The sequence below is a fragment of the Geotrypetes seraphini genome, chromosome 10 (assembly GCF_902459505.1).
Source record: "Geotrypetes seraphini chromosome 10, aGeoSer1.1, whole genome shotgun sequence".
Taxonomy (NCBI): domain Eukaryota; kingdom Metazoa; phylum Chordata; class Amphibia; order Gymnophiona; family Dermophiidae; genus Geotrypetes; species Geotrypetes seraphini.
The window spans coordinates 146,176,374-146,418,213 of record NC_047093.1 but is presented as its reverse complement, the minus strand read 5'-3'; the positions used below and the strand labels follow the sequence as shown (position 1 = coordinate 146,418,213).

The 241,840-nt window shown below is 48.2% G+C and overlaps 4 protein-coding genes, 1 long non-coding RNA gene and 2 other non-coding genes across 16 annotated transcripts; 2 read left to right on the top strand and 5 right to left on the bottom strand.

Moving 5' to 3' along the window:
* Positions 1-34,250: 34,250 nt before the first annotated feature.
* On the bottom strand, positions 34,251-40,019 carry LOC117368482 (oxysterols receptor LXR-beta-like). Of its 4 annotated transcripts, none has more exons than XM_033962182.1 (9): positions 39,957-40,019; positions 38,508-38,587; positions 37,539-37,700; positions 37,077-37,346; positions 36,779-36,996; positions 36,241-36,420; positions 35,853-35,952; positions 35,550-35,758; positions 34,251-35,298 (listed from the first exon to the last, which is right to left on the bottom strand). In XM_033962182.1, exons 2-9 carry the CDS (start codon positions 38,545-38,547, stop codon positions 35,152-35,154), a joined length of 1,326 nt encoding a protein of 441 aa, XP_033818073.1. In that variant the 5' UTR covers positions 38,548-38,587; positions 39,957-40,019; the 3' UTR covers positions 34,251-35,151. The 4 variants fall into 4 exon arrangements, with proteins under 4 accessions (XP_033818073.1, XP_033818072.1, XP_033818075.1 ...); XM_033962181.1 differs by having other exon boundaries at positions 39,930-40,009; XM_033962184.1 differs by having other exon boundaries at positions 36,307-36,420; positions 39,930-40,009.
* A 10,692-nt stretch (positions 40,020-50,711) lies between these two features.
* On the top strand, positions 50,712-60,786 carry LOC117368685 (testicular acid phosphatase homolog). The gene is made up of 11 exons (XM_033962410.1): positions 50,712-50,804; positions 51,085-51,180; positions 53,904-53,990; positions 54,999-55,151; positions 55,238-55,336; positions 55,828-55,923; positions 56,015-56,147; positions 56,469-56,551; positions 59,618-59,724; positions 60,526-60,704; positions 60,779-60,786. Exons 1-11 carry the CDS (start codon positions 50,712-50,714, stop codon positions 60,784-60,786), a joined length of 1,134 nt encoding a protein of 377 aa, XP_033818301.1.
* Positions 60,787-60,802: 16 nt separating this feature from the next.
* Positions 60,803-63,449, bottom strand: LOC117368513. The gene is made up of 3 exons (XR_004540968.1): positions 63,258-63,449; positions 62,936-62,975; positions 60,803-62,692 (listed from the first exon to the last, which is right to left on the bottom strand). It is a non-coding gene; the product is annotated as an uncharacterized LOC117368513 (long non-coding RNA).
* Positions 62,788-62,879, bottom strand: LOC117368748. The gene has a single exon (XR_004540998.1). It is a non-coding gene; the product is annotated as a small nucleolar RNA SNORD88 (small nucleolar RNA).
* Positions 63,118-63,209, bottom strand: LOC117368749. The gene has a single exon (XR_004540999.1). It is a non-coding gene; the product is annotated as a small nucleolar RNA SNORD88 (small nucleolar RNA).
* Positions 63,450-65,844: 2,395 nt separating the features above from the next.
* On the top strand, positions 65,845-112,242 carry LOC117367847 (protein kinase C and casein kinase substrate in neurons protein 1-like). Of its 4 annotated transcripts, none has more exons than XM_033960872.1 (10): positions 65,845-65,863; positions 92,307-92,374; positions 93,510-93,666; positions 93,925-94,160; positions 94,283-94,438; positions 98,150-98,325; positions 103,557-103,677; positions 104,059-104,156; positions 105,168-105,262; positions 111,589-112,242. In XM_033960872.1, the coding sequence occupies exons 2-10, from the start codon at positions 92,315-92,317 to the stop codon at positions 111,702-111,704; spliced, it is 1,215 nt and encodes a 404-aa protein (XP_033816763.1). In that variant the 5' UTR covers positions 65,845-65,863; positions 92,307-92,314; the 3' UTR covers positions 111,705-112,242. The 4 variants fall into 4 exon arrangements, with proteins under 4 accessions (XP_033816763.1, XP_033816761.1, XP_033816764.1 ...); XM_033960870.1 differs by lacking the exon at positions 65,845-65,863 and adding an exon at positions 66,086-66,142; XM_033960873.1 differs by lacking the exon at positions 65,845-65,863 and adding an exon at positions 66,317-66,335.
* A 293-nt stretch (positions 112,243-112,535) lies between these two features.
* On the bottom strand, positions 112,536-166,389 carry MED25 (mediator complex subunit 25). 4 transcript variants are annotated; one of them, XM_033960869.1, is made up of 20 exons: positions 166,272-166,389; positions 163,260-163,410; positions 156,925-156,970; positions 156,679-156,803; positions 155,935-156,033; positions 153,688-153,808; positions 152,813-152,969; positions 152,418-152,533; positions 145,409-145,502; positions 145,098-145,315; positions 144,737-144,844; positions 144,508-144,593; positions 142,350-142,407; positions 141,385-141,492; positions 134,872-135,060; positions 134,676-134,780; positions 121,500-121,583; positions 121,143-121,295; positions 120,452-120,650; positions 112,536-112,836 (listed from the first exon to the last, which is right to left on the bottom strand). In XM_033960869.1, the coding sequence occupies exons 2-20, from the start codon at positions 163,397-163,399 to the stop codon at positions 112,727-112,729; spliced, it is 2,316 nt and encodes a 771-aa protein (XP_033816760.1). In that variant the 5' UTR covers positions 163,400-163,410; positions 166,272-166,389; the 3' UTR covers positions 112,536-112,726. The 4 variants fall into 4 exon arrangements, with proteins under 4 accessions (XP_033816760.1, XP_033816758.1, XP_033816757.1 ...); XM_033960867.1 differs by lacking the exon at positions 166,272-166,389 and adding an exon at positions 165,979-166,199; XM_033960866.1 differs by lacking the exon at positions 166,272-166,389 and adding an exon at positions 165,851-165,956.
* Between the last annotated feature and the right edge of the window lie 75,451 nt (positions 166,390-241,840).

Genomic DNA, 241,840 nt, shown 5'->3' with positions numbered 1-241,840 from the left:
TGATTCCTCAACCTACGCTTAAGGGGCTCATCTCGATGGTCTCCGTACTCAAGGCCATTGGTCCAGTACAGATCGTCAGTGTCATATCAATCTGTTGGAACTCAGAGCGATCTTCAATGCTCTCAAAGCTTTTCAACATCTTCTTCATGACCAGGTAGTCCTCATTCGGACAGACAACCAAGTATCCATGTACTACGTCAACAAGCAGGGAGAAACAGTATCTCTCCCTCTTTGCCAGGAAGCTCAACAGGTGTGGAACTAGGCAATCCATCACAACACCTTCCTGAAAGCAGTTTATATTCAAGGAGAGAAAACTGTCTAGCAGACAAATTGAGTCATCTTCTGCAACTTCACGAATGGACACTCAATTCCTCGCCTCGCCATCATATTTTTTCTCAATGGGGAACTCCTCAGATAGATCTATTTGCGTCTCCCCACAACAACAAACTGCCTGAGTTCTGCTCCAGGATATACTCTCCTCATCATCTCGAGGCAGATGCTTTCCTTCTGGAATGGACAAATCAGTTTCTCTATGCATTCCCTCTGATTCTCAAGACTTTTGTCAAACTCAAACAGGAGCATGCCACCATGATTCTGATAGCTCCTCGGTGGCCCAGGCAACCTTGATTCTCCCTTCTACTTCAACTCAGCAGCAGGGAGCCACTACTACCAGTTTTTCCCTCTCTGCTTACACAGAGTCAGGGGTCTCTACTTCATCCCAACCTGCAGTCTCTGCACCTGACAGCTTGGTACCTCTCAATCTAACTGCCACTCTACAGTTTTCTCAATCTGTACAGGACATTTTAGAGGCTTCTAGGAAGCCTACCACTAGACAATGCTACAACAGAAATGGACTAGATTTTCTGCTTGGTGCACCATACATCAAAAGAAGCCCCAATCTACCTCCTTGTCTTCAGTTTTGGTTTACCTGTTCCACTTATCACAATCGGGTCTCAAATCTACATCCATCTGAGTCCATCTCAGTGCAATTGCTGCTTTTCATCAGCCTATCGAAGAGAAACCCCTTTCTGCTTATCCTGTGGTTTCCAGATTTATGAAAGGACTTTTCAATGTCAAACCACCTCTCAAACCTCCTCCATGTTCTTTTCGTCTGAATGTACAAACGAAGACACATCCAACATACCGGAACCTAAGCAATTCTTCAATGGAAATCAAGCAGAAAAATTAACATACATGGAAGTGAGCCTTGAAGATGTACACAGGCAGATAGAAAAACTAAAAACTGACAAATCCCCGGGTCCAGACGGAATCCATCCAAGGGTTCTGAAGGAATTAAAGGCGGAGATAGCAGAACTACTGCAGCAAATTTGCAATCTATTCCTGAAAACAGGCATGATCCCAGAGGACTGGAAGATAGCCAACGTTACGCCCATCTTTAAAAAAGGATCAAGAGGTGACCCGGGAAACTACAGACCAGTGAGTCTGACTTCGGTTCCGGGGAAAATGGCAGAAGCACTGATAAAAGAAAACATCGATGAACATTTTGAAAGAAACAAACTTCTGATAATTAGCCAACATGGTTTCTGCAAGGGGAGATTGTGCCTAATGAACTTATTGCACTTCTTCGAAGGAATTAACAAACGGATGGACAAAGGAGACCCCCATAGACATCATATATCTACATTTCCAAAAAGCCTTTGACAAAGTGACCTGTGAATGCCTACTCCAGAAACTGAAGAACCATGGGGTGGAAGGAAACATACATAGATGGATCAGAAACTGGTTGGCGGGTAGGAAACAGAGGGTAGAAGTGAAAGGCCACTACTCGGACTGGAGGAGGGTCACGAGTGGGGTCCCGCAGGGCTCGGTACTCAGGCCACTGCTATTTAATATATTCATAAATGATCTAGAAACAGGGATGAAGTGTGAGATAATAAAATTTGCGGACGACACAAAACTATTTAGTGGAGCTGGGACTAAAGAGGACTGAGAAGAATTGCAAAGGGACTTGAACAAACTAGGGGAATGGGCGACGAGATGGCAGATGAAGTTCAACGTTGAGAAATGTAAAGTATTATATGTGGGAAACAGAAACCCGAGGTACAACTATACGATGGGAGGGATGTTATTAAATGAGAGTACCCAAGAAAGGGACTTGGGGGTAATGGTGGATATGACAATGAAGCCGACGGCACAGTGCGCAGAGGCCGCTAAGAAGGCAAACAGAATGCTAAGCATAATCAAGAAGGGTATTATAATCAGAAGTTATCCTGCCATTGTATCGGGCGATGGTGCGTCTGCATCTGGAGTACTGCGTCCAATATTGGTCGCCGTACCTTAAGAAGGACATGGCGTTACTCAAGAGGGTTCAGAGGAGAGCAACGCGTCTGATAAAGGGGATGGAAAACCTTTCATACGCTGAGAGATTGGAGAAACTGGGTCTTTTTTCCCTAGAGAAGAGGAGACTTAGAGGGGATACGATAGAGACTTATAAGATCATGAAGGGCAAAGAGAGAGTAGAGAGGGACAGATTCTTCAAACTTTCGAATAATAAAAGAACAAGAGGGCATTCAGAAAAGTTGAAAGGGAACAGATTCAAAACGAATGCTAGGAAGTTCTTCTTTACCCAACGTGTGGTGGACACCTGAAATGCGCTTCCAGAGAGCATAATGGGGCAGAGTACGGTACTGAGGTTCAAGAAAGGATTGGACAATTTCCTGCTGGAAAAGGGGATAGAGGGGTATAGAGAGAGGATTACTGCACAGGTTCTGGACCTGTTGGGCCACCGCATGAGCAGACTGCTGGGCACGATGGACCTCAGGTCTGACCCAGCAGAGGCATTGCTTATGTTCTTATGTTCAGTGGTTTGGGATCTCAATGTTGTTCTTGCTCAATTGATGAAGCCTCCCTTTGAACCAATGGATTTGGCTCATCTTAAATATCTCACTTGGAAAGTGGTTTTTCTTATTGCTTTCACATCTGCTCGAAGGGTCAGCGAGGTACAAGCTTTAGTAGCGGACCCACCTTTCACAGTATTCCATCATGACAAGGTGGTCCTCCATACTCATACTAAATTCTTACCTAAAGTGGTTTCAGAATTTCATCTCAACCAATCAATTGTACTTCCAGTGTTTTCTCCAAAGCCTCATTCTCATCCTGGAGAAACAGCTCTTCATACTCTGGATTGTAAGCGTGCTTTGGCTTTCTACTTGCAAAGAACTAAACCACACAGATGTGCACCTCAACTTTTGTCTCCTTTGATCCAAACAAGTTGGAATATCCGATTTCCAAGCACACCATCTCCAACTGGTTAGCGGCTTGCATCTCTTTCTGCTATGCTCAGGCTGGACTGCATCTACAGAGTCGAGTCACAGCCCACAAAGTCAGAGCCATGGCGGCATCGGTAGCTTTCCTTAGATCTCCTATTGAGGAAATCTGCAAAGCTGCCACTTGGTCGTTGGTTCATACATTCACTTCATATTATTGTCTGGATACTTTTTCCAGACGAGATGGCCATATCGGCCAGGCAATATTACAAAATTTATTCTCCTGAATTGCCAACTCTCCCTCCATCCCATTCTAGTTAGCTTGGAGGTCACCCACATGTTGAGAATAGGCTGCCTGCTTGTCCTGGGATAAAGCACAGTTACTTACCATAACAGGTGTTATCCAGGGACAGCAGGCAGCTATTCTCACAACCAACCCACCTCCCCTGGTTGGCTTCTCTGCTAGCTATCTGAACTGAGGAGGCGCGCACCCTTGCGTGGGTGGATGGGAAGGCACTCGCGCATGCGCGGTGCGGCAGTCACAAACTTTCTAAGTTCTGCAAGCAAATCAGCTTGCGAAGCTGTCCGAATCTGGGTTCTGTGGATGACATCACTCACATGTTGAGGATTGCTGTATGCTGTCCTGGACAACACTTGTTATGGTAAGTAACTGCTGTTTCTTCACAACTGTCAAGTTACCCGCTTCCAGGAGGGAGGCTTTTTGGCCAGTCCTGGTTTTAAGTGTACATACCAAAGCACTGTGGTCCTTGATTTTACTCATTGATAGCAATAATACATGTCCCACATTGCACCAGGATGAAGTTCTCAGAAATCCCTCTCTTGGAACTAGGTAACTTGGAAGTTCTGGGGACCTAGGGTGCAGAAAGGCGTGTGTATAATTGGGAAGCTGAGAAGGAAGAACTGGATGTTTTGGGCCAGTTAGGTTTCTTCTCTTGCTGGCACTTGTAGGAAACCATGCTGCTGTGCTTAGAACTTACATGGAGGGGGAGGAGGAAGCACTTACTGTTGTGAAGAAGAGTATGACAGAATACCTCTTTTCTTATCAGTTTGCAACTGCCCCTTGAAGTACCTGAGGTAGAGATCTTTGATGAACAGCTCTGTTTTCAAGACCCAAAATAGTGAAATTAGTGTCTACCTGCTGCATTGGGGGGGGGGCAGAGCTGAGATTTCCCTGTTTCAGGAGGGGTGCAGGCACTGAACCTGAAACAATATTGGGTGGGGGCATGAGTATATAGCCTGATGAATGTGGATGGAGGCAGACATGGACCCAAGGATGGTGTGGGTGAGAGGGAGGTAGAATCGACAGATTGCAAGTGTGGGGAGGGTGTGTGTGCTTGGAACTTTGTACTTAGAGTGGGAGATCATAGATCCTGGCATACAGTAGGGTAAGGGAAGCAGAAACCAGGCAGGACTGAGGAGACAGAGGATGGAAAACATAAAAGAAGTGGACTTGGAAGAGCTGTGACATAGTGACCAAGTGCAAAGCAGGAACCTATGGATGAGAGTGTGTAGGAAGTTGGTTGGGATAGTAAGGAGTGCATGAAATGGGGGTAAGAGAAAGGGGATGAAGTATGGGAGGAGGTTGAGACATTGAATAACTTGAAATACTATAGTGAATGAGAAGCAATGAAAAAAAACCAATGGGAGTGCTGTGGAAGGATACGAGATGGGTTTTGAAAGGGGTGAGGATGGAAATGAGGTTAAAAAGTTGGTGAAAGAGATGCAATAGGAGAAGGGGTAGAGAGTAAGAAAAAGTTAAGGGAAGGAAGGAGAGACAGGGATTGAGTTGGGACTGGTGACAGGATGAGAGGCAGTGGAGCGGATGGAAATGAGGGACTGGGGAATGGGGGAAAGAGAAGGGGAGGGACAGGAGATAGGGATGGACAAAACATCCCTATCTCCATATTTTCCATATGTGTGTTCTGTCAGGCCACACCGCTCGCACAGCCCTTGGTATGGTGCCGATACCTACAACTTTTCTGTAATGCCATCTGTTGGCAGATAAGACATTAATACTGATCTTGATTAGAGAATGACACGGTGACAAAATTCATCACCGTTCCCATCCCCGCGGATAACCGTGGGAAACCATCTTCATGTCATTCTTTAAGGAGAGAGGGAAGAATCAGAGTATAATTGGGCACAACCACTGACCCGAAAGCTTTGCTTTGAAGAATGCTGGTGTAGAAGGACCAAGGTTGAAATAGATACTAGAAAATGACATGGGATTATTTCCTTCGGTTATCCGCGGGGACGGGAACAGTGATGAATTTTGTCACTGTGTCATTCTCTAATCTTGATACTCCAACACGGAAGAAAAGCACAGTTACTTACCGTAACAGGTGTTATCCAGGGACAGCAGGCAGATATTCTCACATGTGGGTGACGTCATCCACGGAGCCCCAGCGCGGACAGCTTTTCAAGCAAACTTGATTGAAGTTTCAAGTTTGCACACTGCACCACGCATGTGTGTGCCTTCCTGATCCACTAGAGGGCGCATACCCTCCTCATGGTCCTCAGTTCAGATAGCTAGCAAAGAAGCCAACCTCGGGGAGGCGGGCGGGTTGTGAGAATATCTGCCTGCTGTCCCTGGATAACACCTGTTACGGTAAGTAACTGTGCTTTATCCCAGGACAAGCAGGCAGCATATTCTCACATGTGGGTGACCTCCAAGCTAACCAAAAAGGGACGGAGGGAAGTTGGCAATACAAGAAAACAGATTACGCAAAACCGACTGGCCAAACCGGCCGTCGCTCCTGGACAGAGTATCCAGGCAGTAGTGGGAGGTGAAAGTATGAACCGAAGACCAAGTGGCAGCCTTGCAAATCTCCTCGATAGGCGTCGACCTGAGGAAAGCTACAGAAGCCGCCATCGCTCGGACTTTATGTCCCGTGACTCGACATTGCAGCGCGAGACCAGCCTGAGCGTAGCAAAAGGAAAAACAAGCAGCCAACCAGTTGGACAAGGTGCGCTTGGAAACTGGGCGTCCCAACCAATTAGGGTCGAAGGACAAAAAGAATTGAGGAACCGTCCAAGGAGACTGAGTGCGTTGAAGACAAAAAGCCAACGCCCTCTGACAGTCAATTGTGCGAAGCGCCACCTCGCTAGGAGGCGAGTGGGGCTTCGGAAAAAAGACCGGAAGAACAATGGAAAGATCGAAAGGAAAGTCCGAAACCACCCTGGACAAGAACCGGGGTTGAGTACGCAGGACCACCGTGTCATGATGAAATACAGGAAAAGACGGGTCCGCAACCAGAGCTTGCAGCTCACTGACTCTGCGAGCAGACGTGAGAGCAACCAGGAAACCCACCTGCCAGGTGAAGTAATTCAAAAGAGCTTCATCAATGGAATCAAATGGAGGTATCACCAATTGAGCCAGGAACACACAAAGATCCCAAACCACCGGAGGGATGTACAATGAAGAAATCCCTCATAAAACGGGAAACCATCTGGTGGACGGAGAGCAGCGTCCCATTTAGCGGCCGAAGAAAGGCAGCAAAAGCACAGAGGTGGACTCGAATAGATGTAGATTTGAGACCAGACCGAGACAAGTGCAACAGAAAATCCAGCACTGAAGGCAAGGAGGCAGAGAGCGAATCCATGCGGTGCTCAGCACACCACTCAGCAAATCAGGACCATATCTGGGAAAAGCATTGCCGAGTGGAGATCTTTCGAGAGGCCTCGAGAACACCCCCACCGACTGAGAGAAACAGAAGGAGGGAGGCACGTTGCGAGGAACCAAGCTGATAAGTGTAGAGACTGCAGATTGGAATGCAACAGAAACCGCAACACTGAGACAGCGGAGACGGGAACATAGGTAGAAGCTGAGTCTCCCTGACACGCTGGAGGAGCAGGGAGAACCATGGCCGCCAGGGCCACAGAGGAGCCATCAAGATCCTGGTGGCGCAGACCGACAGGAGGTGTATCAAAGACCCGAGAATCAGAGTAAAGGGAGGGAACGCATAGAGGAACCTGCCCATTCCATCGAGAAGGCAAGCATCCTCCTCGATGCGAACCCAGGAGAACATCCTCGAGCAATATCGAGGCAACCAGTGAGTGAGGGGCGAAGCGAACAGAACTACCTGTTGGGTTCCCCACCGAACAACCACATGCCGCAGAGTCCGAGAATGGAGCAACCATTCATGCGGTCGAAAAGGGCGACTCAACGTGTCCAACAGACAATGCTGCACGCCCTGGAAAAACACCGCCCGAAGAAAGAAGCAGTGGTGTAACGTCCCCTGCCAATGACGAAGGGCTTCCCTGCAAAGTAACAGGGAACCTGTACACCCTGGCTTGGTCACAGAAATAACGCCACCGAGATGTCGGGACGCACCAGGACCCCGCAATCTAGCAACCCATAACGAAAATCCACCACGGCATTGTAAATGGCCCGGAGCTCCATCAGATTGATGCGGCTGCGACAGTCTGCACCCGACCAAGGACCCTGAGTCCGAAGGCCGTCGAGGTGCACCCCTAAGCCCATGCCGAGGAGTCCATCGGCAGAACCTTCTGATGCGGGGATACGAAGTGGTGGCCCACCAACGAAACGAGCGTGTCCAGGAGGGAGGCACCACAATGTGCTGGGAAGCGGGATCCCGATCCTGCCATCACTAAGATGCTCGGGTCCAGCGGGGAACACGAAGATGAAACCAGACGAACAGCGGGACATCACCGTGGAGACCCCTGATCCAAAAAGGATCAGCAACAGCTCAGCCGAGGCCGAAGACCGCTGAGACACCAGCTGACTCAAGCGCCGACAGGCAGCCTGCCGAGGCAGAGGCAGAAAAGACCGGAGGCGGACCGAGGGGCCACCTTCCGGCATAAACAAACAAGGGCCTCCCCCTGAGGCCGAGACAAGAAGGAGCGCAGACAAACTGGGTCCAGGTCCGCCCCGACGGACTCCCGAGACCGGGGTGGGCAGAGTCTGACCCACTCCCGTACTAGAAACTAGTGCAGGTCACGAAGGGCCAGGACTAGACGCAGAAGGGAGGATGGGAATGCCCAACCGACAGAAGAGAGGCAATACTCCCGGTGCGTAGACACAGAGACACCCCTCCCGAAGGGAGGGGAGGAATCCCCAGAAGGGGAGCAACCCAGAGGCTATGCGAGAATAGTCAAAAGGACGGCCAGGAGTCGCCGAAGCCGGCGGCTGAACCCTAACCCGGCGCTGCTGCAGCTATTGCGGCTGCTGCGAAGGAGGCCGAGATAACACAAGAAAGGTATCCAGAGGGCTCCTCCGGAGAAGGAGACCAACCCACCAAGGCAGACGGGATTTAGCTGGAGGCGTCCCGAGGGGCGAAGGACCGGTCGCGGTCTGAGAGGCGGTTAGTGGCCACCGCAAGAGAGGCCTGAAGAAGCGCAGAACTCACGCAAGCAAAAGCGGCGAGATGACCCTGGAGGTTCGGATCCTCAGCCACACTCTGCGCCAAGCGAGATGACGCATGGCGGGAGCAATAGAGCCGGAGCAGGGAGAGAGTCTCCTCCAGGAAACCAAACTCCGCACTACAAGATTCCGTCACGGCTGCCCGGAATGAACCGAAGAGAAAGCGGGGAAGCCTCTCAAACCGGAGCTGGAGACGCCGAGGCGCAAACCCGCAGTCGACGCCGAGGCCCAATACCTCAGCCGCTGCCGAGGTAAAACGGCCCAAGTGACGTCAAGGCACAAAGCTTCCGTCGACGGCACGAAGCCTCGGCAACGACGAGGCACCGAGCTCCAGCCGACGATGAGGCCCTCAGCCTCAGTCGACGTCGAGGCACAAGCCTCAGGCGACGTCAAAGCACCAGCGTCAAATGACGCGGAGCACACGGCCGCAGCCGACGTTGAAGGTACAAAGACACACAGCCTCAGTCGACATCGAGACCCCAAGCCCCAGTCGACAGCGAGTCAGAAAATCAAAGCACAAAGCCTTAGACGACGTCGAGGCACCCAGCCGCATACTACGTCGAGGCACAAGGCCTCAGGCGGTGGTGAGGCACCAAGCCGCAGTCGACGTCGAGGCACAAAGCCTCAGTCGAGGCACCAGGCCCCAGTCGACGTCGAGGCACCAAGCCCCCAGTCGACGTCGAGGCACGAAACCTTCGTCGACGTCGAGGTACGAAGCCTCCGTTGAGGCACGAAGCCTCATTCGACGTCGAGGCACGAAACCTCCGTCGACGTCGAGGTACGAAGCCTCCGTTGAGGCACGAAGCCTCAGTCGACGTCGAGGCACGAAGCCTCCGTCGACGTCGAGGCACGAAACCTCCGTCGACGTCGAGGCACGAAACCTCCGTCGACGTCGAGGCACGAAACCTCCGTTGACGTACGAAGCCTCCGTCGAGGTCGAGGCACGAAGCCTCCGTCGAGGCACGAAGCCTCCGTCGAGGCACGAAGCCTCCGTCGAGGCACGAAACCTTCGTCGACGTCGAGGTACGAAGCCTCCGTCGACGTCGAGGCACGAAACCTCCGTCGACGTCGAGGCACGAAACCTCCGTCGACGTCGAGGCACGAAGCCTCCGTCGACGTCGAGGCACGAAGCCTCCGTCGACGTCGAGGCACGAAGCCTCCGTCGACGTCGGGGCACGAAGCCTCCGTCGACGTCGGGGCACGAAGCCTCCGTCGGGGCACGAAGCCTCCGTCGGGGCACGAAGCCTCCGTCGGGGCACCAAGCCTCCGTCGGGGCACCAAGCCTCCGTCGGGGCACCAAGCCTCCGTCGAGGCACGCAGCCTCCGTCGAGGCACGCAGCCTCCGTCGAGGCACGCAGCCTCCGTCGACGCACGCAGCCTCCGTCGACGCACGAAGCCTCAGTCGACGTCGAGGCACGAAACCCCCGTCGACGTCGAGGCACACAGCCCCCGTCGAGGCACGAAGCCTCCGTCGAGGCACCAAACCTCCGTCGAGGCACCAAGCCTCCGTCGAGGCACCAAGCCTCAGTCGACGTCGAGGCACGAAGCCTCCGTCGAGGCACGAAGCCTCCGTCGAGGCACGAAGCCTCAGTCGACGTCGAGGGACGAAGCTCCAGTCGACGTCGAGGCACGAAGCCTCCGTCGAGGCACCAAACCTCCGTCGAGGCACCAAGCCTCCGTCGAGGCACCAAGCCTCAGTCGACGTCGAGGCACGAAGCCTCCGTCGAGGCACGAAGCCTCCGTCGAGGCACGAAGCCTCAGTCGACGTCGAGGGACGAAGCTCCAGTCGACGTCGAGGCACGAAGCTCCAGTCGACGTCGAGGCACATCGAGTTTCAGAAGTCGGCACCGTACCAATGAAACTGGTAATAAAGGTGCAGCAGTGCACTCCATAAGGGCAACCTCGATATGAGTATTCCCATGAAAGGAGGCACGCTTTGAAGGTCTCGTAGAGGCGGGCACGATCGCACTCGATGCCTGGAATGCCTGAGACTCAGCCGGTGGCGTTACCGAGGTAACGCACCTAGAAGAAAGAAAGAAAGAAAAACTTACCGGGGATCGAAGCTGCACAGTCCGATTCCAACGAAGGAAAGAGGGTCCCGGCCATTCTGCTCACACGAGGTGAGCCCAGAGAGAGGCCAGGGAAGAAGAAAATACAGCTGCAGGCAAATGAGGCCTAGCCGCATGGCTGAGGCCCAAGAAGGGCCTGCCGGAGGAAAAACACAATAAAAAGTCCTCTTTTTTTTTTTTTTTTTTTTGAAACAAAGAAATACACGATCAATTAACAAACGCACAGCGACTCCCTAACAAAATAAAGAAGCCGCGGTGCCAGAAAGGCACTTAGAAGAACGCAGAGAAGAGAGACAAGGTCTTTCTGGCTCAGCGGAAAACTAAGAACTGAGGACCATGAGGAGGGTATGCGCCCTCTAGTGGATCAGGAAGGCACACACATGCGTGGTGCAGTGTGCAAACTTGAAACTTCAATCAAGTTTGCTTGAAAAGCTGTCCGCGCTGGGGCTCCGTGGATGACGTCACCCACATGTGAGAATATGCTGCCTGCTTGTCCTGGGATAAAGCGAATGTGTGTGAGGCAAAAGATTTTCAAGCAGAGATTAATGTGTCCATATCCATAGTCTTAGGTAATTAGGGGTAGGCAATGCTCCTCCTTCCCTCCCCCTCAACAAAAAAAATTGTGGGTGCTAATGTTGAATCTGTCCTACTTCCCATCCTCCTTATGCGAACTATGCCTGTGGCTGTCTCCTTCAAGTCCAAGCAGCAAGGAAACAAGTAACATGGCCTCATTTCCCATCATCCCATGAACTGTGGTCTCTGCCTTCTAATCGCACGAGCCTACCCTGCACAAGAATCATTGCCTGCTTTGGATGATGCCATTTTGGATTAACACAACAGAAGCGTAGGAGCGACTCTTTCATCGGCTTGCAACCTTGGGGTTATCTTTGACTCATCTCTCTCCTCATATATCCAACAGACCACCAAAAACTTGTTCTTTCTATACAATGTCACTAAAATCTGGACTTTCCTTTTCTTGTCACCTCTTGCCTAACTGCTACAACTTGTTTTTCGCAAGTCTTCTGCTAAGCTATCTCTCTCTCCTTCAATCTATTCAGAATTCTGCTGTGCACCTTGCATTCTGCCAGTATTGTTATGCTCACGTTACCCCTCTCAAGACGCTTAATTGGCTCCCTGTCTGCTGACCTACAAGTGTATTCACTCTGTGGCTCCTCAGTATTTCTCCCTAAAACTCTGCCCTGGGAACTCCATTCATTGGGTAAGTCTCTCTTGTCTGTATCCCCTCTCCTCCACTGACAAACTCCCAACTCTGTCCCTTCTGCTTTGCTGCACCATATGCCTAGAACATCCTACCTGACTTGGTACGTCGGGCTCCGTCTCTGACGGTATTCAAATCCAGGCTGAAAACCCATTTTTTTCAAAGCTACATTTAAGTCCTAACCCTATCATATTTGTTTTGTCATTCCCTCTGTAGTCCTCTACCCCCGTCTTCCCTTTGTATTTCCCTACATGAGCACCATACATTTTTGTCCAGTGTGGTCTATCATTAGATTAATGTACAGTGCTGTGTGTGTCTGGTAGCGCTACAGAAATAACAGTAGTAGTAGCAGCAGAAACGGGGTGACATCTACCTGAATGCTATGGGATAAGATGCCGAGATGGAATACAGACAAGCTCTAGGAATGTGTGTTGGGGGGATGGGGCTCCTTTTAAAACTTTGGTGGTGAAGGGTAGTGTGTCATGGAGAAATTCTGTGGCTTCTCCAATTTCAGGGCTCTAAAAGCTGTGCTTGGGCTTTTCACCCCCCAGGGCAGAATTTACGAACCTTGACAGTCCCATTGCTGGGTCGAGGCCACATAAAGGCCTCCATTAAATCTCTAACACTGCTGAACTGTCCAACGGTGACTGCACTCGCTAATTTCTCCTTTCCCCTACTGAACAAAAGCACATTATCAGAGCAAACCCCTTTATAGCTAGCAGGATAAATATGGGACGGAGCTGGGGGATTTTCACTCTGGATTTTCCCTCTTGAAGTAGATGCATGCGTGTTTATTAAAAAAGAGGTAACCATCTGTGTAACCATGAGTTGAGGTTGCGGGGGGAGGGGGGGGTTAAACTTAGGCATATCAGGAAGTGCTTTTTCAAAGGTGGTGGATGCCTTGAATGCCCTCCCCCAACAGGTGGTGGAGACGAAAACAGTAACAGAATTCAAACATGGGTGGGGCATCCTGAGGTTGTGGGTTCAAACCTTGTGACCCTGGGCAAGTCACTTAGGGCTAGATTCACTAACCCTCCAATCCGTGTGCAATCCACTTCCATTTGCATGCAGGCCGACAAATTCACTAAAGGCCTGCATACAAATGAAGACGATCGTTGGCACGTCCCCAGCCAACTGCACGATTGCTAAAGCCCTGACAGTAGAAACAGCCTCCTGTCACTGCTGTCAGGGCTTCTGCCGGCTTTTTAAGATTTATTTTTAATCGGGCAGATATTTTGTGTGTTTTACACATGCAAAATATCTGCCTGATTTAAAAAAAAATTAAACCCCCCGCTCCCAAAAAGTGCCCCGAACCCCACAAAACATTTGCCCTGCAGCCTGCTCTCTGCTGCCCCGAAGCTGTGCCCTGAATCTGCCTGTCCCGACTCTCCTGCTCTCGCCCCAAATCTCTCCTGCCACCCCACTCTTGCCCCAAATCTCTCCTGCCACCCTGCTCTCGCCTCAAATTTCTCCTGCTGTTTCCCGCACTGGGAGCCCGTGGTTTTAACCCTGGCCTATAAAAAACCCCAATTAAAAAAAATAAAAAAGTTGTGATGCTCCCCCCCCCGCACCGATGCCCCACAAAAGGGAGGAGGGATGCCAACTCCCTCCAGCCATGTTAAACCTCTCCTGGCCTGGCTGGGCACGGCCCAGCCCACCTCTCTCCCTATTGCAAAATCTAGTCCAGCTGGCCGGGCCGGGCCACCAAAAACAAACTGCAGGAGGGATGCCAACTCCCTCCTGCCACCCCCACCCCCCCCGGACACCCCTGGCCCCTTTTCCACCCCCTCCCCGTGAAGGTACCTTTTAGGATAAGGCCCTCCGTTAGTATTGCAGAGACTTGAGCCAGAGACTGAAGAGATTTAAAAAGGCTTTTATTAAACAAGCATATGCTGGACTTCTGAGCAGAACTGGCTGCATAAACAGAAGACCCTGAGGATCTCGGACACAAAAGTTATATAGTGTCCTAACCAGTTCAAACCAGTTCTAATCAGCTCTGACCAAAAGGTAACAGCAGAGAGAAAAACAAAACCATAAATCCATCCTATAATCTATACAGCAGCATCCTGTTGCCTCCTAGCCGTGCCAGGCACTAAGACAGATACATAGAACAGGCCTGCATGCATACGTGATTTCTCAGAGCAGTAAAATGGAGTCACAGGTTGCTGTTTTTAGTTTTACTACCCACTGATCTAAGATGGAGTTTTTCATATACACCGTGACCCAGCCATGTCAGCTAGCTAGGGATCCTTCATTCCCAACTTTTCTTCTGTAGGCTAGCTGACTAACTGGGTTACGGGAGGTCAGGGCCATCTGTATCAGAGGTGGGGACTGGGTGATAGGAGGAAAGGGCCAGGACTAGGGCGGTGGTACTTTTGTCAATCGTAGTCCTAATAGTACGGTTAAGGGTTTTCAATAAACATGGTAACAGGCAAGGAAGAACACAAAATATGACAGAGAATACCAGGAAAATTATGGTGAGGGCTTTAAAGAGTCCTGGTTTGGAGGCCCAATCAGTCAGTGAGTTGAGTCCAAACATATCAGCAGAAAAACCCTTCCAAGTCTGAACAGGAACGTGAGCTAATCTGGTAATTTTATCTATGACCTCTTCAACCACAAATCCTTCATCATCCAGTTGTAGACAGCAGTTGGAGAGATTGAATTTGCCACATACCCCTCCTTCAGCGGCCAATAGATAGTCTAAGGCCAGTCGGTTCTGATAGATGGCGGTACGCATCATAGTGTTCGCTTTGGCCAGGGCTCCCAGGGCCCTAGCTGTTTCATTGGTGATAACTTCTAAAACCGCCTGCAGTCTTATGAGGCGGTTAAGCATGTAGATTGGGGTCCGGTACCCAAACATACCATCATCAGCCCAAGTAGCAGGACCGTAGACAGCAATGATGCGCTCCAGGGGCCAAGTGTCATCCCATTTACCGATTTCCAAACTTCTTTCAGAACGGGCCCGTTGATCGAATACTGGGACAGCCAGATGTTCTCCTTCGGATAACGGGAGGAGGAAGAAGGCTGATTTGATAGTGCCCAGAAAACAAGTGCCAGTCCAATTTGAGGGTAGAGTGGGGTATGCCATTTTCCCCACAGATCCAGTAGTATCCTTCCGGTGCAGCCCAAGGGGCAGAAGCAGGCAGGTTGAGGTAGACATTTAATGTGGTAGCATTGCCAGTAGTATTCCATCGTCTGGGTATTTTTAACTTAGGATCTCCGGTCCAATAAGTCCATCCGGGCTGAGAGGTGCTGTATGCAGTGTTTTGCCAGAATGGAGTTTTTCAGAGGCCAGCTGGGTGCCCCCGCAGACATAACAGTTTGTCAGATTTAAGGTGGCTCCTATGGCTTCAGCGAACTGTATGAAAAGGTTGCGGGTGGTGGCAGAGGGCACAAAGTCTTGTTGGTCTAGTTTCATATGTTCATAAAAGTCTGGGAACACAATGCTGTGTTGTTCAGGGGTCCGATGTCTCTCAATGAGTTTGATGTGCAAGACAGTACCAGGGTCTGTGCCCTTACCGTATATCTGTAGGCCCACAAGATAGCGAGCTTTCCGGAGGCTATCGTCGAGGTTCCATTTAAACGGCTGTAGAATAGTGAAGTTAAGTGGGTTACAGTTCTGGAGGCCACAGTCAGAGGTAGTCACCCCTTTGAATAATATGGCTCGGGTGGTGGGTAGTCGGGTCATACCCCAAGTAGCCCAGGATACACATTTCCAGTAGTTACAGTAGTAGTGTTCGGAAGACCCTTCACAGTGGGACGGCTTCTGTCCCGCCAGGCACATGTATTTATCATTGTGCATATATTCCCTCCTCCATGCCAGGGCACCACAACGTCCAAGGAAGGTGGGGTTTTGGTCCATGGCATGGCAAGCATCAAAGAGGACTGAGGCCGGGACATAGGGATTAGTGACCAGGGTTTGTTGAATCAGGGGGCCCTGATCCCAGACTGACCTGACCTCTATCCAAGTATCCCTATTAGTTGCTTTGGGGTCAAAACAGATCTGTGAGTCTCCATTATTACATATAGAATATTCAACCTTGTTATATATACATACAGGGGTCACTAGTTGACCCTTACACTCATAATTAGTTTGAAATCTAATAACATTTTCCGTTTTGCCCCCATTGTCCACTAGTGCCACACAAGGGGCACACCCAGGCGTGGGAGGGGTAGGGGACATGGACAATGTTGGCAAGACGCAAATCACAAGCAGTATATACACAACAGAGTTCATTTTAAATATCTTGACAGATCTCTGGATCAGACGTGCGTGATTACTCTTCCAGAGTGTGGGGCAGCCGTGTGATTTTCAGTTGAAGGTCAGTAGGCCCTTTTTCACAAATATACTCAGCAGCGGGCTTCACACGGCTGTAGTGAATCCAAGACTCGTGGCGGGACAATTTGACAGCTGTGGGAGAAGCAAGTAAGACAGTGAAAGGCCCTGTCCAAAGGGGTTTCAGCGGTTCTTTCTTCCATACTTTTAGCCACACTTGATCCCCAGGTTTGTAGAGGTGAACAGGGGTTGTAATTGGTAGCGGGGCTCTAGAAATGACCCAGTTCTGTAATTTCATAATGGTCTTTCCTAGCTGCTTTATCTCTGCGTCTGTGATAGCGTTCCCTATCTGTTCAAGAGACTCAGGGTCTGGGCTGACTATCGGCGGAGGTCGGCCATACATGAGCTCAAATGGGGACAACCGATTGCGTTTACCTGGGGTACAGCGGATGCGAAATAGAACAGAAGGAATCAGTTTGGGCCATGGCAGGCGGCTTTCCTCTGCCGCTTTTCCGAGGAGGGTTTTAATAGTTCTGTTGATGCGTTCAACTTGGCCAGAGCTCTGGGGGTGATAGGCCGTATGTAATTTCCAGGTGATTTGCAGAGCCCGAGAGACAGCTTGTGTGACTTGTGATATGTAGGCGGGGCCATTATCGCTGCCAATCACTAGGGGCAGACCATAGCGAGGGATGATGTCATGGAGTAAAACCTTTACTATTTCCCTACTTTTCTCTGTGCGCACTGGGTAGGCCTCTGGCCACCCAGTGTGGGAATCAATGAAAACCAGGAGGTAACGGAACCCATGGGAGGGGGGCAAGTGGGCAAAATCAGTAGAGAGGACTTGCATGGGGTGTGAACCGATAGGCTGGTGACCAGGAACGGGGGACCTGACAGAAGAGGGGTTGTGTCGGAGGCAAATGACACAGCGGAGCAGAACATGGGAGATGAGTTGAGAGAGATTCGGGATATAGAAATTCTGTCGGAGAAGAGTGCGGAGGGCTGGGTTACCGGCATGAGAAAAATCGTGTGCACGCTGGACAACAGTGAGGGCCAGGAGTTGTGGAACATACAGGAGGGGGGTGGATGTGTGGGAGGAGGGTATAGTAATCTATCCGGATGGGAGGGTGCAATGGCCAGGTTGCTGCGCGGCCCACTTGCGCTCGGGGTCAGTGTACTGGGGGGAAAGGGAATGAAGGAAAGGTTGAGGGGAGGAAAGGGATAACAGAAGAGGGGGTGTGGGCGGACCTTGGAGGGCCGCCTGGCGAGCCGAGCGGTCAGCCAAGGCATTACCGCAGCTGATGAAATCACGGAGGCGACGGTGGGCCCGGCAGTGCATGATAGAAACTTTGGAGGGTAGCAGGATAGCATCCAAAAGGTCCAGGATGAGTTGGTGGTGTTGGATAGGGGATCCAGAGGAGGTGAGGAAGGAACGCTGGCGCCAGAGGGCAGCGTGGGCATGAACAGCTAGAAAGGCAATTTAGATAGGAAAAAAACAAAAATGCAAAAAGGGAGAGAAAAATCTCCAAAAATGGCCAATGGTATAGTTGGTTTCCCCGGGGTACCCCACAAACCAAACAGATAGACAACACAAAGATTACAGGGCATAAACAAACATAGAAAACACAAAAGGCGTGGAACTTTTCTTCCAGCTGGCAAGGATTCAGAGCTGAACTTAGATCTGCAGAGAAATGCACAGTTATACAAAAACAAACGTCCATCATAGCACGAATCATAATTGTGTGCACACAGTGGCAAAGTAAAGTGCGATATAACACATGGCATAATAATCACATAATCATAAAAGGCATCTATTAATGGTTATTGGAACATCCGAAAGAGAAAACGTAAGAATGTGATCACTCTGGCTTGGTGCCCTGCCAATTACATTCATAAGGCAGACAGGGACGCAACTGCTAGGGTGAGCTTCAATCTTGAAAAATAAGCAAAACTTACTAGGTAAAGTAAGATACAGTGTACAATGTTAAATATAGAGGTATTCTGAAGTATGGCAATGTCAATTCAAAGGGAAAAAAAGAAACATGTTAAATGTTAAGTGCAAGGTCATTTCAAGGTTACTGAAAGCAGAACATTGTCCTCCTTCTCTGGGTAGAAAAAGACTCATTGTAACAGGTCCAGAACAGCTCTGTATGTATGACTGCGAAGACAAAGAAGAGACATTTTAACGTGACACCACCCCTGAGGTCACTTAGCCATGTTCCCTGCAGGCAGACCTGGAACCCTTGTCTGCCACCTGGGTCCCGCTACACTCTGAGGAGTGGGCACTGCTGCAGACTAGATGTAGCTACTTTACTCTGCACTGTCCTTACATAATAACTACCCCCTTCCTCTGGAGTTTGAGCTACCAAGTTTATTTTAAAGGTATTTCTGTTTCCAATTGTATTTAGAATCTGATTGATAATAACACTTTATACAAACATGCATGGGAAGAAAGAATTCATAAAGAACACCAGGATAAAGACACAATACGGGAAAGCAAGGGAGACTGTTAGCACAAAAGAAGTAATCTCAATCCATCCGTTATCAATAAAACTCATTCATAAAGGAAAAAAAAAAAAAGTTGACCACATTACACCGCTATTGATTAAGTCCCATTGGCTACCTATTAGCCACCAAATTACTTTTAAGATATTATTCTTGGTTTTTAAAGTTCTAGCTTTCAATGAGCCTCAATTCATGTCTAGAATGATCATTCCTTATTATGCCCCTCGTTCTCTACGATCATCATCACAAGACTTATTAACTGTCCCTTCCTTAAAAATTGTGGGTACAAGAAGAAATGACATGTTTTCTGTTACAGCGCCACAAACGTGGAATGCACTGCCACTTTACATCAGAAAAGAAAAAGATCTTATCTCTTTTATAAAACTCTTAAAAACTTTGTTATTTAACTTTGTACTTGTGTCTTAAAATTGTTTGTCCTCTAAAATGTGTTTTTTTTTTTTTTTTTTTTTTTTAATTGTTCAGCGCTTAGAATGTTTGTATAGGCGATTCATCAAATAAAACTTGAAACTTCAACTTGAATTATCAAGCCCATGTTTAGCAAATATTTCAATTTTCAGAAAAATATGGATACTTAACCTCTATCATTGTTAGTCTTGTACTTTAAATCCCCCAACACTGGGATACAAAGACAGGGATGTGCCCAACACAAACCCCACATGTCTAACAAACGGTTGCTTTTTTTTTTTTTTTTTTTCTTTTTATTACCAGCAGACACACTTTGACAACTGCGAGAACACATAAACTATCTGGCTCAACTTTCTTTAAATTACTCACTGTCTGTAACAAATCCACTGCACGCAACATATATCTAAAATCACAGTCCTTATTCTCGTTCATCAGTGCGAACTCACATTCTTAATTCTGTCTTGATCCACATGCATTTTACCCTGTTAAGCAACTTACACTATCCTGTCTGCAACTTTCGGCAAAACAATCATGCTGGCTTGCTTTACCAACTTTTCCCAGGTTTCCAACCTAAATGCTATTTCCATCTCCCCGGGTAATTTCTCAACATCACCAATTTCTTGTTCTCTGTGTCTTGTCAGGTGTCCCCAGAGCTTTTTTTTTTTTTTTTTTTTTTTTTTTTAATTTGACAAGTATGACAAAAAGTTGATTATATTCCAAATACTAAGCCTTTGACAACAATAAAAATAAGGATGAAGAAAACAATAAAAAATCTTAGGGTCGCCATAATCGCCAGAAAAGGCAGTTGTAAAATATTTAAGCATGATCTGAAGGGGCTCGATGGTGTTCTGACCCATATTATACAATCTATATATGCACCCAACAAAAGTTCCAATTTCCAGAAACCAGAATCCTATATACCTCTCTGTGCTTCACAACTGATTAAGAAGTTACTAGACAGAAGAGATAGAGACAGGATAGAGAAGGAATCAACTTCTCACTTACCAAGACAGGTCCGGTACCGGCACAACAAAACCAGGAGCCAGAAATCTCCACCGATTCGTTCCTTCTCGAGGTGCAATCCGTTGTCTTCGACGAGAGACCGTTCCTGGTCAACCACCAGGTTAATGCCGGCTATTACGGGTCTCGTAGGAGGCAAGGTTTGAAATCCTCCGAGGGAGACGATCGTGCCAAACAGGCTCAAGTCTGTAGATCAAGTCCCTGTTCGGCTGCGCCAAATGAAGGTACCTTTTAGGATAAGGCCCTCCGTTAGTATTGCAGAGACTTGAGCCAGAGACTGAAGAGATTTAAAAAGGCTTTTATTAAACAAGCATATGCTGGACTTCTGAGCAGAACTGGCTGCATAAACAGAAGACCCTGAGGATCTCGGACACAAAAGTTATATAGTGTCCTAACCAGTTCAAACCAGTTCTAATCAGCTCTGACCAAAAGGTAACAGCAGAGAGAAAAACAAAACCATAAATCCATCCTATAATCTATACAGCAGCATCCTGTTGCCTCCTAGCCGTGCCAGGCACTAAGACAGATACATAGAACAGGCCTGCATGCATACGTGATTTCTCAGAGCAGTAAAATGGAGTCACAGGTTGCTGTTTTTAGTTTTACTACCCACTGATCTAAGATGGAGTTTTTCATATACACCGTGACCCAGCCATGTCAGCTAGCTAGGGATCCTTCACCCGTACCTTTAACAGAGCAGGAGGGATGCTCAACCCCTCCCGCTCCAATGCCTCCCGCAATGACTCTGAGGCAGGCCCTGCCCCATTGCATCATGTGATGCACGGGAGGAGCCTAAGGCCCTGTTTGGCTCAGGCTCCCACATTGGGAGAGGCCTGGGGCACCTGAGCCAATCAGAGACTTAAGTACCTGATTGGTCAAAGCAATAGCCAATCAGTTACCGACAGGTCTGCAGCAGTCGGGTTTGCCAATAGTAAAACCCGATTCAAAATAGCCAAGCAATTGTTAGTGAATCAATCACTTGGCTATTTTGCATGGGGTTTATCGGTTTGCTTAGTGAATCTAGCCCTTAATTGCCCCAGGTACATTAGATAGATTGTAAGTCCACTGGGACAGACAGGGAAAATGCTTGAGGACCTGAATAAATTAATTTAAACTGTTCTGAGCTCCCCAGGGAGAACAGTATAGAAAATTGAATACATAAATAGTGTGAAAAGTTTCAGCCTCTGATAACCAGAGCTGGTATTGTGACATCATAATGCCTCATTCCACCAATAAGAGCCAACCTCATCAATGATGTCAGAATGGCTTAATTGTCCTAGACTTGGCTCACTTTTACTACATTTTGATTTCTAGAGTAGTGCAGTGGTTAAAGCTAAAGCCTCAGCACCCCGAGGTTGTGGGTTCAAACCCAAGCTGCTCTTTGTGACCCTGGACAAGTCACTTAATCCCCCCATTCTGAGCTCCCCTGGGAGAACTGTAGAAAAAACTGAATGAATGAATAAATAAATAAACACAAATGATTCCAATTTGGAAACAGAATGGCTGCAAAACAAACTTAGTGGGGCATTTATCAAAGGACATTAGGCACATTTACCCACACTTAGTGCAAATGTGCTCAGATGGCAACTCCAGTAATTGGGAATAAGGCCAGCGCCAGGAAGACTTTTGTGTAGTCATCATCAGGACATAGATCTGGATGAGCTGGAGAGGGGCTCCGATGGCAATTCAAAAAGCTGTGAAATAAAAGCCAGTGCCTGGCAGACTTCTACAGTCTGTGCTTCAAAAATGGTAAGGACAGATCAAGGGGGCATATCTTATATCACATTATAGCATACTAGTCTTTAAGCCCGTTACATTAACGGCTGCTAGAATATATGTCTGTCTTTTTTTTTTTTCTTTCTTTCTTTCTGTCTCTCTCCCCCTCCATTTCCCTGTGTAGTGCTGTCTCTGCTTTCTTCCTCACTTTGCACTCTCCAGCTGTAACATTACTATCTCGCTTTTTCTCCTGCAAGCATGTCTGCTCTTTCTCATCCCCAGTCTCTTTGCTCTTTTTCTCTTCTTGCAGGGGTCTCTGCTCTACTTTCTCTCTGTGTTCCTTATTCCTGCAAACCTATGCTGTATTTTTTTCTCTGTATGCTCCTGATCTTGTAGGTATTTATTCCTTTTTTTTTTTTTTTTCCTTCTTCAGTCTCAGCTTTTCTTTCTCTGAACATTTCCCACCTCAGTCTCTCCAATTTTCTTTCCTTCTTCAGTCTTAGCCCTTCTTTATCTGAACATTTCCTACCTCAGTCTCTCCAATTTTATTTCCTTCTTCAGTCTCAGCTCTTCTTTATCTGAACATTTCCTTCCTCAGTCTGTCCAATTGCAGCTCTCTTGCCCTCTAAGCCCCTGCTGCAAGTGGCTGTGCATGTCTTCTCTCCTGCTCCCCTTTCCCGACAAACCTGCGACTCCAGCAGCGTGTGCAGCACTCTACACACGCTGCTTCGGGGCCTTCTACTGCCCTGATTTACTCTGGCACGTCCCTGATGACATCATCAGAGACGCGGCAGAGCAAATCAGGGCAGTAAAAGGCCCCGAAGCAGCGTGTGTAGAGTGCTGCACACGCTGCTTGAATCGGCATTTGGAGTCGGGACCGCGAAGAAAGTAGCAGCTGGAGTCTTTTTTTGGCGCTTCCCTTCCCGCCCCTTGAGATGTCGCCGCGGCTCCTCTCGGTCCCCGCCAGCGTCGGAAGCCTTCTCCGACGCTGGTGTGGCTCGTGAGAGGAGCCAACAGGAGAGCAGGATGTCCAGCGCTGGGCTCCAGTCCTTCCAGCGAGTGTAGGTAGGTGCTGGGGATTCGCGCATGCGCACTCCTGCGTCTACAGACCTACTGATCATGGAAGCACGCCGATAGGAGTGCGCATGCGCGGCTAGCGTTTTATTATATAGGATGCTATAAGTTTATCTTACCGGGCAGACTGAATGAACCATGCAGGTTGTCTACTGGGCTAGTTATTCATTTTTATAGGGTGGTTCTGAGAAGGTTGGTGTTATGATCAAATATACTCCTTTTATGAAGCCATGTTAGGCTTATCGCCAGCCGAGGCAGTAAAAACTCCGACGCTCATAGAAGTGCTAGGAGTGTCACAGCTAATACCGCCACGGCCAGTGTTAAAAAAGCCTAACACTGCTTTGGTAGAAAGGGAGCAGGGAGTGGTTACATCAGGTGTACTCCAGGGAGAGAGTGGCGCAGTGGTTAAAGCTACAGCCTCAGCACCCTGGGTTTGTGGGTTCAAACCCACGCTGCTCCTTGTGACCCTGGGCAAATCACTTAATCCCCCCCCCCCCCCCATTGCCCCAGGTACATTAGCTAGATTGTGAGCCCGCCGGGATAGACAGGGAAAAATGCTTGAGTACCTGAATAAATTCACATAAACCGTTCTGAGCTCTCCTGGGAAAACGGTATAGAAAATTGAATAAATAAATCTTTGCTATTGATGTCCCTTTCTAATATATATTTAGTGGCTCTTGCAAAATTGTTACAAACTTCCCTATTTCTGCAGATGACGCTCAATTGATAATTTTTGTGAAGAACAAGCAGGAGGCAGCAAATTAAGGATTTTAATGGTCTTGGTTCTTCTTGTGTGTGTATTCCCTGGAGATTTCCCTTTCGGTGTCTCTCAACCCTCAGTCCCATTCTGTCCTGTCCCAGCCCCCCTGTGTGTATTCCCTGAAGATTTCTCCTTCTGTACCTTTTCACACCTTTCTAAATATCTGAAAATGTAAAAGGATTCACTGGGCTCAGCTTGGGCTCTGCAATGACATATCCTGCTCTCACTTTATCCTCTCATCAGTTGCTCAGGTTTAGCACGAATATTCCTGCACCTTCAGGGTCCAGGAAACTGGCTGCCCTGGAAAAAAAAGACTCAAAGTCAAATACCATAGGTCAAATCTATAATAAATACCCCTAGGGTAGAAATGGAGACTGCTAGGCAGCAGTGTGTGTGGGGGGGGGGGGGGGGAATCAGCAGTCATGAAAGAGAATGCCTCTTTCAAAGGCAACACTCCTATTAGCACTTTTCAGGGAAAGGAGTAGTAGGAGAATGGATCTCTCTCCCAGTCGAAGACACTGTCTCTTAACATTCTGGAAATTTTCATTTTCTCACCGTGTGTCTGCCTCTCTGTCTACAGCTGTGAGATTTTTTTTATCAATACTTTTAATGATGTGATCCATCCAAAGACAGGAAGCCTTAGAAGCAGAGGATACCGAAATGAAGCTGAAAGGAGAAAAATGTAAAAGCAGTTTCAGGAAATATTTCTTCCAGAGGCAGAGGGGTCCAGAACAGTGATGGAATTCAAAAAGGCATGGGATAAACACAGAGGGACCCTGATGTAGCAAGAAAATGGAGTCAAAATGAAACAAACTTTCACACTTCAAAAAAGACAGAAAGGGGTGTAACCTGCAAGGAGTGACAGAGTCCAAGAGGGATGCCGCCTACGAGCAACGGCAGGTACGAGCCCGACAACCTTATTGGGCAGACTAAATGGGTCACGTTGGTCTTTATCTGCCATTATTTGCTATGTTACCAGCAAAGTCTTTTTGCATAGAGTAGACAAAGAAGAGCCGATCACCCCTACAAACACACCTTTGTCTTTCTAACAGCTTTGCCCAGGGATTTTTCAGGGTTTCATCTCTCCAATGAGACTTGGATGGTAAAGTGTTAAATCCACCCCTATATTGTAATCCTAGTGAAAAGAGCAAAGAAGGAAGGTCTTAAGCTCCTGGCTCAGCCTCAGATGCTGCCCTGGAACTTCGCCAGAGAGGCCAAATTCCCCAGAAAATGCTGCCAGCACAGTAGCTGCAAGTCTAGGAGAAGGGGCAGTGAAAGCCAATCAAGGAACACAGGCCTTAACCCAGCCCCTCTTATCCTCTTAGTGTTAGGTTAGAGGTAGGCAATTCCGGTCCTCGAGAGCCAGAGCCAGGTCAGGTTTTCAGAATATCCACAATAAATATGCATGAGATAGATTTGCATATCAAGGAGGCAGTGCATGCAAATCCATCTCATACATATTCATTGTGGATATCCTGAAAACCTGACCTGGCTCCAGCTCTCGCGGACCGGAATTGCCTACCCCTGGGCTAGTGGAGAGAAAGTACAGTTACTTACCGTAACAGTTGTTATCCAGGGACAGCAGGCAGATATTCTCAACAGTGGGCGATGTCACCGACGGAGCCCCGCAGCGGACAGCATCGAAAGCAGACTTGCTTGAAGATCTTTGTAAGAGCTTCCAAGTGCTGCACTGCGCATGCACAAGTGCCTTCCCGCCCGAGTTAGGGTGCGCGTCTCCTGTGAGGAACCTCAGTTCAGATACCTAGCTAAGAAGCCAACCAGGGGAGGAGGGTGGGTTGTGAGAATATCTGCCTGCAGTCCCTGAATAACAACTGTTACGGTAAGTAACTGTGCTTTATCCCAGGACAAGCAGGCAGCATATTCCCAACAGTGGGTGACCTCCAAGCTAAGCATAATGGGATGGAGGGAGAGTTGGCAAGTTAAGAAAAAAAAATTTTGCAAAACAGATTGGCCAAAATGGCCATCCCTTCTGGAGAAAGTATCCAGACAGTAATGAGAGGTGAATGTATGAACCGAGGACCAAGTGGCAGCCTTTCAGATTTCCTCAATAGGAGTTGATCTGAGGAAAGCTACAGACGCCGCCATAGCTCTAACTCTGTGGCCCGTGACTCAACCCTGCAAAGGGAGATCAGCCTGACCAGAGCAGAAAGAGATGCAAGCAGCCATCCAGTTTGAGATGGTTCGCTTCGAGACAGGATGCCCCAACTTATTTGGATCGAAGGAGATGAAAAGTTGTGGGGCTGTTCTGTGAGGTTGAGTGTGTTGAAAGTAGAAAGCCAAGGCACACTTGCAGTCCAAAGTATGGAGCACCATTTCTCCAGGGTGAGAATGAGGCTTTGGAAAAAATACTGGAAGAACAATAGATCGATTGATGTGAAATTCTGAAACAACTTTAGGTAAGAATTTTGGATGAGTACAGAAGACCACCTTATCATGGTGGAAAACTGTGAAAGGTGGATCCGCAACCAAAGCTTGTAACTTACTGACTCTTTGAGCAGACGTGAGGGCAATCAGGAAAACTACTTTCCAAGTAAGGTACTTGAGATGAGCCTTATCAATTGGGTCAAAGGGAGGTTTCATCAATTGAGCCAAGACAACATTGAGATCCCAGATCACTGGGGGTGGTTTAAGTGGTGGATGAACATTAAAAAGTCCTTTCATAAAGCGGGAAACCACAGAATATGCAGACAGAGGTTTACCATCAAGAGGCTGGTGAAAAGCAGCAATCGCACTGAGATGGACTTGGATAGATGTACACTGAAGTCCAGATTGTGATAAGTGAAATAAATAATCCAAAACAGAAGCCAAGGAGGTAGACATTGGCTCCATATGGCGAATAGAACACCAAGCAGAAAATCTAGTCCATTTCGGGCCGTAACACTGCCTAGTGGACAGCTTTCTGGAAGCTACCAAAATATCCTGTACAGACTGAGAGAACTGTAGAGAGTATGTTAGGTTGAAAGGTACCAAGCTGTTAAGTGTAGAGACTCCAGGTTGGGGATAACGACGCGGTGGTTGCTTGTATGGCCGAGCAGGAGGATTCTTAGGCTTCGGCTGAATCAAGGAAGCAAAAGAGCGTTCATGTTCAGAGAAGCACTTTGTAGCAGCTTCAATAGAATCATCAAAGAGGTCATTACCCTGGCAAGGCAAGTTCGTTAGACGGTCCTGCAGATTGGGATCCATATCAACAATGTGGATCAAGGCGAGTCGGCGCATGGCTACTGCAAAGGCAGAAACTCTAGAAGAGACCTCAAAAGCATCGTATGTGGCTTGCAGCATGAAAAGTTGAAGTTGAGACAGAGTTCTGATGATCTATTTAAATTCAGAAAGACTTTTTTCCTCCAGAGCCGGACAGAACTTAGGCATCAATTTGAGGAAATGGTTAAAATAAGCAGTGAAAATGTAGTTATAATTGAGAATTCTGTTAGCCATCATAGAATTCTGGTATAACCTATGGCCAAACTTGTCCATTGTACGGCCCTCCCTGCATGGAGGGACCGCAGCGTAAAGCTTAGATGGATGAGCTTTCTTTAAAAAAGATTCCACAACTAAAGATTGGTGAGACAATTGAGATTTCTCGAAGCCTTTGCAAGGTACTGTGCGATACCTAGTTCCAGCTTGGATGGAATGACTGTAATGGAATAAGGAGTTTCCATATTCCTTAAAAAAGTTTGCTTCAATACTGGAGTCATAGGAAGCTTCAAGGTCTCCTTGGGTGAATGAGACAGCTCCATGTCGGCAAAGTATTCAGATGTATATTTGGAATCAGAGTAAAGATCCAGTTGAAGAGCTTGTCCCATGTTGAAGATGAACCTGGCAAAAGAGGCAGACTTCGAGGTCGAGGCACCTTCCGGAGAAGGAGTGCGAGACCGAGGAACTACTGAGTAGGACGGAGAAGCCTCTCTGGAATACTGAACAAAGGTTCAGAGTCCAGGCGCACAGTGATTGAGGAAGCTGCACTACCTGCGTGAGGCGGAGTTAGTGAGTGTTTGCGCTTCAAAATCATCGATGGTGAGGTCCCCGGGGTTCGAGGAACAGAGTGGGTCGAGGCAGGAGAAGAACACTCCCTCAGAGGCGGTCTCGATGGAGGAGTTCTTGACCTCAATGGACTTCAAGGAGAAGCAGCTGATGTAATAGCTTTGCGAGACTTATGTTTAGATTTGGAAGAAGTCTCAGTAGCATTGAATAAACGAGGAATAGAAGTCTCAGTATCCAGAGAAGGCAAAGGTTTCTGTGGCAGAGATGTCTCCTGAGGAAGCTTGGAAGCGAGATGCCTCGAATGCCTCGAGCGATGCTTTGGTCGAGGTGGAGGAACAGTGTTCGAGGAGTAGGTGAAGAGTCATCACTGGATGAGAACCGGCGAGGCTTCCGAGGCTTGCCTCGAGTTGCTTCGACAGGAGTCCCAGACTGCTGCTCAAGCTGGCTTGAAGGAAGTAGGGTCGAGGACGGAAGGAGTTGAGCCATGGCCGAGGAAATCTGAGTGGTCAGAATGGCTTTTAACATGTCCTCGAACATAGGCACCGAGACAAAGGGATCAGGTCTCGAAGGTGCAGCAGTGCGCTCCAAGGAGGGCGACGAGAACGAGTATTCCCGATGCATGGAGGCAAGCTTAGCTGGAGGTCTCGAAGAGGCTGGCTGGACCGTGGATACGGCCTGGGATGCCTGAGACTCTGGAGGCTTCTTAGGAATGGTACCTGAAGGAGAGACAGGAGACTTACCCGTCGAGGATGACTTCAGAGGAGCTGCCGGCGAGGCCTTCGAAACCAAAGATGTCGAGGCCGTCCCCGAAGCCGAGGTCGAGACCTTCTCAGGCCATAGTGCCAAAAAGTTGGAGAAACTTGGCACAGCATCGACGAAAGGCCCGAGGTTGAAGGGTAGCACAGCGCAAGCAAGCATCAGGGCAATGTTCAGGACCCAAACAAACAATACACCAACTATGGGGATCAGTGATTGAAATGGTCTTGTTGCACTGGCTACACTTTTTGAACCCGGTAAGAGGCTGGGACATAGAAAAAACAAAGTCCGACGTACCGAACAAGGTGAGCGGCCAGGCCTAGATCAAAAGGCCGCTGACCGGAAAGAAAAAACAAAAAACAAATAAACTTTTTTTTAAGATCGAATGGAAACGCGAGCACGACTTAATAATAAAATAATAAAAAGCTGCGGTGAGAGAAGACAACGAAGGCTGCAGAGCTGAAAGGAAGAGGACTTTTTGGCTCAGCAGAAAACGTTGAACTGAGGTTCCTCACAGGAAACGCGCGCCCTAACTCGGGCGGGAAGGCACTCGCGCATGCGCAGTTCAGCACTCTGAAGCTCTTACAAAGATCTTCAAGCAAGTCTGCTTTCGAGGCTGTCCGCTGCGGGGCTGCCTGCTTGTCCTGGGATAAAAATAGGATACTGCCTCCTACAGGCACTAGCTAAAGACATCATAGCTGGGGCTCACTGATTCAGCTGCTGCCTCTGCACCCAGAGGTTGTGAGATAAAATCCCAGTGCTGTCCTTTGTGACCCTGGGCAAGTCACTTAATCCTCCAGTGCCCACCGCTTTGAAATGCCAAAGCCACATAAAGGCAGTATATAAGACCCCTTTCCCTTTCTGTACATTATTCACACTTTACCTGTGCCAGTGTGAAAGCTGCATGGGGCTTTGTTGATCTGCTCTTCAGCTCTCTGTGCTGTCTTCATGCTTTGTGATACTTGTATGAAGATGAATTATCAACACAGCTGAAGCCCCTGATTTACTTAAAATCTTCTTTACTTGCTTACTTTCCAATTCTCAACGTTGATGTACCGTTGCTTGAGAATAAAATAATCAGATTTTTTTTAAAAAGGGAGAGAGGGGTGTAATGAGTAGTATACAGCTGCTCAGCTGTAAATAAATGTATATCCCACAAAACCTGATCTGCCTTACGCAAGGACTGTTGCATTAAAAGCTGGTAACTGTTTGAGCCTGCCTGCCTACCTGCCTGCCACCCAATCAGGGACACAGAATTCCGACGACAGGGCCAGGACTTCTCAGTAAATGGAGAGCTCCGTAGCCAACTAGCCGGGCCCTGCTGCTAGGGGTGGGGAAAATCCTTCTCTCATCACTGGCCATGCCATGGCTGGGTGATTTCCTCCCACCAGCAAATGACAAAGCATTGAACAGAATCTATAACATAGCCTAGTACAGGGGTAGGCAATTCCGATCCTCGAGAGCCGGAGCCAGGTCAGGTTTACAGGATATCCACAATAAATATGCATGAGATAGATTTGCACCTCAAGGAGGCAGTGAAATCCATGCAAATCCATCTCATACATATTCATTGTGGATATCCTGAAAACCTGACCCGACTCCGGCTCTCGAGGACCGGAATTGCCTACCCCAGGCCTAGAGCAAAAGGACATCAGCAGACCCTCATGAGAGATGTCAACAGCATCTCCCCCTCACCAACTAATATTAGTCCTTGCAATTTCTGTATCCTGCCTCCCCAGCAAAGAAGAGCACTCCTGCAAAAAAACTATTGATGCTAGGGCCCTAACTTAAGCCAGCAGCAGGTAGACAGAAGCAGGAAGGGATTCAAAAAAGAATGCAGACATGCCCACAAACCCACCCTACCTACTTGCTCAAGGAATCCAGTCTCACCTCATGTCCTCCTAACCCTGCCTGCTCACAGAATAGTAAATCGCTTCTTAGGTATACATCAACTGTTTCCACCCTCTTGGTGTACACCTGTCATCCCCATCTACTCATAGAGTGCAACCTCGCCCTCTCCGTGTATACCAACTATTCCTACTCACTCATAGAATGCAACCTCACCCTCTCTGTATATACCCACTATCCCCATCTTATTTATTTATTTTTTTATTCAATTTTCTATACCGTTCTCCCAGGAGAGCTCAGAACGGTTTACATGAGTTTATTCAGGTACTCAAGCATTTTTCCCTGTCTGTCCTGGCAGGCTCACAATCTATCTAATGTACCTGGGGAATGGGGGATTAAGTGACTTGCCCAGGGTCACAAGGAGCAGCGTGGGTTTGAATCCACAGGGTGCTGAGGCTCTAGCTTTAACCACTGCGCCACACTCTCCTACCAACTATTCCTACTCGCTCATTGAATGCAGCCTTGCCCCCCCCCTCCGTGTATACCCACTATCCCCATCCGCTCATAGAATGGAACCTCACCCCCTCCGTGTATACCCACTATTCCTACTCGCTCACAGAATGCAACCTCACCCCCTCCGTGTACACCCACTATAACCATCCACTCACAGAATCCAACATTGCCCCCCTCCGTGTACACCCACTATTCCTACCCGCTCACAGAATGCAAACCTCGCCCCCTGTGTACACCCACTATTCCTACCCACTCACAGAATGCAAACTTCACCCCCTCCATGTACCCACTATTCCTACCCGCTCACAGAATGCAAACCTCGCCCCCTCTGTGTACACCCACTATTCCTACCCGCTCACAGAATGCAAACCTCACCCCCTCCGTGTACACCCACTATTCCTACCTGCTCACAGAATGCAAACCTCGCCCCCTCCATGTACACCCACTATTCCTACCCACTCACAGAATGCAAACTTCACCCCCTCCGTGTACACCCACTATTCCTACCCGCTCACAGAATGCAAACCTCACCCCCTCCGTGTACACCCACTATTCCTACCTGCTCACAGAAAGCAAACTTCACCCCCTCCATGTACACCCACTATTCCTACCCGCTCACAGAATACAAACCTCGCCCCCTCCGTGTACACCCACTATTCCTACCCACTCACAGAATGCAAACTTCACCCCCTCCGTGTACATCCACTATTCCTACCCGCTCACAGAATGCAAACCTCGCCCCCTCCGTGTACATCCACTATTCCTACCCGCTCACAGAATGCAACCCTCGCCCCCTCTGTGTACATCCACTATCCCCATCTGGTCATAGAATGCAACCTCACCCCCACTGTGTACACCCACAATCCCCATCCGCTCATAGAATGCAACTTCGCTCCCACTATGTACACCCACTATCCCCCACACTGTGTACACCCACTATCCCCCATCCGCTCATAGAATGCATCCATACCCCCTCCGTGTACAGCCACTGTCTCCACCTGCCACCACCATTTGCTCACAGAATGCAACCTCACCCCCCTCCAGGTCATATCTGCAGCTTCACAACATCTGCAACAGGATATGAATACGCTCGAGAAATGGGCCGCAACATGGCAAATGAAGTTTAACGTGGATAAGTGTAAGGTGATGCATGTCGGTAACAAAAATCTTGTACACGAATACAGGATGTCTGATGCAGTATTCGGAGAGACCCCCCAGGAAAGAGACTTGGGAGTACTGGTCGACAAGTCAATGAAGCCATCCGTGCAATGCACGGGGGCGGCGAAAAGGGCGAACAGAATGCTTGGAATGATTAAGAAGGGGATCACGAACAGATCGAAGAAGGTTATCATGCCGCTGTACCGGGCCATTGTGTGACCCCACCTGGAATACTGCGTCCAGCACTGGTCACCCGTACTTGAAGGACACGGTACTACTCGAAAGGGTCCAGAAAAGAGCAACTAAAATGGTTAAGGGGCTGGAGGAGTTGTCGTACAGCGAGAAATTAAAAAAACTGGGCCTCTTCTCCCTTGAAAAGAGGAGACTGAGAGGGGACATGATTGAAACGTTCAAGATAATGAAGGGAATAGACTTAGTAGATAAAGACAAGTTGTTCACCCTCTCCAAGGTAGGGAGAACGAAAGGGAACTCTATAAAGTTAAAAGGGGATAGATTCCGTACAAATATAAAGAAGTTCTTTTTCACCCAGAGAGTGGTGGAAAACTGGAACGCTCTTCCGGAGGCTGTTATAGGGGAAAACACCCTCCAGGGATTCAAGACAAAGTTAGCCAAGTTCCAGCTAGACCAGAACGTATGTAGGTAAGGCTAGACTCAGTTAGGGCTCAGGTCCTTGACCTAGAGGCCGCTGCGGGTGCAGACTGCTGGGTACAATAGACCACGATAGACCAGCAGCGGCAATTCTTATATTTACCCCTTACTATAATTCTCCCATCCCCATTTTTTTGAATGTGGGTTCTTGGCTTTCGTTTCCACTCTCATCATCTCTGAACAGAGAGGTCCCTGTAACCCCTCTATCATTTCTAAAGGAGGGGGGGAGATCCACATTCCCCCAGCTTCCCTCAATAGAAGTGGATTCTTTCTTACATTCATTAGTCCCCTTACCACTTTCCTAAATTGTGAGTGAAAGAAGCCTTCCCCTACCCCTCTCCTGGGAAGTTTGTGGAGATCTTTCCTAACCACTCTCCTCCCCCAGGTCTTGCTCTATAGCCTGTCTTTCCTAAAGAGAGCTAGGTCCTTACTACAGTCACATCTCCCACTCTTTCCCAAATGAGGACTCCCCCCTTTGCCCCCTTTCCCTGAAAAAGAGGAGTGGAAAGAGTTGCTATCAAATTTCCCCTTCTTGTGTCACTTCCCGACACTTGCCTGGTTACTACAAAACAAATGCAGCCTTGTCCAAGTCTCCTTCACGTGACAGTGAAAATTTCCCTTTCCTAAAAGAAAGCCAGAGGCAGTGGATCCGCCTGCAATGGGAAATCCCCACCATGCTTCAGCCAGAGGCAGGTCTGCAGCACCCTCTACTGGCCACAAGTTGGCACAACCTTTATTGAAGACTCGTAAGTTAACCTCATCTACAAGCATCCAGACAGTCAGGTTTGCAGGATATCTTAAATTAATATTTTACGAGACATAGTTGCATAGAATGGAAGCAGTGTATGCAAATCAAGTTTATGCATATTCATTGAGATGATCATGAAAATCTGACTGACTGCTCCATTCCACATACCTTTGGGGGGAAGGAGTTAAGTGTGACACAACAGCAGGCAGGAGCCATCCACTGCCTAAGCTGACGAATCGGCACTCTTGCAAAAGTCTTAAGGCACTTCTAATCACCTCTGAGCCCTGTTCCCCTCTTCCCACTACAGGGGTAATTCTGTACTGGTCACCTAAAGAATGCACCAAGAACAAATTCTAACACAGAAATCATGGTGCGTGATTGCCATTCTATGTCTGTGTTTACCGCTTACACCTGCAAAGGTTGGCGTATATGTGCACACCTAGCTGCTTTCAGTTGCACTCTCTAACAGCGCATATGCTGGGCCCGCCCCTAACGTATCCATCTCACTCCGACTTCTCCACCCCTAGCAATTTCACACCAAAGTTACAGAATTACGATTGAATGTAGTTATACACAATCAACTCCAATTACAGCCAATTCTTGGGAGCTGGTGCCAATTACAGCCTGATTGGCATTATTCTATAACCTGCGACTAAGTGTAAAATTCTATATGCAAGATTATAGAATGAGGGGGATTTACATTGAACTCAGAGGAGCAGCAATACACAGCAGGAAGACTGTCTGCAGCATTTTCAGCCACCCTGAGGTGGACCACACGTCATCAAAAGGTGAGTACTTCCTTCTACTAAAACCCAAGAGCTTCCCCCACAAGAGGAAAAAAAAGGCACAGTGGCAACAGCAGGGAGTTGGTTCCAAGTGCCAAGTTAAAAGGTGTCATTTTTATTTGTCTAGACGGGGACACTGTGAAGGGCATCCGGCCTCTCTCTTAACAGTCTCCCTGGACGACCCAGGTGTCCTTGAAAGGATTGCAAATCATTTCTCTGCATGGAGGATTCCCGCTCCCTCAGCCGTAGCAACGTCCAGAGGAAGAGCAGGGATGGAGAGGGCACAGAGGGACTGAGGTATCCCCCCAGAGTAAGGAGCTGTGAAGAGAGTGCTAGGGGGAGTCAAGTTATCATCAATTTCCTTTCATGCCTCCCCTCCCTTCCACCCACCTTTCTCCACCTCCTCCTCCCAATCCAGAATTCCCCCATCCTTCCAAACAATATAGGCAGTGCATCATCTGGCCACCCACTGACCATTCCTGCGCTCCCTGCACCCACCCAGCGACCCAGCGCCCAAAGGAGGAGCAAATTCATACTTTATACTGCTAGGTCATGAGTGGTGGTGGGGGGGCAGGATGACAGTGGAGTGGTCTCTGAAATCAAAGATAAGGTGCTGTCTCCACACGCAGAGGCTCGTAGGGCCTTCATGCACACTGTATCTGAGTTAGGCTCCCGGTTATGCTGACGTGTCCAAGCACGTTCCAGCAGCCCTGGGAAAGGCTTCGCTTGCAGCTTTTCCGCTGCCGTTTTAAGGCAGCATAGGTGGAGAAGGACCCAAGGTCCTCCCCCCTTTCAGCCAGTCTGGAAATAAAAGTGTTGTACTCCCTCGCAGCAAGTGTCAGTTCCATGTGTGGCAGTAACTGGAGCAAGAGAGGCCTTAGCGGGAGAAAGGCAGCCGTATCCCACCACACTGAGGAGTATTTCAAAGTGCAACAGACGTTGTACGTGATAAACATGTGTCCTGCAGCTCCGGCACTCCTCGCTACTCGTGTACGTCCCAGATCTCGGAAAGCAGCGGTGGCAGCTTCTTGTCCTGCAGACGCAGTGCGAAGACCTGCTCGGAGTGGACGCTGCTGAGGGTGCGGAGGCTTACCAACTTCATCAACATGCGAGGGAACATGAGGTGATCCTGCCAAGGGAGAAAGAGAAGACATCTCACCACACAAGCTCCCGTCACTCTTTACGCCACTACAAATGCATCCACCCCCCACCCAAGTCCCACATACAAGAGCTTTTTTACGTTACACTACACAAGAATGAACTCAAGAGTAAAAGGTGGGACCTCCCAGCCGTGTGGTCGCTCGCTGTCTGGAGGGATATTAGCACGGGGGAGGGGAGTGGAAGCCTCTGGGTATACCCATATGGCAGGGGGCTCAGTACCTGTGGCCTCTTGATGCGTGTGTACGAATGAAGCGCCTCTACGTAGGGCTGCTGTAGGTTCTCCACCATCTGGTGATCCTGTACGTTGGGTCTGTCCGCAGAAAAAATGTTGATGGCAATAAGCAGGGCATATTCTGCGTCGTCCAACTGCATCTCACGCATCCCTCGCGAGAACTCAAAGATCGGGTTTATGAACTCTACCTGCAGGCCTGAAGGGCAAGACTGTAAGACAGTGAACCCGGGGCAGGTGTGAGTGCAGAGGAACGCAGAGAGGGTAACTCTATTGAACACTGCCTTGCTTACCTGCCCTGTGGAAGTCGTCCTTGCTGTACGTGAAGTCCTTTAGAAATGTGATGCATTCTGTTTCGTGGTTGTACCTCCGGGCTGTCTCCAGCAGCATTATCTGAAAGATCAGGGAAAAAGGCCCGGGGAGGGCAGGGTCAGGTACATGCGCCCCTGAGAGGGAGAAAAGCTGGGGGGGGGTCTATGCACCACAGAGAGGGAGAAAGGCCTGGAGGGGGGTATATATGCGCCACAGACACAGTAGTATAATTATGAGAGCTTGAAAAGTACCCTAAGAGAGTTTAACACCCAGTAAGGGTGCATGCAAACATCCAACTATAGTATCGTGGTTGATCTTGCATTGCCTCCCCTCTCATCCCAGGCTGGCCTTCCCTCCCATCCCACGCACCTCAATGGTGGAGGCCTTGAGCAGTGCGATCTGATCTTCCCTTGAGAGCTGCATGAAACCAGGCACCTGTTTGGCAAAGTCCACAATCTCTTGCACAGAGATGATGGCGAGTTCTGTAAAGTGTGCAAAGCGCTGCTGACGTGCCTCTCGGCTATTGGGGTCACTGCCCAGGGGCCAAGGCTGAAAGAAAAAGGGAGATAAGTGTCAGGCTAATAACCTCTGTGTTAAGACACCAGCATGCACCGCCAGATGAGTAATGGTTAAATTATACACGGAGTAAGCTTATCATGGTATCCCAACGCAGAACCCAGGAGGAAGCCACGGCACAGGGTAGGATACAAGAAGAGTGATGGGCCAGGAAGTCCCCATTTACTTTTCATCAAGACAAAAAAAACCTACCCCACTCTCCATTCACAGAAGACCCTGCAAAATGAATTGGGCCAACCACACCATAAATCCAGGGGGATTTGCTCCCCACGGTTTATATAGCTGAGCCTCTCACTAATGTGGTGCTTATTTCGTGGCTACTGTCACTCACCGTGACTTTGGGCTGGTCACTGAAGGACCGCTTATTGCATTGTTGCTGTGCAGATACCAGCTGCTGGATCATCTCCTCCTGCTGTGGCGTCAGTTGTACCACATCAAGCTCCAGGACCACGGGATTGGATGTGGCCACAGTGCTGGCTGTCCGCACCACCTCTTCCTCCTGCTGCTTCTTGATTTTCTTGCTCCGGATCTGCTCCTCAGACAGAACACCTGAAGGAGAAGAGGAAAAGACGGGGTGTCACTCCACGGCTGGAGCATCAGCAGAGAGAGTCCGGGCCCTGTGTACTCACAGTGTTCACGCATTCCTGCCTCCCGGCACTTCCGCAGTCGACATTCCTGGCATTTTCTTCGCATGTACATGTCCATCTCACACTTGCCGTTGTTCTTACAGGTGTACTGAGCACTCTTCATTACACTGCGACGGAAAAAACCCTTGCAACCCTCACAGCTCAACACGTTGTAGTGGAAGCCAGATGCTTTGTCCCCGCACACGCTGCAGACCTCATTGCCCAACATCTTGGGGGCCGGCCCCTTCTTTCGCTTCCGCTCAGGCTCCTCCGCTGCACAGACAGACAGATCAGTATCACTGTCACAGACCTAGAGCCCATACAATAATGTTGTAAAAGCCCCTCCCTCACCAGTGTCCCCTTCATTTGCTACTGTTTCTTTTTTTTTTTTTCTTCCTTTATTATAATTCTCAAAATTATTCATTATACATAGTATAGGAATGGATGCTGCTGTTTCACTATCACCTGCACTCTGAGTAGACCCTTCGCCATCAGTCCCCAGCACTTCACTCTCTGTGGCCGGCAACAAAGCTTCCCTGGACTCTGCCCCTTCCTTCTTTATCTGAAGCCTGGCAGCATCGGCAGCATCAAGAAGTTGGGTAGCAATGGGCTGAAAGCAATCACCATCTGTGGAGCAGAGACAGAAGACATGAGACTCCAAACAGACATCACTAATGGCACTCGAAAAGCAGAAGGGCTCTTGTCCCACCTATCAGAGCAAGGTACCCCAGGTCCCTGCCTCAGCTTAGAGAAGCACTTTTGGGAACCAGGACACCCCTCTCAATCCTAATCACGTAATCTTCACCCAACCTTGCTTGCACCAGAATCCAGAAGGAAGACAAGAAGCTTGTGACGAGTCACGGCAAGAGCCTTGTATCTTAACAGTCATCACAGCATGAACAGAGTCCTGCTCTAGCAGAGAGGAACTGAGACTCTGAGTCAGTCACGAGATTTGTGTATCAGCTCATTCGCTATCACAGGAGAGCAAAAAGGGGGGGAGGCTTCTACTCCTAATCCTGAGAAGTTTTCTTTACAATCTAGAAACAGGAGAGACTGAGACCAGCTCTACCAATGCACCTCACTCCTTCCCTTCAGCACCCTCTGCTTCTCCAGTACAGACACTCACACACAGCTCTACCAATGCTCCTCATTCCTACCTTAAAGCCCCCTCTAGTATTCCAGTATTGAGACCCCTCATATACAGCTCTGCCAGTCATGAGAGCCAACTTTTTAAAATGCTCTGGCATAAACCCATTGGAAATTACTCTTCCCTAGACACAGTAAAGGAGTTTGCTCAAGCGCTCAAAGAGTTAGCTCCTATGCTGCCAATGCAGCTCACTCCTGCCCTGCCATTCCACAGCAATGACACCTTCACATATAGCTCTGCCAATACAACCCTGTTCCACCAACAAGGCTCTCAAATGAATTGCTTACCAAGAGAAACATCAGAGCTATCGACAGTCGTGACTGACATATTGGGGTCACACGTCTTCCTGCATCCTCTGGCTCAGACACTATAGGAAGAGGAAGAAAACAGAGATTGTGAGAGGGTCTTTTAGCTGCATACCCCACAGCAGGGTTTGCTCCCCACACAGCCATCTCATGGGCTCCGTGCATTAAGGACTTGACAACCCAAATCTCAGCCAGTTTGCATCGTTCTGCACGCTTGCTGAGACCAAATTCCTTTTGGGGTGACATCCCAATCTTCATATTCTTTCTGTACAGTAAAAAATGAAACTATACTCATACAATTAAGTATCATAGAACCTTTTGAAGCTCCTTAAAACCTTCCTGCCTGGCCCCTCTCAAGGTTGATCCAAGATAAGTCTGAGCCCATGTCAGATTCTGCAGCTGGAAGTTGACCCCACAGCTTCTCTCCTCTGCTTTAAAGTATGTTAGCTCAGAGCTCTAAGAAAACGCAAGCAGCCCAGACTATAGAGAGACAAATCAATCCCCAATCACCTGCCCGACTCCAGCTCTCCATGAGCAGAAAGAAGTCTGCAGCTCACTGGAACTTCTTGGGGTCCCAACCTTTCCAGTACAGCGCATGCTGACAGTGTGCCATGCTGGTGCACCCCTCAAATCCCTCCATTCTTCCTCTCTGCACCTGCTATCCCAGTACTGTCTCCAATGCTGCCTCCTTCCCCAGGGAGCTCTGGACTTTCAATCAAACAGAAAGCATGATCAAAGTTCAGTGACAGAAAAAACTGAAGGTCGGACTGTATAGTTTCTGACCCTTAGCATAGGCCGTCTGTGATCAGAGGTCAGAACAAAAGCAAAGAGCCAGCTCAAACCACAGTGCTCTCATTCACCAGGCAGCGAGCCAGAGCCACAGCACCACTGCACATCCCAAAAATGGTGAGCTGGCTGGGCAGTGCCAGTAGAGAGTAAATGGTACCTCCAGCACCCAGAGACAATGACAGGACGGGCAACGAAGCACCAATGCCAGCATGAATACCACCTGCATCTGGGAACCTGAAATACCTGTCCACAATCCCTAGACCAGAACCACTGCAGCCCAGAAATCCACAATCACCCAAACCTTGCCCCCACCCCCACAGAGACCAGAACCTCGACAACCCATAAATCCACAATACCCCACCCTGCCATTCCACAGCAATGACACCTTCACACATAGCTCCCCCACCCATAAACTAACAACCCCACATCCCCCTCCCAATGGGTCAGAGCCTTCCCCTCCCAATGCACCCCCATTCTCCCCTCAATGCACCCCAACCCCCACCCATAAATCTTCAATCTTTCAACTATGCAACCCCACTCCCTCCATCATGAAGTCTCTAGGCCCCTCCCCCTCGGTCATTTGCCTTCGCTCTCCGTCCGCCCCGCTCCCGTTACCTGCCACCCCGTGCCGGGGCCCAGTACCTTCGCGCCACTTCCGGGAGATTGCAGCAACAACTTCCTCCGGAAGCAAGCGCCGGCCCGATTTCCCCACCCCCTCCCCTGCCTCGCGCAGCCAATCCCAGCGCAAGGATACGCCCGTCGCCCAGACGCCCAATCAGAAAATAGCAGGCCATTGACCTCACGATAAGCGGCTCGTACAAGGTGAGACAGGAAGTCATCCAATCAGAGAGCAGCAGGCGGGGCTACAGGGCTTTCTGTAATCCGGAGGTGGGCTCTTCAGCTTGGGAAAGAGACGCTCGATCGATTTTATTTTCACTCCGTCAAAAATTGCAAAGACTAGGAAAATACGTTTAAAACCAATAGGAGGAAAAAAAAAATAGTTGAGCTCTGTCTGGAACTCTGCTATAACAGCGGTTAACATAGGAGGAAAAGGCCACTGCTTGCCCTGGATCGGTAGCACGGAATGCTGCCACTCTTTGGGGATTCCGCATTGAATGTTGCTACTCTGGGATTCTGTCACCTGGATTAGCCAGTTAGACCAGGGGTGTCAAAGTCCCTCCTCGAGGGCCGGAATCCAGTCGGGTTTTCAGGATTTCCCCAATGAATCTGCATGAGATCTATTTGCATGCACTGCTTTCAATGCATATTCATTGGGGAAATCCTGAAAACCCGACTGAATTCCGGCCCTCGAGGACCGACTTTGACACCTGTGAGTTAGACACACAGGATACTAGACTAGAGCCAGTGATTCCCAACCCTGTCCTGGAGGAACACCAGGCCAATTGGGTTTTCAGGCTAGCCCTAATGAATATGCATGAGAGAGTTTTGCATCTAATGGAAGTGACAGGCATGCAAATCTGCTCCATGCATATTCATTAGGGCTAGCCTGAAAACCCGATTGGCCTGGTGTTCCTCCAGGACAGGGTTGGGAATCATTGGACTAGACTACAAGGGCCATTGGTCTGACCAAGTACAGCTGTTATTATATTATGCCAGGGGTGTCCAATGTCGGTCCTCGAGGGCCGCAATCCAGTCGGGTTTTCAGGATTTCCCCAATGAATATGCATGAGATCTATTAGCATACAATGAAAGCAGTGCATGCAAATAGACCTCATGTATATTCATTGGGGAAATCCTGAAAATCCGACTGGACTGCGGCCCTCGAGGACCGACATTGGACATCCCTGTATTATGCAGACAGGCAAAAAGAAGAACAGACAGTCTTGGGATACAGACAGCCTTGGGATACAGACAGTCTGACAAAAGGCAAGGGAGATGTCTTTTCAACTGATAATAAAGTCTTTATTCAAAAACGTCGGTCCCAACAAGGATCCTAGTTTCGGCATATAAAAGACGCCTTCCTCAGGGGACAGTTGTCTAGAGCAGTGGTTCCCAACCCTTTCCTGGAGGACCACCAGGCCAATCGGGTTTTCAGGCTAGCCCTAATGAATATGCATGAGAGAGTTTTGCATATAATGGAAGTGACAGGCATGCAAATCTGCTCCATGCATATTCATTAGGGCTAGCCTGAAAACCCAATTGGCCTGGTGGTCCTCCAGGACAGGGTTGGGAACCACTGGTCTAGAGCACTATGTCGCACGCTGAAGTAAAAGCAGTCTTCCAGTGTAGCCGCAAAAGTCATACATTGATCTAAAACTAGAATCCTTGTTGGAACCAAAGTTTTGAATGAATACTTTATTATCAGATGAAAAAATGTCTCCCTTGCCTTTTGTCAGACTGTCTGTTATTATATTATGTTATATTACAGAATATACTGCCCCACTAACGATACACAACAACCCTCTAATTTTCTGTCCCCTCCATAATACATAACCTACTTACAATGCACCTCCTTACAAAACAACCCTAATATATACCACAATACCCAAGCTCCTTACCCTCCCCCAATATACAGCACCAATTCACAGCCTTACAACACAGCCACCATTATGACATTTTTCAGTCTCCTCTCCTTCAGCCTGTTCCTTCAGGAGTGTCCACTCTGATACAAGAATATCAAACAGAACTTAAGGCACTCCATGGACCACCACTCACTCCTCAGAGTGGATCCTACCTTATATACTCTTTATATTTGGGTCAATGACCCCTCTCAGAATTTTTAAGGCCACCGCCGCATGGCTCTGCCCCCCTTCCTCTTCCCTGCCCTATCTGCATATCTCTGCCGATCCCTGGTGGAGGTGCAGCGGGTCCTCTGCTGATCTCTGGTGGAGGTGCAGCGGGCAGGAGCAAACTTTCTGAATTTCTGCCCCGCTGTTAACCAGCTGTATGGATCCACTTTGTTCATCTCAGCGGCACGAGCAGCACCGTGATTTGGTGCTGCTTCTCGGCGCTGAGCAGCTTCCTTACTGGCTTCCGTGAAGGAAAGGTGCTGGGTGCAGTGCCTGACAGGGGAGGGATGGAGGGAAGGGGGCTGGGTGCAGAGCTTGGCAGGGAGGGTTCTGGGGGCAGAGCCTGACAGGGCAGGACACTTAAATATCAACCATTTTTCCTCCTTTTTGGGGAGAAAAGGGGGGTCTCGACTTATATTCAGATTGACTTATATTCGAGTATATATATTTACCACCACCCTCTTTCTTCTGTCATTCAGCCAGTGTCTCCCACTTCATTGGCACCGGGCAACATGGTATCTATTAAGTCCCAACAGGAGTCTTGTTAAGCTGAAGAGCTGTCAGAGATTACATCATAGTAAGAACAGAAGAACTGCTATACTGGGACAGACTGAAGGTCCATCAAGCCCAGTATTTTGTTTTCAACAGTAGTCAACCCAGGTCCCAAGTAGTAAACAGATTTTATGCTGCTTATCTTAGGAATAGATTTCCCCAAGCCATTTCAATAATGGCCTATGGATTTCACTTTTAGGAAATTAGCCAAGCCTTTATTAAACCCTGCTAAGCTGATTTCACCACATTCTTCAGCAAGAAATTCCAGAGTTTAATTACACATTAGGTGAATAAATATTTTCTCCAGTTTGTTTTAAATCTACTCTTTAGTAGCTTCATTGCATGTCCCCTAGTCCTAGTATTTTTGGAAAGAGTAAACAAGTGATTCACATCTATCCCTTCCACTCCACTCAGTATTTTATAGACCTCTATCATATCACCCCCGAGTCATCTGTTCTTCAAGCTGAAGAGCCCTAGCTGCTTTAGCCTTTCCTCATATTGAAGTCTTCCCATCCCTTTCATCATTTTTGTCACCATTCTCTGTACCTTTTCTAATTCCTCTATATCTATTTTGAGATACGGCAACCAGAACTGCACACAGTATTTGAGGTGTTACCATCCTATAGAGCGATATAAGGGCATTATAACATTTTCATCTTTGTTTTCCATTCCTTTCCTGATAATTCCTTACATTCAATTTGCTTTCTTAGCAGCTGTCACACACTGAGCTGAGGGTTTCAACGTATCCTCAACAATGACACCTTTTCCTGGGCAATGACTCCTAACTCAGAACCCAGCATCACATAGTTATAGTTCAGTTACTCTTTCCCACATGCATCACTTTGAAATGGGGGGGGGGAAGAAAAGCTCTCCATTGATTTCCAGTATATACTTAAAGCCCTCTGGGCTGCAATCCAGCACATAGAGGATTGAATTCTATAAAGGGAGTTTTCCGTTACTGAACCTACACTTTGGAATGCCTACTCCAGCCACAGAGGGAGATCTTCGGGCAGCGTGGGAGCCCTGCTCCGCCACCTGAAACCCCCTGCAGCTCTTTTTGCCTGCTTTCACCTCTTCAGGGCAGCTCCATTGATACCTGGAGCTGCCCCAACTCAGCCGGACCGTCCCGTTGCAGGGAAAGAGGTTTCGGGACGTGTGGGAGTCCAGCTCCGCCCCCCGAAACCCCCTGCAACCCAGCTCTTGCCTGCGCTTCCTTCAGGGCAGCTCCATAGATACTGGGAGCTGCCCCATCGTTGGTTCAGACTCCAGCCGCAGAGGGAGATCTTTGGGCAGCGTGGGAGCCCTGCTCCGCCACCCGAAACCCCCTGCAGCTCTTTTTGCCTGCTTTCACCTCTTCAGGGCAGCTCCATTGATACCGGGAGCTGCCCCAACTCAGCCGGACCGTCCCGTTGCAGGGAAAGAGGTTTCGGGACGTGTGGGAGTCCAGCTCCGCCCCCCGAAACCCCCTGCAACCCAGCTCTTGCCTGCGCTTCCTTCAGGGCAGCTCCATAGATACTGGGAGCTGCCCCATCGTTGGTTCAGACTCCAGCCGCAGAGGGAGATCTTTGGGCAGCGTGGGAGCCCTGCTCCGCCACCTGAAACCCCCTGCAGCTCTTTTTGCCTGCTTTCACCTCTTCAGGGCAGCTCCATTGATACCGGGAGCTGCCCCAACTCAGCCGGACCATCCCGTTGCAGGGAAAGAGGTTTTGGGATGCATGGGAGTCCAGCTCCGCCCCCCGAAACCCCCTGCAACCCAGCTCTTGCCTGCGCTTCCTTCAGGGCAGCTCCATAGATACTGAATACAATTTACTCTGAAATACTAGCATGAACACAATTTACTAAATTATAGCTTAATAACCACTTCTTATTGCACATTAATACTCATTGCTCACATACTGTATTGAACATCAATGCTCATTGCTCACCTACTGTATTGCTGTATTGCTTTAATCTGACTAGTCTGTTAAAAAAAAAAAAAGGGATATATTCTTAACTCCTAATCTCTTACCACTTAATTTTACCTCTCTGTGCTTCGAACCCCCTCCTTTCCACCTCCCCCCCCCCCCCCGAGTGCGGAATCATGGCATGGCCTAACCCCCATCAATGTGCAATTCTGCTTCTACTTTTTCTCCTCATCCTCAGGATATGCACTGCAGACCCTTATGCCACAACCCCCATTCCTGTACACATCTCCTTATACCGCCCAATAAAACCAAAAGTTCCTACGGTCTCTTCCCACACGCCTCAGAACCAACCTAATACCAGTTCACCTCCAAACCCTCCACCCGCCCGCTATTCTTATAAGCGCTACCCAAAAAAACCTAGGTCTCTAAAAAAATTAGCCTACTCTCACGACTACCCTGTCGCCCACTCCAACCAACAGAACCTACTAGGTTTCTACCTAAATATTAGATCACTGAGGAACAAAGCCATTCTGATCAAAGACTGGCTGAGTGAAACTAACCCAGACTTTGTCCTACTCACTGAAACCTGGCTGCACTCCGACAAGGACATCATTATCAAAGACTGTCTACCCCCAGGATTTAAGATTCTCTCCCTGGCCAGAACCTGGGGAAGAGGAGGTGGTCTAGCCATAATCTTCAGAGACCACCTCAACTGCTCTCTACTTAACACCAAGTCCTCTCCTAACTCTGATATACTAGCCTGTTCTCTTAAGTCAAAATCCCTGGCCGCCTCCCTAACAATTACTCTATTCTATATCCCACCAAAAAAATGGAATCTAGCCAAAGAGGACTTTGCGGAAGCCTTACTTACTAACTCCTTAACAAGCCAATACAACCTACTGTGCGGGGACATCAACATCCACCTCGAGCAACTTGATCAACCAGAAGTATCGGATTTCTGGTCTCTCATCACCCAACTAGGCTTCTTCAAACCCCCACCAACCAAAACTCATCAAAGAGGTCATCAGCTAGACCTGGTGACCTTCTCCTCCAAAGTACTGTCCAGCCCAAAATTTAATTGGATCAAATCCAATTGGTCAGATTCCCTATGGTCTGATCACAGAATCTGTGACTTTTCCATTGACTGCCAACAAAAACCCTCTAAAAACGACAAAGCAAGAAATATCAAAACTATCACCTCCAGATTGACCCAGAGGAATTTTGGGCCCGCTACGAAAAGAACACAAAACTAAGCGAAGAAACAGAACAACTTATGACAGATTGGATCAACGACAGCACAAACATTTTAAACGAAATAGCCCCCATAAAAACCCGCCAAATCAGAACTACAAAGCAGGAGGGATGGTTCGATGCAGAGCTACTTCAGTTGAAGAGGGACCTTAGAAAATCGGAAAGAGTATGGCTAAAATCGGGATCCCAGGAACGCAGAGACGCCTGGAGACTTAAACTAAAAACCTATAAAAACCTTACCAAGGAAAAAAGGAAAAAATTCTATTCACACAAAATTGGTGACATTACAAATAACAGTAGCACTCTCTTTAAGCTGGTTAATGACCTATACTATATCGAGACACTCACCAACAACCATGAAGATTCCACATTAACCGCAAACACCTTAGCTGATTTTTTCACCTCCAAGATTCAAAAACTAAGATCTACTTTACCTACCTCGACTAATCCTCTTGAACTTTTTCCCATTCTTCCTGACACCGACATATATAAACTAGAACAAGGGTCCAGAGCAGATCTAAACTGGAACCAATTCAAAACACTGGACTGGGAAACCTTCAATAAACTCTACAACAAATATTCTAACTCCTTCTGCAAACTAGACACCTGCCCTCCAAACATCATGAAAACTGCGCCCATCCACTTCAAAGCCAACATGCTAACCTGGGTGAACTTCCTACTTTCCTCAGGATACTTTCCTCCAGACCAAGGCCATATTATGTTAACCCCAATCATAAAAAAACATGAAAGAACCCCCAAACGCCCCTTCTAATTACAGACCAATCGCTAGCATCCCTCTTTTCACCAAAATAGCTGAAGGGGTGGTAAAAGCTGATCTCACCGCTTATCTGGATAAATTCAACATACTAAGTGACAATCAATCGGGCTTTCGAACAGACCACAGCACCGAAACCATCATAGCAGCCTTAATTGACCACTTGCACACCCTTTTCAGCCTGGGCTCCAGCGCCTTGATCCTCCAACTCGACTTGAGCAGTGCGTTCGACCTAGTAGACCACAACATTCTCCTTGAATGCCTGACCCACATAGGCATCTCCGACCAGGTCCTCAATTGGTTTCGCGGATTCCTACAAAACAGATCTTACAGAGTACTTAAAAACGACTCTTCCTCACCTAGCTGGGTTAACTCCTGCGGGGTGCCACAGGGCTCCCCCCTGTCCCCCACACTATTTAATATCTACCTCGCCTCCCTGGGTAACCTCCTTCATAACCTCAAACTCAAATTCTTCATCTACGCAGATGACATCACAATAGTCATCCCACTCTCCACTTTCTCCCCAGAACTTCTAGCCTACATCACAAGCATACTCAATCAAATAGAACTCTGGATGCTATCCTACAGATTAAAACTAAACCCGGACAAAACAAAATTCTTCCTAGCCTCCCCCAATGACAAAATCAAAGACTCCACAATCCAGGTGAAAGGTCTAGACTTCCCCCTCGAACAAACATTAAAAATACTGGGAGTCACTCTAGACAAACATCTATCACTAGAAAATCACACCGATCTTACTGTCAAGAAATGCTTCTCGGTGCTCTGGAAACTGCGCACCATAAAAAATACTTTGACGACTCCTCTTTCCGCCTTTTGGTACAGTCCTCCGTGCTCAGTGTACTAGACTATTGCAATGTCATTTATTTGTGCTCCACAAAGAAAACCATGAGGAGACTAAAATTGATCCAGAACACTGCCGTCCGCCTCATATTCGGCCTGAACAAATGGGACCACATCACGCCTTTCTACCACCAACTGCATTGGCTCCCTTTCGAATCCAGAGTCCTATTCAAATTCGCCTGCTTCTGCTACAAAACAGTTTTTGGCCTATTACCAAGTTACCTCAATCACCATTTCACTCTGAATCTCACCAACAAGAAATCCCGCAGAACCCAGCTGTTCGTCTTCCCTTCCCTAAAATTATGTCACTTCAATAGATTTCTCAACAAAACCTTTGCTTACCAGGTGGCTAAGCTGAACCCTTGGCTTGCCCAAATGATACTCGAGGCCCCCTCTTACCTTAGTTTTAGAAAACTTCTCAAAACGCACCTCTTCCGCGAACAGGGCTCTTAATCCCCCTTGCCCCTGTCTTCTCCCCTTTCCCACTCTCCCCCATTCCTTCTGCTCCCTCTCCTCCCCCCCTCCACACTTGGTCTCACTCTCGTTATCGCTTACCAACCCTACCTTCTGTCTTACCATTACCCCTGCTAAATCTCAGTTATAGATTTCCCCTCGCCCACCCCCCTCTTCATTGCCTGTAATTTTTGTTAAAATTCTGTAATTTTGTCAAAATTTTGTAAATCCGTGTATCACCGCGGACCTTAATTAATGAATGTGAACCGCCTAGAACTTTTTGAGTATGGCGGTATACAAGAATAAAATTATTATTATTATTATTATTATTATTACTCATCTTCAGGCAGAGCAAAATTTAGAAAAATTTAAAGGAGCTTTAGAAAACTTCCTATTCACTGATGCCTTTGACTAATGATCCTACTATTCTTTTCTCATTGATCCCCTTAGTCTTTTTGTTTTTCTCCCATATATGTTCTCTTTCCTGTATTTATTGTAGTTTTCCCCCCCTCTCCTGCTCATTCTTAGTACATTTATTTTGTGTTTTGTCTGAGTAAAATTGGTCTGTTTATTATTGTTATTTTTAATTTTGTTCTTACCCCTATTTTATTGTTGTAAGCGTTCAATCAAATTTACAATAAACTTGGAGCTTCCTAGGCTCAACAGTATCAAAATTTATGCTGCCAACACATAAGAACATAAGAATAGCTTTACTGGGTCAGACCAATGGTCCATTTAGCCCAGTACCCATCTTCACGGAGGCCAATCCAAGTCACAAGTACCTGTCAGAAACCCAAACAGTAGCAGCATTTCATGCCACAGATCCAGGGCAAGCAGTGGCTTCCCCCATGTCTGTCTCAACAGCAGTTTATGGACTTTTCCTCCAGGAACTTGTCCAAACCTTTTTTAAAACCATCTATATTAACTGTTGTTATCATATCCTCTGGCAACGCATTTCAAAGCTTAACTATTTTCTGAGTGAAAAAATATTTCCTCCTATTGGTTTTAAAAGTATTTCCCTGTAACTTCATTAAGTGTCCCCTAGTTTTTGTAATTTTTGATGCAGAAAAAAAAAATATCGATCCATTTGTACCCAATTCTACACCACTCAGGATTTTGTAGACTTCAATCTTATCTCCCCTCATCCATCTCTTCTAAGCTGAAGAGCCTTAACCTCTTTAGTCTTTCCTCATATGAGAGGAGTTTCATCCTGTTTATCATCTTGGTCGCTCTTCCTTCCAGACACGTATGTGTGCCCTCACATATCATATCCTGACATACATGACAAATTATACCTGCACATATGTGTTCCCCAGACACATCAGACCTCACACACACACACATGCAATCCCAGTGTGTCTCCTGGGCAAGCAGTCCCAGATACACATCCACACCCACACATGTGTATGCACACAGACCCACTTTGTATAAGAAACACCCCATGCCTCATCTTAATCTGTATAGTTTTCCCTCTGCCTCTTTGAACTCCTGTGGACCTAAGGTACCCTCCCCCTTCCCTTGCATATGATTTGGGATCATGGGCTCCCAGTCCAAAATCCCGTCTTCACTCTTCTGTTGCTTTTCCTGCATGTACATTAGTGAATGCCACAAACTGTTCTTTATTTTTTTTTTTTTAAGCCCAATATAATTTACTTAAAAATTATCCCGATGTCTGCAGCTGTTCTTTTATTTTATTTTTGTTTTTTTCTTTTCTGATGTCACTAGAAGCAGTGACTGAGGCATTAATAGTTCTGTAATCCTCACCTGCTGCCTCCCCTATCATTTCTGCCCTAATTTTCTGCCCTATTGATAATAACAAGTAAGAAACAAACAACCTTGACAGGACTTAACCTGTCTAGAAAGAAATAAGAGAGTCATGTGGAATGTTATCATCTGAAGAACCGCAGAAGAAGAAGAACTGGCTCTCGCCCACCCCCCTTTCAGCTGTCCATGATCTGGGAGCATCCAGGGAATGGCGTCAATACTCAAATAGTAAACACCAGCTGTTCACCTGTACCTAAAATCATTCCTCACATATCCCTTCCCTAACTCATCTGTCCTAAGTCTGGGAGAAACCAGGAAATTACATCAAAATCTATCCAGAAAAAACTCTGATGCCACCCCAAGATTCTCTTCCCAACTATGTCATCCTTTGCTTGATCCTGGAAAATCCAATCCCCCCCCCCCCCCACCGGATGTTTCTATAAAAGGTGTCCAATGTCGGTCCTCGAGGGCCGCAGTCCAGTCGGGTTTTCAGGATTTCCCTAATGAATATGCATGAGATCTATGTGCATGCACTGCTTTCAATGCATATTCATTAGGGAAATCCTGAAAACCCGACTGGACTGCGGCCCTCGAGGACCGACATTGGACACCCGTAGTGCTCTGAGATCCCTCTCAGCATTTCTTTTTTTTTTTTCAAATTATCTTTATTAACAACTGCAAATGAACATACAACCAGGAGCAGAATAATCAGAAACATAAAACAGAGCCTTTTCAGATCTGTTCATTTTTTTCTAAGTTTATAAAACTAATTTCTTTTTCAGGAGAAAGGCCACCCACTGTTAACACTTTCCTCCCTGTTCAAGACTTTTCCAGAGCAAAATAAGGGCATTTACCTCAGATACTGCCGCAACAGGTGAAACACACATGCCCACAGACAAACATCCTTGATACCTTTCAATTAGCAGCTTGGGCATGTGGTTGAGCCAGAAGAAAACAAACACAAGTTCAGACCAGTCAGCATCCATTAGTGCCAAGCTCCTCCTCGAGCAGGTGAGACACTGGCAGCTATAAGTGAGGCATTTGATTCTTCAGGGACTAGCGCTCCATCCCTTCACCTGCTGCCAACATGCATCCTTGCCAGCTGCTCACCCTGCTGTGGTCACTCTTTCTGATCCAGTCGCAAATCGCCCATGCCAGAACACTGAGATTCGTCACCGTGGTAAGGTTCTTTCTGTCCCATTACGCTCAGCTTCTCAAAATCAGGGGCCATTCCTACAGCCACATCCAGAATTACAAGCCCAGTACACCACTACTTTAGTCAGGGTGGGTTTGCATGACCAGGTTGGAGTTTATGTATAAGTGTGCTGGCTGTACAAGTCTATAACATGAATCCTTTGGGTGTAACAGCAAGTAGAGCAGGTGTGTGCAGAAAAGAAAGTAGGGAGGCAGAACCCCAAAAGAAGGAAAGATAAACTCTCTGGTCATCTCTTCCTTTTCAGTTATTCCGCCACGGAGACCGAGCCCCCATTGATACGTATCCCCAGGACCCCCACAAGGAGAGGTCCTGGCCCAATGGCCTACAACAGCTTACTCAGGTGAGTCTCCAGCTGTTCTACTTCCAATGTATATTGTTTATTCATAAAGTGTGCCTTATGGTCAGATGTGATACTTTATGCACCATAGGATAGATTTTCTGTAAGATCTACAATATACACAATATAATCATACTTTATGCATTGAGAGGTGATTTATCTGGATTGTGTACACAGCAGTTTAAGAAGAGTTTATGCGCTGCATGGAATGTTTTGTTTATACTTGAACAAAATCCTGTATTATCAAACCTTATGTACTAAGAAATGATTTATATGGATCATGTATAGTATGAGCAGACCTTATGCACTGTGGATCTTTGTCATGTGTTACAGACAGCATGAGCAGAGAAAATGCACTATGGCAGAGTTTCTCAACACGTGGTACGAGCCACTTGATGGGGTTACATGGCCCTGCGTGGGTCTCCCGCCCCTTTTTCAATGGATGCTGCCACTGGGGATCCCATGCCCTCCAGCTTCATTCCCCTCTCCACCGAAGCTGACCCAGAAGGCTTCCCTCCGATGTCAGAGCTGATGTCAGAGGGAAGCCTTTCAGGTCAGTGGGGAATTCCAGTTACCTCCTACAGGGCCGTCTAGCTGGGATGCTCCATCCTGCCTTCAGCTGCACAGGGCAACGGCTCTTGCACACTGCATGTGGCTGACCTGGAAGCCTTCACTCTGACGTCAAAGGCTTGTGGGTCAGCCACATGCAGCGTGTAAGAGCCGCTGCCCTGTGCGGCTGAAGGCAGAAGGAGCAGACCAGCTGGACAACCCTGAAGGATGCAAGTATGGCCCTGGAGCGAGCAAGTAAGGAAGAGAGGGGACATGATTGTGGGACAAAGGGAAAAAGGAAGGGGTGGGGAAGGAGTGTGTTGGGACATGGGAGGGGCATGAATTTGGGAAAAAGGCTGGAAGACAGGGAGGGGGCATAAACTTGGAACACAGAAGGAAGGGAGGGAGCATGAACATGGGACACAGAAGGGAGGAAGGAAGGGGGCACTAACTTGGGACATAGGAGGGAGGGAATAGAAAGGGAGAATTGTTGGGTATGAGTGTGTGAGTGAGAGGGAAAGAGATGGTGCACATGGGGAAAAGAAAGAGGAAAATTGGACATAGAGAGGAGTGAAGTAGAGATGTATGGTGAAAAGAAGGATGAGAGGGAGAAATGTTGCACATGGTAGTGGACAGGAAACAGAGGGACAGATTGAAGTGGATGTAAGGGGGAGGAATGCTGGACATTATTTGAAGCGCCTTCAAATAATACTGAACACAGCCGCCACTCATTCATAACGGTAAAAAATATGATCATGTTACTCCTTTTTTGATCAGATCACATTGGCTCCCAATTAACCACCGTATCACCTTATAATACACCGCGTTCTCTCCGCTCTACTAACCAAAAGCTCATAGTAGTCCCCTCTATGAAAGTTATCGGAACTCGACGACATATGTTTTCGGTGATGGCTCCGCAACTTTGGAACACTTTGCCCCAATATATGAGAGGAAAATGATCTTAGCCGTTTTAAAAATAACTTAAAAAGTTTCCTTTTTAAAGATGCTTTTAATCCTTAAATTATGTTCAAATCTTAAATTAGTTCCTTCCAGGTTTATACTACTCCCTCCCTAATGTTTTTTCCATCTATGGTTCTTTTTTCTATTTTAAAGCATTGAATTGTAGTTCTATCCCTCCATTCCTTATGTACCGATTAGTTTGTAAGTCTGTCGGTCTAACCCATTATTTTTAAATTTTAAACGATATGTCTAAATATATATTTATCTTTTTTTATTGTAACTCGCTTAGTAAATTAGAATAAGTGATTCATCAAATTAAAATAAACTTGAACTTGATATAGTGATGGAGGGAGAGATGTGACATGGTGCTGCAGAGGGGTGATAAAAGGAGAAATGAGCATGTGGCTGGTGGGCAGTGGTGAAAAAATGCTGCACATGATCCAGGGGATGCAGGAGGGAGAAATGTTGGATGTAGCAGTAGAGGGAGTGGGAGAAATGCCTGGATCTCTCAAGACAGATGGACAGTGAGAGAGGAGACATGTTGCCAATGGGGACAGAGGAGAGAGGAAGAAAAGTTGGACTCATGGAGGGACAGAGAAATTTTGGTTGGGGAACAGAATGAGGTCCGGAGGAGAGAAAGCTGCAGGAGGCAGAAAGAAATAAATATTGGATGCACAGCCAGAAGGAAGTGCAACTAGAGACTCATGAAATCACCAGACAACAAAGGAAGGAAAAATTATTTTATTTTCAATTTAGTGATCGAAATATGTCAGTTTTGAGAATTTATATCTGCTGTCTATATTTGGCACATGTATCTATTGTTCTATAGTTGTTACTGAGGTGACATTGCATGTATTAATAAGATTATAGTGTGTGTATATTAAAAATGAATGGAAAACATTGCATTACAATTAGTACTATGATTATGGGGGTGTGGTCAGGGGGCAGAGCTTGGGTGGGGGTACTTGGTTGATATTTGCTAGACTTAGGGGATACTTGGCTTGAAGTTGAGATACACTACTATGGGATGTTATAGTGTGAGCAGACTTTATGCACTGGGGGTGAGTTATCTCTATCCTACATTACATACAATATGAGCAGAACTGATGCACGGAGGTGTTGATGAATTCACCCTAAATCATGCACATATACCCAAACTGGAAGGTCTTCATCTTCCATGGTTATTGCACACAACTGATTCTCTTCCTCATCTCCAGGAAGGGATGCAGCAGCAGTATGAGCTGGGACAGTACCTGAGGAGGAGGTATTCACATTTCCTTAGCCCTTCGTACCAGAAGCAGGAGGTAACCGCACTCTCAGTCTTAGCTTTCCCTCTAATGTACACAGATGTTTTTATTTTTTTATCATTTCTTAGGCTGGCACTATGTTAGTGGGGGTGGGGCACAGCAGGCTGAATGAAACCGGCAGCTGAATGGGAGAAAAAAATATGAACTGTCCTGCAAACCGGCACAGAAAGAAAAGCACTGCTTTGGGTCTGTTGTTTTGGTTTTTTTTTTTTACTTTAAATTAGAAGGAGCAGACCCCACAGGCACTCAAAACTGTAGTTTTTGCCTGACCGTGGCAAGATATACAGTTGAGGCTCCAGATGGAGAGCTGGGAAAATGGGGGGGAGGGACTCAACCACCCAAGTGTGACACCCCCAAGGTGGAATTGGCCCCCTGTGGGACCCCAGCTCAGTCAAAGAAAATAGGGGGAGATAAGGCCACTACCTAACCTTTCCAACAGACCCTGATCAAGGCCTAAATTTAAGACTGCACAGGCTTACCACCTCTATCTGCTGGAGACAGAACAGACTGGTTTTATGAGGGACTGCCCAGCCCACTTGTACTGTTAGAATTCAGTGTTTTCTCAGTTTCCACCTGCTGGCAGAGGATAGAGTAAACCCGGTCTGGAGGGACAATAAAGAAATCCAACAGGCCAACACTAAACCAGGGAAGAATGCACAGGTTTACCACCTCCACCTGCTGGAGACTGAGAGTAGACAGTGTACTTGGGACTGCACAGCCCACTTGTACTTCAGCCAAAAGTTTGTGTCTCAGTCTCCACCTGCTGGTCATGGTGAGCTATTGCCCATCAGTGAGCTGTGCCGGTCTGGAGAGACGATTAAAGAAGAAAAAGCCATTTCTTAGGCTGGTAGCATGTTGGTGGAGTAGAGAACATCTTCATTAATGTGGCTGGCTGCCAACGTGTGTCAGGCTGGTGCTTGTTTAAAGTTAATAATTATTGCCCGAGTCCAGGCAGACAGGAGACTGGTGGTCAGCTCCCTTTACTTCTCTTCCTTTCCTTTTCAGATCTATGTACGGAGCACAGATTACGATCGCACACTGATGAGTGCACAGGTGAATCTGGCAGGGCTGTACCCACCAAACAGCTCACAGCGTTGGAACCCCGAGATCCGTTGGCAGCCCATTCCCGTCCACACAGTGCCTGTGACCCAGGACCGGGTGGGTGAACTAATGAAAAAAACTTTCACTAGATAACCTCTCTCTCAAGGCATTAAAAGACTCCTTCTTATACCTTCCTTTTTCAGCTCCTGAAATTCCCCATCAAGGACTGTCCCCGCTACCATGAGCTGATGGAGGAAACAGTGCAATTACCAGAGTACCAGGACAAGATGAAGGGATGGAAGGTGAGGCCAAGCATTTTTAAATTTTATTTATTTATATACCACTTCTGTATCCTAAGTGGTTTTACATTCAGATACTTTATCATATTTTTCTATCTGTCCCAGTCAGCTCAAACTCTATCTAGTGTACCTGGGGCAATGTGGGGATTAAGTGACTTGCCCAGGGTCACAAGGAGCAGTGAGGGATTTTAACCCACAACCTCAAGGTGCTGAGGCTGTAGCTCTAGCCACTGCGCCACACACTCCCTACTACATGGATTAGAAGGATAATGTACCATCAGGAGAAGAGCAGATTGAGTGCCTAGATAATGTCCTATTTGGGTCCTCAGGGTAGGCTGGGCGTAAGGACAGGAGAGCTAGGAGAGAACTTTCAGTAAACACTGCCAGTGAACAGAGTAAAGGTGCAACCTCTCTGGACATCAGCATAACACAGGTGGGGCCAAAACTTGCCTAGGTAAGGGGTAAACAGTTGTCCCATCTTTCTGGGTCCCCAGGATTTCATCAATCAGATGGCAAACCACACGGGATACAGCATGGAAGAGGGGATGCTTAGGAAGATCTGGAAGGTGTACGACACGCTGCATTGCCAGGTAAGGCTTTCTGTGGCTGGAACATGTGTAATTGAACCTCAAAGAACAGACTGCCACAGCTAAAAGGATTCTCCACCTTTCTCATCTTCAGAAGATGCACAACCTAAGTCTGCCAGAATGGGCCACACCCGATACACTCCGCACACTGGAAGAGATCTCCACCTTTGAAATCAGGTCTCATGTTAACCTGCACAAAGTCAATGAAAAGGCCCGGCTGACAGGAGGTACAGTTGCCCAACCCTTTCCCAATAGGCAGAGTGAAATGAGGCCGAAAAAAAATTGCATCCTTTGAAGTAATCCTTTGCTAATGAAATCAATGGTTTTGTCAATTCACTGAGCAGTTCAAACAATCCCCCTGAGGTTCTAAGTTTTGATTTCTAAAAAGGTGGCCCTTCTGTAGCTATGGAATGTTGCTACTATTGGGAGAGTTTTTTTTGCTAGATACTTGTGACTTGGATTAGCCACCGTGAAGACTGGGCTGGCTATTCTTATGTATCAGAGTGCAGATTCTACTCCCATACCAAGTCTCAGCTCTCCTCTTGCAGGGATCCTGGTGGATGCAGTCCTCAGGAACTTTACAGAGGTGTTGCAAAGGTCTCTGCCACTTAAGATGATTATGTACTCTGTGGTAAGTGGTCCTCCTTATCAACTGCAGGGCCTCAGTTGTTTTAGTAGGTAAGGATTGAGTGGGGCGATGGAATCTTGTGTCAAATCAGTCTCACGGCACAAAAGATCCCACTATGAGAAAGTCTTATCTTATAGGACTATTTTGGTGTGGTTTTTTTAATGGTTCAGTTAACAGCCTTTTACTTTACAAAGCTATTGTATTTGTGACACAGGAAGACATCTTATATCATTTGTTTACTTTCCAAAAATACTAGGACTGGGGCATACGATGAAGCTACCATGTAGTAAATTTAAAACAAACTGGAAAAAATATTTCTTCCATCTACATATAATTAAACTCTAGAATTTGATGCCAGAGAATGTGGTAAAAGGAGTCAGCTTATCAGGGTTTAAAAAAGATTTGTACAAATTCCTAAAAGGAAAGTCCATGAGCCATTAAGACAGAATTGGGAAAATCTACTACTTATTCCTAGGATAAGCAGCATAAAATCTGCTTTACTCTTTTGGGATCTTGCCAGGTACTTGTGACCTGGATTGGCCACTGATGGAAGCAGGATACTGGGCTTGATAAACCTTCAGTCTGTCCCAGTATGGCACTACTTGTTCTTATGTACTCCACTGCTTCCATGAACGCTCAGAAAGTAAAACTGCTTACCTCTCTTGAATGTGTTCTGTAGACAGCCACACCAGTCCACACTATGAGTGTATACCTGCATCACCCCTCCACTGTCTGCAGAGCTCAAGCATTAAAGGTTCCTGGAAATATTAGAAGTTCCTGAGGGTTCATTACCTCCATTTACACAGGTGTACTACCTTCCCAAGAAAAATCAAATTCAGCAACAGGAAGATAGCCATGGACCAATAGATGTATTATCAGATAAAGAAATGGCTACTTCTGCAACATTAGTGGCAACTTTAGCTCTAACAATGGACAAGAATTGGATTTTGAGACTTTTCTTTAAAAATAGAGCAAAAGAATTTATGGGACTCAAAATACAAATGTTCCCAGATTTAGCCAGGGACACACAACGGCGAAGAAAAGAGTTTCTTATGTTAAAACCGGGAATTATAGCTCTTGGAGCAACTTTTTTCCTACGATATCCATGTAAATGCGTTGTACAATATAATTCCCAAAAATATGTTTTCTTTGAGCCTTACCAGTTGACAACTTTCCTTTCTCTTTCTCGGCTAGAGAGGGAAAAGAATGGAGGAGTATAGAATATTTAAGATGTCCTTACCAGCTGACTTGCATTATTTTCTTTCCGTTTATAATTACATTTTGGATCTTTTGTGGACTTGAGCTGATTTAAGTTAATTGGTATTCCTGAATTTATAATATTGTTGTGGTTTTATTTTCTTGACTTATAGCTTTCTGTACAAGTTTAATCTTGAATTGTATTTTGAAAATTGAATAAAAAAAAAAAAATAAAATAAAAAAAAAGGTTCCTGGAAAGATGGACTGTTGGCACCAGGCCACCACAAGCCTAACAATCTAATGTGAACATTTCCATTCAACTTTAGAGAGGCTCAAGGTAGAGCACAGGATAAAAATGAGACCAAGGAACAAAAATAATAATAAAAGCTAAATTCTTAAACCGAACTCAATGTAGTTGCTTGTAAGCAGCAATAGTAACAAGTTAGTTATTGGAAATTTCATTGAATGTTGAAAACATTTTTATATGATAGATTGTAAAGTTAGTATTTTTTTTAGTTAAAGAACTGTAAGGACATCTTTTTATCCAAGGAATTGTATTTTCCCCATAGGCCTTATTTCCTATGTATTTTGTTATTGTTAAGAGTGATTTGTAGTTTGTTTTTGCTTTATGTATGTTTACATGGAATCCGCTGCGCCTCCAGGCGGTATACAAAGTTTTTAAAATAAATATGTAAATTGCCTTGAACTAAAGGGTATTCGAGCGATTCAGAAATGTTGCATTAAAGCGAAAAGATAACCTTTTACTGCCCTCCTAAATGCAAGATAACACTTAATATCCCATATTTTTTTTTGTGGCAGATTATTCCATAGCTTAGGACCACACCCAATTATCACTCTCCATCTAGTAACCGGTTTTCAAGATGCAACAAACATTACCTTCAATTTGATTTAACATAAGAACATAAGAAATGCCTCCGCTGAGTCAGACCTGAGGTCCATCGTGCCCAGCAGTCCACTCACGCGGCGGCCCATCAGGTCCAGGACCTGTGCAGTAATCTTTTATCTATAGCCCTCTATCCCCTTTTCCAGCAGGAAATTGTCCAATCCTTTCTTAAACCCCAGTACCGTTCGCTGCCCTATAACGTCCTCTGGAAGCGCATTCCAGGTGTCCACCACACGTTGGGTAAAGAAGAACTTCCTAGCATTCGTTTTGAATCTGTCCCCTTTCAACTTTTCCGAATGCCCTCTTGTTTTTTTTATGTTCTGAAAGTTTGAAGAATCTGTCCCTCTCTATGCCCTTCATGATCTTGTAAGTCTCTATCATATCCCCTCTAAGTCTTCTCTTCTCCAGGGAAAGTCTTCTCTTTTCCTGTATAAACCCTGCTTCTCTCAAGTCCATAAGATAGTACAGGGCTGCTTGTGAGACTCATGCTATGTCTCTTGTGAGCCCTTAGGTAAGAAATCCAGGGATTAGAGTATCCCATAAGCCCCACCAGTCAGCTCCCCTGATCAATATCCGAGGTCCCAATCCCCCATTACAGCACTGCCACCTGTGCTCACAGACAGTTACTGAAGTGTGAGCACATGGACCTGTGAATCTGCTCCGACTCATAGAAACGTAGAAAGATGACGGCAGAAAAGGGCTATAGCCCATCAAGTCTGCCCACTCTACTGTCCCACCCCATTAAGTCAGAGTGCTGCTCGACCCACGTAGAGATCCCACATGGATGTCCCATTTATTCTTAAAGCCGAGCACGCTAGTGGCCTTGATCACCTGCACCGGTAGTTTGTTCCAGTGATCCACCACCCTTTCTGTAGAAAAGCGTGTGTGAACTCAGTAAGCCTGATGAATGGACAGGTGGCTGTTTTATGGACTTCTAGAGACTGACGACAAGCTATTTCTTTTCCTAGCACGACACGACCATCATTGCCTTGCATGGTGCGCTCAAGGTCTACAACGAGAAGCACCCCTCCTATGCAGCCTGCCACATCTTTGAGTTCTACCGGGAACCAGACAGGTAGGCAGCCGGCACAGTGCACACTGGAGAAGGAGGAGGGCATGGAGATGCAGAGAAATAATAGCAGACACAACAGGCTGGTACTCAGCTTTATTAGAAGTGGGTGCAGGAGGACCAGGCCCTATAAGGTGGGGGCAGTTCAACACGTTTTGACAATTCTATAATCTTGCCCACATATTTTTCCCACTTACAGTGCATTGGTTAAAGAATACCAACAGTTACCGGTATGTGTATAAGTTAATTGGTAAATTAGCTAACTGGAACTAATTTGCAATTGCACTTTGTTATTCTAGAAATTGCGCAGAAGCTACAGCGTACATGCAAGAGGGAGCTGGAAGGGTCAGGGACATATCTAGTACTTACATGTTAAGACTCTGGACTACTGTCAGTCACCTGCACAAGTGCTACATTTACACCACTGACGTGGTGTAAGCAGCCGTGCCTAAATGCCTACTTACCACCACTATACAATAGAATTCATGCTTAGCACTTCTCAGCAACCTTTTCAAAACAAGCCATTGTGATGCCTGACAGTCCAGCGCTGGATATGTATCTCTATCATAGAGAATGACAGGGAGACTAATTTTTCCCCATCCCCGCAAGAACTCATTTCCTGTCCCATCCCTGCAAGTTCTTTTCCTGCCCCATTCCTGCAAACTCCATCCTCATCTTAACAAAGTGTTCGAGGCTTATGCGGTTAAGGCAGAGCTTACAGGAATGGGACAGCAACAAAACGCTCGGACAAATTTGTCCCCGTGCTATTCTCTACTCTGTCGCTCATCCTCGCTCTTGTCTCCACAGCACTTACAGTGTGGCCATGTTTTACCGGAATGATTCTCGTCGGGAGTCATACGAATTGATCCTGCCTGGCTGCATTTCACCCTGCCCACTCTCTCAATTTGTCAAGCTGACAGCTCCAGTTATCCCAAAGAACTGGGATGAAGAATGCCACAGGCCAGAGCCTGCAGCTAACACTGCAGGTAAAAGGCCAGGGTCAAGAATGGGGAGAAGTGGGGCAAGCAGACAACCTATGAAGACTAGGACACCATACCAGCACCGTAAATCAACACACAGCAGCAGAGGGGACTTTTCTTTTTTAATCATATCTCTTTATTCAGCAACAAACAAAACACCACACCATTGTAAAACAGCAGAACATTTTGATCAATACTTAACTCCAGACTCTGCACAGGGCAGTTTTATGATTGCAATGTATCAGCCATAGAAAAATATGTTGTAAAATTTTTTTTTAATTTCCAACACCTCACTGAGTAGACTTCATAGTACTCCCTTAGATCAGTGTCCCTCCACCCCTACTTCAACAGACCAAGAACCCCCCACGGATCTTAGTTATGAAACCTCAGCAGAATCACTTGCATGCAAGGTGAGCCAAACAGGCTCCCCCCGTGTGTTTTGATTCGCAGCCTGCTTTTGAGGATTCCAACGCCAGTGTGGTGTACATCAGTGAGTAAGATTTGGGTCTGGGAGGGTCTGGCATTATTATGCTCTTTTAAGGTCAGCTTAAAAGTAATTAGCTCACCTCTTTTTTGGTGACATGGCATGACCAATGCAAAACCAGAATATAAGAACGGAGACCAGGAGGTGTTTGCTCTGAATAACGCATGCATAGGTTTCATAACCCTCAACTCTTCCTTCCATCTCTGGGCACTAAAACCTGGTGTAAAGACCAGACATTTTAATGCAGGGGTGTCCAACCTGCGGCCCCGTGAAGGTCAAGGGCTATGCAGTGTTTTCCTCTGCTGCCCCCTGGTGTTTACCTTCTTGCCGGATCCCTCCTCTCTTGCTGCAGTGTTTGCGCATATGTGCGGCCCCAGAAACATTTTCTTTGGCCAATATGGCCCAGGGAAGCCAAAAGGTTGGACACCCCTGTTCTAATGTGAAAATGGGGCTGTTTTGTAAACCCATGTACAGCTTTTAGGAACGCTACAGCCATGTCCCCTTTTCAGTTGGGGAGGGGGGATTAGTAAGGAAAAGGGAATAGGACTTGTATACTTATTTTGTACCTGGGGCAATGGAAGATTAAGTGACTTTCCAAGGGTCACAAGGAGCAACACAGCTCTGCCACAAAGCCACTCGTCACCTATACAAGAGGGCAGGAGAGATGCACATGGCATGTCACTTAACTACAATAACAATGGCTTGTACGCCAATTAATTTACATACGGATATTTGATTTGTGTGCAAGTCATAATGCCATATACAGAATTCAGGGGACAGTGCTTAGCTCGCAAGTACGGTAAGCAAAATAGTCTTAGAAGGGAAGTCTTAACACAGTTGGAAAAATCACTGAGCTGTTTGCCGACACTCATGCTCTGATCTCTCCACAGGAGTAGCCATCACAGCCCTGACAGTGGCTGTTGGGATCCTCGGGGTGACACTCTTAGTACTCGCTGTACTGTACTGGAAGCAAAGAAGGGAGGTTCAGGCTGTGTGATAGGAAGGAGCCAGCCTCTATCATAGTGCAGAGCAATGAGCTATGCACCTGCAGCTATTTCACCAGCTAAAGCCTGGGCATCGGCCCCTGCATGGAGAACTGGGAAGTTGCCATGAGAAAGCACTCCATGCCCAAAGCACCAGACTGATGGCCCCAGCTCTCATGAACAATCCGAACAGTCAGACCAGGGGAGGGGGAGAGAAAGGGGAATATTGTATATATAAAATATATTATATTTTTGAAAAATAGAAGTGTCCTAATTACCTCAGGCTTGCCAGATAAAGGCCTCTGGTGCCCACAAAAGGCTCAGGACAAAGTTCAGTAAACAACCCCTACCATCAGACTCAACACAAGGTTGCCCAGGAGACAGAGTCCTCTGCACCTACACAGGATCTATGAATTTCTCTTTAGTGCTGCTGTTTCATTATTAGCGCAGTTTTCCATATTTGCACATAAAATATATTGAAGGCTGATCCAGTCCACCACCAAGTGTCTCAGACAACTCCCACTCACCTGAAAAAGAAGAGTATGCCAAGATTACCAATAGCACTTGAGTAATCCAAATTCCCCCCTCCCCCCCCCCAATCTCTGAGGCAGATTGCTGGCCCTTGTCCCTCAGTCTCTCTGCATGTCAAGTCACAGAGAGGCACAATCATCCCCAGGGTAATGTAGGAGCCCAGTGCTGACATCAGTGGGACAAAGACACTCCTCTTTCCCTAACAAGGTGAGCTGGATGAAGCTGTGTCTCTTACGTACCTGCAAGACTGCAGAGCCGATCAGCAGGAGCCCACAGGAACTAGGAGAAAACACACACATCAGTTTCCAATGCCCAACAGCTCATGAGATGCTTCTTCCTTGCCTATTCCTCCCACAAAAAAAAATCACCCATTAAACCTCTCACCCGTCCCGTACCCTACTAGGGCCACCTTCTGTCCTCAATGCCCCTCAGTCTCTCTGCGTCTCAAGTCACAGCGATGCACAGACATCTACACAGTGTATTCAGAGCCCAGTGCTCACATCATGGGGGCCTCCCCTCCCTCCATTGGCTAAAATCAGAGGTGCTCACCGTGATACTCACCAAGCTCCCTTGCAAGAACTTTCACCGAGGAGCATGCAATAGAACGATGAGAGGCAGTAACCGGTATCAGCCCTGCGGAAGGCCAACCCTGCCACCTTCTGTTCCCCCTAGAATCACACTAGCCTCTCCTGCTTTCTCTAGAACCACAACTCTCCCCTCCTACCTATTGCCCATACCACCCCCTCCGCCCCGTCTCACTTCTTCTCTGCGGCCGCGTGGAAGAGAGCGAAACGCTTGCGTCGGGGCTTCTTATAGTCCTCCCGGAGGCCCCCCTCTCAATCCCCTGAGCGGTCCCTGGGTCGCCTGTGTGATTTTTATGTCTCTGAGGGTTGTGTAAATGTATTTATGGGGGGGACAGTAGAGCAGTGTAGTTAGTGAGCAGAATGAACCGTTTCATCTTTGTCAAGTCCCCTCTTGTTTTGCCGGTTCTCCGAAGACACGCTCTACTTTATTTAAGGCAATGCATAGGGTGGTACTCCAACTAGGCCCCCTTATGCGTTTCAAGCCTCGCTCTAGCCATCGCAGCGATGTACCAGATTCTACCATTGGCTGAGCTAAGCCGGAGCAATCTGGCCCCGCACTTCTTGTTCTAGATATTTATTAACTCCTCAATTGCTCAGCGTGTGGCTTTAACGTTTCTTGCCAATAAAGTTATTGCATCGAAATCTGACTCCTAGAGTTTGCTTTCTTGGTGTGCATGCGCGCTGTGTTCCCCGACTTTCTGCCAGGCAGGGCAGGATTAATTCAAGTACACTGGGTCCCCTGGCCCTGCCCTGACTATGTCCCGCCCCATTTATTGTTTTCTTATTTACTTCTTTATTTCCACTTGAATTTCTTTCTTTTAATTCAAAACAAACAAAGATTAGCATACCAGTGCAGTTTTTCTTCTAAGCAAACCCCAAACATCTCTAAACAAATCCCCCTTCCTTCCCTTCCCACCTACTTACCCAGGACTTTAATTCTGAACCCTTTCCATTTGCTATTATAAAACCCTTACTTCAAGCTCGGCTGACTTTCTGCCTTCTGACTACGCTGCCGGGTGCCTCTTCTTCTCATCCCCAGCCCAGCAGCGGCAGCAGCCACGGTTTCATCAAGCAGCTACAGGGCAATTGCTAGGCCGACCCACTTCGATAATGCGAGGCAGGCCGGCCTAGCAAAAGCCCCAAGGCTGCCCGGCCCAGCAGATGCAGGGAAGGGAGAAGGGGTACTACTGGACAGGGGGGAGGTAAAAGTAAGGGAGAAGGACTACTGCTGGACAGGGGGAGCAGGGAAGGGGTGCTGCTGGACAGGGGGAGATAAAAGGAAGGCAGAAGGGCTACTGCTGGACAGGGGGGAGGTAAAAGGAAGGCAGAAGGGCTACTGCTGGATGGGGGAGCAAGGAAGGGATGCTGATGGACTGGGGGAGAGACAGAAAGAAAGAAAGGCAGACAGGGGGCATGGAGAGAGACAGAAAGAAAGACAGGGGCCAGGGAGAGAGACAGAAAGAAAGAAAGACAGACATACAGAAAGAAAGAAATGCCCAAGTCTACACATCTATTCTAGCACCCATTAATGTAACGGGCTAAAAAACTAGTATGTATATAAAAGTGTTCAAATATATTGTAAGGCAGTAATAGTATCCGAAATATGTCTATATTAATAACCAAGTTTACAATGCCTCTAAATAGCCTCACTCTGTGTCGACCAACTGTAACCCATACGTATGTATAAACAACCAAATCTGTAACTCCTAGTACCTTCCACTCCATGTATACTCTTGTTCCACTCCTAAATATTTGTTTACATCTTTTTGGATATCACTTTTCCTGTATCAATCCAGGTACACTTATTTTTTGGTCCATTTTTTTTTTTGTACAGCTTTTGTACTGTGGATTCTTCCCCTTTTTTTTCTTTGTTTGGAATTAGAAAAAGTACAGAGAAGGGCAACCAAAATGATTAAGGGGATTGCAGAACTCCACTTTGAGGAAAGCTAAAGAGCTGAGGACTCTTTATCCTTGTAACTCCTGCAGACCTCACGGATCTCATTGGAGTGGAGTAAGATGAGAATACATGGGGTGAGTGATATCTGTGGGGTTCACAGGGATTAGACCCCATGCCACAGCCGCTTTCTTTTTAAGGTCATGTGGTAGACATCCGCAAGGTTCATGAAATCTTCATTTACAGGTCTGTCAGAGATAACATGAAATTACAAATGACAACTGTCAAACCCAAGGTAAACAGATTTTTAAGGGTGTGCAGTTAAGATCCACGAGGTCCATGTTTTATCTAGCTCCCTCCAGGCAGAAGGAACATTTACACACATTTTAGATCCAACTCCTGCACCACCAAGCTGCTGCAAGCTGACACTCACCTTAGACTCCGTCCATAATTAAACTTTTACAATTCAGCAGCTTCTTATTTCTGTTTGGGAAGCAAGAGGTGCTAGTAGGGGGCTGGAATAATGCAGGGCACTGATGAGCCAGGGGACCTGAGGGAAAGAAGGGGAAGGAGGGTACAGCAGAGCGAAATGGGGAAAGAGAACTGAGAGGTGCTGCTTAAGTAAGGAGAGCTAAAGAGGGATCAGCAGAGCCCAGTAAAGAACAAGGAGGGGGACCAGAAGAGTCAAGGTGGGGAAAGAACTCGGAGGATGCAAATGAAGGCTAGGAACGGTAGTGCAGGAGGGGGCAGCAGTGCTGGAGTGCAGACGGTAGCATGAGAGGGTTCAGCAGAGATGGGGTGGAGCGGGTAACATGAGAGAGTGCAGCAGTGCTTCGGCAGGGAGGGTAATGCAGGAGAAAGTGGCAGAGCTGGAGTACTTTTCGCCCTATTTTTAGAGCTCTCAGCTGTCAGTTGGAATGTAGCAGAGACACAGAGGCTGCGGATCACCTAAATGCTTCCAGATACCAGTCAGTGAGATTGTATTCTACTTGTGTACCTCTCCTCTTCCTGGTAGGAGACCCCTGGAGATATCAGGCAGTGTGTGAAGTTGAGAGGTCCCTCGTTTTCAGCAGAGGGGTGTAAACCCTTTCTTTGGAGGCAGGGGATGAGTGTGCCTCTGCATGCAACACTGAGAGTCCCCTCTAGCAGTGCCCCGGCCCTGTGAGTCACTGCTGCATTTCCAGCATATTTATTTGGCACAATGTTCTGTGGAAACATTTTGTAACCTGCTGCTTGTTGTGTTGTGGTATAAATTAAACTCGTAGTTTGCTTCCACATTCCAGCCCCATTTTCTATTCTCACTGGAAACACTTAAGAACATAAGAATAGCCTTACTGGGTCAAACCAATGGTCCATCAAGCCCAGTAGCCCGTTCTCACGGTGGCCAATCCAGGTCACTAGTACCTGGCCAAAACCCAAGGAGTAGCAATATTCCATGCTATCGATACAGGGCAAGCAGTGGCTTTCCCTATGTCTTTCTCAATAACAGACTATGGACTTTTCTTCCAGGAACTTGTCCAACTTTTCTTAAAACCAGCTACGCTATCTGCTCTTACCACATTCTCTGGCAAAGCATTCCAGAGCTTAACTGTTCTCTGAGTGAAAAAAATTTCCTCCTATTGGTTTTAAAAGTACTTTCCTGTAACTTCATCGAGTGTTCCCTAGTCTTTGTAATTTTTCAAAAATCGATCCACTTGTACCCATTCTACTCCACTCAGGATTTTGTAGACTTCAATCTGAAGAGCCCTAACCATACAAGAGGAGTTCCATCCCCTTTACCATCTTGGTCGCTCTTCTTCGAACCTTTTCTAGCGCCACTTTAGCTTTCTTGAGATGAGACCAGAATTGAACGCAATATTCCAGATGAGGCTGCACCATGGAGTGATACAGGGGCATTATAACATTCTTTGTCTTATTAACCAATCCTTTTTTTAATAATTCCTAGCATCCTGTTTGCTTTTTTGGCTGCCGCCACACATTGGGCGTAAGGTTTCATCATATTGTCTACGATGATACCCAGATCTTTTTCTTGGGCGCTAATCCCCAAGGTGGACCCTAGCATCCAGTAACTGTGATTCAGGTTATTCTTCCCAATACGCATCACTTTGCATTTGTCCACATTAAATTTCATCTGCCATTTGGACACCCAGTCTTCCAATTTCTTAAGGTCTGCCTGCAATTTTTCACAATCCGCAAGTGTTTTAACAGCTTTGAACAGTTTATTGTCATCTGCAAATTTAATCACCTTACTCGTTGTTCCAATTTCCAGATCATTTATAAGAACATAAGCAGTGCCTCTGCTGGGTCAGACCAGAGGTCTGCTCATGCGGCAGCCCATCAGGTCCAGGACCTGTATAGTAATCCTCTATCTATACCAGTGGTCTCAAACTCGCGGGCTACATGCGGCCCTCCAGATACTATTTTGAGGCCCTCGGTATGTTTATCGTAATCACAAAAGTAAAATAAAACAGTTTCTTGATCATATGTCTCTTTAGCTATAAATTACAATATTATTATTAATAATATTGTAATTCAAGGAAGGAACGATTGGATAAATTCCTGAACGATAGGTGGATTGAAGGATACAGATAGAGGTAGAGATAGGTTTTAGACAGAGTATGGATAGAAGGATAAAAGGGATTAGAGAAGGATCACATTACAGGTCATGGGCCTGATGGGCCACCGCGGGTGCGGACTGCTAGGCACGATGGACCTCGGGTCTGACCCAGCGGAGGCAACTTCTTATGTTCTTAAGAGTTTTACTTTATGTAAAACTGTCATTTCTTTAATAAGACATTAAATATTTTTTTCTGAGGCTCTCCAAGTACCTACAAATCCAAAATGTGGCCCTGCAAAGGGTTTGAGTTTGAGACCACTGATCTATACCCTTCCATCCCCTTTTCCTTCAGGAAATTATCTAATCCTTTCTTGAACCCCAGTACTGTACTCTGTCCTATCACACCCTCTGGAAGCGCATTCAAGGTGTCTACCACCCTTTGGGTGAAAAAGAACTTCCTAGCATTGGTTCTGAATCTGTCCCCTCTTAATTTTTCCAAATGCCCTCTCGTTTTTGTAGTTCTTGAAAGTTTGAAGAATCTGTCCCTCTCCACTTTCTCAATGCCCTTCATGCTCTTATAAGTTTATATCATATCCCCTCTAAGCCTCTGCTTTTCCAGGGAAAAGAGCTCCAGTTTCTCTAATCTTTCAGCACATGAAAGGTTTTCCATACCTTTTATCATTACATTACATTACATTACAGATTTCTATTCCGCTTGTGCCTTGCGGTTCTAAGCGGATTACAAATTAGGAGACTGGACAATTTCAGGAATATTACAGTACATAGAATCAGGAATGTATCAAGTTACAATTGTTAGTCTGGAAGTTTCCAGGAGAAATTTAGAGCACATAGTAGATAAATAGTAGGTTGATGAAGTGAGTTGTACAATGTTTAGGTATAGTTATGGTGGGGTGTTCGTGTGTGTATTTTCTAGTGCTATGTTGAGGTTAAGATGATGGAAAGTATTTTTTGAAGAGATGAGTTTTGATTTCTTTTCGGAATTCTTTTATGTCTATTGATTTGATCAGTAGATTGGAAATGGTAGTGTCAATTTTTATCAAACGTGTCGCTCTCTTCTGGACCCTCTCGAGTATCGCCATATCCTTCTTTAGGTACGGCGACCAATATTGGATGCAGTACTCCAGATGCGGGCACACCATTGCCCGATACAATGGCAGGATAACTTCTTTCGTTCTGGTTGTAATACCCTTCTTGATTATACCTAGCATTCTATTTGCCTTCTTAGCGGCCGCTGTGCACTGTGCCGACGGCTTCATCGTCTTGTCCACTATTACCCCCAAGTCCCTTTCTTGGGTACTCTCACATAATAACAGCCCTCCCATTGTATAGCTGTACTTCAGGTTTCTGTTTCCCTTATGCAAGACTTTACATTTCTCTACATTGAATTTCATCTGCCATCTCGTCGCCCACTCCCCTAGTTTGTTCAGGTCCCTTTGTAAATCTTCGCAGTCCTCTTTAGTCCTAGCCCCACTAAATAGTTTGGTGTCGTCTGCGAATTTTATTACTTCGCACTTCGTCCCTGTTTCTAGATCATTTATAAATACATTGAACAGCAGCGGTCCGAGCACCGATCCCTGCAGAACTCCACTCGTGACTCTCCTCCAGTCCGAGTAGTAGCCCTTCACTCCTACCCTCTGCTTCCTACCTGCCAACCAATTCTTGATACATCTGTGTACGTCTCCTTCCACCCCATGGTTCTTCAGTTTCCGAAGTAGGCGTTCATGGGGTACCTTGTCAAAGGCTTTCTGGAAATCTAAGTATACAATGTCTATGGGGTCCCCTTTGTCCATCCGTTAAATAGCACCGGTCCCAGTACAGACCCTGCGGCACTCCATTGTTTACTCCATTGAGAAAAATTACCATTTAACTCTACCCTCAGTTTTTCTATCCGATAACCAATTCCTAATCGTGAGGAACTTTATCAAAAGCTTTCTGAAAATCTAGATATATCAACTGTCTCACCTTTATCCACATGTTTAGTCACACCTTCAAAGAAGTCAAACAAATTGGTGAGGCAAGATCTCCCTCGGCTGAACCCATGCTGGCTCCGTCTCATTAAATCATGTTTGTTTACGTGTTCCACAATTTTATTTTTTATAATTGTTTCTACCATTTTTCCCGGCACTGAAGTGAGGCTTACTGGTCTGTAATTTCCCAGATCTTTCCTAGAGCCCTTTTTAAAAATTGGCGTAACATTGGCCACCCTCCAATCTTCACCCAACAGTGCTCCTCTTATTGCCTTATGCTGGGCGCTCACTGGAAACCACCTCCCCCAACACTGCTCCTCCTTTCATTCTACACTGGGCACTCACTGGAAACCATTATCCACACCACTGCTCTGCCAGCCTACACTGAGTGATCACTGGAAACCACCCTCCCCAAAACTGCTCCTACTTTCATCCTACACTAGGCACTCACTGAAAACCACCTCCCTCAACACTGCTTTCCAGCAGCCTTACACTGGGTGTTCACTGGAAACTACCTCTCCCAACACTGCTCCTCCTTTCATTCTACACTGGGCACTCACTGGAAACCACCTTCCACATCACTGCTCCGCCAACAGCCTACATTGGGCACTCACTGGAAAACAACACTTCCCCAACACTGCTGTTCCAGCAGCCCTAAACTGGGTGTTCACTAGAAACCACCTTACCCAACACTGCTCTGCCAACAGTCTACATTGGGTGATCACTGGAAACCACCTTCCCCAACTCTGCTCCTCTGACAGATGACACTAAATTATTTAAGGTTGTCAAAACAAATGACCTAGAAAACTTACAGGAAGACCTTAGGAAATTGGAAGACTGAGCATCCAAATGGCAGATGAAATGTAATGTGGACAAAGGCAAAGTGATGCACATTGGGAAGAATAATCCAAATCCTTATGCTAGGGTCCACCTTAGGGGGTCAGCGTCAAAGAAAAAGATCTGGGTGTCATTATAGACAATACACTGAAACCTTCTGCCCAGTGTGTGGTGGCAGCCAAAAAAGCAAAGAAGAGGCTAGGAATGATTAGAAATGGGATGGTAAACAGGACTAAGAATGTTATGATGCCTCTGTATTGCTCCATGGTGCGACCTTGAGTATTCCACATGGTTCTGGTCACCATATCTCAAAAAGGATATAGGGAAACTAGAAAAGGTTCAAAGAAGAGCGACCAAGATGATGAAGGGGATGGAACTCAACTCGATTTTTATCTTTCCCTGCAGTGCAGTAACAGTTGGGTGAGTTGGGAAATGTATTCAAATCCTGACTCTTCCACTGACACTTCTTTTGACCTTGGGCAAATCACTAGAGCCGCTAATGCAAGGTCATGCATATAGGGAAAAAGAACCCGCTGTTCAGCTATAAATTGGGGGGGGGGGTATTGTTGGGAGACAGCAGACTCGAGAGAGACTTGGGTGTGCTGGTGGATGCATCACTGAAGCCATCTGCACAGTGTGCGGCAGCCTCGAAAAAAGCCAACAGGATGCTGGGCATCATAAAGAAGGGCATAACAACCAGAACACAGGAAGTCATCATGCCACTGTATCGAGCGATGGTGCGCCCACATCTGGAATACTGCGTTCAGTATTGGTCGCCGCACCTCAAGAAGGACATGGCGGTACTTGAAAGAGTCCAAAGGAGAGCAACGAGAATGGTAAGAGGGCTGGAACACTGCCCATACGCCGAGAGGCTGGATAGGCTGGGGCTCTTCTCTCTGGAGAAAAGGAGGCTCAGGGGAGATATGATAGAAACTTTCAAGATCATGAGGGGCATAGAGAGGGTGGATAGGGACAGATTCTTCAGACTGAAGGGGACAGCTAATACGAGGGGGCATTCTGAGAAACTGAAGGGAGATAGGTTCAAAACAAACGCAAGGAAGTTTTTTTTCACCCAGAGGGTCGTGGACACTTGGAATGCATTACCGGAGGAAGTGATCAGGCAGAGTACGGTCCAGGGATTCAAACAGGGATTGGACGGATTCCTGAGGGATAAAGGGATCATGGGATACTGAAGGAGGAGCTGGGATGTAACACAAGTATAGAAAGTTAACCAGGTAATGAGTAAAAACTAACCAGGTCGTGCATGTGAAAGACCGGAGGGCTAGGGCTTCGATAGGAAGGCAGGACTTAAATGGGAAGCCAAGGTGGCAAGGGAGCCCCTTCTGATGATTCTGACAGGTCGTGACCTGTTTGGGCCGCCGCGGGAGCGGACTGCTGGGCAGGATGGACCTGTGGTCTGACCCGGCGGAGGCACTGCTTATGTTCTTATGTTCTTAATGCCTCAATCTACACCTTGAGCAAGAAGAGAACCCCAATGTTGCAGACCTATTCTCCTTCCTACATCGATTGGCTTTACCAAGCCCCCCCAAACCACAACACACAATAAAGGTCACCAACTTGACCTGATCACTTTCCTTTCCAACACCCCCACTACTCCTAACATAAGCCTCACTGAACAAAATTGGTCTAACACCCCTTGGTCAGACCACCTCCTGTGTCAGTTCGAACTAGCCTGGCTCAAAAAACTACCAGACAGGAAACCCATGCCCAACCATACAAAGACAATGATCTGGACAAGAGAAAAAAATTAATCCAGCAGATTTCTGGTCACATTACACCCTCATTTCTAACTCCGACCCAGACCCCAACTTCTACCTAGACTGGAAAAACTTCAGCAATCAAGTCCTAAATACCATCGTACCCCTAAGACTTCGCAAGAAAACCCCTTGGCCCTCAAACAGCTGGTTTGACGCGGATCTCTTAGCCATAAAACGCGAAGTACGGAAACTTGAAAGAACATGGCGTAAATCAGGGACTGACAACGATAGACTCAACTGGCGACTGAAAGTCAACGAATACAAAAGATTGATCAACGAAAAACGCAGTAAACATTACTCCCAACTAATCAATTCCCCTTCTCTAAATAGTAAAGCGCTCTTTAGAATAGTCAACTCCCTCCTAGACACAGATTCACACAAACGCTCCTGCTCTGACCTCCCACCCCCTGCTACAACCCTAGCAGACCATTTTGCCAACAAAATTCACACCTTAAAATCGTCTCTTATAGCCCCCAGCCCTGAGCCAATATTCAACCTTCCTGCAACAGACACAATAGGTTCAATTACAGACATGACCTGGAGCTCCTTCGAAAGCCCAGACTGGAACCTCTTTCTCAATCTCTACTCAAAATATGCTAACTCCAACTGCCTATTAGACAACTGCCCACCCACTATCATGAAATCCACTCCCCCCCTCATTCAAAGATGACGTCTTCAATTGGGTCTCACTATGCCTGTCCACAGGTCACTTCCCGACTGAACTTGGCCACATTCTTGTCTCCCCCCGCCTCAAAAACAACAAGGAACCTATCTCCTCCACCGCCAACTACAGACCCATCGCCAACATCCCACTCTTCCAAAAACTCATGGAAGGCCTTATTAACCACGACCTCATGAACTACTTAGAAAAGTTCCACATCCTTCACGACTCCCAATCCGGCTTCCGCACAAACCACAGCACAGAAACTGTCCTAGCTGCTCTGACCAACTACCTCCTCCACCTGTTCTCACTGGGCAAAAGCGCCCTAGTACTCCAATTCGACTTAAGCAGCGCCTTCAATCTGGTCGACCACAATATCCTGCTCAACTGCCTTGACTCGATCGGCATTACCGGCCAAGTACTAAACTGGTTCTCAAGCTTCCTAACTAACATTTCTTTTCAAGGATGCCTTTGAAAACTAATTTTAATATCCTACAACCCCATTAAATTTTATCTTATTATATTTTGTTATTTTGTTAACCTTCTGTATTTTTCCCTTAATGTTTTCTCTTTACTTTAAAGATTTGTATTTCATTCCTCCTTACCTAATGTTATGAGTATGTTAAATTAATTGTAATTTTGTATTTTTTTTTTAAGTACTTTTATTTATTGTATTGTCACCCAACAAATGTAATTTTAAACTGTACATCGCTTAGAAGTATGATTAAGCGATTAATCAAAAAACCTATTAAACTTGAAACTTACCAGGTCCACAGCAATGGAACCTTCTCCCATCACTGGCGCAACCCCTGTGGAGTCCCACAAGGCTCCCCTCTATCCCCCTCCCTTTTTAACATTTACTTGGCCCCCCTGGCATGGACACTTGCTGACTTAAACCTAAAATCATTCATATACGCAGATGACATCACCATTATCATTCCCCTTACTTCATTCACACAACAGACGGAACAACTCACCTCCTCCGTCCTCACCAAGCTAGAACTATGGACCTCACAATTCAAATTAAAACTGAACACCGAAAAAACCAAAATTTTCCTGGCAAGTCCTAACCATAAACTTACAAACACCTCCCTGAAATTGAACGGCCTAGATTATCCTATCAACCCCACCATAAAAATCCTTGGAGTCCTCCTAGACAGATGCTTGACCTTCGAAGATCATACCAGTGCCCAGGTCAAAAAATGTTTCTACTCCCTCTGGAAACTTCGCACCATTAAACGCCACTTCGACCACCTCTCCTTCCGTCTTCTAGTGGTCCAGTCACTAATCTTAAGTATACTGGACTATTGTCACATCATATACCTGGGATCCTATAAAAACACCATCAAACGTTTAAGAATAGTTCAAAATGCTGCTGTCCGCCTCATCTTTGGCCTCAAAAAATATGACCACGTTAGCCCCTATTACACTAAACTCCACTGGCTGCCGGTGGAGGCAAGGATCATCTTCAAATTCGCCTGCCTCTGCTTCAAAACCCTAGCAGGCTCTTCTCCAATCTACCTATCCAAGCACCTTGAAATTGCTGGCCCCTCTCGTACACGAAACACCTACCTGTTCTCTTTTCCTTCCCTGAAAGGCTGCCTCTACAAGAAATTTCTCGACAGATCCCTTGCATTCCAAGCGGGCAAATGGAACAAATGCCTCACAGCACTCATCTCCAATTCCCCCCCTACCAAATGTTCAGGAAGTCAATCAAAACCCCCCCCCCTCTTCCTTGCCTCCTCCTCGGACCTTGACTTACCTCAGACTCTCGACTCCTCCAATCCTGTCAGCCACCAAATGGCTTAACAAAATGGATCACCCTATCCAACTAATCACCTCTTCTTTGTTACCTCCCTTACTAAATGCCTCTGCTCTGCTTTATCGAACTCCGCAGTATATATCACGGCCGTATGTAACACTACTGTATGAACTCCGCTACATATATGCAACTTACAGCAAATGTAACTTCTCTGCAATTGTAACCGACCTGAAAAATAACTTCACCGTAAATGTAGCGTCGCCAAAAATGTAAATGTAGCTATGCCAAAAAACAAAAAAAAAGTGTAACTTCGCTGTAATGTACAGTCTTTTCATCTGTTAACCGCATAGAACTTCCATGGTAATGCGGTATACAAAAATAAAGTTATTATTATTATTATTATTGTGTACAAAACTCAGATGTAAGCCCCCCAGGGCAGGTAGGGACCTCCAGGACCTGAACGGTAACTTCTCTTGTGAAGTAATTAAATCTCAAGTCCGTGTCCAGATCTCCTCTCCCTTTCCCGAATGCCATCTTTCTCTTGGCTCTACAGTACCACCCAGCCTCAAATCCTGCAGCAAAGGGGGACAAAGTGAACATCCGAGCAGACATTCCTCTGGCATGAGCCTGCACTCTCCATTCTGCCCCTCTTGCGGTTAGGGTTAAAGATGGCACTGCTGGTCTAGCTAGTATTCATTTATGGTATAACTGAACTGCAGACTCTAACCCTGGGCAGGGAAGGGCAGGGCTGCATATGCACCTCAGCGCTGCCTCTTATGTATTTCCCAACCCCACTCCAGCTAGCTGGGGGGGAGATAGGGGAGAGGAGGAGTTACTGAAGGATTCTCTTTAATTGTCAGCAGCAAAGCAAGAGGCCGGGATTGTGTCAGTACCGTTAGCTACTCCTCCCATATCCCCCTCCAGCACCACCACCACTGCCCCAAGTCAACCTTAACTTCTGCCAGCTGGCCACAAGTCATCAAAGAAGACAGGGACTGAGAGAGACGGTCAGACTGCATACACAGCCTCCTTTGGTAAGCTACTCACTCTCTTTTCCCAGCGACCGGAGAACTGGCAGGGGCTAAGAAGCTTTGCAGAGATAGACCGAGGGGTATCCGCCAGCCTCTGTTCTGCCGCACAAGATACAGCTGGGAAATGTTCCCTTATAGCATGACCAACTGTACAGACTACTAAAATGAGGGAACCATGGACCCCCCAGAATTACTTCTGGCTGCAGGAGACCAGCTGTTGCTGCGTGGCACTTTCCATAGCCCTCCCTCCTTTTCCACCCCCCGGGACCAGGACATTAAATCCTTCAAAATGCAAAAAGGAGCAGACAGATCCAGTTTCAGGATACTTCAGCACAGCTGGGACTGACAAAAAAAAAAAAAAAAAGAGCAGAAAGCAGTTCAGAGATGAACATGGAGAAAGAAAAAAGGGCAGAGCAGGACAGTTTGGAGAGAGCCAGTATGATAGCTGACTGGTATTTCCATCATAGCAAAAGAGAGAAAGGGGGGATGGGAGGGATGGAGGACTGGGTGGCGCTTGGAGCAAGTGGATGTGGCAGGGGAGGTTTGGCTTGAATAGATTTTCCTTGATCACCCTTAATTACATGAGGTATGGGACAAATAGGGGGGCTGTGGGAACAGGGTTGTGACAGCCTCCCCTACCCCCCATGTCCATCCTCTGTGGCACCTGCAGCCAGGGAACCAGCTCATCAGCAAAAGGATATATGGCAGGGGTCAAAAGGAGATAAACATTAAATAGCATGCAGTTAGCGTGTGCTGACAAGAAATTTGCACCAAATGCTTTCACGTGTTTTGCTGTAAGCCTTTTTCCCCCCATCCTAAGTGCATATGGTCTCCAAATTAGACTATTTTTTTGTTTGAATTGCTTGAAGGGGATATGATTGAGGTCTCCAAAATCCTGAGTGGTGTAGAACCGGTACAAGTGAATCGATTTTTCACTCTTTCAAAAAGTACAAAAAGCAGGGGGACACTCAATGATATTCCATGGAAATACTTTTAAAACAAATATAAGGAAATATTTTTTTTACTCAAAGAATAGTTAAGTTCTGGAACTCATTGCTAGAGGATGTGATAACAGTGATTAATGTAAATGGGTTTTAAAAAAGGTCTGGCCAAGTTCCTCGAAGAACAGTTCATAGTGTGCTACTGCTTGTCCTGGGATCAGTAGCAGGGAATGTTGCCACTATTTGGGTTTCTGTCAGGTAGTTGTGACCTGGATTGGCCACAGGGCCCTTACAGAAACAGAAGACTGGCCTAGATGGACTGGGCTAGATGGACCTAGTACAGCTGTTCTTATGTCTTTGGAAAACAGATTATTTGTGTTTTCTTCTATACACCTTAATAACAATTTAAGGTGGCAAGAGTTAATTATGTATTTAAATAGAAGAAGGAAGTTAAAAACATAAGGACATAATAGCCACATTGAGTCAAACCAAGGCCCATTGAGCCCAGTGTCCTGTCAATAACAGTGACCAACAGTCTGGGTCACAAGTACCTGACAAATCCCAAGCAGTAGATCTATTGGCCATAGTTTATCTCCAGGGATGAGAAATGGGTCTCCCAATTCTACCTGACTAATCATTTCTATTGACTTTTTCTCCAGGAACATATTCCCAATCCTACATCCTCCTGCAATAGTCTTGTTCTTAGTTTCATGAAGTATCCTAAACCAGCCGCTCCCTATTTATCCATCCACCCCCCACGCCCGATAATTTTATGAACTTCTCTCATTCTCTTTCTCCAAGCTGAGGATCCCTAACCTCTGTAGCTTCTTTTTCTACTCGTGCCATTCACAGATGTACCAGAGACTTAAACAGAGGCATGATGCTGTTCTTAGATTTGTTCTCCTGTCCTTTTTGGAGAATCTCTAACATTTCTATTTGCCTTTTAAGCAGCTGCCATGCACTTTGCTGAAAATGTCAACAGTGACTCCAAGATCTTCCTCTTGGCTGGTGACGCCTAACTCAGAACCCAGCATATTGCCCATATATTCGAAGATTTTTCCCTGCCGTTCAAATGTCTGGTCTCCTAGTCTCACAATTCCTCCTGCGGTTCTTCACAATCCTCAGCCAGTTTGACAATTTTGAATAATTTTGTATCATTTGTAGCTCTTATCACCTGGCTCTTCATTCCCATCTCCAGATCACTTAGGAATATGTTAACAGCACAGGTCCCGGTGCAGTAGTAGATCTCTGTTCACTGTCATTAACCAATTTCTGATCCACAAAAAGACACAGTCTCCTATTCCATGACTTTAATTTCCAAAGGATCCTGAGAAGTAGTGCGCTGGCACTAGAGATTACTAGTATGCACTGATGTTGGTGCTTAACTTAACACCTTGACTGTGCAAAATAGTACCAGGCCCTCTGTGTATACAAAGTCATCAAATCTAAATTCAGGTTACTGCTGGTTCTCATTTTTCCTGCCTGTCTTCAGCTTTTATTTCTCTGAGCAGCATGAAGCTGGGGGAGCTGGTTCCTGAGTTCTCAGTGGGCAGGCCCCCTTCTGTGCCAAAAGCAGGGATTTGGGGAGGCCAGGGCTCCTGGAGAGGGCGTGGTGTCAGAACTGGGCACTTTCCCCTGACTGCTCCTTGTGTCCAGCTGCCACCGCCTCCTCTCTGTGACTTATTACCCCTCTGTGCTGGGATGAGAAGAATTCCTCTTGCCAGCTGGATTTTCCACTAAGGGGAATAAACAGAAGCGTCTCTTTCATGCTGCAATTCCTTCCCTCCTCTCTTGAAGCCAGCAGACTCCCTGACATGACAAGAAAACAGAGAGCTTGCCAAGGAAGAACAAAAACTTAATCTCAAAGTCCATCAGTTGGAGATTCCATCACAGACTGAGCCTGTCTCTAGTATCAGCATAGCGGGAGAGTGAGTGCTGAGGGTCACTCAACCCCCAAGATTCTGAGGTAGAGTCACAAACTCAGTACCTGCTTCCAGGGCAGGGAGAGATGGCTAGGGCAGTGACTGCAGGGAGAGAGAGAGGCTGTTGAGGCTGGAGCCTGGGAGACAGCAGACCCAATAATGTGGTCTCTGGCTCTCGTTCAGCACCTTCTCTGCTGTTAAGTGTAATGAGACAGCAGCAGGTCCATCAACTCAGGTTTAAGAGCAACAAATATCTCTAGGGTCCCCTAAATTGCATCTCACTACTGCCCCGACAAGGATCTCTGCACCCATCCAGGCTTTCTACAATTTGTTACTACTTTAAAAGCAGAGGCATGTTGGTCAGTAGTTAAGAGCAAAAAGCAGTCACAGAGACTGCTGAAACTTTCTAGATGAACAGATTTATTGAGACATGGAGCTGCGGTGCTTTCAGTGAGGGGGGAGGCACGAGGCAGCGTGCCTGGATCCATGCCAGACTGTGCACAAAAGCATCAGTTACACACCCCATGATCTTGGCCATATTAGAGCTCAGCATTGCACTTTGTATTAGAAGCCATGGCCTACTGGGCAAGACCCCAGGACCATCTTCAAATCACATGTATCTGGCTTTCCCAAGTCTGCCTGTGAGTGCATCAAGCAGGGTGGTAGATGTGTTCATCCACTTTTAAAAAAGAAATAAATCAAAAGAAAGGAATGGGAAACTTTTTTTATCGGACTTACTTAATACATTTTTGACCAGCCAGTGCCGCCTTCTTCAGGTCAGGGAAACAGTAATGGTAACCCCTATGAACGACTTTACAGGAGGGGAGGGGGTCAAGACTTGCATAGGGGCTTCTAGGCAGACTATCAGTGGAGTGGTTTTGCCATTGACACTCCTTGCCCCCCCCAGGTGTCACTCGGTCCCATTCATATATTATTTTAAAACTAGTCTTTAAGCCCGTTACATTAACGGGTGCTAGAACATATGTGTGTGTGTCTGTCTTTATTTATTTCTCTCTCTCCTTAACTGCTTTTTTTCTTTCTGCCTTTCTTTTTCCTTGGCTGTCCATCACCACCCCTTGCCTGCTCCCCCTGTCTATTCTCCCTTCCTTTAACCTCCCCTGTGTTCACCACCACCCCTTCACTGCTCTCCTTATGCAGCAGCAGCCCTTCTCCCTTTGTTTTACCTCTTCCCTGTCCAGCAGCACCTCTTTCCTTCTCCCCCTGTCCAACGGGTGCTAGAGTAGACGACTGTTTTTTTTTTTCCTTTCTCTCTCTGTGCTTGGATGCTATCTGTCTGTCTGTCATTCTTTCTGGCTGTGTCTCTGCCTTGCGCCCTGCCTGCCTATCTCTCTGTGGCCCCCTTCTTTTCCCCGCCATGATTGGTGTGTGCCCCCAGCACACCTTTCCCCCCAAAGTAGCCCCGTTTCCCAATGCCCCTGCCCCCTTTTGTGCCATGCCTGCCTGCTCCGTGGCCCCCTTCTGTTTCCCCCCTATGATTGCTGTCTGGCCCAGCAAACCCCTCACCCCAAAGTAGCCCCTTTCCCTCTCCCCCTGCATGCCTGCCTGCTCCCTGTGCATCAGCATTTCCCTCCCCCTCACCTGTTTATGCAGATAAAACGGCTCCCTTAGTTCTTTGCTGGATTTTTTTTTTTGAAGTTTCAAGATGCCGACGCGGCTCCTCTCATGATCCCGCCTGCGTCGGAAGCCTTCTCTGACACAGGCCGGGATCGTGAGAGGAGCCACGGTGGCAGTTTTAAACTTTAAAAAAAAATCCAGCAAAGAACTAAGGGAGCCGTTTGCAAAGCCGCCGCTGCGGCTCCTCTCATGAGCTGCACTTATGTTGAAATATGTTTATTGGGTATATACCAAACAAAGTTAACAGTATACATCATTTTCAAACAAGTAACATCCCCCCTCCTCCCCCTCCCTGCCTTCTTCCCCCCACCCCCCCAACCTCCTAAGTGAACAAGATTCCATCCTCTATCTATCCAATTATTACGGGTTCAATAGGTTACTTCGAGCTTTATGAGTCAGTGTAAGCCAGAATGGTTCCCAAATAGAACTAAATGTTCGTCCTGTAGGGGTATCCAAGGAAGCCAAGGATAGTCGTTCCATTGATGCTTGACGAAGCATCAAGATTCTCCAGAGTGACACTGTCGGCGGATCTGATGTAATCCAACAATGTAATATTGTTTTCTTTCCCAAGAGGAATGTCCGGGTCATAAAACCTTGAAAACCTTTCGGGGATATCCAAGGAATGGAGTCCATTGAAAATAACAATTCCGGACAATTAACATAACCATGGTGCCACATAGAAGTGATATGTTGCGGCTGGGAGTGACGTCATCTTGCCGAATGGCAGTGTGAAGCAGAAGCTCCGTCGGGCTTTTGCGACTTTTGTGCTTGGCGCTTCCACAGTGCGTTTTTTTTAGCCACAAACCACGACGGCCCGGACCCCCTCTTTCATGGCGACCCGAAAGCGCCTAGATAAATTTAAATTCTTTGGCGATCCGCCGGAGAAATCGGGATCGGAGGCAGCAGGCAGCGTGGGGGAGAAAAAAAAAATGGCGGCCGGACCGGCGACTCAATCGGAGTCGGAGGACGAGGGGATCCCCGATCAGCGGGGGGAGGTTGGTGATGCGCCCCAGAAGTCCATCACGGACTGGTTTAAAGAGCTGAAGGCGGAAATTGTTGGGGTGCGAGGGGACGTGCGGGCGGCGATTGCGGAGCTGCGGTCAGAGGTGGGTGAGCTGGGAGCCCGAGTATCAGCATCGGAGGACCACGTGGCTACCCTCAACACGGTGGTGACCTCTAATTCTGAGACCTCGGCCCGCTTGTCGTCTGAACTCCGGGACCTCCAAACCCAAGTTGAGGACCTTGAGAATCGGTCTAGGCGCTGCAACCTGCGCTTTAAAGGCATCCCTGAAACAGAGGAGTACAGGGACTGCAAGGCAGTGGTACGGGACTTTTGTGAGCATTTGTTGAGAGCTGATGGAGCGGACCTGCCTGATACTATAGTGCTGGTGCGTGCACACCGCAGTCTGGGAGCTGCACGTGCCCAGAGCACCCGTGATATCATTGCTTGCTTTGGGGAGTTTACGGTGAAGGAGCGGATCTTATTGGCTGGTCGACGACAAGCTACATTCCGGTGGAAGGATTTGGCGGTGGGAGTATTCCAGGATCTGGCGTGGTCTACCTTGCAGAAACGCAGAGCGTTTAAAGATGTCACCTACGCCTTACGCTCTGGGGGCCATAAATACAGTTGGCTCTTTCCCTTTGGGATGTGGTTGACCGTTAATGGGACATCTCGGAGGGTGAGCACAGTGTCGGAGGCCTGGGCGGAGATGCGAGCCCTGGGCTGTGGGACCGAACGGGAGGTAGAACGGCCTCCAGCTGTGGCATCCACATCAGCGCAGAGTGCAACCTGGACTACAGCATTGCGCTCTGGCAAGAAATCAGCAAAACCCCACACCTGATTGGGGTTCGGATACTGTACTACTTTTATGGAGCCGGATTTGACCTTTTGGTTGCGGGGGAGCCTCTATGAGTAGGCTTGGCTGTGCTGGGGACTCTGGTGGATACTGGCACCCCCAAAGATGTGTGACTTTCTTTAACACCCAGTTCTTTATTACATGATGTGATGTTGGGTTGTATTGTTACTTGCTTGTTTGGCTTTGAGGGGCAAGGGGAGTTTTTTGCTGGTCTGAATGGGGTTTGGGAGTTGGTGAAATGCTTGAGGGTTGAGTGCAGGTGGGGGGTGAAAGAGTGGCACGTTGAGTAAGTGTGTGGATCTGCACTTTGGTTGTTTCAATGTTTTAGAGAGGGGTTATAAATGCCTTTGGGAGAGGATTGCACTTTCTGTAAGCTGGCGAATCCTACTGTACAGGGTTCGATGCAGCGTAGGGGTGGGGGGAGGGGGAGGATTGGGGGGGTTAGGGGAGGGGAGGGGAGGGCAAGGGCAGATGAGAAGCTTCTTACTGTAGGTTCGTGGAATGTTAATGGACTTAATAGTCCAGGTAAGCGTAGTATTGTGTATAAGGAATTGGCACGCATGCAATGGGATGTTTGTATACTTCAGGAAACACATTTGAGGCCACGTGATGTGGCGGTTTTACGCTCCAACACTTATGACCAGATCTGGACACACCAGGGGTTGACACCAGGGAAGAAGGTGGGGGGCTTGGCCATATTGATACGAAAGGGACTAGGGCTAGTAGTTGATCAAGTTTATCGTGATGGTGCGGGGCGATGTTTGGCTCTTGTGGCTACTATACAGGGCCGTACCATCACCCTTATCAATTTGTATGGCCCCAACACAGGACAAGCCAGTTATTTTGGGTCTATTAAAGAAGACCTGGTTGGTTTTGTGCAGGGGTCAGTGTATCTTGGTGGGGATTTTAATGTTACACCTGATGTTATTTTGGATCACTCTGTGGGTGGGACTCGGTCACCGTCTAGGGCTGCTAGACGGGCTTTACTGTCTCTATTTTCTTCTTTGGGATTGGTAGACTGCTGGAGGTTGTTGCACCCCACGCAGCGTACCTACACTCACTATTCACATGCACATAGATCGTATGCACGTATAGATGGGCTGTGGGTCCATCGTAATTTGTGGGAAGGGATTCGCCGGGCGGAAATTGGAGATATTCAAGTCTCTGATCACGCGCCGGTGTGGGTAACTTGTGCGGGTTATTGGGCCGGGGAGGGCCGCCGTTTTTGGAAACTTAACGAGTCTTTATTGAAGGATCCTGTTGTGGTTCGGGAGGTGAATGAGACAGTAGATCAGTACCTCCAGAATAATGATAATGATACGGTCAGTGACGCGATTTTATGGGATGCCCTGAAGGTGGTAGTTCGGGGTATTTTTATAAAATGGGGTGCTCGTTATAAGCGTCGGTGGGCTCAGCGTTCATTGGCGCTTCATGAACGATTGGAGCGGTTAGGGAGGCTGCATCAGAGACACCAGGACCCCTTAGTATATGAGCAACTTGTTAAGGTACGGGCGGAGCTTTCTTTACTACAGACGGAGGAGTATGAGTTTTTGAGGATCCGCTTGAGGCAAACGGTTTATGAGTATAATAATACACCTGGGTCTCGTCTGGCTAGGTTAATTAAACTGAGACAGGCGAGAGCGGCAATCACGACAATACGAGATGCGGGGGGGGATGATGCATCATACTGACTCAGCTATTAGGTCGGTTTTCCTTAAATTTTATTCTGATTTGTATGGGACTTCGCAGGGTAGAGATCCCTTGGCTACTGAGGGGTACCTCTCGCAGTTGCGGCTTCCTCGACTTTCCGACGAGGATAGGGAGTTGCTTAACGAGCCTATTGAGTTAGGAGAAGTCATGGGAGTCATTGCTAATTTGAAGTTGGGGAAATCGCCCGGCCTGGATGGGTATACTAATCAGTTTTATAAACTATTTCGCGAGGTTCTTGCTCCGTTGTTGGTTCGGGTTGCAAATGGGGTGCGGGAAGGTTCCCCGTTGCCCTCCACTATGGGGGAGGCCGGGATTTCGATCTTGCTTAAGCCTAACAGAGATCCGCTGGGGTGTGGGTCATATCGGCCGATTTCGTTGCTGAATACTGATGCAAAAATTCTAGCTAAAGTTTTAGCTCTTCGTCTGGGTCGGGTACTGCCTTCTTTGGTGCATTTGGATCAATCTGGTTTTGTTCAAAAACGACAAGTATGTGATAATATTAGACGCACGTTACACCTTATGTGGGCTGCGCAGAGGACATCTGCTAAAGTTGCCTTATTGGCGATTGATGCCGAGAAGGCTTTTGATCAGGTTGATTGGGAATTTTTATGGCAGGTGATGACACGGATGGGGTTGGGAGCTTTCTTTTTGACCTGGGTGCAGGCCTTTTATGCTGCTCCAAGAGCCACAGTGTGTATTAATGGGGTTTATAGTGATTTTTTTTCCATAGGGAGAGGCACCCGACAAGGTTGCCCATTGTCTCCTCTGTTGTTTGCTCTCTCTATGGAACCTTTGGCCACTCGTATTCGGGATCATGGCGACTTATTGGGGGTGACGGTGGGGGATATTGAACATCGGTTGGCACTCTTTGCTGATGATGTGTTATTGTATGTCCGGGATCCGGAGGACTCGCTCCCGATTTTAGTTGATCTTTTTTTGGAGTACGGGCAGGTTTCGGGATTTACGGTAAATATGGATAAATCTGAATTGTTGAGTGTAACCTTAGGGGTGGAGGATCAATGTCGGTTAGCTGATCGGTTTCCTTTTCGCTGGGCGCCTGGGGTTATTCGCTATCTGGGGATCCGTATACCTACGGATTTATCCCAATTGTATACAGCTAACTATGCAAGGATTATTCACCAAGTCCGAACTGATATTCAACGCTGGAATGGGTTTTGGTTGTCTTGGTGGGGTCGCATTGCTGTTTTAAAAATGAATGTCTTACCCCGTTTGCTCTTTCTCTTTCAAACACTGCCGGTTGCAGTCCCATATTTAGTGCTGAAACAGTTACATGGTTTGTTTTTTCGTTTTATTTGGCAGGGGAAACCTCCTCGTATTTCTAGAGCTGCTTTGTGGGCGGCCAGGGATAGAGGGGGGCGTGCGGTGCCAAATTTGTTGTGGTACTACCGGGCTGCTCAGCTGCGCCTCTTATTAGATTGGGAGATCGCTGATTTTAAGTTGGCGGTGCGCCTGGAACAGCATTTTGTGGGACGCCCCTGTTTGAAACATTGGCTTTGGTCCTCCTCGATGGGTATTAGGAAATTGGCTGTTCCAGGGAACCCGTTTTTGGAACATCTTTTGAAAATGTGGTGTGTTACTAGAAGGCGCTGGGGGGCTGGGATAGTCCCATCGATTCTTGGTGCGATGCGGGAGGAGCCAATGTTCCCGGCCGGTGGGGAAAGCTCTGTTTTTGTGCGGTGGGCACGATTGGGGTTATATACCTTTCGCGATGTGCTTCAGAAGGGGGTCCTGGTGTCTTTTGAAACCTTCCGGATTAGTGCTGCCTTGCCCGAGGGAGATTTTTTGGCCTATTCTCAGATACGTCATTTTCTTAATTCTCAGAAGTGGGATAGGGGGCCCATTCCATCTCTCGACCCTTTTGCTCACATGTGGGTCACTCTTAGGAACGTGCCTAAACCCATCTCTGTTCTTTACCAATATCTACGGGGCTCTTTTTCTTTTCCGGCACTCTATCAGCGGGCTTGGGAGGTGGACTTGCACTGTACTTTTTCTGATGTGGAGTGGTCTAGAATCCACCTGGAAGTGGGCAAGGCCTCCTCTTGTGCACTTATTAAGGAAAATGCCTATAAAGTAGTCCTCCGCTGGTACTATACGCCTGCCCGTCTCCAGCGTATGTTTCCCACTGTTTCTGCATTGTGTTGGAGATGTGGGCTGGATAAGGGGACCTTTTTGCATATATGGTGGGACTGTCCAGTTTTGAAGCCCTTTTGGAGGAAAGTAGTGGAATGTTTATCACACTTGTTACAGATTTTATTGCCTTTTTCTCCTCAGGGATGTTTATTAGGCCTTTACAATGTTAGTCCATATTCCTGGCAAACCAAGCTCCGGCGCTGGGGTTTGGCGGCCGCTAAATGCTTGATTGCAGCTCATTGGAAACAGGGCCTGGCACCTACTCATTTGGATTGGACTTTAAAACTTCAGTTTATTTCTCAAATGGAACTGTCTATTGCAAAACGTCATGGGTACTTTTACACTTACACCCGGACTTGGACACGAATATTAGAAAAAATCGAATCTTTACATTGAGCTTCTTTCTGGGGGGGGGTGATTGTGCTTGAGGGGGACGTACCTGAAGAAACAACAGGGGGTCCCTTCTGAAGGGTGCTGATGCTGGAGGGGTGGGGGGGGGGTACTGTGGAGCTCTGGTTACTGATAAATGTTGGGGGCTTGTTACTACTGTTGGGAGCTATTTTTGCTATTTGTACTGATGGAGGAGCATTCTGTGTATTGGTGTGTTTATTAGGTGCTTACCTCACATTTGTTGTCCCTGACATTTATATTCTGGTTTGTATATTTTCATACTACAAAACTTTTAATAAACATTTATTGATTAAAAAAAAGAAGTGATATGTTGCTGTAACTGTTTCCAGAAGCCCTGTACCAAGGGGCATGTCCAAAATTGGTGACCCAAAGAAGCTCCTGGTTGAGCACATTTAGCACACGTGTCCGTAGCACTGATTTTAGCACGATACAAATATGTCGGTGATCTGTAGAGACGTAAGTAGAATTTATAATTCAATTCAATAAGGGTCACTTGCCCCGTTACTTTAAAGATTGCTTGAAGACCCTGTTGGATATGCTGTCCAGTCACCTCACATGGTATATCCCCTGACCAACGGGCCGCATAATTGTCATAGGAAATGGGCTCCAAACTCTCTCTCAAAAAACGTAAATGGAATTTCAACGGAATATGAGTCTGGGCCGTCAGGCATAGCGCTTCCGAAATAGCTTCCTGACTATGACTTGTAAGTCCTGCCGATGGTAGTGATTTAATATAAGATGTCATCTGTGCGTAGGCTAACCAGTCCCTAGAAGTCCAGTTATATTCAGCCTGCATCACCGTGAATGATGGCACCATTCCCTGTGCTGTTACCACCTGTGAAATATATTGTAGATGAGAAGTTCTCCACACCGATGCAGGAAATCTAGATGTCCCAGGTTGAAAATCGTTGTTATCTATAAAAGGCAGGTAAGCTGTGGCTGTTGGGTTTATCTTTAACTGTCTACATAAACGCCTCCACACCTGACGCAGCGGTTGAAATAATATTTTTCCAACTGGTGGCGATCCCCCTGGAAGACGTAAGGTGTGCAATAAGTAGCTGAAGTGATATGGGTAGCATAATGTCAGCTCCGAGGGAGTAGCCGAAAAATGGCTCGTCCCTCTGAACCAGTCATTCAAGTGGCGCATTTGGCACGCCTGAGAGAACATTCGGAGGCTATGCAGTCCCAGTCCTCCCTGTTGCTTAGGCAGCATCAAAATAGACAGGGAAATTCGAGCCTTTTTACCATTCCACAAGTATGATGTTAAGCATTTCCTAACTTCTTTCTCATGTTTAGAGGACAACAAGAGTGGGAGCATTTGAAAGATATAGAGCCACTGGGGCAACATCACCATATTATATAATGCAATTTTACCCATTAATGATATAGGAAAGTCCCTCCAAATTGACAATTTCTGTCTCGTAATAGCGATGAGCGGTAGGACGTTCAATGAATATAAACTATTAAGATTCATAGGTATTTGTATTCCTAGGTATGACAGTGACGTGGTTGCCCATTGCAATGGAAATGGTCCCCTCCACCTATTTGGGATATCTCGAGATAAGGGAAGTACCAAGGATTTTTGAAAATTTAGAACCATTCCTGAATATAGGCTAAATTCATCCAATATCGCTAAAGCTCTGGTCAGAGAGGCCTGAGGGTCAGCCAATGTCAGTAGCATGTCATCAGCATACGCCAGTACACGTAATTGAGAGTTCCCTTCCGGGAGGCCCATCAAACCATCATCCTTCTGTAGTGTTCTCAGAAAGGGGTCCAAATATAGCAAGAACAACAAAGGGGAGAGAGGACTACCCTGCCTCGTTCCCCGTGCTATCGGGAACGAAGGAGTCCTTGTCCCGTTTACCAAAATGCTAGCAGTGGGTGATGTGTATAATAACCTAATCATGTCTGAAAACCAACCAGTAATTCCCATATAGGATAGCACTGAAAATAGGTATTTCCAGTTGACCTTATCAAAGGCTTTAGCCGCATCTAGGCTTATTAATATTCCATCCTGTCTCGCTAGTTGTGCTCTGTGTACGGCCGTCAATAATCTCCGAACATTTAGGACCGAATGGCGTTGCTTAACAAAGCCTACCTGTTTCTGGGACAATCAATTGGGGAAGCAGGGTCGCCAACCTATTGGACAATACCTTGTCTAATATTTTAATGTCTACATTAAGTAGTGATATAGGTCGGTATGATTCTATATCCGTTTCTCGTTTCCCAGGTTTTGGAATTAGCGTAATGTATGCATGATTGGCTCCCTCCGGAAATGCTCCCCCCTCGTCTGCTGCGTGATAATATGCCTCTAAAGGTCCACATAATTGCGATAGTAAAAGCTTGTAAAACTCCGGAGTAAACCCATCAGGGCCCGGGGATGTTCTGTTTCTTAGTTGTTTTATTGCTAATTGTATTTCCTTCCCCTGGATAGGTCTATTTAATGTGTCACGCATAGTGGATGTCAATTTGGGCATCCCCGCATCCTCCAGAAAATCCACAGATTCGGGTCCCCCAACATCCTCCACCGAGGAGTAAAATCTTTTATAATAACGAAAAAATTTTTCCGATATTTCCCCTGTTTTCGTCAATTTCGTGCCATCCGGCATATGCAAACAAGAAATATACCTATCTGGCCTTCTCAATTTAGTGAGAGAGGCAAGCAATCTGCCCTGTTTGTTCCCGTATCTATAATATTTGTGTTGTGTGAAATAGAGATATTTTTTTGTGCGTTCATGAATCAAGGCGTTCAGTGCAATCTGTGCTGATGTCAATTGTTCATTTGAGCGGGGCGTCGGATGTGCTAGGTGTCGTTTTTTAAGAAGTAAGCATTGCCGCTCTAAATGTATGATGCCCTGTGCCAACCTCTTTCTGTGAGCCACTACATAAGATATAATATCTCCCCTAAGGACGGATTTAGCCGCCTCCCAGAACAGAAGGGGTGTGTCTCTATGTTGATCATTAAAGCGAAGATATTCGTCCCATTTTTCCGTTAAATAATTTTTGAATTCTTGATTATCAATTAAATAAGAAGGGAAACGCCACCCCCCCAAATTCTGAGATGTCCCAGTAAACAGATCCAGCCATATCGGACAGTGGTCAGATATAGAAAGAGGACCAATTTCAGCTGTCTCAACATGGGAAAAGAAAGAAGTTGATGCTAATATGTAATCTATTCTGGAGAAAGATTGGTGGGCCCGAGATTGATGTGTGAAATCTCTCTCTCGAGGGTGCAATAACCTCCAGGGGTCCACCAAGTCCAGGGCGTCACACAAATAAGGTATGCCCTTGTGTGGTGCTGAGGAATGACTCATGCCCGGTCCAGTACGGTCCTGTACCGGGTCCATGACCTGATTAAAATCCCCCAGAAGTATTAATGATATTGTTGGGTCGCGTTGGCCCAGTTTAACCAGACCTTGGAAAAATTTATGATCATATTGATTAGGGCCATATACCATAAGAAGGTTAAATTTCTGATCTGATGTGGTCACCCTACAAAGCAGGGATCTACCCATAGGATCAGCATATATTTGTTCCACCTTCCCTTGAAATCCTCTACGCACCAACAGTGCCACTCCAGCATGTTTATTAGGGGAAGAAGCCGAACAAATCTGTCCCACCCATCCTCGTTGTAATTTAGCATGTTCGGTCATAGTCAGCCGAGTTTCCTAAATGCAAGCAAGATCTGCCTTGTGATGTTTCAATCTGGTAAGGATCTTAGTCCTTTTCATAGGTGACGTTATTCCCCCTACATTCCAGGACAATATTCTAAGCGTCCTACCGCTCATCACAACCTGAGTAACATGCATATCGCAACATTATTACCAGGAGAACCCCAGGCGCCCAGCCTTCACCTGGGGGATCCTCAGAGCTAAGTTGTTTCCAGAACCCGCAAAATGTACTTAATTCTCTTAGACATACTACATAAGAGGATAAATCTAACGATACATAGCAATCAACTTTTGTGTGCTTTCCCTCCCTTGCAAATATCCCCCCCTCCCTCCCCTTGATCCCCTGTTCCCTAACTTCCCCCCCAATACAGAGACCCATCCTGTAGCACTAGGATACAGGAAGGCGGAGCACGTCTCTGATGCGTGGAAACTCGTCCCCCTCACATAATAAGCTGAAAATAGAAAATCAGTATGGGAGAGACAGCAAATGCATAGTTATACAGTGATATATCATACAGAATTCTAGTGAGCTTTCAATTAGTCAAGATGTTGAAGGTCCTGGATTCCCCAGTCTATTTATGAATTCCCCTGCCAATACATCTGATTCAAACACATGCCATTTGCCCTCTAGTTGGATTTTCAGTATAGCTGGATACAGAAAAAGGAATCGGTATTTGAGATCAGCCAGCTTCCTGCACAGAGGGTAAAATACTTTCCTTTTTTCTGTCAAAGCAACAGAGTAATCCTGTCCAATTCGAATGGGTATGGAATCATAATTCAAGGACTCCCTTTTAAGGCGAAATTCTTTAAGTATCTCCATTTTGTGCCTGTAGTTGTGCAATTTTCCAATCACTACCCTTGGCCTTTGATCATTCCCTGGTCGGGGTCCCACGCGGTGGACCCTTTCAAAGCGCGCTGGGCCTATGTTTGCAGGCATCGGCATTTCACTAGCTAGCCATGTTTCTAGCACAGTTATAAGAGATGAATCTGTGATTGTCTCTGGGAACCCCATAAATCTTAAGTTCCCCCTACGGGACCTATTTTCTAGGTCCTCCAACTTAGCCTGTTGTTGGTCTAGCTGTGTTTTCATGCGGGCCATGTCCGTCGTTACACTGCGGGCCTCATCTTCCACTGCAGACACTCGTTCCTCCAGCTCTGTCACCCTCGCTGAATGGTCTTCCATTATACCTTCGAGTTTCGTGAGTTGGGCAGACAGTTGCTCCATACTTGGAGATAATGCCTGGGTGACTATACTTTTCAATTCCGCCAGCGTCTCCGGCGTGAATTGTCTTAGGACCCCGCATGCTGTGTCCGCCATTTTGTCCTCCGCAGGTTTACCTCTCTCCTTGTCCTTCTTGGTCGATTTTGTGGACATGGCTAGCTGAGTTTTTATAAGGAATCTGTCCATATAAGTCCCCACTATAAGCGCCGAAGTTCGCTAAAATTTTGTATTTCGCCGGTCGTCCCGTTTCACTGTAAATGAGGGGAACGAGCTCCGGAGCTGGCTGAGCTGCGTGCACGCCGGCTCACGTCATCACGTGACTCATGAGCTGCACTTATATTAGAAACATAGAAATTGACGGCAGAAAAGGGCCATAGCCCATCGAGTCTGCCCATACCAGTGACCCACTCCCTGATTCTTACTCTCCTAGAGATCCCACATGAATATCCCATTTCCTCTTGAAATCTAACACGCTGCTGGCCTCAATCACCCGCTGAGGCAGCTCGTTCCAATGATCGACCACCCTTTCGGTGAAGAAGTACTTCCTAGCATCACCCTGAAATTTCCCTGAAATATTATGTTGGAAGATGAGAGAGGAGCCGCGGCGGCGGCGGCAGATTTCAAATGAAAATAACTTAGGCGGCCAGGGAGTTTAAGGGACAGGATGGGACAGCTGGACTTGCTCCTGGGCCCGCGTCTGCCCTCTGCCGATAGCCGGCTCCCTCAAAGCCCTCCCCTCCTCCCTTTCCCGCGGTCCGTCTGGCTGTGGTCCGGCCTGTGGAGGCGATCGGTTGGTGACGTAGTAGCGCGCATACGCACTCCTTCGGCCACCGACCTACACGCACGGAACACGCAAATAGGACTGCGCATGCGTGACTAGCTCTTTATTATATTAGATATGTCAAAACGCATCTGTCCTGGTACATATCCCTGGAGCCCTGATGATGACTGTGGGAATGCAGGAAGAAATAATCACCCTTTCTCTCTTTCTCTTCTCAGTCACTGCCATGTCCGACATCTACAGTGAGGTAGCAGAAGATGAAGTCTGTACCCACAGCTTCTGGATGGTGAGGACAAACTGATATCTGACAACATCAGTGCATCTGACAAACTGATAGTGACAACATCAGTGCATACTGACTCATCACATGGGGGCCTAGAGTCACGTTTATTCACCATACAGGACTAGATCCCCTCCCTCTCCCAGTACAGAACTGAGAAGACATCTATTCATCATGCAGGACTGGTCCCCCCCCCCCCAAGTACAAGACTAGTGTGCCATTTATTCACCATACAGGACTGGATCTCCCTTTCCCTCCTCAACTACAGAACAGAGGTGACATTTATCACACAGGACACTGCAATGTCAAAGTGCTACCAAGCAATTTAAAAACCTCTCCATACTTAAGGATTAGGGCGACATTTACACACCATGCAGAATAAAATCTCTTTTAATAGAGACTTCTATATACCAGTCGGGACTGGACCCCCTTAATACAGCTCTGGGTAATATTTGCATATGTAGAACCGGCATAGAAGACTAAGTTCTTACTAATATAGCATTATCTTGGGGTGGGTGTGTGGATGAAGCCACGCAGCTGTGTGCAAATTTAGTTTTTGAAGGGGTGAATGATACCATATTGGTGCTAGCCCTGCTCCCATTAGTTATCAGAAAGAAATCAGTCACCCTATCACGGTAAAGGTGACTAAAATGCATCAATACAAAATACTATTGGGAAAGGTACAGATTTCAGGGCATTATGAAAAGCACAAATGGGAATCTAATCAGATACGCTTTGAAAAATCCTCTATTTTTACAGCTACAGAGAAAATATCTGAAAAATTCAGCATGCTACTGCCAATTGTGGTTGTTACACCTTTGGAGTGGGCAGTGGTAATGATGTATCTTCCCCTATCCACGAGGGAATTCCCAAAAGACCAGGAGCAAACTCAAACTCTCTTTCTGGTATCCACTAGATTCACTGTGAAAACTTAATATATGCAAATCTAGTTCATTGTGCATATATGGAAAACCCAAATTGCCCACGAATGGGTTCACTAACCACCATTCAAGAGCTCAGTACTCTGCTCTGGCTTGCTACAGCAGAAACGTGAGCCCGAGGCCACGTTGATTGCATGTTCAGGCAAGGGAGAGTGTTTTCCCCATAAGTTTTCTTTTGTTTTTTTTAATCTCCTATGCAGCCAGACCGTTATAAGAGCACGGTGAAGCGTGTAGAAGATGGGCACCAACTATGCCACGAGATTGTGGCCTGCTTCCAAGACAGGGCCAAGATCGAGAAGCAGTATGCCACACAAATGGAGGAGTGGACGCGGAAATGGAAGCCGCTGGTGAATGGCAGTAAGTTTCCTCTCTTGTGAAAGCAGAGCATTCAGGATCCAGCTCTATGACAGTGGATTCCCCCCCACAGATCTGAAGTCACATCTACTCAGAGTATCTAGGTCTAGTCCTTGGTAAGGGAATGAAGGATTTCAAGGGAGGCAGAGCACTAGGTAAAAGCCACCCTCATGAAAGGAATTTGGTTGATAGAAAGGGAAAGGAGGGGTTAGTTACTCTGACATAACTGCTTCATCAGTCACTTATTCTGTTCATGACCAGGCTCCATGTATGGCTCTCTTCTACACGCATGGCAGGCCTTCATGACCACCACAGAGCGTTTGAGTCAGCTACACACCGAGATCCAGAAAATACTAGTGACAGAAGATGGGGAGAAGATTCGTGACTGGCAGAAGGACTCATACCATCGCAAAATCTTTGGAGGCTTCAAGGAGACCTACGAGATCGAGAGTGGCTTCTGCAAGGCCCAGAAACCATGGGCCAAGAAATTCAAGAAGGTATAATGTGTGCATGATAACAGCACCGGGTCAACTCAGGCTCCTCCCCCCGATCCCAATCTTTCACTGCTGAAGAAAAGGCAAATTTATGTGATCCTTCAACCTCTTCCCTCTCTCCACAGCTAGAGAAGTCTAAGGTGGCCTACCACAAAGCATGTAAGAAAGTCCGCCTAGCCACTGTACGTGAGAACAGCAGCCGGACAAGCCCAGCATTGTCACAGGAGAAGCAGAAGAAACTGCAGGAAGAGAAGGAGAAGTGCAGTCAGGACATGCAGAAGGTGGGTGAGTCACATTGGTATGCTGTCACTTCTCACTGGCATGTTTTGCTCTTGGTTCCTGGGTAGATCTCATAAGAATTGTCACTGCTGGGTCAGACCAATGCTCCTTCGTGCCCAGCAGTCCGCTCCCACGGCGGCCCTTAGGTCAAACACACAAACATAGTGGTAAAAAAGTGTTTCCTGACATTATGGAAGCTAAAGACCATCAAAAAATACTTTGACCCATTATCATTTAGACCACAGTTCTTCAAACGCCGGTCCGCAGACCAGTGCCAGTCCGCAAAAAAATCTTGCCGGTCCGCGAAGGATTTGGGTCCCCGCTGCAGCAAAAGGTGCCGGCGTCAGCTGACGTGCAACTTCCTGTTGCCGTCGCTATGCCGGCACTCCTGCCTTCCACCACCAACTCCTGCCGCGTATGTCTCCGCACCCCCAAACAAGCAGCGGCAGCTCTGTGTGCTTTTAACTTCGGCACACAGCTGCCCCTAAGCAGTATTTTAGCCGTGTTTCATGAGGCAGCCTCAGAGCCTTTGGTAGGCCGGTCCACATCGCATCATCGAAACGGGCCGGCCTACCAAAGGCCCCGAGGCTGCCTCATGAAACCGCGGCTAAAATACTGCTTAGGGGCAGCTGTGTGCTGAAGTTAAAAGCACACAGAGCTGCCGCTAGCCTACATAGAGGAAACATTTGCTGGAGAGGGAAAGAGGGAAGGGAGAAGGGGTACTCCTGGACAAGGGAGGGGAAGGGGCTACTGCTGACAGGGGGAAAGGGAAGGGACGAGAATTACTGCTGGATAAGGGGAGGAGGAAAGGGATAAGGGGTATTCCTGGACAAGGGAGGGGAAGGGGCTACTGCCGACAGGGGAGAAGGGAAAGGGAAGGGATGAGAATTACTGTTGGATAAGGGGAGGAAGAAAGGAAGAAGGGGTACTCCTGGACAAGGGAGGGGAAGGGGATACTGCTGACAGGGGAGAAGGGGAAGGGAAGGGATGAGAATTACTGTTGGATAAGGGGAGGAGGAAAGGGAGAAGGGGTACTCCTGGACAAGGGAGGGTAAGGGGATACTGCTGACAGGGGAGAAGGGGAAGGGAAGGGATGAGAATTACTGTTGGATAAGGGGAGGAGGAAAGGGAGAAGGGGTACTCCTGGACAAGGGAGGGGAAGGGGATACTGCTGACAGGGGAGAAGGGGAAGGGAAGAGAGATACTGTTTGATAAGGGGAGGAAGAAAAGGAAAAGGTACTGCTGGACAGGGGAGGAGGAACATTGGAAGGAAACAGCTGGCAGGGAGATTAGAGGAGGGGAAGGAGTCAGGATGGAATGGAGAGATCAGATGAGGGAAAGGGGAGAGACAGAGGAATGACAAAGTAGAGAGAGATTGATGCTGGGAAGGGGGGGTCAGATGAAAAATAAGGAAAGAGGGACAAAGATGCTAGATCTAGTGTAGGAGAGAGGGGCATAGAAAGAACGCAGATACCATATGGGAGGGGGAGGGGTAGAGGGCAGACAGTGGATGGAAGAGGCAGATGCTGGATTGAAGAGACAGAGGGCAGATGGTGGATGGAAGAGAGTGAAAAGACGATGAAAGCAGAAACCAGAGACGACAAAAGGTAGAAAAAAATAATTTTATTTCTATCTTGTGACTAGAATATATCAGATTTAAAATATGTATCCTGCTAGAGCTGATGTTAGATATAACTGGAGAGTGCAAAGCCCAGGCAGTGCGTCTTTAGCTTCCTGCTGGCTTAGGGCTCTCTCTGACCAGGAGGCAGTTGCCCTAGTTGCACTCCCCCTAACACCATTCCTGCCATGTGTGACTGTGGTATTCTGTTAGCATGATATTTGTGTAGCATTCTGTAATAATTTGGCTTATTCAGTTTTCTTGATAGTAGAGGGGATATATGTGAAGGGGAGGGGAGACGGGGGTTTTGTTGATCCTTGCCCTGTATTATTTATATTTATAAAATGACAATTGTACAGAATATTGTTTCTTTTTATACTTTAATAAAATATGTTCAATATAAAATCATAACTATTTGAGGTTTGTGTGGATGGGATCAGATAATTAACGGGACCGAGCTCGCGGGGATGGGGCGGCAATGGGGTTTTTAAAAATTTCAGTCTTATTAGTTTGCCGGTCCACTAAATAATTATTTTATTTCCGCCGGTCCATAGGTGTAAAAAGGTTGAAGAACACTGATTTAGACTACTAGTGCAATCACTAGTGCTTTCTACACTGGACTATTGCAATATCATATATATGGGTATACCCAAAAAAACAGTGAGGAAACTTAGAATTGTTCAAAACACAGCAGTCCGTTTGATATTTGGACTGGAAAAAAGCGACCATATTAGCCCCTACTACAAACTGCTTCACTGGCTGCCAATGGAGGTGTGAATAATATTCAAGTTCTCTTGCATATGTTTCAAGCTGATCTGGGGTCTAGCTCCTACCTACCTGCTACCTCACTTCATACTATACAGCCCTACAAGACAAACCAGAAACAGCAATCTATTTGCATACCCAAGCATTACCGGCTGCAAATACAAAACCTTTCTGGATAGAACTTTTATGTACCAAGCAAACAAACAACACTGGTTAGACAACTACATTAATGGAGCAAGACTGACTTATGATGCATTTAGAAAAGCCATAAAAACTGCCTTATTCGACAGAAATATCACCTAAAAAGTATCTACTCAATCCTCTAAATCAATTTCTAATATTTCAAACATGTCCACTCCTGCGTATAAGACAATAATTTATTCTGCATGCTGTATTTCCCTTATCTCTGCATATTGTTACTTGCTGACTGTCCAGCTCTCTTCATTGTAAACTATTGTATTTTTTTAAGATTCTGCATACTGTATTTCTCTTATCTCTGCATATTGTAACTCGCTGACTGTCCAGCCCTCTTCAATGTAAACTGCCTAGAAGTCTCACGACTATGGTGGTATAGAAGAATAAAGTAATTATTATTATTATTAACTGAGTCTAGCCTTACCTGCGTATGTTCTGGTTCAGCCAGGAACTTGTCTAACTTTGTCTTGAATCCCTGGAGGATGTTTTCCCCTAAAACAGCCTCTGGAATAGCATTCGTTTTCCACCTCTCTGGGTGAACTTCTTTATGTTTGTACGAAATCTATCACCTTTTAACTTTAGAGAGTGCCCTCTTGTTTTCCCTACCTTGGAGAGGGTGAACAACCTGTCTTTGTCTACCAAGTCTATTCCCTTCATTATCTTGAATGTTTCGATCATGTCCCCTCTCAGTCTCCTTTTTTCAAGGGAGAAGAGGCCCAGTTTCTCTAATCTCTCACTGTACGGCAACTCTCCAGCCCCTTAACCATTTTAGTCGCTCTTCTCTGGACCCTTTCGAGTAGTACCGTGGGGGGGGGGGGGGTCCTCTCAGAGTACTGCACCGGACATCCTGTATTCGTGTATAAGATTTTTGTTACCGACATGCATCACCTTACACTTATCCACATTACACCTTATACTTATTCACTTACACCTTACATTTATCCACATTAAACCTCATTTGCCATGTCGCGGCCCATTCGTCGAGCATGTTTATGTCACGTTGCAGGTCCTTGCAATCCTTCTGTGTCTTCACTACTCTGAATAAATTCATATCGTCTGCTCTGGCTCTCGTAACCATGCTACAATGGTTATTATTATGCTTTTTCTTCTGTACCCTCCCCCCCCCCATGTACAGGTGAGACAGAGGTATGAGAAGGCACTCCAGGAGCTGAATAGATACAGCCCAAAGTACATGGAGGAGATGGAACTGGTGTTTGACCAGAGTCAGCAGTTTGAGAGAAAACGAATCCTCTTCCTTAAGCACGTCTTCCAGTCTATCCACAAGCACCTGGACATCAGCAGCAATGAGAAGTGAGTGAAAGGGGTGGCAAAGGATAGCAGAGCTTCTCTTGTGAGATCTTCTCTAGCTGAGATCATATGATAGTACACATGAGTGTGCAAGTAAATGTAGGTTCTCGTATGGAAAAGCAAGAAACTAAGTTCATAGTCTTCAGGATGTGAAAGAGAGACTGAGGGACATGAAGGAAAGTTGAAGGGCAGAAGGGAGACAAAGGGGAAAGTGGGAAGGAAACAAATGAGGGATAGTAGCGGAGGGAGAAAGAGAAAAGGGGAGAGGGGTAATGAGTCCCAACATGCCCCTTCCCTACCTCCCAAGTCCCAGCGCGGTCCTCTCCCTCCCTCCTGAGTTCCAAGATGCCCCTCTCCCTCCCTCCCGCTATTCTGTGTCCCAAGTATGTGCCTCCCTCTGGCAGGTGTTTACCTTCTGGCTAGCTCCCTCCTCCTTCCAGCTGCAGTCATTTCTCTGCACAAAGCCGCAGTGTCTCCCACACGTCCTGTGGCTGAGCCGAAGCCTTCACTCTGACGTGGAGTTGGTAGGAGCCGCTACCGGCAGCTTTGTGCAGAGAAATGACTGTGGCTGGAAGGAGGAGGGAGACGTTCAGAAACACCCACCGGAGGAAGGCACGTACTTGGGGAACAGAATGGAGGGAGGGAGAGGGATGCATTGGGACAAGGGAGGGAGGAAGCACAAACCAGAAAAAAGGAGGGAGGGGCATGAACTTGGGACATAGAATGGAGGGAGGGAAGGTAGCATGAGCCATAGGATGGAAGAATGGAGGGAATGAGGGAAAGAGATGCTGAGGTGGGGAGAGAATAGAAAGGGTGAATTGGGTGTCTGAGAGAGAGATAAATAGAGATGGTGCACAAGGGGAGAAGAAGAAAGAGAATTGTTGGGTATAGGGAGGGAGAGAGAATTATTGGACATGTTGGTGGGAGAGGAGTGAGATAGAGATAAATGGGGAAGAGAGAGATGAGAAGGAATAATGTTGGATGTGATGGTGGAGAGGGATGGGATGGATGGAAAGGAATGCAAGAGGGGCCTCAAGGAGGAGGAGAAGGTGGGAAGAATACAAGTTCCGAGTTACATACAAATTCAACTTAAGAACGTTTTAAAAAAAACAGAACCTATTCTTAACCTGTACAATAGTCCACCATAACCAGTGAGCTAAGGGGCTCGTCAGCTGAACGAGACAAGTGACTCCCATGTCAAAAAGGAGAAATGAGAGCTTACCTGCTGATGTTTTTTCCTTGAATACCTCCATTTCATTTTAAGAACCCTACATTTATGCTCTACTACCAGGGTTGTGTGCAGCCACAGCTAGCCAGTATTTCTGTAACCAAGCCAGCTAAAAACTTGCCCCTGTCCCTTCTAAACAAGCACTTGAAGACATTGGAACAACTATTAAACAGTCAAAAACAGACCAACAGACTAATTAGCAAAACCAAATGAAATAAGAGAAAGCAGAGCCATATCTATTTGCCTAATTCTTATCATCTTCAGCGAAATCACAATATGACGTGGTGCTAAAAAGTTCTCAGTCCAACTATGTTCTGGTCTGTACTGAAGGGACTCAAGGAAACAAAATTAACAGGTATGCTATCACTTCTCTTTCCTTTTCATCACTCCCGTCCTGTTTAGATAAGAACATAAGAACATAAGAACTGCCATCTCCGGATCAGACCCATGGTCCATCGAGTCCGGCGATCCGCACATGCGGAGGCCCAGTCAGGTATACACCTGATGTAGTTTTAGTCACCCATATCCCTCTATGCCTCTCGTAAGGAGATGTGCATCTAATTTGCCTTTGAATCCCAGCACAGTGGATTCCTTAATAACCTCCTTTGGGAGAGCATTCCAGGCGTCTACCACTCGCTGCGTAAAACAGAACTTCCTGACATTTGTCCTGGACTTGTCCCCCCTTAGCTTCAAACCATGTCCTCTTGTCCGTGTCACGTTGGACAATGTAAATAATTTATTTTCCTGCTCTATTTTATCGATGCCTTTCAGCATTTTGAACGTCTCGATCATGTCCCCTCACAGCCTCCTCTTCTCAAGGGAGAACAGTCCCAGTTTCTTGAGTCGTTCCTCATATTCCAAGTTCTCCATACCTCTTATTAACTTCGTTGCTCGTCTCTGCACCCTCTCCAACAGTTTTATATCCTTCTTTAGGTTGGGAGACCAATGTTGGACATAGTATTCCAAGTGTGGTCTGACCATTGCTCTATAAAGCGGCATTATGACTTTCTCCGATCTACTCGTGATTCCTTTCTTTATCATGCCTAACATTCTGTTTGCTTTCTTTGCCGCTGCCGCACATTGTGCCGATGGCTTCAGGGTCCTATCTATCAGTACACCCAGGTCCTTTTCTTGTTCGCTCTTACCCAGAGTTGCGCCTGACATTCTATACTCGTGTTCCTTATTCTTACTACCTAAATGCATTACTTTGCATTTCTCCACGTTGAACTTCATCTGCCATTGCTCTGCCCATTTCTCTAACTGATACAAGTCGCTCTGGAGTTCCTCGCTATCCTCCTGCGATCTGATTGCCCGGCATAGCTTTGTGTCATCTGCAAACTTAATGATCTCACTGGATATTCCGTCTTCCAGGTCATTGATATAAATATTAAATAGGATCGGCCCAAGCACTGAGCCCTGGGGCACACCACTAGTCACTTTCTCCCAGTCTGAGAACTTCCCATTTATGCCCACTCTCTGCTTTCTGTTTTCCAACCATTTGCCTATCCACCTTTGTATATCTCCCTCTATTCCATGGCTTTGTAGTTTCCTGAGAAGCCTTTCATGCGGGAACTTTGTCGAATGCTTTCTGGAAGTCCAAATATATTATGTCCACCGGCATTCCACTATCAATTTGCTTGTTCACGGTCTCGAAAAATTGAAATAAATTCGTTAAACATGATTTCCCTTTCCTGAACCCATGTTGACTGGGTTTCATCAAGTCGTGTGTATCTAGGTGCCGGACTATGTTATCCTTGATCAGTGCTTCAACCATCTTTCCAGGGACAGACGTAAGACTCACAGGTCTGTAGTTGCCCGGTTCCCCTCTCGATCCTTTTTTGAAAATTGGTGTGACATTCGCTATCTTCCAGTCCTCTGGTATCTGTCCAGTTCTGATTGTCAGATTGGCAAGTTTTTGCAATAGCTCTCCGATTTCAACCTTCAATTCCTTTAAAACTCTCGGGTGAATTCCATCCGGTCCAGGGGATTTGTCACTTTTAAGTTTGTCGATCTGGTAGTATATCTGGTCCAACTCCACTTCAACTGTGGTGAGGCTGTCTTCTATTACTCCACTAAACACTTTCACTGCTTCTGGTATTTTAGCAGTATCCTCCTCCGTAAAGACGGACGCAAAGAAGGAATTTAGTTTGTCTGCAATTTGTTTACCTTCCTTGATGTACCCTTTTCTTCCCTGGTCGTCCAGGGGTCCCACTGCCTCTTTTGCGGGTTTTTTCCCTTTCACGTATCTAAAGAAGGGTTTGAAGTTTTTGGCTTCTTGCGCTATTTTTTCCTCATAGTCCTTTTTGGCATCCCTCACCGCCTTGTGACATTTCTTTTGATCATCTTTATGTATTTTCCATGCTTCGGTTGTTTTCATGTGTTTCCATTTTTTGAAAGAGTCCTTCTTTTCTTTTATGGCTTCCCTCACCTGTCTGGTAAGCCATGCCGGTTCTCCCTTACCTTTTGTTCTCCCCTCTTTGAAGATCCTCGGAATGTGGAGATTTGTGGTAAATACCAAAGCAACACCTAATAAAAGGAAGAGGGCCTGGCAAACCTGTTCCCCAAATTACATCCTGTCTCACCTACACATTCAACCTATAAATGACACGTCAGAACACAGTGTTGACCAAGCAGCTGGTTTCTATATTTCCTGTGGGGGAAACAAATGATGCTTTGCCTAAGATGATGCCTCTACCCTGGGGGAATAGGGTTGTAGATCTAGAACTGCTATGAGACCCTGAGCAATGTACACTGATGGAAGAGCCTCCTTAACCTGTGGGGCCAATATTGCCTTTGAGGCTGTGCCTTACTTTTCCTGAGCCCACTGTACAACACAAAATATAATCAGGCCTACAGACCCCCCCTCCCGTTACTCTCAGGAACCTTTAAGGGGTCATGTGTCCATTGACGCAGTTCCTGAGTTAGAGAGCTGCATGGGAATGGGGATGACGGGAATACCGCGGGTTCCCCCAGTGGGGATCCTGCGGGGTTGGAGGGAGCTTGGTTGATACGCACCTTCAACTGCCCTCCATGTTGTAGTCTTCTTTGCAGCGTGCAGCGCTCTCAGCACACCTCCAGTAGCTAACCCGGAAGTCTTCCCTGACGTCAGCTACGTGCAGTGTGCAGGGCCCGTGCCCTGCGAAGAAGTGCGGCTGGAAATAGTGCTGCCCTTCAGCTATGGTAATTAAGGCAGCCTGCAAAAAGATTGCTGTTGCAAAGGAGGAATTTGGGTCAGACAACCTGGATATGGTGCTGAAAGAGGCACTTCAGAAAAGAGGGCAGAGATCTCATCTGATCCAAAAATCCACATACATTGGACATAAGAGAAAAAGTTCCCTTCAGAGGAGACACCGCCCAGGAAAAGAATCTAGGCTGCCCTAATTAGCTGAAGGTGAGATTGGGAGGCCAGGGGGGAAACTGGAGGTTGCTACAAAGAGGAGAGGAGGGGGAGGATGCTACAAAGAGGAGAGGAGGGGGAGGATGCTACAAAGAAGGGGGAGGGAGGGAGTCCACGTGCATATGCTGGGAGGGTGGGGGGAAAGAAATAATGGCCCTGAAAACAGGAGAGGGAGAGAGATGTTAGCTGCTGTTTACCAAGGGCTCAATGTTCAGCCCCCTCCCAAGAGCTAGAGAGGAGTGAAGGACCAACAGAGAACCTTCCCCCTCCTACCCAGAAACAGGTCAGGTAGGAATGACTTGGGGGGAGGGGAAGAACCCGGTACTATCAGGCTATTCATCCCTAGGGCCCCTTCAACATCTCCAGATACTCCAAGCCCACTTGTCCTTGTCTGGGGAGAACTAGCCTGCTAACCCCAACCTCAGGGATCCTCCAGGCCAGCCTCAGACTACTCAGGTCCACACAATCTCCACCTGCTCGGGACCCTATATATAATTCTTAGTCGCCAGATGCTGGCAGGAGAGCGTAAACTTATGCAGCTACTCTGGACTCTGGATGAGGAGGAAGGGCACAATCTGAACTCTGAACAACCCTGTCTTTCCATGGCAGGATCCTGATAGTGTACAGTGACTTGCTGCAAGCCATCCAGGCTGTCAACGAGCAGGAGGACCTGAGGTGGTGGAGAAACACACATGGCCCAGGAATGCTGATGAACTGGCCACAGTTTGAGGTGAGACTATGAGAGACATCTATTCTAAATAACTGGGGGTGCGCAGTTCAACACCAACTACACTGTCTCATGAAAAGAACGAATAAACACAGCTTGGCAGTTGTGAAAAGGACTGGCCGGGCCATATTTAATTAATTGTAGAGTGTGTAGGAGACCACAAAGAGTCTCACGGAATGGAAGGGGGAGAACAGAGGAGTAAGCTTTCTCTATCCACAGTATTGTTGTACCACTTTTCCTACAGCACCTCCTGCTGGGAGAAGCTGGGACTGCAGGAGCCATGGATGCCTCTCAGCCATTGTTCCTACACCATTTGAAAAATGTAAGAGACAGCAGTATCTTTCAGCAATGGGTCACTGTTCAATAACAGACTTTTTACCCCAGGAGTGGGATCCAGAGAAAGAGAGACAGCAAGTGAAGAAGAAGCCAGGGAAGGAAACGGAGAAGGTGAAACTATGCAGCATCAAACCCACAGAAGGCAGGTGAGTAACGCTCAGGTGTGGAGGGGAGGGAGGGAGGGACAGGGCTGCCACCTCACTGTCATTCCTCAATCGTGAGTGCACAGAGAGGGCAGAAAGGGCCAGGTCCTCCTCTCATGATTCCAAGGAATCAGACACCCATGTTTAATGTCAGCTAAGCTGTCAATCAGCCCTGACCCAAGGTGGTACAAAGTCATTCAGTCATAAGCATTGCCATACTGCATTAGATCAAAAGATCAATCAAACTCAGTATCCTGATACAATAATAGCTACTCTGGGTCTTAAGAGAAGGGAAGAGATTTGGATTTAGCTCATACCTTTTTTCAGTAGTAAGCCAAGGCAAGTTGCATTCACATACTGTAGGTATTTGTCCTGTCCCTAGAGATTTATCTATGTGTGTACTTGAGGCAACAGAGACTGAAGTCACTAGAGTGCGGTTTGAGCCCAGGCTTCCGGGCTCTCAGCCCACTTCTCAAACCATTAGGGCTAGTCCTCCTCCCCAAAGAGTACCTCCAGGGATAAGCAGTGGCTTTCCCCAGGTCTACTTTAATATGGACTTTTCCTCCAGAATTTGTCCAAACCTTTTTCTTTTTAATCCAGCTACGTTAACTGCTTTTGCCACTTGCTCAGGTAACAAATTTCAGAGTTAACCAGAAGCTGAGTGATTACATATTTTTTCCCATTAGTTTTAAATATGTTACTATGCCACTTCATGGAGTCTTTGAACTTTTTGAAATAATAAACCATCAATTCACATCTACCTGTTCCATTGTCCTCAGGATTTTATAGATCTTTATCATATCCGTCTCTTCTCCAAGCTGAAGAGTCATTCCATCTCCTTTATCATTTTGGTTACCCTTCTCTGTATCTTTTCTAATTCTGATATATCTTGAGATGTCACCAGAATTGCACATGTCTTTATAGAATACCTTTCTGTCAAAATGTGGGGGAGGGGGCTAGGAGTGGTATGCATGCACTGGCCCTCACTCCTATGTACCTCTCTCTTATTCACAGTGTCAGCAAGTCAATAGCAAATGTTCCAGGGGTGCGGGTACGAGCCATATACGATTACACGGGACAGGAGCCTGACGAATTGAGCTTCAGAGCAGGTAACGCAAGCTTACCACCTTTCTTAAAATATCAATAATTCTTTGGTTCAACTGAATCTGGGCCCACTTTCTGAGAGGGGCCGACTTGAACAGCTAGCTATCTTCTCAACAGAGGAGAAAATTATTTGCCCAGCACTGGACCTCTCTTGAGATCCAGCAGATGAGCCTTTCCCTATAAAAGGAATGTCCTGCACATTTTGGATTGGTGGGGTGGGAGGGATGATGAGGAAGGAGAAATTAGGTTCTTACCTGCTAATTTTCTTTCTGTTAGCCTATAGACCAGTATAGTCCTTACGAATGGGTTATATACCTCACTGCTAACAGCAGCTGGAGACTGAGTACAAACTTGTATATCAGGATAGCTTTCCCTCTTGCAATCCAGTCTGCCGAATAGCCAAGCAGAACCTAGGAAAGACTTCAACTGAAAACAGTAAAACACACTCTGAACAGGAGTGTAAAAACAACAAACAATGGTAAACAACTCTTGGAACATGTGTAGAACTAAGCCCTGGTATAGAAAATATCCTCACAGATCACCAGCTAAGCCAGCTGAGCCATAGCCACTCTCTTAATTCTCTCCAGCTCTAGAAAAATTCTAGAACCCGCAGAAAAACCAAAATCTGCATGTGAGCAAAACATAAACCCGCAATCACCGCACAAAGACAGACAGGGTGGGGGACTATACCAGTCTACAGGCTAATAGAAAGAAAATTAGCAGGTAAGAAGCTAATTTCTCCTTCTGTAGCGCCTAGTAGACTGGTATAGTCCTTACAAATGGGACGTACCAGAGCAGTACCCATTAAGGGTAGGACCCCTGAAGGACCGACACCAGAATAAGTTCACCAAATACTGCATCCCAATGCGCTTGAACATCCATATGGTAGTGTCTGACAAAGGAATGCAGAGAAGACCAAACTACAGCCTTGCAAATATCCACTGGAGGCACTAGAGAAGACAGCCCAAGAAGCTGCCTGACCCCAAGTGGAATGAGCCTTGAGAAACTCTGGAACAGACTTCTTCTTCAGAAGATAAGTGGAAGCAATAGTGTGTCCCTAACCCCTTCAGAAATGGGATACAGGTGGGCCAGTGTGCAAAACGAAAAGGAGCTTCCGGCACTTGCCACTGTGCAAGCATAATGTCCCGAATATCCTGATACATAGGAAAAAGAGCGGGAAGCAGAGCGGATCCCCTTAAGCAAGGGGTCCACTGTATGTGGGGGCTCCGACGTGGTGTCCTCAAAAGTGCAAAACCAAGACCTGAAGAATTAACTCATGAAGCTCTTCCCGCTGAAAAATGCGCACCACAGACGCTGGCGGAATCCGGCCTCCCCAAGAAGATCCTGGAAATCTCCCCAAAGGTCCAGGTCCATATCAATACCATCTTGCTCCTCTGGGCAAAAATCCTCATCTCAAGAGACCCTCGGGTGCTTGGATGAGAGAGAAGTAGAGGGGGGCAAAACCGCTGCTGTATGGGGCCGCACCAGGAAGACGTAGAGGGTAAACCCCCCCTGAGATCCCTGGAGTAGACATGGAACCTCCAGCCGCCAGCACATAAGCTTTACATAGTGCCAACATAAATTCAGGGGGGGAGAACCCACAGCAGCCCCAAGGGATTCCCTGCCATATCTTGCCTATGTATTTCCAGAACAGGGGGAAGGTCACCTGAGGTAACAGAAATGAAGGAGGAGGTTCCCGCTTAAACTGGACCTGAAATCTCTAAAAATCGGAGCTCCTGCGGCCTGTCATGTCTGAAAAGCTTAGGACTTTCCTGACACTGAGGCCGAGGAACCAACCAACGCAAAAAGGGAATCCCTAGCTGCTCCGGCTGTAAGGGAATCCTTCGCGAGGTACATGCAGCGGGGTGCCCTGGCCGCCGGCAACCATTGCCGAGACTCCCCCACCACTCTGGCCTGTACAAGGCTTGCAAAGGCCGGCCACGAGTACCTCGTGTCTGGAGCACAATGAGCATTTTCCCCCCCTTAAAAGTGCTCATTATGCTGAAAAACGCCCTAGCTGTAATAAAAGTGCCAGTTAGATGAGAAAAAACAATACAAATGGCAGTTTTAAAGGGCCCTTTTAGAACGGCACATCTCAGGATTTTTTTTTTTTCACTTAGTCAGAACAAACTCCATGGCTCTCAAAGCTGGAGGGCTGACCAACCAGGCGGCCAGGCCGCTGGCTGAGGCACTTCTAGAAAAATATGGGGAGGTGGAGGAAGATGGGGGGGGAGGGACCCAGCACAAGACCTGCCGAGTTTAACACCTCCGAGGTCGGACAGATCCCCAAACAGGACTCGTCCAAGCTCTATCCAGCACAAAAGAGGAACCCAGGAGTCATAAGAACATAAGCATCGCCTCTGCCGAGTCAGACCATAGGTCCATCGTGCCCGACAGTCCACTCCTGCGGCGGCCCCCCCCAGGTCAGTGACCAGTAAATGATCTTTTACTTAAAACATTTTGCCTTATATAGTATCCCTCTAGTTATACCCTTCAATCCCCTTTGCCTTCAGGAACACGTCCAATCCCATTTTGAATCCCAAAATCGTACTCTGCTCTACCACCTCCTCTGGAAGCGCATTCCAGGTGTCCACCACCCCGAGTGAAGAAGAACTTCTTAGCATTTGTTCTGAATCTGTCTCCCTTCAATTTTTTTTGAGTTCCCCCTTGTTTTTGTTGCTCCCCCCAGTCTGAAGAATCTGTCCCTCTCTACCTTCTCTATACCCTTCACGATCTTGTAAGTTTCTATCATGTCCCCTCTAAGTCTCCACTTTTCCAGGGAAAAGAGCCCCAGCTTCTCCAGCCTCTCAGAGTTTTCCATGCCCTTTATCATTCTTGTTGCTCTTCTCTGGACCCTCTCGACTATTGCCATATCTTTCCTAAGGTACGGCGACCAGTATTGAACGCAGTATTCCAGATGTGGGCGCACCATTGCCCGATACAGTGGCAGGATAACTTCCTTGGTTCTGGTGGTGATTCCTTTTTTGATAATGTCCAACATTCTGTTTGCCTTTTTTGAGGCCGCTGCGCATTGTGCCGCCGGCTTAATTGTTCTATCCACCAAAACCCCCAAATCTTTTCTAGGTTGCCTTCCCCCAATACTAACCCCCCCATCGTGTAGTTGTACATCGGGTTTCCTTTCCCTATGTGCAAGACTTTACATTTCTCTACATTGAAGCTCATCTGCCATTTATTTGCCCATTCACTCAGTTTGTTCAGGTCTCTTTGTAGTTCCTTACATTCCTCAACAGTTCTAACCCTACTGGAGAGTTTTGTGTCGTCCGCAAATTTTATAACTTCGCACTTCGTCCCTGATTCCAGGTCATTGATAAATATATTGAACAGCAGTGGTCCCAGCACCGACCCCTGCGGGACGCCACTTGTGCCAGTGTTCCCGCTAAGCTGCGCTGGGGTGCGCTGGCGCACAAAATATTACCTCGCAGCGCACATGTTTCTCGTCACAGCGCACACAGTGTAGAGCACAGTTCTTCAACCGCCGGTCCGCAAACAAAATCTTGCCGGTCCGCGAAGGATTCGGTCCCCGCCGCAACGAAAGGCCGGCGTCAGCTGACTTGCAACTTCCTGTTGCAGTCGCTGTGCCGGGACTCCTGCCTTCGCCGGGACTCCTGCCTTCCACCGCGTTTGCCTCCTGCCTTGTCTCCGTACCTCCAGACCAGCAGCGGCAGCTGTGTATGCTTTTAACTTCGGCACAGAGCTGCCCCTAATCAATAGTTTAGCGCGGTTTCATAAGGCAGCCTCGGGGCCTTTGCTAGGCCGGCCCACATCGCATCATCGAAGCGGGCCGGCTATGAAACCGCGCTAAACTATTGATTAGGGGCAGCTCTGTGCCGAAGTTAAAAGCGTACAGAGCTGCCGCTGCTGGTCTGAACTCTTGGGCCGCTGAAGGAGGGCAAAAAGCAGCTGTCCTGGAGGTTTCCCTTCCTCTCGCCTTTACAGGTTCCTTTTTTCCACCTTTTTTTTTTTCCTTCAAACGGCAACGGGCCCCAGCATCGACATCAATCAAGTAAGTTCCACTGTCAATCAAGCGGTTCTGCTCGGCCAAAGCTTCCCCTGTGACATGAGCCACCCTCAGGGGAAAGAAAGTGACCCACAAAGGTGAGGGGAAGGGGGGCAGATGATGGAAGTTGGGGGGGGGGAGAGAGAGAGAGAGAGAGAAGGGGCAGATGATGGAATGGAGGAGATGAGAGAGAGAGAGAAGGGGACAGATGATGGAAGTGAGAAGAAGGGAGAGAGAGCAGAAGGCAGATGGATGTCAGTTGAGAAGGGAGAGCAGATGCTGAATGGAAGTGGGGAAAGAACACATACTGGATAGAAGGAGGAGATAAATAAAGGGGGAAGAAAATAGTAAGATAATGGAGGGGTGAGGGAAAGGGGTGACAAGCTGTGTGTAGACACAGTGAAAAGAGGGAAACGGGACTAAATAGTAAGAAAGAATTTAATTTAGATGGAGGCAGAAAATAGAGAAGGAAGACCAGAGAAGAAAAGGGAAGAGAGAGCAGAGAATGATCAGATCTGAGTGGAGGAAATGAGAAGAGAGATATGCTAAAAACCACAGGGGGGAGGGAAGGATAGAGATGCCAGACCATGAGGGGAACAGAAGGAAGATGATGGATGCTAGACCAAATTGGGGGGTGGGGGGGGGCAGGAGGAGAGATGGCAGGGAAAGACAGACAGTGAATGGAAGGGGCAGATGCTGGACTGAAGAGACAGAGAAGGTTATCATGCTGCTGTACTGGGCCATGGTACGCCCTCACCTGGAGTACTGCGTCCAGCACTGGTACTTTAAGAAGGACACGGTACTACTCGAAAGGATCCAGAGAAGAGCAACTAAAATGGTTAAGGGGCTGGAGGAGTTGCCGTACAGCGAAAGATTAGAGAAACTGGGCCTCTTCTCCCTTGAGCAGAGGAGATTGAGAGGGGACATGATAGAAACATTCAAGGTACTGAAGGGAATAGACTTAGTAGCTAAGGCAGGGAGAACGAGAGGGCACTCTCTAAAGTTGAAAGGGGATAGATTCCATACAAACGTAAGGAAGTTCTGTGGTAGAAAGCAACATATTTATTTGGCTCATAACTTGCTGGCGCCCGATATTTTTAGCTCACAGTGAAAAAAGTTTGCTCACAACACCCGCCCGCTTAGAGGGAACACTGCTTGTGACCCCTTTCTAGTCAGAGTAGTGTCCCTTTACTCCCACCCTCTGTTTCCTGTCCGCCAGCCAATTTCTGATCCATCAGTGCACATCCCCTTCCACCCCGTGGTTCCACAGTTTCCTTAGTAGGTGCTCGTGGGGTACCTTGTCGAAGGCGTTTTGGAAGTCCAGATATATGATGTCTATGGGGGTCACCTTTGTCCAATTGTTCATTTATCCCCTCAAAGAAGTGTAGTAGGTTCGTTTGGCATGATCTTCCTTTACAGAAACCATGCTGGCTAGTTCTCATCAGATTATTTCTTTCTATATGCTCATTGATACTATCCTTGATTAATGATTTGGCCATTTTTCTCGGAACTGAGGTTAAGCTCACCGGTCTATAGTTCCCCGGGTCGCCTCTGGATCTTTTTTTGAAAATAGGTGTAACATTCGATTACCCCTGTTTTCAAGGATAGGTTGCAAATCTGCCGTAGTAACTCTGCTATTTCGTCCCTGAGCTCTTTCAGTATTCTCGGGTGGATTCCATCTGGGCCTGGAGATTTGTCAGTTTTTAGTCTGTCTATCTGTTTGAGTATGTCTTCGAGGCTTACCTCCATTGACAAAATTCTAAACAAAAAAATTCCAAACAAATTTCCAACAGTACTAAGAGGGGAGCCAAATTAGTCTTACCAAATTAGTCTTAGACTGGATTGCAAGAGGGGAAGCTATCCTGATATACAAGTTTGTTCTCAGTCTCCACCTGCTGGTAGCAGTGAGGTATATAACCCATTCGTGAGGACTATACCAGTCTACCAGGAACTACAGAAGGAGAAATTATTCTAAATTTCCTTTTCATTAGTTCTACCAGACCAGTTCAGAATCTGTGGGTTGTGTTCATCAGCTAGCTGGAAATTTTCTTAGTTTCCTTTCTCTGCCCCTAACCTACACCATACTTCTTGGGAGACCGACTGGTAGTCTTGCAATAATCAGGTTTCTCTGTACAAGTATGAACCAAGAACCCTGAGCCACTATCGCTGGAAGCTACAAATCTGAAGATAGCTTTGTATTTCTAATGCAGGGGAAATGGGGGTGAATCTACAGCACACAATTCCTGTGTTGTGGGGACTGGGGTGGAAGAGAAGACAGCTGTGTGCTGACCCTTTCCTGCTGCTCTCTTTCAGGTGATGAGCTAATGAAAATTGAAGATGAAGACGAGCAGGGCTGGTGCAAGGGGGTCACCAAGCAGGGCCAGGTGGGGCTGTACCCAGCAAACTATGTGGTGCTCGTCTCAGACTAGTGTGGCTCTGCTGCAGGATTATAGGGGATATTGTAGCAGTGCACCCAAATGGTACCTATTGCAAACAGTGATTCAGCCAAGCCAGGGACCCTTACTGCCAATGGCGGGTTTTTAAAGGGTGGGGTGGGAATCTCCTGAACACATTAATCAGCCCCTTCTGCAGGACTGAATTGGGCTCATTGTGTTCTCACAGGGTAAGCCCTGGATGAAATAGCTTTAGCATCACTTTTCTGCTCTTGCCGAGGGGCACCATGTCCCAGCCTCACAAAGCAGCTGCAGGCAAGGAAGCATCTCCCTCATCCTCAGTACTTCCTTAATCATGTCTCTGCTACTTATCAGTTCTTTTTACCGTCAAGGCCTGGAGCTTTTCTGTAGACTATGAAACAGTGCTGAGCAAGCTCAGCCACAATGTAATGATGAATTCAAAACATAAAAAAAAAAATCTTCAAGCTATCCACGGACTAGCCACAAGTGAAACTAGCAAAAGTCTGGTCTGTACATGACAGAGCTGAAGGAATTAAAGGCTTGTTTCTCTATATGATTTTGTCCTCCATGTGTCTGTTACATGTGTGACCCAAAAAGGTGAGGAGGGACCGATGTCATGAGTGTGTGTTCTGGATTATAGGCTCTACCTTTCAATAATAGTTCAGCTTAATTCAAACAGAGTAACGAGCAGTCCCAGAAAACAGAGAAGTGAGAGAACGTAAGAACTGATGAAAGACCGAGCAGCAGCAGCAGCATCCTAAGACAGTGATACTTCTGGTGGTTACATGATGAGTGCAGAACTCCATAAGCTCGGTGCAAGGTTCCATGGGTGCCAGCACAGGCAGGGAATGGGTAATAGAGGTTTATTTCTTACTGTAAATAGCTACAGAATTCTCTAATTCACCAAAATACAAATAAAACCACTTGTAGTGAGAACAAAAAGAAATACAGTGCTTGGTGGCAGACGCCATGCCTGCTATCCCTGCCCCTGTAGTCCTGGACAGGCAGGATGAAGGTGTATCACAACATAGTGCAGCTCAGATGAGGTCCCGTAGAATGTCCTCCTCCATGACACTGGGGGCCTGAACTTGTTGAAGACCTGGCTGAGGGACAGGACCCCGGGGGCCTGGATTCATCATTATCTGACCTGTACAGGGTGAGAGAGAAAGAAGCAGGGTGAGGAGAGGAAGTGGGGAAGGAGAAATTAGGTTCTTACCTGCTAATTTACTTTCTTTTAGCTTCTCCAGACCAGTAGAGGTTAATCTTTACAAATGGGTATATATCCAATCATGACCAGCAGGTGGAGACTGAAAACAAAACTTTGGGACAGTATATACTATCCTCCCTTCTCTATTTCCCTCAGTCTGCCGAATAGCCAAGCAGAACCAAGAACTGGAAAACAGAAAGAAAACAATACTCCGAACAGGAGTAACAAATAACATACCCAAATGCTGTTGGAAAATGCAGAGGAGAAATACCCGAAGGAAAATGTCCCCACAGCTCGCCAGCTAAGCCAGCCGAGCCACAGCCGCTGTTCTTTAATTCTCCCCGGCCCTAGAAAAATACTAGAACCCGCAGCAAAAAAAAAAAACTGCCCGCGAAACAGCCCCAACAACAACAACAACAGACATGGTGGGGACCTCTACTGGTCTGGAGAAGCTAAAAGAAAGTAAATTAGCAGGTAAGAACCTAATTTCTCCTTCTTTAGCACTCTCCAGACCAGTAGAGGTTAATCTTTACAAATGGGACGTACCAAAGCAGTCCCTCTCACGGGCGGGACCCCCGAAGGGCCGATACCAGAACACGCTCACCGAACACCGCGTTCCGACGCGCCTGAACATCTACCCGATAATGTCTAACAAATGAATGCAAGGAGGACCAAACCGCAGCCTTACAAATATCCACCGGAGGCACGAGCGACGACTCAGCCCAAGAAGCCGCCTGACCCCGAGTGGAATGAGCCTTGAGAAACTCCGGAACCGGTTTCTGACTCAGAAGATAAGCGGAAGCAATCGTCTCCTTGATCCAGTGCGCAATAGTAGCCTTAGAAGCGCCAGCCCCCCGACGAGGACCCGCCAGAAGAACAAAGAGATGATCGGAGCTCCGAAATTCCCGGGTCCGCTGCACATAAGCGCGGAGGACCCGACCGACATCCAACTTGCGCAGCTGCCGTTGCTCAGAAGAGCCCTCCCGACTACCCAAGACCGGGAGGACCACCGATTGATTGACATGAAAAGGAGAAACTACTTTCGGCAGAAAAGAAGGAACAGGCCGCAAAACAACCCGCTCCCTCGAAAATTCCAAGAAGGGAGCCCTACAAGAGAAAGCCTGTAGCTCAGAAACCCGCCTAGCGGAAGTAATGGCCACCAAAAAGACCGACTTCAGCGTAAGGTCCTTCAAAGAACAGCCATCCAACGGCTCGAAAGGCGGGCGCACCAAAACCGAGAGAACCAGATTGAGATCCCAAGAGGGAATCGAGGGCCGAATGGGAGGCCTGAGCAACTTGGCCGCCCGAAGAAAGCGAATTACATCAGGAATGGCCGACAAACGCTGACCTGTCACCAGCCCCCGAAAAGCCGCCAGTGCCGCCAGTTGAACCCGGAGAGAAGACCAAGCCAGGCCTCTATCCAGGCCATCCTGCAAGAACTCTAGAATGTTAGGCAGGGAAGCGCGAAAAGAGACCACTCCCCGCGCCCGGCACCATTCCTCAAAAAGACGCCAAACCCGCACATAAGCCTGAGAGGGAAGCTGGATATTGGGGAGTCCCTGGACATCGTGTACCTGGACTTTAGCAAAGCATTCGCTAGCGTACCACACCGCAGGTTACTGAGCAAGATGAGTTCTATAGGATTAGGTAACACATTGACGAAATGGGTTGGGAGCTGGCTTGGAGGTAGGCTCCAAAGGGTGGTGGTGAACGGCACCCCCTCCGAAATGACGGAGGTGATTAGTGGAGTACCACAGGGCTCAGTCTTGGGCCCAATCCTATTCAACATCTTTATAAGAGACTTGGCAGAAGGGCTTCGAGGTAAAATAACATTATTCGCCGATGACGCCAAACTGAGTAATGTAGTGGGCAAATGCACAACAGACGAAGATTCAGTGCCCGACAACATGATGCATGACCTACTCCTACTGGAGCGATGGTCTAGGACATGGCAACTCAACTTCAATGCCAAAAAATGCAAAGTTATGCACCTGGGCAGCCAGAATCCATGCAAGTCTTATACCCTTAATGGCGAGATCCTAGCAAAAACGGTAGCAGAACGAGACTTGGGGGTAATCGTCAGTGAGGACATGAAGTCTGCCAATCAAGTGGAGCAGGCTTCGTCCAAGGCAAGACAAATCATGGGCTGCATACGAAGGGGTTTCGTCAGTCGTAAGGCGGAAGTCATTATGCCATTGTATAGATCCATGGTGAGGCCCCACCTGGAATACTGTGTGCAATTCTGGAGGCCGCATTATCGCAAGGATGTGCTGAGACTGGAGTCGGTGCAAAGAATGGCCACCCGGATGGTCTCGGGACTCAAGGATCTACCATACGAAAAACGGCTTGACAAATTACAGCTATACTCGAGGAGCGCAGAGAGAGGGGAGACATGATCGAGACGTTCAAGTATCTTAGGGGCCGCATCGAGGCGGAGGAAGATATCTTCTTTTTCAAGGGTCCCACGACAACAAGAGGGCATCCGTTGAAAATCAGGGGCGGGAAACTACGGGGTGACACCAGGAAATTCTTTTTCACTGAAAGAGTGGTTGATCGCTGGAATAGTCTTCCACTACAGGAGATTGAGGCCAGCAGCGTGCCTGATTTTAAGGCAAAATGGGATCGGCACATGGGATCTATTCACAGGGCAAAGGTAGGGGAGGGACATTAAGGTGGGCAGACTAGATGGGCCGTGGGCCCTTATCTGCTGTCTATTTCTATGTTTCTATGTTTCTATGAGGTAGAAAGCCTCCGGGACCCCAAAAGTGTAGAGATCACCTTATCTGAATATCCCTTCTTACTAAGGCGGCCCCTTTCAAGAGCCAAGCCGTAAGACAAAAGGGAGACGGATCGAACATGGGAATGGGACCCTGCGTCAGAAGATCGCACACGAGAGGCAGAGGAAGAGGATCCGCCACCAGATGCCTCACCAGATCCGCATACCACGGACGACGAGGCCAATCCGGAGCCACCAAAACCACCAGCCCCGGATGGCGAACAATGCGAAGCAGTACTCTGCCCACTAATGGCCAAGGAGGGAACACATACAACAGCCCCTCCGTTGGCCACGGTTGGACCAGAGCATCCAGACCCTCGGCCAGACCGTCCCTGCGACGACTGAAGAAGCGGGGCACTTTGGCGTTGCCACTTGTGGCCATCAGATCCATCAGGGGCTGCCCCCAAGCCTGCACTATCAACTGAAACGCCACGGCGCCGAGACACCACTCTCCTGGATCCAAGAAGTGACGACTGAGGAAGTCCGCCTGAACATTTTCTACCCCGGCAATGTGAGAGGCCGAGAGGTCCAGAAGATGTGACTCCGCCCAAACCATGAGCCGAGCCGCCTCCTGCGCCACCTGAGTGCTCTTGGTGCCCCCCTGACGATTGACATAAGCCACCGCCGTGGCATTGTCCGACAGGACTCTGACCGACTTGCCCAACAAAAGGGAGTGGAAAGCCAACAGCGCCAGCCGGACCGCTCTGGTCTCCAACACGTTGATCGACCAGGAGGCCTCCTCCGCGGACCAGGTACCCTGAGCTGAGTGACCCAGACACTGAGCCCCCCAACCCAGGAGACTCGCATCCGTAAGGAGCACCGTCCACTGCGGAAGATCCAGACCCACTCCCTGAACTAGGTGAGGGGTCTGGAGCCACCAACGCAGACTGCAGCGCGCCAAGCCTCGTAGGGGAATCGGAACATCCATCCCGTGCCTCTGGGGAGACCACCTCCGGAGCAGAGCATACTGGAGAGGACGCATGTGGGCCCGCGCCCACCTCACCACGTCCAGGGACGCCGCCATCGGACCCCAAGACCTGGAGGAAATCTCGCGCCCGAGGACAACCGGGACGCCAAAAAGCAGGCGAATCTGAGATTGCAATTTGCTCACCCGGGCCTCTGGGAGGAAGACCTTCCCCAAGGAGATGTCGAACAGCACCCCAAGGTACTCCAGACGCTGAGCCGGGACCAACCGGGCTCTTGGAAAGGTTGACCACCCAGCCCAGCGACCGGAGAAACTCCACCACCCGAGCCGTAACCCGGGAGCTTTCCTGCAACGACTTTGCCCGAATTAACAGTCGTCCAGGTAGGGGTGTACCAGGATGCCCTCCGACCGCAAGGCTGCCGCGACGACCACCATCACCTTGGTGAACGTCCGGGGAGCCGTGCCAGCCCAAAGGGAAGCGCACAGAACTGATAGTGCCCGACCCAAGATCGCAAAGCGCAGGAAACGCTGATGAGAGGCCCGAATGGGAACATGTAAGTAGGCCTCCGTCAGATCGAGAGAAGTGAGAAACTCCCCCGGCTGAAGACCGCCAGAATGACCGACCGCGCAGAGTTTCCATACGGAAAGAGGGAATCTTGAGAGCCCTGTTGACCCCTTTCAAATCGAGGATGGGCCGAAAGGTCCCCTCCTTCTTGGGCACCACAAAGTAAATGGAGTTACCTGCCCGTGCCCCACTCCGGAGGGGGCACTGGAACAACTGCCCTGAGATCTAGCAAGCGCTGAAGGGTCTGGCGAAAAGCCTGCGTCTTCCAGGAGTCTGACATGGAGAAGCGAGGAAAAAGTCCGGCAGAGAGCGGGCGAACTCCAGGGCATAACCGTCCCGCACCACCTCCAGGACCCCACTGATCGGACGTGATCTCGGCCCATTTGGGGAAAAAGTTGCGCAGGGCCGGCCCCCCACCGGAACCAAAGGGGGCGCCGGCAAGGCGTCATTGTGCAGGACGGGAAGGCGGGGAACCAGCGGGAGGGATTCCCTGCCCCCCGACGGGCCCCCCGAAAGGGCTGCATGCGCTGGAAGACCGACCCCGGGAAAACCCCGGAGACTGGAAAGAAGCAGCCCCACGCCCAGGGCGATACTTGCGAAATTCCCGCAAACGCCCCCGGGCCGCACCACCCCAAGACGCAGGGCGGGCACGGTCCTCCGGCAGACGGGGAACTTTCGAGTCCAACAGAGTCTGAATCAACTTATCCAAGTCCTCTCCAAATAAAAACGACCCCCGAAAGGGAAATTTAGTAAGCTTAGCTTTGGACGCAGCATCCGCCGCCCAAGCGCGCAGCCACAAAACACGCCTTGCGGCCACGCCAAAAGCCATAGACTTAGCCGAGATCCGCACCAAGTCATATAGAGCATCTGAGAGGAATGAGGCAGCCATCTCAATCTTTGCTACCTCCTGATCCACCAGAGACCAGTCATCAGACTCCCGATCCAAGACACGCTCCGCCCACCGAAACACGGCGCGAGCGACCAGTCCCCCACAAATAGCCGCCTGGACCCCAAAGGCAGAGACCTGAAAATTTAGCTTAAGTATGTTCTCCAACTTGCGCTCCTCGGAGTCCCGCAAGGCAGAACCGCCCTCAACAGGCACGGTATGCCGCTTGGAAATTGCCGAGACCACCGCATCAACGACTGGCGAAGCTAACGTAGCCCGATCCCCTTCTGGAATGGGATACAGGCGAGCCATGCTGCGCGCCAGCCGAAACGGCGTCTCCGGCGTTTTCCACTGCTCCAGAATAATATCCCGAATATCCTGATGCATAGGAAAAGAGCGGGAAACGGAACGGATCCCCCGTAACAGGAGGGTCCCCCACACCGGAGTCTCCGGCGGCGCGTCCTCAAAACGCAAAACCGAAGAAACCTGTTGAATAAGGTCAGGCAGCTCATCTCTCTGAAAAAGGCGCACCACGGACGCCTCTTCACCGGCGAACGGGAAACCCGACAACCCGCCGCCAGCTTCCGTCCCCTCCAGAGGGTCCTGGAATTCCTCAGAAGGGTCCAGGTCCACCTCCAGACCGACACGTTCCTCCGACCACAAATCCTCGTCCCACGAAACCCGCGGACGCTTGGACAAGGGAGGCGGCGGAGGGGACGCCACACCAGACGAGAGAGGCAAAGCCGCAGGGAGCGCGGAGGAAACCCCACCCCCCGAAAACCCCCTGGGCGCAACCGGGGACCCCCAGCCGCCTGAAAATAGGCTCTGCATAAGGAAAAAAAGAAATCAGGAGAAAAACCCCCCGAGGGTCCCAAGGGACTCCCTGCCACAGCAGGGGACCCAGCAGAAACCTGCCCCTGCATAGACAAAACAGGGGGAAGGTCACCTGAGGTGGAAGACAAAATGGAGGGGCCAGACAGAGAAGATGGCGACTTTCCCGCCAAAAAAGCTCCCTCCATAGCCTGTAGCGGCTGAGAGACCTGAACAGTCCTCAGCCGCTAAAGCAGGCAAGCCGGCATCAGCTGTCAAAAAAATCAGCTGAGAGGGAATCCTCAAAAATCCGACCGTCGGCGGCTCGGGGAATCCCTCCGTGGGCGGATGGAGAAGACCGGGGCTTCTCCACTGCTCCCTGCCGACTCCGCGAGGCACCATCGGCGGGGAGCTCTGGGCGCCTGCAGCCGCTGCCGACGGAGCTCCTCCACCGCAGCCGGCCTGAACACCGCTTGCACAGGCCGGCCGCGAGTGCCCTCGCGTCTGGAGCACAATGAGCACTTTTTCCCTTTAGAAGTGCTCATTGCTCCATACGCGACCTAGCTGTAAAAAAGTGCCGGTTAGTTGAAAAAATACAGTAAATACAGTTTTCTTAAAGGGAAACAACCCTCTAGACCAGCACTACCTCAGGATTTTTTTTTTTTTACAGAACAGACTCCACAGGCTCTCGAAGCAATATGCCTTGCTTGATTTAGGGGGCAAGGCTTACTGCTGAGGCTCCTCTAAAAAAATGTGGGGAGGTGGAGGAAGTGGGGGGGGGGGACCCCGCGTTGAGACCCGCCGGGTTTGACACCCCCGAGGGTCGGACGAACCCCCAAACAGGGTCCGCCCAAGCTCCGTCCGGCCAAAAACAGGGACAATAAACCCCCTAAACAAGTTCCAACAGCCCTACCAAGGGAGATGGGTACAGATCACTCAACACCTGCTGGAGACTGAAAGAAGACTGAGGGAAATAGAGAAGGGAGGATAGTATATACTGTCCCAAAGTTTTGTTTTCAGTCTCCACCTGCTGGTCATGATTGGATATATACCCATTTGTAAAGATTAACCTCTACTGGTCTGGAGAGTGCTAAAGAACGGGAGATTGTGCCTGCACTACAGAGGGTAAGAGCAAGCCACTCCTCCCTTCATACCAATGGACTTCCTGGTTCAATTAGAACGATAGACCAATTGCAATTGTTTTGGAAAACTTTAAAAACCCTGCTATTCTTACAATACCTAAATAGTTTACCTGCAGAATCTACTAATCGCTAACATTACAAGACCTACTTTTCTGATAGACTAAATTAATTTCTACTTCTCCTTATTTTATGTATATTCTGGTCTGGAACCTTCACTATGCTTCCCTAATTATTATGTAACTTCTTCCTTCACACTGTAATTCGCTGATTGTCCAGCCTTCTTTCTATGTAAACCGCCTAGAAGTCAATCTGACTATGGCAGTATAGAAAAATAAAGTTATTATTATTATTATTATTACTTGTAAACCGAGTCGAGCTCTGATGAGAGATGACCCAATATATAAATCAGATTAGATTAGAAATCCCCCCGTCCTACCCAACTGCAGCTCACCTGGTAATGGAGCCCGGGGTTGCATTTGGCTTCCCCACTGCTGGCCCTGGGCCTGGTGCATAAGTGCTGGTCCTGACAACTGTAGCTGGGGCTGGCCTGAGGGCTGATGCGTCATCTGCTGGCCCAGGCTCTGGTGGGAGAGCATTCCCTGCACTGCCTGCTGCATGTGATGAAGAGCCTGCTGGGACTGTGCCTGTGGCTACGAAACAGACAAGAAATGAGAAGGAGTGGAGGTGAGAGAGAGTGCATGTCTATCTGCAGTTTATACCCTCCCACTGATAAGCTCCAGGTCAAAAACAGGAAGCATCTGGATTGAAGAAGGGGTGGTAGGTAAAGAGTCATGGACGAGATAGGCTGCCTTTCAGTGGCTGCAATCAAAACAGTTTACATATACTATTTGCAGGTACTTTCTCTGTCCCTAGCAAGTTCACAATCTATGCAATTTGTACCTGGGGCAATGGAAGGTCAAATGACTTGCCCAGGGTCACGAGGAGCTGCAGTGGGATTTGAACCCATTTCTCCAGGTTATTAGTCCATTACACGAACCATTAGGTAACTCCTCTACTGTCTTCTGGAGGCTCTGCAGGCTGATCCTGGTCTTCAGGTTATGCAGAAAGCCTGGACTGGTTGGTATAGCTCCAGGACTACCCTGCAGAAGCTTAACCCTGCAGAAGCATGTCCTGATACTTACCGGCTGCTGGCTGAGCAGAAGGCTACGCAGTTGTGGGTTTGCTCCTGGGTTTTGGGGTCTCAGCATAGGCCCTCCCTGTGGGGGCTGTGGCTGGCCTGGGGCTTGTACAGTGGCTGGCTGAGGTGGGGCTGGCGCCGGCTGCTGAACTCTGAGCTGCAACCGAGACGTGAAAAGGAGCATCACAAAAGTCACCAACACAAAACAACTCACCAAATTAACATCATCACTATGAGAGACCACCCAGGGTGATGCATCATTATGAGAGACATCCTACCTGCCTCTCAGTAATACCCAGAGAGTGTAAATTATAATCAGCACTCTGCCTCCTACTAGGACTGTCTGATCTATGTAACTCACCAGATTCTGCTGCCTCTGCTGTTCATCCATCATGGCCACCTGACCAACTGTGGGCATGCCTGGGGTAACCTGTTGCCCTGCGAGCTAGGGGAGGAGGAGAGAGAAATGTTACAAAGTGGATAACTTGCATAGGTCAGTCCCAACAGGATGAGTCAGTCCTTGCCTTTGCTACACTGCATGCTCAGAAACTTAATGTGCATTCTTTGACAGAGTTAGTCAGGGGTGACATGGGTAGAGCTGACCAACTTACAACTGATCATCACTCAGCAGGTGAAAAGAATGGGAAAATTAGATCTCACCTGCTAATTTTCTTTCCTTGAGTCCTTCTAGACCAGTCTAGATGCATGAGTATACACTCCCTTGCTACCAGATGAAGATGGAGAGCCACTGGTTTAATGACTTCACCCTATAAAGGATCTTGTGCAATCCACAGCTAGCCAGTTATTTCCATAACAAAGCAATAACACAATTAATCTCCTTCATGATCAAGAGGCAAGAAACAGTAGATAATCAACATGAACTCATTAGATATTACAGTCATTCTGCATCCTGAAGAAAATAGACACTAGTGAGACAACCCACTCTCACCCCAGCCTCTACTTCTGAACACATTTCTTCATGACTTCAGTCCTTATCATGGACAAGTTCTGGACTGGTCTGGAAGGATTCAAGGAAAGAAAATTATCAGGTAAGATCTAATTTCCATGTTACTGATCCAGGGCAAGCAGTGGCTTCCCCCATGTCTTTCTCAATAACAGACTATGGACTTTTCCTCCAGGAAATTGTCCAAACCTTTAACACCAGCTATGCTATCCGCTCTTACCACATCCTCTGTCAACGCATTCCAGAGCTTAACTATTCTCTGAGTGAAGGAGAAATTAGGTTCTTACCTGCTAATTTACTTTCTTTTAGCTTCTCCAGACTAGTAGAGGTTAATCTTTATGAGTGTGTTATATACCTCATCATGACCAGCAGGTGGAGACTGAAAAAAACCTGTGGAATAGTACATAAAGGATACCTTTCCCAATTCCTATCAGTCTGCTGAATAGCCAAGCAGAACAAAGAACTGATAACAGAAATAAACAATACTCTGAACAGGAGTAATAACTAACATACCCAAATGCTGTTGGAAAATGCAGAGGAGAGACACCAGTAAGAAAATGTCCCCACAGCTCGCCAGCTAAGCCACAGCCGCTGTTCTTCAATTCTCCCTGGCCCTAGAAAAATACTAGAACCTGCAGCAAAAACAAAACTGCCCAAGCAACAGCCACAACAACAGACAGGGTGGGGACCTCTACTGGTCTGGAGAAGCTAAAAGAAAGTAAATTAACAGGTAAGAACCTAATTTCTCCTTCTTTAGCACTCTCCAGACCAGTAGAGGTTAATCTTTACAAGTGGAATGTACCAAAGCAGTCCCCATCATGGGTGGGACCCTGAAGGGCCGACACCAGAACATGCTCACCGAACACTGTGTCATGACGCGCCTGAAAGTCTACCCGGTAGTGTTTCACAAAAGAATGCAAGGAAGACCAAACCGCAGCCTTACAAATGTCTACTGGAGGCACAAGCAAAGACTCAGTCCAAGAAGCTGCCTGACCCCTATTGGAATGAGCCTTGAGAAATTCCAGAAAAGGCTCTTTTCTGAAGTAGATACGCGGAAGCAATAGTCTCCTTGATCCAGCGCGCAATAGTAGCCTTAGAAGTGCCAATCCCCATACAATGACCCGCTAAAAGGAAAGAGATGATCTGATTTCCTGGGTCCTCTGCACATAAGAGCGAAGAACCCGACCGACATCTATCTTGCGCAACTGCTTCTGCTCAGAAGAGCCCTCCCAACTACCCAACACCGGGAGGACCACTGCCTGATTGGCATGAAAAGGAGAAAACTACCTGTGGCAGAAAGGAAGGAACAGGCCTCAAGACAACCCGCTCCCTAGAAAACTCCAAGAAGGGAGCCGTACAAGAGAAAGCCTGCGGCTCAGAAACCTGTCAAGCTGAAGTAATGGCCACCAAGAAGACTGCTTTAAGAGTTAGATCCCTCAAAGAGCAGGCACCTAACAGTTCAAAGGGAGGGTGCACTAGCACTGAAAGAACAAGATTTAGATCCCAAGATGGAACAGAGGGTCGTACGGGAAGCTTGAGCAATCTGGCTGCCCGTAAGAAGCGAAGCACATCAGGAATGGCAGTCAAACGCTGACTTGTCAACAACCCACGAAAGGCTGACTAGGCTGCAAGCTGAACCCAGAGAGAAGACCAAGCCAGTCCCCTATCCAGGCCATCCTACAAGAACTCAAAGATGTTACGCAGGGAAGCGTAAAAAGAGACCACTCCACGCGCAGCACACCACTCCTCAAATATACGCCAAACCCTCACATAAGCCCGAGAAGTGGAAAGCCTCCGGGACCCCAAGAGAGTGGAGATCACTTTATCTGAATACCCCTTCTTACCTAGCCAACCCCTTCCAAGAGCCAAGCTGTAAGACAGAAGGGACCTGGATCGAACATGGGAATGGGACCCTGTGTCAGAAGGTCATCCAAGAGAGGCAGAGGAAGAGGATCCGCCACCAGATGCCGCAATAGATCCTCATACCACGGATGCCAAGGCCAATCTGGAGCCTCCAGGACCATGAGACCCGGAAGGTAAATGATGCGGAGAAGAACTCTGCCCACTAATGGCCACGAAGGGAACACATACAACAGCCCCTCCGTTGGCCATGGTTGAACCAGAGCATCTAGGCCCTCAGCCAGCCAGTCCCTGCGACGACTGAAGAAGTGGGGTAGTTTGGTGTTGACACTCGGGGACATCAGGTCCATCAGGGGCTGACCCCAAGACTGTACTATCAACTGAAAGGCCACCGGGCTTAGATATCACTCTCTGGGATCTAGCACGTGACGAAGTCCGCCTGAACATTCTCCACTCCAGTTATGTGAGAGGCTGAGATGTCCTCAAGGTGGGACTCTGCCCAGACCATGAGCAGGGCCGCCCCCTGCGCTACCTGAATGCTCTTGGTGCCTACCTGATGATTGACGGAAGCAACCGCTGTGGCATTGTCCGACAGAACTCAGACTGAATTGCCCGATAAGGAGTGGAAGGTTAACAGCGCCAGACGGACGGCTCTGGTCTCCAACACATTGATCGACCAGGACGCCTCCTCTGTGGACCAGGTGCCCTGAGCTGAGTGACCTGAGCCCCACAACCGAGGAGACTGGCATCCATGAGAAGCACCGTCCACTGTGGTTGATCCAGACTCATCCCCTGAAAAAGAGGAGAGGTCCGGAGCCACCAACGAAGACTGCAGTGCACCAAGCCTCGCAGAGGAACAGGGAAATCCAACTGTGCCTCTGGGGCGACCATCTCCGGAGCAGAGCAAACTGAAAAGGACGCATGTGGGCCAGTGCCCACCTCACTACGTCTAGGGAAGCTGCCATCGACCCCAAGTCTTGGAGGAAATCCTGCACCCGAGGACACCGGGGCTAATCTAAGATAGCAAATTGCTTACCCGGGCCTCTGGAAGGAAGACCTTCCCCAAGGAGGTGTTGAACAGAACCCCAAGGTACTCCAGACGCTGAGATGGGACCAACCGACTCTTGGAAAGGTTGACCACCCAGTCCAGCGACTGGAGAAACTCCACCACCTGAGCCGTAACCCAGGTGCTCTCCTGCAATGACTACGCCGGAATCAACCAGTCGCCAGGTAGGGATGCACCAGAATGCCCTCTGACCACAAGGCTGCCGCGACGACCACCATAATCTTGGTGAATGTCCAGGGAGGCGTGGCCAGACCAAAGGGAAGCGCACAGAACAAATAGTGCTGACCCAAGATCGCAAAGCGAAGGAAGTGCTGATGCTCCCATGGAAACATGCAAGTAGGCCTCCATCAGATCGAGAGCCCTGTTGATCCCCTTCGAATCTAGGATTGACCAAAAAGTCCCTTCCTTCTTTGGTACCACAAAGTAAATCGAGTACCTGCCAGTGCCGCCCTCCAGAGGGGGCACCGGAAAGCACAGTTACTTACCGTAACAGGTGTTATCCAGGGACAGCAGGCAGATATTCTTAACGTATGGGTGACGTCACCGACGGAGCCCCGGTACGGACACTTTTAACTAGAAAGTTCTAGTTGGCCGCACCGCGCATGCGCGGGTGCCTTCCCTCTCGACGGAGGAGAGCGTGGTCCCCAGTTAAGATAAGCCAGCTAAGAAGCTTCCAGTGAGAGACCGGCCCGAGTATAACAGAACGCAATGCAGGCAGCAAGCCAGTTGGAAAGCGTTCGTTTAGAGACAGGACGACCTAAACGGTTAGGGTCGAAGGACAGAAAGAGCTGAGGTGACGTGCGGTGAGCTCTGGTACGGTCAAGGTAGTATGCCAGGGCACGCTTACAGTCCAGCGTGTGTAACGCCTGTTCCCCAGGATGAGAGTGGGGTTTAGGGAAAAAGACAGGCAATACAATGGACTGGTTGAGGTGGAAGTCCGAGACCACCTTGGGAAGAAATTTAGGATGGGTATGCAGAACCACCTTGTCATGGTGAAAAACCGTGAAAGGTGGGTCAGCAACCAGTGCATGCAGCTCACTAACCCTCCTGGCAGAGGTGATGGCAATGAGGAAAAGCACCTTCCATGTCAGAAATTTGAGTAAAGTTGTGGCAAGAGGCTCAAATGGAGGTTTCATGAGGGCTGAGAGAACCACATTCAGGTCCCAGACGACTGGAGGAGGCTTCAGAGGTGGTTTGACATTGAAGAGGCCTCTCATGAACCGGGAAACCAGGGGATGAGCCGTGAGAGGTTTTCCGAGGATAGGCTCATGAAACGCAGTGATGGCACTGAGGTGGACTCTGATTGAGGTAGACTTGAGGCCAGCGTCGGAGAGAGAAAGCAAATAGTCCAGTACAGATTCCACCGCCAATGAGGTGGGATCGTGATGATGAAGTAGACACCAAGAGGAGAACCGGGTCCACTTCTGATGGTAACATTGGAGGGTGGCCGGTTTCCTGGAGGCATCCAAAATACGACGGACAGGCTGAGACAGATTCTCTGGAGAGGTCAGCCCGAGAGAAACCAAGCTGTCAGGTGGAGCGAGGACAGATTGGGATGTAGTAGAGACTGATGCTGCTTGTAAGTAGAGTAGGAAATACAGGAAGAGGAATGGGCTCCCCGGAGCTGAGCTGGAGCAGGAGGGAGAACCAGTGTTGGCGAGGCCACAGAGGAGCGATGAGAATCATGGTGGCTCTGTCCCTGCGGAGTTTGGATAATGTCCGCAACATCAGAGGTAGTGGAGGAAAGGCATAGAGGAACCGAACCGTCCATTCGAGCAGGAATGCATCCGGGGCCAGACGGTGAGGAGAGAAGAGTCTGGAACAGAACTGGGGCAGCTGATGGTTGTGAGGAGCTGCAAAGAGGTCCACCTGCGGAGTGCCCCAGCGAGCAAAGATGGAGCGGAGCGTGGGAGGATCCAGAGACCACTCGTGAGGCTGAAGGATGTGGCTGAGATTGTCGGCCAGGGAGTTCTATTCGCCCTGGATATAGACAGCCTTGAGGAAGAGACTGTGGGCCGTGGCCCAGGTCCAGATACGGATGGCCTCCTGACAGAGGAGGGGAGATCCGGTGCCGCCTTGCTTGTTTATGTAGTACATGGCGACCTGGTTGTCTGTGCACAGGAGAAGGACCTGAGGGTAGAGAAGGTGCTGGAAGGCTTTGAGAGCATAGAACATGGCTCTGAGTTCCAGGAAATTGATGTGATGTTGACGCTCCTGAGGGGTCCAGAGTCCCTGGGTGCGAAGATCTCCTAGGTGAGCTCCCCACGCATAAGGGGAGGCATCTGTGGTTATGATCATGGAGTGAGGGGGTAGACGAAAGAGTAGACCCCTGGAAAGATTGGAGGAGTTCAACCACCAGTGAAGAGATTGCTGAAGAGACGATGTCACAGAGATGGGATGAGAAAGAGGATCCGTGGTCTGTGACCATTGGTTGGCCAGCGTACATTGAGGTGTCCTGAGGTGGAGTTGCGCCAGAGGAAGCACATGGACCGTCGAGGCCATGTGGCCCAGGAGGACCATCATTTGCCGAGCTGGAATGGAGTGATGAAGGAGCACCTGATGGCAGAGGTGGAGCAGGGTCCGTTGGCGGTCTGAGGGGAGAAACGCCCTCATCAGAGTGGTGTCGAGGACGGCTCCAATAAACTGAAGTTGCTGTGTGGGAAGCAGATGCGACTTGGGGTAGTTGATCTCGAACCCCAGAAGGTGGAGGAAGGAGATGGTGTGCTGAGTGGCTTGTAGCACAAGAGGAGACGTAGGTGCTTTCACTAACCAATCGTCCAAGTAGGGGAACACCTGAAGGTCGTGAGACCTGAGGAAGGCCGCCACCACAATAAGGCATTTGGTGAACACTCTGGGAGATGAGGCGAGGCCAAAGGGTAGCACTTTGTACTGATAGTGATGGTGCTGTATCTGAAACCGTAGATAGCGACGTGAAGTCGGATGGATTGGGATGTGAGTGTAGGCCTCCTTGAGGTCTAGGGAGCATAGCCAGTCGTGGTGAGAGAGAAGAGGGTAAAGCGTGGCCAGGAAGAGCATTCTGAACTTCTCTTTGACCAGACACTTGTTGAGGTCCCTGAGATCGAGGATGGGACGAAGGTCTCCTGTTTTTTTGGGAACCAGGAAGTAGCGGGAGTAGAATCCCTGACCCCTTTGGTCCGGAGGTACCTCTTCGATGGCATTGAGGAGAAGGAGGGATTGGACCTCCCTCAGGAGGAGGGGGGTTTGGGAGGAGTGAGAAGCAGACTCTACGGGAGAATGGTCTGGTGGAAGAGTCTGGAAGTTGAGAGAGTAGCCGTGGCGAATGATGTTGAGGACCCATTGGTCTGATGTGATGACCTCCCAACGGCTGAGGAAGAGTTGAAGGCGTCCTCCGATCGGCTGAGGAAGAGGCAATGAAGGTGGGAGACTGGCTATGCTCTGGAGAAAGGAGTCAAAAGGGTTGAGACGGTTTTGATGAAGGAAGAGGCTTGGCAGGTTGAGTCTGTGGGCGAGCCTGAGGCTGATGCTGGTGGCGAGGACGGCGAGACTGTTGTGGAGGTGGGTTGAGAGGTCTGGCCAAGAACCTGCGTTGGTAAGAAGACTGTTGCCTGTAGGGGCGAGCAGGTGGAGTCTTCTTTTTAGGTTTGATCAGAGTGTCCCACCTGGTCTCATGTGCTGAGAGCTTCTGGGTGATCAAGTCCAGGGATTCTCCGAAGAGTTCATCACCCAGACAAGGTGCGTTAGCCAGGCGGTCCTGGTGGTTAATGTCTAGGTCAGAGACTCTCAGCCATGCCAAACGGCGCATAGCCACCGCCATGGCAGATGCGCGGGAGGTCAGCTCAAACGAGTCGTAGATGGAGCGAACCATGAATTTCCTGAGTTGGAGGAGGCTGGAAATTTGTTGCTGGAAGAGAGGGACCTTACGTTCAGGAAGATATTTCTGTAAGGAGGAGAGCTGTTGCACCAGATGCTTCATATAGAAGGAGAAGTGGAAGGTGTAGTTGTTGGCTCTATTGGCTAGCATGGCATTTTGGAAAAGGCGCTTACCAAATTTATCCATAGTTTTTCCCTCTCTGCCAGGAGGGGTGGAGGCATATACACTGGAACCCTGAGATTTTTTCAAAGTAGATTCCACCAGGAGGGATTCGTGGGGCAATTGAGGTTTGTCAAACCCTGGGATTGGAATAACCCGGTACAAGCTATCCAATTTGCGAGGGGCCCCGGGAACAGTGAGGGGAGTCTCCCAGTTTTTGTAGAAAGTTTCCCGTAAGATGTCGTGAACGGGCAACTTTAGAAATTCCTTGGGAGGTTGCTCAAAGTCTAGGGCATCGAGGAAAGCCTGAAACTTTTTAGAGTCGGACTCTAAGGGGATGGAAAGAGCTGCTGCCATCTCCCTAAGGAATTTAGAAAAAGAGGATTGTTCTGGTTTTGAGGCGGTATGGGTCATGGAGGGTTCTTCGTCGGTTGACGAAGCGTCCTCTTCGGTACCGTGCGGGGAGTCTTCCCACAAGTCTGGGTCTCTAACGTCAGGATGTGCACGTTTGGACATCGGTGTGGAAGGCTCGGCATGGCGGGTCTTTGAGAGAGATTTGCCTGAGCGCACCGAGGCGGTACCGGGAGAGGAAGACCGATGTCTTTACTGGGACCGGGAAGGGTCGGCAGCAGTACGGGTATGCACTGTAGGTGTTTCAGCCAAGAGCACCGGCATGGAGGTATTAATCGGTACCGAGGGGGTCGAAACCGATGGGACAGTGCGAGGCTCGGACCGGTCCCGTACCGGAAGGTGCGGTGCCAGCAACGCTGGCAACAGTTGTTGGAGTTGTTGCTGGAGCTGCTCCTGTAAATGGTTTTGGAGTATGGCCGCGATGCGGTCATCCAGAGGGGGCACCAGTACCGCTTTTGTCTTCTTCGGTACCATAGGTGCCGCTCTACGCTCCGGCGATGAGGAGGCCGATGATGAGGCACTCACCGATATCGGAGCGGAGCATTTGCGGGGGTCAATGCGGTGCCGGGAGGGCCGGTGTCGCAACCGTGGCAGGAGGGCGCTCAAGGGAAGTGGAAGGCTTCTTAGCCGGCTTACCTGGGCCCAACGACCCCGAAGAAGGGTCTGGTGGTGTTGACGTCGTGGGTGCCGACTTTTGTGGTGCCGTCGACGTCGCAGCAGGTTCCATGGCAGATCCGGTACCGAATAAAAGATTTTGCTGGATCTGCCTGTTTTTTAATGTGCGCTTTTTAAGCATAGCACAGCGGGTGCAAGTGTCAGCCCGATGCTCTGGACCCAGGCACTGCAGGCACCAATTTTGCGGGTCGGTGAGAGAGATCGGGCGTGCACACCGCTGGCACTTCTTAAAGCCCGGTTGAGGGGGCATGAAGGGAAACACGGCCTCCGCAAAATCGAATCCGGAGGCCTGTATGGTGGCAACAGGCCCCACTGGGGCCGGCCTGAAAAAATAAAGAAAACTGGACGAGTTTTTTTTTTTTTTTTTTTTGTAAGTAAAAATAGGGAATCCGAAAGGAAAAATTAGAAGAAAAACGAAAAATTACGCGAGCGGGAAGGCAGAAACTAGCTTTTCAACGGCCGTTGAAAGCACATGCGTCTTCTTTGCTCCGCGGAAACGAAGAAATTGGGGACCACGCTCTCCTCCGTCGAGCGGGAAGGCACCCGCGCATGCGTGGTGCGGCCAACTAGAACTTTCTAGTTAAAAGTGTCCGTACCGGGGCTCCGTCGGTGACGTCACCCATATGTTAAGAATATGCTGCCTGCTTGTCCTGGGATAACAACTGCTTTGAGATCTAGCAAGTGTGGAAGGGACTGGCGAAAAACCTGCGTCTTCCATGCCGTCTGACAAGGAGAGGCTAGAAAAGATCTGCAGAGAGCAGGCAAACTCCAGAGCGTAACCGTCCCACGCTACCTCCAAGACCCATTGATCAGACGTGATCTCGGCCCACTTGGGAAACAAGTCGCGCAGCCGGGCACCCACCGGAACCAAAGGGGGGCGCAGGCAAAGAGCCATTGTGCAGGACGGGCAGCGGGGGAACCAGCAGGGGAATTCCCAGCCCCCCGATGGGTCCCCCCGAAAGGACTGCATGCGGTGAGCCAACCTACTCCAGGGAAAACCGGAAGCCTGGAAACAAGAAGTCCCACGCCCAGGGCGATACTTGCTAAATTCCCCCAGGCGCCCCCAGGCAGTGCCACCCCGAGATGCCGGGCGGGCACGGTCCTCAGGCAGACGGGGCACCTTAGAGTCCGTCAGAGTCTGAACCAACTTATCTAAGTCCTTATGTTCTTATGTTCTCTCCAAACAAAAACAACCCCCGAATGGGAAATTTTGTAAGATTTTTAATTTTGGATGCAGTATCCGCCGATCAAGCGTGAAGCCACAAGGTACGGTGCGCGTCCACACCAAAAGCCATAGACTTAGCCGAAGTCCGCACCAAGTCATAAAGAGCATCTGAGAGGAACGAGGCAGCCATCTCAATCTTCGCCACCTCCTGATCCACTAAGGACCAGTCATCAGACTCACGATCCAGGACACACTCAGCCCACCAAAACACGGCGTGAGCCACCAGCCCCCCACAAATAGCTGCCTGGACCCCCAAGGCAGAGACATCAAAATTCTGCTTAAGAAGTGTCTTTAACTTATGCTGCTCAGAGTCCCTAAGGGCAGAACCGCCCTCAACAGGGAATGTATGCTGCTTAGCCATCGCGGAGACCATTGCGTCCATCACTGGAGAAATTAAGGTAGCCATATCCCCTTCTGGGATGGGATACCCACGAGCCATGGCGTGCACCAACCGAAATTGCGCCCTCGGCGTATTTCACTGCGCCAGTACGATATCCCGAAATCCAGATACAGAGAAATGGCAGATGAAGTTCAATGTGGAGAAATGCAAGGTAATGCATTTAGGCAGTAAAAATAAGGAATACGAGTACAGAATGTCAGGTGCAACTCTGGGAAAAAGTGAACAAGAAAGGGATCTGGGTGTACTGATAGATAGGACCCTGAAGCCGTCGGCACAATGCGCGGCAGCGGCAAATAGAGTGTTGGGCATGATAAAGAAAGGAATCTCGAGTAGATCGGAGAAAGTTATAATGCCGCTTTATAGGGCAATGGTCAGACCCCACTTGGAATACTGCGTCCAACATTGGTCTCCCTACCTAAAGAAGGATATAAAACTGCTGGAGAGGGTGCAGAGACGAGCAACTAAACTAGTGAAGGGTATGGAGAAACTGGAATATGAGGATCGACTTAAAACACTGGGATTGTTCTCCCTTGAGAAAAGGAGACTGCGTGGGGATGTGATCGAGACCTTCAAAATAATGAAAGGAATCGACAAAATAGAGCAGAGAAGATTATTTACATTGTCCAATTTGACACGGACAAGAGGACATGAAATGAAGCTAAGGGGTGGCAAGTTCAGGACTAATATCAGGAAGTTCTGCTTCACACAGAGAGTGGTTGACATCTGGAATACTCTCCCAGGGGAGATTATTGCAGAATCGACAGTCCTAGGCTTCAAGGGCAAACTAGATGCATATCTCCTTGAGAGAGGCATATAGAGATATGGTTGGCTATAGGGTAAGCCAGGTGTATACCTGGCAGGGCCTCCGCGTGTGCGGATCGCCGGACTTGATGGACCGAAGGTCTGATCCGGAGATGGCGCTTCTTATGTTCTTATAGGAAAAGAGTGGGAAACAGGGCGGACTCCCTGAAGCAGAGGGTCCCCCATACGCGGGGTCTCCAGTGGCGCATCTTCAAAAACGCAGCACTGAGACCTGCTAAATCAGGTCTAAAAGCTCATTCCTCTGAATAAAAGGCGCACCACGGACGCCTCCATGCCAGAAAGCGGGAAACCCGACACCTCACTGCCAGCGGCCATCCCCTCTAGAGGATCCTGGAACTCCTCCAAAGCATCCAGGTCCTCATCCACGCCAACACGCTCCTCTGACCACCAATCTGCAATCCAAGCCCCCTGCGGGCGCTTGGATGAGGGAGGAAGAAGAGGGGACGCCAAATGAAAAGAGGGAGGCAAAGCCACAGGGAGTGTGGAGGGAATCCCCCCCGAAACCCCCCGGCCGCATGTGGGACCACCATCTGCTTGAAAATAGACTTTGCACAAAGAAAAATATTAAACCAGCGGAAAAAGCCCCTGGGGGTCCCCAGGGACTCTCTGCCCCAGCAGGAGCTCATGCTGAAACCTGCCCCTATGTTTGCAATACAGGGAGGTCACCTGAGGTTGCAGACAAAATGGAGGGGACTGTCTGTTAAAATTCTGCCAAAAATAACCCCTCCAGGGCCTGTAGTGGCTGGGAAGCCTGAACTGTCCCAGCCGCTAAAGCAGGCAAACCAGCAACAGCTGATAGAAAAATCAGCTGAGAGGGAATCCTTTTACCCCTACCATGGGCGGTTCAGGAAATCCCTCCGGAGGCAGTAAGAGAAGACTAGGCTGCCACATTGCCTCCAGCTGACTTGCGAGGCACTAAGGCTGGGGAGCTCTGGACGCCTGCAGCCGCTGCCGATGGAGTTCCACGACGCACCAGCCCAAACCGCTGAGTTCGGGCCGGCCGTGAGTGCCTTACATCCGGACCAAATTGTGTCCCACTCCCCTGGAGAAGGGCTCAATTGCTCCATATACGACCTAGCTAGAAGAAAAGTGCTGGTTAGTGCAAAAATACAGTAAAATTCAGTAAATTGACAGGAAAGCAACCCTGCAGACCGGCACTACCTCAGGATTTTTTTTTTTTTTTTACAGGACAGACTCCACAGGCTCTCAAAGCAATATGCCTTGCTTGATTTAGGGGGCAAGGCTTACTGCTGAGGCTCCTCTAAAAAAAATGTGGCGAGGTGGAAGAAGTGGGGGGGGGGGAGGGACCCCACTCGAGACCTGCCGGGTTTGACACCCCTGAGGTCGTATGGACCCCAAACAGGGCCCACTCAAGCTCTGTCTAGCCAAAAACAGGGACTAGAAACCCCTAAACAAATTCCAACAGACCTACCAAGGGAGATGGGTACAGCTCACTCAACACCTGCCGGAGACTGAAAGACGACTGAGGAATAGGGGAAGGTATCCTTTATGTAGTATTCCACAGTTTTGTTTCAGTCTGCACCTGCTGGTCATGATGAGGAATATAACCCACTCGTAAAGATTAACCTCTACTGGTCTGGAGAGTGCTAAAGAAAAAATATTTCCTTCTATTGGTTTTAAAAGTATTACCTTTTAACTTCATTACAAGGATTAGAGGACACTCATGTCCTCTAATCCTTGTAATTTATGATGGAGTGAAAAATCAATCCATTTGTACCCATTCTACTCCACTCAGGATTTTGTATACTTCGATCATATCTCCCCTCAGCCGTCTCTTTACCAAGGTGAAGAGCCCTAACCGTTTTAGTCTTTCCTCATATGAGAGGAGTTCCATCCCCTTTATCATCCTACTCGCTCTTCTTTGAACCTTTTCTAATGCCTCTATATCTTTCTTAAGATAAGGAGACCAGAATTGAATACAATACTCAAGGTAATTATTGGACATCATGTTGGGCTCTTCTAAGGGTAAAGCAAGCCATTGGGTGTAAAGGAATTACTACCATGCTATGATAGAATCCTAGCTCTAAAGCACCTAAAGTGTTACAGACGGTGGTCTCGTACCTCTGGTGTCTTGCACTCACCTGCTGACCCCCCTGTGTCACTGGCAGAGCCCCTGGCTGCTTCTGCATGAACGCTTGGCTATTAGGTGGCACTGAACCCGTGGCCAAGGGCTGAGAAGATCCCAGCTGTGGGGAAGCAAAGAGATATGTACGCTCCGGTTGACTCAGAAGGGGTGAATTATGATAAGTACGTAAGGTAAAAGGTCATAGGACTTACGCCGCGCTGCTGGTCCAGTTTCTGCTGCTGCACCTGCTTGTGAGTGGTGATGACTTGTCGGATGGCATTCACAAAGCCAGGCTGGTCATAGGGAATGAGCCCCATGAAGATCCGTTTCTTGGAAGAGTACAGAAGCATTAGCACACGCACCTCACAGGGCGCCGTGTGTGGGAAGTGGACACAGCCTGCCTATGGCACAAGCGAGAAGGAGAAATTAGGTTCTTACCTGCTAATTTACTTTCTTTTAGCTTCTCCAGACCAGTAGAGGTTAACTTTACGATTGGGTATATATCTAATCATGACCAGCAGGTGGAGACTGAAAACAAAACTTTGGGACAGTATATCCTAGCCCCTCCTCTCTATTTCCCTCAGTCTGCCGAATAGCCAAGCAGAACCAAGAACTGGAAAACAACAGAGAGAAAAAACAATACTCCGAAAGGAGTAACAAATAACATACCCAAAAATGCTGTTGGAAAATGCAGAGGAGAAATTCCCGAAGGAATAAGGTCCCCACAGCTCGCCAGCTAAGCCAGCCGAGCCACAGCCGCTGTTCTTCAATTCTCCCCGGCCCTAGAAAAATACTAGAACCCGCAGCAAAAACCAAAAACTGCCCGCGCAACAGCCCCAACAACAACAACAACAACAGACAGGGTGGGGACCTCTACTGGTCTGGAGAAGCTAAAAGAAAGTAAATTAGCAGGTAAGAACCTAATTTCTCCTTCTTTAGCACTCTCCAGACCAGTAGAGGTTAACTTTACGATTGGGACGTACCAAAGCAGTCCCTCTCACGGGCGGGACCCCCGAAGGGCCGATACCAGAACACGCTCACCGAACACCGCGTCCCGACGCGCCTGAACATCTACCCGATAATGCCGAACAAATGAATGCAAGGAGGACCAAACCGCAGCCTTACAAATATCCACCGGAGGCACGAGCGACGACTCAGCCCAAGAAGCCGCCTGACCCCTAGTGGAATGAGCCTTGAGAAACTCCGGAACCGGCTTCTGACTCAGAAGATAAGCGGAAGCAATCATCTCCTTGATCCAACGCGCAATAGTAGCCTTAGAAGCGCCAGCCCCCCGACGAGGACCCGCCAGAAGCACAAAGAGATGATCGGAGCTCCGAAAATCCCGGGTCCGCTGCACATAAGCATGGAGGACCCGACCGACATCCAACTTGCGCAGCTGTCGTTGCTCAGAAGAACCCTCCCGACTACCCAAGACCGGGAGGACCACCGATTGATTGACATGAAAAGGAGAAACTACCTTCGGCAGAAAGGAAGGAACAGGCCGCAAAACAACCCGCTCCTTCGAAAACTCCAGGAAGGGAGCCCTACAAGAGAAAGCCTGTAGCTCAGACACCCGTCTAGCGGAAGTAATGGCCACCAAAAAGACCGACTTCAGCGTAAGGTCCTTCAACGAACAGCCATCCAACGGCTCGAAAGGAGGGCGCACTAGAACAGAGAGAACCAGATTGAGATCCCAAGAGGGAATCGAGGGCCTTATGGGAGGCCTGATCAACTTGGCCGCCCTAAGAAAGCGAATCACATCAGGAATGGCTGACAAACGCTGACCTGTCACCAGCCCCCGAAAAGCCGACAGGGCCGCCAGATGAACCCGAAGAGAAGACCAGGCCAGGCCCCTATCCAGGCCATCCTGCAAAAACTCTAGAAAGTTAGGCAGAGAAGCGCGAAAGGAGACCACTCCCCGCGCTCGGCACCATTCCTCAAAAAGACGCCAAACCCGTACATAAGCCCGAGAGGTAGAAAGCCTCCGGGACCCCAAAAGTGTAGAGATCACCTTGTCGGAATATCCCTTCTTACTCAGGCGGCCCCTTTCAAGAGCCAAGCCGTAAGACAAAAGGGAGACGGGTCGAACATGGGAATGGGACCCTGCGTCAGAAGATCGCACTCGAGAGGCAGAGGAAGAGGATCCGCCACCAGATGCCTCACCAGATCCGCATACCACGGACGACGAGGCCAATCCGGAGCCACCAAGACCACCAGCCCCGGATGGCGAACAATGCGAAGCAGTACTCTGCCCACTAATGGCCAAGGAGGGAACACATACAACAGCCCCTCCGTTGGCCACGGTTGGACCAGAGCATCCAGACCCTCGGCCAGACCGTCCCTGCGACGACTGAAGAAGCGGGGTACTTTGGCGTTGCCACTTGTAGCCATCAGATCCATCAGGGGCTGCCCCCAAGCACGCACTAGCAACTGAAACGCCTCGGCGCCGAGACACCACTCTCCCGGATCCAAGAAGTGACGACTGAGGAAGTCCGCCTGAACGTTTTCTACACCGGCAATGTGAGAGGCCGAGAGGTCCAGAAGATGCGACTCCGCCCAAACCATGAGCCGAGCCGCCTCCTGCGCCACCAGAGTGCTCTTGGTGCCCCCCTGACGATTGACATAAGCCACCGCCGTGGCATTGTCCGACAGGACTCTGACCGACTTGCCCAACAAAAGGGAGTGGAAAGCCAACAGCGCCAGCCGGACCGCCCTGGTCTCCAACACGTTGATCGACCAGGAGGCCTCCTCCGTGGACCAGGTTCCCTGAGCTGAGTGACCCAGACACTGGGCCCCCCAACCCAGGAGACTCGCATCCGTAAGGAGCACCGTCCACTGCGGAAGATCCAGACCCACCCCCTGAACTAGGTGAGGGGTCCGGAGCCACCAACGCAGACTGCAGCGCGCCAAGCCTCGCAGGGGGACCGGAACATCCATCCCGTGCCTCTGGGGAGACCACCTCCGGAGCAGAGCATACTGGAGAGGACGCATGTGGGCCCGCGCCCACCTCACCACGTCCAGGGACGCCACCATCGACCCCAGGACCTGGAGGAAATCTCGCGCCCGAGGACACCGGGACGCCAAAAGCAGGCGAATCTGAGACTGCAATTTGCTCACCCGGGCCTCTGGGAGGAAGACCTTCCCCAAGGAGGTGTCGAACAGCACCCCGAGGTACTCCAGACGCTGAGCCGGAACCAACCGACTCTTGGAAAGGTTGACCACCCAGCCCAGCGACCGGAGAAACTCCACCACCCGAGCCGTAACCCGGGAGCTTTCCTGCAACGACTTGGCCCGAATTAACCAGTCGTCCAGGTAGGGGTGTACCAGAATGCCCTCCGACCGCAAGGCTGCCGCGACGACCACCATCACCTTGGTGAACGTCCGGGGAGCCGTGGCCAGCCCAAAGGGAAGCGCACAGAACTGATAGTGCCGACCCAAGATCGCAAAGCGCAGGAAACGCTGATGAGAGGTCCGAATAGGAACATGCAAGTAGGCCTCCGTCAGATCGAGAGAAGTGAGAAACTCCCCCGGCTGAACCGCCAGAATGACCGACCGCAGCGTTTCCATACGGAAAGAGGGAACCTTGAGAGCCCTGTTGACCCCTTTCAAATCGAGGATGGGCCGAAAAGTCCCCTCCTTCTTGGGCACCACAAAGTAAATGGAGTACCTGCCCGTGCCCCACTCCGGGGGGGGCACTGGAACTACTGCCCTGAGATCTAGCAAGCGCTGAAGGGTCTGGCGAAAAGCCTGCGTCTTCCCCGGAGTCTGACACGGAGAAGCGAGGAAAAAATCCGGCAGAGAGCGGGCGAACTCCAGGGCATAACCGTCCCGCACCACCTCCAGGACCCACTGATCGGACGTGATCTCGGCCCATTTGGGGAAAAAATCGCGCAGCCGGGCCCCCACCGGAACCAAGGGGGGCGCCGGCAAGGCGTCATTGTGCAGGACGGGAAGCGGGGGAACCGGCGGAGGGGTTCCCTGCCCCCCGACGGGCCCCCCGAAAGGGCTGCATGCGCTGGAAGAACCGACCCCGGGAAAACCCCGGAGACTGGAAAGAAGCAGCCCCACGCCCAGGGCGATACTTGCGAAATTCCCGCAAACGCCCCCGGGCCGCACCACCCCGAGACGCCGGGCGGGCACGGTCCTCCGGCAAACGGGGAACTTTCGAGTCCGACAGAGTCTGAATCAACTTATCCAAGTCCTCTCCAAATAAAAACGACCCCCGAAAGGGAAATTTAGTAAGCTTAGCTTTGGACGCAGCATCCGCCGCCCAAGCGCGCAGCCACAACACACGCCTTGCGGCCACGCCAAAAGCCATGGACTTAGCCGAGATCCGCACCAAGTCATACAGAGCATCCGAGAGGAATGAGGCAGCCATCTCAATCTTCGCTACCTCCTGATCCACCAGAGACCAGTCGTCAGACTCTCGATCCAAGACCCGCTCCGCCCACCGAAACACGGCGCGAGCGACCAGTCCCCCACAAATAGCCGCCTGGACCCCAAAGGCAGAGACTTGAAAATTTTGCTTAAGGATGGTCTCCAATTTGCGCTCCTCAGAGTCCCGCAAGGCAGAACCGCCCTCAACAGGCACGGTATGCCGCTTGGAAATAGCCGAGACCACCGCATCCACGACTGGCGAAGCTAACGTAGCCCGATCCCCTTCAGGAATGGGATACAGGCGAGCCATGCTGCGCGCCAGCCGAAACGGCGTCTCCGGCGTTTTCCACTGCTCAAGAATAATATCCCGAATATCCTGATGCATAGGAAAAGAGCGGGAAACGGAACGGATCCCTCGTAACAGAGGGTCCCCCACACGCGGAGTCTCCGGCGGCGCGTCCTCAAAACGCAAAGCCGAAGAAACCTGTTGAATAAGGTCAGGCAGCTCATCTCTCTGAAAAAGGCGCACCACGGACGCCTCGTCACTGGAGAACGGGAAACCCGACAACCCGCCGCCAGCTTCCGTCCCCTCCAGAGGGTCCTGGAATTCCTCAGAAGGGTCCAGGTCCTCCTCCAGACCGACACGTTCCTCCGACCACAAATCCTCGTCCCACGACACCCGCGGACGCTTGGACAAGAGAGGCGGCGGAGGGGACGTCACGTCAGACGAGAGAGGCAAAGCCGCAGGGAGCGCGGAGGAAACCCCACCCCCCGAGACCCCCTGGGCGCAACCGGGACCCCCAGCCGCCTGAAAATAGGCTTTGCATAATGAAAAGAAAAAATCAGGGGAAAAACCCCCCGAGGGTCCCAAGGGACTCCCTGCCACAGCAGGGGACCCAGCAGAAACCTGCCCCTGCTTAGCCAAAACAGGGGGAAGGTCACCTGAGGTGGAAGACAAAATGGAGGGGCCAGACAGAGAAGATGGCGTCTTTCCCGCCAAAACAGCTCCCTCCATAGCCTGCAGCGGCTGAGAGACCTGAATAGTCTCAGCCGCTAAAACAGGCAAGCCGGCATCAGCTGTCAAAATATCAGCTGAGAGGGAATCCTCTAAAACCCGACCATCGGCGGCTCGGGGAATCCCTCCGTGGGCGGACGGAGAAGACCGGGCTTCTCCACCGTTCCCTGCCGACTCGCGAGGCACCATCGGCGGGGAGCTCTGGGCGCCTGCAGCCGCTGCCGACGGAGCTCCTCCACCGCACCGGCCTGAACACCGCTTGCACAGGCCGGCCGCGAGTGCCTCGCGTCTGGAGCACAATGAGCACTTTTTCCCTTTAGAAGTGCTCATTGCTCCATACGCGACCTAGCTGTAAAAAAGTGCCGGTTAGTTGAAAAAATACAGTAAAATACAGTTTTCTTAAAGGGATACAACCCTCCAGACCAGCACTACCTCAGGATTTTTTTTTTTTTTTTTTTTTTTTTTTTACACAGAACAGACTCCACAGGCTCTCGAAGCAATATGCCTTGCTTGATTTAGGGGGCAAGGCTTACTGCTGAGGCTCCTCTAAAAAAATATGGGGAGGTGGAGGAAGTGGGGGGAGGGACCCCGCTCGTGACCCGCCGGGTTTGACACCCCCGAGGTCGGACGAACCCCCAAACAGAGTCCGTCCAAGCTCCGTCCGGCTAAAAACAGGGACAATAAACCTCTAAACAAATTCCAACAGCCCTACCAAGGGAGATGGGTACAGATCACTCAACACCTGCTGGAGACTGAAAGAAGACTGAGGGAAATAGAGAGGAGGGGCTAGGATATACTGTCCCAAAGTTTTGTTTTCAGTCTCCACCTGCTGGTCATGATTAGATATATACCCAATCGTAAAGTTAACCTCTACTGGTCTGGAGAGTGCTAAAGAAACTGGGGTTACATGTCCAGGGAAGCAGGAGAGAGGATAGGGAGGGGGGATGGAAAGAGATAAGGGATGGGGAGGAGAAATATGGAAATTGTCCCTGCCCTCTTTAAGTTCTACAGGATATGTATATTCACCAGGTTCCACTTGTTATCAACGCTAACAATGGCCTAGAATTTCATCTTATTACTGCCCCCAGAAATTATGCCACTTTCTCCGCACATCTAAAACAGCTCTGCTTGTCTAAAACTAAGCCAGTTCTTCATCATCTTGTCCTACCCTGCTCTCGAGCCGGTCCCAGATTGGAAAATAATAAAGGCTCCGATTTATGTGGAGAAAATACTATCTTATCCATGGAAAGAGGTTTGGGTAATCCCCTTCCCCAGAGTTGGTGCACACTGCATGTCCATGGAGGGGCGGGGGGTGAAGAGCAACTCTGCTTACAAATCCTGTGCCCATAATCCTGTACAGGCCCTTCAGAGACTCCAGATCCTTGTTGGTGAAGTTGAACTGAACCATCCGTGAATTGCGAAATAAGTGACCCAGAGCTGTCTGCAATGGAAGGAGAGAACAACATGAGACCACGTTTGTACCCCCGATTCTCTGCTCCTCCCAACCCTGACCTGTGAGGAAATTATCTATATCACTGTCTCTCAGGCACTTTCCAAAGTCAATTCAGCCAGTGCCAGATGACCATCGCTCAGTTTTACCAAGTTTCAAGTTTAATAATAATTTGATTAATCGCTTAATCTAAATTCTAAGCGATGTACATGTTAATAAAATTACAAAGTAAGGGGGATAATACAATAAATAAAAAACTAAGACTAACACAACTATTGACAAATTTGACAAAACTAGGAACATAAGGGAGGAGATGGGTAGGAATTACAATTTGTATAAAAGTTAAAGAGACAAGTAAGGAGGATACATAAGGAAAGGGAGGATAAAAAAATTACTTCAATAAAATTGCAGAAAGAAAGATAAAATTAGTTCAAAGACTAAATGATTAGTTTATAAAGGCATCTTTAAAGAGAAAACTCTTTAGTTTACCTTTAAATTTTACTATATTGGGTTCTTCCCTTAAATGGCTAGGGAGTGAATTCCAAGTTTGGGGGGCCATAACTGAAAAGATCAACTGTCGTCTAGTATTAATAATTTTAAGGGAAGGAATCGTTAGCAAATGCTGTTCAGCGGATCTTAATGTTCTATTGGAGTTCCCCTAAGCCCTGCACCCCCACTTTCCTATAGCAGCATGGGAATTTTTGCAAGTAGCTGCTCAGTTCCCCATCACCACAAAAAAAAAAAAAAATCCAACCCTACATCTTCACTCTTCCCAGATATGTGTAACATCAGCCTGTATCCCTCCCTGCCTTTCTGATGAAGATAGTAGCACAGGAATTTTTCTTTACCAGTAACTGCTGTGGAATGAGCTGCATAATCAGTTTCTGGGGCCACTGGTCAGTTTTCCTAAAAATCAGAATACACCGTTAGCAAGTAAACGCTCATCCACAACACACACATGAAAACACATTCATCCACATGTGCACACACATGAAAACAAATTCATCTACATGCACACAATACTGCCTCAAACATAGAAACATGATGGCAGATAAAGGCCAAATGGCCCATCTAGTCTGCCCATCCACAGTAACCATTATCTTTCTCTCTATCCCAGACCCTCTTGAATTTCGCAAGTGTTCCATGCATCTACCACCCTTTCTGTAAAAAAGTATTTCCTTAGATTACTCCAGAGCCTATCATCTCTTAACTTCATCCTATGCCCTATCATTGCAGAGTTTCCTTTCAAATAAAAGAGACTCGACTCATGTGCATTTATATTACGTAGGTATTTAAACATCTCTCACAAGAAAAAAACAACGAGTAATAGAAAAAAATCCCAAAATTTAACTACAAAATATTACTCACCAGAGATGGGTTACACTCCCCCCCCCCCCCCCGATAACCATTTCACAAACCAATGGAGAAAAAGCACAGAAGAGGAGTGGAGTTTTCTAGCTGATACATTCCCTGAGGAACCCTTTGAGAGGCGAAACAAGGCACTTGTTTTCTACCAGTACAGCATGGCGTTTCAGACCATGGTCCCAAGCTAAGTAAAACTTTTTTTGCTTTTCCTGTGCACAGTGATGGGTAAATTACCCTTTTGATAATTACATTTCAGTGGTGGTGAAGTTTTTTGCCAGTGATAGTACATAAGCAACTTGGACTTTAAACAGTATTGAAGTTGTTTATTGCTGCATTGAAATTGTTGAGGCTTTTTCTCCACTGGTTTGTGAAATGGTTAGCGGGGGAGTGTAACCCATCTCTGGTGAGAAATATTTTATAGTTAAATTTTGGGATTTAAACATCTCTATCATATCTTCCCCTCTCCTGCCTTTCCTCCAAAGTATACAAATTGAGATCTTTAAGTCTGTCCCCATATGCCTTATGATGAAGACCACATACCATTTTAGTAGCCTTCCTCTGGACCGACTCCATCCTATTTATATCTTTTTGAAGGTGCAGCCTCCAGAATTGTACACAATATTCTAAATGAGGTCTTACCAAAGTCTTATAGAGGGGCATCAATACCTCCTTTTTCCTACTGGCCATACCTCTCTCTATGCAACCTAGCATCCTTCTAGCTTTCGCCGTCACTTTTTCAACCTGTTTGGCCACCTTAAGATCATCACATACAATCACACCCAAGCCCCGCTCTTCTGTCATGCACATAAGCTCTTCACTAGAGGTCTGCACGGGAACGGGGATCGCGGGAATCCCGCGGGGTTCCCACGGGAATCCCCCCTAACCCACGGGACTCCCACGGGGACCTCCCTCTGGCCAACGGGACTCCCACGGGGATGGAAGGCTTTGGAAGCAAGGTTCGTGCATATAATATAATGGACAAGTAAGCCTTAGTAAAAGAGGGGGTTTATAAGTTAATTACCTGAACAGAAAACAAAAAAAGGGTTCCACCAAAGAGATTCCAAAAGGAAAACAGCAGTGCAAACACAAAAGAAACTGTGGAATTGATGATCCTGCTTTTTATGGGGACGGGCGGGGATGGAGGTAATTCCTTGCGGGGATGGTTGGGGACGGAGATGATCCTGGCGAGGACGGGCGGGGATGGGTGGGATTTCTGTCCCCGTGCAACTCTCTACTCTTCACCCCCTAATCTGTACCTCCATGTATTGTGTAAACAAGCATGTTTACACAATACATACAAAATGACACGTGTACCATACAATATACATGTACACAGAAACCAGAACAGACTCTACATGTATACACACAATAATCGCTCCAGTCCACTTCCTCCCCACTCCACCAAAAGATGCATACATGCACAAACATACACATGTATAAACAATGACAAACATTTTGCACATGTGCACATGAAGAAACAGAATGAGATGGCAAACACAGGCAGCAAGGACTATCAAATTGGGCTGATGATAAATACATTACTCCCCTCCCTCTCCTTCCAGGCATACAGCCACCCATTACCAGAAATCTCTCTGTACTAAGACATTCATATGCAGCTAAGACAGAAAGATGGACACTCACAGGTTCTCTCCCGGGTTGACGTAGACCTGGCATGGCAAGGACCGAGTTAGTTTGGCGTTTGTATCCACAGAAGCTGGCTTGGGTTTCTTCCACCGGGCCAAAAAGAGAAGAGAGAGAGTGAGAGAGGCCCCTTAGCAACCTTCTTTGCCATGTTTTTGCCAGTGTGCAACAGCAGAATGCCAAACCCTCCAGTGGCCTCCTCCTTTCCTCTCCACTACAAAATGCTCACCTCCTGCCACTCCAGGACACCACTCCAAGCCAGCACCTTGTTAGTGATCGACTGCTGGGTTGCAGGCAGCTGTGAGACTGTAGGCTGGGGAACGCTGGCTCCTGCTGGCTGCAAGGGAAGATGAAGAATGAAATAGGGAGTGAGAAGAGAAAAGAACTGGAAACTTGGGGGAAAGGAAAGCAATAACAGCAAAGCGCAGACCAGACCAGCTTGCAGCACTGCATCTGGAAGAGATCGGATGGGCTGTGCAGGTCCATCCTCCAGTGCAGTCTGGCTTTCTTCTCTGAAAGGGGGAAGAAAGAGAGGAGAGAACGTGCGCACTTTGGTTAGGAGACAGCAGACACTGTAATCCTGTACTTACCATGTTTGGGGGTCCAGGCTGTGGCAACCCCTGCTGCTGAGGTAATAAGCCGGGTCCTGTGGTTACTGTGGACACCAGGCTGGGCTGCACAGGGGGCATCATAGAGGGCAGCTTGGGGGGAATGGCAGACACAGAGCTGGCTGAGATGGGCTGCGTGGACGCCTGGCTGAAGGGAGCACCCACTCCAGGGGCGCTGGGCAGCGAAACCACATTAGGGACTGCCGAAGGAAAGAAAAGCAGATCGAGTGAGCATTAAATAGATAGAAGCAGATGTGGGGGCAGCAGCTCGGGCAGCCTGGTGCAACACTTACAGCGGTTCCCCAAACTGCTTTTCTGGTTTTTCGCAGCCTCCACAGCAGATTGGGCTGCTGCCTGCGCAGCATTCAGAGAGCTGCCTTGAGACACCTGTGGACAAAACACAGGAGTGTGAACATCGACACTTAACTGATTCCATCAGGGGCTGAGCACACAGTGAAGGTTCTGCAGTGGGGGGGGGGGGGGGGGGAGGGACCAGGGAGCTGGCGACGGCTGAATCTCTCAGTAGTATTTAGCAGCCACTGCCATCTGTCAAAATACCAAACTTTACAAAAAGCAATGTTACTTACCGTAACAGTTGTTATCCAGGGACAGCAGGCAGCTATTCTCACTAGTGGGTGATGTCATCCGACAGAGCCCCGATACGGACGTCTCACAAGCATGTCTTGCTTGAAGAAACTTAGAAGTTTCGAGATGCCCGCACCACGCATGCGCCAGTGCCTTCCCGCCCGATGGTTCAGGCGTGTCTCCTCAGTTCAGGTAGCTAGCCGAGAAGCCAACCCAGGGGAGGAGGGTGGGACGTGAGAATAGCTGCCTGCTGTCCCTGGATAACAACTGTTACGGTAAGTAACATTGCTTTATCCCAGGACAAGCAGGCAGGTATTCTCACTAGTGGGTGACCTCCAAGCTAACCTCAATGGGATGGTGGGAGAGTTGGCAACTTAGGAGAATAAATTTTGTAACACTGTTTGGCCAAACTGTCCATCCCGTCTGGAGAAAGTATCCAGACAATAATGAGAGGTGAATGTATGAACCGAGGACCAAGTGGCAGCCTTACAAATCTCCTCAATCGGTGTCGATCTGAGGAAGGCTACAGAGGTTGCCATTGCTCTGACCTTATGGGCTGTGACCTTACAGGGAAGGGATAATCCAGCCTGGGCATAGCAGAAAGAGATACAAGCCGCCATCCAGTTGGAGATGGTGCGCTTCGATACAGGTCGTCCCAACTTGTTTGGATCAAAGGAGACGAAAAGTTGAGGAGCAGTTCTGTGTGGTTTGGTGCGATCCAGGTAGAAAGCCAAAGCACGTTTACAGTCCAGAGTATGAAGAGCTGATTCTCCAGAATGAGAATGAGGCTTTGGAAAAAACACTGGAAGTACAATAGATTGGTTGAGATGAAATTCAGAGACCACCTTAGGCAGGAATTTCGGATGAGTGCGAAGGACCACTTTGTCATGATGGAACACTGTGAAAGGTGGATCCGCCACTAAGGCCTGAAGCTCACTGACCCTGCGAGCAGATGTGAGGGCCACCAGAAAAACCACTTTCCAGGTGAGAAACTTAAGAGGAGCCTTGTTGAGAGGCTCAAAAGGAGGTTTCATAAGCAGAGAAAGGACAACATTGAGATCCCAAACCACTGGAGGAGGTTTGAGAGGAGGGTTGACATGAAAAAGTCCTTTCATAAATCTGGAAACCACAGGATGAGCAGAGAGAGGTTTCCCTTGTAGAGGCTGATGGAAAGCCGCAATAGCACTCAGGTGGACTCGTATAGATGTAGACTTGAGACCAGACTGAGACAGGTGTAGAAGATAGTCCAATACAGAGGATAGGGAGGCTCGCTGAGGCTCCTTGGAATTGGAAACACACCAGGAAGAAAATCTAGTCCATTTCTGGGAGTAGCATTGACGAGTAGCAGGCTTCCTGGAAGCCTCCAAGACATCCCTCACCGCCTGGGAAAACTGGTGAGAAGTTACGTTGAGAGGAACCAAGCTGTCAGGTGAAGAGACTGCAGGTTGGGATGAAGTAGAGATCCTTGATGTTGAGTAAGTAGTGAAGGAAACACTGGAAGAAGGACCGGCTCCCTGCTGCTGAGTTGAAGCAGAAGGGAGAACCAAGGTTGCCTGGGCCACCGAGGAGCTATCAGAATCATGGTGGCCTGGTCAGATCTCAACTTGACCAGAGTCTTTTGAATGAGAGGAAATGGAGGAAATGCATACAGAAAGCGATTCCCCCAATCCAGTAGAAAGGCATCTGCCTCGAGGCGATGAGGGGTGTAGATCCTGGAGCAAAACTGAGGCAGTTTGAAGTTGTGGGGGGCCGCAAAGAGGTCTATCTGAGGCGTCCCCCATTGTGCAAAGAGCTGATGAAGGGGGTTGGAATGGAGGGTCCATTCGTGAGGCTGGAGGAGACGACTCAAGTTGTCTGCCAAGACGTTGTCCTTCCCCTGAATGTAGACAGCTTTGAGGAAGGCGTTGTGGCGAACCGCCCAATCCCAGACTCTGAGAGCTTCCTGGCAGAGGAAGGACGAGCCCATGCCCCCTTGCTTGTTTACATAGTACATGGCGACCTGGTTGTCTGTGCGAATGAGGACCACCATGTCGTGAAGCAGATGTTGAAAAGCTTGAAGAGCATAGATGGCCCTGAGCTCTAGAAGATTGATCTGATGGAGTCGGTCCGCATTGGTCCAGAATCCCTGAGTGCGAAGCCCATCCAGATGAGCCCCCCATGCATAGGTCGAGGAATCGGTTGTGGTGGGGAGGAGTGTGAAACAGCAAACCTCTGGATAGATTCGAAGAGGTCATCCACCAAAGTAGAGACTGCCGAAGAGCAGGAGTGACTACGATGTGTCGAGACAACGGGTCGGACACCTGAGTCCATTGAGAAGCCAGGGTCCACTGAGGAATCCTGAGATGGAGTCTGGCAAAGGGCGTCACATGAACTGTAGAGGCCATGTGGCCCAGGAGGACCATCATGTGTCTCGCTGAAATGGTCTGGCGAGAAGACACAGACTGGCAGAGATGAAGAAGAGCATCCAGGCGCTGAGGCGGAAGGAATGCTCGAAGCTGAATGGTGTCCAGGACCGCCCCGATGAAGGGGAGAGACTGGGAAGGCTGTAGATGAGATTTGGGGAAGTTGATCTCGAAGCCCAAATTCTTCAGGAAGCAAATCGTGGCTGAGGTCACCGAAATTACCTCTGGGGCAGACGGGGCCTTGATGAGCCAGTCGTCGAGGTAGGGAAACACCTGAAGACCCCTGTTCCGAAGTGCAGCGGCCACCACCACCAGACACTTTGTGAAGACTCTGGGAGACGAGGACAGGCCGAATGGAAGCACTCGATACTGCAGATGTAGATGTCCCACCCGAAATCTGAGGAACTTGCGGGAGGCCGGATGAATGGGAATGTGCGTGTAGGCCTCCTTGAGATCCAGAGAGCATAACCAGTCGTTCTGCTCGAGGAGGGGGTATAGAGAAGCAAGGGTCAGCATGCGAAACCGCTCCTTGACCAAGAACTTGTTGAAGACCTGAAGGTCTAGAATGGGACGGAGGTCGCCCGTCTTCTCGATGGACCTCTGGGTCCTTTCCATCGTAAGAGAAGGATACTCTCTTCAATTCCATCGGGTCCCTCCGGACCACCCTCCAAGAGAGTATCCTTCAAACTTGACACAGACCGCCCTTCTTCTTCAGGAACCTCAGGCTTTGCTCCGGCTTCGGGCCGTCGAGCCGGTCCCGGTGGACCAACACAACCGGGGTTTCTACTCCCGGTATAGAAACCCCGGTTGTGCTGGTCCACCGGGACCGGCTAGACGGCCCGAAGCCGGAGCAAAGCCTGAGCTTCCTGAAGAAGAAGGGCGGTCTGTGTCAAGTTTGAAGGATACTCTCTTGGAGGGTGGTCCGGAGGGACCCGATGGAATTGAAGAGAGTATCCTTCTCTTACGATGGAAAGGACCCAGAGGTCGGTGGTAATAGCCTCCCATCGATGATAAAAATGGTGGAGGCGACCCCCGATGGGAAAAACAGGAGGATGCAGAACGAGGTCGGTTATGTTCCCTGGAATAGAGTCAAAACGGCTGAGTAGCCTTCGGTGCAGCCGGCGTCTGGGATTTCTGCTGAGCCTTTTGGGGAGGCTGTCTCTTCGCCGGTTGCCTCGCAGCAGGAGTCTGCCGTGGAGTGTAGCGCCGCTGATAGATCAAGGGCGGTCTAGAAGGTCGAGACTGTTGAGGCTTCGGCTTAGGCCAAAGGATAGATTGGAAAGACTTCTCATGGTCTGAAAGTTTTTTGGTAACAGTCTCGATTGACTCGTCGAACAGATCCGCACCCGCACAAGGCACATTGGCAAGCCTGTCCTGGAGGTTCGGATCCATGTCAATCGTTTGAAGCCATGCCAAACGACGCATGGCCACGGAGCAGGCGGCAGCACGTGCCGAGAGTTCAAAGGCATCGTACGAGGATTGCATCAGTTGAAGACACAGCTGGGAGAGTGAGGCTACCACCTCCTCGAACTCGAATCGAGCCTGAGAATCGATGAAGGGAGTAAACTTTCGCAGCACCGGCAAGAAGAACTCCAAATATGAAGAAAAGAAGAAATTATAATTGAGAACTCGTGAAGCCATCATCGAGTTCTGGTATATTCTTCTACCGAACTTATCCATTGTTCTGCCCTCTCGTCCCGGTGGCACAGAGGCATAGACTTGGGAGGGATGAGAACGCTTCAGGGAGGATTCGACCAGCAGGGATTGATGGGAGAGTTGAGCCCCCTCAAACCCCTTGTGATGGACAATGCGATATCTTGCATCTAATTTGCTCGGGACCGCAGGAATTGAGTATGGCGTCTCAAAACATCTCATAAATGTCTGATCCAGCAATTTATGAAGAGGAAGCCGAAGAGACTCAGTAGGAGGATGAGGCAAGTGCATGGTGTCGAGATACTCCTTCGAATACCGAGACCCAGTGTCCAAAGTAACATCCAAGTCATCTGCCATTTGACGGAGAAAGGAAGAAAAAGACAACTGGTCTGCCAGTACCAGCCTCCGAGATGGACTGGATGAAGTGGAAGCCTCAGGATCCATAGAGACTTGAGAGTGACAAGGAGAATAAGAGGTAGATGGTTCCTCGTACTCCGGCCCCTCTGGGGGCGACAAATCAGAGGAAGAGAATCCCAGACGTGGCAGCTTCTTCTGTGGCGAAACCTCAGAATGGCGCGAGGAGTGCCGAGATGAGTGCCTGGATCGATGCCCCTCCCGGTGCCTGAAGGGAGAGCGAGAATGGCGATACTTCGCATGGTCCCCTGAAGCTTCCAGTGAATGAATAGGACTGGAAGCAGTAGAGCAAAGGGGCGGGATGGAGGCCGCCTCACGTGATGCAGCCCAGGGCTGGTATGGAGTGCGGAAGAACTCTTCCTGAGATTTACTATGCCCAGGGCTTCGATTACCAATCAGGGGAACAGCGCTTTGTTGGCGCAGAGGCGTAATGGGCTCTAAAGGAGGCATGTCGCTAATGGAAGCCCGCCTCGAGGGACCGGCCGCCCTTCGCCACTCCTCCTCGTCAAGCAACGAGATCGATCAACGAGGAGGAGGAGGAGGAGGGGGCGGTCCGCCCCCTGGGACCGGGACCGGGAGGTCACCCTGGATGGAGGCGATTAACTTGGGTCCCATAGTTTGCATGAGCTCGACAAACTGAGCTTCAAGCAGGGACCGAAGCGAAGCCGATATGGGGGGTTCCGCACCGAAAGGGGGTCCCCCAGCATGGTCTTCGCGCTCCTTCGTGGTCGAGTGCTTCTGCTTGGAAGCTTTTGGCACCTTAATGACCACAGGTGGAATAGTGGAGGGCAGTACCTGAGTCGAGGAGACAGGCACCGGCATCGAACTCGGGGCCGAAACCGGAGTAAACGAAGCCGGCTTCAGAAGGCCTGGAGTAGCGGGAGTAGCAGCTGGCTTCACATGGACAGGCGAAGCGGCCGATGACGTCGAAGCCGAAGGTTCTTTAGCAGCTTCCATCTTAAACATCGACTCCCACAACAGACAGCGCCGCTTAAACGCCCGCGCTGTAAGAGTGGAACAAGGCTGGCACGATTTCGGGAAATGTTCTGGACCTAGTCACTGCAGGCAGCGTCGATGTGGGTCTGTCAACGAAATCGCGCGCTGGCACTTGCTACACTTTTTAAAACCGGTGATTGGCCGGGACATAGGCCGAAAAAGCTCTGCCGCAAGATCGAAGGAGCTGGGCCTGAGCCACGTGGCCGACCCGGCCGACTCGCTGGAAGAAAATTTTTTTTTTTTTTTAAAGAATAAAGAAAGAAAATACACGATAAGGAGTAAAAGAAACCCAAAATCGCGGAAATTAGAAGGCAAAAATGGGAATTCAGTCAGCGCAGAATTGAAGTAAAACTTCTCAGCTCCGCAGAAAGAAAAGAACTGAGGAGACACGCCCGAACCATTGGGCGGGAAGGTACTGGCGCATGCGCGGTGCGGGCATCTCGAAACTTCTAAGTTTCTTCAAGCAAGACATGCTTGTGAGACGTCCGTATCGGGGCTCTGTCGGATGACATCACCCACTAGTGAGAATACCTGCCTGCTTGTCCTGGGATAATGTCTGTCTACAACCTCTCTTACAGGCAGGTGCGCCCCTGGCGAGGGGGGTATAAACCCTGTGGGCCTCAACCAGTGGCCTTAAAAGCTACAGCAGAGCTTGGGTGGCAATAGCCCAAAGCAGCCATAATGACAACACAGATTCTTCAGCCTGAGTAAGAGATGTACCGAGAAAGGAATTAAATCCATTCAGAGATGGTTCTTGGGAAATCAAAAATCCCCACTCATCAGCAGAGAACTACATCCTAACTCCTTAATGGGGAGTCAGCCAGCTGCGATCTTCCTCCAGGCAGAATCGGTCACCTACTGGTTCCTGTACACTGGGGTGTAGAAAATCCCAGGGACCAGGAGGTCTTTCAATTTAACTGCGCTATTTTCCGCTGGAGAACCATCTACCAATACATGACCAACAAAGCAACTTCTGGAGAATGACACACAACCTTGTAGATTGACAAAAATGGCTATAAAGAAAAATCATTAACACAAATACTCAAAACACACCAGAAAGGAGGCATTGCCACCAGACATCAATGCAGGAAAGTAGGCATCACCATCCAATAGCAACACTGAAAAGAAGCATCGCCACTGGAAAGACACAGATTGTGTTCTGGCTTGGAACAAGCTGGCCAAGATGGTCCAAACGGGTTAAGCTCACACAGGCCTTGAAATGGATCTGCCTGAGGGAGCAGAGCGGGCCTACCTGGTAGGGCTGCGAAACGGGTGGGGCTGGAGGGATCTGCGTTGGGGTGCTCTGCAGTACTTGCTGAGGAGTCTGTTTGGGCTGTATTGTGCCGGGCACTGATGCCACACCCCCTACTGTATAGGAGAGACAAGAAAAGGGTCAGCAAGTCCGGGATGGAGAAATCCAAGGCTTGGGACAAAAGAAGTTGCATGCAAACATCTAATAAACCATAGATCAGTGGTATTGAGACTGGACTGGAAACAGGAAACTCAATCCAGTCCCGTCCCAGGCACAGAGAACCCACCACTCATACTCTTGAGGGCATAATCCCCCTGGCCTGGACTTGTATCTCTACCACAGGTAATGCTGTGGACATCACTAGAAGAACGGGGGGTGCAAGGGAAACCCCTCACCTGGGAGGACCATGCCCCTGACCAGGATCATGTGCCGCGGGTCCTGACTAAAGTCTTTCGGCTGTGCTTCCATCATGCCCCCTGGAGCAGCCTTCTCATACAGCATCCGTAGGGCCGGCAGCTTGCGGGGTGAGATGATGGAGAAATGTATCCCACGCTGGAAGAGAGAGACAGGAAGAAAAGTGAAGGGGAAGCACCATCCTCCCGCCTCAAGGCTGTCAATTCTAGGGAGGAAGTGATGACCTTGTCAGGAAGGGGTGACCCTGGTTCCTCCTCACACATCTTAGCGCTGGGAACAATATCAGTCTCCACCGAGCAAGAGAGAACATTTTAAATACCAGGACCCAGAGTCTAGTAACATAGCATAACAATTTCACTTATATACCGCAACTACTTCTCAGTTCAGTACGGTTAACAAAAGAATTAAATACTGAACACTCACCAGTGATCCCATTTTTTAAAAAATGTATCAAATAGATAAGATTTTAACAATTTTCTAAAAGTTTGATAGGAGTTGGAACTTGTTAACAAATTGCAAAAACTGTTGTCCCATGAGCCAGCCTGATAAGATAAAATTCTAAGGAAAAATCGTTTATACAAGCAACCTTTTGCAGAGGTAAATGCAAAGAGTCTAAAATCCAGAGAAAGACACCTACTATTGACAAGTTTAAAGTGGTCAATAAGATAATTGTCTCTGATGAGGCTCAGAAGAGCTTTCTGAGTGGAGGGGGACTCGAGAATAGTCCCTGCTGTAAAGGATTACTAAAAGCTCTTCCTATATGAAAAGGTACTAGCTATAAGAGAGACAAAGAGAGAGTCAGAGACTGAGACAGAGAAAGAGACACAGCCCGCAGAAGCAGGAATTTGACACTCACCTCCCCAATCTTCTGTACCAGGTTTTCAGTGGAGTAGCCAGAGTAGGCGGTGCTTTCCACCGCCGGCAGAAGGTATGGAGGTGAGTTACAGATCAAGATGCACACTTTGTGCGTCTGTCCGCTGAAATACAAATGCACCTAAGAGTTACCAATAACTACAGAGAAGCAAGTGATAGCAGCTGGAAACTTAAGCAGGAAGAGACAGCCAGTAATTGGAGAGTGACAGTCAGACAGGCACACTCCACAAACATAAGAATTGCCATACTGGGACAGACCAAAGGTTCATCAAGCCCAGTATCCTGTTTCCAACAGTGGCCAACCCAGGTCCCAAGTACCAGGCAGAAACCCAAAGAGTAGCAACATTTCAGAGCTGAGATTGTGATGTCATAATGCCTCATTCCACCAATGCCTAAGAGCCAACCTCATCAGTGATGTCACAATGGCTTGATTGTCCTATATAGTACTTGACTCACATAAGAACATAAGAGCTGCTGTACTGGGACAGACCAAAGGTCCATCAAGCCAACAGTGGCCAACCCAGGTCCCAAGTACCAGGCAGAAACCCAAAGAGTAGCAACATTCGAGTTGAGATTGTGATGTCATAATGCCGTATTCCACCAATGCCTAAGAGCCAACCTCAACAGTGATGTCACAATGGCTTCATTTTCCTATACAGTACTTGGCTCACATAAGAGCTGTCATACTGGGACAGACCAAAGGTTCATCAAGCCCAGTATCCTGTTTCCAACAGTGGCCAACCCAGGTCCCAAGTACTTAGCTACATCCCAAGTAGTCAAACAGATTTTATGCTGCTCATCCTAGGAATAAGTAGTGGATTTCCCCATGTCCATCTCAATAATAGATTATGGACTTCTCTTTCAGGAAATTACCCAAACCTTTTTAAACTCTGCTAAGTTAACTGCTTTCACCACGTTCTCTGGAAATGAATTCCAGAGTTTAATTACACGTTGAGTGAAGAAATATTTTCTCTGGTATGCTTTAAATCTACTACTTAGGGCTAGATTCACTAAGCAAACCGATTGTGTACTGACCGGTTTGCGACCCGATTTTTCTCCAACCCGATTCACTAACCTCCCTTCCGATCTAATTCCGATCCGTGCATGCAAATGAGGGGAAATGGCATGCAAAGTGGGGAAGGATGCGATTCACTAACAAAATTTAGGCACACCTACTGTGCTGGCTGACCAACAAAGGAGTGACTGCTGGGGACCAGTCGCTGACGTCCTTTCCAACTGATGCCCTGCTCTTGTATGCAGCCATACTCGGGAGCCCGTGGTTTTAAAAGAACACGCCGTGAGGAAAGATGGAGGAAAGTAAGCTAACAGTTCCTTTTTTTAAAAAGCTTTATCTGTCGCAAGTCCATGGTTTTAACCCGCAGGCTCATGACAATATAGCGTTTTTAAAAAAGGAACTGCCTCTCTGCCGCCCTGCACACGCTCTCCCCCTCTTCCCCCAGGTGCTCTGAAAGCCTGTTTATAGCTCATTACCATTCATTTTAATATGTTGTGAGACTTGGTACAGGGTTTGCTTCTGTTCAAAATCATTTTCTGCGTTGGAAACCCATATGTCTGTGCTAGCTTTCTGCATCGGCCCCTTGAAAGTTCCCTTCTACTTCTGGGCTGCAGAGGTGGCAGTTGGTCAGTTTGCACTCAGGGAGCAAGAGGGAAGTTAGGAGAGCTAGCACATGCGCAGACCATCTATAGCAGGGATCTCAAAGTCCCTCCTTGAGGGCCGCAATCCAGTCGGGTTTTCAGGATTTCCCCAATGAATATGCATTGAAAGCAGTGAATGCACATAGATCTCATGCATATTCATTGGGGGAATCCTGAAAACCTGACCAGATTGCGGCCCTCAAGGAGGGACTTTGAGACCCCTGATCTATAGGCAAAGAAGATGGTCTGCGCATGCGTCAGGATCGCTCTGCAGCAATCCGTGAGATCGCTTGTGGGCATGTTTACGATTAGAGCATTTGCACGCGCAGTCTTTTGTGAATCAGTTGCCCGGGATTGGATCAGTCACGGATCTGAATGCTTTAGTAAGGTTAGTAGCTTCTTTGCATGCCCCCTAGCCCTAATATTTTTGGAAAGAGTAAACAAGTGATTCACATCTACCTATTCCACTCCAAACAGACAGATGGTCAGTGATTGAAGAGAGACAATCAACAGGCACACTCTACAGACACACAGATTAAAAGACGGATTTGAATCATACGTGTTTCAGACTCACATTTGTTCCCTCATTTTCTTGAAGTCATCAAAAAGCTGGAGTGCAGTGCTAAGCCCCTCTGCAATGAGGCTGCAACTCTCCCCTCCACCACCCATAAACCTACAAAGGGAAGCAAGACAGACAACAGAGGTCACTGGTCAGAGGGGGCACCACATCACTCCTGCAGAGCAGGGCCAAATGAACAAATAGAGAACACAGATTACTGGCCAGCAGGAAGGATGGCTTAGGTACTGAAAACTTGAGGGAGCAGTCCCCTTTACTCTGCCATGACCCTATGTCTTAAAGATTTCATCTCTCCCACCCCACTTCATATAGCATATCATCTGAGCAGGTTACTGTATGTATCCTGGCTCTTTATTCCTCTGAGTTCAAGTCATCCACCCCAAGATTTTAACTCTGCAAGCTACACTTCCCAGCTTCTCCTCCCTCTGAACTCCTCAAGGGAGAAAATCCAGAAAGCAAAAAGTGCTCCCTGCTGCTTCCTCTTAACCACTAGTAAACCTACATTACAATCTGTCCACTGGAACACTAACACTGGTGTTGTAAGTGAACATTGTATGACACACAATTAAAAGTGAAATGTTTCAAGATAGAAGCACAGCTCCCCAAATCCTTCCCAATAACAACAACACTGCTGATACATGTTACAGGAAGAGAGGCACGGATCCTCAACCTCCCTCCTGATAACAGTGACACAACTCAGCTCCGTCAACCACAGGGATGAGGAAAGAATACAGCACTTACTGAATACTGTCTAGCCATGTCACAAACTCATAGGCGCTGCTGGTGGGGGCATGGCACTGCACGTAGGATTCTGGGGCGCAATCCACCGTATTGAAAACCACCAGGCTATACTGGGTGCCGCCATACTGCTCAAAGCATGGGGGGGGGAGCAAAGACACAGGCTGTTAGTGAGAGGAAAACTCCCTCCCCCCTTCCCCACATGTCTGAATCGAAAGAGAAGGAGAAAGTTGTTTGAGACAAACTCACATCCCCTCCGAAGTCCGTCTCAGCAGGAGGTCCTCCGTTAAAGTACCTGCAGAGGAAAGAGATGGCAGCTCTCTCACTAACAGCAAAAGAAACTGCATGCCAAACGACTGCTTGTGCAAAGGGGAAAAGCAGGAGGTTTAGTAACACAGGAACTCCAGAACGAGGAATTATCCACGGCATTTCCTATATATAAAACAGGCCATTTTTTCACTTATAAAATATTGCACAGGTGAATGTGCATCTACGAGAATAGCAAGGATGTGTTTCTGCAGTTCATGTGTAGGTTTTCCTGGGGGTAGCATCCAAGTACAGCGGGAACGAACACACATTCAAATGGAGAAATTAGGTTCTTACCTGCTAATTTACTTTCTTTTAGCTTCTCCAGACCAGTAGAGGTTAACTTTACGAATGGGTATATATCTAATCATGACCAGCAGGTGGAGACTGAAAACAAAACTTTGGGACAGTATATCCTAGCCCCTCCTCTCTATTTCCCTCAGTCTGCCGAATAGCCAAGCAGAACCAAGAACTGGAAAACAACAGAGAGAAAAAACAATACTCCGAAAGGAGTAACAAATAACAAACCCAAAATGCTGTTGGAAAATGCAGAGGAGAAATTCCCGAAGGAAGAATGTCCCCACAGCTCGCCAGCTAAGCCAGCCGAGCCACAGCCGCTGTTCTTCAATTCTCCCCGGCCCTAGAAAAATACTAGAACCCGCAGCAAAAACCAAAAACTGCCCGCGCAACAGCCCCAACAACAACAACAACAGACAGGGTGGGGACCTCTACTGGTCTGGAGAAGCTAAAAGAAAGTAAATTAGCAGGTAAGAACCTAATTTCTCCTTCTTTAGCACTCTCCAGACCAGTAGAGGTTAACTTTACGAATGGGACGTACCAAAGCAGTCCCTCTCACGGGCGGGACCCCCGAAGGGCCGATACCAGTACACGCTCACCGAACACTGCGTCCCGACGCGCCTGCACATCAACCCGATAATGACGAACAAAGGAATGCAAGGAGGACCAAACCGCAGCCTTACAAATATCCACAGGAGGCACGAGCGACGACTCAGCCCAAGAAGCCGCCTGACCCCGAGTGGAATGAGCCTTGAGAAACTCCGGAACAGGCTGCTGTTTCAGAAGATAAGCGGAAGCAATCGTCTCCTTGATCCAGCGCGCAATAGTAGCCTTAGAAGCGCCAGCTCCCCGACGAGGACCCGCCAGGAGGACAAAGAGATGATCGGACTTCCGGAATTCCTGGGTCCGCTGCACATAAGAGCGAAGGACCCGACCGACATCCAACTTGCGCAGCTGCCGTTGCTCAGAAGAGCCCTCCCGACCACCCAAGACCGGGAGAACCACCGATTGATTGACATGAAAAGGAGAAACAACCTTAGGCAGAAAGGAAGGAACAGGCCGCAAGACGACCCGCTCCCTAGAAAACTCCAAGAAGGGAGTCCTACAAGAGAAAGCCTGCAGCTCAGAAACACGCCTAGCAGAAGTAATGGCCACCAAAAAGACCGCCTTCAAAGTAAGGTCCTTCAAAGAACAGTCGTCCAACGGCTCGAAAGGCGGACGCACCAAAACAGAGAGAACCAGATTAAGATCCCAAGAGGGAACCGAGGGCCGTAGGGGAGGCCTAAGCAACTTGGCCGCCCGCAAAAACCGAATCACATCAGGAAGAGCCGATAAACGCTGACCTGACACCAACCCTCGAAAAGCCGACAGGGCCGCAAGATGAACCCGGAGAGAAGACCAAGCCAGGCCTCTATCCAGGCCATCCTGCAAGAACTCCAGAATGTTAGGCAGAGAAGCGCGAAAAGAGGTCACTCCCCGCGCCCGACACCATTCCTCAAAGAGACGCCAAACCCGCACATAAGCCCGAGAGGTAGAAAGCCTCCGGGACCCCAACAGTGTAGAGATCACCTTGTCTGAATATCCCTTCTTGCTAAGGCGACCCCTTTCAAGAGCCACGCCGTAAGACAGAAGGGAGACGGGTCGAACATGGGAATGGGACCCTGCATCAGAAGGTCGTCCGTGAGAGGCAGAGGAAGAGGATCCGCTACCAGGTGCCTCACCAGATCCGCATACCACGGACGGCGAGGCCAATCCGGCGCCACCAGCACCACCAAACCCGGATGGTAAACAATGCGAAGAAGCACTCTGCCCACCAGCGGCCAAGGAGGGAACACATACAACAGCCCCTCCATTGGCCACTGCTGGACCAGAGCATCCAGACCCTCGGCCAGACCGTCCCTGCGACGACTGAAGAAGCGGGGCACTTTGGCGTTGCCACCCGTGGCCATCAGGTCCATCAGGGGCTGCCCCCAAGCCTGCACTATCAACTGAAACGCCTCGGCGCCGAGACACCACTCTCCTGGATCTAGGAAGTGACGACTGAGGAAGTCTGCCTGAACATTTTCTACTCCGGCTATGTGAGAGGCCGAGAGGTCCAGCAGATGGGATTCCGCCCAAACCATGAGCAGAGCCGCCTCCTGCGCCACCTGAGTGCTCTTGGTGCCCCCCTGACGATTGACATAAGCCACCGCCGTGGCATTGTCCGACAGCACTCTGACCGACTTGCCCCGCAACAGGGAGTGGAAAGCCAACAGCGCCAGACGGACCGCTCTGGTCTCCAACACGTTGATCGACCAGGCGGCCTCCTCCGCGGACCAGGTGCCCTGAGCTGAGTGACCCAAACACTGAGCCCCCCAACCCAGGAGACTCGCATCCGTCAGGAGCACCGTCCACTGCGGGAGATCCAGACCCACCCCCTGAACTAGGTGAGGGGTCTGGAGCCACCAACGCAGACTGCAGCGCGCCAAGCCTCGCAGGGGGACCGGAACATCCATCCCGTGCCTCTGGGGAGACCACCTCCGGAGCAGAGCATACTGGAGAGGACGCATGTGGGCCCGCGCCCACCTCACCACGTCCAGGGACGCCGCCATCGACCCCAAGACCTGGAGGAAATCTCGCGCCCGAGGACACCGGGACGCCAAAAGCAGGCGAATCTGAGATTGCAATTTGCTCACCCGGCCCTCTGGGAGGAAGACCTTCCCCAAGGAGGTGTCGAACAGCACCCCTAGGTACTCCAGACGCTGAGCCGGGACCAACCGACTCTTGGAAAGGTTGACCACCCAGCCCAGCGACCGGAGAAACTCCACCACCCGAGCAGTCACCCGGGAGCTTTCCTGCAACGACTTTGCCCGAATTAACCAGTCGTCCAGGTAGGGGTGTACCAGGATGCCCTCCGACCGCAAGGCTGCCGCGACGACCACCATCACCTTGGTGAACGTCCGAGGAGCCGTGGCCAGCCCAAAGGGAAGCGCACAGAACTGAAAGTGCCGACCCAAGATCGCAAAGCGCAGGAAACGCTGATGAGAGGCCCGAATGGGAACATGCAAGTAGGCCTCCGTCAGATCGAGAGAAGTGAGAAACTCCCCCGGCTGAACCGCCAGAATGACCGACCGCAGAGTTTCCATACGGAAAGAGGGAATCTTGAGAGCACTGTTGACCCCTTTCAAATCGAGGATGGGCCGAAAGGTCCCCTCCTTCTTGGGCACCACAAAGTAAATGGAGTACCTGCCCGTGCCCCACTCCGGAGGGGGCACCGGAACAACTGCCCTGAGATCTAGCAAGCGCTGAAGGGTCTGGCGAAAAGCCTGCGTCTTCCCCGGAGTCTGACATGGAGAAGCGAGGAAAAAATCCGGTAGAGAGCGGGCGAACTCCAGGGCATAACCGTCCCGCACCACCTCCAGGACCCACTGATCGGACGTGATCTCGGCCCATTTGGGGAAAAAATCGCGCAGCCGGGCCCCCACCGGAACCAAAGGGGGCGCCGGCAAGGCGTCATTGTGCAGGACGGGAAGCGGGGGAACCGGCGGAGGGATTCCCTGCCCCCCGACGGGCCCCCCGAAAGGGCTGCATACGCTGGAAGAACCGACCCCGGGAAAATCCCGGAGACTGGAAAGAAGCAGCCCCACGCCCAGGGCGATACTTGCGAAAATCCCGCAAACGCCCCCGGGCCGCACCCCCCCGAGACGCCGGGCGGGCACGGTCCTCCGGCAGACGGGGAACTTTCGAGTCCGACAGAGTCTGAATCAACTTATCCAAGTCCTCTCCAAACAAAAACGACCCCCGAAAGGGAAATTTAGTAAGCTTAGCTTTGGACGCAGCATCCGCCGCCCAAGCGCGCAGCCACAACACACGCCTTGCGGCCACGCCAAAAGCCATAGACTTAGCCGAGATCCGCACCAAGTCATAGAGAGCATCTGAGAGGAATGAGGCCGCCATCTCAATCTTCGCAACCTCCTGATCCACCAGAGACCAGTCGTCAGACTCTCGATCCAAGACCCGCTCCGCCCACCGAAACACGGCGCGAGCGACCAGTCCCCCACAAATAGCCGCCTGGACCCCAAAGGCAGAGACCTGAAAATTTTGCTTAAGGAGGCCCTCCAATTTGCGCTCCTCAGGGTCTCGCAAGGCAGAACCGCCCTCAACAGGCACGGTATGCCGCTTGGAAATTGCCGAGACCACCGCATCCACGACCGGCGAAGCTAACGTAGCCCGATCCCCTTCAGGAATGGGATACAGGCGAGCCATGCTGCGCGCCAGCCGAAACGGCGTCTCCGGCGTTTTCCACTGCTCCAGGATAATATCCCGAATATCCTGATGCATAGGAAAAGAGCGGGAAACGGAACGGATCCCCCGCAACAGGGGGTCCCCCACACGCGGAGTCTCCGGCGGCGCGTCCTCAAAACGCAAGACCGAAGAAACCTGCTGAATAAGGTCAGGCAGCTCATCTTTCTGAAAAAGACGCACCACAGACGCCTCGTCACTGGAGAACGGGAAATCCGACAACCCGCCGCCAGCTTCCGTCCCCTCCAGAGAGTCCTGGAATTCCTCAGAAGGGTCCAGGTCCTCCTCCAGACCGACCCGTTCCTCAGACCACAAATTCTCGTCCCACGACACCCGCGGACGCTTGGACAAGGGAGGCGGCGGAGGGGACGTCACGCCAGACGAAAGAGGCAAAGCCGCAGGAAGCGCGGAGGAAAAACCACCCCCCGAGACCCCCTGGGCGCAACCGGGACCCCCAGCCGCCTGAAAATAGGCTCTGCATAAAGAAAAGAAAAATTCAGGAGAAAACCCCCCCGAGGGTCCCAAGGGACTCCCTGCCACAGCAGGGGACCCAGCAGAACCTTGCCCCTGCATAGTCAAAACAGGGGGAAGGTCACCTGAGGTGGAAGACAAAATGGAGGGGCCAGACAGAGAAGATGGCGTCTTTCCCGCCAAAACAGCTCCCTCCACAGCCTGCAGCGGCTGAGAGACCTGAAAAGTCTCAGCCGCTAAAACAGGCAAGCCGGCATCAGCTGTCAAAATATCAGCTGAGAGGGAATCCTCTAAAACCCGACCGTCGGCGGCTCGGGGAATCCCTCCGTGGGCGGACGGAGAAGACCGGGCTTCTCCACCGTTCCCTGCCGACTCGCGAGGCACCATCGGCGGGGAGCTCTGGGCGCCTGCAGCCGCTGCCGACGGAGCTCCTCCACCGCACCGGCCTGAACACCGCTTGCACAGGCCGGCCGCGAGTGCCTCGCGTCTGGAGCACAATGAGCACTTTTTCCCTTTAGAAGTGCTCATTGCTCCATACGCGACCTAGCTGTAAAAAAGTGCCGGTTAGTTGAAAAAATACAGTAAAATACAGTTTTCTTAAAGGGATACAACCCTCCAGACCAGCACTACCTCAGGATTTTTTTTTTTTTTTTTTTTTTTACAGAACAGACTCCACAGGCTCTCAAAGCAATAGTCTTGCTTGATTTAGGGGGCAAGGCTTATTGCTGAGGCTCCTCTAAAAAAATGTGGGGAGGTGGAGGAAGTGGGGGGAGGGACCCCGCTCGTGACCCGCCGGGTTTGACACCCCCGAGGTCGGACGAACCCCCAAACAGAGTCCGTCCAAGCTCCGTCCGGCTAAAAACAGGGACAATAAACCCCTTAAACAAATTCCAACAGCCCTACCAAGGGAGATGGGTACAGATCACTCAACACCTGCTGGAGACTGAAAGAAGACTGAGGGAAATAGAGAGGAGGGGCTAGGATATACTGTCCCAAAGTTTTGTTTTCAGTCTCCACCTGCTGGTCATGATTAGATATATACCCATTCGTAAAGTTAACCTCTACTGGTCTGGAGAGTGCTAAAGAAACACATATTTGCATCTCTCTCAGACCAGGTGCAATTTGTGAGCTTTTATAAAACAGGTCTACTTAGGCACCCCCAAATCTCTAGAGCACGTTGGGCCCATGCATGGTGTCTCTCGTCCCAGACCCCTCCAGTCTTTACTCACTCGATGGCAGGGAGCAGATAATACTTCCGCAGAGACTCAAAGTAAGCTCCCAGGTTAGCTGTGCCCTCTATCACAAATACCACGTCTGCCACCATACTGCTGCCGCCCTGGCCTGCCGCATCCAGCGTCGAGACTACCATCTCTGCAACTCCTGAGGAGTGAACGAATAGACGATCAGACTTTGTGGCACATCTTTTCACACCCACCCTTGCACAATATATACAACTTCTTGTATCCCGCAATTTTCTGCGTGGAATCAATGTGGTTTACAGCAAGAGAGGTTTACATTAGTAATTCTAAGTTGAAGATAAGTGAATCTAACAAAGATAACTCAGGTTTGAGATAGTATTGATGGGGTGGGGAAGAAGTCTTCAAGAAGCATTTAGTATTTACAAGGGGAAAAGGTATGTCTTTTGTCTTACCCAGAACACAGCCGTTCGACTAATCTTTGGCTTGAAAAAATCAGACATCACCCCATACTACAAGAAACGTCACTGGCTGCCTATCGAGGCCAGAATAATCTTCAAATTCGGTTGCCTCTGCTTCAAGACTCTTTTCGGCACCACACCCACCTACCTCCTAAAACACCTCACCCTGCAGGACAAACTCCGCTTTTCACAGAACATTACTGTTCTCATTTCCTTCTCCCAAAGGATGCAAATTCAAAAGATTCCTCAACAGGACACTCTCCTTTCAAGCAGGGATCTGGAACACCTTAAGTGACCTAATCCTGAACTCTCTAACATACCATTCTTTCAGAAAATCAGTAAAAACCCACTTATTCAACAAATCTGCACACGTTCCTTCCTCCTACCCTATGTCGCCCTGTTACTCAACTATCTATCTACCCCTTCTCAAATCTAATTGATGTTACCTCGCTGTCCTTACAGCACCTTTTGTTGTACACCATCTTAAACTGAAAAGGTATGAGGGGATATAAATAAAGCTATTATTATTATTTGGGTTTTTTTTCCTGAAGAGACAATATGTGATGGGTTACAGCAGATATGCAGGCAGACTGTTCCAGATATGTGGAATTAAACATCTTCTTCTGACATACTTGTTTAGAAGACAGGAATGGTATCTTGAAGCACTGCGTAGACCATGTTTATTAAAAGTTCTAACCACACTTTGATTTATCAACAGCACAGTGTACAAAATATATATAAAAACAAGAAATGAAAAGAACGCCATTTAAAATAGGAAAGCAAATAAAAGACAAAGCCAAAAAAAAATAGTTGCCAAAAAGAAACAGGATCCTAAGTCCCCAATCCTCTCATAAAAATGCTAAACTCAGAAAATGCGTCTTAACCGTTGATTTGAATTTTACATAAGTTAACTCAGAATGAATTATGATTGGGAGAGAATTCCACAGGCGAGGACTGCTGCAAAAAGGCAGACTTCTGAGTAGATGCTAGACATACCAAATGAACATCAGGTAAAGCAAGTTGGTGAGCAATGAACGTACACTACGAGAAGGCTTATAGGGAACTAATAATTTTCCTAAATAGTCTGGTTGACTTGACTGTAATACTTTATATGCAAGTGTTAAAGCCTTATGCATAAGGTGAAATTTAACAGGTAGCCAGTGATATTCCTTTAAAAAAGGAGAAATGTGATCATATCTTCGAGCATTAACAAGGACTCTGATAGCAGTACTTCGGATAGTTTGCAGTTTCTTAATCAAAACTGATGGCAATCCAACATAAACAATGTTGCAATAGTCTAATATAAATGAGTAGAATATAAATGAGAGACTCACAGGAATTCAGGAAGTAGTGCGAGCGAGACCTTAATTCTCTTCTTAGATAGCTTTGTGGATCGTGCAAGCTAGTTTGTAGTGAATCAGTTTTTTCACTGATAAATGAGTGCAGTTTAAGCAGTAAAGGACTGGCTCTCTTGAAATGGCTGGATCTGAAAATTAGTCTTGGTGCTCCATTTTGGAGCATTTGCAGTGGCTTCAGCTCTTTCTCTGTAATGCTGTAGTTGAGGGAGCTGCAGTAATCTAGGTAGGGTAGTAGGATGGCACCCTGGCATCAACCCTGCATTACTGCAACCTGGAATGGCAGGGAAAACTTCTGATATGATTAAATCAATGCATTTATCCATCAGCTGTAAGGTGAAAATAAGCAACAAGCAGACAGGGATGTAACCTATCTACACTACAGCAAAGATCTCACGGTGCTGAAGAGATCCTCAGCCCCAGGACTAGAACAGTAGAGATGCTCTATTCAAGAGATCTAGTCAGCCTTACAATATTCTGGGAAAATGATTTTCTCAGGTGATTTGGGTCTCTTTTTTTTATCTACCAGGAAATGTATTATTTGTCAACACATGTAAAATGATTTTGCCAATAAACTTACAGTATCTGGGGGGTGGGCTATATGGGTGTGATAGTGGGGATGTTATTGAGATGGAGGAGGTAGTTGGGATTAAGGGGATGTAATTGAGATGGGGTGATGGTGGGGGTTGGGGTGTTTATAGGGGAGAAGTGGGGTGTAAATGGGGTGATGGTGAAGTGGGGGTTAGAGGGTGTTATGGGAAATTTGGGGAGAGGTGTAGAGATGCTCTGAAGCAGAGCTAAGGCGAACCTCCGCCCCGTTGCATTCTGGTCCCTGTAGTTCCGGGTCCCGTCCCCACAATGCACCGTGCTGGCGGGGTTCTTCCCTCCCCCTCCCCGACACGTTGCCACGGACGAGGAGAATGTTCTGCCACTCACCCGCTACTCAGCGAGATCCCTGCTCCGGCCTCGGCAGTACCGGCCTAATGACGCAGGACTTTGAGAGAACGCACGCACGCACAAGCCACGTGACTTTCCGACGGCCGCCCGGCGGCCATCTTTGACTCGAGCATAGGAAGGCGACGAGCTCCGAAGCGCAGACGGTGGTGGCGTCTCATTGCCCGGATGAAAAATGGCTGCGGTGAAGGTGGGGCGTGGTCGTCTGCTCATTATGTCTCTTTGCGCGCGATAGGACACGCCCACCGCAGGCTAGTTCTCTCTCACATACATACCGGTACACCTCACTGCCACTCTCACATAGAAACAGATAGACGGTCATTCAGTCACCCAACACAAGTATCCTATGCCCTCCTTCTCATTTTCACACAAGACTGCAGCAGAGGCGGCTTAAGTTAAGGGCGGAGCAGGTGAGGCTGGAGCTCAGGGCGCCAAAATGCTCGCGCCAGTGACGTCAGCGGCCCCTCAGTGAAGGGCCCTCCCACTATTTATTATGCATTATGATATTAAACACGTTCTCCGGAGACAGGCAGGGGATATGCAGCCCCATTTCATTGGTGAAGTCTCTGACTGAGTCAATGACGTCGGTACTCTCCCATAGCTATAGTAAGCTTTTGAGCTTACTGAGAATGGGCAGGATTACCTACTTCTCGAGCCCCCTACCCTCCAACTAGCAGTTTTTTCTGACCCACTCTTGAACAGTCGCGGTTCTCTCTCTCAACCGCTTCAAAAAAAACACCCAAAAAACATTTATGACTTTATCCCAGGGGGACAAGCAAGCAGCCTATTCTCAACATGTGGGTGACGTCATCCACAGAGCCCGGATGCGTAGAAAGTTCACAACTGCTACACTGCGCATGCACAAGTGCCTTCCCAACTGACGCAAGGCGCACGTCTCCTCAGTTCTCAGTTTTTTGCGGAGCCGAGAAGTCTTATTTTGACGATCTGCACTAGACTCAGTTCTACTTAATGCCTTCTCTCACCGCGGCTCGTGCATTATTTTCTTACAGGGTCGCTGTGTTCTTTGAGCGTTTTCATTTTATTAAAAAAAACAACAAAAATACCCCAGCACTTAATTTTATTTTTTCTTTGTGTCACCGGGGGGGGGGGGGGGGGGGAGGCTGCCTCGCGGCCTTAATCTTTAGGCTTCGATCTCACTGAGGCTATTTTTCCGTTTATGTCCCGGCCGGTCATAGGCTTCAAGAAATATTGCCATTGCCAGTGTGCGATCTCCCTCACTGACCCACATAGGTGGCGTTTCAGTGTTTAGGACCTGACCATCGTCCGGAATCGTGTGCCCACTGTGATAACCTTCAACCTCGAGCCATTAAACATCGTCGAGTTCAGGTGGAGAAAATCTTCGGCGGTATGGATCCACTAATCTCGACCTCGAATCCGGTCATGCCTCTTACGGGGGTTCTGCCTTCTGCCTCGACCTTACTCAAATCTTCCTTGTTTGGAAAGTCCTTGTCCTTAAGCAAATCCGTTAAGTCTTCTCCTGAGGAGTCGCTTTCCTCACTGGCTTCCTCAGGTCAGGTAGTGCAGCAGTCTGTTCTAACAATGGTTATGAAGCTGCCCAAGAAGCATGTCTCCAAACTGAAGAGTCATTCTTTCTCCTTTTCCCTGGAGACTATAGCCACACCAAATGTCTACAGCCACACCTCAAGTCTTGGTGTCAGATTTGCAGGCTATGATCAAGACCATTATGGCTCAGGAGTTTGGTAATCTGCTTGCCAAACATACTCCTGCTTCGACTCTACTTCCTGCAGTCCAGCCTGAGCACTCAGCAGTATCACAAGGAGTCGAGTCCTTGAGAGTGCTTCAAGAGGATTTCACACACACTATGCAAGGAGTCCAGTCTTTGCGAGTGTCTCGCCTGGAGTCTATGCACTCTAAGAAGCCGAGTCCTTGCGAGTGCCTTGAGATACCTTGACACAAGGATTGGGGTCTCGACTTCGATCTCCACACTAGTACTGCCCAATTCACGATTCGAATCAATTAAAAAAAAAAAAATCGGCCTCCCGATTCAATGGCCAACCCTTCCCCCGTGCCTTCCTAAAGCAGGAACTGCAGTGCTGCCTCTTGCTGGCCATCTGCTGCTGCTCCGGCTTGAGGGGGGAGGGTCGGTCAGAAAGGCCTCCCCCAGCTTGCCCGCTCTTGTCTCCCCGCTCTTACCTCCCCCAGCTTCCTCGCTCTTACCTCCTTTATACAAATAGGGCAGCTTGCAGGCTCGCTGGTGTTATAGCAATCCCTGCAGCTGCCCATGGTCCTCAGCGGCACGTTCTCTCTGTCGCGATCCTGCCCCTGACGTCAGAGTAGGGGGCAGGACGTAGCAGGAAGAACGTACCGCTGAGGATCACGGGCAGCTGCAGGGATCACTATAACACCAGCGAGCCTGAAAGCTGCCCTATTAGCGGTAAGGAGGTGGGGAAGGTGCAGGCTTGCAGGAGGAGCAGCGTTTGTTCCCAGCGGGGGGAGGGGAGGAGAAAATGTGCCTTTGCGGCAGGGGGGAGCAGCGTTCGTTCCCGGCAGGGGGGGGAGAAGAAAATGTGCCTTTGGGGCGGGGGGAGCAGCGTTTGTTCCTGGTGGGTGGGGGGTAAGCAGGCCTTCGTGGGGGGGAAACAGGTCTTCGTGGCGGGGAGCAGGCCTTCAGGGCAGGGAAGCAGGCCTGAGCAGAGGGAGGAGGAGGAGGAAGAGTTCCTTTGGCGGTTCGTAGTCTTAAGCGCACGAGACAGACGCGGGCCAACAATTCAGCGCAAGACTTCAGCGCGCGGCAGAGAAACCTTCTTTTAAAGGGCTCCGACGGGGGGTGTTGGTGGGGAACCCCTCCACTTTACTTAATAGTGATCGCGCTGGCGTTGGGGGGGGGTTGTAACCCCATATTATACTGGAAACGTAACTTTTTCTCTATCTTTTAGGGAAAAAGTTAAGCTTTCAGTATAATGTGGGGGGTTACACCCCCAACATGGCAGCACAATCCCTGTTAAGTAGAGTGGGGGGGTTCCCCACCAACACCCACCGTCGGAGCCCTTTAAAAGAAGGTTTCTCTGCCGCGCGCTGAAGTCTTGCGCTGAATTGTTGGCCCGCGTCTGTCTTCACGCGTCTGTCTCGCACGCTTAAGACCCATCACCCCTTTGGCGGTGGGGAGGCAGGCCTGTGCAGAGGGAGGAAGGAGTAAGAGAGGAGAGGGAAGATGCCAGACCTGGGGTGAAGTGAAGGGAAGAGAGAGACCAAAAAGAGGGGGAGGAAAGCAGAGGAGGGGTGCTGGACTAATGGAGAGAGGGAGAGAGAAATGCAAGACCACAAAGGGAAGGGTACAAGAGGGACAGATACTGCTCCAAAGTAGGTGGGCAAGGTGCAGGATGGCAGGAGCGATAGTAGGAGAAAGCCTTTACTTGGGGAAGGGGATACAGGAGGTAAGGAAGAGAGAAAGAAGAAGCTGGATATGGGGAGAGATAAGATGCTGGGCATGGAGGGAGCATAGGAACAGGGACACAGAAGAGAGATGCTGGATGAAAGGGTAGATGAGAAAAGGAGAGATGGTGTATCTGTGGATGGTGGGGTCCATCGCTGCAGCTGTGGGGCGATGGAAATGAAAAAAAGGAAAGATGCCAGACCTCCGGGAGAGGAAAGGGAAACAGAAGGGGAGGACAGAGATGGAAGATGGATAGTTAGCACGAAGAAAGAAGGAGAGCCTGATCAGAAGACAACCAGACCAACATGGGACCAACAAGATTTGAAAAATGACCAGACAACAAAAGGTAGGAAAAATAATTTTATTTTCTGTTTTGTGATTACAATATGTCAGATTTGATATGTGTATCCTTCCAGAGCTGGTGTTGGACCGCAAACGTGAGCTAGGATTTAATAGAGAGAGGAAAAGTCTTTTATGTTTGTTTATTTTGTTTACACCACAGGACCAGTGGGCAAAGGGCAAAGAGGGTGAAGAGGCTATAAAATAAACCCACCAGGATGTTTGGAAAAAACCACCCAATTGTGCAGGAAAATCGAATCGAAAAATCGATTCAATAGGCTGAATCGAATCGAAATTTTTTTTTCCTGAATCGGGCAGCACTACTCCACACTCCAGCCCTCCATCCTCGCATAAGGCGTTACCCTTTCCGAGGCATAGTGCGAGGACTCTTCGACATTCCTCTCAGCGGGATCTTCCTGGTTCGAGGCACAGTTCTCCACATCAGTCGAGGCATCCATCGAGGCGCAGGTCCTCTTCTCGAGACAGGCCTCCAACTCCAAAGTCGAGGACCCCACCTCCAGAGCCTTACAACTATACTTCTTCTCCTGCGAGCGATTCTATCCATTCTCTCAGTGAGTCATCTATACCTGCATATTCAGACCTTGCCTTCGTTCTCTGCTTTGCGAGGCACCTTGAGGTCACCTTCTTCCCCCCGAGGTCGCCCTTCCATGAAGCAGATATCTTTTTCTTTATTCTTATGTCAAATGAGTAAGGATCTCAGTATTAGTTTGGACTCTGATTTTAAATACTCTATGGAATATTTGAAGGAAATGGGTATGACTCGTCCTCCTGCAGAGTCTCTTAAATTGCCCATCAATAGACTTCTTTCTCAAACCTTCAAGCGGAATTTTGAAACACCTTATTCTATTTCTGCTGTGCCAGGAAAGCTGGACTCTCGTTACAGGATGGTCCACTGCAAGGGTTTCGAGAAATCTCAGTTATCCCATCGGTCCCTTCTCGAGAAGTCTTCTCTGAAAAGGACCAATTCTTCCAAGGTTTATGCCACTGTCCCTCCTGGAAAACAGGGCAGGACCATGGACAAATTTGGTCGTCGCCTGTATCAGAATTCTCTTATGGCAACTAGAGTTTTGAAATACAGTTTTGTTTTCACGTCTTATTTTAAGCATTTGGTTGACTTCCTGCCTGATTTTTTCACACACATTCTTCAACATCGTCTTCCAGAATTTCAACATGTGACTACCACTCTGGCTCAACTCCGCATGCATCTTCTCCAATCTTCCTATGATGCATTTGAACTTTCCTCTAGGGTCACTGCCTTCTCCATGCTTTACACGGTAGATATGGGCCCCAATCTTCAAGATCTTCTGGCCAACATCCCTTGTGAGGGCAATGAATTGTTTGATGACTTCATCGAGGCAGCTACTAAACGATTGAGCATGAGAAATCATTTGCTTCCATCATTCGACCTAAACCTAAGCCTTCCACCTCTAAAGGCTTCAGGCCTCTTCCATCTTACCAGAGGCGTTTTTCACAGAGAGCAGCTCCTTATACATGAGCGCCTCCTAAGAAACAACCGCAACAGCAAAGGCAGCAAAAACCTCAGACTCCTGCTGCACCTAAGGCCTCTCAACCTTTTTGACCATCTGATACAGAGCATAACCTCCATCGTTCTGCCTCTGTCCTCTCCCCTTCCCATTGGAGGTCGTCAATAATTGGCAAAAGCCATGGTCAGTATCCACGGCATTCAAGTGACTTGAAATTAAATATAAAGTGCAGAAGGCACCTGGTCATGATTCCCTACAGCTTACTCACCATTCTATGGTTTCAGAGTCAACCATTAAAAAGGGCAAGGCATCCAGGTCCATCACTAATGCCCTTCCTGATAAGGACTGTCGTCTCTTAGATTCTACAGGCCGCAAGGTCTACCAGGGTGCTATGCTCTCTGCCAGAATTATGGCCCACCAGCTCCAAAATTTTGCATTTTCAACACTCAATCCTACAACATCTGGAATCAACTTCGCCTGAGTCCATTCCCAATTTACACTTACCATCTAATCAAGACAAACTATGACGCCTATGATATGATCACTAGGACAGCAGCTGTGGCCATAGCTGCCAGATGCACTGCATGGCAGAAGGCATCAAATCTTAAGGAAAACCTTCATGATAGGCTGGCAGATGCTCCTTGCTTGGGAGACAGCCTTTTTGGCGCAAAGGTGAAAGACACCATTTCTCAACTGAAGGAGAATTACTCAGTCAACCGAGAGCTTTCAGCGACTCCCTCGGATCAGTCTCACCAATTTGGTCGCCCTTCAAAAAGCCTTTGACAAGGTACCGCACGAAAGACTGCTTAAAAAGCTGTGGAGACACGGGGTGCAAGGGGAGGTCCACCGATGGATCAAAAACTGGCTGGCAGACAGGAAACAGAGGGTTGGAGTGAAGGGCCATTACTCAGACTGGCATGGGGCCACGAGCGGAGTTCCGCAGGGGTCGGTGCTGGGGCCGCTCCTGTTCAATATATTTATAAATGACCTAGAGGCGGGAACAAATTGCGAAGTTATTAAATTTGCGGATGACACCAAACTCTACCGTAGGGTTGAAACCATGGAAGACTGCGAAGATCTGCAAAGGGACCTAACGACGCTAGAAGAATGGGCCAAAAAATGGCAAATGAACTTTAACGTAGGGAAATGCAAGGTCATGCATGTAGGGAAAAAGAACCCGATGTTCAGCTACAAAATGGGAGGATCACTGCTAGGGGTAAGTAACCTTGAAAGAGACCTGGGAGTGATGATGGACACGTCTTTGAAGGCGTCGGCACAGTGCGCCACAGCCTCAAGAAAAGCAAACAAAATGTTGGGTATCATTAAGAAGGGTATCACGACCAGGACAAAGGAGGTCATCCTGCCACTGTATCGTGCAATGGTGCGACCGCATCTGGAGTACTGTGTCCAGTATTGGTCGCCGTACCTCAAAAAGGACATGGCGGTACTTGAGGGAGTCCAGAGAAGAGCAACTAAACTGATAAGAGGTATGGAAAACCTCTCATATACTGACAGACTGAAAAAGCTGGGGCTGTTCTCCCTGGAAAAGCGGAGACTTAGAGGAGACATGATAGAAACCTTCAAGATCCTGAAGGGTATAGAAAAAGTAGACAGGGACAGATTTTTCAGATTACGGGGAACCACAAGTACAAGGGGGCACTCGGAAAAAATTAAAAGGAGACAGGTTTAAAACAAATGCCAGAAAGTTCTTTTTCACCCAGAGGGTGGTGGACACATGGAACGCGCTTCCGGAGGCTGTGATAGGCCGGAGCACGTTACAAGGCTTCAAAGAAGGTTTGGATAGGTTCCTAGAGAATAAAGGAATTGAGGGGTACAGACAAGAGTAGCGGTAGGTTATAGGGATAGTCTGGGACCATTGCTCAGGCAATGGGCCTGATGGGCCGCCGCGGGAGCGGACCACTGGGCGAGATGGACCTCTGGTCTGCCTCAGCGGAGGCAACTTCTTATGTTCTTATGTTCTGCTAATTATCCCTACAGAAGAACATATCAACTGCAACAGTTCTTCCAGCAATATTATCCAAGGAGACGATTTACACCTTATGCCAGAGCTCCTTTGCAATGTGTGCAGTCATCTCATTATGCACCTAGACAACGTCCTTGGGGCGGTAAGCAGTAGGCCGTCTCTCAATTCCCGACACTAAAGTCTGCTCCTAGTTTTTTACCCTCTTCCAGTAGGGGGGGACGGCTAACACATTTTTACTCAATTTGGCAGCAGATCACAACAGACCAATGGGTCCTCAATATTGTGCTTCAAGGGTATTGACAAAATTTCCAATCCTATACCATGCCTTCCATAGCTCCACCCCCATCCACAGTTCTTCCTCAACATGTCTCTCAGTTGACAACAGAAATCTCACTTCTCCAAAACAATGCCATAGAAGTACCACCCATTCAACTTAATAAGGGGTTCTACTCAAAAGTTTTTCCTGATAAGAAACATAAACATAAGAAATGCCTTCGCCGAATCAGACCCTAGGTCCATCCTGTCCGGCGACCTGCACACGCAGAGGCCAATCCTGGGGTTCCCTGCTAAGACCTTGTTTACCCATATCCCTCAATGTGATTTGCAAGAAGGTGTGCATCCAACTTGCCCTTGAATCCTGAAATGGTGGTCTCCGACACAACCCCCTCCGGGAGAGCATTCCAAGCATCCATCACTTGCTGTGAGAAACAGAACTTTCTAATATTTGTCCTGGGCCTGGTGCCCCTCAGTTTCAGTCCATGACCCCTTGTCCAAGTCACATTTGACAATGTGAATAACGATGTTTTTTGCTCTATTTTGTCAAATCCTTTTAGTATTTTGAAAGTCTCTATCATATCCCCTCGCAGCCTTCTCTTCTCGAGGGTGAACAATCCCAAGAGAACACAGGGCCTTCGTCCAATACTCGACCTCAGACCTCTCAATGTCTGCCTCAAAAAGGAAAAGTTCAGAATGCTCTTCCTTTCGGTGATTCTGCCTCTCCTTCATCAGCATGATTGGTTAGCCACCCTAGATCTCAAGGATGCTTACATGCATGTTCCCATTTATCCTTCCCATTGGAAATTTCTCAGGTTCACATTTCTCAGTCACCATTTCCAATACAAGGACCTACCGTTCGGCCTCTTGTCAGCCCCATGAGTCTGCACGAAATGCCTGGCAGCGGCGGCAAAAGGGACAAACAATGCTAGGAATGATTAAGAAGGGGGATCACAAACAGATCGGAGAAGGTTATCATGCCGCTGTACCAGGCCATGGTACGCTCCCACCTGGAATACTGCATCTAGCACTGGTTGCAGTACATGAAGAAGGACATTGTACTACTCAAAAGGGTCCAGAGAAGAGCGACTAAAATGGTTAAGGGGCTGGAAGAGTTGCCGTACAGTGAGAGATTAGAGAAACTGGGCTTCTTCTCCCTTGAAAAGAGGAAACTGAAAGGGGACATGATCGAAACATTCAAGATAATGAAGGGAATAGACTTATTAGATAAAGACAGGTTGTTCACCCTCTCCAAGGTAGAGAGAATGAGAGGGCATTCACTAAAGTTAAAAGGGGATAGATTCTGTTCAAACGTAAGGAAGTTCTTCACCCAGAGAGTGGTGGAAATCTGGAATGCTCTTCCAGAGGCTGTTATAGGGGAAAGCACCCTCCAGGGAATCAAGACAAAGTTAGACAAGTTCCTGCTGAACCAGAATATACACAGGTAAGGTTAGACTCAATTAGGGCACTGGTCTTTGACCTAAGGACCGCCGCATAAGCGGACTGCTGGGTACGAAGGACCACTGGTCTGACCTAGCAGCAGCAATTCTTATGTTCTTATGTATCAGTTTTACTATTGTTATTGCGCTATTTTATTGTGAAAATTAATAAAACATTTAAAAATTTTAAAAAAGAACACAACATCATATAGTGCTTCCATACCTGGACGATTGGTGAAAAGAAGACGGTCCTTGGAATAAGCTAGTAATAGCCATTCAAAACACGGTACATACCTTGCAAAGTCTGGGCTTCATCATCAACTTCCCAGTGCGTACCCAAACTTACATCGGAGCACTTCTAGACACCACCGCTGCAAGGGCCTATCTGCCTCAAGAAAGACATCATGCAAGCATACGATTGGCAACCCAAGTCAGACAGTCAACTCTCTTTCCAGTTCGAGACATATTACGTCTTCTAGGCCACATGGCAGCCTCGTTTGGATTGGTGCCACATGGCAATCTACACCAGTGGTCTCAAACTCGCAGCCGGGGGCCACATGCGGCCCGCGGTCTGTACTAGTGGGACGCTACTCTTTGCAGTGTCCTCTGGCTCCCCCCCGGCCTCCCACTCTTACCTTCAGATAATTACTGCAGCCTACAGAGAGGATTGCCGGTGCTATAGCAATCCTTCCAGGCTGCCATCATCCTCAGCAGCATGTTCCCTCTGCCGTGATCCTGCCCCTGATGTTAGAGGAGGGGGCGGGACCGTAGCAGAGGGAACGTGCTGTGGAGGCCGATGGCAGCCTGCAAGGAACGCTACTGGTGATCCTCTCTGCAGGCTGCGGTAATTAGCTGAAACTAAGACCAGGAGGCTAGGGGGGAAGTTGGAGGATGCTGCAAAGAAGGGGGGAACATGCAGGCCTTTGGGGGGGGGGAAGATTTATAAACTATAAAGAGTTTTATCCCAGGACAAGCAGGCAGCATATTCTTGACTGATGGGTGAGGCACCGACGGAGCCCCGGTACGGACAATTTTAGAGTGATTGCACTCTAAGAACTTTAGAAAGTTCTAGCTAGGCCGCACCGCGTGTGCGCGAGTGCCTTCCCGCCCGACAGAGGCGCGTGGTCCCCAGTTTCTTAGTTTCCGCGGCTGTTGAAAAAATTTTTTTCTGTCGCCTTCCCGCTCGCAAAATCTTTTTGGAAATTATATTTCCTTTTTTTCTTTTCTTATTTTCTTTCAAAAAAAAACCAAACAAACAGTTTTTTCTTTTTTCTTCATTTCGTCGGTTTTGCCCCGGCGGGGCCTGCTGCCACCATCGAGGCCTCGGCCTTCGATTTGGCAGAAGCCGTTTTTCCTTTCATGCCCCCCCAGCCAGGTTTTAAAAAGTGCCAGTGGTGTGCACGGCCTATCTCTCTTACGGACCCGCACAATTGGTGCTTACAGTGCCTGGGTCCAGAGCATCAGGCTTCTACCTACACCCGCTGTGCCACTTTGAAAAAACGTACATTAAAAAACCGACAAATCCAACAACGTTTGCTTTTCGGTGCCGATATGTCTGACCCTGCGACATCGACACCGGCATCGGCACCACCTCAGTCGGCACCCACTTCGTCGACGCCACACCGGCGTCGCAACACTCAGGTAAGCTGGCTAAGAAGCCATCTCCGCTGGAGCGTCCTCCGGTCTCGATAGCAGCGAGCCCAGTCCTGCCAACCACGAGGCGCCCGCGGAAGCGCTCCGCCCCTATTGAGGTGAGTCCCTCGACCTCGGGCTCCTCATCCTCGGGGCGTCGAGCGGCACCGCAGGTACCGCAGAAGAAAAAGGCGGTACCGGTGCCCTCTCTGGACGAGCGCATTGCAGCCGTCCTGCAGGTGCAGCTCAAGGAGCAGTTGCAACAGCTCCTTCCTGCTCTCCTGGCACCGAGCCTTCCAGTCCCGGTCCGGTCTGAGCCACCGGTACCGACAGTGGAACAGCCTCTTTTGTCCGCATCCACTTTGTCGGTACCGGTCCACTCCGCTTCATCGGCCTCGATGCCAATCCTCGCACCGGAACCGAGAGCTCATCACCAGGCTGTTCAGACTGCGGCACCGGTACAGCCTGTAACATCTCCCGGTACCGTGTCTATGAGGTCGGGTAAGTCGGCACGCAAATCCCGACACCTGGAACCCTCCACTCCGGAGTCTCGAGACCGTAGCTCCCATATTAGGGACCCTGATCTGTGGGGTGACTCCGAAGAGCCTTTTCTTTCTGAGGGTGAGTGTTCCTCGGATGAGGATGATCCTACTGCCCCTGATCCATCCTCCAAACAAGATTCTACATCTTTCACTTCCTTCCTGAAAGATATGTGTGAATCGCTGTCTATTCCTTTGGAGGCTGAGTCTAAAAAATCCAAAGCCTTCCTTGATGCACTGGATTTTGACCAGCCTCCAAAGGAATTTCTCAAACTACCCCTCCATGACATCTTGAGGGAAACCTTTTATAAGAATCTGGAGACTCTTTTGACCATCCCAGGAGCTCCTCGTAAATTGGACTCCTTGTACAAGGTCATCCCCATTCTTGGCTTTGACAAACCTCAACTCCCGCATGAGTCTCTTTTAGTAGAATCCACACTTAAAAAGTCAGCGGGAGCTAGTGTGTATGCCTCAGTCCCTCCTGGCAGAGAAGGAAAGGCCATGGACAAATTTGGCAAACGATTATATCAGAATGCCATGTTAGCTAACAGGTCAGGGAATTATGCTTTTCATTTTTCCTTTTATTTAAAGCATCTCATTCAAGATCTGACTGCATTTCATCACTGTTCTTCCTCTCTTCTTCAACTGCGGAAGTTCCTAGTCAGGTCAATTTATGATACATTTGAATTGACTTCTAGAGCCACGGCCATGTCTATTGCCATGCGTCGTTTGGCATGGCTCAGAGTCTCAGAGCTCGACGTAAACCATCAGGATCGCCTAGCTAATGCTCCCTGCTTAGGTGATGAGCTCTTTGGAGAGTCCATGGATTCCACTACTCAAAAGCTGTCTGCCCATGAGACTAGGTGGGATACTCTCCTGAAAACCAAGAAAAAGACTCCACCTGCCCGGCCTTTTCGCCAACAATCGGCCTACCAACGCTGCTATGTAGCTCGTCCTTTACCACCAGCTACCACCAGCCTAGACGTCAGCGCCAACAACAGCGACAACCTCCTAGGCCTGCACAGCAGCAACAGGTGAAGCCTCCTCCACCTCAAAAGTCTACCCAACCCTTTTGACGTGGTTCTCCAGGGCATAGCCAGTATTCTTCCATCTGCCCATCTTCCTCGACCCATAGGAGGGCGTCTTACTTGTTACATCAGCCGTTGGGAGATCATCACATCGGATCAGTGGGTCCTCAACATCATCCGCCACGGCTACTCTCTCAACTTTCAGACACTTCCTGCCCAAAGTCTGTCAAGAGAGTCTGCTTTGAACACTCCTCAGTCTTCCCTCCTTCTTCAGGAGGTTCAATCCCTCCTCCTTCTGAACGCCATAGAGGAAGTTCCTCTAGATCAAAAGGGGCAGGGATTCTACTCCTATTATTTTCTAGTCCCCAAAAAAACAGGAGATCTCAGACCCATTCTAGATCTTCGCGATCTCAACAAATGCTTGGTCAAAGAGAAATTCAGGATGCTTTCTCTGGCCACTCTTTACCCTCTTCTCAATCAGGGCGACTGGCTATGCTCCCTCGATCTCAAAGAGGCATACACTCACATTCCAGTCAATCTGGCCTCCAGACAGTACCTCCGCTTCATGATCAATCATTGTCATTACCAATACAAGGTGCTGCCCTTCGGTCTTGCCTCCTCTCCAAGAGTGTTCACCAAATGTCTGATTGTGGTGGCTGCCTTTCTATGCTCTGACCACCTTCAGGTCTTTCCTTACCTAGACGATTGGTTAATCAAGGCCAATTCATCTCAGACAGTACTCCTGGCCACCAACCAAACCATCCTCTTTCTACAACTTCTGGGGTTCGAGATCAATCTACCCAAATCTCATCTCATCCCCACTCAGAGACTTCAGTTCATTGGAGCGGTGCTGGACACAGTCCTCATGAGAGCATTCCTGCTGTCCAACCGTCTTCAAACTCTTCAATCTCTATGTCAGCAGGTGCTTCCACAATGTTCCATCTCTGCCAAGCAAATGATGATACTCTTGGGTCACATGGCCTCCACAGTTCATGTTACACCCTTCGCACGTCTTCACCTGCGCACTCCTCAATGGACCCTAGCTACCCAGTGGTCCCAAGCGACGGATCCTTGCTCACGACACATATCTGTGACATCATCTCTTTGTCAGTCTCAATGGTGGTTGATATCCTCAAATCTCTCCAGAGGTCTTCTGTTCCATCTACCTACTCATCAACTTGTCATCACCACCGACGCCTCCCCTTATGCCTGGGGAGCTCATTTGAACGAGTTCCAAACTCAAGGACTTTGGACAGCCCAGGAAATGAAGCATCACATCAATTTCCTGGATCTCAGAGCGATGTTTTATGCCCTCAAGGCCTCCCAACATCTTCTTTTTCCTCAAGACCTCCTGCTGTGCACAGACAATCAAGTTGCGATGTACTACATCAACAAGCAGGGTGGGACAGACTCTCGCCTCTTATGCCAGGAAGCCCAGAGAATTTGGACTTGGGCCAGAGCTCACCAATTATTCCTGAAAGCTATCTACATTCAGGGAGAACAGAATTCCTTAGCGGACAAACTCAGCAGAATTCTCCAGCCTCACGAGTGGACACTCGATCCTTTAACTCTGCAGTCCATCTTCGCTCAGTGGGGCACTCCTCAGATAGACCTCTTTGCAGCTCCTCACAATCACCAGCTGCCCCTTTTCTGCTCCAGACTCTACTCTCCTCACCGTCTGGCAGCGGATGCATTTCTCCTCGATTGGTCCAATCTATTCCTGTACGCTTTCCCTCCTCTGCCGCTCATGTTAAGAACCTTGTTCAAGCTCCATAGGGAACCAGCCACCATGATTCTGATTGCTCCACGGTGGCCCAGGCAACATTGGTTCTCCCTTCTATTTCAACTCAGTTCCAGGGAGCCTTTTCTTCTTCCACTGTTTCCTTCTCTGCTTACACAACATCGGGAGACCCTTCTACATCCCAACCTTCAATCTCTGCACCTGACAGCTTGGTTTCTCTCGGGCTGACTTCTCATGATACTCTTTTGTCTCAGCCCGTTCGTTCCATTCTGGATGCCTCCAGGAAACCGGCCACTCTGCAATGTTACCATCAGAAGTGGTCACGGTTTTCTTCCTGGTGTCTTCTTCATCATCATGATCCCACTTCCCTTGCAGTGGAGACCTTCTTGGATTATCTTCTTTCTTTATCTGACTCTGGCCTCAAGTCTACTTCCATCAGAGTCCACCTCAGCGCTATTGCTGCGTTTCATGAGCCAGTTCATGGAAAACTTCTCTCGCCTCATCCCTTGGTATCCAGATTCATGCGGGGTCTTTTCAATGTGAAACCACCTCTCAAAGCCCCTCCTGTAATTTGGGATCTCAATGTGGTTCTTTCCGCCTTAATGAAGCCTCCATTTGAACCTTTGGCTACCGCTCCTTTCAAGTTTCTCACTTGGAAGGTACTTTTCCTTATTGCTCTTACCTCTGCCAGGAGGGTCAGTGAGCTCCGTGCACTAGTTGCTGATCCACCTTTCACAGTCTTTCATCATGACAAGGTGGTTCTACGTACACATCCAAAGTTTCTCCCTAAGGTTGTCTCTGAATTCCATCTCAACCAATCTATTGTTCTGCCTGTCTTCTTTCCGAAACCTCACTTTCATTCTGGGGAACAGGCTCTGCATACTTTGGACTGTAAGCGGGCTTTGGCTTACTATTTAGACCGTACTAAGCCCCACAGATCATCACCCCAACTCTTTCTGTCCTTTGATCCGAATAAATTGGGAAGTCCTGTTTCTAAACGTACGCTGTCAAATTGGCTTGCAGTGTGCATTTCATTCTGTTATGCTCAGGCCGGACTGACACTGGAAGGTTCTGTCACAGCCCATAGAGTTCGAGCTATGGCAGCATCTGTAGCTTTCCTCCGTTCAACTCCTATTGAGGAAATCTGCAAGGCTGCTACTTGGTCCTCAGTTCATACTTTTACATCTCATTATTGTCTGGATGCATTCTCCAGACGGGATGGACACTTCGGCCAATCTGTTTTGCAAAATTTGTTTTCCTAATGGCCAACCTTCCCTCCATCCCTCTTTTTGTTAGCTTGGAGGTCACCCATCAGTCAAGAATATGCTGCCTGCTTGTCTTGGGATAAAGCACAGTTACTTACCGTAACAGGTGTTATCCAGGGACAGCAGGCAGATATTCTTGCGTCCCACCCACCTCCCCAGGTTGGCTTCTTAGCTGGCTTATCTTAACTGGGGACCGCGCGCCTCTGTCGGGCGGGAAGGCACTAGCTAGAACTTTCTAAAGTTCTTAGAGTGCAATCACTCTAAAATTGTCCGTACCGGGGCTCTGTCGGTGCCGTCACCCATCAGTCAAGAATATCTGCCTGCTGTCCCTGGATAACACCTGTTACGGTAAGTAACTGTGCTTTACCTCATGCAAAATTGTCTTTTCTTTAATAAGACATTAACTATTTTTTCTGCGGCCCTCCAAGTACCTACAAATCCAAAATGTGGCCTTGCAAAGGGTTTGAGTTTGAGACCACTGGTTTACATCCACTGTCACAGCTGATTCCCCTGCTGTCCAAAATCAGATTCCCTTCTGTGGTGGATTCACTCCACCTCCCTTCAGGCAGGATGGCCTTTTCAGTTACTACCGCCCTCTCTAACCATCACCACCGATGCTTCCACTCAGGGGTGGGGAGAACACCTCAACAATCTTTGCACGCAGGGTCAGTGGACACCATCCAAGCAGTCCCTTCACATCAATCATCTAGAACTCAGAGCAGTGTTCTATGCACTTCAAGCTTTTCGACACTGGATAGGTCACAAGAACATTTTCATTCAGACCGACAATCAAGTGACCATGTTCTATATAAACAAACGGGGCGGTTCTGGATCCCTCAAACTATGCAGAAAAGCATATTGTCTCTGGTCCTATGCCCTGACTCTCAGCAAAGATCTTCAAGCAGTCTACATTCCAGGGGATCAAAATATCCTGGCAGACTCCCTCAGCAGGAAACTTGACCCACACATATGAGCCCTTAATCCTGCAGTAGTTACATCCATTTTCCATTAATGGGGGACTCCAAATGGATCTCTTCGCTTCTCCAATCAATGCACAGTACATCCTCTTTTGTTCCCTGCAGCTAGCACCACAAGCTCTAGCCAGGGATGCCTTTTCAATTACATGGAATCGCATTCTGCTCTATGCGTTCCCACCGTTCCCTCTCATCTCCAGAGTGCTTCAGAAGGTTTCAGCAGACAGCACATCTCTTTCTCATTGCACCCAGGTGGCCCAGACAAGTCTAGTTTCCACTGCTTCTTGATCTACTGGATGCACCTCCAATACTCTTGGCATGGAATGGAAATTGAGAGCTCACTCCTAACGGATCTCCTGCTTTCCCAATCTGTGAAAACAGTTCTTGCAGCACGACGACCTGCCACACAGAAATCATATGCAGCAAAATGGAAACGTTTTTCAGTATGGGCTCAGGATCATGGTTTACAACCATTCCACTGCCCGCTGGACCATGTCTTCACATATTTCCTGCATTTGTCTGATTCAGGGCTCAAAACAAGCTTATCAGCAATTTCAGCAAACCAATCTCACAACACCCTCTCATGGTATGTTTCCTGAGAGGTCTCAACAATCTTAGACCTCTATTGAAAACCCCTATTCCAGCGTGGGACCTCGAAGTAGTGCTAGATCAATTGATGTCCGAACCCTTTGAACCACTAGTTTCTGCCTCTCTTACCTTCCTTTCCTGGAAGACAGTCTTCCTGGTAGCGCTCACGTCAGCCAGAAGAGTAAGTGAGCTTCAGGCCTTAGTTATGTGCTATCAATACTTGCAATTTTTTCCTAATAAGGTACAACTACGAACTCATCTGAAGTTCTTACCTAAGGTGGTTTTGGATTTCCATCTCAACCAAACCATCACTTTGCCTTCATTTTTTCCATCTCCACATGCCTCTGAGGCAGAAGAAAATCTTCATTCCTTGGATTGCAGAAGAGCACTATTTTTTTTACCTCAAAGCTACTTCTCATCTCAGGAAATCCTCTCAATTATTCATGTCTCACAATCCACCCACATGTGGTCATCCTGCAACTAAGAGAGCACTTTCAGCTTGGATTGATAATCAAAATCTAGTGGAGATAAACATAGGTATCAAACATTAAAAAAAAAAAGGCTTAATGGGCTATCAGTTGCAATATTCTAACTTAATATCCATTCCTTAATCCTTAATGATCTTTTTAACTTTAAACTCCCTCAAATGGTCTGGAGAATAAAACGTATATTTTATTCCCAAGTACCTAACTAGGCATTTACAGGGGTATGCTAAAAGAAACGTAGCCCCAAGTTTAAGAGTCTCTTGCGTAACTTTTGAGACATCCGGGTATATCCAAAATTTTTGATCTCCAAATAATTTTTGGGAATTTTTAAAGTATAATTTTAAGATCATGTTTAAATCTTGCTCAAAAATGAAAGACACTAAGAGAGTAGCTCTTTCAGTATCTACAGACAAAGTTTGTTCCAAAAGAGCAGAAATATTCCCAAAATCAATCTGCTCTGTCTTCTCTGTCTTCTTTTCCCCCATCTTTTTGAGGAATCTTTTTATTTGGTAGATAGTAAATTTTATTCAGTGGAGGAATATTAGGGGGAATTTTTAAATTCTCAATTAAATATCTTTTAAAAAGATCTGTAGGCGGAGTTCCTGTCTTCCATTCATTTTTCATGTACACATAGTATCTTATTAATTCATAATGGTAACCATAAAATTAAAAAAAAAAAACTACACACTTTATGCAGAGATAATGTTAATTATCATTTATATTTGGGGGGGTTTCAAAGATGTCAAACTTTAAAATGTGCAATGTCACCTCAGTAACTATAGAAAAATAGACAAATATAGTACAAAATATAGACAGCAGATATAAATTCCCAAAACTGACACATCACTAAATTGAAAATAAAATCATTTTTCCTACCTTTGCTGTCTGGTGATTTCATGAGTCTCTGGTTGTGTTTCCTTCTGACTGTGTCTTTCTGCACTCAGGCCTAACAATTGTCCCTTTCTATTCCCTCCCTCCTTTCTATGTCCTTAGTGCCCCCAGTGCCTCCTTCCCATGTCCTTAGTGCCTCCAGTACCTCCTTCCCATGTCCTTAGTGCCCCCTTCCTATGTCTTTAGTGCCCCCAGTGCCTCCTTTCTATGTCCTTAGTGCCCCTTTCTATGTCCTTAGTGCCCCCAGTGCCTCCTTCCCATGTCCTTAGTGCCCCCACTGCCTCCTTCCTGTGTCCTTAGTGCCCCCAGTGCCTCCTTCCCATATCCTTAGTGCCCCCAGTGCCTCCTTCCTGTGTCCTTAGTGCCCCCAGTGTCTCCTTCCCATATCCTTAGTGCCCCCAGTGCCTCCTTCCCGTATCCTTAGTGCCCCCAGTGCCTCCTTCCCGTGTCCTTAGTGCCCCCAGTGCCTCCTTCCCATGTCTTTAGTGCCCTCAGTGCCTCCTTCCCATATCCCCCTCACTGCCTTCCAGACTGTCCCACCTCCACCCCCGAAGCCAGTCTGCCTGCCTGTCTATCACCCTCCCTCCCTCCCTGCTGCGCCAAAGCCAGCCTGCTTGCCTGTCTACCTCCTTCCCTCCCTGCCATGCAAAAAAAAGCCTCCCTCCTTCCTTTCCCCTGGTCCACCGCCACTGCTGTCTTACCTCCCTGCTACTGCTGCTAATCGCCAACAAGAAGTCTTCTTTCCGACATCAATTCTGACGCTGGAGAGTACGTTCCAGGCCAGCCAGAACGTCCTCTCTGACGTCAGAATTGACGTCGGAAAGAAGACTTATTGTCGGCGATTAGCAACAACAGCAGTAGCAGGGAGGTAAGACAGCAGCAATGGTGGACCGGGGGGAAAGGAAGGAAGAAGGCTTTTTTTTCTTTGCAGCAGGGAGGGACAGGAAGCGATCGCCTGTCCCCTGAAAACGGGACATTTTGGCATCCCGAAGCTGTGTGTGGGGACAGGGGGTCTGAAAATGGGATGGTCCCCTTCAAAACGGGACCTATGATCACCTTATACATACACCACCCTTCTTCCTATTCTTGCATTCCCTCCTTCCCTCCAGTAGTAACTTAAGATTTGATTTCTCCTTCTTTATTGTCTCTCTATGCTGGCCAGGACGGATGGGAAGTGCCAAATCAGTGATCATTTGTAGGATCCCAGAAGCCCTGCCTCTAAGATTCAAGTATCAAAGGCCACATCCTGTGCAGCCTGCACATTCACCTGATAGCACTGGACAAATGTATGCAGAGGAGCAGAACACACAAAATTGATAATTCCCAAAATTGTGAAGCAAAGATACCTCTGCCTTACTTGAACCAGAACATGAAGAAAGGCCTCTGTCAGATCCAGGGAGGAAAGGAATTCCCCAGGTCTCACTGCCATAATGACGGAGTGCAATGTTTCCACATGAAAACTGGGTACTCTGAAGGCCTGTGTTGTGTCGTTCCCCCCCCAACACACACACTTTAATTCCAAGTAGGTCGATAGGTGCCTTCCTTCTTCAAGAACACAAAATAAATAGAATATCAAGCAATTCTGAGCTCTTTGTGTGGAACAGGACTCACTGCAACTGCAGTAGCCTTCCTGACAATCTTTGCTTTCTACTGGGGCAACAAGGAGACTCCAGAAAGGTGTCCAGCAGTGGGCATTCAAACTCTAAAGCTTATGCCTTGCTGATAACTTTGCAAATACCCTGGTCTGAGATAATCTGAGTCTAGCTGCGAGATTTCAGTCAGAGATAAACTCCCACTTCTTCATTGGAACCCATGGCTCTGACTCAGGGCAACAAAGCCAGAGTCCCTTAATGCTGGCCCCTGCAAAATGCCAAGAGTCCTCTGGAAAAACCTACTTATCCCAGGACAAGCAGGCAGCATATTCTCACACATGGGTGACGTCACCAACGGAGCCCCGCAGCAGACAGCCTCGAAAGCAAACTTGCTTGAAAATCTTTGAGCTTTCGAGTGCTGCACCGTGCATGTGCGCGTGCCTTCCTGCTCGAACCAGGGGGCGCATCTCCTGAGAGGATCCTCAGTTCGTTATTTTCTGCGGAGCCAAGAAGACATTTTTTTTTTCAGCTCTGCAGCAAAAGTTGCCTTCTATTCACCGCGGCTGTTTCTTTTCTTTTTAAAGTTCGGTTGCTGTGTGTGTCTTTTCTTTTCTTTTCTGTATTAAAAAAATAATAAATAAATAAATATAATTGTTTTTAATTTCTATCCGCTCCTTTTGTCCAGTCGGTGAGCCTTGGGCCTAGGCCCAACCGCTCACTTCGTTCGACATGGACTTTATTTTTTCTATGTCCCGGCCTCTTACTGGGTTCAAGCGATTTTTGTCACCGATCCTCACTGTCGTAGTTTACAGTGTTTGGGTTCGATCCATTCACCGGAAGACTGTCACCGTTGTTTCACCCTTACACCTCGAGCTTTTTGTCGTGGGTGTGCCCAATTTCGACAACTTTTTGGTGAGATGGAGCAACCTTCGGACAAGACCTCGGCTTCGACCCCGGTCTCGAAAGCCTCGACTCTGACGTCGATGGGAGTTCCGGTCTCGAAGGCCTCGACCTTGGCTTCGGCTGGAGCTTCGGTCTCGAAGGCCTCGACCGCGACTTCCACTCCTGCACCGGCTTCAACGCCCTTGAAGGTCTTGACAGTGACCTCTGTGAAGACGTCCTCGATGGGTAAGTCTCTTGTGTCTCTTTCAGGTGCCGTACCTAAGAAGCCACCAGAGTCCTCCTTGTGCCCTCCTTCTAAGCGTACCTCCAAGATAAGGGAATACTCACCTTCGAGGTCGTCTTCTTTGGAGCACACTGCTGCACCTACGAGATCAGATCCTTCTGTCTCGGTGCCAATGCTCGAGGACATGCTCAAGTCCATCTTGACCACTCAGATATCCTCCATCGTGGCTCAACTGCTTCCGACCTCGACTCTGCCTTGAGTAGACCAGCCTGAGACCCAACCGGATCCTCCAGTCCTCGTGTCTCGAGGCAGGTTTCGTGCATCGAAGCGGTTGTCCTCCAGTGATTCTTCACCTGAGTTGCCTCGTTCGAGGCACCACTCGAAGCATTCGAGGCATCTTGCTTCCAAGCTTCGTCGTGAGTCCTCTGCAGTGCACTCTTCTCTGGATACCGAGACTTCTCTGCCTCGCTCTTCCACCTCGAAGCATAGGTCTCGACTGCACTCTGCCTCGACCCGAAGTCCATCCAAGTCGAGGTCTCCTCTTTCGAAACCGGCTCGCCAGGACTCTTCTCCTCCTGCTTCGACTCATTCTGTGCCTCGCACTCCGGGTGCTTCTCCATTGCGGAGCCTGAAGCGAAAACATTCCTTGACTCCACCTCACAGTGCAGCTTCTTCTGTAACCATGCATCTTGAGTCTGAACCAGTCTCTCAATACTCTAGGGAGGCTTCTCCCTCCTACTCAGCGGCTCCAAAGTCTCATAGTCCTTCTCCAGATGAAGCCTCTGATTCCAAGTCAACTTCCTTTGCCAAGTTTGTGTTTGACATGGGACAAGCTCTCAAACTGGACCTCCATTCAGACTCCAAATATAATCCTGAATATTTGGCAGACATGGAACTCCCTCATCTACCTAAAGAGTCTTTGAGATTGCCTATGACTCCAGTTCTTAAACAGACTTTCATTCGTAACATGGAAACGCCTTATTCCATCACTGCTATCCCATCTAAGCTGGAATCCCGTTATCACACTGTTCCCTGTAAGGGGTATGAGAAGTCCCAACTCTCTCATCAATCCTTGGTGGTGGAATCATCTTTGAAGAAAGCCCATCCTTCCAAGATCTATGCTGCAGTTCCTCCAGGCAGGGAGGGTCGTACTATGGACAAGTTTGGTCGCCGTTTATACCAAAATTCGATGATGGCAAATCGCATTCTTAACTATAATTACATTTTCACCAATTATTTCAACCATTTTCTCAAGTTGTTGCCTTCTTTTTATCCTGATGTTTCCAAGACACGTCTTTCTGAGTTCAAACAAATCCTCAAGACTCTTTCTCAGTTGAGACTTTTCATGCTGCAAGCCTCTTATGATGCTTTTGAATTGTCTTCCCGTGTCTCTGCTTTTGCTGTAGGCTAGCATGGCTACGAATTGTTGACATGGATCCCAATCTCCAGGATCGTTTGGCAAACCTTCCTTGTCAAGGGAATGAGTTATTTGATGACTCTATTGAAACGGCCACTAAGTGTCTCTCAGTGCATGAACGCTCCTTTGCTTCTCTTATTCGCCCTAAACCCAAGACTATACCAGCTAGGGTGTATAAACAGACTCCACGTCGTTACCCTCAGAAAACGACTCCTGCTTTTTCCAGGCCTCCACTTCGCCGTCCTCAGCAGCAGCAACGTCAACAGAAGTCACAAACTCCTGCTGCTACCAAGCCAGCTCAGTCTTTTTGACGATCTCAGCTTGAGCATTCCAATCTCCCTATTTCAGAATTCTCCTCTTCCCATAGGGGGTCGCCTGTCCACTTTCTATCACCAGTGGGAGCTCATCACCTCAGATCTCTGGGTTCTTACCATCCTGCGAGAGGGATACTCTCTTCGCTTGCTTCAGGTACCTCCAGATCACCCTCCAAGAGAGTGTCTTTCCAGTCTGTTGCAACTTCCCCTTCTTCTTCACGAGGCCTGGGCTCTTCTTTGCCTTCGAGCTTTCGAGGAGATTCCTCTATCCCAGCGGAACTTGGGGTTCTATTCCTGCTACTTTCTGGTTCCAAAGAAGACGGGGGATTTGTGACCTATTCTGGACCTCAGAGCTCTCAGCAAATTCCTAGTCAAAGAGAAGTTCCGGATGCTCTCTTTGCCGACCTTGTATTCCCTGATGGATCAGGGAAATTGGATGTGCTCGCTGGATCTCAAGGAGGCTTATACTCGTATCCCCATTCATCCAGCCTTTCGCAAGTACCTCAGATTCAAGGTAGGGGATCTTCATCTCTAATACAGAGTCCTTCCTTTCGGCTTGGCCTCATTCCCCAGAGTGTTCACAAAATGTCTGGTGGTGGTAGCTGCAGCTCTTCGCACCCAGGGTCTTCAAGTATTTCCATACCTGGACGATTGGCTCATCAAGGCCCCCTCTCTTCCAGGGGTTATTGCAGCGACCCAACAGACTTATATTTCTTCAAAGTCTGGGGTTCCAACTCAACTTTCCCAAATCTTAGTTGACCCCATCACAGTCTCTCCAATTCATTGGCGCAACTCTGGATACTGTCAGCCTGAGAGCATATCTTCCACTATCACGTCAAGATACCCTCATTCGGCTTTGTCAGCAGGTGTCTCATCTTCCATCCATTTCTGCAAGGCAAATGATGATTCTGCTCGGTCACATGGCTTTTACGTTTCATGTGACTCCTTTTGCCAGACTTCACCTTCGCATTCCTCAGTGGACCCTGGCATCTCAAAGGCAACAAGCCACGGACCTGCCTTCTCAACAAATTATAGTAACTCCTTTGTTGAAGAAATCTCTCCACTGGTGGATGCTCTCTTCCAATCTTTCCAGAGGTTTGCTGTTCCACAATCTTCCTCATCAGAAAGTTCTCACAACCGATTCGTCCACTTACGCATGGGGAGCCCACGTAGATGGTCTCCGTACTCAGGGGCTATGGACTTCAACAGACCGTCGGTGTCACATCAATCTGTTGGAACTCAGAGCAATTTTCAATGCTCTCAAAGCTTTTCAACACCTTCTTCACGATACAGTGGTTCTTGTCCGGACGGACAACCAGGTGGCCATGTATTATGTCAACAAACAGGGAGGGTCGGGTTCTCACTCCCTTTGTCAGGAGGCTCTGAGGCTGTGGCATTGGGCAATTTGTCGCAACATCTTTCTCAGCTGTCTACATTCATGGTCAATGCAACTGTCTGGCGGACAAATTGAGTCATCTTCTGCAACCTCACGAATGGACACTCAATTCCCCCACCCATCATCAGGTGTTTGCTCGATGGGGGACCCCTCAGATAGACCTTTTTGCATCCCCCCTCAACTTCAAACTGCCTCAGTTTTGCTCCCGCATCTACTCTCCTCAACGTCTCAAAGCGGATGCCTTTCTCCTGGACTGGAGGAATCAGTTTCTTTATGCCTTCCCTTCATTTCCACTGATTCTCAGGACTCTTGTCAAGCTCAAGACAGACTGCGCCACTATGATTCTGATTGCTCCTCGGTGGTCCAGACAACCATGGTACTCCCTTCTACTTCAACTCAGCACCAGGGAGCCTCTACTTCTGCCAGTTTTTCCTTCTCTGCTTACTCAAAGTCAAGGGTCCTTGCTTCATCCCAGTCTGCAGTCTCTACACTTGACAGCTTGGTACCTTTCTGCATAACAGACTCTTCTCAATTTTCTCAGTCTGTTCAAGATATTTTACTTGCTTCCAGGAAGCCGTCCACTCGACAGTGTTACGGCCAGAAATGGACTAGATTTTCTGCTTGGTGTTCCACATGTCAGCTGCAGCCCATGTCTTCCTCCCTGGCATCTGTGCTGGACTATTTGTTTCACTTGTCACAATCTGGACTTCAATCTACATCTATTCGAGTTCATCTCAGTGCTATTGCTGCTTTTCATCAGCCTCTTGATGGGAAACCTCTCTCTGCACATCCCGTGGTTTCCCGCTTTATGAAAGGACTTTTTAATCTTCATCCACCACTTAAAACGCCTTCAGTGGTTTGGGATCTTAATGTTGTTTTGGCTCAATTGATGAAGCCTCCCTTTGAACCACTTGACAAAGCTCACCTCAAGTATCTCATTTGGAAAGCTGTATTCCTGATTGCCCTCACATCTGCTCGAAGAGTCAGTGAGTTACAAGCTTTAGTTGCGGATCCACCTTTCACAGTTTTTCACCATGACAAGGTGGTCCTCCGTACTCATCCTAAATTCTTACCTAAAGTGGTTTCAGAATTTCACATCAATTAATCTATTGTTCTGCCAGTATTTTTTCCAATGTTTGTCAAAAGTTATGTCTAGATTATATTCTTTTTCACGATTCTCCAAAACCTGACGCCTCAGCCCCACCACTCCACCGCAATGTTTAATTCAAAAAAGCGGGAAGTTTGATGTGAGAACTTCATCATTGGCTGTCGGGTTTATAATAATTTATACTTGTTTATTTTTTAGTGTATTTTTTCAATTCTATTAAATTTTTAAGAACCTTTAAAGAATAAATAGTATAAGACTCTTCAATTTTTAAGCGTCGTAATATAAATTCTAAAAGTTATTTATATACTCATCTCAGCAACTCAGCTTAAACCCAGGGAGTCAGACCCGACATGTTTCACAAAAATGTGTTTTATCAAGGGTCTCCCTGTAGAACATAAAAGAGAAAGTCGTCATATACAATTGTATAACTTCTCCCCTCAAGCTATAATTAATTTATGATTAATAATAATCTCACTTTGATGGTGTACTCACCAAGGGCGCCGCTGTCATCCGACTCCACATTATTCATGAGAAAAAGATGGCGGCGGCGTCCTTGGAGCGAAATTTAAATCCCCCTGTGTTAACATCTAAGACTCCACCCCCCGCATCCTATTGGTCCTGCCTGAATCATACCGTGCCCCATTCAATCTCGATATTTAATCCGTGGGGTTCAACCGTATCCAAAGAAAAAATAAATCTCTGTTCTAATTCATTAAGTTTCAGCGGGTCCCCCCGTCCATCCCACCCAACTACTTTCTTGATGACCCGCCATCGTAACTCCGCCACTGTGTGATTCAATCTTACCCAGTGCTCGACCAAGGGAGCTTGTGTGATCCTATTTATAATTCGTGACTTGTGCTCCGTTAGCCTAGTTTTAATTTTCCTACAGGCCAACCCGTTTCCTTTAACTCTCACACTACCTTAAACAGGGCCAAATCTAAAACTCTTGAACAGGCAACTCCTCTTACACGCAAACAGACAACTCTTCTTTCATGCAAGCAGGCACACTCTTCGTACACTTCTTGCGCACACAAGCAGACGAGTTTTCCTACACTCCTCATACACTCTTCTTTCACACTCAGTCAGGACAATATTTCGTGTATCTCTTTAACTTTTTGCCCTTTTCAACACTAATCTCTCAAACTTTCTCCCTCAGTAAGCAGGTCTTAACAACAACTTGAAAATGGCAGGGAGGACACGGAGCACCAAGACTACTATCAAGTTCAACACTCCAGTCACCGGAGGGACCCAGGGGATTGCCAAGGACTGTGTACAGGAGGAGGAGGGTGACACTGGACGGAGGGCAGAAGTCTCGGTGCAGACAGAGGCCACCCCCCCACGGTACACTACAGCCTCTACCCAGACTGAGGAGATAGGACAGTTAGACGGGGACACCTTGCAGGAACTGTGGAGCCTCAGGGAGGAGGTGAAGCGCTTGAGGAGCATCAGGGAGGACGAGGCCTTCATCGATGGTGTCATCCAGGAGCTGTCCCATATCACAGACCAGACCCATGACAAGTCCATCCCCGTGACACCCAAACCTCCAGCTTTAGATTCAACAATTGGGGTACAGGAAATGATTGGAGATGCTGGTTCCTGGCAGCTGGTAACCTCTTCCTCTTCTTTCTTTTCTCACAAACAGGGTAGTTCTACATCGACCCCACAACTCACCCTGAGAAACAGATTCCAGATCTTACAAGATGAATCCACCGAGGAGGTACAAGAAGAGGCTCAGGAAGACACCCAGCACATAACTTCAACTCAGGAGCGCACGGTTCGGCCCCCTCAGAAGGAGCGCAGAGTGGTGGTCATTGGGGACTCCATGCTGCGGGGCACTGAGGGACCAATCTGTAGACCAGATATGCATTCAAGAGAGGTCTGCTGTCTCCCTGGAGCCAAGATCCGAGATGTCACCACCTGTCTAGATAAACTTCTAAAACCTCATGATCATTTCCCTATGCTTCTCATCCATGTAGGTACAAACGACACTGCCAGGAGTGCCTCGGAAAACATACCCAAAGACTTCGGAGCCCTGGGTCAGAAGCTAAAGCAGACAGGAGCACAGGTGGTCTTCTCATCGATCCTCCCAGTAAGAGACAAAGGTAAAGCCAGAGAAGAGCGTATCAAATGGACAAACGAGTGGCTTCGCGGATGGTGCATTGAAATGAACTTTGGATTCCTAGACCATGGAGAGGCGCTACAGGGACTACAGGGACCAGATGGACTCCACCTGACCAGGAGAGGTAAAAATGTATTCGGACATCGACTAGCCCGACTACTTCGTAAGGCTTTAAACTAGGTAAGTTGGGGGAGGGTATCCACTCACATTCCAGAGCAGTAAGAAACTATCCTGAGGTGGCGAGCCACAACCACACTTCTGAGTCCAAGGTAAGTACCCCTACTATACATGATAAAATGGGAGTCACACTAAATAAGAAGGGAATCTCTTCACAGGGACTTAACAACAATAAGGTATGGAGGGCTATGTATGTTAATGCACACAGTTTGGGCAACAAAATACTGGAATTGGAGACTGAAATAAGGAACGCAGACCTAGATGTGGTGGCAATATCTGAGACCTGGTTCACGGACTCGCACGGGTGGGATATGGTTATACCAGGTTACAACTTGCTTCGTCGAGACAGAGAGGGCAAGTTAGGAGGAGGGGTAGCACTATACATTAAAGAAAACATCAAGACTACTAGAATCACGGATGTTAGATACTCCGGGGAATCCCTCTGGGTGAACCTGGCCAGAGGGAACGAAAAATGCCTATACCTTGATGTGGTATATAGACCTCCAAGACAACAGGAAGACAAGGATATAGAACTGATCAAGGACATAGAGAACATCACTTTGCGTGGAGACACAGTTCTGCTTGGGGACTTCAACATGCCCGATGCAGATTGGAACACACTCTCTGCGACTACCTGTGGCAGCAGAAGAATATTAACCTCCATAAAGGGTACACGACTCAAACAAATGGTACTGGAGCCCACTAGAAACCAGGCAATACTGGACCTGGTACTCACCAATGGAGACAGCGTCACAGAAGTATCGGTAGGCGATACGCTGGCCTCTAGCGACCATAACATGATATGGCTTAACCTCAAGTGGGGTTTCTCTAGATCAAATACAGTGACGAGAGTCCTCAACTTTAGAGGCACAGACTTCGAACGCATGGGAGATTTTGTCCATCGGGAGCTGCAAAACCAAGCACAAACTGACAATGTGGAAAATATGTGGTCGACTCTGAAATCCACCTTGCATGAAGCAACAAATCGCTACGCAAAAACGGTCAGCAAAAGTCGGAGAAACAAAAGACCCCAGTGGTTCAATACTGAAATTTCGGACCTCATTAAGGAGAAGAAAAAAGCATTTACTGCCTACAAACATTTAGGAAAGCAGGAGGTAAAAGAAGACTATCAGGACAGGTCTAAAGCTGTCAAGAAGGCAGCCAGAGAGGCCAAGCTCCGAATAGAGGAGAATCTAGCACGGAACATTAAGAAAGGGGATAAATCCGTCTTTAGGTATATTAGTGACAGGAAACGAAACAAAGATGGGATAGAACGACTCAGGAAATCGGACGGGAATTATGCAGAATCAGATTCCACTAAGGCAGAACTACTAAATGAATACTTCTGCTCGGTTTTCACCTGTGAGGAGCCGGGATCCGGTCCACTTTTATGGACAAGGGAATGCCAGAAAGACCCGTTTCAAGACTTCAAGTTTACTCCCAGTAGCGTCTACTGCGAACTTTCAAGACTCAAAGTAAACAAAGCCATGGGACCAGACAACCTACACCCCAGGGTGCTCAGAGAGCTGAGGGAAGTCCTGGCGGAACCATTATCTGTGCTCTTCAATCTCTCCCTAAGCACGGGAAGAGTTCCCTTGGACTGGAAAACAGCTAACGTTATTCCACTCCACAAAAAGGGCTGCAGGACAGAGACGGCGAATTACAGACCGGTAAGTCTCACATCCATAGTATGCAAACTCATGGAAACACTGATCAAACAGAAACTTGATACAATCCTGGATGAAGAAGATCTACGTGATCCCCATCAACATGGATTTACCAAAGGCAGGTCCTGCCAATCAAATCTGATTAGCTTCTTCGATTGGGTAACAAGACAACTGGATGCCAGGGAGTCCCTGGACGTAGTGTATTTGGACTTTAGCAAAGCTTTTGACAGCGTCCCACACCGTAGGTTATTGAACAAGTTGAAATCGCTGGGATTAGGGGAAACACTAGCTGCATGGGTTAAGGATTGGCTGAGCGGTAGACTTCAGAGAGTGATGGTAAATGGTACCCCATCCAAAACATCGAATGTGACCAGTGGAGTACCACAGGGCTCGGTCTTGGGTCCAATCCTATTCAACATATTCATAAGTGATATGACCCAAGGGATCAGAGGAAAAATATTGTTCGCCGACGACGCCAAACTGTGCAACATAGTAGGTAAAAGCACTATGCCTGACAATATGACACAGGACCTACTACTATTAGAACAATGGTCATCGACTTGGCAGCTTAACTTCAATGCTAAAAAATGCAAAGTGATGCACCTGGGTAAAAGAAATCTGTGCAGGACTTACACGTTAAATGGTGAGACCTTAGTTAGGACCACGGAAGAACGGGATTTAGGAGTAATCATTAGTGAAGACATGAAAACTGCCAATCAGGTGGAAAAGGCTTCCTCTAAGGCAAGGCAAATGATGGGTTGTATCCGTAGAGGTTTTATCAGCAGGATGCCAGAGGTCATAATGCCACTGTACAGATCCATGGTGAGACCACATTTGGAATATTGTGTTCAATTCTGGAGACCACATTACTGGAAAGATGTGCTGAGAATGGAGTCAGTTCAGCGGATGGCCACCAGGATGGTCTCGGGGCTCAAAGATCTTCCGTATGAAGTAAGGCTGAATAAATTGCAGCTGTACTCACTTGAAGAACGAAGAGAGAGAGGGGACATGATCGAGACATTTAAATATATCACGGGTCGTATCGAGGTGGAAGAGGATATCTTCCGTCTTATAGGACCTTCTTCCACCAGAGGGCATCCGCTGAAAATCAGGGGAGGGAAATTTCATGGAGACTCCAGAAAGTATTTCTTCACTGAGAGGGTGGTCGATCATTGGAATGAACTCCCACGGCAGGTGATTGAGGCCAACAGCGTGGCAGATTTCAAAAATAAATGGGACATTCATGTGGGATCTCTAATGAGGTGAGGGCAGGGGGTGGTGAGCAAAATCAAACAGAAGGGTCAATGGAGTGGGCAGACTTGATGGGCTTTGGCCCTTTTCTGCCGTCATTTTTCTATGTTTCTATGTTTCTACTCGTGCGTCCCACGTAAATGAGATCGCACGGGCATATTATGACGTAAATAACCCCCTGGGAGTCACAGTTAGTAATATCGCGAGCTCTAAGAGTGATTGGGCGCCCCGGAACCTGCCAGGACTCACCTTGGATGGTTGAAGGGCACCACTGGCATCTTCCACATATGCTGTGGTGTCCATCCCCCCCTTCTCCATCTTGCAGGCGAATGCCATACTTCTGGAAATTACACTGTTGGCCTAGAGTGCTCCCTCGGGTGTAGGCTATTCTAGGGAAGGAACTTAGCGCTGTGTGTGATTGAACTATAAACCAGTATTTTCTGAATATTTTTACTACCGATTTTACTATTCTAGAAAACGGAAGAACACAAGTCAGATTTTCATCTTCATCTTGGATAGTAGGTAATTCCTGTAATAAAAGTTCTCTCTGAGCGTATTTTCCCCTATAGTAGGCCTGCTTAATAGATCGTAATGGGTAACCCCTATCTAGGAGCCGCTTTTTCAATTAAGCAGGCCTACTATAGGGGAAAATACGCTCAGAGAGAACTTTTATTACAGGAATTACCTACTATCCAAGATGAAGATGAAAATCTGACTTGTGTTCTTCCGTTTTCTAGAATAGTAAAATCGGTAGTAAAAATATTCAGAAAATACTGGTTTATAGTTCAATCACACACAGCGCTAAGTTCCTTCCCTAGAATAGCCTACACCCGAGGGAGCACTCTAGGCCAACAGTGTAATTTCCAGAAGTATGGCATTTGCCTGCAAGATGGAGAAGGGGGGGATGGACACCACGGCATATGTGGAAGATGCCAGTGGTGCCCTTCAACCATCCAAGGTGAGTCCTGGCAGGTTCCGGGGCGCCCAATCACTCTTAGAGCTCGCGATATTACTAACTGTGACTCCCAGGGGGTTATTTACGTCATAATATGCCCGTGCGATCTCATTTACGTGGGACGCACGAGTAGGAAAATTAAAACTAGGCTAACGGAGCACAAGTCACGAATTATAAATAGGATCACACAAGCTCCCTTGGTCGAGCACTGGGTAAGATTGAATCACACAGTGGCAGAGTTACGATGGCGGGTCATCAAGAAAGTAGTTGGGTGGGATGGACGGGGGGACCCGCTGAAACTTAATGAATTAGAACAGAGATTTATTTTTTCTTTGGATACGGTTGAACCCCACGGATTAAATATCGAGATTGAATGGGGCACGGTATGATTCAGGCAGGACCAATAGGATGCGGGGGGTGGAGTCTTAGATGTTAACACAGGGGGATTTAAATTTCGCTCCAAGGACGCCGCCGCCATCTTTTTCTCATGAATAATGTGGAGTCGGATGACAGCGGCGCCCTTGGTGAGTACACCATCAAAGTGAGATTATTATTAATCATAAATTAATTATAGCTTGAGGGGAGAAGTTATACAATTGTATATGACGACTTTCTCTTTTATGTTCTACAGGGAGACCCTTGATAAAACACATTTTTGTGAAACATGTCGGGTCTGACTCCCTGGGTTTAAGCTGAGTTGCTGAGATGAGTATATAAATAACTTTTAGAATTTATATTACGACGCTTAAAAATTGAAGAGTCTTATACTATTTATTCTTTAAAGGTTCTTAAAAATTTAATAGAATTGAAAAAATACACTAAAAAATAAACAAGTATAAATTATTATAAACCCGACAGCCAATGATGAAGTTCTCACATCAAACTTCCCGCTTTTTTGAATTAAACATTGCGGTGGAGTGGTGGGGCTGAGGCGTCAGGTTTTGGAGAATCGTGAAAAAGAATATAATCTAGACATAACTTTTGACATACATAATACTAACAGTCTAGATTACATCTAAAAATACTTTTTTGCCACAAGTTTTGTAAGCTGCAAGTATTTTTTCCAAAGCATCATTCTCATCCTGGAGAAGCGGCACTTCATACTTTGGACTGCAAGTGTGCCTTGGCTTTCTACCTCCAATGCACTCAACCTCACAGAACATCTCCTCAACTCTTCATCTCCTTTGATCCGAATAAGTTGGGACGTCCTATCTCGAAGCTTACCATCTTCAACTGGATGGCTGCTTGCATCTCTTTCTGCTATGCTCAGGCTGGTCTTCCTCTGCAGGGTTGAGTGACGGGCCACAAAGTTTGAGCTACGTAGCTTTCCTCAGATCAACTCCTATTGAGGAAATCTGCAAGGCTTCCACTTGGTCCTCGGTTCATACTTTCACCTCTGATTACTGTCTGGATACTTTATGCAGGAGGGATGGCCATTTTGGCCAATCTGTTTCGCAAAATCTTTTTTCTTAAATTGCCAACTTTCCCTCCATCCCATTTTGCTTAGCTTGGAGGTCACCCATGTGTGAGAATATGCTGCCTGCTTGTCCTGAGATAAAGCACAGTTACTTACCGTAACAGTTGTTATCCAGGGACAGCAGGAAGATATTCTCACAACCCTCCCACCTCCCCTGGTTGGCTTCTTAGCTAGGTATCCTAGTTTGGGCGGGAAGGCACGCGCACATGCGCGGTGCAGCACTCGATAGCTCAAAGATCTTCAAGCAAATTTGCTTTCGAGGCTGTTCGCTGCGGGGCTCCGTCGGTGACGTCACCCATGTGTGAGAATATCTGCCTGCTGTCCCTGGATAACAACTGTTACGGTAAGTAACTGTGCTTTTTCTGTTATCAACTTGCTCTGCCATGATGATAATGTTGAGGCTTCCTACAATGGTTCATACCCAGAGTCCCTCTACCAGCTGACGTCAGCCTATCCTCTGGTTTTCTAGAGATTTTAATATCAGACTCTTCACCATCTTATCAGACTACTACTACTACTACTATTTATTATTTCTATAGCGCTGAAAGGCATACGCAGCGCTGTACATTTTAACATACAATAGACAGTCCCTGCTCAGAAGAGCTTACAATCTAATTTAGACAGGACATTTCAGGGTTGGGGAGGTTATAGTGGGTATAAGTTGAAAGCAGTTTAAAAAAAGTGGGCCTTTAGCTTGGATTTGAACACCGCCAGGGACGGGGCACGACGTATTGATTCAGGCAACCTGTTCCAGTCATATGGCGTTGCAAGAAAGAAGGGACGAAGTCTGGAGTTGGCAGTGGAAGAGAAGGGTACAAATAAGAGGGGCTTGCCCGATGAGCGGAGATCACGGGGAGGAGCATAGAGGGAGATGAGCGAGGAGAGATCGGGGGGCATCAGAGCGAACACACTTGTAGATCAGCAAGAGGAGTTTAAACTGTATTTGGAAATGGACGGGGAGCCAATGAAGCGACTTGAGGAGAAGGGTAATGTGAGAATAATGGCTCTCATGGAATATGAGTCATGCAGCAGCATTTTGAACGGATTGAAGAGGCAAGAGATAGGTGCGCAGGAGGCCCGAGAGAAGTACGTTGCAGTAGCCTAAGCGCGAAGTGACAAGAGCGTGGACAAGGGTTTTGGTCGTGTGTTCAGAGAGAAGAGGACGGATTTTGGCAGTGTTATAGAGGAGGAAGCGACAGGATTTGGCTGTCTGTTGGATCTGAGCAGAGTAGGAGAGAGGAGTCAAAGATCACTCCAAGGTTGCGAGCCGACGAGACAGGGAGGAGGATAGCATTATCCACAAAGATAGAGAACAGAGAGAGGGGGTAGGCGGGTTTGGGGGGGAAGATGAGTTCAGATTTAGCCATATTCAGTTTGAGATGGTGGCGAGACATTCAAGTGGCAATTTCGGACAGGCAGGCTGAAATTTGGGCCTGAACTCCCGCAGAGATATCCGGCGTGGAGAGGTAGATTTGGGAGTCATCAGCATAGAGGTGATATTGAAAACCATGAGAGGAGATCAGCGTGCCAAGAGAGAGGGTATATAGGGAGAAGAGGAGAGGACCCAAGGCAGAGCCTTGGGGTATGCCAATAGACAGCAGGATGGCGGCAGAGGAGGATCCACCGTAACATATGCTGAAGGTATGATGAGAGAGATAGGAAGAAAACCAGGAGAGAGCAGAATCCTGGAATCCCAGCGAGGACAACGTGTTGAGAAGGAGGCGGTGATCAAAGGTGTCAAAGGCAGCAGACAGATCGAGGATAGAGTAGAGTCCATCAGATTTGGCCAGGAACAGGTCGTTAGAGACTTTAGCAAGGGCAGTTTCCGTAGAGTGGAGAGGGCGAAAGCCCGATTGAAACAAGTCAAGAATATTATGAGAAGAAAGGAAGTCAAGGCAACAGCGGTGAACAGCATGTTCGAGTAGTTTGGATAGGAAGGGGAGGAGGGAGATAGGGTGGTAGTTGGAGGGGGATGTAGGGTCTAGCGAGGGCTTTTTAAGGAGGGGTGTAATTACTGCACGTTTGAAGACATCAGGAACCGTAGCAGTGGAGAGTGAAAGATTGAAGATGTGACAGATGGGAAGGATCACAGCAGGAGCAATGGATCCGAGTAGGCAGGTAGCAATTGGATCAGAGGAACAGGTGGTGGGTTTGGAGGAGGAGAGAAGGCGAGCAGTTTCCTTTTCCGTAACTTCAGAAAAGGAAGAAAGGGTCGACAGAGCGGACAGTTGGAAGTGGCGGCGGGGAAGGCAACTTTGTTGAGAATTCAAGGTGGATCTTGTGAATCTTGTCACGGAAGAACTCTGCCATCGTCTGGGGGGAGTGTGATGGGGGAGGCGGGGGCACTTTGAGTAGAGAGTCGAGCGTGGCAAAGAGACGGTGAGGGTTGGCACTAAGACATTAGTTAAATGGTTGTAATAGTCCTGTTTGGCAAGCAAGAGGGTAGATTGGAAGGATGTCAGCATGAATTTGTAATGGACGAAGTCAACAAGCATGCGGGATTTAAGCCAAAGACGTTCAGCAGCTCGGGCACTGGAGTGCAGATAACGGATTGTGGGGGTCAACCAGGGCTGGGGTTTGGCACATCTTACAGGACAGGAAGCAGGAGGGGCAAGGATATCGAAAGAAGATGAGAGAATAGGGTTATAGGAAAGGACAGTTTCATTGGCAGACTCGTTTGACATAGTAGTAGAAAGAAGAGATGAGACAGCAGTTGAGAGCGTGTCAGGGTAGTGATCGGTCAGGGAGGAGGGTGATGAGTCGTGAAGGTTAACAGCTGATGGTTGGAGATGGTAAGGTTTGAGGTGCAGAATTCGGTGATAGAGCAGTTGGAGGAGAGGATGAGGGCAAGGCAGCGGCCTTTGTGGTGAGTAGGGGCAGTGGAGCACAGCTGGAGGTCATACGAGGATGTTAGAGTGAGAAACCTGGACATATTGGAGTCAGAAGGGTCATCCGCATGGATGTTGAAGTCGCCGAGATTAAGGGAGGGAGATGAGGGTTCAAGAAAGGAGGAAAGCCAGGAGTCAAAATCATTGAGGAAGAAGGAGAAGGATTTGTCAGGGGGTTGGTAAATAACCGCTACTCTGAGAGACAAGGGGCGAATAGACGGATGGAATGAACTTCAAAGGAAGGAGAACAGTGAGATTGAGGCAGAGAAAGGGGTTGATATTTACAAGATGGTGAGAGTAAGAGCCAACACTGCCTCTGTGACCATCCAGGCGAGGCGTGCATGAGAAAAGGTGGCAGCTGAAGCGGAGTCTTCAGGGCAGATCCAGGTTTCAGTTGGCGCTAGCAGGTGGAGCATTTTAGAGATAAAGAGGTCATGGATGAAGGTATGTTTGTTGGATATGGTGCGGGCGTGCCACAGGGCACATGAGAAGGGCATGGAGGACCGTGGAAGGAGGGGAACAGAAATAAGATTTGTTAGATTGCGGTGTGATCCCCACGAGTAGGCTGAGGGATGATTGGGAGGACCGAGATTAGGATTGATATCCCCAGCAGAGAGCAAGAGAAGGAGTAGGAGGATATGAGAGAGTGTGGGAGAGGCATGGGGGCTATGCCATGATGGAGATGCATATAAGTAGAGTGGGGATCTCTGTATGAATGGGAGAGAGTGTAGTAGCTGTAAGGCTGAGAAGATGGTGGGGGAGAAGAGAGAGGGTGAGGTGGTAAAGCTGAAATGTGACTGGTGTGATGGTTGGAGGTTAAGTGGTTTAGGGGAGGGAATGGGGAAGGTTAGTAGCAGTAAGAGGAGTTGGTGAACAGGAGTCACTGGGGAGGGAGTGAAAGTTGTCCTGGATATAATGGAAGATAGATAAGGAAGGGTGAGGTTTTTTTTTAAAGTATATATAAGTTTATAAGATTAAGGTATAGTATTGGGATTGTTGAATTATATTCTTAATTTAGTTACTTTTATTCTATTGGTTTGGTAACAGGTGGAGGATGATTGGTGGGTGGGTCTATATATGTAATGTGGGTGGATTGAGGGGAGAGTGGGAGGGTCTAAGGTATCTCCTAGAGCAGTGGTCTCAAACTCAAATTCTTTGCAGGGCTACATTTTGGATTTGTAGGTCCTCCAGCTTCTCCCCTGGCCTCCCAGTCTTAGTTTCAGCTAATTACCGCAGCCTGCAGAGAGGATCGCAGTGCTGTAGCGTTCCTTGCAGGCTGCTATTGGCCTCCGCAGCATGTTCCCTCTGCCGCGGTCTCGCCCCTCCTCTGACGTCAGGGGCAGGATCGCAGCAGAGGGAACATGCTGCTGAGGACAATGGCAGCCTGCAAGGATCGCTACAGCACCAGCAATCCTCTCTGCAGGTTGTGGTAATTATCTGAAGGTAAGAGCAGGAGGCTATGGGGGACGCCGAAGGATGGCATAAAGAGCAGGCAGCACTAGTACAGACAGTACTAGTACAAACTGTGGGCTGCACAATAGTACCTGGCGGGCTGCGAGTTTGAGACCACTGTCCTAGAGGTAGGTTATACGTTAATGATGGGCATGTTTCAGAAGTGTCCCTGAAGAGAGCCAGAAGTGACAAGAGATGAGAGTTGGATTTATATCAGTGCCCATGAAGAGAAGTTTGCTCAGCTTCATTTGGATGCCTCATCTGCAGACCACCGGCATAGTCATAAGGATCTCCAGGCTGCAATGCCTGCACCATTGACTTTGAGGATGAACTCATTTCAATCATAACCACTTGCTGATCCACCAAAGCAAAGTTATCAGATGGACTAACTAACACTTTCTCCGCCCAGTGAAAACATGCTCTGGGCTGACTTCTAAGCCCCGACAGATCGCTGCCTGAATAGCCAGACAGATATATCAAAATTCTGCTTCAATAGGGCCTTTATTTTGCAGCCCAGAGGGTCTTTCGGAGCTATAGAGCTTGGAAACAGTAGTCTTCTTTGTCACTGCAGATACTACAATATCCACAGTTGGAGGTCTTAATATAATAACATAATAAATGTCGGCTGATTAAAAATGTGCATGGTCCATTCATCGGCCCAACAAGATGGCCAGAGTTGAATGTGGCAGTCTGCACAGGTTCCACTTCATGATTAAACACTGGTATGCTTAATCTCTGTCTCTCTTTTCCAGTTTTGGGACACAGACCATAGAAGTCTGCTGGCACTGGTCCTACTTCCCAACTGCTGGAGTTGACTGTCCAAGGCCTTTCCAGCCTTGATCTTTGCCATTTATGGGACCCAGACTGTAGAAGTCTGCCTGGCATTGGTCTTGCTTCACAAACTCTGAAGCTACTGTCAAAGCTCACTCCAGTTAAGAGGTCATTTATGTTTTGCTTTAATTGAATTCTGTCATTTTTCTATGCAATGATTCTCTGTGGATATCCTATGCATTCTTGAATTCTGTCACCATTTTTTCTTCACAGCCAAAAAGACTAGTTTGACTATTAATACCTTTTGAGTATTTAAACATCTGTATCATTTCCACCCTATCCCTCCTTTCCTGTAGGATAGACATATTGAGGTCTTAAGGTTTCTCTTGAATTGGATACTGGCAGATCATGGTCCAAACCACCTGTTATCCTAGGACAAGCAGGCAGGTATTCTCACAAGTGGGTGACGTGATCCAACGGAGCCCCGATGCGGACGCCTCACAAGCAGACTTGCTTGAAGAAACTCGAAGTTTCGAGTTGCCCGCACCGTGCATGCGCGAGTGCCTTCCCGCCCAGTGCAGGGCGCGTCTCCTCAGTTCTTACTTTTCCGCAGAGCCAAGAAGTCCGTTTTCGACTCTCTGCGTGAAGTGTTTTCATTTGTGCCTTCTTTTGTCTGCGGTTTTGTGTTATTTTTCTCAGAATCGCTGTTTTTATTCGTTGTTTTCTTGTTTTCATTAAAAAAAAAAAAAAATTTCTTCCGTTCGTTCGACTGGGCAGGCCATGTGGCCGCAGCCTCGCTGCTTCGATCTTGCGGCGGAGCTTTTTCGGCCTATGTCCTGGCCTGCAACTGGCTTTAAAAAGTGTTCCAAGTGCCAGCGTGCGATTTCCCTGACGGACCCTCATCAACGCTGTCTTCGGTGTCTCGGGCCTCAACATCTCCCGAAATCGTGCCGGCAATGCTCAACACTTAAGTCTCGTGCTTTCAAGCGTCGTTGCATCCTGTGGGAGCAGTTTTTCAGCATGGAGTCTTCGATGGAGCTTTCATCCTCGAAGGGTGCTTCGCCCTCGACATCATCTGATGCTATCCAGGCTTCCACAGCTTCTGCTCCGAGCCTCATCAAACCTGCCTCATTTGTACCGGCTATGTCTTCGACGCCTGCTGCAGTGCCTTCCTTTGTCTCTTCAGGTCAGATAGCACAGCAGCCCATTCCCCCGGTGGTTCTTAAAGTGCCCAAGGCTTCTAAGTCCAAGCACTCTCACACTGCCTCGAGGGAGCACGAAGCCCGTGCAGGTGGTCCCGTTGGCGACGCATTCCAAACCTTATTGGAGAAGCAATTCATTCAGCTCTTTACTACCATGGGGCCGAAGCTTCTCTCACAAATCCAGCCTGGGCATGCGGAGGTCTCCCGCGAGGTCGAGCCGCCTCCTGTGCCTCAGTCATACGCACACTCTCTACAGGGAGCAGAGTCTCTGTGAGTGTCTGGTCTGGTATCTGGGCATGCATCGCAAGGAGCAGAGTCTTTGCCCATGCCTCCGTTGGAACCCGTACACTCGATGCAAGGAGCAGTCTTTGCAAGTGCCTCGAGGTTCTTCCACTCAACCGCCTCTGCTTCGTTCCACAGCCTCCAGCCCTATCCATTCTCTGGGGACTTCGGCGGGGACACACTCTCCTCGATTGTCGAGGCCTGCTTTGAGGCACAGCTCGCATCATAGATCGAGGCATTCTTCGAAGCATTCATCCAGGCATGCCTCGCCTCATCGGAAGCAGCCTTTTCTTCAATATTCCCCACCGATTGCTTCGATCCTTCCGCTTCCGGATCTCGAAGAGCCGGTAGTTTCTTTTTCTCCATCCAGGTCTCCTTCTTCATTGGAGCAAGCAGCCTCGACATCCTCGAGTCCCTCTCGAGGCCAGGTTTTGGCAGATCAGCTGTCTTTTTCATCTTTTCTGCGTCAGATGGCAGCTGATTTGGATATTCACCTTGACACTGGATCTAAGTTTTCCAAGGAGTATCTCGAGACCATGCATCTTCTTCAACCTCCTGCTGAATCCCTCAAGCTTCCTCTTTACAAGCTTTTGGATCAAACCTTTGTCCGCTGTCTGGAAACTCCTTATTCCATTCCAGCTGTTCCGGGCAAATTGGATTCCAGATACAGGACTGTACATCACAAAGGGTTTGACAATGCTCAATTGTCTCACCAATCCCTTCTGGTTGAACCTTCTTTAAAAAGATCTCACCCTTCCCAGGTGTATGCCACTGTTCCTCCGGGCAGGGAAGGCAAAACGATGGAAAGATTTGGTCGTTGCATCTACCAAAACTCTATGATGACCTCCAGAGTCCTCAACTATAATTTTCATTTCATCACCTATTTTGAGTTCTTTCTATCCATCCTTCAAAAGTTCATGCCTTATCTGGATTCTCGTGTGCATTTTGAATACCAAGAAGTCCTTGCATCCTTGTCCCAACTTCAGCTGCAGCTTCTTCAGTCCTCCTATGATGCTTTTGAGCTGTCTGCTCGAGTTACTGCTTGCTCAGTGGCGTGGCATGGCTCCGGACCATCGACATGGATCCTAACCTGCAGGACCGGCTGGCTAATGTTCCTTGCGCTGGCAATGACCTCTTTGACGAGTCTATTGAGGCAGCCACCAAAAAGCTTTCGGACCACGAGCAGTCTTTTGCATCCATTCTCCGCCTGAAGCCAAAGCCGGCTCCTCCTCATCCTACACGCCCTCCTCTGATTTACCAACGGCATTTTCCACCTAAACAGGCTCCTTCCATTCATCAGCCTGTCAAGAGGCAACATCCTCAGAAGCAGCAGAAGCCTCAGCCACCTGCTGTACCCAAGGATCCTCAGCCTTTTTGACTGTCTGATAGAAAGCATAACCTCAGTCATTCTGCCATTTACCGTTTTCCCCCCTATCAGAGGTCGTCTCCATCATTTTTACCACCGATGGACGACTATTACCTCCGACCTCTGGGTCCTTTCCACTGCCCAGACTGCCCTTCTTCTTCAGGAAGCTCAAGCTTTGCTTCAGCTCCGAGCTATCGAGCCCGTTCCTTTGGCTCAGCAGAACAAGGGTTTTTACTCCCGGTACTTCCTTGTTCCGAAGAAGACGGGCGATCTGCATCCTATTTTGGATCTCAGGGTGCTCAACAAATTTCTGGTCAGAGAAAAATTTTGCATGTTGACCCTAGCATCTCTGTATCCCCTTCTCGAGCAGAACGACTGGTTATGCTCTCTGGATCTCAAGGAGGCCTACACACACATTCCCATTCATCCGGCCTCCCGTCAGTACCTCAGATTTTGGGTGGGAAATCTTCATTATCAATACAGAGTGCTCTCTTTCGGCCTGGCCTCGTCACCCAGAGTCTTCACCAAGTGCCTGGTAGTGGTGGCTGCTGCGCTCAGGAACCATGGTCTTCAGGTGTTTCCCTACCTGGACGACTGGCTCATCAAGGATTCCACGTCTCAAGGAGTCGTCCTAGCGACCCAGCAGACTATCTGGTTCCTGCAGAGTCTGGGATTCAAAATCAACTTTCCGAAATCCCATCTCCAACCTTCTCAGACTCTTCCATTCATTGGAGCTGTTCGGGATACTGTCCAACTCAGAGCATTCCTTCCTCAACAACGTCTGGAATTCTCCAGGACTTACTGATCTAATAGCGACTGCACAGGTTCATCACATCCACCTGCTGGAGACAGATAAATATTTTCTCCCATTTGTTTAGGAGTTTCATTGTGCGCTCTCTAGTCTTTGTATTTTAGGAAAGAGTATACTTGTGGTTCAAGTCCACTCGTTACTTATTGTCCCTCCCAACTGGTCCAGACTGTTGGGTTATGCACTCCTACCTACCAGCAGATGAAGACTAATAATTCCTCACTTCTGAGTGCACCTATAACTGTCCTGTGCAATTCTCCAGAAAGCCAGTATTTCTTCACATAATGTGTAATTAAGCTGTGGAATGCATTGTTGCTTTCTTGTAATGTGCTGGCTCAGTGGAATATGTTATTGTTTATTTAAAGTAGTCTCACAAACTTTTTTCAGCTGTGGCACATGAAAATCAGGGCTGGTTCTAGATGGTCTCTGAGCATGTGTGGAAATTGACTGATGGTGTGTGACATCACCTTGACATCCACATATGCTCAAGAGGCCCTCCAAGATGCAGCTCTGAGCTCGGGGGCCTTCCAAAGCCCAGACAAAACTGCTGGGTTTTGGAAATCCCTTCATCTGATAACCCTAAAATTCCGGTACGTCAGGGGACACAGAAAGTAGGAGAGGCACTGGTGCTGGTTGACTGCATATAGGACGTGCCTCTCACCGTGAGAGGCACTCCTGTAAGCAGTCAGCCGGTGCCTCTTAGGCGTCTCGCAGCACACCGTTTGTGATACACTGATTTAAAGAAACAAATCAAGGAGTGTGGTTGTATAAGGGGGAAAAGTTCAGGTATTCTCTTAAGCTGTAAGCAGTGGTTCAGTGGGCTGAGCCTTTTTTTTTTCTGTTTCAAGAAATTGTGTGTTTGAATCAGTTCATTGTTCATGTGTGTTTGTTTATATACTTATTTTAAAACCAAATCAGGTTATGAAAGATCTAAGGGAGAGACAAACAAAGCAGGCAGTTGTTGGATCAGGGGTGGCCTGGTGGGATTTGTTCCTGCTTTTATAAGAAGAGGTTGCGAGTTCAAATCTTTCCATTGATTAGCTGTTTTTGTTTAAAATCAAACTGAAATGAGAGGTATAAGGGAAGAAAGTGATTTTTGCTGTTATCACTTGGGTGATTGGGGGGGGGGGTTACACATTCAAAGTGGAAGGAGAAGTATAAGGGGTTTAGTTGTAGGCTACAGGAAAGGTTTGCTACCTTATACCAAAGAGCTATGGGGTTCAAATCCCCTTCATGGCTAGCTGCTTGCTTTGATCCAGTATAGGAGGTCATGGGTTTTAGTCTAACTTAGCTAGAAGCTAAGTGGAGCCAGAGCAGGCAGTTGGGGTGAGAGGAGGGGGTTGGATAGACTTGTGTTCCAAGTATATTGGAGAAAACCTAATCACTGCAAGAGCAAACAGTAGCTGTGAGTTATGCTACTTTTTATTATGAAAATGGACAATATGACTAAAACTACCCCTTCCTTCTCATCTGAAGCAGTAACAGTCCTACTGCTGGGCACAGCTGAAACTGCACTCATTCCACATTCACTGGGAATCAAACCCACAACCTAAGGGACCCAGCATAGAGTTAAAAATAAAAGTTAAGTTATCCTCAGATTGGAAGTTCAAACCCAACCTCTGCTTTTTTTTTAAATTTGTTGATTGTGATCTTTATAGGCAGAAATCAACAAAAGATTCTCCCGCCCCTTTCTAAGCAGAAATTATCCCTTCCCAAAGCATCTAGCCCTTACTGCTCCTCCCTCAGGGTTATTTTTAATAATAATAACTAATAATAATAAATAATAATAACTTTATTTTTGTATACCGCCATACCCAGAAGAGTTCTAGGCGGTTCACATCAATTAAACAGAGTTACAAGTGGTTCAATACCAAATTGTTCAAAGTTGCGAACAATGAAGTAGAAGTAGGGGAGAGTAGGTCGGGGGGAGGAGAGGTGTTGGTTGATAAAGAAGGGGCATTAAGGGTCCTGGTCTTGGAAGAGGTGGGTTTTAGTGATTTTCTAAAGCCGAGGTAGTTGGGGGCCTTGAGGACCATTTGGGCTAGCCATGGGTTTAGCTTGGTTAGCTTTGTTTAAACTAGTAGAAAGTAGGTGTCCTTTACACAATATTACCTTATTCACATTTCCTTCAGTAAAAGGCTGTATATAATTTTTTTTTCATAGAAAATTGTCTTTATCCCAGGACAAGCAGGCAGCATATTCTCAACAGTGGGTGACGTCACCAATGGAGCCCAGCAGCGGCAGCCTCGAAAGCAGACTTACTTGAAGATCTTTGTAAAAGCTTCCGAGTGCTGCACAGCGCATGCGCGAGTGCTTTCCCGCCCGAGTTAGGGCGCACGTCTCCTGTGAGGTACCTCAGTTCAAAGTTTTCCGCGGAGCCGAGAAGTCCTCTTCACTTCAGCTCTGCAGCCTTCGTTGCCTTCTCTCACCACGGCTTTCTTATTTTTTTGTTAGTTGCTGTGTTCGCGTTTCTTTTAATCTTTCTTTAAAAAAAAAAAAAAATATATATATATATTTTATTTTTTTTTACTTTCTTCCGGCCAGGGGCCTTTTGGCCTAGGACTGGCTGCTTACCTCGTTCGTTATGTGGGCCTTTATTTTTTCTATGTCCTGGCCTCTTACCAGGTCAAAAAGTGTAGCCAGTGCGCCAAGGCCATCTCAATAACTGATCCTCATAGTCGGTGTATTGCTTGCCTGGGTCCTGAACATTGCCCCGACGCCTGTTCACGCTGTGCTACCCTTCAACCTTGAGCCCTTCGCAGACGCCGTGCCAAGCTTCTTCAACTATTTGGCACCATGGAACCATCTGCTGAGAGGGTCTCGACCTCGGCTTTGGGAACGGCCTAGACTTCCAAGACCTCGACCCCGACACCCCCATCTGCCTCTACCAAGGCCTCGACCTCAACACCTTCAGTCTCAAAGGCCTCGTCGGCAGTTCCTCAGAAGTCTTCCTCGGTGGGTAAGTCTCCTGTCTCTCCTTCAGATACCTTTCCTAAGACTTTTGCTTCCTTGATTCGGCCGAAGCCTAAGACTCCTCCTGCTCGCCCATACTAAACTAAACTAAACTAAACCTTAAGTTTATATACCGCATCATCTCCACAGATGTTGTGGAGCTCGGCACGGTTTACAAGAACTTAAAATATAGGAAGAGAAGGAAAAAAAAGGTTTACATGAACTTATATATAGAAGAGAAGAGTAAGGGGGGATAGAATTACATTTTAGTGAAAAGCCAGGTTTTCAGTTGCTTGCGGAATAATTGGAGGGAGCCCAGGTTCCGCAGCAGAGTAGTAAGGTTGTTCCAAAGATCTGTGATTCTGAAGAGAAGGGATTTTCCCAGTTTGCCTGCATAGCGAATACCGTGTAAAGAGGGGAAGGATATTTTATACCTTTGGGTGGGTCTGGTAGATTCAGGACTCGAGGAGTTATAAGATAGTGGGATTAAGGGAGGAAGGATGCCGTGAATGATCTTAAAAGCCAGGCAGGAGCATTTGAAATGGATTCTGGAAATCACTGGGAGCCAGTGAAGTTTGGCTAGGAGTGGGGAGACATGGTCAGACTTGCGTTTGCAAAGATCAACTTGGCTGCAGTATTCTGGATTAGCTGGAGTCTTTGAAGACTTTTTTTTGATAGGCTTAAGTACAAGCAACAACCACGTCGTTATCCTCAAAAAACGACACCAGCTTTCTCCAGGCCTCCACCTAGAAGGCCTCCACAGCAACAATGACTGCAGAAGCCTCAGACTCCTGCTGCGACTAAACCTGCTCCGTCTTTTTGACATTCCCAGTCTGAGCATGCCAACCTCCCTGCATCAGAATTCTCTTCTGCCCATAGGAGGTCGTCTTCACCATTTTTATCACCAGTGAGAGATGATCACCTCAGATTTCTGGGTTCTCAACATCCTTCGGGAGGGATACTCACTTCACTTTCTTTAGGTGCCTCCAGATCGCCCTCCAAGAGAGTGTCCTTCCAATTTGTTGCAATTTCCCCTTCTTCTTCAGGAAGCTCAAGCTTTTCTTTGCCTTCGAGCTGTTGAAGAGATTCCTCTGAACCAACGGGACATGGGCTTTTATTCCCGTTATTTTCTAATTCCAAAGAAGATGGGGGATTTGCGACCCATTCTGGACCTCAGAACCCTCAACAAATTTCTAGTCAAAGACAAGTTTCGGATGCTTTCTTTACCAACTCTGTATTCCCTGATGAATCAGGGAGATTGGCTATGCTCTCTGGATCTCAAAGAGGCTTACACTCATATCCCGATTCATCCATCCTCTCGCAAGTATTTAAGATTTCAGGTGGGGAATCTTCATCTACAATACAGAGTTCTTCCATTCGGACTCGCCTCATCCCCCAGAGTCATCACGAAGTGTCTGGTGGTGGTGGCTGCAGCCCTCCGTTCCCAGGGTCTTTAAGTTTTTCCATACCTGGACAACTCGCTCATCAAAGCCCTTTCTCAACAAGGGATTATTGCAGCAACCCAACAGACTATTATGCTCCTCCAAAGTCTTGGGTTCGAAGTCAACTTTCCAAAATCCCAGTTGACCTCATCTCAGTCTCTCAAGTTCATTGGGGCCACTCTAGACACTGTCCAGCTCAGAGCGTTTCTACCTCCACCACGTCAGGATACCCTCATTCGCCTTTACCATCAAGTGTCTCATCTCACATCAATTTCAGCAAGACAAATGATGGTTCTGCTCGGTCACATTACATTACATTACATTACATTACTGACTTCTATTCCGCCTGTACCTTGCAGTTCTAAGCGGATTACATCAGAAGATAACTGGACATTTCCAGGAACGAAAGTTACAATTAAGATAACTGGACATTTTCAGGAAAAAAGTTACAATTAAGGAGCTGGTTACATTATACAATTAAGGAGCTGGTTTCATAATAAATTTTTGAGAAGAGAGTACAAGATAGGTAAGAAAACGTCAGATGATGCTGGAAGATTACGAGGAAGTTAAAGAGTGGAAGCTGGTTACATTGTTGAGTCTTAGGGGAATAATACAGGTAGAGAGGGTGAGAGGGGGGGAGATTACAAGGGGGGAGGGGAAGGGGGTTAAGCTATCTGGATAAATTTTTTGAATAGCAGGGTTTTGATTTATTTTCGGAACATTTTGAAGTCAGTTGTTGCTGTGAGCAGGTTGGAGATGTAGGGGTTCAATTTTGCTGCCTGTGTTGCTAGTAGGTGGTCGTACATCTTTTTGCGCTGAGTTTCTTTGAAAGGGGGGTAGGAGAATGGGGACTGGGTTCTCCTATATCTGGATGAGAGGTTCCGATTTAGGCGTTTATTTGGTGGGTGAGTGCAGTTCCGTTTAGTGCATTGTATAGTAGGCAGTATAGTTTGAATTGAATGCGGGCTTGTATAGGTAGCCAGTGTGAATCTAGGTAGGCGTTGGTGATATGATCAAATTTTCCAAGTGAGTGGATCAGCCTGAGGGCTGTGTTCTGTACAGTCTGTAGTTGTTTTATTAAGTATGTGGGGCATGGTAGGTAGAGGATATTGCAGTACTCCACTAAACTCAGGACTAGGGATTGGACTATGAGTCTGTATTGATCTTTGTCGAAAAATTTTCTTGTTTTTCGTAGGTTGCGCATGGTAAAGAATGCTTTTTGAGTAGTTTTGTTGATTTGGACCTGCAGGGTCCAAGGAGTTTAAGAACGGTCTGTATGGGGTATTTGGTGGCTTTTATTTCTAACTCGGTTATAGATGGGGTTTTGTCCTTTTCAAGCAATAGAAATTTTGTTTTGTTTGAGTTGAGCTTTAGTTTGTGGTCTAGCATCCATTTTTCCACTGCTTCTAGTGTTTTTTTCAGGTTGTCTATTGGAGTGGGGTCTTGTGAGTCGAAGGGGAGGAGTATGGTTATGTCATCTGCGTAGTTGAATGAAGTTACTACTAGGTTGTCTAGAATAGTACCAAGGGAGGATATGAAGAGGTTGAAGAGCATGGGCGACAGAGGTGACCCTTGAGGTACTCCACAGGGGTTAGACCAGGGGTCCGATAAAAGATCTTTTGTTTTTACTCTGTATGTTCTTGTTTTGAGGAATCCTTGGAATCAATTGTATACCCCTCCTGAGATCCCTATGGCTTCTAGAATCTGAAGAAGTATGGTGTGATCTACCAGGTCAAATGCGGCAGAGAGGTCGAGTTGGATAATCAGCATCCTTCTTCCTTTGCTAAGGTGCTGTCGGGCTATATCTAGTAGAGATACTAGTAGTGTCTCTGTACTGTGGTTGGATCTGAACCCTGATTGTGTAGGGTGAAGTATGTTGTGGTCTTCAAGGTAATTTGTGAGTTATTGTGCTACCAGACCTATTAGTTTAACATATAATGGAATTGAGGCGATGGGTCTGTAATTGGAAGGGGTATCTATTGGGCCTTTGTGGTCTTTCAGTATTGGGGTGATTATGATTTCTCCTTGGTCTTGTGGGTATTGGCCTTCCGTGAGAGTAGTTTGAATCCATTGCATGGCTTCCACAGTTCACGTGACAGCTTTTGCCAGACTTCACCTTCGCATACCTCAGTGGACCCTGGCATCTCAGTGGCAACAAGCTACCGACCCGCTTTCTCAACAAATTACAGTAACTCCTTTGTTGAAGCAGTCTCTCCACTGGTGGATGCTCTCTTCCAACCTTTCCAGAGGTTTGCTGTTCCACAATCTCCCTCATCAGAAGGTTCTCACAACAGACTCTTCAACCTACGCATGGGGAGCCCATCTAGACGGTCTCCGTACCCAAGGTCATTGGTCTCCTGCGGACCATCTTTGTCACATACTCAGAGCGATTTTCAGTGCCCTCAAAGCTTTTCAACACCTTCTTCATGACACGGTAGTCCTTGTCCGGACGGACAACCAAGTCGCTATGTACTATGTCAACAAACAGGGAGGGACGGGATCTCACTCCCTTTGTCAAAAGCTCTGCAGCTGTGGAATTGGGCAATCCATCACAACATCTTTCTCAGAGCTGTCAGTGTCTACATTCAAGGTCAGCACAACTGTCTGGTGGACAAGTTGAGTTGGCTTCTGCAACCACACGAATGGACACTCAGTTTTTCGCCTCTACGTCAAGTGTTTGCTCGATGGGGGACTCCTCAAATAGACCTCTTTGCCTCTCCCCTCAACAACAAGCTGCCTCAGTTCTGCTCTCACATATACTCTCCCCAGCGTCTCAAGGCAGATGCTTTCCTCCTGGAGTGGACGGGTCAGTTTCTCTATGCTTTCCCTCCATTCCCGCTGATTCTCAAGACTCTTGTCGAACTCAAGACAGAACATGCCACCATGATTCTGATAGCTCTTCGGTGGCCCCGACAACCGTGGTACTCCCTTCTACTTCAACTCAGCACTAGGGAGCCTCTACTTCTGGTTTTCCTTCTCTGCTTACTCAGAGTCAAGGTTCCTTGCTACAACCCAACCTGCAGTCTCTACACTTAACAGCTTGGTACCTTTCCACCTAACAGACTCTCTACAATTCTCTCAGTCTGTACAGGATATTTTGGTAGCTTCCAGAAAGCCGTCCACTAGGCAGTGTTACGACCTGAAATGGACTAGATTTTGTGCTTGGTGTTCCACTCGACATATGGAGCCAATATCTACCTCCTTGGCGTCTGTTTTGGATTATTTACTTCACTTTCCACAGTCTGGCCTCCAGTCTACATCTATCAGAGTCCATCTCAGTACAATTGCTGCTTTTCATCAGCCCCTGTCTGCACACCCTGTGGCTTCCCGCTTTATGAAAGGACTTTTTAATGTTCATCAACCGCTCAAACCACCTCCAGTGGTCTGGGATCTCAATGTTGTCCTGGCTCAATTGATGAAGCCTCCATTTGAACCAATTGATAAGGCTCATCTCAAGTACCTTACTTGGAAAGTAGTTTTCTTGATTGCCCTCACGTCTGCTCCTATTATCATTGAAGGCCAGCATATCTTGTCACCCATTTTTCTGTGTTATAGAGGTCAAGACATAAATAAGACTATTAGGTCACACTGCGATATGACACTCATCCTCTCTCTCCCCCTCTCCTTCTCCATTATGCAGATGGAGGACCTACGCATACATGGCCAGTTCCTGAGACGGAAGGAGCAGGGCTTTCTACAGGGGGTGTGGCAGGAACTTGCTGCGCAAGCTGGTGAGTAATACTGTAAACCATTCAGAGAGCACAGTAGACATAGCTTTTTCATGAAATCATGTGAAAAGATTTTGCCTCACTTAAAACAATATGCATGAGAGAGATTTGTATACCAAGAAGGCAATGCAGCTAAATCTCTCTCATGCATATCCTGAAAACCTTGCCTACAAGGAGATCTCGAGGACCAGAATTTCCCACCCTTTCTTCCCTCTCCCTTAAACCCTCTTTTTTTCATGCTGCTTTGATGTGGGCATGGTATAATAGTAGAACTCAGAACTTGCACTGCACCATTTGCTATTGGCTGTTGTCAAGACTTTACAATTCTGTCTCATTCCTCACAAATAGGCACTGCTTCGGCACAAGTAGAGCTAGCAGCAGTGCTTGCAGATGTCACAGGGTCTTGCCTGTCTCCCAAATGTTAATAAACTTCCTTCTAGGAGGTGGATGCTTTGGAGTTTTATTAACATTTCATGTCATGTTCAAAACTGTACTTCACCTACCTGATGATGGTATCCCGTTTCCTTCCTGTCTAGATGAAGCAGCTGCAGTAAATACACCCCCTGAAAGTCCAGGAGCCGGCCATGAAGAGACCATGGAGGCTGAGGGGGAGGCTCCAGCAGTGGTGGAGACCCAGGAGGAGGTGGCAGAGGCCCAGGAGGCCGAGGCCTGGGAGAGGGCCGAAGCCAAGGGCGAGGCCTGGGCAAGGGCAAAGGCCCATCAGCAGCCATCCCACACCCCTTCCCCCCTCCATTCCGCCCCTTCTGTTTTTACACCCCATCCCCTTCCCTTTCTCTCTCTCCCCCCCCAGAGCAGCATGACCAGCCTCAGGAGGAAAGTGGTCTCCTCCATGCTCCCTCAACCTCTGCAACCCAGAGAAATCCAGGGGTTACCAATCTAATTTTTGATAACAAGAAGATTATATAAAAAAATATATTTAATCTAATTACAAAAACATTAGAGCAAGTAGAAAAATATAAGTGTTATTTAAAGGATTAGGATGTTTTATTTAGATTTTAATTTAGTATGTTTTTCACAGTATTATACTCCTCCTGAAGAAGCCATTGAGGCGAAACTCAGGACTGAGTTGAGGAGCAACACAGCACTATTGCACTTTAATTTGGATGATATACATTCACCTGCATCTCACTAGTCAAGAAGAAAATTTTTTTTAAAAAAATTAGCTCGTGGTACCAAAACAAAGACCTTCTGCAATGACAAAGATAAGTGCTATATTTCTTGTTTGCATCTGATGATTGAGTATTTTTGAACTATTAGTTATAGTGAATTACAGCATATACATTTAGCTGGGTCAATCGTACTAATCAACATTTTCTCCCCACAACCAAAGCTACCACACCTCACCCGAATTCCTTCATTCCTCATAATAGGAACCCTTTATTCTCTGTCTGCCATTACGTCCTCCTCACAATTGTACCCAGCTTCCCACTGGTGCCCGATCATTTTTTAATGTAATATGAGAATAAGTTAATTCTTCTCAACAACCTATGTATATTTTTCTTCTAACCATTTTGCACCTTGTAATTCACTGACCGCTCAATGTTCTCTTATCTATTTTCACTCTAATTCGCTGATTGTTTAGCTTTACTTATTGTGAACCTTGTAATTCACTGACATTGTAACTCACCTTGTAATTTCACTGACTGTTCAATGTTCTCTTATCTACCTATACTCTGTAATTCGCTGTTTGTACAGCTTTTCTTCATTGTGAACCGCCTAGAAGTTGCAAGATTATGGCAGTATAGAAAAAATAAAGTTATTATTATTATTATTATTATTATTAACAGTGCATTACATAAAGGATGTATAAGCGCAATGATGGTCCTGTAATAACTTGCTTTGGTTTCCATGTAAGATATACAAGACTGAGCATTTATAATACAATATAACTTGATAATATTTTTTAATAATTTAATAATTTAAAGTAACATAATAAAAAAATTAAAATAGTTGATAAGAAACTAGTTAGCAGATATACTGAAGTACCAACATAGTATATTTTGAACTCCTATAATAATAGAATTAAATGGGTTGGCCAGGATGAGAAGAAGCAGCATGGTTATGAACTTACAAGCTCAGGGTGCTGAGGGTGTGCTGTGATACAGATTGCTGTGTACATGTGCCAAAGATAAACTACAGGTACATATATGTAATCAGGCAGGCACTTTAATATTTAACATTTTTGTTTTTTCAAAGTGGATGTTAATAGTTTTCTATTATATAAGGGCTGTTCGGTATCACTTGCATGTGGCACAAAAATTAAAAGCAGCACCTTGTGAATGAACATGGTGAAGAGCTGGAGGTTGTATGTTCAAATCCCACTCTGCCACCTTTGAGGGGGTATTTGTAAAATGAACTATTTTGTACAGGTTTATATAAAGAAAATAGTTTAACATTTTTCTTTGTGATCACCGGAATATGAATACTTACATTCCTGGGAAAGGAAGCCAGGTGATTAAACCTCCTGTTTAGCTGCTCCCTGGAGGCTCTATACTGGAGGAAGGTCCTCCTCCTTCCTGCCACCTTGAAGTAGTGATAGGCCAGGACCCTGGAATCCTCAGTGCCAAAGTTGGGATTCCTCCTGGCTGCCATTTTTTGCAAAATGAATTGCGTTGTAAAAATCGGCGATTCTGTGATGTCACAACGCTGAAACGGCAAGATGTCACTCGGCGCCGCTTAGGCGTGCTTATAGATCCACAGTAACACCAATATTACAGCGCTACTGACGCCAATCGTTAAGCGCAAAGGACATCACATTTCCGCATACGACGCCTAAACGGAACAGAATCAAATTTTTACCTCATTCAGTAGCACAGTGGTTAGAATGAAAGTTAGCGTGTGAGCATGATCTCAGTTTGACTCCCTCAAGTCCTTCAGCTGACACAGTACTCATTTTAATAAAAATAACAAAATACAGACCAATCACATCTAATTTTCATCTCAAACAGCACATTAGCAATACCAGACACAAAACATTACAAAAGTTGAATTTTCCAATGCAAGTCCCAGTCTCGCCTGCCTTTATTTTAACAACTCCCCTAACCCTAACCCATGTTCATGTAAAAGCTTTGACAATGCCCATATATCGTCCAATCAGATTTGAATGTTTTGGCGGGAAGTTCTAACCGCGCCTATGATGTCAGACGCTAATTAGACGTGCTTAGTATATATAGGGCTCTAAAACAGCATATTTTTGTCTCCTTTAGACTCCCGTGTGTTCGTGCTTCTGGTGCTTGATTTGTGATATTGTGACTTTGTGCTGTGATCTCACTGTTTCTCCTTTCCCCCATCTTCTCCCTTTTGTTGTGTACTTGTCAGTTGGTGTCTTTGGTTTGATGTTGGTTTGAGAGATGGTTGACTACTTTGAGCTTGTCTTACGTGTGGATGCCCGCCATAGATTGTTATGCAGAGTAAGGGGTCCGGCCCCGGCCCTGGGGCGTGGCCAGGTTAGAGGCAGAGGCCCAGGCCGACGCCAGGCCCCCAGGGTATATAGGCCCAGGGCGAACTTCCTTGATATGACAGATGAGTGGTGCATTGGTCTCTTTCGATTTAATCGGGAGATCATAGTTCATCTGTGTGAGCAACTGAAGGAGGATTTGGAGCGCACCACTCTTAGGGGACATTCCCTTCCAGTTTATGTACAAGTAACTACAGCCCTGGGGTTTTTGGCTACAGGAACCTTCCAAAGGTCCCTGGGAGCTGGGGCTGGCATCAGTCAACCGTCTGTATCCAGGGTCATCAATAAGTTTTTGGATGTCTTTTTAAGGCGTATTGCTATGTATATCCAGTTTCCGATGAGTGAGGCAGAGCGGCAACGCACAATGAGGGGTTTTGATCAACTGGCACGTTTCCCCTCTATCCTGGGAGCTATAGACTGCACACATGTAGCACTCAGACCACCTGCCGAGACTGAAAGGCAATTTAGGAACCGGAAGGTATATAATTTGATGAATATGCAGGTGGTCTGTACTCTGTAGTGCTACCATGGAAGTGATGGATGTGTGTGCCAGCTTCCCAGGGTCCTGCCACGACGCTTTTATCCTGGCCAACTCCGGCCTAGGTGGCAGGTTCTAGAGGAGAGAAATCCACGGTGGATGGCTAGTTGGTGAGTTAACATACTACTGCAAATAAAGCTTTGCTACATTAACCACCTTTCTCTCATTTTACCAGAGTCATCGTAAACTTTGGAGGATGATGCAGAACAATGGACAACAGATATGTGCCCCTTTTCTTTTTTTTTTTTTTTTTATTAAGTTTAATACTTTTACAATATCATACAGATATCAGGGAAAAAAAGGGTTTCCATACAAATTTTCATTTCAAGAAATAATACAAAAAACAATCCTTTACAAGCCCACGAAAAGGGGAGACATATTGCTTATTTTCAAGTAAATTTTAAAGGAAAACAAAGAAATGGTTGAGTTCAGATGAACTCAAATCATTCCCAACTAAATTTAGGACATTTTGACATTCCTACCCTAATCCCTCATCAATAAGTAAAAGAAAAAAGAAGAAGAATTCTCACTTCTGTTCACGAGCTACCAAAAATTGTTGCAATTGAATGGGGTCCCAAAAGACAAATTCAGTATCTTGTATCTTAACCAAACATTTACAAGGAAACTTCAAGAAAAATGATGCCTCAAGTGCCACTACTCTGGATCTCAATTTCAAAAATTCTTTTCTTCTAAACTGAGTAGCTCTTGAGACATCATGTGCCCCTTTTCTTTTTTTTATAATATCATTTTTTATTGAGACAAACAGGTCGCAGGGCAATCACATGAAAGATGGAAAACAGTGCAACTACAAGTACAATGTCAGAGCAAGTCCAAAGGTAAAAAACATGAACAGAAACAGGAGCATTGTACAGCTCATTATGCAAGAAATTCAAAACAGGCGCTACAGAAAGAGTAAAATACAATACAATACGGAGTGTGCCAAGGGGCACCCTCCAGAAATATCAGACTGCATGAACCCCTTATCGGGGCTAACGGGAATGTTATAATGGGCAAAATTGTATACCGGTGCTCGTTCAAGCAGTGTTAGTGAAGGGTAGAGCTCTGTATCCCTTTAAACAGCAGACAATGAGCAAAAGTGACCAGCCTACAACCTACGTCTGAATAATTCAAATGTTCTTAACCAACAGGACGTACTTCACCACTCAGGATCCCCAAACGATCCTCCACATTCACACACTCACACAACAAGCATCAGTCGCACTATCAACCGCACCCTAAGCAGACATCCAAGTCACACCCGTGTTGCGTGTAGTAGTTAAGTAAGTAAGTAAGTAAGGATGGATGAGTGATTATGTCACCCAAGCAGGTAAGAAAGCGGCACAGCAAAACCCCGAACCTGGCATGAAAAACAAGCACCCATACTCATTCCTAATCGCAATCCCTGGACCCAACGTACCTTAGCAGAAGGAGGAAGACTTATAAATAGAAGTGTATCGGGCAATGCAGTTATTTGTACAGGACCATGACTTACACAGTGAACAATTAGTACAGTATCGGGGGGTCTGCAGGCCCAGGCTAGGATCCCGGTTATGTTCCCATTCTGCGGACACTGCGGAGTGGCTAAACCCGTTGTTCCAATGATAACCTCCACATGGAGCAATAGAGTTTCCAGTGTGGCTGAGGGCGGGATGCATAAGTGTCCAATTCAAAGCGCGCCTGCAATTGCATGCGCGCGGACCACATACCATAGGTCGGTACCTCCTCAGAAGTCCAATATTTCAAAATGAGCTGTTTACCCACGAGCAGCGCGTGGAGGAAGAATTTCTGAGCCGAGGCATCCAAACCCTGATCAACAAGGTCCGAGGTATCTCCCAATAGTAGAGCAGGAGGATGCCAGGGCACGGTACATCGCAGCACCGCCGCCAAGTGGAGCTGAACCAGAAGTGCAGTCTGGGGCAAGTGAAAAAGGAATGAACATAGTCACCCCTATGGGTTGTGCATTTAGTGCAAGTGTCGGCGCTCCACAATCCCATACGAAAGCCTTTAGCTCTCGTGATATAGGACCGGTGTAAGATTTTGTATTGTGTTTCTTGCAGTCCCGAGGCCTTTACATGCAAGTATAGCGTGTGAAAGAAAGAGTGGAGGTCATCTATAGTCACCTGCATGCCCAGCTCCGTGGACCACTCCCCCCCTAACACCCGAAGGCTCCCCTCTCCAAAGAGATCTCTGCACGCCCCATACCACTTGGAGATCTTATTCGACTCCGTAGGTGTGTCAAGGAAAACCAGATCCAGAGAGCCACAGCTCCAGTCATCCGCATGCGTACGTACACATGAGTGAAAGTAATGATGAATTTGTAAGTATGTGTACATGTGCTTTGGTGGTAAACTCCATGCTAGCCTCATTTGTGCGAGGGAAGGGAATTCCCCCCCCCCAACGATAAGACATCCTGGATTGTCGTATTCCGCACGGTGCGTCCTTCCAGACCCGCCAGCCCTTCCACTCCAGAGGCGAAGCGGGGATTTCTCAGCAGAGAGAGAAACGGGGATACAGTGGGCGACCTATTCTGAATATGACGCCACCAGCGCCATGCTCGTTTAAAAGGAAGGAGGAAAGAGAACCCTGTAGGGCAGGAGCGCGCTCCCCTGCCCACCGCTCCATGGAGAAAAGAGGAAAAGGACCAGGGTGCACAGCAGTCCTCTAGTAAAAATTCAGGGGAGTAGCGGCGCGAGGAAACCAGGTGCTCGTGAATCCAGCGGAGGAGCGCGGCAACATTGTAAATGCGCAAGGAGGGTAAGCCCAGACCACCACGAGCTCGGCTCTGAGTTAGTTTAAGTGAGCTGATGCGTGCCACTCTCCCCCTCCACACGAAGGAGCTAATGATAGATTGGTAAGCCCTCTCATCCGCACGAGTAAGCCAGACGGGAATGGATTGAAGAGGATAAAGCAACTTTGGGAACATCACCATTTTGACCAGGGCCACGCGCCCTAAAAGCGAGAGAGGCAGCGACTGCCATTTAGTACATAGCGTTTTGATCTTTCCAATGGTAGCCGATATGTTAGCCTCGTATATTTTGTTCGGATCTCTGTAAAGCATGATACCTAAATATTTCAGCTTTCCGGGGGCAATTCCTACCCCTAGGGTTCTGCACCACGGATCGGTCTGTTGGCTTCCCAACAAGAGGGCCTCTGTTTTATCAAAATTTATTTTTAAACCCGAAAAAGTTCCGTACGATCGTATAAGGGACATCAAAGCGGGCATGGTGCGGTCCGCGTTATTAACGTATAAAAGCATATCATCCGCGAACATACTAATACGAAATTCATTAGAGCCTATTATCAGACCTTCCAACTCTGCGTCTTGCCGGATGCGAGCCGCCAGGGGTTCGAGCGAGAGGAGAAAGAGAAGGGGTGAAAGCGGGCAGCCTTGACGCGTGCCCCTTCCCAGAGGGAACGGATCAGAAAGCGCGCCGTTCACCAAAAGCTGGGACGTGGGGAGATGGTACAGAGCCGACACCCAAGCAATAAAGTCCCCCTGGATCCCGAACCGATCCAGCGTCCGAAAAAGGTGGGGCCATGAAACCATGTCAAACGCTTTTTCTACGTCTAAGCTAGTAATAAGCGCTTTATCGGAGGCAGTGCGGGGATGCTGCAACACCGCTAATACCCGCAGTAAGTTCATGGAAGCGTGCCTTCCAGGCACAAAACCCACCTGGTCTTCATGGATGAGCGTAGGTAAGAATTTATTTAGGCGCGTCGCCAAGATGCTGGCCAAAAGCTTTGTATCCTGGTTGAGAAGGGAAATGGGCCGGTAAGACCCCAATGCATCAAGGGGGCGCCCAGGTTTGGGAAGTATAATGACGTGTGCTCTATTGTGTGAATTCCCGGGTGGAATAACTGTACGGAGCCCCATAAAGTATTGTTGCAAAGATGCTAACGCCGGGGGGTCCAGGAGCTTATAAAACTCGGGTCCAAAACCGTCCGGCCCCGGTGTTTTGGCTAGCTTGAGCTTTTTAATGGCTACTTGTAGCTCGTCTCCCAAAATGGGACCATTGAGGGAAAGGCATTGAGCGTCCGACAGGGTAGGTATATGAAGACCCTTAAAGAAGCGAGTGCTTGCAGACTCATCAAATGTTTGTGCCGCGTAGAGGTCAGTGTAGAATTGCACAAATTGATCTGTAATAGCTGAGTGAGTGACGTGTGTGTCGCCTTTCTTATCTCTGATGACCGTGATAGTATGGCGAGTTCTGTGCGGCCGCACCAAATTAGCTAGCAATCTCCCTGTCTTATCCCCCCATCGATAAAGTTTGTATTTATAACTATAGATATTGCGAGTGGCCCGTTGATCCAAGAGGAGGTTAATTTGTTTCTTGACTGCGCACAAGGCTTGTTTAGATGCGTCGTCCATCCGAGAGATATGGATGGAGTGGTAACTGGCTAGTTTCTGCGACAACGCCAAGAGTTCCTCGTCCCGTTTTTTATTCAGAGATGCTGTGTAAGCCAGGATGTGACCCCTCATGACTGCTTTAGCTGCTTCCCAGTAAATAACAGGGTCTACGTCTGTTACAGAATTAGTAGCATGGAACTCCGCCCAGCGTTTATGAAAAAAGTCCCGAAATTCCGCATCTTTGTAGAGAAATGGTGACATCCGCCAGATACGCCTCGCGTCAGGAAACCCAAAACGTAAGTCAATGCTAAGCAGAGCATGATCCGATACAAGAGGAGGCGAAAGGGATGCCATCAATAGTTTCGGAAACAGCGATGCAGAGATTAGAAAGTAGTCGATGCGTGAGTGAGACGAATGAGGATGAGAATAGAAGGAGAAGTCAAGTTCAGTGGGGTGTAGCGTGCGCCATGCATCTAACAATCCCAACTCCTTAATTAAGAAATGAACCCCCTTGGTAAAGTGGCCCCGCGGTATTGGTTTAGATGGTTGACGGTCCCTCTGCGGGTTCGCAACAAAGTTAAAATCACCTCCCATAATAATCGGTTGAGGCAAGAAAGGTGTCAGATGTCCCACCAATGTAGTGAAGAAAGAGTGAGAGTACATGTTAGGAGCGTATACATTGCACAGAATTAAGGGTTTGCCCCACAATTCACCTACAAGAATGAGGAACCTCCCCCTGGGATCTTCAATTTGACTATGCATGTGAAAGGGGATGTTTTTATGAATGAGAATAGCCACTCCGCATTTTCGGTCCGAGAAGGAGGCCGAGTATACCTGTCCCACCCATCCCTTACGCAGTTTTCCATGTTCCCTAGAACTCAAATGGGTCTCCTGTAAGAATGCTAAATCAGTGCGTTCACGTTTGAGATACGCTAGAATTTTAGTCCGCTTGATAGGTGAATGGATCCCGTCCACATTTAGTGATTTAACATGCAATTGTACCATGGATCAAGCATTTCTTCATATAAAATACAGTAAAGAACCATGAACCGAGCGGTGGAGGCCGTCCCAGCCAATGCCTCCACTCACTCATGCAGTGCCTCATTGACCTGCACAGGGTGCCATTGTGACACATCAGAGCAACAGTCTCGCACACATTCATCCAGACAACATACACACCCCGCATACAACCCCTGTCCTTACACATACACCCTCCCCCATGCATTCTCACCATTCCCTCCTCCCCCCCTACTACCCTCCCCCAAACCCCAGCATGGAGAACCATGCTAATAACAGTAACTGTAGCAATTGCGAAAACAGCCCCGGGCCGCGCCCGTGGAAGATAGGAACACATTCACACCAAGAATAGCAGTGCACAAAAAAAAAAGCAACATGAACATGAACAGTAATAGCTGATGAGCAAGTAAGCAAATGGCTGTGGAGCAACTAAACACATGTGCATCCCAGCCTGGGCCATGGGTGCAATACAAAGGTCCCCCCCCCGGCTCGGCCCCCCCAGCGCCCGCCATCGCGGGAATGGAGCCCAATGAGTCCCAGGAGGCCAAGGGAGGCAAAATAAAGGAACAGTAGATGTAAAAGTCAAAAAACATATACTTCGCCCCACCATAGTATGGATAGCACCCCCACAACAAAAGAGGGGGGGGGGCACGGTACGGGCGCTCGTGTTCACCCCATTGCAGCCAAAGGGAATCAGTACAGAAGGCCCACTGTCAGGGAATGGATGTGAGTCCCGAACAGTCAATTTCGCTGATGAGGGGAGGTATGGTTCACCCCCAGGAAAGAAGAACACTTCAACAGGAGCGTCGCACCCTGGCCTCCATTTACCTGGCTCATAGACGCCCTCAGAGTCCGCAATAACCCCATCTCGGGGGCGCCCCACAGCCGGGCAAGAAGCCACGCAGTCCCCTCTGTTCTCCCGCGCCGCTCCCCGCTCCCAAAGCTGCGAGGCGCGGAAAAGTCCGGAGCACCGCAGGCGCATTCGTCTCAAGCCGCAAGCCGCAGGGCGTCCCCGATGCCAGCGGTACATCCGTCGGAGGACAGCGTGGAGACCTCTCCATTAAATGACGCTGTGGTTTGCTCTCGGAGGCGTCGGGAGCCGGGAAAAGCTCTAAGGTGCGTGACAGAGGAAATGAAGTCAAATCAGTTACGCCTCGTCCGGCCTTAGCCGGCGGGCGCTGAAGCAGCCCGTCTAGGCCATCGCTGGTTCCAATCGTGGAGGTGCCGGTAGGTCCTGAATGAATCTCTCCAGGTCCCGTGGGCTCTCGAAGTAGTGGATCTTATTATTATAGGAGACCCGGGCCCTGGCGGGATACAGTAGGGACACCCGTATTTTCCGCTGATAAAGCGTGTTGCAATGAGGCGCCATGGCTTTTCTGCGGGAGGACACCTGGGGGGAGAAGTCTTGGAAAATCAGGATCTTATTTTCATCATAACTGAAGTTATCCCCCCGCCTGAAGCAGGCTAGAACTCTTTCCTTTATGGCGAAGTTCAGGAAGCGGGCAAGGACCGGTCTGGGACGTTGTTCGCCCTCTCGTTGAGAGCCCACCCGGTGGGCACGCTCAATTAATACCCGCTCCCCCGCCTCGCCAAGGTTCAGCTTGCCCTGCAGCCAGGCTTCCAAGCAGGTCCTCAGGTCGACATCCCGGACAGCGGAGGGGATTCCTATAAATCTTAAGTTGTTCCTTCGGTTCCGGTTCTCATGATCCTCCAATCTGTCCATGCATTCCGTTTTAGCCGTTTCCAAGACCCTCAGGCGTTCTTCAAAGTTAGCTGCCCTGTCCTCCTGCTGGGCCACTCGGTCCTCCACCCTTTGCAGGCGACCCGCTTGTGATTCTAGCGTTTCCCTGAAGTCTTCCATGAATGTTTGAATTTTCGCCAGCTTGTCCTCCATCACTAGAGTCAGGGACTTGGTTAATTCTTGTATGGCCGCCTCCTGTATCGTAAACATGGGGACCTCGCGGCCCTCCGCCATCTTGGATTCCGCAGGTCTCACTTTTCCGCGGGTGTCCCGCTGCGATCTTGCAGTCATTCCGGGCTTCGGATTGCTTCGAAAAATGCTCCGCTCACCTCAGGGGCCAGCGAGCGACGGGTGGTCCGCGAAGCGCCGGGATTGAAAGCGTATGTGGTGTGTAAAAGGCAGATTTAACGCAGCACGGCCCGGAGCTGTGTGGAGACACGTCCGTTCAACTCCACGGCATCACGTGCCCCCCCCATGTGCCCCTTTTCTAATATTGTTTCTCCTTGCAGTTGATCGTGCCTATCCCCTGAGGGCGTGGTTGATGACCTCAATTGTGCGTCCCCAACAGCCGCAGGAGGTGAGGTATAACCGGGCTCTGAACACCACAAGGGCCATCGTAGAATGTGCGTTAGGGTTGCTCAAGTCCCGCTTTAGATGTCTACATCGCTCAGGAGGGCAACTGTTCTACAGCCCCGACAAAGTGTCCAAGATGTTTGTTGCGTGCTGCATGCTACATAACCTAGCGGTGAGAAGAAGGATGCCAAACCCTCCTGAGCAGGTCCAAGACAGTGATGATGATGATGAGGACATCCAACCTAGACAGAGGCCTCTACCTGAGCAAGAGGAGCATAGGAGAGAACAGGTGGTCAGGGACAACCTAATAAGAGCCCATTTCTTGGGATAATGGTGAGTATATTTATGTGAATCCCAAAGAGCTTCTCTCTCTCTGTCTGTCTCTGTCTCATGTGACTGAATGTGATCATGCCTCTTTCTCAAGCCCGCATCCAATTCAAACTATACTGTATGTTATTCAAAACCTTAAACGGAACGGCACCCACCCACCTAAACAACCGTCTAAACAGGAACCTCTCAACCAGACAGAGGAGAACCCAATCCCCTTTCTCCTTCCCCCCTTTTAAAGGAACTAAACGCAAAAAGATGTATGACAACTTACTTGCAACACATGCAGCTAAATTGGACCCCTCCATCACCAACCTACTGACAGCATCAACTGACCTCAAGGCTTTCCGCAAAGAAATCAAGACCCTACTATTCAAGAAATTCACCCAAACGTCCTAATCCCTTCCTTTCCCCCTCTCTCCCCCTCTTAGAACCCACTCATCAAAATTGCTTTAGACCTTACGCCTTAATGTAATTTGTATTTTTCTTCCTGGAAATGTCCAGTTATCGTTCTGATGTAATCCGCTTAGAACTGAAAGGTACAGGCGGAATATAAGCCAGTAATGTGATGTAATGTAATGTAAGATGTCCCTGACCACCAAAGCAAGAAGTTATTGGTAGCAGCTCAAGTATTAAAGGTGGAATAATAGGTGAGAATTGAATGTAGCTATCTTTGTTTTTGGCCTGATTCACTATGTTGCTCCTGTATATCATTCCATTAGTAGGCTTTATGATGAATTGCCCACATTTTAAATAGCTAACAGCTTTCATACTCTTGTTGTAGGTTGGATGTCCAAGACTTTCATTGTCACCATAAAAGGGCATCGTAATGTGCTTCTTGATGGCCTGGCAAGAGTTAGCAGTTTAGGACCTCTTGGTTTTTTTACCAACAACAAGTCCTAAATCAACACATGGTGGGGTTAGTTTAGCATATGTGTTGATTGAACACCCCTTTAGTTTTAAGTATAAATCGCATCTATAGTTCTAAAAACCCTCTCTCAATGAATGTCTTTGGGAAGCTCAGAGAAAGTTGATTGGATGACCTAAACAGCTATCAGAAGTCTATATGGTGCTCAGCTTTCCACTTCTTGTAGGAGTTAATGATGGTATTGGTCTACAAGTTTCTGTGTATCATAAGACTAAAGCTCCCCCCTCCCCTTTTCCATGCTGATAATTCAAGTTCAACTGAAACTTTAGGGTAACTGTAGGTGTTCTGACAGTTTGAGGTGGGAGACTTTTCCAATGTATTAACATGCTTCCCCTCTTTGCAGGTGTTCTGGCCCAGCTGACCTCCTCCTGTGGCTAGCATCTCATCGTGAAGCTGTTCCTGTGATACGGGCGGATCCTGTGACCTATTCCTGATACATGTGCAAAGGTAGGTATGAGACATTTGTGCTCACTTCCACTAACCTTCAACATTCCAAACAGTGTGTGTAGGTTCCTAGCTCTCATATAGACTCTGTAACAAGGGGGACGGCTTTTATTTCCCTTGCTTCAATGACAGAAACCTCTGGCCTTTATTCTCTGACCTCCTTACTTCCCTTTCTTCCAGTGCAACGAAGAACATCATACATCTCTGAATGCATCTTCCTTTTCCTACAACCTGCCTTATCCTATCGGGGGTCCATGAGGAAACCTTAATAATTAAAGCGCACTGACATTTAACCCTTTCCTCCTGTAGGCTGGCAGTTGATTTGGACCTAGGAGTGGCTTACTCTGTATACCGGTGTAGCTGTGATCCATCTCATCGAACTGCAGTTGCATGATGTTACACTTGCACACCGCTTTCCTGGACTGTGCAAGGATTGTACATTTGAGTGTCAATGAAATGACATGATATTCTACAATAAAAATCTTAAATAATTTATGGATGTTGTGATTACTTACCAAAGGAATGCCAGGGCCCATTCTGATACATTGAGTAGTGCACAGGCATTAGTGTTTACTTAAGTACCGCTGTAAATTGATCAATGTTATCACATTGATCTTTGTCTTAACTAGTGTTTAATGAGGGCGAGGTTGCAAAGGAAAGAAGTGGGATAGCAAACAGGTTGGAGGGGGGGAAACTAGGGGTTGTCATGTCTCCCATTTGCTCACCAGTCCAATGACACTACCCTCAGAGCCTGCAAATAGCATAATTAAGAAGATGGCATTACTAGGGAGGATGGACAAGGAGGTATTGTTCCATCTTATGGTTTGTAGGGAAATATTTTCCTTCTTACACACCTGGGTTTCACTTCTCTTTCATTCCACACATAGCCTTCTGCTTACATTGCATATCATCTCACCTCATCTAGCTATAGTTGCATAACATTACTCTCACCTGCTGCATTGTTAGATTATACATCCGAGAAAACCATCCAGGAAACATATAAACCAGTATAAATCTTTTTTTTTAATCAAATCTTTAAAATATATATTAAAAACTGATTGCTGTGTACGTATGCCAAAGTGAAATTATAGGTACATATGTGTAATCAGGCAGGCACTTTAATATTTTACATCTTTTGTCTTTTATATTTTTTTTGCAAAGTGGATTTCAACAGGTTTCTATTATAAAAGAGCTGTTTGGTAATAAATGCACGTGGCACAAAGATTAAAAGCAACAAATTGTGAAAGAACCTGACGAAGGATTAGAGGTTGTAAGTTCAATTCCCACTCTGCCACCTTTGGGGGGGGGTATTTGTAAAAAGAACTATTTTGTACAAGTTTATATACACAAACAAACTAATTTAACATTATTCTTAATGATCACCTGAATATGAATAATGATGTTATCCCAGGACAAGCAGGCAGCATATTCTTGACTGATGGGTGATGGCACCAACGGAGCCCCAGTATGGACAATTTTAGAGTGATTGCACTCTAAGAACTTGGAAAGTTCTAGCAGCCGCACCACGCACGCGCGAGTGCCTTCCCGCCCGACGGAGGTGCGCGGTCCCCAGTTTCTTAGTTTCCGCGGAGCTAAGAAGACGCGTTCTTTTCAACGGCCGTTGAAAAGTACTTTTTTTGCCTTCCCGCTCGCGAAAATTCTGTGAGGAAGAGTTTCTTCCTTCTTTTGTTCTCTTTTATTAGTTTTTCTTTCGTCAAAAAAAAAACAACAAACTTTATTTTTTTCTCTCGGGTTCGCCCCGGCGGGGCCTGTTGCCATCATCGAGGCCTCAGCCTTCGATTTGGCAGAGGCCGTCTTTACTTTCATGCCCCCTCAGCCAGGGTTCAAGAAGTGCCAGCGGTGTGCACGGCCCATTTCTCTGACCGACCCGCACAACTGGTGTTTACAGTGCCTGGGTCCGGATCATAGGGCTTCCACCTGCACCCGTTGTGCAACTTTAAAGAAACGAACGTTGAAGAATAGACTAATTCAACAAAAATTACTCTTCGGTGCCGACATGGCTGATTCTGCAGCATCGACCCCGGCATCGGCTCCTTCGCAATCGGCACCCACTTCTTCGACACCACGCAACACCGTGCCAGCGTCGCACCAATCAGGTAAGCCGGCTAAGAAGCCTTCCTCGCTGGAGCGCCCTCCGGTCGCTGTGGCAGCGAGTCCAGTCCTGCCAACCACGAGGCGCTCGCGCAAATGTTCTGCCCCCATAGAGGTGAGTGCCTCGTCCTCGGGCTCCTCATCCTATGGGCGTCGAGCGGCACCGGTGCCTTCGCTGGACGAGCGAATTGCGGCCGTCCTTCAGGTGCAACTTAAAGAGCAGTTGCAGCAACTCCTTCCTGCTCTATTGGCACCGAACCTTCCAGTCCCGGTCCGGGTTGAGCCACCGGTACCGACAGTGGGGCAGCCTATATTGTCCGCTTCCACTCTATCGGTACCGGTCCATTCAGCTTCCTCGGTGTCCATGCCAGTTCTGGCGCCGGATCCGAGAGCTCTGCATCAGGCTGTCCAAACTTCGGCACCGATACAGCCTTTAACTTCTCCCGGTACCGCTTCTTTGAGGTCGGGTAAGTCGCTACGTAAATCCCGACACCTTGAACCCTCGACACCGGAGTCTCGGGATCGAAGTTTCCAAATTAGAGATCCTGATTTGTGGGGTGACTCCGAAGAGCCTCTTCTCTCTGAAGGTGAATGTTCATCTGGTGAAGAGGATCCTTTGGTTCAAGATCCATCCTCTAAACCAGACACTGCCTCTTTCACCTCTTTCTTGAAAGAAATGTGTGAGTCTCTTTCTATTCCCTTGGAGGCTGAGTCCAAGAAATCAAAAGCGTTCCTTGATGCACTGGACTTCGACCAGCCTCCAAGGGAATTTCTCAAGTTACCCCTCCATGATATTTTGAGGGAGACATAAGAACATAAGAAGCGCCATCTCCGGATCAGACCTTCGGTCCATCAAGTCCGGTGATCCGCACACGCGGAGGCCCTGCTAGGTATACACCTGGCTTATTTTATAGCCAATATATGTATAATTTATACGTATTGTAAAATGTAGTTAATAGCAGAGGCTCATTCAAACTGCATCCGACAGAAGCTTTGACGTCACTAAGAACATATAGAAAATCATAACAATAATAAGAATACGGAGAAAAATAAACCTCAATTGTGAGAGGTTGGGACTACACAAGTACCCAGCCCTCAACACATCATCACAGGTTTATAAAAAAACTCCGTTTACGATTATATAGACAAAATTTTCATTCATTCAAAATCACTTTTTTTCAAATTATTTTTTGAAATTCAATATAGATGAAGCAACTGTCCGAGTGTCAAAATTTACTGATAAGAACCCCAAACTTAACTAGATTAGTAATGAAGGCTACAGCTCAATTTCATTTGTGCAAGAATTTTCAGAGGCACAAAATGTAACAAAACCACACTTAAGGGAAAAAAACCACTCATCTGAAGAGGTGAAAAATTCCAGGGAGACTATCTGCTCCTGATCCCGACAGAAAAGACTTTCTGTTTCGCCTCAACTGGCTACTTCAGGGGATATCTGCCATCTTCAGGTGTCTCCTTCTTTCCTGCAATCCCTACAAACGCTGGCTCTTCTCAAAATGGAGTTCAGCTAACATAGCATTTTGGTATAACCTCTTACCAAATTTGTCCATGGCCTTCCCTTCTCTGCCAGGAGGGACTGAGGCGTACACACTAGCTCCCGCAGACTTTTTTAGAGTAGATTCCACCAATAACCTCCATTTTGAGAAGAGCCAGCGTTTGTAGGGATTGCAGGAAAGAAGGAGACACCTGAAGATGGCAGATATCCCCTGAAGTAGCCAGTTGAGGCGAAACAGAAAGTCTTTTCTGTCGGGATCAGGAGCAGATAGTCTCCCTGGAATTTTTCACCTCTTCAGATGAGTGGTTTTTTTCCCTTAAGTGTGGTTTTGTTACATTTTGTGCCTCTGAAAATTCTTGCACAAATGAAATTGAGCTGTAGCCTTCATTACTAATCTAGTTAAGTTTGGGGTTCTTATCAGTAAATTTTGACACTCGGACAGTTGCTTCATCTATATTGAATTTCAAAAAATAATTTGAAAAAAAGTGATTTTGAATGAATGAAAATTTTGTCTATATAATCGTAAACGGAGTTTTTTTATAAACCTGTGATGATGTGTTGAGGGCTGGGTACTTGTGTAGTCCCAACCTCTCACAATTGAGGTTTATTTTTCTCCGTATTCTTATTATTGTTATGATTTTCTATATGTTCTTAGTGACGTCAAAGCTTCTGTCGGATGCAGTTTGAATGAGCCTCTGCTATTAACTACATTTTACAATACGTATAAATTATACATATATTGATTATTACGATTGTATTCCAGAAAAATTGCTTATTTTATAGCCAACCATATCTTTATATGCCTCTCTCAAGGAGATATGCATCTAGTTTGCTTTTGAAGCCTAGGACTGTCGATTCCGCAATAATCTCCCCTGGGAGAGTATTTTATAAAAATCTTGAGACTCCCTTGACTATTCCAGGAGCTCCTCGTAAATTGGACTCCTTATACAAGGTCATCTCCATACCTGGATTCGATAAACCTCAGCTTCCACACGAGTCTCTATTGGTGGAATCTACTCTAAAAAAGTCTGCGGGAGCTAGTGTGTACGCCTCAGTCCCTCCTGGCAGAGAAGGGAAGGCCATGGACAAATTTGGTAAGAGGTTATACCAAAATGCTATGTTAGCTAACCGGTCCGGTAATTATGCTTTTCATTTCTCTTTTTATTTGAAGCATCTCATTCAGAATCTGGCTTCTTTTGAAAAATACCTACCTGACCGCAAAAGATCTGCTTTTCACCAATGTTCTTCCCCTCTGCTCCAGCTTCGGAAGTTCATGGTCCGTTCCATATATGATACATTTGAACTAACCTCCAGAGCCACGGCCATGTCTGTTGCCATGCGTCGTCTAGCATGGCTCAGAGTATCAGAACTTGATGTTAACCATCAGGATCGCCTAGCTAATGCCCCGTGTCTCGGAGATGAGCTTTTTGGTGACTCCATGGACTCCACCACCCAAAAGTTATCCACACATGAGACTCGCTGGGACACTCTTCTTAAAACCAAGAAGAAGACTCCACCTGTCCGGCCTTTTCGGCAGCAATCAGCCTATCAACGCCGTTATGTGGCTAGACCCTTATCACCAGTTCCTCAGCAGCCTAGGCGTCAGCGCCAGCAACAACGGCAACCCCCTAGGATGCAACAGCAGCAACAGGTGAAGCCTTCTCCACAACAGAAGTCCACACAACCCTTTTGACTTCGTTCTCCAGGGCATAACCAGTGTTCTACCATCCGCCCATCTTCCTCAACCCATAGGAGGACGTCTTTCTCTGTACCTCAGCCGTTGGGAGATCATCACCTCGGACCAGTGGGTCCTCAACATCATCCGCCACGGCTACTCTCTCAACTTTCAGACTCTTCCTACCCAAAGTCTGCCAAAAGAGTCTGCTTTGAACACTCCTCAGTCCTCCCTTCTTCTACAAGAAGTTCAATCCCTCCTTCTGAACGCCATAGAGGAAGTTCCTCTAGATCAGAAGGGGCAGGGATTCTACTCTCGTTACTTTCTGGTCCCCAAAAAAACAGGAGATCTCAGACCCATTTTAGATCTTTGCGATTTCAACAAATGCTTGGTCAAAGAAAAATTCAGAATGCTTTCTCTGGCCACGCTTTACCCTCTTCTCAATCAAGGCGACTGGCTATGCTCCCTCGATCTCAAAGAGGCATACACTCACATACCGATCAATCTGGCCTCCAGACAGTACCTCCGCTTCATGATCAATCACTGTCATTACCAGTACAAGGTATTACCCTTTGGTCTTGCCTCCTCTCCCAGAGTGTTCACCAAATGTCTAATTGTGGTGGCTGCTTTTCTACGCTCTCATCATCTTCAGGTCTTCCCTTACCTGGACGACTGGTTAATCACAGCCACTTCCTCTCAGGCAGTGCTCCTTGCCACCAACCAGATCATCCTTTTTCTGCGACTACTGGGGTTCGAGATCAGTCTACCCAAATCTCATCTCATCCCTACTCAGAGACTTCAATTCATAGGAGCGGTCTTGGACACAGTCCTCATGAGAGCATTCCTGCCGTCCAACCGTCTTCAGACTCTTCAATCTCTATGCCAGCAGGTGCTTCTACAACGCTCCATCTCTGCCAAGCACATGATGATACTCTTGGGTCACATGGCCTCGACAGTTCAAGTCACCCCCTTCGCACGTCTTCACCTGCGCACTCCTCAATGGACCCTAGCTACCCAGTGGTCCCAAGCAACGGATCCTTGCTCACGACACATATTTGTGACATCATCTCTTCGTCAATCTCTTCAATGGTGGTTGATATCTTCCAATCTCTCCAGAGGTCTTCTGTTCCATCTATCTCCTCATCAACTAGTCATCAGCACCGACGCCTCCCCTTATGCCTGGGGGGCTCATTTGAACGAATTTCAAACTCAGGGCCTTTGGACGGCTCAGGAAAAGAAACATCACATCAATTTCCTGGAACTTCGGATGATGTTTTATGCCCTCAAGGCTTTCCAACATCTTCTCTTTCCTCAAGTTCTACTCCTTTGCACAGACAATCAAGTTGCAATGTACTATATCAACAAACAGGGTGGGACAGGCTCTCGCCTCTTGTGTCAGGAACCCAAAAGATTTGGTCTTGGGCGACAGATCACCAATTATTCCTGAAGGCTATTTACATTCAAGGAGAGCAGAACAAGTTCTACTCCTTTGCACAATCAAGTTGCAATGTACTACATCAACAAACAGGGTGGGACAGGCTCTCGCCTCTTGTGTCAGGAAGCCCAAAAGATTTGGTCTTGGGCGACAGATCACCAATTATTCCTGAAGGCTATTTACATTCAAGGAGAGCAGAATTCCTTAGCAGACAATCTCAGCAGAATTCTCCAACCTCACGAAAAAAATGGACTCTCCAGTCCATTTTTGCTCAATGGGGCACTCCTCAGATAGACCTCTTTGCAGCTCCTCACAATCACCAGCTGCCCCACTTCTGCTCCAGACTCTTCTCTCCTCACCGTCTGGCAGCGGATGCATTTCTCCTGGATTGGTCCAATCTGTTCCTGTATGCGTTCCCTCCTCTGCCTCTCATGTTACGAACCTTGTTCAAGCTCAAGAGGGAACAAGCTACCATGATTCTCATTGCTCCACAGTGGCCCAGGCAACATTGGTTCTCCCTTCTACTTCAACTCAGTTCCAGGGAGCCCATTCTTCTTCCACTGTTTCCTTCTCTGCTTACCCAGCATCAGCAGACACTTCTGCATCCCAACCTACAGTCTCTGCACCTGACAGCTTGGTATCTCTCGGGCTGACCTCAGCTTATTCTCTTCTGTCTCAGCCCGTTCGTTCTATTCTGGATGATTCCAGGAAACCGGCCACTCTTCAATGCTACCAACAGAAGTGGACCCGGTTTTCTGCCTGGTGTCTTCCTCATCATCATGATCCCACTTCACTTGCAATGGAGACCTTGTTAGATTACCTTCTTTCTTTGTCTGACTCTGGTCTCAAGTCTACTTCCATCAGAGTTCACCGCAGTGCTATTGCTGCTTTTCATGAACCAGTTCATGGGAAACTTCTCTCGGCTCATCCTTTGGTTTCTAGATTCATGCGGGGCCTTTTCAATGTGAAACCACCTCTTAAGCCCCCTCCTGTAGTCTGGGATCTCAATGTGGTTCTTTCCGTCTTAATGAAGCCTCCGTCTGAACCTTTGGCTACAGCTCCTTTCAAGTTTCTCACTTGGAAAGTGGTCTTCCTTATTGCCCTCACCTCTGCCAGGAGGGTCAGTAAATTGCATGCACTAGTTGCTGATCCACCTTTCACAGTCTTTCATCATGACAAGGTGGTTTTGCGTACACATCCAAAGTTTCTTCCTAAGGTTGTCTCTGAATTCCATCTCAACCAATCGATTGTCCTGCCTGTATTCTTCCTGAAACCTCATTCTCATCCTGGAGAACAGGCTTTACATACTTTGGACTATAAGAGGGCTTTAGCTTACTATTTAGAGCGTACTAAGCCCCACAGATCAACTCACCAACTCTTTCTGTCCTTTGATCCGAATAAATTGGGACATCCCGTTTCTAAACATACGTTATCAAATTGGCTTGCAGCGTGCATTTCTTTTTGTTATGCTCAGTCCGGACTGACACTGGAAGGTTCTGTCACAGCCCATAAAGTTCGAGCTATGGCAGTATCTGTAGCTTTCCTCCGTTCAACTCCTATTGAGGAAATCTGCAAGGCTGCTACTTGGTCCTCAGTTCATACTTTTACATCTCATTATTGTCTGGATGCTTTCTCCAGACGGGATGGAAACTTCGGCCAGTCTGTTTTGCAACATTTATTTTCCTAATGGCCAACCTTCCCTCCATCCCTCTTTTTGTTAGCTTGGAGGTCACCCATCAGTCAAGAATATGCTGCCTGCTTGTCCTGGGATAAAGCACAGTTACTTACCGTAACAGGTGTTATCCAGGGACAGCAGGCAGATATTCTTGGGTCCCACCCACCTCCCCGGGTTGGCTTCTTAGCTGGCTTATCCTAACTGGGGACCGCGCGCCTCCGTCGAGCGGGAAGGCACTCGCGCGTGCGCGGTGCGGCTGCTAGAACTTTCCAAGTTCTTAGAGTGCAATCACTAAAATTGTCCGTACCGGGGCTCCGTCGGTGCCGTCACCCATCAGTCAAGAATATCTACCTGCTGTCCCTGGATAACACCTGTTACGGTAAGTAACTGTGCTTTCCTTAGGGTGGAACAAACTGGCTAGGAGCCTTGAATCCTCTGTGGTAAAATAAGGATTTCTCGTGGCTGCCATTTTCTCTTAATAAAATGTGTTATAAAACAAACAAAAAACAAAAGGTGAATGTATAATGTCAGAACGCTAAAACAGCATGATGGCGAACAGCTTTCAGACGCCGGTAAGAAAAATCGCTACCAGCGCCCATAATTCGCATACGACACCTATGCGGGAAAGATCGACTATGATGTTCATAGGACATCAAAAAGGCTGCCCATATATCGCATATGACGCCTAAACGGAAAGGTACAATTGAAGAATAGCTTCAATTTTATTCCTCATTCAGTAGCACAGTGGTTGGAATGAAGGTTAGCGTGTGAGCATGGTCTGGGTTCGACTCCCTCAAGTCCTTCAGCTGACACAGTACTCATTTTAATAAAACTTACAAGATACAGAGCAATCCCATCAAATTTTCATCTCAAATAGCACATTAGCAATACAAGACACAATACATTAGAAAAGTTGAGCTTGTGTTTGATCAAAACAGCACGTTTACTGATTCATACTTGAGCATATGGGTTTCGGGTCAGTGAAAGCAGCGCTTTAAACCATTGCGCTACCACTCTTATGTCTCAGCCTACTGTGAGATGATAGCTAAGCTGATTATACCTTAGCAGGTCACTAAGGTATGATATGACAGGGGAGCCTGAGACACTGGCGTGAAAGGTGCTGTAGCTCAATGAGTAAAAGCACTGTCCTGATCTTTCGGAGGTTGTGAGTTCAACTCCCGGCCTGTCTTTTATTTGTGGCATTCTACCTTCCAGGTTCACCTTGATGATGTCACAATGAGGTCTGTTCTGTGTTTTATTCTGTTTTAAGCTTGACCAATTGAAGTTAATGGGATTTCTCTTTGGTCTGAAGAATGAGTTGATTATAGCGATGTTTCATGAGAAAGAGAGTGTTATTTAGAGCAAGGAATCACTTCTATAAAACCTCTCTCAAAGAACGTCTTTGGGAGGCCTGTAGAAAGCTTATTGGATGACCTAGACTAACAATGCTGCTAAATCTTTCTGGAGCTTAAACTACAGCTATCAGAAGTCTATATGGTGCTCTGCTTTCCACTTCTTATAGGAGTTAATGATAGTATTGTTATACAAGTTTCTGTGTAGCACAGTGGATTAGAGTGAAGGTTAGTGTGTAAGCATGGCACATTGTTTCAATATGCACACTGATGTTCCAAAATCAACTCCCACTGAAACTGATATATTATAAATATTGCTTTAGGGGAGTCACATGATGTGCAGAGCCGAGTAAGACGTGTTCTGCTCGAGCTCCGGGGCCCCGGGTCCTCCTGTGCCTTCCCGAAAGTAGCTTTTTGCTCCGACCTCTTCATTTATCACTTGACTCGTGTATGGACCGCTTCGTTCAACCCGCCAGCCCGGTAATGAGTGGCAAAGTGACACGAGGGAATAAGGACCAGGAGGCGCGCCTGCAGCGTCCTGACCCCAAGATGGCGGCAGGGGTGCCGGACTCGGGTTCTGAGCTCCCGTTGTCTGCGGCACATATTGCAGCGCTCTCTGCCTCGGTCGTACGGGCTTTAGATGCTCGCTTTGAACAACTTTCGGGCCAGCTGACGTCGCTCGAGTCTCTGAAACGACTCGGCGGACCGGGGTATTGGAATCCAGAGTGGCGCATGTGGAGGAGGCCCACTCTGCATCGGCGGCGGACCTGACCTCCCTTAAGGAACAAATAGCGAGGCAGGCGGATAAAATCGAAGATCTCGAGAATCGCTCGAGACGGGATAATCTCCGCCTTATTGGCCTGCCAGAGACGGTGTCTGAGTCTCGGCTGCATGCCACCTTGAAATCCTGGCTCCGTACTGCCTTGCCACTTCCTGAAGGCATGGGGCCTTTACAGTTGGACCGAGCCCACTGCCTTGGGAGGCATAATGAAGACCACACTAGAGCCCGGGTCACCATTTTCAAGGTGCATAACTCCGCACATAAAGTGGAATTAATGAAACAATACCGCCAAAAGCGCAACCTCCTTACCATTGAGGGCGCACAAGTTCGTCTTTTCCAGGACTACTCTCCGGCGCTGCAGGAGCGCAGGCGGTGTTTTTCCAGGGTATGCTCCGCGCTCTTTGACCGCCAACACCGTTTCCAGCTATTCTACCCTGCGCAATTGCGGATCTGGACTGCTGCGGAGTGGAAAAGTTACACCTCAGTGGAGGATGCTCAGGCCTACTTGGATTCTCTGCCGGGGATGGCTGGGCCTTCCTCGGCCCCCTGAGGCCCTCATTTCTGTGCTGGCACTGCTGTTCCTGTAGTGCTTGGACCTGGCGCTGCATGGGTGCGGGGCTTGGGCTACTCTGCTGCTGTTGTTTCTAACCTTATCCTGGCAGACCTGAGGGCCGCTGCTCGACGCTGTACCACCCTTTACTCTTGGACTTTGTATCACTGTTGCAGCTTGTTTGTTGGCTTGTTGCTTGTTACATCTTGTGGGCCCTTCTGTTTTTTGGAGCCCTACCTGATGGTTTTGACTGAGTTTGGAGTTTTGGTTCCCGGGCCGGGGTTATAGCCCTACTAGTCACAGCTGCTGTTGGATACCTGCGGGGTTCCTAGATGGCCCGGTCCTCTCTGCCTGCTTTTGAACACTTGGCGCTTTGCTGGTGGCCGGGGACTGTGTCGCTCTGGCCCTGGCTGTTGCTGACTTCGCCTGGTGGGGGTCCACCGGTGGTGTTGAAGTGCCTGGCTTGTGGACATCTTGCAGCCTTTTGCATACCTGGACCTTATGTATCATTGGACCTTTTTGGACTTATGGACCTTCCTAATTATGCTTTATATGGGTGTATTGTCATCCTGTGTGCTTGGGGTACGGATGGGTGGTTTTGCGTTGGGATGTGGTTCTTGTGTGACTGTCACTAGTGGGTAGGGTTTCCTGGGGGGAAGTTTTGTTTCTTTATTTACTTATTAGGATTATGGGGAGTATTTTCCACTAGGGAGTTGATTTTGTGTGAGTTGCCGTTGTATGGGTGTGTGTGATTAGGTGGATGTCTGATTGGGAACCTCAAAGCCACTCTTCCTTTGTGTTATGGGGAGAACTTTATTGTTACCGGGTGCCTGATGGCGATGATTTGCCTGGGTTCCTCTCGCGCTTGTGGCTTTGTGAGTTATACTGTTTATGTTCCAGTGGCTGAATGGATGTGTGTAACGTGAGATGGTCTGGTGTGATACGTTTGTGGGATCCTCAGTACAGTTTGTGATTTTTGGTGGGTGGGATCTGAACATGGTGGGATTGGGACAGGGGGGCCTTGGGGCCCTGTCCACATTTTTGCGTGACTCTTTCTCCTTCCTGCTTTTGTGGGATGGAGTGTGGGACTGAGGGTGGGATGGGGGAGAATGGGATTGGGGGGTTGGGGGGAGGGTTGGAGATGGGGTCAGATGGGATAGGGGGGTAGGTTGTTTGTTTGGGGGTGGGGGGTCCTCCTTTGGTATGGGGGTTTGGTTTTCTGGATAATTGTTTGGTCTTTGGGGTTTCAGGCTACACAGTATATTGGATCTCACTGCTCTGGGTGTGGGCTGGGCTCCCGGGGTGGTCTCTTATTTTTTCTTTCTCTTTCCTGTATCTCTTTTTTCCTGACTTGCTGACCTGAGTACACCTTTTAGGCTTGTTTCTTGGAATGTTGGGGGCATTACCTCGCTGGTTAAGCGATCCAAAATCTTGGCTGCTTTATAGCGTTATCATTCGGATATTGCTTGTCTACAGGAAACTAGGCTGACGGACGCGGAGCATCTTAAGTTGGCCCGTTCCTGGGTGGGGGAGGTTCATTTTGCCTCCTCTTCGGGCCGCCATGGCGGCATTGCTGTGTTGATTCGTAAATCCTCTCCCCTTGGTGTGCAGCTTCTTGACAAAGATGTTGATGGTAGATATTTGCTTTTGCGTTTGACCTTGGGGGATCGCTCCTACCTCTTGTGGTTTACGGCCCTAATTCGTCGGAATCTGACTTTCTACGCAGGTTAACTTGTCTCTGTTCCCAATTTTCTGGCGATCCGCTTTTT

Bases quoted from the DNA above. Each gene is read 5' to 3' on its own strand.
- LOC117368482 (XM_033962182.1), bottom strand. From the start codon at position 38,547: ATGTCAGTCACGACTGTCGATAGCTCTGATGTTTCTCTTG. The intron at 36,997-37,076 runs GTGAGTACACAG...CTTCTCCTTCAG, and splicing joins GGCAGGAATGCGTGAACACT to GTGTTCTGTCTGAGGAGCAG. The intron at 35,953-36,240 runs GTGCGTGGGATG...CTGATCTTTCAG, and splicing joins TCAAGGCCTCCACCATTGAG to ATAATGCTGCTGGAGACAGC.
- MED25 (XM_033960866.1), bottom strand. The intron at 156,034-156,678 runs GTAAGTGCTGTA...TTCCCTTTGTAG, and splicing joins ACATGGCTAGACAGTATTCA to GTTTATGGGTGGTGGAGGGG. The intron at 120,651-121,142 runs GTAAGTATCAGG...TCTGTTTCGTAG, and splicing joins TTCTGCTCAGCCAGCAGCCG to CCACAGGCACAGTCCCAGCA.
- LOC117367847 (XM_033960870.1), top strand. The intron at 93,667-93,924 runs GTAAGTTTCCTC...GTTCATGACCAG, and splicing joins GAAGCCGCTGGTGAATGGCA to GCTCCATGTATGGCTCTCTT. The intron at 98,326-103,556 runs GTGAGTGAAAGG...TTTCCATGGCAG, and splicing joins GACATCAGCAGCAATGAGAA to GATCCTGATAGTGTACAGTG.
- LOC117368685 (XM_033962410.1), top strand. From the start codon at position 50,712: ATGCATCCTTGCCAGCTGCTCACCCTGCTGTGGTCACTCTTTCTGATC. The intron at 55,337-55,827 runs GTGAGGCCAAGC...CTGGGTCCCCAG, and splicing joins ACAAGATGAAGGGATGGAAG to GATTTCATCAATCAGATGGC. The intron at 55,924-56,014 runs GTAAGGCTTTCT...TCTCATCTTCAG, and splicing joins ACGACACGCTGCATTGCCAG to AAGATGCACAACCTAAGTCT.